This window comes from Neovison vison, chromosome 11, assembly GCF_020171115.1.
Source record: "Neovison vison isolate M4711 chromosome 11, ASM_NN_V1, whole genome shotgun sequence".
Lineage (NCBI taxonomy): Eukaryota > Metazoa > Chordata > Mammalia > Carnivora > Mustelidae > Neogale > Neogale vison.
Window position 1 is genome coordinate 93242354 of NC_058101.1, and position 288358 is coordinate 93530711.

At 33.7% G+C, this 288358-nt stretch overlaps 1 pseudogene; it reads right to left on the reverse strand.

Moving 5' to 3' along the window:
* Positions 1-61205: 61205 nt before the first annotated feature.
* On the reverse strand, positions 61206-61312 carry LOC122890595 (annotated as a pseudogene).
* Positions 61313-288358: the final 227046 nt, after the last annotated feature.

Consider the following 288358-nt stretch of genomic DNA (forward strand, 5'->3'; position numbering starts at 1 on the left):
TATCAAAAATATTTTCCCATTGCACCCTAAGGACCTCCCCCTTCAGCCCATGACAGCTTCAACTCCTGCCCCACGAGGGCATCGTCTGCAAGGAGCACCCCAGGACACCCCAGCTTGCACCCACTTCAGTTCAACTATCTCCCCAGGGTATCCTCAATACAAAGAGCCATGGGACACACCCCCCGGCTTGTACCCACTTCATCTTTATCTGTCCTACCAGGGCACCCTCCACACAGAGAGCCCTAGGATCACCCAGGCCTATACCCACTTCAGCTGTGCCTATCCTAACAGGGAGGTCCCAGCACATAGTGCCACAGGACCTGCAGTTCATACCAGCCACAATTTCAGCAAGGTCAGCCAAAGTCACCAGGCACACACAGTCTACATAGGGGACAACCACACACAAAACAATTGCTTCAAGTTTATAAGTAGCCATTCTGCCTAAAAAAACACAGAAAGTCAAGTAAAATGAAGAGACGGAGGAACATGATCTAAACAAAAGAACAAGATAAAATAACAGAAAAAGAACTCAATGAAAAGATAATCAATTTATCTGAAAAAGGGTTCAAAGTCATGGTCATAAAAATGCTCACCAGACTGGAGAGAAGAGTGAATAGACCCAGTGAGAACTTTAACAAAAAGAAAATATAAAAAAGAACTAATCAGAGTGGAAGCATATAGCAAAAGAAGTGACAAATACACAAGAAGGAATCAACAGCAGATTAGTGGATGCAGAAGAATGGATCAGTGATCTGGAAGATGGGGTAATGGAAAGCACCCAAGCTGAACAACAGAATGGAAAAAAAAAAAAAAAGAATAAAAGGGAATGAGGATAGGTTAAAGAATCTTTTGGTCAACATTAAGTGAACAAACATGTCCCTGAAGGAGAAGACAGAGAGAAAGTGGTAGAAAACATATTTGAAGAAATAATAGCTTAAAAAAAAAATAGTTCAGTATTTCCCTAAGCTAAGGAAAGACACACCCAGGCTTAGGAGGCCAATAGACAAGATGAATGCAAGGAGGTCCACACTTGGGCATGGAATAATTATAATGTCAAAGATTAAAAATAAAGATGCTGATTTCTCACCTAGAACTATGAAATTAATACCTCTGAGAGTAGGCATGAAAATTTGCACTAAATAACAAGCCCTCTGTGTGTGAGGGGGAAAAGAATACATTTTCCATTTATACTGATATGTAAGTATTTATAGACTCCCTGGCATTTAAAATTATTTTAGAGGACTTTGTACTTCTGGAAAACATTTTAAGGATCTTAAAGATACTGCATCTGGGAGTATTAATTGTTATCAATTAAATGGGTTTTTGTACTATTTATACCTATTTGAATGTCCCTTCACTTTTACTAACATGAGAAATTATAGTACAAAATGTTTTATAAAAGAGAATGTAAGGTGCCTGATTGGCTCAGTGGGCTAAGCTTCTGCCTTCGGCTCAGGTCATGGTCTTGGGGTCCTGGGTTCGAGCCCTGCATCGGGCTCCTTGCTCAGCGGGTACCCTGCTTTTCCCTCTCTTTCCATCTGCTTACTTGTAATCTCTCTCTGTCAAATAAATAAATAAAAATCTTTTAAAAAAAGAATGTAAAATCAATTTATGCAACATAAAATTCTTGTGTTTGAATAGTCTGGTGAGTGAAAGGAGTGGTGGTCAGAGAGACAAGGGCAGATTCTGAGAGCTTGAGGATGGTCAGAGCCACCTCATTATGATATCAGAGCCCTAGGAGATATTGCTCCATTTATAATCTAATTATATCAGCCACTCTGTGTTTTTCTATAGAACGGGTATGGATTGGGGAACAAACTTTCTGTAGTTTATTTTTGTTGTTGTTTTGTTGTTGTTGCTCTTGTTTCATTTTATTTTGTTTTTAACTATTAGGTCCTTTATGCCCCTTTAAGAAACTTACTATCATACTTTGGAATATGGAAAAAAAGTAACCAGGTCTCTAATCACACTTGAAATGTTCCCCAATGATCCTATTGGTAGTTCCCTTTACCGAATGTAAATCACAATCTGTAAAAATGCAGTTCTTGCTTAATACCTGTGTTTATTTGCGTTCAGTCATTCGATCTACATACTTGATTTTAATTAACTTCATTTAAAATTTTATTATTTTTTTACATACTTAAAAGCCTATATATTTTTCTTGACCTATTTTAGAAATTGGCTTAGATTGGAGTTGTTGAGGAGGCAGAATTTTATCTTTATATTATTATTACTTTTTTGGCTGGGACTGAGAATTAAATTGATTCAAGACAGATAAAAGGAGAAAAACATACACATATATTTGATAAAAAGCTTTATATGACACAGATGCCTTCATAATAAATGAAAACTCCCCCCAAATTGAAAAACCTACTTGCTTTTAAGTTGAACAAAGAGAGGCAATGGTGGAAAAGTAACTAAGCTTTGTGCGCAGGTAAAAGGAAGAAGAGATTTATTTTAAGAAAGTCTGTTTGTATGTAATTCTCTGGGTCTCACTCAATGTCTCGTCTTGATGACAGGAATGTTACTTTCCTTTTGGTATAGGGAGGACATTTTTCACATGAGCATGTCCTGATTTTAGGGAAAAAAGAAAGTCAGAAGAAAAGAAGGAAGGTTTTTCTTATATTTGCTGTTTTTAAGCAACCATTACTCAAAACAATAAATATGCCAGAGTGGCATATTTTCAGGTGGCATGTTCTGAACTCCCTCAGAGCTGAGAGTATTACCATTCCTGAATTAGCTATTACAAAACTAACTCCATTTTATGTCCCATCTTGTTTGTAGGGACTGTATATAAATTCAAATTTATTCCAGTTTCTCACTAAGAACCTCCATTCTTGACAACTTAGAACACTGATCATTTAAAAATAAAACATAAGTTAGTGTAGACATGTAAGGGAGGAATTCTGCAATTCAAAAAAAAAAAAGAAGAAGAAGAAGGACATCTTTAAAAAATAAAAATTATTTTATAATCAACAACTACTTTGTTTTTTTTCGAGTAATTTTTTTATGATGTTAGTCACCATACATCATTACTTTTTGATGTAGTGTTCCATGATTCATTGTTTGCATATAACACCCAGTGCTCCATGCAATCTGTGCCCTCCTTATTACCCATCACCAGGCTCAACTGTCTCCCTACTCTCCTTCCTTCTAAAACTCTTTGTTTCCCAGAGTCCATAGTCTCTCGTGTTTCATCTCCCACTCTGATTTCTTCCCCTTCATTTTTCCCTTCTCCTAATGTCCTCCTTGCTATTTCTTATGTTCCACAAATAAGTGAAACCATATGATAATTGACTTTCTCTGTTTGACTTATTTTGCTTAGCATAATCTCCTCCAGTCCCATCCAAATTGAGGCAAAAGTTGGGTATTGATCCTTTCTAATGGCTGAGTAATATTTCATTGTGTATATGTATCACGTCTTATTTATGCATTTGTTTGTTGAAGTGCATCTTGGTTCTTTCCACATTTTGGCTCTTGTGGACATTGCTGTTATGAACATTGGGGTGCATAAGGCCTTTCTTTTCACTATTTCTGAAAATAGAGCTGCCCTATGACCCAGGAATTACACTACTGGGTTTTTATCCCAAAGAATTAACAAATACTTTGAACACAACTTTTGAAGGCTTATCTCTGTAAAAATAATAATAATAATAATAACCCTTTATTGAGGTGTGATTGACATACAAAAATCTGTACATATTTGCTGTATACAAGTTGGTGAATTTGAAGATAAGCCATGGAAATATCACCACAATCTGTGCCATAAATATAGTCATCACTGTCAAAAGCTTCCTTCACCTACTTTATTGTTATCATTTTTGTGAAGGATACTTATAATCTACCTCTTAACACATTTTTAAGTGTCAATATAGTATTATTAACTTTAGGTACTATGCTGTGTAGCACATATCTAGGATCGATTTATCTTGAATAACTGAAATTTTGTATCCTTTAACACCTCACCCCTATATAAATCTTTGTACCTCATAATAAGAAAAGGAATTCCTCATTTAAGCCTAACTTTCTCTATAAAATCTGTTTAATAATTGACGCAATTGAATAACTGACATTGTTTTGATGATACGAATTGCAAAGTATTATAAAATTGCTATATTACTAAGTATTGAGGACCAACAATGTCCCCTAAGCTCACTCTGATGTCCTGAACCTGCACTTACTCCCTTCACCCTCATCTTTACTCTGAAATTATAATCACCTGTTCTTATTTCCCCGGAGCCACACTCATGCTTTTCAGAGCAGTGATTATCTAATCTAATAAATAATCTGTTTGGTCCACTAATGGATGAAGAATAGAGGAGACAGGGGTGCCTGGGTGGCTCAGTGGGTTGGGCCTCTGCCTTTGGCTCGGGTCATGATCTCAGGGTCCTGGGATCAGTCCCGCATTGGGCTCTCTGCTCGGCAGGGAGCCTGCTTCCCTCTCTCTCTCTCTGCCTGCCTCTCTGTCTGCTTGTGATCGCTGTCTGACAAATAAACAAATAAAATCTTTAAAAAAAAAAAAAAAAAAGAGGGGCACCTGGGTGGCTCAGTGGGTTAAAGCGTCTGCCTTCGGCTCAGGTCATGATCTCCGGGTCCTGGGATCGAGTCCCACATCGGGCTCTCAGCTCAGCAGGGAGCCTGCTTCCCCCTCTCTCTCTGCCTGCCTCTCTGCCTACTTGTGATCTCTGTCTGTCAAATAAATAAATAAATAAAATCTTTAAAAAAAAAAGAAAAAGAAAAGAATAGAGGAGACATACAGATTTTACAGATTTTCTCCTAGATAACATATAGATTTAATACTAGAGAAAGAGTCTTTCTTGTTATAGGAAAAATTTTGAAACCTCATTGCCTAGAAAATGCATTTTGAATTCTGTCCAAGTAGAACAGATCATGCATATTCTGCTCACTAGGGTAGTAACTGTAAATAAGGATAATGATTTCATTATGCTAGCAAGTGGTTAAATTAGACCAAGATAGTTTATGTGACTTTTTTGGTTTAGTTATGAGCATCTATTTTCTCATCAGCAAAGAAGCTATCAATTTTCTCTATAGGCTAACAGCCTTATTGTTGCACAAATTTCAAGAATAGATGATAGAAACTACGCTACTATCAACAGTTAATGCTTTGGGTTTACTAGTTGTGCTCACTAGACCATATTAAATTCTGTTAAGTCTCTAAAACATTTTTGGAAGAATCTTGTCAGGATTAATAGGATATTACTGAAAGGTTATTTTATCCTATGACATAGATGAATAGAACAACTTTAACTTCTTTCTCCCTACAATCAGTTCCCACAAAGAATGAAATGCTGACATCCAGCACACTGGGCTGTATTCACTACTCTGTCTGTCCTTGGACTCTTAGGATCATTTTACATCCAGAATCAATTTTAAATTGGAGTCACAAATGCCATACCTTTTCTTTGTTATTAGAAGACTAAAGTAGAATATCAGGTAATACAGATACCTCTGCTCTCCAAGGGATTATATTATCCTTCTTGGTTTGGTTTGCCTGAGGGGGTTTAATCTTCCAAGTGTTACAGCTGAGTATGTAGGTACCAAAGGAAAACCTGGAAAGAAATGCTTGAATTTCTACCTTTACATTCTTTTTGTGCCTATCAATTGTTCTTCCTTTGTAAAACATTAAGACATTGCTTTTTTGTGTCCTTAATAAGGCTTAATAGGTTTCCTTATAACCTCTCTACATTCTTATTTGGATTGGCAGTTATTATCTCTACTACAAATTCATCTTCATCCAAAAACACAAAGAGATAATATTTTCTGCCTCAGGCATATATTTTATTTCATTTTTTATATTCTCAATGAATTACTAAGAATCTTGATATAAAAAAAAGTTCTTAAAATCAGAAAAAAATTGACACTGAAAACTAGAACTAAAATCAAATCTTGCATTTAGATTTATCATATCAAACTATCAGAAATGGAAAAAAAAAAGTTCCAAATCATGACTGAAGAACTAGAGTTGTCTCTCCAGGTTTTCTGGATTTTTTTTTTTCCCCTGGAGGAAGGTGTATGAAGATGCAAGTATAAATTTCATGGGTATGGTATGTAGGAGAGTAGAATTTAGAAATGAGGGAAAACTTAATTAGGGATGATTGCATATATGTGAGCTGTTTTCATAGGCAGCCAATAATGAAACTCTTTGCCTTACACAAAGCATTAATCATGTTCCTTATGGAACTTGATAGTAATTTAAAAATCTGAATTAAACTAAAAGCATATTTCTTATAGTTGACTTACTTAAAAAATGAGAATAGTACTGTCTGTCTTGTTTCTTTGAAAAATTGGAATAATGACTCTTCTTGTGGAAGCTCCTGGTTACACAACTGTTAAGTGAAAGTTAGAATCAGTAGAAATGGCATATAGAATCAATGGAGTGGTAGGAATGAATCATGGTAGTGGTAACACTTATGCTGTTTGTAGTGGTTTTAGTATTGGGAAGGGCAAGGGGTTTAGATCAAATCTAAATTTCAAAAGCTGTAGTCATAGCAGAAAAAAAAAATCTGACAAAAGTCAAAATCTGTGCAGATTATAAAAAAGAGGGAAAATTTTAGGGAAACAATAGCACAGATACCAAAGGTATTGTAACTTTGCATGTAATGGCCAGATAGAGCCCTGTAGTCGGAGTGCCTGTGTTCAAATCCTGGCTGGACCATTTACAAGCTTTTTGATATCAGGCAAGTTAACCCTTATAAATCTATAATTTCTCATATGTAAAATGGGGGTCACAATATTTCCAATTTTATAAGGCTGTTATAAGGATTAACAATGTTATTAATGATAAATTTTAGAATCATGCATGGCACATTCACATAAGTTTCAATACTTTTTGACAAGATCTGATACATTTATCAGCTCTTTATTTTAGTTTCTATTATGATTATTTTTTTTATTAAATAAATGAAATGATACTTTAACAACTTATGGTTTATGCTGTATGCTAGATTTAATCTAACTACCCCTGAAAGATATAATTTTCTTGTAAATAGAGGAAGATACCAATCTCCCACAGAGATCAATGCCTTCACGAAGTCATATCATTATAAAGTGAAAGAGAGGAGTTGAAAGTAAGTTTTCTTGGGAAAAGCCCAATGTCTTGTCATTTTTCAGTATACTTTGCAGGTTTGGGAAATAAACCAATAAGATTTAAGATGAGAAGATTTAATAGAAATAGGAAATGGGCATCATTTAGGAAAAAATTTTTAGAAAAAAAAAGACAATTTTTTCCTGAGTGTTGGATAAAGAATGAATACAATTTCACAAGCAAAGCCTAATAAAGAGATACTATAAAGCAAACAAATTGTTTACCCTCAGGTGTGGGGATGGTAGCCACTTGGGATGTTTAAGAACTGTCATCTGGGGCGCCTGGGTGGTTCAGTTGGTTGAGCAGCTGCCTTTGGCTCAGGTCATAATCCTGGATTTCCAGGATTGAGTCCCGCATCGGGCTCCCAGCTCCTTGGGGAGTCTGCTTCTCCCTCTGACCTTCTCCTCTCTAGTGTTCTCTCTCACTCATTCTCTCTCAAATAAATAAATAAAATCGTTAAAAAAAAAAAGAAGAACTGTCATCTGACATGGCTAGAATATAGGATCAGTTAAGGACATGACTGCTAAGGAAGTTGGGGAAGCTTGGTGGTCTACACGGCAGTGGTCTTAATTCTAAAATTACATTATAATATGGGAGTTGGGAAAACTAAGCTTTAATTATAAAAGAGAAATAATCAGATCAGTGCTGGGAAAGTAATTGGCAGCAATGTGACTACTATCATTTCTAGGAAAGAAACCGGTCAAGGGGAGCAGCAGAGTATCAAAATTGCCATAGTGACAAATGATCATTATCCTGGGAGAGTAGAAATGGAGAGGATGAGATTGTTTCAAAAATAATTAGAAAGTAAAACCCACAAGTCTTATTTATTATAAGGGTTAGGAAGAATAAAAACGAAATCTGGAGGTGACTTTGTAAGTGATGCTGCCTTTAAGTTATATGGAGCCTTAGGTGAAGGAGAAGATTGCAGAGGAAAGATTATGAATCTAATTTTGGGCAGGATGACTCTGAACTGCCGGGATGTTCTGGTATAAAAAAATCATTGGCAGTTGGGAAAAGATCTCTGAATCTCAGGATAATTTCACTTAATATATGAAGTTATATAAACCGTAAGATCAAAGTTATGTAAACCATAGATTACTGTATATAAGAGGACAGGAGAAATAGTGAGTTGGGAGAGAAAGCAATGTATTTTTTTTTTTCTTTTCTACTCTTCATTTCCTCCTGCATTTCTCAGTTCTTGCACGATCTTTTTTTCTTGTATGAAAAAATTTTAGGGGCGCCTGGGTGGCTCAGTGGGTTAAGCCGCTGCCTTCGGCTCAGGTCATGATCTCAGGGTCCTGGGATCGAGTCCCACATCGGGCTCTCTGCTCAGCAGGGAGCCTGCTTCCTCTTCTCTCTCTGTCTGCCTGCCTCTCTGCCTACTTGTGATCTCTCTCTGTCAAATAAATAAATAAAATCTTTAAAAAAAAAAAAAAGAAAAAAGAAAAAATTTTAGTGTGAGTCTTGCCACATTTGCTTATTTCCTTGCTGTCTGTCTTCTAATCTAAGGGACGCTTAAGGGAAGGTCCTAGGAGGAAGTAGAGACTGATGATCACAAAGGCTACAGGGGAAGTCATAAAGAAACTCAGTTGCTTGTGATTCTGTAGACTGTTATCCTGCACATGTGCTTGTATGAGGGGTTGTAGCCAAACAAAATGCTTGCCAAGGCAGCCATGCATGGAGTAGTTTAGCTAAACTATACCCACACACACACACACACTTCCAGTTGTTTTAGAGGAAAGTTCTTCTGCTTCAAATTCTTTCATCTTAGAACACAGAAGTCTCAAGAGACAGTATTTTTTTTCCAAAAATTAGTAGTAGAGTTTTTCACAGGGGAAATGTAGTTGTGTATGGTTTAACTTAATCCAAATCTATTTTAGACAAAATTTTGAAAGTAGAGGTAAAACAAATGATTATGATGTAGATACTTTTAAAGTTACTGTATATAATGTGTACAAACGAAAATGAAAACACAATGGTCGAAAGTCTTTGGAATTCAGCAAAAGTGGTTCTAAGGAGGGAAGTTTATAGCATTATTGGCCTGCCTCAAGAAGCAAGAAAACTCTCCAACAACCTAAACTTACACATAAAGGAGCTAGAAAAAGAGCAAACAAAACCCCAAAACAGTAGAAGGAAGGACATAATAAAAATTAGAGCAGAAATAAATGAAATAGGAAAAATTTTTTAAAAAAAAGAACAGATCAATAAAACCAGAAATTGGCTCCTTGAAAAGATCTATAGAATTACAAACCTTTAGCCAGATTCATCAAAAAAAGTTCAAAAAAAAAAAAAAATGGAGAAGGGATTCAAACAAAATCAGAAATGAGAGAGGAGAAATGACAACCAACATCACAGAAATATAATTATAAGAAAATATGAAAAAATTATATGCCACAGATTAGACAACCTACAAAAAATGGTTAAATTCCTAGAAATATATCATTTCCCAAAACTGAAGCAAGAGGAAATAGAAAACATACACAGACTGAATACCAGCAATGAAAATGAAACAATAATAAAAAAAAACTCTCAACAAACAAAGTCCAGGACCAGACAGCTTCCTGGGTGAATTCTACAAAACATTTAAAGAAGAATTAATGCTTATCCCCATCAAAATATTCCAAAAAATAGAAAAGAAGGAAAACTTCCAAATTCATTCTTGAGACAAGTATAACCCCAATATCAAAACCAGTTAAAGACACTACAAAAAAAAACAAAAAAACAAAAAAACAAAACACAACAACTGGCCAATATCTATGATGGACATAGATGTAAAAATCCTCAACAAATTGTTGGTAGACTAAATCCAACTATACAATAAAAAATTATTCACAATGATAATAAGAATGTATTCTAATGATACAAGAGTAGTTCAATATTCACAAATCAATCAAGGTGATACATCATATCAATAAAAGAAAGGATGAAAGCCATATGATCATTTCAACAGATGTAGAAAAAGGTTTGACTAAGTACAACACCTGTTTGTGATTAAAAACCCTCAGCAAAGTAGGTTGAGAGGAAACATAACTCAACCTAATAAAGGTCAGATACGAAAAATCCCCATCCAACATCATAATCAATGGTGAAAAACTGAAAGCTTCCCTGCTAAGGTCAGGACAAGACAAAGATATCCATCTCACCACTTTTATTCATCATAACACTGGAAGTTCTATCCTCAGTAATCAAACAAGAAAGATGAATAAACAGTACCCAAATTGATAAGAAAGAAGCAAAACTTTACCTATTTGCAGATGACATGGTACTATATAAAGAAAACCCTAAATACTCCACCAAAAAACCACAAGGATTGATTCATTAATTCAAGAATGTTTCAAGATACACAATGTACAGAAATCCAATGCATTTTGCACAATAATAATGAACCAAGAGAAAGAGAAATTAAAAGAGCAAGTCCATTTACAATTACACCAATAATAATAAAATGCCTAGAAATAAAAACTTAACCAAGAAGATGAAAGAACTGTAATCTGAAAATTATAAAACATTAATGAAAGAAATTGAAGATGACATGAGCAAATGTCAAGATACTCCATGCTTATGAATTAGAAGAAAAAATATTGTTAAAATGTCCATACCACTCAAAGCAATCTACAGATGTAAAGCAACCCCTAATACCAATAACATTTTTCACAGAACTAGAATAAATAATCCTAAAATTGGTATGGAACTGCAAAAGACTCCAATTTTTTTAAGATTTTATTTATTTATTTATTTTATTTATTTGACAGAGAGTGAGAGAGAGCACAAGTGGGTATAGATTCATGTTTACATGGTTAATTAATCTTTGACAAAGCAGAAAAGAATATACAATAGGAAAATGTCTCTTCAGTAAATGGTTTGGGGAAACTGGACAGCTACACTGAAAAGAAAGAAACTGGACTACTTTCTTACTCCATTCACAAAAATAAACTCAATAGGGATTAAAGACCTAAATGTGAGACCTGAAAACATAAGAATCCTGGAAGAGAGTCACAGGCAGTAATTTCTCTTTCCACTGTAGCAACTTTTTTCTAGATATGTTTCCTGAGGCAAGGGAAATAAAAGCAAAAATAAACTATTGGGATTGTGTCAAAATAAAAAGCTTCTGCACAAAGAATGAAAAATTCAACAGAATTAAAAGTAATCATCCTGAATAGGAGAAGATATTTGCACATAATATATTCAATAAGTCTTAGTATGCAAAATATATAAAGAACTTATACAACTCAATGTCAGAAAAACAAATAATCCAATTAAAAATGGTCAGAAGACATGAACAGTCCTTTCTGCAAAGAAGACATGCAGATGGCCAATAGACACATGAAAAAATGCTCAACATCACTCATCATCAGGGAACTATGGATCAAAGCTACAAATGAGATATCACCTCACACTTGTCAATGTAGCTAAAATCAATATACAAGAAACAAGTGTTGGCAAGGACATGGGAAAAAGGAACCTTTTCCCCACTATTGGTGGGAATGCAAATTGGTGCAGCCACTGTGGAATGAAGATGGAGGTTCCTAAAAAAAAAAATGAAAAATAGAACTACACAAAGTTCCAGTAACCATACTACTGGGTATTTACCCAAAGTATATGAAAACAATTTTTGAAAGAATATATGATATATATGCATTATATGCATTTGAAAGGATATATGAATTTGAAAGGATATATGCATTACTATGTTTATTGCAGCATTATTTAAAATAGTCTAATTATGGAAGCAGCCCAAATGTCCATCAATAGATCAACGAACAAGGAAGATGCACACACACACACACACACACACACACAGGAACATTATTAGCCATAAAATAGAATGATGTCTTGCTAATTGCAATGAGATGATAGAGTTAGAAGTTATAATGCCAGCTGAAATAAATCAACCAGAGAAAGATAAGTATCAAATGATTTCTCTTATGTGTAGAATTTAAGATACAAAACAAAAGAACAAAGAAAGAAAAAAGAGAGAGAGAAAAACAGTGAGAGAGAGACAAACTGAGAAACAGACTCTCAACTATAGAGAATAAAATGATAATTACCAGAGGGGAGGTGGGCAGGGGAATGGGTGAAATAAGTTATCAGGATCAAAGAGTACACTTGTCATTGATGAGTACTCAGTAATGTACAGAATTGTTGAATCACTATATTGTACACCTGAAACTAATAAAATACTTCATGTTAACCCTACTGAAATTAAAATGAAAAGCCTAATAAAATTTTTTAAAAGTCCTCTATTATGAGCAAGTCTTAAGTCCCTACACCCCAAAATAGTAGTGATAACTCAATTTCTAATATTTTTTAAAATGTGAGCTAGTTCACTTCAAGAGGACACCCCTAGATTAATGATGGTTTGAAAATTACATGTCTACTTAAAATTTAAATCATATACATGAAGGAGATAATTTTGCTGTTCATATTGTCAAGTATGTTAATTTATGTCATAGATAAGTAGGACATGATTATAAAGGCTGGCATTTATAAAATCAATTAAATGAATTTATGTGATATATGTGTTATATACCTCTACTTAAACAATGAGATATATAAAGTGTTTTACAATTACACAATCTTTACTTAAGTTGTTTGTTGTTGTTGTTGTTGTTGTTTTATAGATTTTATTTATTCATTTGCCAGAAAAAGAGAGAGTACAGACAGGGGGAGTGGCAGGCAGAGGGAGAGGGAGAAGCAGGCTCCCTGCTGAGCTGAGGCCAATGCAGGGCTTACCCCAGGACAATGGGATCATGACCTAAGATGAAGGCAGCCCACTGAGCCTTCTTAACAACTGAGCCACCCAGGCACCCCCCAGGTATGTGTTTTTAATTTGAGACTCACATATACATTGATGTTATTTTGTACAAAACTAGGAAGCTATGTGTAGGTAGAATTTTAGCATCTTTCAGTCCATTTTTATCACAAATTAGATATACAAATTATATTCAAGTACAACTTATAAATATTTCCTTATCTTTTATAACTGCAGTGTACTTTTCAACTTACTTATGAATTGGATCTTTTTATACACTCCTGAAGTTTAGATTTTTTGGCTAGGAACCTGGGTTCTTATTGAGCACTCACCAAAGTAGTGTTATGATTCTATATTATTCTTGCTCACATAATCCAACAAATGAATATTTCTTAGAAAAAACTATGTAGAAATAAAATACATTATGTGTGCTTATTGTGAGAATGGAAAATAGATGTGAAGGACATTTCTGAGGAGTCTAATTGTTCTATAGGTGATACAATCATATTTAATCTAGCTGACAGATTCAAGTATCCATTTGTGCCAGAGTAAAATAGCCTCTAATTGTTTGAAGAACACTTAGTAATTTATGGTGTCATTGTCCTTGGGCAGTTCACTTTCAGATCGATATTTGTAGTAGAGTCAAAGATTGGGCAGACATAATGAGAATAACCACAGTGACTTATTAATAGATAAAGCCCACAAGCAGTAACTGTGAACAGAGAAACTCAAAAGATAGTGATTCTTCCACAAATAGGTATCAATTTTAGGAAACTGTCAAGGAAGCCTTAATTTAAATCAGCTCTAAAAAATAAATTTTGTTCTTCACTTATAACTATTAAATATTTTTGTCTTATTTTCTCTAATTTGACAATTATTAAGTATGTATTGAGAACATTTAAAAAATTCATCTCTTGCCTCACTCCATCAAAATGTTCAATAAAATTTCTCATTGTCAAAATATATTGTTATAAAATCTTTCACAGCCTTTTTAAAGCAACACTTTGAAAATCCAGTCAAAGTTATATAGCAGAAACATACAGAAAGGATTGCCTCTGCCCCTTCCAACATTTGTTCATATTAACTTTCAATGCTTCAGGCTAGATCTTGGTCTAAAATAATCGAGTCTTATTGGAAATTATGTATACAAATTTAATATCCTGAGCAATTACTAAATTTCATCATCTTAAAGTAATTTCTAAATAACAGTTTAAGATTGCAGACAGTTTAGATAGATTTGTTTCTAGGAAAACTTTCACAACTAATGGTGCTACTTAAAATAAGAAAATTCAGACTATTTGAAATATAACAAAATAAAATAAGTAATTTAAAGATTGTTTTATCACAGAGGCACCTGGGTGACTAAGTCAGTTAAGTGTTTGCCTTCAGCTCAGGTCATGATCTCAGGGTCCATGGATGGAGCCCTAAGTTGGGGCTTTCTGCTCAGTGGGGAGTCTTCTTTTCCCTCTCCCTCCCTCTGCTCATGTTCTCTCTCTCTCAAATAAATAATACATAAAATCTTAAAAAAAAAAAAGATTGTTTTGTCACAGAGTATTTAAGTATAGCAGTTGAGAAAGTGGTGGATTAAAATTCCTTCATTTGGAATATTAATCAAATTATTTAAATTTAAAAGAGAAAACTGCACATTTTCTGGGAAAAATAGTACTTTTCATTCTATTATCGGCATAGACAAATGTATGTTCTTTTATTTTTTTTTAAGATTTTATTTATTTGACAGAGATCAGAAGTAGGCAGAGGGATGCCTGTGTGGCTCAGTTGGTTAAGCGACTGCGGGATTCCCAGGATTGAGTCCCATATCAGGCTCCCTGCTGTCAGTTTCTCCCTCTGACCCTCCCACTTTTCATGCTCATTCTCTCTCTCACACTCTCTCTCTCAAATAAATAAATAAATAAATAAATAAATCTTAAAAAAAAAAAAAAAAAGGCAGAAACAGAGAGGGGGAAGCAGACTCGCCGCTGAGCAGAGAGCCCGATGCAGGGCTGTATCCCAGGAGCCTGGATCACGACCTGAGCTGAAGGCAGAGGCTTTAAACCACTCAGCCATCCAGGAGGCCCAAAATGTATGCTCTTCTGCATAACTGAATTGAAAATAGTTTCTGGTTATTGGTTAATTTTTAATTAAGGTGATATTTTGGCATTGTTATTTTATAGATAAACCTGCCTTCAGCTCAGGTCATCATCCCAGGATACTGGGATTGAGCCCCACATCAGGCTCTCTGCTCAGCAGGGAGCCTACTTCCTCCCCTCTCTCTCTCTGCCTGCCTCTCTGCCTACTTGTAATCTCTATCTCTCTGTCAAATTAATAAATAAATAAAATCTTTAAAAAAAAGGTCAAAGTTTTCATATCTATAATCAGATTCCATGTATTTATTTAAGAAAAAAAAAACAGTGTTTTTCTAAACAAACTAACAAAAAAAAAAAACCTCCAATTTCTTTACAAATTCGTATGAGTTAAATTTTTTAAAATTTAACTTAATTTATTTTTTTAAAAGATTCTATCTATTTGAGAGAGCGAGAATGAGATCACATAAGTGGGGAGACAGGGCAGAAGGAGAGGAAGAAGCAGACTCCCTGCCAAGCAGGGAGCCCTATGTCAGAGCGGATCCCAGAACACCCAGATCATGACCTGAGCCACAGGCAGATGTTTAACTGACTGAGCCATCCAGGCACCATTAGAATTTCTTTTTAAAAACATAGCTATGAAGCTTATAAACTTCAGTGAGAAGTTTCATTAGAATTAAAAGTGGCTTGAATAGGGGCACCTGGGAGGCTCAGAGGGCTAAGTGTCTGCTTTTAGCTCAGGTCAAGAACCTGGAGTCCTGGCAGCCCCTCGTCATGCTCCCTGCTCAGCAGGGACTCTGCTTTTCCCTCCCCAACCCATTCCTGCTCTCTCTTGCTACATCTCTCCTGCTCTCTCTCAAATAAATAAATAAAATCTTTAAAAAAAAGTGTTTGAATAAGTTATCAGTCACCATTTTAGAAGAACTCAAGTAAGAAATTAAAATGTGTATTATACAAGCATTGAAATAATAAAGAGAAATTAAATATTCTCAAAACATGTTTGAGAAAGGATACACAAATCAGTTTTCAAAGTTAAATTTTCACTTCTTACTTGTCATTGTACTTGCTGATTTTTCTCTTTTCTGTTGAAGCATGAAAATTCATGTAGGTAGACTATATAAGAATGATGGAAAGTTTTCATTTTCAACAGTTTTCTACTGAGTTGTTTTTTCATCCATAATGTGACTTTTTATGGGTCTCTGATCCAGCCCAGTAGCTGTCAAGAAGATTGATGAGGCTGATGTTTAGAAATGTTTAAAAGTTTGGGTATTTCAGTATTTGAACAAAAGAGCAATGATAAGTTTTGTGAAAGTTAATTGGTTAATACCCTGATGGGTGAAGAGGCATATATTAGAAAATTAGTCATTTTTAGCAGAAAACATTCACTTTTGAATTAGTGATATCTTGCTATTTCATGGTTTTATTTGACTCACTTTTTCACACTCAGTCTACAGTCATCTAAAGATCACACCAAGTGCTTACTCGTACTAATGCTTAACTCAACCACCTTTGTGTTCCATATCTGACTGTAAAGGCTGGTTTAAAATCGTATCAATTTCAGTTACTCTTAGAAATGGTATCACTTACTTGTGGTGCATAAGGAATAACATGGACGACATTGGAAGATGGAGAAGAGAAGTGAGTTGGGGGAAATTGGAGAGGGATACAAACCATGAGAGACTGTGAACTCAGAAACAAACAAGGTTTTGGAGGGGAAGGGGGTATGGGGCTGGGTGAGCATCCTGGTGGGTATTAAGGAGGGCGCGTATTGCATGGAGCACTGGGTGTGGTGCATAAACAATGAATTTTGGAACACACACACACAAAATAAAATTAAATTTAAAAAAAAAGAAATACATCAGTTATCTTTTTGCATCAACTTTCTTTTTTTGTTTGGCTTATGTATGCAAAAAAGGTGCTGCTTTTCTAATAACTTGTCCATATTCAACTTTGTGTAATAAAGTTTCTAAACTATGACAGCAGACCAGGGACCTATTGTTTACTGCCATTTACTAAATTTTTCTTTTTTTTTTTTTTTTAATAATGCTAATATGGGAACTGAGCTACAATGTTGTTATAGGCATTTCAAAGCATTATATCATGAGAAAAATAGAAGGAGTATAGAAATGTTTAATTTTCCCCCCCTCCTTTCCTTTCAGCTGTTGATAATGAAAAATACCAGTGGTTAGGAAAAAAGTAGTTGTCAGTCAATGTTTATTGCCAAAAAGCTAATCTTTAACCAATAGCTGTCCAATGAAATACTCAAATTATTGATCAAGTACACAGAGAGTTGTAAGGCTAAGAGTAAAAAAGAAGAAGAAGAAGAAGAAGGAAGGTGTAAGAAGTAATTCAGATTCATAATCTATATTAATAATTTAATTAAAATTTAAAAATTAAAATCTTGTAATGGAAAGTTTTTCATTTTAACTATTAAAAATAAACAATTACATTGAAACCTCACTACGTGAAAATCTACTATGTTGAATTCCCAATTTAATTATTAAAGAAATGTCATAATTCTGCACAGTCAAATAGAACACTTAAAGTCTATAAATGTGTGTTCTTTGTACTTTTTCTGAGTTTCTTAACATGTTTAGCTGCTTTTACAGTTTGTTCTGACAATCAATAGAATATAAACTTATAAGGGACAAAGATTTTTGTTCTTTCACTAATATTTTCAAACTGCATCAAATAGTTTTAATAGTAGTAAGGTTTCAGAAATACTTTTAAAATGAATGAATGCACACACAAATGAATGAGCAATTCAGAAAGAACCAACAATTTGTCCTTTGCTGGTCCTTTAAAACCCAAATAGGTGTTGGCCCTAAAAAGAGTTAGATATTATTAACCCTTTTTACATATAAGAGAATAGTGTCTCAAGAGTTAATTTAACTAACCAAAGTTATATAGCTAGTAAGTGGTGCAGACAAAATAAAAATCCACGCCATTTAACTTCAGCTCTTAATTTTGCCCTAGAAGTTTTCATCGATGCTTAAGATTTAAAATGAATATAATTTAACTTGGCCATACTGTAGACCCATTTTTAACATGGACACAAAATATCTTCAATGAAATTATCTTCAGAAGAAAGAAAAAATATGATGATATGTCTAGCAGGTGAAAAACAGTAGTTCATCCAAATATAATACATTATTATTCAGAAGATATCACAGTACAGAGATTGTTAAATGAAGATCAAAAATAATATTAGCAATTGTTAATACCAAAATTTGCTCGGAAGTGCTAATGCCAAAAATTTTTAATGATTGTCTTAAGTTTTCACTTTTTTGAAAAAAGCAATCTGCTACTTTAAAATATTTATTTTGAATATTTATTGAGAAATTTTGAAATTAATTTGCATATTTATTTCCAAATTCATTTTCATTTCCACATATGCTTTGGATTTAACCAAACTTGAAATATTTATTTTTTCCATAATAATAAGTATTTGTTTTACTTTACTTAGAGACCTGTAGGAAGAAAAAGAAAGTAAGAATTATGCTATGGGTTAAACTTTCTCCTCCCTATTTTTTTTTTTTTAAGATTTTTTATTTATTTATTTGACAGACAGAGATCACAGGTAGGCAGAGAGCCAGACAGAGAGAGAGGAAGGGAAGCAGGCTCCCCGCTGAGCAGAGAGCCCAATGCGGGGCTCGATCCCAGTATCCTGGGATCATGACCTGAGCCGAAGGCAGAGGTTTTAACCCACTGAGCCACCCAGGTGCCCCTCTCCTCTCTATTTTAATGATGGATTTTTCTTTTCCTACCATTCATGGTTGTATTACACATGATACACTTGTAAACAAATGTTAACAAAGCAGGGATTACGATAGTTTGGTCTATTTTAGATAATAATTTTGAATTTTCAAAGATCTGTCTTTTTTTTAACTTTAATTACTTATTTCTTCATTATATTTCTCTGTGGATCACTTTTTAGATGTTTTGAGATTAACATTCTGAGCGTCTATGAATAGTCCATGAATATTTGATATGACCATGTGTTCTGTTTTCCTTTTTAGGATACAAATCTCTGAATGTGCATATGTCTGTTGTGTGAGATTTTGTCATTTCAGCAGTCATATTAATCTTATGTCTATTATATAGTTTCATGGTTTCTATTTTTACTTGTAATTTTTTGGACACTTGCTATATACACATTTATATTTTATTCTTTTGGAATAAATTAATAATTAGTAACAAGTATAATAAATTAAAATATTTTGTATTGTCTGTAATGATTAATTGGAAGAAATAAATATAACATTGCACATCTTCATGTAAGGTGAGATGTTTGTTTCTTTTCTGCATTTACCTTTTTTTTGGACAGAGAGATCACAAGTAGACAGAGAGGCAGGCAGAGAGAGAGAGAGAGAAGAAGGCTCCCTGCTGAGCAGAGAGCCCGACGCGGGACTCGATCCTAGGACCCCCCAAGATCATGACCTGAGCTAAAGGCAGCGGCTTAACCCACTGAGCCACCCAGGCGCCCTGCATTTACCTTTAATTCTCTATCTGTTTAAGTACAGTATCAGGATGTAAATTCGTATAATGAAGTTTAATATATGTTTTCATATTATCTTTTATTTTGTTTTTTTTTGCCACATTTTGTTATCCCATAAAACACATTTATTTATAATTAACTTTGTTTTGTCTTTGTTTTTTATCTTTTGTTTTTACATTTCTAATTCTTTATATAGGTGACACTTGAACTACATGAGTGTGAACTGTATGGATCCACTTATACATGCATTTTTACAGCAACAGCACTGCAAATGTATTTTCTTTTCCTCGTAATTTTCTTAACATTTTCTTTCCTCCAGCTTAATTTATTGTAAGAATACAGTATATAAATACATATAACATACACAATATGTGTTATTGACTATGTTATCAGTAAGGCTTCTGGTCTATTAGTAGTTAGTGTTGGGGAAGTTAAAAATTATATGTAGATTTTCAACTATCTGGGGGGACAGGGGTTGGCACCCTTAGTCCCCACATTGTTCATGGGTCAACTGCATTTTTATTTCCCTTTTCATGGGTCTTCTTCTCAATTTTTCTCTTAATTTTCCAGAATAATTACATCCAAATAATTTTCACAACTAGAGTAGGTATCTTCATTTCTGTATATGTTCTTATTTCTTAAGCCCAACTTTCTGCAGAAGAGTACAATTGCATGCATCTAATAGATAATGTTTGTTTTGTCCTCTTGTTTTCAAAAATTTTGTTTACAGATTTTTGGTAGCAAAGGAAATAGGAAGTAATATTTTAGAATTTATCTTTAAAGCCTCAATAGTCTTTTTTTAAATAAAACAGAACCATTCTGTATTCAACTTGCTATTAAATAGATTTTGAAGTATTGCAATCAATGGAATAGTTTGTGGTATTAGTGAAGTAATAGTCCATCATTTTAAAGTTTTAAATATAGAATTGAAATCTGTTGCCTTTCTATATCTTCTCTTTTGCACAAGTTCTGTCCTCTGCTTAGTCGTTTATTTATTTATGTATTTATTTATTCTTTGGAATTCAGCAAGTACAGAAACTTCAAAATGTACTGATGATTTTTCAATTCACACTCATACTGAAATCTTTGCTTTAGCTATGTTCTCCCATCTCAACACTGATCAATATCTCATGGGTATTTTCATTTAAATGCATCTTGTAGTCAAGATTACCTTATAATCAAACTGACATTTTTTCTTCCTTTCCAAACTGATTTCATCTATTCCTTTTCATATATATCTCAATATACTGTTTAAACAACTTCCAGTATTTGGTAAATAAGCTTATTTTGATGATCTGTCTAAACTGTTCAGCATTTTCCTGATTATTAAAAATTGTGAGTTCTACCTGAGCTTACAAGTAAAAAAAAAAAAAAAAAGTTTGTGTCACCAATTTTATGAAATCAAAGCAATAATAAATTCATTAGCCCACTTTTTTTCTACTCCAATCACACTCAAGTCTTTTTCCTGCAAAAATTTTTAAGTGTCCATTTTTTTAAAGATTTATTTATTCATTTTAGAGAAAGGGGGTGAGTGGGAGGAGGGGTAGAAGGAAAGGAATCCTCAGTCTCCCCACAGAGCATGGAGCCTGACACAGGGCTCTGTCTCAGGACCCTGATATCATGACCTGAACTGAAACCAAGTCTCACTTGAGATGAACAAGGTTTACTTCTCCAGGTTCATGCTATCTCTTTTTTCTTGGATTTGTTCTTATGGTTCAGTTAATCCTCCTATAATCATTTTTCTCAAGCTAATCATAATCTTTATGTTATACCACCTTCAAAGTTTTCATTACTTTGTTTTACAGTAGTTGCTTTTTCTTTCCATTTTTAAAAATTAAGTCTTTCTGGTTTTAGAGTTGTTTTAGGTTCATAGCAAAATTAAGAAGGTACAGAGATTTTTCGTACACCATTTACCCCCACACATGTATAGCCTCCCCATTATCTACATCTCCAACCAGAGTGGTACATGTGTAATAATTGATTAATCAACATTGACACATCATAATCATCTGAAGTCTATAGTTTACATGAAGTTTCATTCTTGGTATTGTACATTTTATGGATTTGGACAAACCTATGGCATTTATTCACCATTATGACATTACACAGAGTATTTTCACTGCCTTAAAAATTTTCTTTGTTCCTCTGATTCATTTCCAAAACTGAGGATATTTATTAAATTGTTTCATTATATTAGGCATATTAAATATTATATTAAAATTAAAGACAATCAATTTTTCATGGAACCAAATCAGTTATCATTTATAAGAAGAAAATACACGTCCTATTGTAAAACCTAAATATTATTTTTCCCCAAGTGCACATTAACCAATATCATACTTAAACCAATCAGAATCCTGCAAGGAGACATCCTTGTGAAACGTTTGTATGTGTGTGTGTGTGTGTGTGTGCACATGCACATGTATACTCACAAAATTATTTGACTCTTCAAATAATTTTTCCAAAAAACCTTTATCCCCTTGTAAAATTACAGAAAACATAGAATAAATATTTCTAAGTTTCAGTTAATTAGCTTTTTTTTCCAGAAAGAGACATTAAAATTAAAATCAATAAATAATAAAATGGTGAGAAGGGGACAAGTACGAATACTAAAATAAAACTCCTATCTGTAAAAAAGCCATTTAGCTTTGTGAACAGCTGCACCTCAGAAAATCAGGCATATGAGCAATTAAAATGAAAGAAGATGATTTTATTATACCTTAGTAATCGTGATTGATCTTATAGAGCTTCTGTTTACTATACATCAAGAAACAATCTAGGATGCTGTTTAAAACAAAGTTCATAATCCTTGTTTAATAGATTTCAGTACCTCAGGCAATATAATAGTGTGAAAATGATTAAAACGTACCCTGTCTATGTGTAATCAATAAAACCTCTCTAAAATTGGTAAGTTCCGAAAGACTCCTCAGTGGGCTTGTCAGTGCTGTGACTATGGAATTCCAAGTAAACCATCTAATGCTATTTTCATACACAAAGTTTATTAAACATCTCATCCCTGTCTTAGCATTGAAGTCAGCTAAGTAGTCAAATGGAAAGCTCATTTTTTACAATATGTAGTTAGACCAAAAATGCATCTACCTTAACAGAAATATATCAGACTGAGGTATTAAGAAAGATTAGAAAACATACATATATGTAAATTTAAGATAACAACCACAATATTCTACAGTGGTAGATGTTAAAGAGGAAGTTGACTCAATTATAAAATTGAAAAAAATACAGCTAATAAGGATTATTATTCTTTTGTATTTCTTAAGACTTTAATCCTGCATTATGAAATATGAGTATCTAGACTTTTGAAATGAAAGGATGGACAAAATTCTGACTTTGGAAATAAATTTTAATTCCCATTAGAGTTTTGGGACTCTGTCATTACATATTAACAAATGATATCATGGAAATTTCTTATTAATTTAAGCTTTTAAAGAATTTAATCTTCTTCCACCAGTGTAAAAAAAAAAAAGATGGTGCCATTATTTGTTCTGCAGTGATACAAGGATATATATAACTTTTTCATTGCATGAAAACTTTCTCACTGTATTCTCACTATGATTTTCACAGCAAAAGAACATGGAGCTCAACTTTTGTCCACATATAACTTTCATGAAAAGACTACATTTTGGTAAATTTCCATTTTTAGTGAAACTAAAGAAAAAGGAAAATTTTTTAATTTAGAAATATGGTAATTTTAACACTCATCATATTTCATGTAAATAAATATTTAAATTAATTTATTATCTTTGTAAACATTTAGGACTCATCACTCATAACTATTTCTCTTGACTATAATTATAATTACTTAGATTAACTTAATATTTGTCTTAGTCATCCTGGTCTTATAATAAATTACCAGAACTGGGTAAGTTTGAATAGTAGAAATTTATTTCCAGAGTTCTGGAGTTTAGAAGTTCCCAGTTAGGGTGCCAGCATGGCCATATTCTGGTGATATGTCCTCTTCTTGGGCATGTCTTCACTTAGCCTCTCATAAAGAAGAGAGAGGAGAGAGTCAAGATGGAGGAGGAGTAGCAGGCTATGATGACATCAGGTAACAGGAGATCAGCTAGATTGTTTATCAAACCACAGGAGATCAAAGAGAAGAAGAGCAGCAATTCTAGACACAGAAAATCAACCACTTTCAGAAAGGTAGGATATGTGGAGAAGTGAATCCAATATGATGGGAAGATAGACTATGGGGGAGGGGCCTGCTCCTAGTAAGCGGCGGAGCAACAGAGCACAAAATCCGAACTTTTAAAAGTCTGCTCCCCTGGGGGACATCAATCCAGAGGCTAGCCAGGGTGAAGGCCCAGTGGGGACAGCGTGGTCTCAGGTCCCACGGGTCACAGAAAGATCAGGAGTATCTGAGTATTGCAGAGCTTGCAGGTATTAGAGCAGGGAAGCTGGCTATAGAGATGGAGCCAAAGAGTGAGCTCTCAACTCAGGGTTAGCTTAAATTGTGATCCGTGGCATAGCCAGACCACTGTTTTTTGAGCAGGGACCCCACAGGATCCAGGGAGACCCCCTCTGGAAGAGCATAGGTATCTGCTGGGTTTGGAGACTCCAGGCAGGGCTGTGTGCCAGAGACAGAGATGCTTGGTCACAGGCTGGGTGAGCTTGGAGAGCAGTTAGAGGCCAGGGAGATGGGAGTGAGTGAGCACTTTTCTCTGAGGGTGCACTGAAGAGTGGGGCCCCAAGCTCTCAGTTCCTCCAGGCCAGGGATTGGGAGGCCACCGTTTTCATTCCTGTCTTCCAGAACTCTACAGAAAGCATCCAGGGAACAAAGGCTCCCCAAAATCAAACCAAGCAGAGTATTTAGCCTGGTCCCTGGTAAGGTGATGCAATTCTGCCTCAGGCAAAGACACTTGAGAATCACTATAACAGGCTCTTCCCCCAGAAGATCAGTAAGAAATTAAGCCAATATGAAGTTCACTTATCAAGGAGAATAGTAGAATTGCAGAGGAGGAGAAGGCAAAGCACGGAATTCATGGCTTTCTCTCCATGATTCTTTAGTCTTGCAAAGTTAATTTTTTTAATTTTATTTTTTTCTTATGCCAAATTTTTTTAACTGTTACTCCTTCCTCCTTTAATGTTTTTAACTACTTTATCTTAACAATACCCTTCATTAAAAAATATTTTTGAAACTTTATTGTTATAGTCATATTTTATCCTTTATTATATCTAACTTTATTTTTTGTATACACATAGGGTGTTTTCTTCTAAAAAAAATTGGGATACAACTTCTTCTAATAGATCAAAATATACCCTAAATCTAGTACAGGGCCTGTTCTAGTCTCCAGCCTGAGCAAATTCTCTCCACTTTCTTTTTCTTTATTCTCCCAACCAACTTATCTTATCACCTCCTTTTTTAGAAATTTTTTAAACAATTTCCATTTTTATAGTCATATTCCATCCCTTCATTGTGTTTACTCTTATATATATATAAGTATGTATATATGTATGTATATATATAAGTTTTTCATTCTTTAAAATTTGGGGAGGTAGTATCTTCTGAGAGATTAAAATACTCCCCAAATTAAGTGGGTGACTCTGTTCTATTCACCAGCCTAATATATATATATTTTCTTTTATATATTTTTTCTTCATTTATTTTTTCTTTTTCTTAACTTCTTTTTACCCCCCCACAATTTGGGGTCTCTTCTGATTTAGTTAAAGCACATTTTCCTGGGAACTTTGCCACCCTTTTAGTATTTTATTCTCTCCTTCATATATTCTTATCTGGATAAAATGACAAGGCGGAAAAACTCACCACAAAAACAAAAACAAAAACAAAACAAAACAAACAAACAAAAAAACAAGAAACAGTACTGAAGACTAGGGACCTAATTAATACAGGCATTGATAATATGTCAGATCTAGAGTTCAGAATGACAATTCACAAGCTGTTAGCTGGGCTCGAAAAAGGCATTGAAGATATTAGAGAAACACTGTCTGGAGAGATAAAAGCCCTTTCTGGAGAAATAAAAGAACTAAAATCTAACAAAGTTGAAATAAAAAAAAAGCCATTAATGAGGTGCAATAAAAAAATGGAGGCTCCTACTGCTAGGATAAATGAGGCAGAAAGAGATAATTAGTGATATAGAAGACCAAATGACAGAGAATAAAGAAGCTGTGCAAAAGAGAGACAAACAACTACTGGACCATGAGGGGAGAATTCGAGAGATAAGTGAAATCATAAGATGAAACACATTAGAATAATTGGGATACCAGAAGTAGAAGAAGGAGAGAGGGGAGCAGAAGGTATATTGGCGAGAGTTATTGTAGAGAATTTCCCTAATATGGCAAAGGGAACAAGCATCAAAATCCAGGAGACACAGAGAACCCTCCTCAAAATCAATAAGAATAGGTCCATACCCTATCATCTAATAGTAAAATTTACAAGCCTTAATGACAAAGAGAAAATCCTAAAATCAGCCCAGGACAAGAAGTCTGTAACATACAGTGTTAAAAAATTAGATTGGCAGCACACTTATCTGCAGAGACCTGGCAGGCCAGAAAGAACTGGCAAGATATATTCAGGGCATAAACAAGAAAAACATGCAGTCAAGAATACTATTTCCAGCTAGGCTATCATTTAAAATAGAAGGAGAGATAAAAAGCTTCCAGGACAAACAAAAACTAAAAGAATTTGTAAACAACAAATGAGCTCTACAGGAAATATTGAAAAGTGTCCTCTAAGCAAAGAGAAAGCCTGAAAGTAGTAGACCAGAAAGGAACAGAGACACTATACAGTAATAATCACCTTATAAGCAATACAATGGCACTAAATTCATATCTCTCAATAGTTACCCTGAATGTAAATGGGCTAAATGCCCCAATCAAAACACAAAGGGTATCAGAATGGACAAAAAAAGAAAAAAAATTAATATAATGTCTACTGTCTACAAGAAACTCATTTTAGACCCAAAGACACCTCCAGATTTAAAGTGAGGGGGTGGAAAGCAATTTACCCTGTTAATGAACATCAAAAGAAAGCTGGGGTGGCAATCCTTATATCAGATCAAGTAGATTTTAAGCCAAAGACTATAATAAGAAATGCAGAAGGACACTATATCATACTCAAAGGGTCTGTCCAACAAGAAGATCTAACAATTTTAAGTATCTATGCCCCTAACATGGGAGCAGTCAACTATATAAACCAATTAATAACAAAATCAAAAAACACATCAACAATAATACAATAATAGTAGGGGATGTTAACTCTCCCCTGACTGAAATGGACAGATCATCCAAGCAAAAGATCAACAAGGAAATGAAGGCCTTAAATGACACACTGGACCAGATGGACATCATAGATATATTCAGATCATTCCATCCCAAAGCAACAGAATACACATTTTTCTCTAGTGCACATGAAACATTCTCCAGTATAGATCACATCTTGGGTCATAAATCAGGTCTCCTGGTGTCAAAAGATTGGGATCATTCCCTGCATATTTTCAGACTACAATTCTCTGAAGCTAGACCTCAATCAAAAGAGGAAATTTGGAAAGAACCCAAATACATGGAGACTAAAGAATATCCTTCTAAAGAATGAATGGGTAAAACAGGAAATTAAAGAAGAACTGAAAAAAAAAATCATGGAAACAAATGATAATGAAAACGCAACTGTCCAAAATCTGTGGCACAGCAAAGACAGTCCTAATAGGAAAATATATAGCGATATAAGCCTTTCTCAAGAAACAAGAAAGGTCTCAAATACACAACCTAACCCTACACCTAAAGGAGCTGGAGAAAGAACAACAAAGGAAACCTAAACCCAGCAGGAGAAGATAAATAATAAAGATCAGAGCAGAAATCAATTAAATAGAAACCAAATAAAAACAAACAAACAAACAAACAAAAACAAAACACAATGGAACAAATCAATGAAACTAGGAGCTGGCTCTTTGAAAGAATTAATAAGATTGATAAACCCCTGGCCAGACTTATCAAAAAGAAAAGAGAAAGGACCCAAATAAATAAAATCATGAATGGAAAAATGTTCCATGCTCATGGATTGGAAGAACAAATATTGTGAAAATGTCTATGCTACCTAAAGCAATCTACACATTTAATTCAATCCCTACCAAAATCCCATCCATTTTTTTTTCAAAAAAATGGAACAAATAATCCTAAAATTTATATGGAACCAGAAAAGACCTCGAATAGCCAAAGGTATACTGAAAAAGAAAGCCAAAGTTGGTGGCATCACAATTTCAGACTTCAAGCTCTATTACATCTGTCACCATCAAGACAGTATGGTACTGGCACAAAAACAGACACATAGATCAATGGAACAGAATAAAGAGCCCATAAATACACCCTCAACTCTATGGTCAACTAATCTTCAACAAAGCAGGAAAGAATGTCCAATGGAAAAAGGACAGCCTCTTCAACAAATGGTGTTGGGAAGCTTGGATAGCCACATGCAGAAAAATGAAACTGAACCATTTCCTTATACCACACACGAAAATAGACTCAAAATAGATGAAGGACCTCAATGTGAGAAAGGAATCCATCAAAATCCTTGAGGAGAACACAGGCATCAACCTCTTTGATCTCAGCTGCAGCAACTTCTTCCTGGGAACATCACCAAAGGCAAGGGAAGCAAGGACAAAAATGAAGTATTGAGAATTCATCAAGATCAAAAGCTTCTGCACAGCCAAGGAAACAGTCATCAAAACCAAAGACAACTGACTGAATGGAAGAAGATATTTGCAAATGACATATCAGATAAAGGGTTAGTACACAAAATCTATAAAGAACTTAGCAAACTCAACACCCAAAGAACAAATAATCCAATCAAGAAATGGGCAGGGGACATGAACAGACATTTTTGCAAAGAAGACATCCAGATGGCCAACAGACACATGAAAAAGTGCTCCATATCACTCTGCATCAGGGAAATACAAATCAAAACCACAATGAGATATCAACTCACACCAGTCAGAATGGCTAAAATTAACAAGTCTGTTTTTGGGGCACCCAGGTGGTTCAGTCATTAAGCATCTGTCTTCAGCTCAGGTCACAAGCCCAGGGTCCTTGGATAGAGTTCTACATCAGGCTCCCTGCTCTGCAAGAGTCCTGTTTTTCCTTCTCCCACTCCCCTTGCTTGTATTCCCTCTTTCACTGTCTCTCTCTCTGTTAAATAAAATCTTAACAAATAAAGGATTTTCTCTCTCCCTCTTCCTCTGTCCCCCTTCCTCATCCCTGTTCATGCACTCTCTCCCTCCTCTCTCTCTAAGGGGGAAGAAAAAGGGGGAGGGGGAGAAACATAAAGGTGTCCTTATCTTCAGGTGAATGCATGATCTCTAAATACTACAACTGACCCAAATCCTTTGTGGGTTATTTCCAATGTTTATATTAATTCTATCCTAACAAGACACCACTCTTCTAACCTCATTTACCCTTAACTCCTTCATCTAAAATACAGCCACAATGGCAATTAAGGTTTCTGATAAAAATGGGGAGACACAATTCAGTCAATAGCAATGTAATTTCATCTTATTCCATTATACAATTTTGCAATGGAAAGCTAAAAACCTACGTTAGACCAAATTCTGAGAAGGCATGAAATGATCTCCGATTACTTCATACTATTATTTGCTAAATTCCCTCTCTAATCTTGCTTCCTTGGTGATTTTTTTTTTTTTTTCTTGCAGATGACTGGACAAGTTCCCAAAGCCTCTAGGACTATTTTCCCTGTCTCAGGATGGAGATTTAATCTTCTTAGTCATTCTGGTAGATAGAATTTTAAACTTATTCACTAGATCTTCCTGGGTAGTTTTTTTTTTTTTTCTTTTTTTTTTTTTAATTACGTTATGTTAATCATCATAGAGTATGACATCAGTTTTTGATGTAGTGTTCCATGATTCATTGGTTGTGTATACCACCCAGAGCTCCATGCAATATGTGTCCTTAATACCCATCACCAGGCTCACCCATCCCCTCAGCCCCCCTCCCCTCTAAAATCCTCAGTTTGTTTCTGGAGTCCATAGTCTCTCTTGGTTCATTATCCACTGTGATTTCTCTCCCTTCATTTTCCCCTTCCTTCTCCTAATGTCTTTCATGCTATTCCTTATGTTCCACAAATAAGTGAAACAATATGATAATTGATTTTCTCTGATTTATTTAACTTAGCATAATCTCCTCCAGTCCTATTAATGCAAAAGTTGGGTATTCATCCTGATGGCTGAGTAATATTCCATTGTGTATATGGACCACATCTTCTTTTCCATCCATCTGTTGAAGGGCACCTTAGCTCTTTCCATAATTTGGCCATTGTGGCCATTGTTGCTATGAACATTGGGGTGCATATGGCCCTTCTTTTCACTACATCTGCATCTTTAGGGTAAATTCCCAGCAGTGCAATTGCTAGGTCATATGGTATCTCTATTTTTATTTTTTTGAGGAATTGCCACACTGTTTTCAAAAGTGGCTGCACCAACTTGCATTCCCACCAACAGTGTAAGAGGGTTCCCTTCTCTCCACAACTTCTCCAACAGTTGTTGTTTCTTGCTTTGTCAATTTTTGCCATCATAACTGGTGTAAAGTGATATCTCAATGTGGTTTTGATTTGAATTTCCCTGATGATGATAATGAACATTTTTGATGTGTCTGTTAGCCATTTGTATGTCTTCTTTGAAGAAGTGTCTGCTCATGTCTTTGGCCCATTTTTTTACTTTATTATTTGCTTTTTGGGTGAGTTTGAGAAGTTCTTTATAGATCTTAGATATCAGTTCTTTGTCTGTAGTATCATTTGCAAATATCTTCTCCAATTTTGTGGGTTGCCTCTTTGTTTTGTTGACTATTTCCTTTGCTGTGCAGAAGTTGGTGTGAGTCTTTTTTTTGTTTTGTTTTGTTTTTTTTAAATCTCATCTCAATGAAGTCCCAAAAGTTTATTTTTGCTTTTGTTTCCCTTGTTTTTGGAGACATGTCTTGAAAGAAGTTGCTGGCTGATGTTGAAAAGATCACTGTCTATGTTCTCTAGGATTTTGATGGATTCCTGTTTCACATTGAGGTCTTTCATCCATTTTGAGTTTCTCTTCATGTATGGTGTAAGATAATGGTCAGGTTTCATTCTGTATATAGATGTCCAGTTTTTCCAGCATCATTTATTGAAGGGACTGTCTTTTTTTCCATTGGATATTTTTTCCTGCTTTGTCAGAGATTAGTTGAGAGTCCATATCTGGGCTCTCTATTCTGTTCCATTGGTCTATGTTTTTGTGCCAGAACCATGTTTTTGTGCCAGTACCATGTAGTCATGTACTAAAACCACTGATTAATTTGTTCTATATCTTCACATAGTCTGAACCGAGCTTAAAGCCAGAAGAAAAGTGACTTTATTTAGTCTAGCACATTGGTTTTCAAAGTAAATAACCAGCTAAAATGAGATAGAGAATGACTCTGGGAAGGCAGACAAAAAATATCTGGCACACTATTATGTACTCATAACAGCAAATGATAAAGGGATTATAAGTTAGGATAGAATTTATGGAAGGTGAATCATTTGAATAATCAATCCTACTTCTAATTTCACTTTGCTTCTACCACTGCTACCATCACACAAAGATGTTAAGAAATATATTTCCATGAAATTTATTAATTGATTGAAGACTCGTCTCAAGTTGTAAAAGATCAGTATTTAACTCTAAAACAAATCATTTTAATCCAATTTGCCATGATCCACCATGAAGAAAAAAAGTGAAAAAAAATCCTTCTAACAACAAAAATGTATGATAATTAAGGAAAATAAAATCAATACAGATTAGGAAGGAAGAAATAAAAGAGCCTTTACCATCAGGTGGCATGAGTTTCTATGCACAATATTTCAAAGAACTGAAACAGCAACCTTTTCCTCCAGGAACTAATAAGTGATTTTAAAAAGATCACAGCATACGAGGTTATACAATGGTCAATTGCTTTCTTATATACTAGCAATGAACACTTGAAATTTAAAGTTGAAACTATAATACCATTTATAATAGAAACCCCCCAAATATGCATAAGGCCTACATGCAGAAAACTATAAAACTCATATGAAAGAAACCAAGTAAGATTGAAATAAATGAAAAAATACCATATTCTTGAAGCAGAAGATACAATATAGTAAACTTATTAATTATCCTCAAATTGAAGGAGCAATAATAGAACAACTTAAAAGGTAACTTGATAGAATATTTTTTTCCCTATTGGACAGAAACTTAGCAGTCTTAGACTTTTTCCATCAGAGTACCTCTCTTAGACACCTTTTTTTTTTTTGCATTATATTTAGAAATCTGGTCTATATTTTTTCTCTGTGACAAACAGTAATTTTTTGTGTGTGCGTGCACATACATGCACATGCATAACACTTTCAAATATAAAATCTTAGGTTGAAAAAATTTATTTCTTTAAACTATGGAGCATTTTATTGTGTAAGAAAAACTTTTTAACACTAATATAATTTTCTTCTGCTTTGCTTTTAAAACTGTCCATCAGCCCTTACAGGCAATCTTATATTTTGCCAAATTATTTATCTCTCCTCCAACTTTTCCCCTTAGGCAGATAAATGGCATATTATTCAGCCATTCTCTTGCCCTTGGGGCCCTCACATACAGTGTCAATGGAAGCTGTGACCCTTTAGTCAATTTAAGGAAGGAGGATAGTGCAGCAAGCCCACAGTGTGGCCTTAAGACAAGGAATATGACAGGCATAGTTTAGAGAGCATATTGAAATCCAGCTTTAGACTCAATCTCAGCATTGGGCATTTTTGAAAATGGAAAAGTATATTGATACTTTCTTCTTGGCTACATAAGTGTTGTCTCTCATAGGAATCCAGTGATTTCAAAAGTAGATACTGCAAAGCAGAGCTGAAATGCTGTCTCTGAAACAAATCTCAGTTGAAAGTTAAGATCAAGTAGTTTCAAGCTAAAATTGAATTTGCTTGTAAATGTTTAAGAAGATAAATGGAGATGTTGACTAGGTGTGTATGAAAAGGATTGTAGAAACAAATAGCATTATTGTGAACTATATGCTTTATAGAGCTTCTTTCAATCTAATAGTAATGATCTAATTTATAAATTCAAATAAATGTGGATAATTTTGAGATGGACATTTTTAAACCTAGAAGATGGCATTCCTGCCTATTTAATTCACTTGTCAGAAAGACTATGCATTGTATTGTATTCAAATTTCACTACCTATTATTTGGGTGAATTTGGATAGATCCTATAACTACTAAAGTTTGAATTTCATTATCTATAGTTTGGGTATAACAGTATTAGCCTCAAATTATTTGGACAGAATTGAATGAGATAATCCATTATAACTAAGAATTTAGAAAATACCTGTTATATAGGTGCTCAATAAATTGAGTTATTTTTATTATAAATCAAATTATGTTATCCATGGTAACTGTAGTGGAATAGTTTATACGAATTAACATATTTTTTTAAATTGCAGATTGGCAAAAAATCATATGATGCTACCCTTTGGGTTGATTTTGCACAGTTATTATCATATCAAATTTTAGTTCTAAGCTTCCAAAGTATATGAATTTTATATGATAACAAATATGTAAACTAAAATCTAGGAAATGTGATTTTTAGATTAAATATATGAATAGATCTAATATATATAATCATATAAGTCATATGAAGCTTTAATATATATATAATCATATAATCATATAAAGCTTCAGGACTTTAGGAGATGGGAACAATAAAAAATAACCCAGGATTCAAGCATCTTATTCATCCATTATTTTTCTCCCTAGTATGGTTACTACAAAGAAGTCTTATAAGATTCTCTGGAAATTGTGGCTAAAATTTAGCAGATTAACATGTAAGGTTATAGATTAAAATAATATAAATAGATATTTTAATAAAAGAAACAGAAGAAGAAAGGAATCCCATGCTTCTAGGGATCAAGCTGAATAAAAGCGCCCCTCCAGCAGGGCTGTGGTGATTGAGTTTGCAGATGACTAATTGAGTGCCCTGTAGAAGAGCACCAGGGCTGTATTCTGTCTTTTTTCCTGAAATTTTTCTCCCAGACAAATGCCATATGAACTGCCTGTTAGATAATGTCTTGTCTGGAACACATCCTGATGTCATTGCCCAGAGAATTTATAGTCTTTATTGCAATATTCTATGAATAGAACTCTTTGTGTAACTGAGAATGATTTTTAAACTTTTACATTTCTGAATAAACAAAAATGTAAGGGGAATACATTGGTGCTAGCAGATCAGTTTTTGTTATCGTTGTTTGGTTTGGTTTAGTGCATTCGATCATCTTATTGAGGTGTTATAGGATGAGTATTTAATAACCCTTGCATTCTATTTATAATTAAAAAACAATCTCAATTAGCATCATCAGTTGCAAAAGAAATATATGTTTATTTCCTGGAAAGTGACAGAACCAAATGGCATTGATTTGGCATATTATATGATAGCCCTCACCCATTTGTTTAGGACCTGATGGAGAAATCAATGTATTACTTGCCTGGGGAAATCCAAGGCTCCCTCTCAATTTAGATATAGGGATTCCAGATTGCAGAGGTTATTAAGAAACAATCAACACTTTTTTAGAAGCTTTATTTTGTAACCTAGTTTGCAATGAAAAATCAAAGTTTTTTTTATTGATCAAATTTTGTTTTTTAGTTTGTTGTTCCAACTCTTGAAATAGTATTATAAACAGTTCTAGGCTTGTATCCTTTGAGACTCCAGCTGAGTCCAATAATGGGCATGTGCTGACTGGTTTAAGATATATCACTAGTATAATGTGGCACTTCTTAAAATATCAATAAATATTTATGACATATTATTTCAATACAGTTAGAAAAGTGTGCTATGAACTTCCCTTTGAGGAGCAGTTTGTTGGTTGCCTTAAAAATCTTTTACAGATATTGAGACTGTTACAAATGTATGGTTGTTGATAGAAAAATTTCTTTCATAACTGAAAATAAAACTACTTAAATTCCAAAGTAAGTTTGTGAAGGTTAAAAAAATTTATCAGCAACACAATGTTATATTTACGATTGTTAATCTGAAACATAGTTGTTCATCAATTTAAAAAAAAAAAAGAACTTCACATTAAACAAGAAAATATTTTGTTCCAAGTTAAAAAATAAATAAATAAATAAAAGGCTAATGTATGTGGACAAAAGCAGTGCTCACTTCATGATATGATGTGAAAGCTTAATGGTTTTTGTTTTCCCCTCTGATGTGAGTGGATGTTAGTAACATGACTCTTAAGAATGCAGGAGACAATAGTCTTGAAATCTCTTCACTAATTATGTGTTCTTCAAGACACTTTATGTTTTGTTGCTACTTTCAGTGTTTAAATAATGAGATCTAGATTAATTCATCATGTAAAAATGAGCATTAGTGACAAAAGATAGCGTTGTGGTAAATAGGCCAAATCAACCACTAGAAGACACGTTGTTTAATTTTAATATGTAATATGAAAAAGTGAATTTGAAGCTTGTGTGACAATAAATGACTATCAAGAAAAATTAAAAACTTGCCCATTACATAGAAATTCATCACAAGTAAACCAGCTGTGTAAGTTCATATTTATTCTATCTTCACTGTCCATTAACAATACCACAGCCCTGGAATAAGAAATTTATAGCATAAATATCCAGAAAGATTTTCTTTTTGGTGGAAGGCAGGCCTAATTAAATAATACCTAACTAAATAGGTGACAAGCTAAGTTTTCTTTTCTTTTCTCCCCTCTTTTCCCTCTCTTTCCCACCCTCTCCATTTCCCTTTTCTCTCCCCCGCTCTCTTCCTTTATCTTTCACTATATATCAGTGTTGTCAGAAAGCTTATTTTTAATTATGTATCTGACCAAAAAGAAACAAACAAAAAATTCCAAATACAACAATTTGGAATGAAAATCAAAGCAGAGATAAAAAAAAAAAAAAAAAACAACCCTTTTTGTATTTTATTTATAATGATTCCAGGGGATTGAATTTGAGGCAAGTCACCTATAAAGTGGAATATATATTTTTAGTGTGTTTGCTCATTTCTGGATCTCTCTTCATGGGTTCTAATTTTTAGTATTGGGTAACCTACTGATCTCAGCAAAAAGTTACATAGGTCATGGGATCATTTTATAGAGTATTTTATTCAAAACATCAAAGACTATCAAGAATAAATCATGGAAATATGGATGGATGTCTCAACATTTAACTTGCCACTCCAAATATAGAAAGATTGAAAGGAATACAATTTGTTATCTTGGGGGAGTAAATAGTAAGAAATGTGTTGTGATCTGTACCCTGTTCATGGTGACTGGAAGGGCCTACTTCGCCAGAGCAGCTCCATTTCCTTTGAACAGCTATTTTGTTGTTTATGCAATAAAACTTAAACTGACCCTGTCCCCCAGCCCCACCAGGGGACTTACTTAAAAGCAAGTCCAGGAAACTAGTCCCAGGTAACAAAGCCCAGATACAAGGGTGGGTCAGACCAGGTGGAGACATCCAATCAGTGAAGCATGCATACTCTCTCCCTAGCTACCAAGGAGTGCGGGCCCTGACTTTTGGGCGCCAGTTCTGATGAAGGTGTTAGGCTAGTTCAAATATCTACTATAGGGGGAATTGTAATTCAATTGGCCATCTGTGTGTGACCTAGCATGACTGTGCAGCTTTTTCTGTGTGTTACAATCTCATTGGCCACCTGTGTGTGGCCAAGCTCAAACACATGGCCTTTGCCCTTTAAAAGTTAGTCTGTAAGGCAGGGAGGGGTCACCCTCTCTGTAAGAAGTGGTCCTGAACTTTCAGTTTGATTCTCCATGCTTGGTGTGAAGTAAAGCTTTACTTGACTTTGCTTTGTATCAGTCTCACTCCTTTGATCACATACCCTTTAGTGACAAGATGAAAGGAAATTAAAGGACATTTTATAAAGATCCCCCTAAAATATGAAGTAAGATGACTGACAAAAATGTTTCCTTTATATGAGCTAAGAATTAAATTGGAAGAGAAGCATGTTGACACTTATCATGGAATGATAAATTAATTTGCGGGCAGGATATATATATGTGTGTGTGTGTGTGTGTGTGTGTGTGTATATGAAATGAAAATACTTTCTTTTATATTTTTGCTTTCAAAAGATTATATCCACAAATTTAATATGCATTTATTTTGTTGTAACCTCCTTTATATTATAGTATCTTAAGCCTGAATTATCTCTTCTCAAAATTATAGCTTAGAAGCATGGATTATATTAGGTCTTATGATTGTAAGATATATATAGATAGATAGATAGATATATAAAATATCATAAGATATTATATAATTATAAGATATTATATAATTATAAGATATATATAATTATATATAATATATATATATATTATATATTATATATATATTATATATATATTATATATATAATTACAATTCAAATATCTACTCTAGGGTGAATTATAATCACAATATTATAAGACTTATAATTATAAGACTTATAAATAAGTCTTATAATAGACATAAATATAGACTTCTAATATATTTTATACATATATTATAAATATATATAATATATATTTGATATATAAATAGACTTATAAATATATTATATAAATAGACTTATATAATATAAATTATATAATAATAGTCTATTATTATAGTCTATAGTCTATTATATAGTCTATAGTCTATATATATACATATATAGTCTATAATAATAGTCTATTATATAATATAAGGCTATTATATAAATAGACTTATATAATATAAATATATTATATAAATAGACTTATAAATATATTATAAGACCTATATAAGGTCTTATAATATTGTGAATTACATTTCACCCTATAGTAGATATTTGAATATAGTAGATATTTGAATTAGCCTAACACCTTGGTCAGTGTGTATATATATATACACATATGTATATATACACACACACACACACACACACACATATATATATATCCATAATGGATTTGAAAATATATAGATTTGAATATGTGTACTCAAGGAAGTTAGTACCTGAAAAACAAAATGCTATAGATATTATAATATTACTGTTTATAAAAAAAAGATATAAAATGTTATCTGCTGGGTTGCTGGATTCAGAAACTGGATTTATGAACTTTCATAAGTCTGGGATTGCTTATATAGTAATTATTTATTTTGGAGTGTAAAAGCAAAGTTGCAATAGACAAAGTTAAACCAGCAAGAAAGACTTTTTTCAAAGCTATTGCTGTAAGGGAGAGATTTCAGAATTCAGTCTGAGCTCAATTTTACTGAAACAAAAGACATAGGTTTTAGAGTGCTGAGGTGAGGGGGAGATCTTCAGCCATTTGTGGTTGCTAATTGGCTTTATCCAAAAGGAGGAAACCTTTCTAGTACCTACCTGACAAGAGGTAGTTTCACAATTTGGAGTAAGGTGCCCCCTGAAGGTAGCTCCTACTCTCCCACAGAAACTGGGTTAGAGAGGGTTACTATTTTCTTTGATGATTATATTTCAATGGGGAGGCTTCCAGTTCTTTATATACAAAACTATTTGTAAAGCTGATGAAAGACCTACATCTCAAGGTATAAGGGAAGGAATTTATGATTATAAATTTTCTAAAGTAAATTCTCTTAGATAAGGAAGACTAGGGTCCTACAGTCAGGACGAAGTCTAACATTTAGGCTGAAGGGGCCACTAAGGCAGTTTTGGTCAGTAGTGTGTTTAGGGAGAAAAAATATCTATTTACCGTAAATACAATGATTGACTTAACATGTTGACTGTGTATAGACAACTCATTCTTAATGCAAATATTATGGACTGAAATTTATAATACGTATTTTAGTGCATGGAATAAAATAATACATGGGAAAATTCTTTGAAGTTTTCCCTGGCTTTGGAAATACAAAGTAATCCAAATAGCAAAAGTTACTAAATACTACATGATAGCTAATCTTAATAACACCAAATAGAATTTTTAGCTCTCCAGTGGAAGGAATTATTCGAATATAATTTGTTCAATATAATTAAATTTATTCAAATATAATTATATAGTATAAATGAGGAGAATCACAAATGATTATAAGACCTAATATAGTCCACGCTTCTAAGCTATAATTTTGAGAAGAAATAATTCAGGCTTAAGATACTATAATATAAAGGATGTTACAACAAAATAAATGCATATTAAATTTGTGGATATAATCTTTTGAAAGCAAAAGTATAAAAGAAAGTATTTTCATTTTAATCTTATAGAACTGGTAGTCGTCTTCAGTTTCTCTGAGCTAAAGTATTATTCTTTTCCTAAATATTTGAACTGAACATTCAGAAATAACTTCTCTTAGTTTGTCTTTGTTACCTAGTTTGGAAGGACAATCTCTTTAGAAATCTTCAGATTCTATACACAATAACTACTTTCAAATTCTTGATGATGTTAAGGGCTTCTGTAATAGAAATACTGGCAATTAAAATTTAAGATTATAGCTCTAAAATCCTATGTCATCCTCTCTTCAATTGCTGAAAATATAGGACTTAGTGAACAGGATAATTATGTAGAAAGCATTTCTGAATTAAGTGGAGGGTTGAAGATAACACTTTCTGGAACTTGTCAGCCCAAGTCCAGTTTTATCAAATTGAAAAGTACAAAATATTTTAGCAAGAATTCTGTTTCCTACTTAGAATGTAAAATTTGAAAAAAGCATTGTTCCCATTGTTATAACAATAGCAGTAGAAAACTCAGACCATCTCCAAACTTCAAATGAACTTTAAACCCATCGGAAAGCTAATGACACAGAGCAACCAACTAACCTGAAGCATCATTTTAAAAATAAATAAATAAATAATAAGTGCTTACAAATCAATACAGAATATGAATGCTTGCTTATCTGGGTCAGATGGCTCTGGAGACCAGTAGGAGTAATTGTGCATAAATTGTTAATAAATTGGTAAAAAGTGAATATGGGCTAGCAAGAAATTATAGAAATACTGGGGCACTAAATACAAGGGGAATGTTCATGTATTATGCAGGCATCTCTCCCTAGATTACACAAGGTCCTTAAAGAAAAATCACTGTGTGCACAGCAAAGAAAAGCATCATTAAAACAAAAAGGCAACCTACCAGTTAGGAGAAGATATTTGCAAATGATATATCTGTAAGGGGTTAAAATGTACAATGTATAAAGAAACATACAACTCGGCACCAAAAATTCCAATTAAAAATGGGTAGATGACATGAACAGATATTTTTCCAAAGACATCCAGATGGCCAACAGACATATATATGAAAAGATGCTCAGCATCACTCATCATCAAAGAAATACAAATCAAAATCAGGGTGTGATATCACCTCATACCTGTTGTAATGTCTAGTATCAAAAAGATAAGAAATAACAAGTTTTGGTGAGGATGTGGGGAAAAGGGAAGTCTACTTGTGCACTGTTGGTAGGGATATAAAATGGTACAATCAATTGTGGAAAAAAGAATGGAGTTTCTTCAAAAACTTAAAAATAGAAATAATATATATGATTCAATAATTTCACCAGGTTGTGTTTACCCACTCCAAAAAAAACTAAAAACCCTAAGTCAAAAAGATACACGCACCCCTAGATTTACTACAGTATTATTCACAATAACCAAAATATGAAAGTAGCCCAAGTTTGATTGATAAATGCATAAATTAAAAACATGTGGGGGCGCCTGGGTGGCTCAGTGGGTTAAGCCGCTGCCTTCAGCTCAGGTCACGATCTCAGGGTCGTGGGATCGAGTCCCGCATCGGGCTCTCTGCTCAGCGGGGAGCCTGCTTCCTCCTCTCTCTCTCTCTCTGCCTGCCTCTCTGCCTACTTGTGGTCTCTCTCTGTCAAATAAATAAATAAAATCTTTTAAAAAATGTGATATGTATAATATATATACTTATAAATACATAAAATGAAATATTACTCAGCCCTAAAAAGTATGAAAGCTTGTCATTTGTGACAACATGAATGCACCTAGAGTGCTAAGTAACATAAGACAGAAAGAAAAAAAACAAAAATCAAAAAAACCAAACTTTTGAATTCACATCAATTGTGGAATCTAAAAACAGAACAAATAAACAAACAAATGAAAACAGAAATAAACTCACAAATATGGAGAAGAAACTGGTGTTTACCAGAGGGGAGGGCTTCAATGGGTGAAATAGGCAAAGGGGATGAAGAAGTCCAAACTTACAGCTGTAAAATAAATAAGTCACAGAAATGAAAGTATAGCATAGGGAATGTAGTCAGTAACAGTAATGTTGTATGTTTACAGGTGGTACTACACTTGTGGTGAGCAGTGAGTAATGTATAGAATTGTTGAATCAGTATGCTGTACACCTGAAACTAATATGACATTGTATGTCAATTATACTTCAGTAATAATATTAAAAAACATCACTGTGAAACCTCAGAAAGATTACCTTGTGTTGAAGGCATGGAATGGAAGTAGCAGTGGCTTTAGTAAAGGCAGAGAATCTGCCCAGATCCATTTCCCCAATCTCTTACACTAAACAAGCAAACAAAACCCTTACATGTCTAGGAGAGGGCACCAAACATCGCTGCCTTTACACACTGATGAAAACCTACTGCAATGAGGAAAGGAAAGAGAAAAAAAAAAAAAAAAAGTCTCCACTAGGACAGAGCAAGTATATGTGCTTGGATCATAACTAGCATTGGAGAAAGAGCAAAATTTCTAGGAATTCCCTTTAAGAACACAGTTACTGCTTCAGATAGATGCTGAATCAGAATACCAGAGCACTTCCTACAGTCATCACAAAGCTCACAAAGCTCATAAAGTAAAAAGTAACTTGAAATAATGCCTAGAGGCATATAAGAGACCTTTTTTGAGGCACAACACAAAGGGTGTCATAAAAGTAGAGGGTAGAGCAAAGAGTGAGAAAACAGTGGTAAACCGGTTTCCACTTTTAACTCACTTCACCTTATAGGAATTTGAACCCTATGAAATGCTGTGAACAAAAACAAATCCAAACCACACTTACCTGTTCACAGGATCAACTCAACTCCCACTTTAAATGTCTAGCAGAAGGAAAGGTTTGCCTATTTCAGGACATAGAAACAACTTATATCAGGTTTTACTATATACTAAATGACATGTCTGATTTTCAACAAAAATAATTATAAAGCATAAAAAATATCAAGAAAAGTATCAAAACTATATCAAAAGACATAGAAGAACAGAACCAAACTCAGATAAAATATATATACTGAGGCTATCAGAAAGTGAATTTTAAAATAATGCAATTAACTTACTAAAAGCTCTAATCAGGTAGATAGAAATGCATCATCCTATCAGTAAATCTAGTAAAAGATGAAAACTATAAGAAAGAATAAAATGGAAATGAAAGAAATTAAAAATATAGTAACAGAAAAGAAAAATTATTTTTTAAGGGCTCATCAAAAGACTTGACATAACCAGGAAATAACCAGTGAACTTGAAGACAGGTCAATAAAATCGTAGAAAAGAAAGTCAGATGAGAAAAAAATGGCAAAAAAAGCAAAATCCATACAAATCATAGAATCTAAGAGCTAGGGGAAAATATCAAATTGTATTAAACGTATAATTGAAATCTCAAAAAGGTAGAAAAAAATAACTGGTGAGGAGAAAATTTTAATGAAAAATAACCAATAATTCTTGAAATTAGTAATAGACAACAAACCACAGACCCAAGAAGTTCACAGACTAGAGCACACACACACACATCTTATTCAAACTGCTATTGTTTATATGCTTATTAAAATCTACTTTAAAAAAACTGCTAAAAACAGTCACATGTAGTATGTTACAAAAAGGGCCATATATCCTGTATCCACAGCTCCCCTTTAAGTAATATACCTTTAAAGAAATATTTTATTCATCCCTTTACAGGTTCATCAAATTTCAGAGTTCAGAGACAGCAGAGGTAAATTTATCCATTTCAGAGGTAAGAAAATTGAAGTCCAAAGTAAGAACTGACTTGCTTAAATTGAAAATAGATTGATATTCTTTGACTAATCTGTAGTTAAACTACAGTTATTGTTCAAATTATTAGAAATAGACAAGGACAATGTGTGTGTGTGTGTGTGTGTGTGTGTGTGTGCGTAATGTATGTATATAGTTTGGTAGCACAGAAAACACAGTTTGAAATAGTTTAGACACAGAATGTAATGCAACATTGAATTTTACATTTTGGAAAAGTGAAAATTTAGAAGAGTAGAAAAATTGTGTGTGAAATACTAAAAAAAGAGAGTATAGATTATATACTGTAGAAGACAGTTGAGGAAAGAACCAGAATTCATCCCTTACTTAACTTTGGTCACTTCCTTTTATCTAGCTGTTACTTTTACTTTGCTCTATTTATATAATTTCAACATGATTCCATTTTAGAGCTGTTAGGAAGGTTTAAATATAAATTTGGGCCAATGTACTAGTCAGAACTCTCCAGAGAAACAGAACCAGTATGATATATTCAGTCCCTCAAGGTACTGTACAATGCCAACCCACACTGAAGAGGGCAATTCACATTACTTAATCTACTGAATCAAATGCTAACCTCATCCAGAAACATCTCCTCACAGACACACCTAGAAAAAATGTTTAAGAAAATATTTGGGCACCCAGTGTCCTGATCAAGTTGACACATAAAACTGCCAGTACAAGTCCACCCCCATGTCAATCTGGTACCCATACAAATGTCTTTAAGACATATGTAATCTCAAAAAAAAAAAAAAAAAGACATATGTAATCTCAAAAGACAATAATGCAGTCAAACTCTGTCTCATGTGATACAACTATCCTGTGTAAAATTGACAATGCACTGAAGTCTTCCTTGGGAGGTAAAATGTTTGAGTATATTATGAAGTAAAATTAACAATACTGAAATACTGTAATATAAACTCAATACATGTTATGTTGCATGATAAGAGAATAATAGAGGAAATTAAAAAAAATTTTTCCTCGAACATATATATCCATAGCAGAATAAGGAGGAAATATTCATGACAATTTTAGTCCTCATGTCACTGGTCACATAGTTGTGGTGGCTATTTATAACTACCTCATTGCACTACTCATTCTTTATTTCCTTTGCCTTCAGCAAGTACCTCAGCTGGTTATGGATCTTTACCTGACAGGGTAAACCAAACCTTTATTCTTGAAGGAGCTATATCATTAATAGTCTTTCCCAGATAGAATTATTGTAGTTCTACATTAGCTGTAATCACAAGGCTTGGTAATACTAAAAGGTATCCTAAGGAATCTCATATTCCAGATTATTATTCCTTCCTTCTATTGTGCATTGGTAGTCCAATTTCCCCTGGATAGACAGTATCAATCATCCCAACCAGCATAGTAATTCCTTTCTTTGCCTGTTCATTCAGAAGCATGAGGAGCCCAAAGTGAATGAGGGTCAGTTTTAACTACGGGTTCAAGGAGTACTTGTTGGTCTTCTGACAAAAGTATTCCTTTCTCTGGAAATAAGACCATTAGTCCAGCAGAGCATAAAGTCATGAGGACAAAAAGAAAAAAAAAAAAATCTTGCTAGTGGGAATTAGTAGTAATAGTGAATGGTCCCTCTCCAAATTCTACTCTTTGATTCCTGGACTCGTGAATCTTGGCTATGGAAGAAAGAGTTTGGTATGTTGGATACTAATTCAGAACACATATGACCTTCTCAAGAACTTTGCTCTAGCTCTGCAAGCTATTGGCACCAAGCTGAGGCTGTAATTGAGTCTTCAAAAGCCATTCCACTCTTCTATCTAACCAGCCATTTCAAGGAGTGGCTGAGTGGCTCAGATAGTTAAACATCATCTTTGGCTCAGGTCATGATCTGGGGCTCCTGGGATCGAGCCCCACACTGGGATTCTGACTCAGTGAAGAGGCTGCTTTTCCCTCTCCCGCTGCCTCTCCCCCTGCTCATTCTCTCTCTCTTTCTCTCTCTGTATCTCTCTCTCAAATGAATAAATAAAATGTTAAAAAACAAAAACAAAAGCAAAAAAACAAAACAGCAGTTTCAGAATGGTGGAGGACATGGTAAGCCAGTGAATTCCATGAGCATGGGTCCATTGTTGTAGTTCTTTTGGTGAAATAAATTCTTTGATCAAATTCAATGCTATGTGGAATACCATGATAATGGAAAAGGCATTCTGTTAAATCCACATGGCAGTTTTAGTGGAAGCAAGCCATGTAGGGAAGTCAAATCCACATCTAGACAAGTTCTATTCCAGGAAAAAAAAAAAAAAAAAATGCTACCCCTTCCATGCTAGGAGTGGTCTGATTTAATCAACCTGCCTCCAGGCTGTTTATCCTGGGCAATGGTGCCATATATGTGTTGGTGTCTGCTTCTGGCTGATTGAGCATTCAGCTTTGACTGTAGCCAGAACAGCCTTGGTGAGTGGAAGTCCATATTGTGGAACCTGTGTATAACCTTCATCCTTGCCACTATAGCTGCTTTGTTCATGAGCCCTTGAATGATATTGGGATAAAGAAGCTGACCAGTATCCATCCAACAGTTGGATCCATTTAATTTTTATCTGCTCCTCTGCTGAGGTGAATCTTTGATAAACATTCACCTCAGACCCAAATGTGTTCATTTTTGCCCATCCAGGGAGGAATATATACATATCTCTTCTCCAAATTTCCTTATCACCAATTGTCCAACCATGTTCCTTTCAAGTCACTGACCATTCAACCAAAGCATTAATCACAGTCCATGAGTCAAGCACTAAATTAGTCTGATCAGGTATCCACAAGTTTTAGTTCTCTTCATAATTTGTCTTGCTTTCTTTACTTAGAAGTATTGTTTCTGGGGCGCCTGGGTGACTCAGAGGGTTAAGCCTCTCCCTTCAGCTCAGGTCATGATCTCAGGGTCCTAGGATCAAGCCCCGCATCAGGCTCTCTGCTCAGTGGGGAGCCTGCTTCCCCCTCTCTCTCTGCCTGCCTGCTTGTGATCTCTCACTCTCTCTCTGTCAAATAAATAAATAAATAAATAAAATATTGTTTCTTCAAAGAGTTTTTAGTCTGTTCTAATTTTCGTTTCTTTTACTTTCTTTTCTAAAATGTTTTATTTATTTATTTATTTGAGATAAAGAGAAAGAACTTGAACAGGGGGAGGGGCAGAGGGACAGGGAGGAGCAGAACCCCCGATGACCAGGGAGCCTGATCCAGAGCTGGATCCCAGAATACTGAGTTCATGACCTGAGCCTAAAGCAGATGCTTAACCACTGAGCTACCCAAGTGCCCCTATTTCTTTAACTTTCTAAATATGGTTTCAAGAATTCATTTTAATAATTTTCATATTACCACTGAATGATAGCATTTATTACAACCTTTATTACCAAATGATGTTAATAGGATGATTATAAAGGAATTTCCTTTGAAGTTGATACTACTTAAACATTGAAAATGACAATGTAAGCTTAGAATTTGAAACGATTTATACTAAGATATTGCTTTGTTATGCAAGTGTGTTCTTAAGACAATGTATTTCTAAATGTGTTTTTATCATTGAAGTACTAAAACTCAGCTTATGGGGAATAGGAGGGAAAAAAGGGGGAAGAAGAAATGTGGAAGGAAGAGCAGAAAGAGAGTTTGCTGATGGGAAGAAAAATTGTCTTTATTCAGTATTATTTTATTGCAAAGCCCCCTTAACTTAAGGCTCTGCATATCCAAGTGGGATAAGTGAGCAAGAAAATTTATCAAACAGTTTCACTAGAAATACTGTCTTTTAAAAGTTACTACTTGGCATACTATTTTTGTAAATATTATAGTAAATTATGCTTTATATAATGAGGTGAACAAATAATTACCAGAAAGTTAATTCATACTTTGGGGGTATTTTTTAAAACTTCAGTATTAAAAAAGAAAGAAGTTTTAAGATAAATAAAAAATTCAGTAAACATGGATATAATTATTTCTTTTCCTAAAACAGGGAAATGAATATTAGTTTTTTCTATCTTTTCTGTTCATGGGATATTAAACTTTTTATTTTTTTTTAAAGATTTTTATTTATTCAACACACAGAGAGAGAAATCACAAGTAGGCAGAGAGGCAGGCAGAGAGAGAGGAGGAAACACACTCCCCGCTGAGCAGAGAGCCCGATACAGGACTCAATCCCAGAATCCTGGGATCATGACCTGAGCCGAAGGCAGAGGCTTAACCCACTGAGCCACCCAGGCGTCCCAAAATTAAACATTTGAATTGGATAAAAGTGTATATTGTATAAATTATACTGATATGTGTTCTGAGGTACTGCTGCACCACACACCTAATGGATAAGAAAAAAGTAATTTTATGAGTAATCACCATGCACAGCATTTTATTTCCTGGTGACTGTAATTCAGAACTGCCATTAGCAAATATAGAACTACTGTATTTAAATATAAGTAAAATAATTGTGAAAACACTAGTTGATTTGCTGTATTGATCATAAAGATTAATTGTTCAAAAATAGTAATTTGGTCAAAAGTGACACTTCAAAAACACAGGTTTCAAGTTTTTTATAATTTTTACCTTGAGAGATGATGTTGCAAATTTCATGCAACCTTAAGTATTTCTCATTTTTTTATAAGCTTTTTTTTTTGTAAACTCTGGGGATGGAGGTGCTTTCAAAGTTTATACATGTTCTTTCTTAGGAATAGGTTCAATTATCTGCAACTAAACATGTTGCTGAGATTACATATACTTCTCTCTATACCTTCAATTCTTAAAAGACAAAAATTGTTTTAAATTGTAGCACTAATGAAATGGGGTGCTAGAAATTATACTTAAAACAGTACTCAAAAAGCCCCATAATTATAGTATAAAAATGCATAGAAAATGTTAAAAACATGTTTAAATACATAATGTAAAAAAAATTAATGGAATATAAATTTTATCTTAAAATAAAAATACATAAGAAGATATAAATTGTTTCTTAAATAGTTCTAAAATATCTTAAATGACACTGGAAATATTAATATAAATATATTAATATAAATATAAATGTTAAGAACAACTTCTTAACATTTTTTGTCAATTAGTTTAGTTTTAGACAATTCTCTGAAACAAAAACAAAATATAAAAATATACTTGAAATAGTAGAGGAAATATAATTCACAAAAATTAAATAGAGTCATCCAGAAAGGAGATAAAATGCTTAACCATTGAAAAATCATCTCCAATGGGAGATGTGTGAAAAAATAATGTGTGAAAACTATTAGTAATTAAAAATACGTTTATAACTTAAATCAATTTTTTTATTTGTCAGAGAGAGAGGGAGAGCACACAAGCTGGGGGAACAGCAGGCAGAAGGAGAAGCAGGCTTCCTGCTGAGCAAGGAGCCTGATGCCCACTCAGTGCCAGGACCCGGGGACCGAGACTTGAGGCAAAGGCAGACGCTTAATGACTGAGCTACCAAGGCATCCCTAAATCAATATTTTCTGACCTTGTATCAACTAGACCCCAATGAGCATAATTATCTTTGCTACTTCTTTGGAAATATCTGGGAGATACACATACACACACACACACACACACACACACACAAATAAATGGGATACATTTAAATGTCTATAAGATAACTTGTCAACTTGTATTGTGAACATAAAACAAACAAACAAAAAAAAGCTCCCTTTTTTAGGAGTTATACATTTGAAGACATCTTGATCTGATAAAACTAATTAAATAAAATTAATTCCTTGAAAATACGTCATATCTTTTGATCTCAGTGATTGAGCCCCTTTCACATTGATTTTGCAATTGTTTTGTCTGATAGCTGGTATATTAGCAGATGTTCCCATTATATATCTGTGTATTTTATTCTTAGAGTTTTGAGTTGCTGACAGCACATAATAGAACCTGTTCAAAATAAACAAATGACACACTTTCAAAGTATCCTTATTTATAAAAAAAAGTTATAAATTAATCTATTTTATAGAAACTGACATAATTTGTTCATATTAGACAATTTTAGGGGGAAAATGGTTTCCTTTTAAATATTAAAATTATTTTGCAATATTGCTATTTAAATGAAACTCAAATAATAGCAGTTTATCAATAAGACATTCTCTTCAGAAAAAAAAATTTGAAATACAGATATGAACTTCCCATATTATGTAACAATAATCCAATTTTGTACCACTCCTCAAATTCATTCCAATATGTCCACTCAGGGTACATGACATACAGAAAGACTGAGTTCCTGTGTGTGTGTGTGTGTGTGTGTGTGTGTACATGTGTGTGTGTTTCTCCCTTTTTATTTACTCTGCTAAGCCAAAATAACAATAATAACTAGTATAAGAAAGCTTAAAGGATATAAGAATGTATTTAATCAGTGAGCCTTGGCATCATCTTCCCATTTGATAAATAGAGAATGTTTTTACTTCCTAGGAGTCCAGCTACCCTCCCCTTTCCCTTCAAATTTTCCTCATTATAACTCTGGAGATAAGAAAACTCTTTCCTGGGTGCCTGGGTGGCTCAGTGCGTTAAGCCGCTGCCTTCGGCTCAGGTCATGATCTCAGGGTCCTGGGATCGAGGCCCGCATCGGGCTCTCTGCTCAGCAGGGAGCCTGCTTCCTCCTCTCTCTCTCTGCCTGCCTCTCTGCCTACTTGTAATCTCTGTCTGTCAAATAAATAAATAAAATCTTAAAAAAAAAAAAAAAAAAGAAAACTCTTTCCTTTCTTCTGATATTGTATAGCAAGTTTGGATATTCTGATAAAGAATATTCATATACATACACAGTAATTACAACCTTGAGCTGATGGCTGCTATAAGTTTGTTTATATCAAAGTCAACATAGTGTGTATTTATGGTTGTGCTATATATATTCCATTTCATATATATATATAAAATGGAGTACTGCTTAGCCATAAATAAGAATGAAATCTTGCCATTTGCAACAACATAGATAGACATAGAGGGCACAACTCTAAGTGAAATAAGGTAGACAAAAAAGAAAATACCATATGACTTTATTCAAATTGAATCAAATTTCACCAAGATTTCATATGTGGAATTCAAAAAAAAATAAAACAAATGAATGAAGAAAAAAGAGACAAACTAAAAACAAACAAACAAACAAACAAAAACAGAATCTTAAATACAGAGAACAAATTAGTGGTTGCCAAAAGGGAGGTGGATGGTGGAATCGGTGAAGGAGATTAAGAGTATACTTATAATAGTGAGCACTGAGTTATATATAGATTATTAAATCACTGTATTGTACACCTGAAGTTAATACAATGTTGTAGATTAAGTATACTTGAATTTAAAAAATATTCAATCACTGTGGGAAATGTTCTTATAATTTTGAAGTTAAGCAAGTATTAGAAGCACAAGAAAGTTGCATGAGCAGATGTTGTAACCCCCCAGTTCATTCCTGCTACACAATTGATCACTTCTTAATCTGTACATATAGCCTCCAAGGCACTTCACTATGATACATTTATTCAAAATGCGCAAATGAAACTTAGGATAGTGAATGTTTAAAATCTATGAGCTTCTTTGTCAGTAACAAGAGTACTTCACCCTCCATCTAAACTGCTTGCTTTCATTTGCCTAAATGTCCTCCCATGCTATGCATGGGATTGCTCTTCAGAAGCTACTCCCACCACTTTTCATTGCTTCTAAAGTAGACAGAGTCCTGCATCCCCAAGGAGTAAAATGCAAAATATGGCCTGTAGAAAGTTGCATACACACTAAAAGAATTTCAAGATAGTGGTAATTTACATAGCAAAACCTAGAGAACTCTGCACTGAAGGCCTCTACCAGTTGGATCAGGGTGGAATAGAAATGTTGGATTGGGAAAAGCTTATTTGCTATGTGTCTATGGTACAGTAACAGAAATTCCATATTTAATGTATCAACTTAAGCAAGTTGATAGTGTCCCTTTCGGTTTCCTTGTTTGGTTGACTGAAAGTGGACACAAAGATAGATGTTACCAGATGAAAATTAAATACTAAATTTCAGAAATTTTTTTTTTTTTTTTTTTTTTATGTTATAAAGTTAGATAGCTACAGATATAGATAGAAGGATCAGCGTGAGGCAGGAATCTATCAAAATTCTAGAGGAGAACATAGGCAATGACCTCTTTGACATCTGCCACAGAAACTTCTTTCAAGACACATCTCCAGGGGCACCTGGGTGGCTCAGTGGGTTAAAGCCTCTGCCTTCGGCTCAGGTCATGATCCCAGGGTCCTGGGATCAAGCCCCGCATCAGGCTCTCTGCTCAGCAGGGAGCCTGCTTCCTCCTCTCTCTCTGTCTGCCTGCCTCTCTGTCTACTTGTGATCTCTGTCTGTCAAATAAATAAATAAATAAATAAAAATTAAAAAAAAAAAGACATGTCTCCAAAGGCAAAGGAAACAAAAGTGAAAATGAACTTTTGGGACTTTATCAAGATCAAAAGTTTCTGCACAGCAAAGGAAATGGTCAACAAAACAAAGAGGAAACCCACAGAATGGGAGAAGATAATTTGTGAATGACCCTACAAAGGGCTGATATCCAAGATCTATAAAGAACTCCTCAAACTCAACACACACAAAATAGATAATCACATCAAAAAGGAGGGGGGGGCAGAAGACATGAACAGACACCTCACCAAAGAAGACATACAAATGGTTAACAGACACATAAAAAAATGTTCATCATCATTAGCCATCAGGGATATTCAAATCAAAACCATATTGAGATACCACCTTACACCAATTATAATGGCCAACATTAAGACAGTAAACAACATGTGTTGCAGAGGATGTGGAGAAAGGGGAACCCTCTTCCATTGTTGGTGGGAATGCAAGTTGGTGCAGCCATTTTGGAAAACAGCATGGAGATTCCTTAAGATTTAAAAATAGAGCTTCCCTATGACCCTGCAATTTCCCTATTGGGTAGTTACCCTGAAGATACAGATGTAGTAAACAGTACTGTACCCCAATGTTCATTGACCACAATAGCCAAACTGTGGAAGGAACCAAGATGCCCTTCAACAGATGAATGGATAAAGAAGAAAGGGTCCAGGGACGCCTGGGTGGCGCAGTTGGTTGGACGACTGCCTCCGGCTCAGGGCGTGATCCTGGATTCCCGGGATCGAGTCCCACATCAGGCTCCCAGCTCCATGGGAAGTCTGCTTCGCTCTCTGACCTTCTCCTCGCTCATGCTCTCTCTCACTGTCTATCTCTCTCAAATAAATAAATAAAATCTTTAAAAAAAAAAAAAAAGAAGAAGAAGAAAGGGTCCATATATACAATGGAATATTATGCCTCCATCAGAAAGGATGAATATCCAACTTTTGTATCAACACAGAGGAGACTGGAGGAGATTATGCTGAGTGAAATAAGTCAAGCAGAGAGAATCAACTGTCATGTGGTTTCACCTACTTGTGGAGCATAAAGAATGACATAGAGGACATTGGGAGATGCAGTGGAGAAGTGAGTTGGGGAAAATTGGAAGGGGAGATGAACCATGACAGACTGTGGACTCTGAGAAACAAACTGAGAGTTTTGGAGGGGAGTGGTGGGCGAGGTTGGGAAGGCCTGGTGGTGAGTATTAAGGAGGGCATGTATTGCATGGAGCCCAGGGTGTGGTATATAAACAATGAATCTTGGAACACTGAAAAAAATTAAATTAAATAGAAAAAAAAGAAGGATCAGTGTGTATTTCTTATGTAAGAGCTGCTCGCATATACTTTTACTATGGGCACTCCCAAACCAGTAATGTGTGAAAAATACCTTAGTAAAGGAAGCTCTAACATCCTTGAGAGCGCTGTGAGATTGTCTTCATGACAAAATGATTGTGATAATTGTGTCATTAAACTAGGGTTCCTGAATTCAATGGAAGCAGGATCCTGGGATGTATGACAGTGACAAAGTGAGCCTAGTTACATAATTGACATATATTCAGTCATGATAAGAATGTTTTTACTGTCAGAGACCTTTGTCATTGACCTTTATATCATATTATCTATAGAAAAGAAATATATGGGCCTTTTACTAAAATCTTACTTGATTTTTGTAAGCAGAAAAGCTCTTTAATTTTTGAACAGAATTTTTAGTTTTTAACAATAATAGAGTTGCTCTTCAAAGTATTCCTAGATATGAGACAGTTCACAAATTCAGAGGCTTATGAATAAAATAGGAGTCCCCTTTTGCTTCTGAAAATATTCTGTTATTCAGCCAAAAATTTCTTTCTCTTAGTCTTTTCTAAAGGGACTTAGAGTCACTTACCGAGGTATATTAGAAATCAATAAGGCAAAATAACCCAAAAGGGCAGACATTGTAGATTGGCAGTAGCTCTGAAATGATACCAATTCTAGATAATCAAAATGCCATGATAGTTAACCAGTCATAATAAGAGCATATAGTGGCAAAGAGATTAAATGGATCTTTGTTTTGATTCTCTTAATCTATTAGAACAATATGTCATTCCTCAGGATATTGCAGAGATGAATGCCACCATTAATGATCTGAAAGATTTAAGGGGTGGGCATGACTATCATAATCCTATTTAACTTGTCTCTTTGGCTGATATAGAAAAAGGACTGATCTTGAAAAATGGCTATGAATTATTGTAATCTATTTATGTTGTGACTCTAGTTACAGCTACAGTTCCCGATATAAATATAGCATGGACCCTCACAGCTATATTATTCAACTATGGGACAGTAAGTGATTTCTCTCTATATGAATTGTACTGGAAGCCATTTCCTTTTACCTGGCAAATAGCAGTATGTCTTCCCAGTCAATTCTCCTGATCCCTCCCTTACAAAGATTTTCAGATTCCCATCATCTGAACATTTCACAGAACATCACACTGGCATTTCACGTAAAACTAGTCTTGTCTGTAATACTGATGACATTAAGCTAATTGGTCCTGATGAGTAAAACCTTGCAAGTAGATGCCTTGTCAAGATATATATGAACCAGAAAATAGAAGATAAATGCTGGAAAATTCAGAAGACAGTTACCTTAGTGAAACCTCTGGGAATCTAGTGGTCTAGAACATGATGAGACAAGACAAGCTACTGCATAAAGTTGGTAAAATTTTTTGGATACTGAAGGCAAAAATATGGCCCATTTGAATGTACTACTCTGACCCATTTACCAAATAGGCCACAATACTTCCATTTGTGAATGCAGTCTGCAACAAGATAAGGTCTGCAGGGATGTCTTAAGGAAATATTACACATAGACCTTATGTCCACATTCAACGAGATTTATTCAAATTGTCTGTGTGAAATAGGAATTTTTCTATGGAGCCTCTGGAAAATCTTAATACAAATATTATAGTGCCGACCTCTAAGTTTAGAAGAAAAAAATCATGCATTCTTCTTTAATTAATTGTTTGATTTTTAGCAACAACCTCTGACCTGCTCTTGGGCCATGGTAGAAACTGAATGCTTAACCATGAGTATCTTGGACTCATGGGGAATTCCTAATGATCTGTTGACTTAGAAGGTGGAAATAATAATTGTGTCTGGTATATACATATTAAAATAAAATCAGCAGGGCCAAAATTTCAAATGAATTTATTGTATTTAATGGGCTTAAATCATTGTTGATGATTAAAATAAGAATCTTTTGTTATTCATAACAAGTCCTTATTATGAGTTAATGTTAACAAGGTGACTCTTAGAAAGCCGCTAAGGGTGGGTGTTGGTTTTAAGGGCAACAAACAGAGATTAGAGAGGTGGAACTTTTAGTCCCACCTACTCCCCTCATCCCTGGGAAGAGAAAAGGGACTGGAGATTGACTTCTGTCACAAATGCCAGTGAGTGATATGAGGAATCTGAGAGGCCTGGCTGGGGAGGGGGGTTGTGAAGGGAGGGGAAAAATGAAACAAGATGGGACCTGGGAGGGAGAAAAACCATAAGAGACTCTTAATCTCAGGAAGCAAACTGAGGGTTGCTGGAGGGAGCGGGTGGGAGGGAGTGATGGGGTGGCGGGGTGATAGACATGGGGATGGTATGTGCTGTGGTGAGTACTGTGAATTGTGTTAAGACTGATGATTCACAGACCTGTACCCCAGAAGCAAATAATACAATATATGTTCATTTAAAAATTAAAAAAAAAAATGTCAGTGAGTTAATCAATCATGCCTACATGACGAAGTCTTCATAAAAACCCAGAAGGACAGCTCAGAGAGCTCTTGGGTTTGATGAACATGTGGAGGTGATCTGCGCTCCTCTCCACACACCTTACTCTATTGCATATTTTACATCAGTCTGTTCCTGAGTTTAATCCGTTTATAATGAACTAGTAATCTAGTAAGTAAATTATTTTCCTGAGCCCTCTGGGCTGCTCTAGCAAATTAATGGTACCTGGAGGGAGGGCTGTGGGAACCTTTGATTTATAGCCAGCAGTCAGAAGCACAGGGAACAACTTGGACTTGGGATTGGTGTGTGAACCTGGAAAAGAGAACAGTCTTGTGGGACTGAGCCCATAATTTATGGATTCTGAGGCTAACTCAAGGTGTCAGAACTGAAGCAGATTGTAGTAGAACTGTGACCTGGTGTCACAGATTTGCTTTGTGTGGGGTAAGCAGACACATTTGTGACCAGAAGTGAAGTATATAGTAAAGCAGACACACGAGAGTGTTTTTCTTAGAGGACATGACTATGTCATGTGTCCCAGCTGTTAGTTATGTGGACCAGCTGATTTCCAACTAGTGAAGTGAACAGATCAAAGGTAGCACTTCCATCTCACTGATCCTCTGCACTCTCTGTCTTCCCTTGCCTCCCATTAAAAGCAGCATATCCTGCCAATAACAAGGTCTGAAAAAATCCCAGGTATCTGTACTGCCCTGAAGGTAGCCCATGACATAAGCAATTATACCACACTGTAGTACATAAAAAAATTTACTGGTTTAAATGAAGGGGATTTTGGAATTGTTTTAGAATAGTCAGGAGTAGTTTCTCTTAGTCAATACCTCTTCCACATGCAGGTAGAACCTGGTGTTCTGAGGGCAAAATAACATTGGCACATTGTTTTATTCTATTTCCATTCTGTTTATCCTGAGTAACTTGAGTTTCCTCACTTAATCTTAATGTGTTCTGAGGCAGTAATTTTCATTGTATTTTTCTTCAGTAAACTGTGCCTCAGGCCACAGTCATGATTTATCTCCCGAGCTGAACTGCATTCTAAACTATTATTTAAAATTGCTCTATCCGATAACAAATATTTACCTCCACTAAATACTTTTTTTTTTCATTCACTTCAGTCTTTAAGTTCATCGAAATGTTTTTAGATTATCATTTGCTTCTTGACTTAATTTTTCTAGCTAAATTCATATCATGACTGGCCATTCGGGTCACATGTATCTTCAATTCTCTTTTTGTTCTGTTCTCTGCTGCTTTCATTTAAACATACTCCCAAACTGGATCTTTCTTATCAAAAGCTTTTTCCCCCTCCTAAGCTTTGCTGGAGAGAACTACATAACTCTGCCAGGTGGGGCAGATTTATGATTTCCAATTTCAGTTGGGTCTTCAAAATTGCCTGGCAATTCCATTACTTGTTCACTCAAATGACTGTTGGTTTGATGGCCCTGACCTGTGTAATGGTGTGAGCAAGCTCTCCCCTTTAGTGTCCTGTACTTATTTCTGGTGTCTCAGAAGAGCTCTTCACACACACACCTATTTGTGAATTTATGAACTGCAGTCCTCGAGCTGTGTTACTCTGGTATTGCTGTCTTACTTCAGCTTCTACTTTCCCTCACCTGCTTCCCTGGGTGCTTATAGACATTTTACTGCAGCTACTTGCCATCCTGAAATGTTATCAGGAAAGCCACTTCTCAAAGTTCTGGGGACTTTCCATCCTTGAAGGGTCAGAATGATCTGGAGTTGTCACTGGAGAAGGGCTTCTTGACCAGCTGTTGTCAGAGACAGTTAGCTAAACACCCTGCATTAAGGCTCATCTTGTCTTCCTTTTGAAGCTCAGAGAGTGTGAAGCCCTCATTCCTTATTCTAAGCTGCTCAAATGTTATTTATGGTGAGTCAAAGGAAACATACACATTACCACTTTTATCCCCTTTTTGGTCAAAGTCTGTCTTTAATCCAAATCTCTTCTCTATCACTAGGTCTAAAATAAAATTTCTTGTGTTTTACTGAAGGGAAACCATATATAGCCTATGTAAGGAAGTATTAATAGAGACATACTATCTAATCCACACTAGCAGAAATTGCACATGTTCTTTGTTATACTTGTCTCTTTTACTTTCCCTTAATTTATTTTTATAAATGTAGAGCATTCTATTTAAACCTTCCTATTTTTTTGGATGCCCATACCTATTCTGCTAACTATAAGCTGAAATTATTGCTTTAACTTCAGCGGAGAAAAAATAATTTCCCTCTTCATTCATTTTTTTAGCAAACATTACCTCATTTATTCAGCATAAAGTGAACCAGTCATGTTAAAAAATAGTTTAAGGCCGATCTTCTATATCCAAGAGACATACAGTGATAGAGCATGTAATAATAAACTAATTTAAATAAAATATTAAAATTACTGTAATAAAAATCTTTGTAGTATATTGCAAAGTTACACAAAGGGAGGGAAAAATCTTGTTTGTAAGGTAAAGCCAAAAAAAAAAGGATCCTTTGAAGAAATGATATTAACAGGATTTGTATATATAAGGAGTGGCTATCTGTCCTGCTACATAAGATTATTATAGTCATCAAAATTAGTAATACATGTAGAATTATTTTATCATATGTGAAATAATAAATACATAGTTTCAACATATGAATATGTGTATGTGAGTTTCTGTGATACCACAATAAGAAAACTTATTCTTGGTCTCCTTTCTACTGGGGGAAAAAATATGTGTCCATCTGTTCTTACTACAATGCCATGGACTCTCCTGTAATCTGTGACTATCTCTTCTTCAAATTTGCTATATACCCATTTTTACATTCTGCCCAAGGTCTCACATACTTACTCTTCTTTACATTTTAATAATTTACTTATAAATATTTACAGAACAATCAGTTATATGCAAAATGCTATGTTATAAATTATGGTTAGGAGGGCTGAAGGGGATTATATTAATGATTCAGGTTTGCTCTTGGCCCTTAGACTGTTTACTGAGTATGATAAGGATCAGCCTCCGTTTTCGGAAATGGAGCATGAGTGTTTATAGGTTCTTATATTTTTTTCTTTTAAACACCACTACAAAATTTTAAAGTCATATCTTGGTCAAAAAGTAATTTTTTTTATTCTACCTGGAATGCATATTTAAGTTCACGCAACATAAAAGCCTTAAAACCCATTACATTGTTATAATCTATTAACTATTTTATCGAGGTATAATTGATATGTGAAAAGCTATACAAATTTCATGTATAAAAATCAATGAGTTTGACAATGAGTAAGGAACAGTAAAATCATCACTACTCTAGAGGAGGAAAAATAATTCTCCCTCTACCTTTCTGAGTTTTTAGTGGAACCTTATGAAGTAAAAGATTAACAAGAGAAAAACAAACAGCAGTTTATTATCATGTATGACTCATGTATATTGGGAGATACTCAGAGAAAAATTAGTAACTTCCATGAAGGGGCATAAAAATCAGGATTCAATACCATTTTAATAGGGAAAGGAGGCTGGGTTGATGTCTTAGGGAAGAGTAAATGGTTTCTAGGGAAGATGAATGAACTCTGAGAAGGACAGATGGGAGGTACCATGACTTGTGGTAGTTTGAGCAGTGCTGTCAATGCCTAGTCTCCTCTCATGTGATAAGGGCTCATTTTCCCTGGTTGATGGAATTCCCAAGGAAGGAATTTATAAGAATTGGGTTTCTTTTGGAGAATCTGTCATTAGGCAGATAAGCAGGGTTCAGAGAACATGTTTTCCTGCCTTTGCTGTTTTTCAAGTGTCACAGCTCAAAAGAGTCAGTATACGAAAGTGTCGTGCTCTGGTGTGGCATGTTCTGAACTCATACAGTCGTCGTTCAGGGTGGCATATTCTGCTATCCTTTGTCACCATCAAGTCCGTAAACATTCATCACATCGAAACGTTTCCTCCTGCCCCCTTTTTATTATTATCATTATTTTTGTGTGTGTGGTAAGACATTTAAAACATCTTTTTCTAGAAAAAAGACATTTAAAACCTGCTTAGCCAATCTTAATTATACGACAAAGTATTGTTAGCTATAGGCACTATGTCCTATGGTAGATCGCAAGAACTTTGTTTTATGTAACTAAAACTTTGTAGTCTTTGACCATCATCTCCTGATTCCCCTTTGCTGGAGCCCCCTGGAAACCAACATTTTACTTTGCTTCTGTGAATCTGTGAGTTTTAGATTTCACATACAAGTAAGGTATTGCAGTACTTGTCTTTCATGTCTAGATATTTCACCTACTATAATGATGTTCCTTCTTTTTTTTTTCCTCTTTCTTTTTTTTTTTTCCAATTTATTTATTTTCAGAAAAACAGTATTCATTATTTTTTCACCACACCCAGTGCTCCATGCAAGCTGTGCCCTCTATAGTACCCACCACCTGGTACCCCAACCTCCCACCCACCCCACCCCCCGCCACTTCAAACCCTTCAGATTGTTTTTCAGAGTCCATAGTCTCTCATGGTTCACCTCACCTTCCAATTTACCCAAAAGGACATACCCCCGCAATGTCCATAACCCTACCCCTCTTCTCCTTCTTTTTTAAGGTTGAATACTATTCCACTGTACATATCTACCAAATATTTTTTATCTATTTATCTGTCAACAGATATTATTTATTTATTTATTTATTTATTTATTTATTTATTTTCTGTATCCTGGCTATTGTGAATCATGCTGCAGTGAGCATGAGAGTGTGCGTATCTTTTTGAAATCTGGTTACAATTCTTTTGAATAAATACTCAGAAGTGGGATTGCTGGAAAATATGATAGTTCTATTTTTTATTTTTTAAGGACCTTCTGTACTATTTTCCAAGATGGCTGCACCAATTTACATTTCCACCAATAATATACCCAAGTTGGTTTTTTTTTTTTTTTAAAGATTTTATTTATTTATTTGACAGAGAAATCACAAGTAGACGGAAAGGCAGGCAGAGAGAGAGAGAGGGAAGCAGGCTCCCTGCTGAGCAGAGAGCCCGATGCGGGACTCGATCCCAGGACCCTGAGATCATGACCTGAGCCGAAGGCAGCTGCTTAACCCACTGAGCCACCCAGGTGCCCCACCCAAGTTGTTTTTGCTCTACATCCTCACAACACTTCTTAACTTTTAGCTTTTTAGTAATAGCCTTCTAGCAAGTCTGAGGTGATATCTCATTGTGGTTTTGATTTGCATTGCTCTGGTTATTAGTAATGATGAGCATATTTTCATATAGCTATTGGTCATTTGTATGCCTTCTTCGAAGATATCCAAATGTCCATTTATTTTTATTTTTTTAATTATTGAATTGTAGGAATTCCTTATTTATTTTCAATATTGGCCCTTTATTAGATATATAATTTGTAAATATTTTCTCCTACTTTATAGGCTGTTTTCTCATTTTGTTGATTGTTTCTTTTGCTGTACAGTCTTTTTAGTTTGGAGCAGTCCCAGTTGTTTATTTTTGTGCTTTTAGTGTCATGAAGTTCATTGCCAAGACCAATGTCAAGAAGCTTTTCCTTATTTTTTCATCTAGAAGTTTTATGATTTAAAGTTTTACATTTAAATATTTAATCTATTTTAAGTTGATTTTTATATAAGGTATAAGATAAGGGCTCGATTTCAGTCTTTTGCAAGTGGTTTTCCAGTTTTCTTAATGTATTTATTGAAGAGTCTATCCTTTCCCCATTTTGTATTCTTGGCACTTTAGTCAAATATCATTTGACCACATATGTGTGGGTTTATGTTGGGGCTCATTATTTTGTCCCATTTGTTTATGTGTTCATTTCTTTCTTTTCTTTTCTTTTTTTTTTTAATGTGTTCTTTTCTATGTCAGTACTATACTTTTTTGATTACTATAGCTTTGTAAAACAGTTTGAAACCAGAAAACATGAAGCTCCAGATTTTTTTTATTCTTGCATAAGATTGTTTCAGCTGTTCAGAGCCTTTCATGGTTCCATATAAATTTTAGGATGGTTTGGCTACCTTTGTGAAAAATGCCATTGGAGTTTTGATAGGGATTGCACTGACTCTGTAGATTTCTATAGGTAGAATGGATATTTTGTTACTACTAATGTGTGTGTATATATTAATGAACACAAGATATTTTTCCTCTCATTTGTGCTTTGTTCAATTTTTTTTTTTTTAATAATGCTTTACACTTTCCAGTGTTGAGATATTTCACCTTCTTGGCTACACTTATTCTTAACTGTTATATCTTTTTGATGATATAAAAAATGATTTTTTCTTTCCTTTTCAGAATGTTCATTGTTAGTGTATATGAATTTAACTGATACTTGAATGTTGAGTGCATCATGGTTTACCGAAATTAAAAATATGGAAAGAAATATTTGAGTTGCATTTGGTAAGAAATTTTGATTTTTTCAAAATGATGAAAAATTTCCAGTGACTCTACTGAGGCTTTAGCTTTTATCTTTTTCTCCCTATCCTCTTGCTAAACCCAAATGGCTAACCAGTGGTTATTCATTCACTTTTTCAACAAATATTCATTACTCATTATAGGGTAAATTAACAGCCCCAGCCTTAATTATCTTGCATCCAATTTTGTGATTAACACAACCTCAGTTTTTCCATACCCTGCAAATTTCCAGTAGTGAACAATTTTCAAAATAGAACAAAGCCAAAATTTATTGACCTTCTTCAATCTATCCTATAAAATGTTTAGGTTCCTCCTTACACAGAGTCGTCTTTGTGAGATGTTCTCACATCGTAGAGGTGTAATAAAGGTTTCAGTTAATGACTCTAACTTTAGGATAGTTTCTCCTATTAATTAATTTGAATTTGAAGAGATAATTACACTTGATCTTAGCCAAAAGGCCGAGAAGCAATGGATTTGAAGAGATAATTAAAAAGCGTATTTTTCTTCTTAATTTCCTAAGAAGATATAATACTGAAAAACAATATATTAAAAATACACTGACAATTGCTATTTTAATCAAGTTGACACTATTAAATTGGGTCAGTATTTTAACTGATTAAAAACAGTGATGCTGTATCTGATTTTATTTGTCATTAAATATGTTTCTTTAAAAAAAAAAAGATTTTATTTATTTATTTGAGAGAAAGACTGAGAATGAGAGAGAGAGCATGAGAGGAGAAAAGTCAGAGGGAGAAGCAGACTCCCTGCCGAGCAGGTAGCCTGATGGGGGGCTTGATACCAGGACTCCAGGATCATGACCTGAGCCGAAGGCAGTCGCTTAACCAACTGACCCACCCAGGTGCTCGTCATTAAATATGTTTCATTAAGAATTTATGTATGTGTTTCTCATTCTGTAAAATCAAGCATAATGTTAATTCTATTTCTCCAAATAATGCTCATGAGCAAATCAACATCGTCCTTACTAAATAAATAATGTAATGCTTTTGTAATATACTTATGATTTTGCATAGAAGTGTGTGTTATTATACAGTCATGCACACATGCATACACTCATGCATCCTTTTTTTTAAGATTTTATTTATTTATTCAACACACAGAGAGAGAGAGGTCACAAGTAGGCAGAGAGGCAGGCAGAGAGAGAGGAGGAAACAGGCTCCTCGCTGTGCAGAAAGCCCGATAGGGGGCTCGATCCCAGGACCCTGAGATCATGACCTGAGGCAGAGGCTTTAACCCACTGAGCCACCCAGGCGCCCCAACTCATGCATACTTTTATCCAACTTGGCAAATAAATATAGCAGTAAGAATTCTGTATTTATAGCAATTTCCTCCTTTATTTTAATTGTCATAATTTTCTGTACCAATGAGACAAGCCAATACTAAATTAGTCTCAGTATGTTATTTCTAAGCCTGTTAGGATTCAAGGATGTAAAGCCATAATATGTTTCTTAAAAAAGTCTGCCTTCTGGACATCAGGAGTTTTGGGTTCAGGTAAAATAAAGCTGATTTTGTAACTATAGCCTATGTGTGTGTGTGTGTGTGTGTGTGTGTGTGTATATGAATCTATGTTAAAATATCTTTTAATTTAAAATCTCAAGTTCCACTTAGCACTGGAAACACAGTCTATGCTTGTTTGAGGAGTGGTTGTCAGCTTGTGTTGTGTCCTGTCAAATTGCCAGCTACCGTGTTATGATTACTTTAGGCCAAAGGATCACAGAACTCCGTATCAAATGTGGTTCAATAAAAGTGGGAGAAATACGAGTCAACCTATTAATTTTCGGGAATTAGATTTCAGCTTTTAATTATTTAAGGATATTTTAGTCACTTTCTCTGTGGATGAATCAATAAGTCAGAAATCCCTTCCAGAGTCAGGCATTAAAAGAGAAGCTGAAATCTATCAGAGAAGTAATTGCAATGAAAAATTGTATGTTTTAGCCTTATGATGTAGTTATACTGGAAGTTTTTGTTCTGTTACTTGCAAATGAAATTTTTTATTTTTTATTTATTTATTTATTTATTTATTTTTTGAAATTTTTTATTTTTATATTTCTTTTTGTTTGGAAAGGTTCTCATTGAATATCCATTGTGATTAAATTTTATCTATTGCCTATCATTTATCTATCTATTTATCTATTTGGCATCTATCTATGAACTTTTTCTAGCCAGAAAGGAATTGGTAACTAAGATTCATGGACTCCATTTTCAGATGACTGGGAGGGAGGATATATGATTCACTGACCAGAGCAGATCCTACAGGAAGGAATGTTGAGGGCCTCCAGTGGTGCCAGCAGTTGTATCCAGCAGCATTGTTGGTTCCAGCTGCTCCAGGTTTGTCCTCTGTGACACTGCAACCTAACTGTTCCTTGAATTATAATATTGATTATGGTATTTAGAGCTTAATTTCACTTTGTTTCTGTTTTCTTAATTTCCTAAACTCTGTCAGCTTTATGAGCTAATCAGTTATCCAACATTTTCCTGCTACTTGAGTAAGAGCTTATCTCTCTTGCTTGGAATAACAGAACCATACTTTTGAAGAAACTTTGCGGCTATGGTTTCAGGTGCAAGCTAACTTAAAATCATAAAATTTTTCTTCTAAAATAATTATGTCATTGAAAAATGGGTACAATTTTGGTATCACTTTTCCCCTAAAGTCTATTTTGTTAGATATTCACATAGCTCCAGTCACTTTTTTGTTGTGTTTGTTAAGAATTTTTATGGTATAACTTTTTCCATTCTTGACTTTTCTTCATGTCTGTGTCCTTCTGTTTTAGATGTGTCTCTTGTAAACCACATACAGTTGTCAGCAAATTTAGATGGCACCCTAACCATAGATCCAAAATCATTCCCAGTACAAGGGGCAGTGCTATACATCATGACCCTCTTTATATCTGAAATCCAGTAGCAAGCCCTGGAGAGAAAATCATGTCAGCTGCCACCATCACAAACTGCTTTTCATTCATAGCAATGCAAGTGATTCCTGCAGCAACCTTTCTTAGTTATTTCAGACAGGCATAATTGTCTGCATTTTATTGTTGAGTACAGGTTAATAAGTTTCTCAAGGGGACACAGGAAGGAAAACAGAGATTTGAAACCAATAGCTTCTGCTTTTACAATATATATATTTTTTTAAGCATTATACCATTTCCATATATACATTTAGATTAAATTGAATGTCCAGCATCATACAGTCTCTTTTGGATCCATCCACTTACTTTTTCACACTTCTATCTTCATATGTGGTTTGATACATGATTCAAATTAACACATTTGTCCTAGAAAGCAAATGTATAAATTTTGGAAGGAGGGAAGTTAGAGGGGACATTTAAAAAATATGCTTCAAAAAAAAAACCACAGTGTTGTTTACCCTAAAATGTGTGTGTGTGGTGTGTGTGTGCATGCACACATGTGTATGTATTTATAGACTAACTTCCAGGCTTTGTTCTATAGCTTTTACAGACATTGATTCATTAAAATCCCTTAGCAGTCATATGAACTAGTGATTTATATTATTCTTATTTTGCAGATGTGGGTACTGAGGTAGAGGGAGATAAAGCATATTTTCCAGGGCTTTATAGATAAGGTTTTAACCTGAAGCTTTCTATTTCAAAGTCTATATTCTTGATCACCACTCTAAATGATTTTTATTTCATAGGGGCTTTTGAATAGAAAGTATTTTGAGAAGATATTATTTATTTCAGAAAATCTATTAATGATTGCGAGGAACAATATTTGTTCTCAAAAAGTTCCTCATGAAACAAAGACTGACTTATTGGGATATAACTATGTTTAAAAGACTAAAGATAACACAATATATATGAAATATAAAAATGTTTACTAGCATTTCTCATCTCAATGCACCTTTTTTAAACTTATGGCTAACAGTAATTTAACTCTCTTTTGCAATTGGTAAACTTGAGTCCTAGAAATAAAAATAATATTTTTTTTCAACAAATATGCATGTACTGGTTATTTCCCACTCAACAGATCATTGTCTGAACTCTAAGGATTTAGCAGTGAGCAAACCAGTCAATAAAATCTGTAATCTAAGGGGATCACATACTAGAGTAGCTGGTAGATACTAGGATAGATAGTGAACAAATAAAGAAGAAAATATATATCATATATCAGATGGTTACTAGTATGTAGAAAAATAAGAAAAGTGAGCAGTGTAGACAGAACTAAGAGATGAAAGTGGAGCTGAAATTTTAAGTTGAGATGATCAGGGAAAGTTTCATAGAGAAGGCAATATTTGAAAATCAACAGGAAGAGGTAAGGGAGAAATGTCTGTTTATTTGGAGGGAGAAATCCAGGCAGAGGAACTCACGAGACAACAGTCCTGATATGATCTGGTATTTTAACAGAGATTAAGGTTGATTGGAGAAAGTCAATTATCACATGGTTTCACTTACTTGTGGAGCATAAGGAATAACATGGAGGATATTAGGAGAAGGAAAAGAAAAGTCATTTGAAGTAAATCGGAGGGGGAGACAAACCATGAGAGACTGAGGACTCTGAGAAACAAACTGAGGGGTTTGGAAGGAAGGAGAGTGGGTGGTGAATATTAAGGAGGGCACATATTGCATGGAGCACTGGGTGTGGTACATAAACAATGAACCTTGGAACACTGAAAAAAATTAAAATAAAATAAAATTAAGTAAAACCAAAAGAGGAAAAAAAAAAAAAAAAGGTTGATTGGTTGGGCCCATGCAGAACAAGTATATGCATCTCTTTTCTCAACCCAAGATTGGCAAATTGCAGCTCTACAGACTTAAAAGAAAACAATAAGTATTTTCATTTTCAATAAAGGTCTACTTAAGACAAAGTTTCTTAATGGTTGCTATATATTTTTTCTATGATACATGAATATATATATAATTATGTAAATTGAATTTGCTCACAAAAGCTAATTATTTTACTAAATACATATAAACACATTACTTTAAAATTTTCCAGCCATTTGTTCTACACTTATTTGCAATAGCTTTAAATATAGCTTTCTCATTCCATAAAATCTACTGCTTCTTACCATATGAAATATATTAAAAAACGTAGTTAACACAAGTAAATATAAATTTTGGAGCTTTATTTTTAAAATAAGTATTTTAAATTGGATAAACATTTAGAATATATTTTGAAATTATGTTTAATAAGGTAATTTCTGTATCCAATGTAATTCATATAGAAGCTGTATAGAATCAGCTCTGTTACCTTACAAGGCTATACATATAAACTTGATCATCTTCAATGGAATTGGTGCTAATCTCTTAAATTTCTTTTAAATTATTTGAATGCTTTAGAGGTCTAAATATTATAGACCACACAGTTTTGCTTTAGATATTTTGAACACATGATTCATAAAGTTTTATAGAGATGTTGGTGAAAGATATTTTTTTAGTGAATGGTACTTAATGTTTCTCATTCTTACCTTGGAATGATATTTCTTATACACAGGGAAAATAAATTTCTTTGGCAAGAACTGATTGGTTTTTCTGGGGTTTTTTAGGCCTTTACCTAGGTTGGTTTGGTAAGGGTCAGACAAAAATTGATCAAATTCAAGACTATTTCATAGAACTTTGCAAAATAATTATGGTTATTTGTAGTAAAGTAATATCACCATATCACCAAGAATGGAGATAACATGACAGTTTCAGGCAGTAGTGACAGGATAGTCTTATTTAATAAGCTTTGGTCCTTCTACATATGCATAGTTAGGGAAAAATATGTTACGGATCTATTATCATTCAGCTTTCTGTTTCAGCAACTTTGGAGATGGTGACATTTTCTGAGATTGAAAACAGGAGAAGAAATTCATGGGATAAATTTGTTTTGAGTTTTGGATATATTAAATTTGAGTTGTCCTTAAGTTAATTAAAGTGCAGTTAACTAGAAATATGTTAAAGCGGTGAAGAAAGGACGAAAAAAAAGAAAGGAAAATAAGTAAAATGCAGGTAACTCTTGATATATGTGTTTTGAGATGGGGAAGAAGATCTCAGATGCAGATTATACTTTTGGGGAAGTCATCACAATACAGACGCAGATGATAATTGAAGACACAATGGTAAGAAATCTCTAAGAATGTATATGTATATAATTTCTCTCTAACCATACATATATAGAAAGACCAAGTTCAGTTAAAACTTTCTTGTTAATAGTGGCTGAATCTGTCCTGTTTTCTCCATTCTTAGTGATACTACTTAAGTACCAACAACCATAATTCTTTTGTGAAGTTCTATGAAACCGCCTTATATTTGATTAAATTTTGTCTGATTCTCATGGAACCATTCTCTAAATACTGCCAATGATTTTCTACTTGATATAAATTTGATTATGTCATTCTTTTGCCAAAAAGTTTTCCATGCATTCCTTCATCTAGACAACTCTTATCAAATGTTTGAAGTATACAATTTAATATTATTCTTTAGTTCACACCATGGACACTAGTTTTTTGAAGACTTTATACCAGAGAATCCTGGTTTAATTTCCCCAGTCACATTGCTTATCACCATGTGATAACTATTTTCTTTCTCCAGCAGATTATAAGCAGTGAAGAAAGAAACTGACTTTTTAACCTTTATAGGCAAGGTTGAGCATAGTGTTGCCTTCAACAAATACTCAATATTTACTGAGTTGGGTTTACTCTCTTATAGCAGGCATAGTTAATAAGAATATATGATTTGAGTCCTATTTTTAATCAAGCAACACTACATGCTATAAAAATGTTGGATATTTAATGAAGTGTTAAATTGCTGCCCTCAGGCAGTTTATGGTCTAATATTGGCTCTGGAAGGTATAAAATCATGTAAAATAATGAACAATAAGCCATTTGCTTAATACCAAATACATAATACTGGGAATAATTTTTGTAAGAAGTCATTGGAGCACAGATTCTAATAATTCTATGTTTCTTTAAAAAAAAAATCTCCAATTAAGATCTTTTTCTTGGTTTGGACTTTGTTGGCCTTTTCACAATAAATGAGAATCAGATATCCAATTTGAAAAACAAACAGGCATTGTAAGAATAAAGATGTTCATTTACATTGGTTATTCAATGCATGCTGAATTTCCCTCATGTGTTCTGCACTCTTACTGAATGTTGGAAACATAATGCCTCTAGTGTTGAATAGTTTACAATGTTATGATGCAATGAGACAGATAAATGTATAGTTTAAAACAATATGGTGATTTTATTTTTTTTTTATTTTTTTTAAAGATTTTATTTATTTATTTGACAGAGACATCACAAGTAGGCAGAGAGGCAGGCAGGGAGGGAGAGAGGGAAGCAGGCTTTCCACGGGGCTCGATCCCAGGACCCTGGGATCATGACCTGAGCCAAAGGCAGAGGCTTTAACCCACTGAGCCACCCAGGCGCCCCCAATATGGTGATTTTAATGATAGCTATATGCAGAGGGTAAGAGTAGGGATCAAAAGTAGCTTGAATATGCATGAATCTCTGATATATTGGGGGAATGAGTGGTATTATGATGACTTAGATAAACTGAATAAAATGCCCACGTTTTACCATTATAATACCACTTAAATTTAATGGGTATTTTCTGTTATCCTCAAGCATAAAAAATTTCTAATCAAAACAATATAACTTTATTTATTTATTTATATTTTATTTTATTTATTTATTTTTTATTTGAGAGAGAGAGACATTGAAAGAGAGCATGAGAGGTGAGAAGGTCAGAGGGAGAAGCAGACTCCCTGTGGAGTAGGGAGCCCCATGCAGGACTCCATCCTGGGGCTCCAGGATCATTATCTGAGCTGAAGGCAGTTGCTTAGCCAACTGACCCACCCAGGCATCCTATAACTTTATTTTTGATAAAGCATAGTTACAATGAAAGTTGCTGTGAAAATAAAGGAATTGTTTTTTAATTATTTGTGCATAATTCCATTCATAAATATTTATGGTGTTGATTATTCATTCAGCAAAGCTTTGCATTGCATGTGAATATCTTTTTTCTTTCTTTCTTTCTTTTTTTTCCAATCATTTTAGGCTATGAAGTGAACATATATTGACTAGAAATTAATGATCAAATGGGAAAACTAATAATTTTAGTGATTTAAAACTCTCTTAATAACTATGCTGAGATGTGATATTTTCAGTTCATAAACACAGTGAAAGAAATGCTTTTAATAATGAAATTTATGTGATTATAGAGACACATCTTATGAATTTTCCAATACTGCAAAAACACTTTTAAAAGCACAAATACATAAAGCCAACTAAAGAGGCAACTTTTTTTTTTCTCTTTGCTGTTTTAGTGCTTTGAACTTAGAGCAATTAGTTTAACTTAGGTTTTAGTCAATATTGAAGTTGCCATTTTATGTAAAACAATTCCAGATTTGTGCCAATTATACCCCTTTGGGGCATAATTAAGAACAAAACCTTATTCAACTGTTAATGTCAATATTTAAAAACAAAACAAAACAAAACAAAGAAGTAATATCATCTGCTAAAGAAAGCCATATCTCACAGTGGCTCATGTAGGCATGGGGAAAGTGTTTTCTTTCTTAACAACCTTGAAAACAGATGTGAATAAGTAGTATTTCCCCAGGAAGCAAAGCCAATCTGTAGAAACTTCACAAGATCCACTTTGCTGGCCAGCAGCCCTGCACATTTGAAATGCTGCTGAATGAGCTGGAGGTCATCCTGATATCAGCACCCCAGTGGAGAAGGCTATGGCATACTGATATAGATTTTCCTGCCAAAACCAATTACTGCTTAACACCTCCCTTGACCCAGAGACAGTTTCTTCTCTCCAAAGATTAAAAACTGGGATCAACTACACTGCTTTCATAATATTAAATTCCAAAGAGTGACTCCAATGAGGGAACTATTGAAAGGTTTAGTTACTCCCGTAAGAATCATCTGGTAGCAAGTTAATAAAGTAATATAATAAAAAGATGTTCCCATCAAGGAACACCAGGATTAATTCAGACAGCTTTCTTGATATTTCATATAAAAAGTGTATGGATATCTGTAACTCCATTTGTATTTTGCAGTATTTTTGTGTTAACAATTATTTTAAAGCAACTATACATTGAATCACGTCTATTTACATTTTGGTTAATTATATGCCTTTTCTGTATTTTTCAAAATGGTTTCCATGTGACAAACCTGAGTGCATCTGTTGTCTTTTTTGTTCTCCTCAGGCCTCATCAACTTGAGGCTATATCGTTCCCACAGAAAGTTTATTAATGTTTTGACTCTCCACCGTGTGACTTTGAGAATTGTCAATTTTTGTTTGTTGTTTGTTTTCTTTCTCCCTCTAGTATCTTATATGTACTCCTGAAGAAATCTGAGAATTTCTTTCTTCTGTCATTTCCACTTGGCTATATAGGTCTGCACATAATGTTCCCCTGGAGCAAGGGTTTGTGCCATTTCTACCCCTACCCTTTCATTCAGTCTACTGATTGCTCTGCATGGCTGGGGAGCTCTGGCTATCCCACTGCCCCTCTCGGCCACACTGCAGCTGTGGACTCCCACGGCAGTATTGCCCAGCACATTAACTTCATTCTTTTGAACAACTAGCCAAGGCTCTGCCTAAATCAGGTTTTACGATATTTGTTACAGAACCACTCACCCCTGCATTCCCATTGGAGCACTTACAGAGGTAAATGCACACTCTGTATTAGGCTTTCTGACATCACTTGACTGGGCTTTTCTAGGTAGGTTCTGAATATTGCAATATGGCTGATTCTTAAGTGGAAGATATCACTTGATTACAAACTGCCACAAGGCATATTATTTATCACTGTATCTCCATGTCAGGAGTATACTAGTCTTCCCATAAATATTTCAGGAATTGAACTGAAATTCATCTGCAAAGACTAACTGTTCTTCTGAAAGTGGGGAAATAATTTTCTGATTTTTATTGGATACAGTTTCATAAAGACATTAGAGTCAAAGTATTAGGGCCCAAAGGGGTTAGAAGGACAGACCTCTCACTTTATACAGGGACAGTCTATCACCAGGTCATACAACTTCCATCAAGGTAAATGGGTTAGTTTTTGTATTGCAATATATATTTTAAGTTAGTTTTATGGAAGGGAATAAATTATTATGAAAGGATTAACATATACTGGTGCAGGAAATATACAAGATAAATCTGAAGCATCCTATAGCAACCAGAAAAGCAAGGAAGCCCTAAAAAATAAAAAGAATATCCCAATTCACAATGATGATTGTATGTCAAGGGGAGATGGGAACCAACTAAAAGATCCCCAAGTGGCCAATCCTGGAACAATTTGAGCAAGAAACAAAGTAGTATAGGATTATAACCCAAGGTTTAAAAAAAAAAAATAGTTATGAGTCCATACTTATCAGTCCATACTGATATAATTAAATGTTTGAATATATAAATAGGGGAAAAGGCCAAATCTCTCATGTGGAAGAATTCCAAACAGCTTAGTAGGTATGCTGTTCTCAGGGTAGTGGAAAGAGGCAGTGGTATTAATTTCCTACGCTTTGTAGTATGGGCTGTGCAGAATGCTTTCTTTCCTAAGAGTTAAAGGGATGTGGTGGGAGGGGGAAGAAATTTTACATTGGAGAAATGTATGCTTCTAGCATATTATGTGATGAAAATGGCAGTTTATTTCTGTGCTTTTCTCTAACCTCTGGGCTCTTGTTCATCAATTTGGGCAAGCCTTGGTAGTCTTCATGCATTCTTTGTAGTATACTAACATCCAATCTCTTTAGTTCTTGCACGTGTTTCCAAATATGGTTTATAACAGCTAGTTACTCAGATAATACCATTTTAAAACTGTTTAAATTATATAGATATTAATAAAATAAGATGTACTTAATATTTCATACTTAAACTAAGTGAACATGAATATTCAAATTGACAGGTATAAATAACTTTTGTCTATTTTAATTTCCTTATCCTCAAGCATCCTTATTTTATGTGACTTCCATTATGCACAGAAGAAATCATTAACATAATATGGTTCTAAGTCATGAGAGTATATTTAAAAAAAAAAATGTGTAGATTTCTTACCATAGTGTTTTAGTAGTAGTTTGCTGGTCTTAAAAATAATAGCTTAATGTAAGAATTATATGTTTAAAAATTATAAATATCCTTAATATCCTCCCAATGGCAATTTTTTCTTTGTTATGTATTGAATTAATAAGGATAAACTTGGCTTTCTAAAAGCATAGGAGAAGGCATGGTCCCTGAACACAGAAAATTGCTGAATGCAGGAGGAATTTGAAATTTATATTGAATGACTTGAAGTCTTTTTATTAATGATCTTTGATGTATCATAAATGCCCAGTGCTGATTGGATGCTTTCTAACCAGCCTCTTACTTAATTTTTCTGCTTCACTTTATGCAGATACATTTAATTTTTTCTCCTCTGAATGAAAATCTCTTCTTTAAATGAATCTTGGGAGCCTATACTTACTTTGTTTTTCATGTTCAATGGCCATTACTAGAGCCCAAAGTTCCCTCTGTTTTCAAAACTCAGTCTCTGTCTGGCTGCTCCACAGAATGCTGAATACACTAAAAACTGGCAAAGGCTAAAACACTAATACTTAGCTACGTGGTGTTTACATAAGAATCTTGTGTAATACTGGAAAGAAACCTTCCAAAATAAAACCCTCAGAGGAGGGGCTTTTTTATTCAGTATTCATATACATGATATCTGGGAACATACCATAGAGAATGCTAACATGGGAAACGCTATTCATTTTCTCCACTATAAACCCGAGTGATTTGTCATAAAAAGTCACCTTTAGTCCTTGTGTGACTTCTGTGAAATGTGGGGCCAAGTAATTGTTACTAAATAAGCAATGGCCATAACTGGTAACAATTTCAACTTCAACTAGGAGTTTTTCATGCAATCTTTTAACCTTTCCATAATCTAGGAAAAAAAAATTTTCTTTAATATATATGGCACTTTACAAGATAATTAAATCAAACTAAGACAGACACATTGGATTATATATTCCAGTTTTTAAATTACTAATTTTTCATTATTTTCTTTTTCATTACCTTTTCTATGGTAAAGAAAGACCAACCCAGTGTTTTCATCTGCTGAAGAGCAGGACCTCAGTGTAATCTAAAGATTTACTGTTCACTAACTGAAGACAATGGGGGGTTTGGAGTCATGATTCTATATGCTTTTAATCAGTTTACCTAATTTTATTAAACCCAAACTCCACACTTGAAAATTAAGAATATGTTACACACATCACAGGTTATTGGGAGAATTTAAGTAAGCAAAGTTTTCTAAGGTCTGTAAAATATTTAGTACAAATTTGTTTGTACCATTGTACTATTGTGACTATTTTAGAGGGAATCTGGAAAGTGTAAATAAAGTAACATCTGTGAAAATACTGTTCCTATTAATAATTTATAATCAATAAGTTAGTAATAGTAATAAAAGTTATGTAATTTTTTCCATTAATAATTCAGATAAAACAGAATCAAGCTCTGTTTACTCTCCACTGGAATGAGAACAACAATAACAAAAACAAAGGCATAGCTAATAACAACAATAATAATTACAGTGCACACTCAATGATGCTTACTCCTTCCCTTTTCTAAACATTTTATATATGTTAACTAACTTTTCCAGAAAACCCTATGCAAAGTACTATTATAATTCACATATTTTTCAGAACAGGAAACAGAAGCACATATGTAGGTAATTTCTTGAAGGTCAGCAAGTAAATGACAGAATAGGTGCTCTGAACTATTGTGTTACATTGTTGCTTCTGGAAGTCAACCATATGTAAGAATGTGTCATGAGAACAGCAACTAACATTTTAGGAAAAAATTTCTCCTATTAGAAAATAATTACCCAACAAAATACTATTGTGTAGTCAATATATTTTTTTGAAAATTTTATTTATTTATTTGAGAGAGAGAGACAGAGAGAGAGAGACCATGGACACCAGCATACAGGCATGAAGGAATGGGGAGAGAGGGGCAAAGAGAGAGAAAAGGAGACTCCAAGCTAAGCAGGGAGTTCCATGCCTGACAGGATCCCAAAATCCTTGGATCATGCCCTAAGCTGAAGGGAGACACGTAAGTGACTGAGTCACCCAGGTACCCCTCAGTATCTTTATTTTCTAGGATTAGTTGTTTGATAAACCATTTTGCTGTGGGGTGCAGAAGTGACTTTTTTGTTGCTGTTCTCGCAACTAAGAATCTCATACTTATGGTTAATTAATATAGCTTTACATATCATTTCCTGAGTCCAAATATTACAAAGATTTTTTTTGGAAAATGCTAATGGTCTTACTAATCAAAATTCAGTCCCTCCTTAAATTTGTCTTTGAACCTGAGGCAATTTTTTCATTCTTCTGTGCTTCATGAAACCATAATAATTAGTGACTAAGTTATGGTTTAAAGGTTGGGGTATTCTTTCAGGAAAAAAAAAATTGTACATGATTTAAAAGATGAAGCTTACATACAAATTGCCTTATTATCACCATGTGTCTGCATAATATGTGCTGAACCACAATGCTGTCCAACTTGCCTAATTATCTGTAAGGCACTGAACAACTTGCTGTGAACAGCAGACAGTGTGCCTGTATTTCCCAGAGCATCCAAACAATTACATGTGGAATTTGATCATGCAAAGTGCTTTTGAGTTAGGTAAAACACCAAACCATTGTTCTCTTACAATAAATCTCTATTCCTGGAGGTATTCCCCATTCATCATTCCACTCCTTTGAATGCTCTGCTGCACTGTCTGCTTTGCTTTGTTTTGTATTCCCAGCTGCTATTCAGTTCTTGGCTCTGACAGCTGGATTATGAGTGGTATTTGAGGTTAATTAAATCAGTGATGAATTTTAAATAGAGGTACAAAATTAGGGCAGCAAGACTTAGAAAAAAGTCAAATTTACTGAGAGTTGTCTAGGGGAACTCAAGTATGATGCTTCAGTTAGAGAAAAGAGCAGTGCCTTTTGAAACTGTCCAGTTTGTTGGAACTAGACAATGTTCTAGAACTAGATTGTCTACCTTAAATGGAGAATCTGTCACTCTGCTTACAATCACAGAAAACACAATACTGGGTTATTGTAACCATTTGGACCACACAAAGTATTATAAAATACTAATGTAATTTCTGAACTTTTGTTTGTATGTTTTTGGCATTATTTTTGACAAGATTGAGGATGTCACATGTGCAAGCATAATACAATTTTCTTTTCAAAATGAAAAGCACAAAGCTTTATTCATACAGTGCAGTGTTATTTTATTCATAACGGAAGACAAAATGTTTAGAAGTGCTTTAAAATTATCTAGACTTTTCAAAAAGCACCATGTACTCAATCTGGTTTTTCAAGTAGAAAATCTTTAACATATCGTCTTTTCCTTTTTGATCCTGCATAATCAATGCTGCTCTATAGCCTAAACTTTTTTATTTTTAAATTTAGATTTCCTTTTAAATGTATTCTCAAATTGAGATGCTAAATTTAGATTTTACATTAACTTCATCAGTCTCATAAAATAAATGAAAATGCCAAATCTCTGCAATTATTGACATCTGTTGGGTATTGTAATGTTCTCTAATACAAGGTTCACTCATTATCAATTTTATCTACCTTTATTTGACAAAGAATAACATGTATATGACAATATTTTTAAGGAAAATTATTATTTAGTTTAACCAATTTGTATTTAATAAATACAGTTTAACAGATTTATTTTATACATTCCTATTACACATCCAGTTCCATGTTTGTGAAATTGGTGATTATTGTAATTCAAGAGGGGAAATTGTTCTTTCAGTGGTGAGTGACTGACTAATACTATACTACACATTCCCACAGTAAACACACAGAAAGATGGATGAGATATATAAAAACCACAGTATTCAGGAAAAGGACAAAAGGCAGAGCTGGACTGTGATCCTAACATAAACAGTAAAAAAATAGAATCAGCCCTATGATTGTCCTTTCTGAATCATGGTGCACAAAGATGAAGCCAAGCAGAGCAGAATGATTTTGTAGATTGAAGGGATGAGTTAGGAGTTCAGGGATGCTGAATTAGGGGAAATCTGTGAAGGAGCACTGGAGTGGAGAAAGTTGGGCCAAGAAAGTCTCCAAGAAACCTATAGTGTCCTCTCGAATATGGTATGTCACACAAGCATGGGGTGAAATTGCAGAGGGCAAGCACAGAATGAAAGGTGATGAAGCAGCAAGTTTCCAAGGGCTCCTACATGGCTAGCAGACTCTCAAATTCTATCAAGCATAGAGAATTCTCACTGAAAGCTTGTGACATTTAAGAGAGACTCAAGCAGGGCCACCGCCTTAACAGTAGAGTTAATCTGGCTCTATGGTGCAAGTTCGATGAGATCTACATTAATAGTGCTTGCAAACCTCAAAAACCTGGCTAATTCATGAGGAACTTAAATGTATACCCAAAACAAGTCCAATACTCTTTAAAGGAAGACAACAAAACCTACCACTCAATCAGATGATATTCACACTGTCCAGCATCCAATCAAAAACTACAAGAAATGGAAAAAAGGGAAAAATATGAATGATAATTGGAGGAAAATTGGGCAATGGAAATGGATGCAGAAATTCCAAAAATTATAGAATTAGTAAACATGATTTCAAATTGAATTTGTAACACATTTTTTACATCACCATATTAAAAACAAACAAAAAACAAACCAAGGGAAGGAGAAGAGGAGATACAGGCTTCCAGTTAGGGAGTGAATCAATCAGAGGTGTAGAAGGCATATCATAAGAAATGCAGTCCATGATATTGTAATAGCTTTGTATGGTGACAGATAGTAGTTACATCCGTGGTGAACAGAACATAAGGTGTGGAGAAGTTGAATCATGATGTTGTACACCTGAAACTAATGTAACATTGTATGTCAACTATACTGCCCCCCAAATATAAATAAATAAATAAATAAATGGAAAGATACAGTTGCCCAATGAAGCGCTCCAAAAAATTGAATTGTAGTATGTCTGCAATGGCATTTAAATGGAAAAAGTTGTTGCTTGCTTCCATTCCTCCTTTAAATTTTAAAATATCTGACTTAATGTAAATCTTTATTAAGATTGGAATGCTGCCTTGTCTCAATGGATTGAGATGTGCTTGACTTTTTTTTTTTTTTTTAAGATTTTATTTATTTTATTTGACAGACAAAGATCACAAGTAGGCAGAGGCAGGCAGACAGAGAGAGAGGGGGAAGCAGGCTTCCTGCTGAGCAGAGAGTCTGTTGCAGGGCTTGATCCCTGGACCCTGATATCATGACCTGAGCCGATGGCAGAGGCTTTAACCCACTGAGCCACCCAGGCGCCCCTGTGCTTAACTTCTTATGCGTCTATCGTTCAAATAGCAATGATGCCATTTGGCTGACCACATAGTATAGATAATATTTTCCTAAATATTGTGGAGTTATATTTTTAAAGATGCTAGAGACAAATAAAGATGCAGAAATAAATACCTTCTTTTTCATATCACAAAGCGAAGTTTATATTTCTGAGTGTGGAAAAGATTTGTTTTTTTAAATCTAAAGTTATGTGGTTTTATTAAATCAAACACCAAAGTCATTGACATAGTTAATTTAAAATTCTTGTATTATAATAAGTCCTACTTTTAAAATTTCATACTACTTTCATGATAAGCATATCACAAGTGAATAGGAAAGAAACTGAAGTACAAAATGGCTTCTTTAGCTCTGTGACTATTGTGTCTGGATGTCTATCCTCCATCTTCTCTTCTCTATTCAAATAATTCAAAAATATATACCTCAGTTGCCATGTAATATTATTAAAATATTATTTGCTATGTTCTTTATGCTGTGCTATTCATCTCTTCAACTTATTTACTTTATAACTGGAAGTTTATACCTCTTAATCTCTTTCACCTATGTCACTTGTCCCCCCATTCATCTCCCCTCTGACAAGCATCAGTTTGTTCTGTTAGATAGTGACTACATTTGTGAGAACTGAGTAATGTATAGAAATTTTGAATCGACATGTTGTACACCTGAAACTAATATAACATTGTATATTGACTATATTTCAATGAAAGTGTTAAAAAAATGGTAAAGTAAACAAATACACCTCAAGAAATATGGCTGAGAACTATACTTTTCTCTGGGGAGAAAACAGGAAGTAAGACTAAAATCTTCTCCTAAAGAATATCATAATATAGTATTTTCATTTGTCTGTGAAATCCTTTGTATATGGAAACCTGCATCCCTACGAGTGAGGGGGATAATAAAAACAAAACAAAATGAGCAAAAATACAGAGGCTAAAAATGCATCATTTTACAGTGCAACGGAGGAAGAGTTTGATTCTAAATGCTAGGACTAGAGAAGTCTTCATATTGGGTGTAATGTTTGAATGGACACTTGATTCAGAAATAGAACATCTTCAGGTTGAGCTAGGTGAGAAAAGAAAAGAGAAAGGACCCAAATAAATAAAATCATGAATGAAAGAGGAGAGATCACAACTAACACCAAAGAAATACAAACTATTATAAGAACATACTATGAGCAACTCTACGCCAACAAATTTGACAATCTGGAAGAAATGGATGCATTCCTAGAAACATATAAACTACCAAAATTGAACCAGGAAGAAATAGAAAGCCTGAACAGACCCATAACCAGTAAGGAGATTGAAACAGTCATTAAAAATCTCCAAACAAACAAAAGCCCAGGGCCAGATGGCTTCCCGGGGGAATTCTACCAAACATTTAAAGAAGAACTAATTCCTATTCTCCTGAAACTGTTCCAAAAAATAGAAATGGAAGGAAAACTCCCAAACTCATTTTATGAGGCCAGCATCACCTTGATCCCAAAACCAGACAAGGATCCCATCCAAAAAGAGAGCTATAGACCAATATCCTTGATGAACACAGATGCAAAAATTCTCACCAAAATACTAGCCAATAGGATTCAACAGTACATTAAAAGGATTATTCACCACGACCAAGTGGGATTTATCCCAGGGCTGCAAGGTTGGTTCAACATCCGCAAATCAGTCAATGTGATACAACACATCAATAAAAGAAAGAACAAGAACCATATGATACTCTCAATAGATGCTGAAAAAGCATTTGACAAAGTACAGCATCCCTTCCTGATCAAAACCCTTCAAAGTGTAGGGATAGAGGGCACATACCTCAATATCATCAAAGCCATCTATGAAAAACCCACTGCAAATATCATTCTCAATGGAGAAAAAGTGAAAGCTTTTCCACTAAGGTCAGGAACATGGCAGGGATGTCCATTATCACCACTGCTATTCAACATAGTACTAGAAGTCCTAGCCTCAGCAATCAGACAACAATAGGTGAGAAGGATCAAGCAACAGCATGGGCAATAACCAGAGATGTGAAAACGTATAGTATTCTTGGGGGGTCTAGGAGCACTTTAAGTGTAATATTTGAGGTAAGGATTGACCATCCTATTAGAAACAAATTAATTAGAATCAAACTTTGGAGGGTCTTAAATTATTTGCTGAGGAATTTGATCTCTGTTTTCTAGGCAGTTGGGACCATGCAGTCATTTAAGAAGGTAACTGACAAAATCAGATCTATATTATGGAGGAAACATGAGGGAGACATAAAGGATGAATTGGAGAGAAAAGAATGAGGAACCTGGGAATATATTAAATTATTCTTGCTGTAATTCACATAGAACAAAATGATTGTTGAAGTAGTTGAAGTCAGAATGGAATATTAAACCAAAAAGAATTAATGCCATTTGTCTGAAAATTTAATTCAGGTTTGTGGCTGAAATAGCCACATCAATATGAAGACATATATTTGTTGCTTATAAATGTATCCTTTATTGTTAAATATTATTTTAGAGTCTAATTTCAATGTTTATAATTTATAACCACTTGACTGCATATTAACAATACATTGTTTTATTCAGTGTTGAATATGTGATAATGGATAATAATATCGGTGATATATACTTCAAAAAATATATGGACAGTAATAGGTTATTTTATAGACTAAAATAAGATCTTACGGTTTATTTGTAAGATCTTCCACATTAAAAATCGCATTTAGAATTAAGATTGTCTTTTTGAATTACACATGGGTCAGCCTGGCAGCTAAAATCAGCAATATACGTATTTAACCTTTCTTTTCATGCTTAGTCTTGAAAATCTGGCTTTCAGCTGAAAATGAATTCCTGTTTAAATCCAGGATTTAGCATTCTTATTGTCTGCAAATGGTCACTAGCCTCTTAATCCAGGTAACATTTCCTCTTCACTTTGGTCTTTAGTTTTGCGCCTGCTGAGGTTCCCTGCTGACAGCAAAGCCAAATACAAAACCATCTGTCAGACCCCAGGGGAGTTTGTTATTCACTGCATCTTCACAGTGTAAGGTCAATACAAGATATGATTGAGTAAAAAGGAAGAGAGATTGTCTCAAAGTTGAAACTGCCAAATGTCAATACAATTGATAACCAAAAGAGGGAAGCAGCCTCAAGAGGTAGTGTTGTCACTTGGGAATTGATTCCTTTGCATGCTGAGGAGGTGTTTTACCTGAAGAGTAGCTTTGTTAGAAGTGGCATCATTTCATAATATCTTTCCAGATATAGTCTATAGCATCTCAATCACCTATTTTGGCAGAGGTGACAATTTATAATCAAAAGGAAGGAAAAATAAAAAGATCTGCCTTCATATATGGAGCTTGTTTAGGTTTGGGGTATCATCAGTAGAATATTGGCTCATGAGATTGTTAATTTTAAATGGAACAAATTTAAGTGTTAAAGATTTCCAAGACTTAGAAAGGAGGGCAAATCATGACATAAATTATAATAAATGTTATTTTCCTTGTCCAGAAATACAATAACTTACTGCAGTATTTTAAGAGAATTTTCTAAGAGGAAATAATAAAATCCACCCAGTATTTTTTTAAAAAGATTTATTTATTTTAGGGAGGGAGGGCACATGCATAAAGGGATGGAGGTGCGGAGGGAGAGGGAGAAATAGATGCTGGCTGAGCCAGGAGCCTGCCATCGGGCTCCCTGTGGGGCTTGATCCCAAGACCCTGGAATTATGACCAAGGCAGATGCTGAACCAATTGAGTCACCCAGATGCCCCTAGACTAAAATTTTAAACTTCTTTTCCTTCTCCTTTCTCCTTTTTCTTGCCCATTTCTATACTACACAATGAAATAGGCATGATGGTAAGCATTTAAGTATTTTCTTCACTGCTATATTTTCCACTTTTATAGTATTACCTGACAGATAATATGCCCTTAATAATTATATGTTGATTGAATAAATAAGTGAAAGTTTAGAGCACCTAGAAATGAAATTTGATATATTAGATGAAGTTTAATAGCGCAGTTTACAGTCTGAAATAATAATATAATGAAGGTAGATGCAAGCAAGAAATTTTGGCCCTTATCTCAGGCCAAACATCAAATTTGACTCTAGGTGAACTACCCAGTTCATATAGAAAAAGAATAAAAAAAATAGAGAAATGTCATTAAAAGTCAGCTAAGGGTGATTATTTTTTTTAATTCAAGAAGGCAAATGTAGACACTTGAAATATAAATGTTATAAATAAATTTAAAAGAGTATGAAAGAAAATACTGATAGATTTGATTATAAGTAATATGTACCAAATATGTATGTATATGTGAGTATGTATAATATATACATATATATTTTAATTAAAATTAAACCTGGATAAAAGTTCAATAACTTAAGGAAGGCATTAAATGTCAAGAGATGGTTTGGTCATGGACATCAACAAATAAACAAGTTAGAAACATATTTATAAAACAATCCCAGCAAGGAGTTGGTCAGGATGCAAATTTTTGGAATGCCTTTTTGAAAAATAAATTATCCTTATTATAAGCCCCTTTCACACTATTCTTACTAGTACTAAATTCTTCCAGAAAAACAAAGCAGAATAACAAGTGCTCATAGAGGCACACACTCACACACACAGATTTTTTTCAGAAAGTAAAAATAAATTATCCAATTACCTTAATAACCATTTCAGTTATTACAGAAGCATATTATTTTCTATGTTTGTTATTCATTTCTGGGTTTTTTTTTTAAGATTTCATTTATTTATTTGACACAGAGAGAGAGCATGCACAAGCTTGGGGAGCAGCAGAGAGAGAGGGAGAAGCAGGTTCCCAGCTGAGGGGGAACCCAATGTGGGGCTTGATCCTAGGACCCTGGAATCCTGACCTTAACCAATTGAGCCACCCACGTGCCCCTCATTTCTGTTTTCTATTTTGGGTATAAATTATCTTCATACTCAGCATTGTTAAACTCTATCTTGAGTCTATCTTTCTTACCAGGTTAAGAGTTAACATTTGTAACAGTTAGCTTGGTGTCATTCCTCAACATGACATCTCAAACAAAATATGTTGGAAAAATAAAATCATTGTTTACTATCAATGTTGTTTGCACTATTTTTGACACTTGACTTAATCAGATCATCATTTTTAATTATTCTTGTTCACAACCTGGAGTGGTAATTCACCTTTTCACCCTCAGCTCCATAAATAACCTAGCATATCCTGTCCCTTCTGCTAAATGTGATCTCATCTGCCCACATCCTCGCCTCAATTCTTATGCAGCTTGTACTTACCTTGAGGACTCTCATAGTTACTTGAAAACTCTCCCTTATTCAGAACTTCTCTAGTTCTGATTTGTCTTACATACATTTGCCAAAATAATGCTCCTAAAGGACACATTTGATCATTTCCTTTTCTTGTTCATAAACCTTGAAAATTATTTTATTCTCTAACTCTAACCTTCATGTACCATGTTTATGACAGAAGTTGCCAACCTCAAACCTCAAGCACCTCCCATATTCTACTCTCAAATGCAATTAATTGGCTGTAGAGGAGCATCTGTGTGTGTGTGTGTGTGTGTGTGTGTGTGGTTTGTCTTTTTGATGTTTGGTGATCTCAACAAAAATCTTAAAATGTTAAGGTTGGTTTGGATTAGGGTTAAGATTAGAATTCTCGGATGCCTGGGTGGCTCAGTGGGTTAAGCCTCAGGATGTGATCTCAGGGTCCTGGGATAGAGTCCCGCATTGGACTCTCTGCTCGGCAGGGAGCCTGCTTCCTCCTCTTTCTCTCTCTGCTTGCCTCTCTGTTTGCTTGTGCTCTCTCTCTGTCAAAAAAAAAAAAAAAAAAAAAGATTAGGATTCTCCAAGTGCATTGCATCAGTTTATCATTTAGAGGTTTCCATGTTTGGAACCCAGTCTTCTCTGTTAGATTTATTTTCTGCTCTTTCTCTTCCCAAACCACAGTTTTCTCCATGAAATTTTAATATCTGTCGTTCAGCATATATAACAGTCACTGACTTTGGCAAAAATTAGAAATGATATTTTCTGGGTTTATATTTTTAATGTTAAAAACTCTTTGATTGTCTTATGCATTCAGCTATGGAATCCTAATTGGTTGTGCAGGCAGCTCTGGGGCTATAGGAAACAGGTGGTCTTCCTGTGGAGAACTGACCCCATCAATATTCTGAGGAAAATGGAACTCATTTTCCTCAGGCTGCCCCCTAACATTTTCAGGACCTAGAGCACAAGTCCATTTGGAAGCTCACATATATTCTTGTGCCCTTGCTTATTAATTTGGATCACAAATTTTATGTGGGTCTCTTGCTCTTTAAAGATTGTCTCATTTCTTCATCTAGGCTTTTTCCCCCCTTGAATTGCACTTTCATATTTTCTTACTATCAGAAGAATTATTCTTTCATGACTTAGTTATAATGACAGGTAGGTTTAAAAATAACATGTGTGGGGGCACTTGCATGGCTCAGTCTATTAAGCAACTGCCTTCTGCTCAGGTCATGATCCCAGGGTCCTAAGACACAGCCCTGCATGGGCTCCCTGCTCAGTGGGACCTGTTTCTCTCTCTCTCCCTCTGCCACTAGCCCTGCCTGTACTCTCCTGCCCTCTCTCTATCAGATAAATAAATAAAAATCTTTAAAAAAATAACATGTGTTCATTATTTCAACTTTCAATATGTATTTATAAAATGTAAATTAAAGTAAATAAATATATATAATGAAATATATTTTATTTGTACTTTTAGTTGTCATCTATCTGTTAAATTATTAAAATTATCAGTTAAAAATTAAAAAAACAGGATAACAAAACTAAAATGGAAAATTTTTTGCATAGAGCTATTTTATCTTATAAAATCAATTAAATATAATTAAAGATGTTAGAAAAGTAAAACTACTTCCAATTCGATGCCCTAAATTTATCTGGTTACATTATAAACAAAGGGGATACACTTCATGAATGTTATGTCTACAGCACATATACAATTTCAAGAGGAAGGTGAATTGTTTCATATTATAAATGTATATCAACTTCTATTTGCCACTGTTGTGAAAATCATTTCTAATTCATGAGTTTCTCTATCACAATTCACAAATGGGAACATCAAGATAAGCAAGAAAACAGATGTTTAGAACTACCGAGAATCAATACTTAATTATGAAAGAATCTATTGCATTTTTGCTGTCTGAGAAGAAGGATTTGACAGGTTAATTAATTTGTCTTTCCTCTTATCTAAGCACATCCATCATTCAAATCCAACATACATTCTGTATCAATATCTTTCTTGAACATTGGCAGGAATACAATATGCAAACTTCATGGCACCCCAATGGCAGTTGTATTTTATCTTAAGGTCATATGGCTCTTGTCCTATATGGAGGACTGTTTCCTTATGACCTGAAAGGTGTTATTACTAGAGTGGGTGTTTAGATTTTACAGATGGTACTCTGTGAAGTGCTGAATGCGAAACTCTGAATGCAGCTCCTGTGTATTCTTTCAAAAATATATCTTACTATTTATGCTTGTGAAAAGTGCCCTCCAAATGCTGGTCCTCTCATGCTGAGATGTGAAAGCAATATCAATCTAATCCATGGGTTTCACATAATCTTTGGATTAAATGCTAATTTTTCATTATAACTTCATGACTTTAATGAGTTCTAACTTATACAAGAAAAAATAAACACTTATTGTAAAATAAACCTTGGCAGAAATAGGTAAGAAGTAGCATTAGCTTTTCCTGGTAAAGAACCAGTGTTATTTATTATGGCCAGGCTGTCAAAAAATATGTATGTATGTATCAGTTACTTAAGTTTCCATTAATTTGAGCTTCTTTAATTCTTATCCTCAGTAAATCCAATTGCTCCAAATTCTAACTTCCATCTTTACCATTTTAGAATCCACAATCCATGGACCCATTTCCAAAAGTAAATCTTATGGGCATTTTAATTCCTTTGCTTTTTTCTCTATCAGTCTTATCCCTGGAGAAAACCCAGCTGACTTTCTCCTCCTGGTATGCTTATAAGTAGTAAACACCTAGGGAAACACAACAGTATGGAATGTTAACCAAGCTTATTTTGTTTATTTTTTTTTTTAATTTTTTGATAGAGAGAGAGAAAGAGAGAGAGAACAAATATAAGTGGGGGAGGGGCAGAAGGAGAAGGAGAGAGAATCTTAGGTAGGCTCCATGCCCAGCACATAGCCTGACATGGGCTCCATCTCTCAACATCAATCTCAACCCTGAGATTGTGACTTAAGCCAAAAATCAAGAATTGGAAACTTAACTAAGTCACCCAGGTGCCCCTAAGCTTACTTTAGCTTAATGACCAGAAATGTCAAATCAGCAAACAGCATTGTCCATTTATGCTCCCCATTTCCCTTACGTGTTTGTTTCCTCACTCTCCAAAGCTACTGGTTCACATTTCCTCTTTCCTCAACTATTCTACACACATCCCCTACTCTTCTCCTCAAACACTGGTATTATCTTATGCTTCAATAAGAGAAGAAAAATTATAAGAAGCCAATGTTTCATCTCACTGACAGCAAACAAGTTTTGTCCTCCCTCTTGTTACAATGGACAGTTTGCTTCTGCTTTCAAGTACTTGGGACCATTCCTTTCTGCTAATTCAGTGACTTTCTATCTTTACTTTCTTCTATAATAGCCTGTAGGGGGTATCGATTTCACTCATGCTACTTAATTCATCCCCTCATATGTCTACTTATTCTATGGTTTTCTATCATGCAACAAAGAAATTTTTCCTTTGCCCAATATCTTCTTTAAACTACCTCTTTCTAATAGGTATCTTTCTGAACAAAGGTTAAAGAAAAAACCCTCTCTACTGTTATCTACACTTCTGTCACTCCTAAATTTGATATTAGTCTCCCTTCATTCTTCAATCCCCTAGGTAATTTCACAAATGCTCTGTTTTATATAACAGCTTTATGTTAATAACCTCTCCCTATTACTTCAGAGTTCTATGCTGTCTTATTAATTACTTGAGATATGCACTTGCATATCTTATCAGTTCAAACTTATTCTTAAAATAGGGTATTTATTTTCCACCTCAATGTGCATATACAGAAGCTGTTTTTTACCCCCTATCTTTCCTGTTTCTGAAGAACTATGTTGTCATCTAGTTGGTGAACCAAAAAAAAAAAAAAAAAGGAATTTTTGTTATGTATTTTGTAATATTATAATTTATAATAAGAAATATATATTAGGCCTTTGTCTCCATCTCTGACACAGAGCTCCTAAAACCATTGAAATTTCCTAAATGATAAGAGCAATAAAATTGTCCTTTCTCTTACTGAGGCAACTTTTGGTTCACACTTAAGGATGGGGTCTGGTTGCCAGGGAAGCCAACCACATGCTCAGAGGTGGAACTTTGAGTCTTCCTCTCTCCCAACACATATCTCCAGGCAGAGAAAAGGGGCTAGAGATTGAGTTCATTGACAGCTAATAATTTATCAGTCTCACCTGGGTGATGAAGTCTCCTTACAAACTCAAAAAGTCCAGGTTCAGAGACCTTTCAGTTTGGTGTCATATGAAGATGTGGGGGAAATGATATACTGCAAGGGGCCAGGAAACTCCTTGCCCTTTCTCAAGGCCCTCCCCTATTCATTTCTTCAATTGTTTCTGGGTTATATCCTCTTATAATAAACCAATAGTCCAATAAATAAATATTTCTGTGAGTTCTGTGAGCCACTCTAGAAAATTAATCAAACCCAAGGAAAGGGTTTTCAGCAGTGCAGATGAAAACATGGCCTTGCAATTGGCATCCAAAAGTAGGAAGGAAGCCATGTAGTAGGACCAAGACCTTAACCTGTAAGATCTGGTGCCATCTCAGGGTGGAGATTATCAGAATTCAGTTAAATCCTATGACAACCAGCTGATGTCAAAGCATTCCTTTGGTGCTATGTCGTCCCTTGACACATACACCAGAATGGGGTGCTCAGAACCTTTTTTGTCTTTTGCTCTCTGTATCCATTCTATCAGCATCACTATTTTCTGATGCATGCTGATTCAGCCCAATTGTCGCTACCTCTGTTAATACCGTACAGTATTCAAACACCATTATTTTTCATCTGAATATTGCAAAATGTTCTACATTTTTGCTATTAAGATCTACAACGTTGGCAGGCATCTTCTGGGAGAATTTCAGAAAGGCAGAATTTCAGGGGTAACTGGATGGTGCAGTCGGTTAAGCATCTGACGCTTGGTTTCAGTCATTTCTCAGGGTCTTGAGATCTAGCCAGTCCAACGTTGTCAGACTCTGGGTTCAGCAGAGTCTTCTTGAGAGTCTTTCTCCCTCTCCCTCTGTCCCTTTTGGTTGTGCTTTCTCTCTCTCTCTCCAAACTAAATAAATAAATTAAAAGAGAGAGAGAGAGAGAAAGATAAAAATGCAGAATTTCAGACCCTATCTCAGATCTGCTTAAGTGGAATCTGATTTTTAACAGCATCCATCCTCCATGTAATTTTTGTGTACATTAAAGTCTGAGAACCCCTGATCTATGTAATCTAACTCCTGCCTTTCTCTGGACTCATTTATTAGATCTTACCCATGGCCTATGATGACCCTTCTTTCCCTTAAAACTCCACTTTTTTTTTTTTTCCTACTTTGAATCTTTGTAGTGGTTGCACTCATTGTCTCATGATGCTTTCCCCTAATTAATTAATCCAGTGGCTGGATCCTTCTTGCCATTCAGGAGTTTGGCTAAGTGCTACCTCCTGAGACTATTGGGATACAATTTTTAATGGGTTTCTTAGGGTTCTGCAAGTCTTGTCTTCAATTTTCTTCCCCTCCATACTCTCAAAGATGTTTCTGTAGCAGACAACATGAAATCACAGAGCGTGTGCTCCATTCTGGAGCAGAAGACAGGTTTGTTTGCTGTCGGGGTAATGTCTCCCTCTGAGCAGAAGTTGGAAAGATTCGCTAACAGCCCACTTTTAAAACTTGAAGTTTCCCAAGTTTGAATTTCCTTATCTGTGCCACAAAGCCACTGTTAGCATAGCATGCAATTGGGCATGGCTATGCATCACCCTTCTGGAACTTGGAGGCAAAGGGAACTGATTAAACATGAAGTTTCTGCTGTCTATGTGTGCTAAGTAATAAAACTCTTCGCCTTCTCCCATACCTACAACTGTAGGTTGAAAGAAATGAACTTTGGAAAGAAAGAGAAGACTAATAGGGGATACATGACTTCTGTTAAGCAACTGGAGCCCTAGAACTGTGGTGGCCAGTGAAATAGTGGAACATCATTTCAGCAGGGCAATACTAATGTAACTGCCAGAAAAAAGTTAATAGAGAGTACTTGGGAGTTATATTTTCCTCTTTTCCTTTAGAATATCTCAACTGGTTTTGAACAGTTAAACCACACTGTTTTGATTCTTCTTTTGTATTTTCTTTCTCCACTATTGAAACTAAACTAAAACCAGTTTTGATTATTCTTTTTTTCTCCACTATTGAAACTAAGCTAAAACACTTACCTAAACCACACCAGACTATGATAAACACCAATCAGTTTTTACTTCATTACTGCTGCCTGAACAACTTCATGGTTTTGAAAAAAACAAAACAAAGCAAAACAAAACAAACAAAACAACAACTGAAACTCTTTATTCTTTAATGGGTTCTATATTGTGTTCTCAGTTTTCTAGGTCTTAGGTATTCACCGGTCTTCTGATTCTTTTTTTTCCAGTTTCTCTGTTTTATATTTTTAGTCTTCCGTTGAAAGGTTCTAGATTTGCTTTTCAGAATGCATTCACTTCTTTAAAAATGCATTTTTCTCATGGACCAATTCTCCAATATTTATTTCCAAGACAGACTATTTCCTTATAATTCAGATTTTACTCTGATTAGAGATCTTTTGGAAAGGTATGTGTAGGTATGTGTGGAAGAAACAAGAGAAACCTGGAAACATTTGCAAAAACACTGTTGAAAATGTGATTAAATCAGAGTTGAATTAATAAAAAAGTTTATCAGAATTAAAGAACTGTCTTTGTTTAACTATTATGGCTATGGGATAAAACTAATTTCTATTTCAAGATTTCTTTTTTTATTTTAATTTAAAATGTTTTCAAGGCTCTTTATTTACATTTCCAAAATAATAAGGTAAGAGAATAGAGTAAGTAAGACATTAGCAGAAGATTACTATCACTTAGAGGGGGGACAAAAGAGCAACAATATAGATGACCCATAAAGACAACAAAGTGGTCTATTTGTTTTATTTCCATAACTCCAGCACCTACAAAAATGTCTTTTTTGTTGTTTAATAAATATTTGTTTTAGAAAATTAATGGATGATCCAATAAAAGCTTACTAACATAGAAAATGTATATATCATATATTTCTACTCTCTAGAACTGTGGTTTTCAAGCTTCAAAAGATTTTAAACTTAAAAGAAAAATGTTGAGAACAGGGATGCCTGGGCAGTGCAGTTGGTTAAGCACCCAACTCTTAATTTTCTGCTCAGGTCATGATCTCAGGGTTGTGAGATAGGGCTCTGAGCTATGCTCTGAGCTACTATGAAGTCTGTTTAATACTCTTTCTTCTTTTCCTTCTGCCCTTCTCCCTGCATGCTCTCTCTAAAATAAGTAAATAAATATTTAAAAAATGTTGAGAACCTAAAAGAGCTTCTATGTGTATGCAGTATGAGGTTATCTACTGTCTTACAAAGAATTATGTATAAATCAAAATTAAATATTCTAAAAATAATAATGAACCTGTTACTATTGACATATTTTTGTGAAAAAATATTTTTTTAAAGATTTCATTTATTTATTTGACAGAGAGATCACAAGTAGGCAGTGAGGCAGGCAGAGACAGAGAGGGGGAAGCAGGCTCCCCGCTGAACAGAGAGTCTGATATGGGGCTTGATCTCAGGACCCTGAGATCATGACCTGAGCCGCAGGCAGAGGCTTAACCCACTGATCCACCCAGGCGCCTGAAAAAGTATTTTTCAATGCAAGAATTTAGTGAGGAAATTGAATAAATATTTTTAATATATGTATTTTCCAGATAATTGTAAGAATTTTTCTTTGATGCTACACCAAAACATAGCATGTAGCTGGTTCTCAAAAGTCAGTTTCAGTGTAGACTCTGAAACATCAGGAGTTTTGCAGTTATCAGTGGATGTTAAAATCCACTGAACATAGATGCATTTTTGAGTGAACATTTTAACCATGCATGATTTGTTAAGGTAATATATTGATCATTTGAAAAGTATTGATTCTTTGGATTATGGAAAACATTTCTGAATGCTGACACATTTTATTAGAAAGCATAAACATAATTGTATTTACTAATATTCTTATGAGAAAGGTATTTAAGCACTAGAAATTGTCAAGCTCAGAGTGGTAGAAACAAGTTTTTACAAATTATTTGTTCTTAAGCACAAATTTCAAGTATCTTTCTTAAGTGTCAGGCTAAATTAGTTTGTTTTTGAGAAAACATCTGCTAGATACCTACAGCTGTATAGTCATAGTCTCTCTTGGTCACTCTTTCAAACATAATTGTGGTTTATTTGAAAAAATTGATTAGTTCAGTCAGTTCTTAAATCAACAATCACACAAATACTTTCACTGAAGGCAACAATTGTACTTAGATATATAACAGTTTTTACCCATTTTCACTGCAGGTTTTTCACTCATAGTATTAAAAATGCACACCTACTATTTCCAATATTTAATATTTTTATATCTTCATTGAACATGATAACTCTTTTTGTTTGTTTGTTTACAGTGAGCACTTGCTGATTAAAAACGCATTGATTACTAGAAGTGGTTGGTGCCACTGTCTTCATTCATGCTAAGGCACCACGAGTTCTACTCACCATTGAGTCTGCAACTTTAGTGTGCACATAAACACAGTGGGAAAAAAGCTAATCACATTCTAGTATTATTATGAAGTTAGTTTCAATGTCAGGGAACTCCTGAAAGCGTCCCCACAAGAGCGGGATCCCCACAAGAGTGTATGAATCGTACTTTGCAAACTGCTTTTCTACAAGGTCATTGCATTCAATTTCATTTTCTCTAAATATGGTCCAATAAAAAAAAAATAGTTTCTGGGTGTATTTTTTCTATATGCTATTGTTAATGTTTGTAACTATAAACGACTGTCAAATTCTATAACTACAAAAAAAATAGCATATGGCAAAAGCTTAAATTTGTGAAAGAACATGTGTTTTCATCTTCTTGACCAGATTGGACCGATATTGATTGTTTTCTGTTTATGTCAAAAGCAACATTTTGTGCTACTTTGGATTTATTCTTTCAGGCTCGTTTATTGTGCCATCTCTGATTTTGTTACAGCACTAGACCCCTCATTGTCAGATACAATTCTAATACTGATGGGCGAAAATAAACTATTTACAGAGCATTAGTTAATACATATGCCTGGGGAATATACAGACCTCATCTTTATGAAGCATTATGTACAGATTAAATAATATTATTGATCTCTTATTGAGTACTATTAATTAAAAATAATGCATTTGTTGTCTTCATCATTATTTTTTAGTTATTATATTACTAGGATTGGCCTAGTTTGAGCTACATGACTGTCTTGATAAATTTTATCCGAAGGAGAAAGCACAGATCTCTAAGAAATGGTGGCACTGTCAGAAAAAAAAAATATTTGGTTTTGGCCTGAGTTATTAAACAGGCAACTCAACTCTAATTTACAAGCATTGACTATCCAGTCCTTAATATCTTAGATATCAGGTCCAGTGAGCTAGGAAACAAGAATTCCAAGAAGGGTTCCTTAGGAGTCCCACTCTGTGGATTGTTACCCAAGCGAGACAGAAAATGGAAAAGCTGGAGTACATTTAGCACTGTGGATCTAGCATTAGGGCATATAAAAACACAAGCTTTATTTCAGAAAATTATAACTTTGTGTTTCTGTAATTATAATTAAAATTTTAGAATACGAGTTTTTGAGAAAATTGACACAATTCAAGAAATATTACATCTATAATATTTCAAACAATGCATATACAACTGAAGTAGTCATTGATGTATGTGAATTGTCTGTATGGCAAAAACAAATTTAAAAAACATTATTGTCTACTTTTTTAATATCAATTTATAGACATAGCCTGGGATATTGGTACAGAAACCAGTTTCTCTGTAAAAATAGAGAAAATCATCAATGGTATTTGTGATGGCTTTGCAATGTGTCAACTTGGAGAAGCCAAACTACATTTCCGAGGATGTTTAACAATTTACTTCCAGTTAGCCTTGGCCTTGAGAGATTCTGCTGGAAATTTAAAGAGCAAAAGTAAAAGAGCAGCCATTTTGTATACTTCCTAAAAATTGTTTTCTGAAATAGCACTTGAGCATACAACTGTCCCATATTCCCTTGCATCCTCCTTCAGCTTTTCTGAATCTGGTGTCATGTATGTGTATTGTCCTTCATAATGAAGGGCTCCTTGCCTTCTATCAAGGTCAGAAGCAATTAAAAGCTGACACAGATTTCTGTCTGTAGTCTTGGGCTCCAGCTCATGTTTGTGGGTGTCAGTTTATTTTTCCTCTTTTCACCTTCCATCCATTTTCCTTTCCTGACTGCCTTCTGTTCTTTGGCTTCAAGCTCCAACATCAGATATGCCAACAGGTTTATAGAAACTGCTTAACAAGCTCCCATACATGCCTAAGGTCAAATTTCTGTAAGGTACAACTGAGTTACTTTTATGTATAACCAAAATTTGGAGGAGGATAAAATAAAATCTAAATTTACTTTATTTCTAGAATATTAATAGAAACTTTTATAAAATATTTTCTCAAATTTTTCAGGTTTGTATATGTGGAAGCCAATAATGGAATTGAAGAATTAGCAGAGTTTGCATACTGTTTTAGAAAGTGTGTCAATCTGTGTTAAATATGCTTTGGAAATTTTAAAGAGAAGGACTTCACACTCAGGAGCAACCATCTGTTGAAGAGGGAAAGTGACAACATTGGGGAAAATTTCCTTTGAGATATAAGTTGATTTATTTTATCATCTTAGTCCAGAATAAGCACAGCAACAAAAATGGAGACATTTATCTATTGTTCTCACCAGCTTCTAACTTACTACATAACTGACATTTTCATCATGCTTTTCTATCTCCTGGTAGAATGTAAGTTTTTCGAGGATAGGCATCTTCTACTGTTTTGTTAATTAAACTCCCATGCACAAATTAAGTGCTCAGTAAGTATTGGAGTAATGAAGGAATAAATGAATAGGTAAATGTATGAGTGACTGGAGTTCCTTCTTTTTCTCAGATTGTGTGTGAACCCAAGGGAAAGAAACTCTATGTAAATAAAATCAGTCTTAGTGCTCTTAACTTCCTAGGAATTATCTTAGCATATGAATGCAACATAAATTCAAGGTGTTCAAGAAGAACATGACTGAGGGAAAAAAAAATTTAAAATGTCCCTTTCATTCCTGTTGTGGAATGAATTTTGATATTACTCAAAATTCATATCTTAAGCCTAATGTCCAATGTGAACTTAAGAGGTGAGCTTTCGGAGAGGTGGCTAGGTCATGAGAATGGAACTCTCTTGAGTGAAATTAGTGCTCTCATAAATGAGGATATAAAGAGCTCACTCAGCCCTTCTGCCATGCCAGGATACAGCTCAGCAGTCTAAAACAGAGAAGAGAGTTTTCATTAAAAACATCTGGTACCCTGACCTTGGACTTCCATTTCCCAGATCTGTAAGAAATAAATGTTTGTTGTTTGTGAGCCACCCAATCTGTGGGTATTTTGTTATAGCAGTGCAAACAAATTAGGAAATTTTTTTTTTCTCTAAAGTTTATGTACTCTAGGTAGATTCTCTTGATTTTTAAAATCTTTTTCCACTAGTAAGCACTTCCTTGCATACTTTCCTTCTCTTTACTTATTAACTAAACATCTCGGTTTTTAGTTTCTCATACAATTCTGGTTCCATTTAATCTAGCTCTTATTTTAGCTTTTATAGTTAAGAAGCTAAATACAGTTTAGTGGACAGTTTAGTGGACAATACTGTATATTGGAGTAATAAGAGTTTTTTATGAAAATTAAATTTAAAATGGTTAAAAAGACTTAAATGTAAACTCTGAAACTATAAAAGTCCTAGAAAGAAAATAACAACAACAACAACAAAACAAATATAGGGGAAAACTTCCTTGACATTGATTGAACAAAGACATTGTGGAAATGACACCAAAAGCACAAGCAAAAATATGTGAAACTACATCAAATCTTCTGTACAATAATGGAACAATTAACAAAATGAAAAGGCAACCTATGGAATGACAGAAAATATTTGAAAACCCTTTAAAAAGAAGTTAATATCTAAAATAGATCTGGAACTCATAAAAAATTAAAAAAATAAAGTAGATATGAACTCATAACTCACAATAGAAAAAACACAAAAATGATCCAATTTTAAAGATGAGCAAAGAGGTTGAATAGACATTTTTTCCAAAGAAGAGATACAAATAGCAAACAGCTATATGAAAGATGCTCCACATCACTATTCATTAGAGAAATGTAAGCCAAAACAGTGAGATATTGTCTCATACTTATTAAGATGACTAGTCTCAAAAAGACAAGAAACACGTGCTGGTAAGGATGTGAGAAAATTAGAATTAAAATAGAACTATCATATCATTCAGCAATCCCACTCATGGGTATTTAGCTGAAGAAATAAAAAGTAGTAACTTTGGAGAGATAGCTACAGTTCCATATTCTCTGAAGCATTATTCATGATAGCCAAGATACGGTCATGATACCAGGGGCCTTTGGACTGAATCCCCCGTTGGGCTCCCTGCTCAGTGGGGAATCTGCTTCTCCCCCTGCTTATACCTTCTCATCTTTCTCTCAGATAAATAAATAAAATCTTTTAAAAAATGGATGACAAAAATGTGACATATATGTACAGTGGAATATTATTTAGCTGTAAAAAGACAGAAAATTTACCATTTGTGAATACATGGGTGGACCTAAAGGGTATTATGCTGAAATGAAATAAGTCAGACTGAGAAAGAAATCCCATTTGATTCCACTCATATATACAACCTTAAAAGCCAAACGAATGAAGAGACAAACAAAACCCAGAATCAGGCCTATAAATATAGAGAACAAATTGGAAACATGGTTTCCAGAAAGAAGGTGACTGGTAGATGGAAAAAAAAAAATGGGTGGAGGGGAAAGAGAAATGCAGGCTTTCGGTGAATGAGTAAGCCATGAGAATAAAAAGCACAACACAGGGAATAGAATCGATGATACTGTAATAGTGGTGTTTGGTGACAGGTGGTAGCTGCATTGTGGTGTGCATACAGCATATCACATACAGAAGTTGAATCATCATGTTGTACACATAAAACTAATGTAACTTCATGTGTCAATTGTATTCAAATAAAAATGTTTAAATAATAAAATGAAATATTTCTAAAAAAAATTTCATTGTGAATACACACACACACACATTTTGTATACAACATATACATAGATATTACAACACAAAGGATACCATAAATTCTGGAAAAGAGAGACAGTAACTACCCACAATAGGGGCACATAGTCCTGACTGAACAATCTGAGAATATTCCTAAGAAGGAGATATCCTTTAAATTAGACCTGGTTACATAAGTATGAATTTAAAAAATAATATTTTGGTCAATGTCATTATGGCTGATACGATAGGCTGAATAAAAAATAATTTATCACAATATCAAAGTTACAAATGCTAACTAAGTTAACAAAAACACAAATTATCACATACAGCAGTTGCAGAAGGATACAAAGAAAATTATACAATAATTTTTGTAAATGTTTAAAAATACATATATATGTATATATATATATATATTTATATATTTATACACATACATGTTTATGCATGAATTTGTGTACTTAACATACAAAGATGTGCTCTGGAACCATAATCATCAAATTCAGGGCAAAGATCTCTGTGTGTGTGTGTGAATGTGTGTGTGAAATAGGGTCAAAAGAGTGACAGGTAAAACTTCAAAATATATGAAATATTTTATTTGTAAGGAAGCTGATTGTGAGTATTTTTAATTAATTCAATTTATAACTTTTTTCATTATTTTTTCTCTTATGTACCACTTTCCTCCACAACTAACTATTCAACTAACTATTCAAAACTAACCTCTAATTGCATACCTACCTATATCTTCTCCTTCTCCTACTATAATCTGTTTCTTTCAAAACTCCAGTCTATTTATATTTAGCTGTCTCTCCATATGTGGAACTGAGCCCCTGAATATGGGTATACCCAATCACAGAGTCACACTGTATTGTCTTTTTAAAAATACATTATTCTAACCTTAGTGGACACTATATCTTTCTTGTTATTTCCAATATATTTCATTTATCAATTCATTTTACTATTCTCAAAAATAATGATATATACCTCTTAAAGTGAAGTCCCACATTTATTGACCACAAAATTTACTTTTCATCTGCCTTTGCTAAAAAGGGTGAATATTTCCTGAGCTTTTGTAAAGTCTATCATTCTTTCTATGTACCAGAGTTGCAAACTCTGAACCAAATTAGACCATCTTTCTTGTAACCGTTTTTTCTATCTTCTACGTTGTCTGTTTTCTCCTGTTTCCCAGATCCACTTAATTAACATAAAAATACAAAAAAATACAACAAAATAAATACCATCTTAAATAAAACAAATAAATTTCAAAATTTCCCTTGATGGCACAAGAATCTTCAAGTTCTGACCTTTTTTTTTCCCCGTTATGGAAATCTCAGTATTTTTGTCTATAACTTCCACCTTCATTTTCTTTTCTCCAAGTGCTCTGTGGAACAACATTCCAAAAAAGTTCCTCTCTCTCCAAAGAGAATTCCTATTGTTAAGGTCAGTAATGAACTCTACATTACCAAATCCAAATATCAAGCCTTCTTCCTAATCTAACATGATTAAGGCAATGTTTGACTCAGCTGATTGCTCTCTCCTTTCTATATTTACTTTCTTGATTTTTGATGCATCACACCCTCCTTGATTTCCTCTCATTTCAAGGACCATTTCTCATAAGTCTTATATATTTCTAATTTTCCTACCAATAAATGATGAAGTGCTACAGGTTTTTCTTCTTTCTTTTCTTTTCTTTTTAAAATACTACTAAGGTTGTCTTCTTCAGTCACTTGGCTTAATAATCAATCTCCAATATAATGGTCCCTAAAATTTATATCACCATTCCTAAACTTTCCTCTGAATTTTAGATTCATATCATGGCTTAGATGTTAAGAGACATCAAAAATGACCTACATTTGTGAATAAAATAGTGATTTATCTCAATATCTATTTCTCTCCTGTGCTGCCTATTACAGTAAAAGGTACAACCATTTAATCAATAGCATTTAATTCCAAATTCTCGTTGTCTTCATGGCTTTTTTATTCTGATCCCAATCTAATACATGAGGCAATGCTGTTTCTATTTCCAGAAATTATGTCCTAACTAGAAATGTTATAATTGAGGGACTAGATTAATTAAATAAAAACTTTTTAATCAATCTAAACATCACATAAGGTGGAATAACCATATATTCATCATGTGCTTAAAGAGATGGTGTACTAAAAACTGCACAGCATGACTGAAATTGTCTTGTGACTCTTTCTCAAAAAATGGTGGTTAGAGAGAAATATATGAATGAAGCTAAGCAAAGTGTTGTTAATTTTTGAAAGGAAGTGCTGAGTACATGTGGATTCAATATACTATTCTTTCTAGTTATGTATACAAATTATACTTTCTATAATAAAATTATATCATATTATATTTATAATAAAATTATATTATGTATATATAATACATTTATTATATATACACAGAAATTCATAAAGCCATATATATGCCACCTGAGTGCTTTTTACACCTCCATTCCTACAATTCTGCTCCTTATTATTCTGTATCCATCATAGAACTATCTTTTTTGTAATTCCTCAAACTTACTAATTCCCTAACCATTTGAGGGTTTTATATTTACTATTCCCTTATCTGGAATACTTTTCCCCTGATAGCCACATGATTCACTCTCACATTTTATGTAGTGCTTAAAAATTTTCTTTCCAAAAAAGGCTTATGTTACCATCCTATCTAAAATATCACCCTCCTGAGTCAGTAAATTCTACCACCAAAACTAATGCTACACTATGTGTGAACCAACTTGAATTTAAATAAAATCTCAAAATAAAAAGAAAAAAATAAATAAAACACCACCCTCTGTTATTCCCTCTCCCCGTTGTGGATCTATTCCATGGAGTGCAGGTTTAATTGAGCAGCTGACAAACATCTGTGTGGTCATCATTGTATGCTCAGTGCCTTGCACATACAATATATGTGCCTTGAATATATTAACTAATACATAGTACATAGGAATGTTTGTAGATAGAATAAATTAATTTAGTTGTTGAACTTCATTTCTCTTTTGACCCAAGAGTTAAGAGTGTTTTTGAAATATTCCTAATACTGGCATTTTTCTATCTTTTTAATAGATATATAGTTTTATTACAGCCAGATCAGATAAACTTTTATCATTTCTACTTTTTGAATTTTTTTCTTATTTCCTAATGTAGGAACAATTTTTGTGGTTATTCCATAGACCCTTGATGGCAGGATCTCTGTAAAGAGATTATGGTAAAGAGTTGAAGTATATGTATAATTGAAATTAGTCCTAATTTATTTATTTATTTTTATTTTTTATAACCATATAATATATTTTTAATCCCCTGGGGCACAGGTATGTGAATCGCCAGGTTTACACACTTCACAGCACTCACCATAGCACATACCCTCCCCAATGTCCATAACCCCACCCCCCTTCCCCCAAACCCCCTCCCCCCAGCAACCCTCAGTTTGTTTTGTGAGATTAAGAGTCACTTATGGTTTTTCTCCCTCCCAATCCCATCTTGTTTCATTTATTCTTCTCCTACCCCCTTAATCCCCTATGTTGCATCTCCACTTCCTCCTATCAGGGAGATCATATGATAGTTGTCTTTCTCCAGGGAAGCAAGGGCAAAAATGAACTATTGGGATTTTATCAAGATCAAAAGCTTTTGCACAGCAAAGGAAACAGTTAACAAAACCAAAAGACAAACAAACAAACAAACAAAAAAAACAAAAGACAACTGATAGAATGGGAGAAGATATTTGTAAACGACATATCAGATAAAGGGCTAGTGTCCAAAATCTATAAAGAACTTAGCAAACTCAACACCCAAAGAACAAATAATCCAATCAAGAAATGGGCAGAAGACATGAACAGACATTTCTGCAAAGAAGACGTCAGGAAGACCAACAGACACATGAAAAAGTGCTCCATATCACTCGGCATCAGGGAAATACAAATTAAAACCACAATGAGATATCACCTCACACCAGTCAGAAGGCTAAAATCAACAAGCCAGGAAATGACAGATGCTGGCGAGGATGCAGAGAAAGGGGAACCTTCCTACACTGTTGGTGGGAATGCAAGCTGGTGCAACCACTCTGGAAAACAGCATGGAGGTTCCTCAAAATGTTGAAAATAGAACTACACTATGACCCAGAAATTGCACTACGGGGTATTTACCCTAAAGATAAAAACGTAGTGATCCGAATGGGCATGTGCACCCGAATGTTTATAGCAGCAATGTCCACAATAGCCAAACTATGGAAAGAACCTAGATGTCCATCCACAGATGAATGGATAAAGAAGATGTGGTAGATATACACAATGGAATACTATGCAGCCATCAAAAGAAATGAAATCTTGCCATTTGCGACAACATGGATGGAACTAGAGGGTATCATGCTTAGCGAAATAAGTCAAGCAGAGTCCTAATTTATTTTTAATTAGATTTATTTATTCATATTTTTTGGAGCTTCATGTGAGCATTTATGAATTAGGACTGGCATTTTTTTTTTTTTTTAGTATAGCTCTAGTGAAATATTTTTATTTTTTTGTCATTTATGTCTTTAATATTTTATATTTTTATTCTTTGTGTTATTTCATTGTTTGATACTAAGTTTTTAGCAACTGATATTTTACATGTGTGACTATCACCTAATTCTAGCCAAGGAGTAAGGAAAGATCTTGTGATGTGAGGCCACTAAGAAACTTTTCCATCTTAGTGAATAAAAAGAATGAGAGTGATCCTTTTCTAAGTCTCAGCATTGTCTTGTCTTGATGTAGTATCTGGAGATACTGGAGGTATTTATAAAAGGACGGAACTGACATTGAAAGGATGACAGAGTAGAAAACATTGTGAAATCTGACTTGAGATGATAAATATCCTTATTGTTCAAGAAAAATGACATAGAGTAGGCAGTATCTGAACTGATACAGTACTCTTAAATATTTTCCAAGAAAAAGCCTGGTAATTGTGTACCCCAAATTTTAAAAATATTTTGGGTATTTGACACTGTTTTGTTTACATTTCAAAAACAGCTTGCCTGTGAAAATTTTGGTTCATTCTTCTTTATTTGAATACTTCATAGGGTGTGCTTTCTTTAAGAAATTAAGATTGTAATTTGGAGAAGCCTCAGGAGAATTAATAATATTCTTTCATAATACTTTTGAGTTCATTAGGGTTTATGAATATTATTTCATTCTAATTTCCTTTTAAACCACTTGCTTTTTTTTCTTAACTACATTAGCTAAATGTTGATTTTTTTTTTTAAAGATTTTATTTACTTATTTGACATGGAGAGAGATATCACAAGTAGGCAGGGAGGCAGGCAGAGAGAGAGGAAGGGAAGCAAGCTCCCTGCGAAGCAGAGAGCCCGAAGCGGGGCTCGATCCCAGGACTCTGGGATCATGACCTGAGCCGAAGGCAAAGACCTTAACCCACTGAGCCACCCAGGCTCCCCAATTCTTTTCTATTTTATATGGAATGAAAATCAGCTCTTCCATTCATTCTGTAGTTTCATTTTCTGTTTTCTACCTCATTTTTGTAAATATATATATTATATAAAAATTATATATATGTATATATACAGATATATATATATATACATACACATTCTTCTGTTTCCTCCTAAATCAATTTTCTAATTCCTATCTAACTTTCTAACTTTCTGAACTGTGTAATTATTCAGTTTATTTTCACCATCTTTTTAATATACTTAGTTAAGTTTCTGAATATTTCTCTAAATGTTTAAATGTCTAAATGTTTCTCTAAACATACTTTAGCTGTACCCAATAGTTTGGGGTAGATCACAGCACTAGGATAAAGTCTGTTCTAAGACTGAAAGTTTGATGAGAATAATGATTTGTCCCTTTGTTTGATGTTGCTTTCCTTAGGCTCACTCTTCAAACAGTTGCAAAATATGCTAAGTTATAAACCAGATAAAGATAGAAGAATGTGAGAATATGGATATGGTGTCATGTTGGCCTTCAGATATCTCACAGGGATGCATGTGATATTTGAGGTTTTTTTGCAGCTTTCCCAGAATGAAAGATCTGCCCAATTAAAAGACTGGTAGGCCTGCCCCCCCTTTTTATCTGTAGATTTGTAGGAATGTCAAGCTTATATAAAATACAGAGAACATTGTTCCTACTGGGTGACCCAGCAGTAACACTATTATTGACACTATTTACTGACACTATTATTCTAATATTTTGAAGTAATTCTGGGACAATCCATTATCTTTTTATGAAGTATAAGACGTAGATATTTTTCACTTATTCTATTAGCGTTTTCTAAGCTCAAACCCGGCCATCACCAGCATCATAGTAAATATCTCACTTCAATGTATCATTTAGTAAAAATAGCTTAAGGAGTCTTATTTTAGACTTTATTTACTTGACATTAAACTTTGTCATTTAGTAAACTATTCTAGTTGAGAAGCAGAGGAAAGAATAGGAGATTTGAAGTAAAAAGATCAGAGTTTCAGCTTCATTAAGATAGAACATAAAAATTTTCTTAAAACTCCAATTTATAGATTTCTCATTTGTAAAGGGTATAAATAGTATATTTTGAGTATTAAATATGATAACATATGAAAATCAATTGCTTTCATTATAATAATATTATATCTTGCTAATTTTTTTAGTATTATATATAATCCTTATGGATATAATAAAGATAAGAAATAATTCTACCTATTTTTAATTTTGATAAAGAGATTTGATCTATTTGAGCTAATTTTGTTGCATATAAAGTGTGAGAAATTTTCAAATAGTAAGTGAGAAAATATAGATAATTAAATGACATATTTGAACATAGTAGTTCTCTAAACTTCTGGCCTTTTTTGTTTTGTTCTTAATTATTTAACCAGTTAACTCTTGATTACTTTTTCATTTTGGAATGATTGTTATTGAAGAAACTGAAGATTAAAATGTAACTATTTCTAGCAATTCCTCATTATTTATGTGTAATAGTTTTTGTATTTTTGGTGTTATTATTAATAAGGTTGACATGGTTAATGCCATCCACAGCTCATTTCTATTTGGAATTGACAAATTAGATTTCATTTCAAATGGTAAATGGTATGTTCACTTTTTATTATTTTGAAAAATATTTTGATTATTTGTATATGTGTTTGCAAGACCACTAATAATTTTTATTAGAATTACATTAGCTTGAAATGTGCAAAAATCTGTAATCAGTAGATTCAATTAACTCTTACTGAAAATATAACATTGTGCAAACACTTTATCATAAAAGATAAGCAAAGTAAGAAATACAGCCTTGAGTTAAACATGAGACTGACTTCACTCGGCAATTTTCACTCTATGTTTGTTTTACAACCAGCATTCAACTTCCCATATTGATGACATATCAAACTTAATGAGGTGGGTGGTTAGTGAACTCTACTTGTACTCTCAGATGAAGAACATGCTCAGTTTGCCTCATTAGGATTGCATTCTGAATATAACAAACCTGCTTACATTTTTTTAACTTGGTGATAAACCAGTCTAATTATTATTTTTTTAAAGTTCAAGCAATAAATTTTTAAATGAACATGAAAACAATCTGACAAAATTTTTCAGAGGCTCATAATTTTTATTCACATGATTAAGCTAACCTACAAACTAATTTAGAGTACTATCCAACTTTAGTGCAAATAAAATGCAGAAATTAAATCCAAAGTAAGGTTGTATTCCCAGAATAAGCCATAAATTTATGAAATTTGGTTATTATGACTATAATTAAGTTAAAAATGAGTGTTGCTTGCTTTGAAAAAAAAAAAAACAACTATTTTTTTGACAGAGAGACAGAGATCACAAGTAGGCAGAGAGGTAGGCAGAGAAAGGAGGAAGCAGGCTCCTTGCTGAACAGAAAGCCTGATGCAGGGCTTGATTCCAGGACCCTCAGACCATGACCTAAGCAGAAGGCAGAGGCTTAAATCATTGAGCCACCCAGGTGCTACAAGATTGCTTTTAGGACATTTAAAATACAGTAGGATACCAAAAAATTGAACTTTGCCTTCAGTAATTGACATCAGTAAGGGAGTGAAAAATGTTTCATGTAGTACAAGTGCAAGTAGTTATTGTAAAGTCTAATAAATATGTGAGTAATCTTCATTGATCTACATTAGTAAAAAAGAAATAGCTTAATAGAAATATATATCTAATATGTATTATATTTTTATTATGTATATATATTTATTAGTTAAAGTTGGTGATAAAAGCACTGTGTTTTGTTGAACTGTTAATAGATACATAAATGTAAATGTCTTAGGGTTCCTGAGTGGCTCCGTTGCTTAAGCTCTGCCTTCAGCTTGACTATGATCTCAGTGTCCTGGGATCGAACACTGCATGGGGTTCTCTGCTCAGTGATAAGTATGCTCTGCTCGCTCTCATAATCTCTCTATGCTCTCTCTCCATCTCTCTCAAATAAGTAAATAAAGTCTTTAAAAAAAGAAAAAAAAAGGATGTCTTATAGGAAGATTACAGTTTCTACTTTATACTATAATGAAACGAAGGAGAGATGGGCAGTGTTTGGAGGTAAATGTGGAGTTAAACAGGATTAATATTGAAATTTATTTATATGTTAGAAAGATTTTACATTGGCTAATTATAGATGGGCATAACAGGTGACAGAGTATAAAAATTACCCACCCATTAAGGCCAATACATCACAAAGTATGATAAAATATTTGAAAATTTTCCAATTAAATAAATTTTAAAACAATCTTCACAAGTGTGTAGCAGAAACTTCTACTTATCTGGCTCACTGCTTTAAAATTAAAACTGGTTTATATATAGGGGTAGTATTGAATAAGGAAAAAGGATTATCTTGAAGTGTTTACCTATATGTATAAAAAGAGAGAGAGAGACAGAGACATGTATATGTATGAAAAACTTTAAAGTTCAAAGGTTATTATTATTATTATAATTAAAAAAAAAAAAAAAAGGTGGCTCTCTTGGTTAGCAACTGCTTTCAGCTCAGGTCATGATCCTGGAGTTCTGGGATGGAGTCCCACATCAGGTTCCCAGCTTCATGGGGAATCTGCTTCTCCCTCTGAGCTTCTCCTGTCTCATGCTCTCTCTCAAATAAATAAATAAAAATCTTAAGAGAGGAAGGAAGGAAGGAAGGAAGGAAGGAAGGAAGGGGAAGAAAGAAAGAAAGAAAGAAAGAAAGTTAGTTAGTTGTAGCTGGGAGCTTAATATACTGTTCTCCCCTGATGGGGTTTTACAGGTTTATGGGGACTCTGTGGTGGTTGTCCTCTTGTTCTTTTGGCTTTTCATCTGGGGGAGGGGCCTAACGTGCTGTTTTTCAGTCAGTCTTGCTTAGGTTGAGTTGCTCTGCAGGTTATCAAGGGGCTGGGCTCTGTGGAAACCAGTTTTTCAGGCTTTTGCTCCCTGGATGTTTTTGTTCTTTGGTGGCTTTTTGTGGCTTTTTGGAGGTTTAGTGGAAAGTAAACTGTCAGCACCCAGACCTCTGCCTCAGAGAGAAGCCTCAGTCTGCTCCCCTCTGGGTGGTCCAGAACACACAGAATCCCCCTTTAAAACTCCGATGAACACTGCAAACTCCCATGGGCCATGAGCACCCCCAGCTACCATCCCAGTGGCCACCTGAGGCCCCTTGTTTGTCTCTGAACCCCCATGCCACTAAAACTGCAAGTTATATTAGTCTGGGGAGCCCAATTCCAGTGGCTGCTGTTGCTGGGATTGCCATCTGGAGTCCAGACGCACACCTGGTGCACTGACACCTGGAGGCTGGGCAGGTCACAAAAAGCTGCAGGGGGAAGGACTGTGACTGGGGCCCCAGCCAGGTTCTCTCAGGCATGGGCTGGGTGCACTCAGACCCCACGACTGCACAGGTCAGGGTCTGAGAGCAGGCTGAGTGCTCTGTCAGGTGCAGGCAGGAGTGCACACAGCCCGAACACTGGTGCAAGCAGCATAAAGTGGTAGGCTCAGGGACCACAGACTGGAGACCCCAGTGGACTCTCTCTGGCATGGGTGGTCGCCAATGGTGACCATCTTGCTACCATGGGCTTAGGCCCGTGCCCATGACCACCCAATCCACCAGTTGTCCCTTAAGATCTTTTGCTCTTTTTGAGTGCTTTTAACCATGCTCCAAGTTAATGGTAGTCCCCAATCACAGGGCATTTTCATATTGGGATATTACTTTCCAATCGGTTGCTTCTGGTGGCTCCCTCCCCCTTCTGTTTATCCTCTGATATCAGTCTGAGCATTCCCACTCCATTTTACCTCTTCAGTGATGTTCTTCTGTCCCCATAGAGATCTGCAAGTGTATAATCTTACACCTCAGACTGATTTCATGGGTGTTCAGAGTGTTCTGGTAGATATTTAGCTCACTTTAGGGGACCGGTTGAAACAGAGTCTCCTACTTCTCGCCATCTTGTCCCTCCCCATAACTGGATGAAATTAATTATTAGCATGTTTCCTTTTTGTTTGTTTGTATGTTTGTTTTGTTTTTGTAACCAACATGAGATACATAATACCCAAACATGAACACATAAACACACATCACAAATGAATGAAAAGAATATAGCATAAATTTGGGGAGGAAGAAAAATTTCCTATTCTGAATGGACATCTCATAAGGTTTATAAAACTCAGAAGAAGGTAGAAGGTGCAACTTAATATTATGTTTGATACCACTTACCAAAACTGAAATTAAAATTATGGTTTTGACATTTAATTTCAACATCTATAGTGCATGGCTCTTACATTATTTTCCACATTCATCTAATTAACTGTGTGTCCTTGCTCCTTGCCCATATCATCTGCTTAAATCAGAACTCAAGCAAAAAGATCATTCCAGAGTATGCACTTAATTTCATTGTTACTGAGCTTGTCTGTCTGCAAAACCTAGGTACTATACTTTCACCTCAAAATAATTCCAGATATCCAGTCATACACACAACTGAAGTTAGACTTTGGCAGCTTTATTTGGTGGTGGGTGTAAAATCCAATTTTCCATTTTTGAATGAAAAGTGAGTAGTGTTACAACTTTACCAAAAATAATAAGATACCTAGAATAAACCTAACCAAAGAAGTCCTCTGAAAACTATAAAACACTGATGAAAGAAATTGAAAATGACACAAAGAAATAGAAAGACATTCCATGCTCATAGATTTGAAGAACAAATCTTGTTAAAATGTGTACAATGCCCAAAGCAATCTACACATTTAGTGCAATCCCTTTCAAAGTACTAATAGCATTTTTCACAGAACTAGAACAAATAATTCTAAAATTTGGTATGGAAAATTTGGTATGGAACCACAAAAGACCTCAAATAGCTAATGCAATGTTGAAAAGGAAGAACCAAGCTGGAGACATCACAGAATTCTGGACTTCAAGTTATATTACAAAGTTGTAGTCATCAAAACAGCATGGTACTGGCACAGAAATTTACACATCCATCAATGAAACAAAATAGAAAATCCAGAAATAAACTCACAACTACATGGTCAATTAATCTTCTACAAAGTGGGAAAGAATATTTAAAGGGAAAAGACAGTCTCTTCAACAAATGGTATTGGGAAAACTGGACGGCAGCATGCAAAATAATGAAACTAGACCACTTTTTTACACCATACACAAACACAAATTTAAAAAGGAGTAAGGACCTAAATGAAAGATCTGAAGTTATAAAAATCCTAGAAAAGAACACAAGCTGTAACCCTTTTGATATCAAACATAGCAACTCCTTTCTAAGTGTTGTCTCCTGAGGAAAGGGAAATAAAATAAAAGCAGAAATAAACTACTGGGGCTATTTAAAAAAAAAAAAAAAGCTTCTACACAGTGAAGGAAACACAAAACTAAAAGGCTGCCTTTGGAATGGGAGAAGATACTTGTAAGTGACCTATCTGATAAAGGATTAGTACTGAAAATTTATAAAGAACTTAGCAGACTCAACACCCAAGAAATAAATGATCCAATTAAGAAATGTGCAAAAGACATGAACATAAATTTTTCCAAAGAAAACATACAGGCAGTTAACAGAGACATGAAAAGATGTCCAACATCACTCATCCTCAGGGAAATATAAATCAAAACCACAAGGAGATACCACGATACACCTTTCAGAAAGACTAAAATTAACAACACAGGAAACAACAGGTGTTGGTAAGGATGCAGAGAATGGGTAACCCACTTACACTGTTGGTGAGTATATAAACTGGTACAGTCACCCTGGAAAACAGTATAGAGACTCCTCAAAAGGTTAAAAATAGAACTACCCTATAACCTGGTAATAGCATTACTAAGTATTTACCCAAAAGAATAAAAAAATACTGACTTGAAGGTGCACATGAATCTCAATGTTTATAGCAACATTATTAACAACAGTCAAATTATAGAAGGAGCCCAAATGTCTATCAGTTGATGAATGGTTAAAGGATGATGGTGTGTGTGTGTGTGTGTGTGTGCGTGTGCGTGTGCGTGTGGGGGGGTGGAATATTACTTGGCCATTAAAAAGAGTGAAATCTTGTCATTTGCAACTGCATGGACAGAGGTAGAATGTATTATGCTAAGCAAAATAAATCAGTCAGAGAAAGATAAATACAATATAATTTCACTATATGTGGAATTTAAGAATGAAAACAAATGAGCAGAGGGGATAAAAGAGAGATAAATCAAGAAACACACTCTTAATTTGAGAGAACAAACCAGTGGTTACCAGAGGAATGTGGGTGGAGAGATGGGTTAAATATATGATGGGATTAAGGAGTTCACTTATGACAGAGCCTCAGGTGATGTGTGGAATTGTAGAATCTCTACATAGTACACCTGAACCTAATTTAACACTGTATGTTAACTGGAATTAAAATAAAAACTTAAGCAAAAAGAAAAGTGATTAATGCATTTGTAGAGTGGTCGGCAGCACCATAGAAAATATGCTATTTTCTAAAAAGAAATAGCATATACTAGCATACTGTTAGGGGAAACAGTCATAAATGCTCCATTTCTATTTACCTTTTATCATAAAAATTATGACTCTGTCTATAAAATCAATGTATTTGAAATCACCTTTAACATTGACCATGGGCAGCTCATTTGATTTCTCTATAATACTAAAATGGAAATAGAGATATGTTCTTATTTATTCATATACTGGATAACATTTGTTACTGTAATGTTAACATTCTGTTTGCAAATTATGCAAACCACTCTCTGATGTTCAAATTATTTTCATTTTATCAATGTCATTCTGAAAGTAAGTGATATGGAGCCAGCCCAGCTTTTGGTCAGATCTGAAGTGGAAAGCAGTTCCTATAGTGTGCATCTAAAAGTAGAGTTTAGAGCTTAATTGGGTGGAGTGGGTTATGTGGTTTCATGGAAAATCAATTACTAATCTCTATTTTACCCTGTGTAATGTATACATTGATTGAAATATTTTTCAAGATTTAAATTTTTTTTTGATGTATGACAATAAAAGATTTATGTCTTGAGAACTAAAGTGTACAAAATGTTGGCAAGGGCAGAGAAAACTGCTGCATTTATTTCTGACAAGAAAAATGGTTTAATATTCCTAACATACCTTTCTCACAAATCCCTTTATACAGAATGCATCAATCCATGAATGTCACTTTTGTCACAGGTATCATTGGCATTCCTTCTGGTAGCTCTATTATTCTATAGGCACTAAAGTAGTTTCTGTTATAGAGAAGTAAAATCTTTCCTCTTTTTTTTTTCTTAGTGAATAATAGTATTACTGTTTTTTGAGTATTAACCACCAAATAATTCTTGCCAATGTTATAAAATGGACCCATAGGAACTATACTCTTTTTCAAGGAAGAATTTAGGATTACACCTTTGAAAAAAATGCCAACAAAAAATTCGTTATACCATGGTATATTCTCCTCCAAAGGAGAGACATAATTCTTCAATTAGTGAAAATGAAAAAAAAAAAAGAAAGTTTAAGTTTCTGCTGTATAAGTTTATAGATTTTATCTTGAACCTAATTCATCATTTGTTAAATGAGTACAGATAAAATATTTTCTGGTTATACAACTGAAATTATTTTTAAAAGTCAGTTTGTCACTTTACCAAATAAATTCTTTCTCACAACTCACTATCTTATTGTATAATTTTATGGAATAATGAGTCTATTTAATATTTTCTCTTACAAAATAAGATACATGTAAGCATCACTTTTTTTTTCTTATTTTTTTTTCTTTTTACTTTTTGGCTCCTTTTATCCATTTTTCCCAACCTCCAATCTAGTCTCTGAGTCAGTTAGTTTGGGATTTTGCTTGTTTTCTTTGTTTTTAATTTAAATAAATTTTTTTTAAAGATTTTATTTATTTATTTGACACAGATCACAAGTAGGCAGAAAGGCAGGCAGAGAGAGAGAGAGGAGGAAGCAGGCTCCCTGCTGAGCAGAGAGCCCGATGTGGGACTCGATTTCAGGACCCTGAGATCATGACCTGAGCTGAAGGCAGCGGCTTAACCCACTGAGCCACCCAGGCACCCTTATTTTAAATAAATTTTAAGTAAATTTTAAAATTTCTATTTATTTTATTTTAACTTTTTTTTTTTTTTAGTTTCCACATTCATACAGTGTTTGTCTTTCCCTGACTTATTTCATGTAGCATAATAAGCCTTTGAGGTCCAGCCATTCATGTCACAAATGGCAAAATTTCATTATTTTTTAATGACTGAATAGTATTTGTGTGTGTGTGTGTACACGCCACATCTTCCTTATCCATTAATCCATTGATTGACACAGGTTGTTTCCATTTCTTGGCTATTATAAATAATGCTGCAGTGAAAATGGAGGTATGTATAAGTTTTTTAGTAATTTTTTTATTGTTGTTTTCTTTGGATAAATACTCATAAGTGAAATTGATTGATCATACTGCAATTCTATTTTTAATTTTTTGAGGCCATAATATTTTTCATAGTAGGTGCACAAATTTACATTCACACCAGCAGTGCGTAAGTATTCCCTTTCTTCCATATCCTCACCAACACTTAATTCTTGTCTTTTTTAATAATAACCATTCTAATGGGTGTGAGGTAGTATTTCCTTGTGATTTTGATTTGCACTTCCCTGCTGATTAATGATATTGAGCATTTTTTCATATACCTGTTGACCATCTATACATCTTCTTTTGAAAAAAAGAAGATGTATATTCAGATCCTTGCCCATTTTTAAATCAGATTGTTTGGATTTTCTTTTTTTTTTTTTTGATTTTTCTTTTTTTCTAAGTTTTTTTTTAAAAATTTACATATTTGGGTATTAACCCCTTATTAGATAAATAATTCGCAAATATGTTCTCCCATTAATAAGTTACCTTTTCATTTTGTTGAGGATTTCCTTTGGTATACAGAAGCTTTGTAGTTTGATGTGGTCTCATTTATTTGTTTTTCTTTTTGTTGCTTTTGCTTTTAATATCTGATTCAAAAATTTATCACCAAAACCTATGTCACGGAGCTTACCACTTATGTTTTCTCCATAGTTTCAGATCTTGCATTCAAATCTTTAATTCATTTAAAGTTAATTTTTGTATTTGTTACAGGTGTCTATACAGTTTCATTAATTTTATATAGTTGCTAAGTTTTCCCAACACCATTTATTGAAGAGAGTGTCTTTTCACTATTGTATATTGTTTTCTCCTTTGTCATAAATTATCCTTTAAATATGGATTTATTTCTAGACTGTCTCTTCTGTTCTATTAATCTGCTTGTCGGTTTCTTATTTTATATCATACTGCTTTAATTACTATAGCTTTGCAATATAGTTTGAAATTAGGGAGCATGAAACCTCCAGATTTGTTCTTCTTCCCCAGAAGAAGATTGTTTTGATTATTCAGAGCGTTTTGTGGTGTTCTATGTGTCTCTGTGTCTCAAATTCCTTTGTTTTATAAGGACACAAGTCACATTTGAGTTTCAAAACCTACCCTAATGACCTCATTTTCACATGATTTTATCTATAAAGGACCTTATTTCCAAACAAGTTCAAATTCACAGGTACTGGGGACTATGACCTCAAAATGTCTTTTTGGGGACACAAATCAACCCCAACAATAAATGTCATGATAGGCAGATGTTGTGTGATGATAGCCTTTCAGGTTACACAATATGTGGCAATCTGATCAGAACTGTCTGTTAGCAGGTAGAATTTTCTGCTAACTCAGCCTAGGGCCATAAATAATGATTTCCATCTCATGAAGGAGAAAGACAAGATAGTCCCAATCTTAAAGGGGCTCTTGAACATGGGCTCTTGTATATGAATTTAAAAAAAAAGGAATCTGCTTTCTAGTTAAGACCAAAAACTCCAGGATTAGACTGCTAGAAATAATTATGGAACTGGCTGGAGAATGTAAGTTAAGAATGGAATTTCTTCTGCATATTTGGGTAGACAAGACCCTAGAAGAAATGTGACTCTGAAGTTAGGGAATCAGGTGGAATTTCTGGAGGGGAGAAGAGAACTAAAAATTAGGCAACAGGTATTAAAAAACACACATCAGGGGCACCTGGGTGGCTCAGTGGGTTAAAGCCACTGCCTTCGGCTCAGGTCATGATCTCAGGCTTCTGGGATGGAGCCCCTCATTGGTCTCATTGCTCAGCAGGGACCCTGCTTCTCCCCTCTCTCTCTGCTTGCCTCTCTGCCTACTTCTGATCTCTATCTGTCAAATAAATAAAATCTTTAAAAAAATAAAAAAGCACACATCAGTATATTTTCTAGCATTATTACTTATTTATTATTATATCTGACTTGATCTGTAGGTCTTAAGTGCTGAAATTTCAATAGACTACCTTACTTTTATAATGTTTTTCTATTGAGATTCTTAAAATTCAATCATCAATAATTAGACATCAATAATTATACACAAACTAAATAATTAGTTTGTTTTTAAAAATAAGAATACTAATCATTTAAAATGACAGTGGTGTCTGACAAGTTCAGAAGAGCTGCATTTTTATGATCAAATAATATTTACTTCACTCTTCTCTCTTCTCTAACAGACAGTCTCTGGTATATTTTTAGGCATCTAACTACACAGTTAAATGAAAGGGTGAAATGAAGCTTCACCTATTTCTATAAATTCAGTTTTTTGGTTTTTTTTAAAGATTGTATTTATTTATTTGTCATAGAGAGAGAAGCGAGAGCGAGCACAGGCAGACAGAGTGGCAGGCAGAGGCAGAGGGAGAAGCAGGCTCCCGGCCAAGCAAGGAGCCTGATGTGGGACTCGATCCCAGGAGGCTGGGATCATGACCTGAGCCGAAGGCAGCCGCTTAACCAACTGAGCCACCCAGGCGTCCCAGATTCAGTTTTTTTTTTTTTTTTTCAATTTATTTATTTTCAGAAAAACAGTATTTATTATTTTTTCACCACACCCAGTGCTCCATGCAAGCCGTGCCCTCTATAATACCCACCACCTGGTACCCCAACCTCCCACTCCCCCCAACCCACCCCCCCCCCACTTCAAACCCCTCAGATTGTTTTTCAGAGTCCATAGTCTCTCATGGTTCACCTCCCCTTCCAATTTACCCAAATTCCCTACTCCTCTCTAACGCCCCTTGTCCTCCATGCTATTTGTTATGCTCCACAAATAAGTGAAACCAGATTCAGTTTTTAATAACATTAACTGCACTGATTGCATTTGCCCATTGATTGTATATTTTTATTTCAATTCATAATCTTTTGTATTATGCACTCATATAATGGACTTTTATAAGAATTTTTCCTCTAAAAAAATATTTTCTTTTTAGTTGTGAGAAGAAAATTATTTGAATTGTCATTAAAATTTATGAGTACCCATCTGATTACTAGTTAAGAATATTAAAATATTCAGCCAAAATTTTTTTAAAAATATTTTATCTATCTTAACTCTGTTAGTTTTCATACCAATCATATGTTAATATTAACCTCCTCATTTTTAAAATAAGAAAACTGAATGGGAGACTAATAATGTACTCACAGTTACTCAGTAGGTAAGAGTTGAAGTCAGAATATGAATTTACTCTATTAGCCCCCAATATCTAGACTTTTAACCCATTCACTATCTCTCTTAGTTTGTGAAATGTGTTTCTAGGACAATATATCAAGGCTGAACAGGAGCATATAAAGAATGAAATATTGCATTTTAAAAGTTTAAAAGTTATTTTAAATAGAAGGAGTAAAATTGATAACTGTGTAATGGAAAATGAGGAGATTCTCTTGCAGCATGAGAAACTATGTGTTGAGAGGTTGATAAAGTTATACTTTACTCATCATTTACCTGAGTGTAGTTATAAAGATCAATACTTTTTTTTTTTTTTTTTTTACATTTTGACTCTTTTTTGGGGTATTTTTTTTTAAATTTCAATTGAATTTAAATTTCAATTCAGTTGATCAACATACAGTACATTATTAGTCTCATATCTAGTGTTCAACAATTTGACAGTTGCATATAATACCCAGCACTTTTTAATTTTTATTTATTTATTGCTGGTTTTACTAGAATTTATAATTCCAGAAACTGATAGTTAGAAATAGAGATTTTTATTCATTCAGCAAATGTACATTGAATAAAAAATCCAGAACTTAGATTGTAAGAAATAAAAAATAAATAAAGAGTAAAAAATGTAAAAAAACCTCGTTATTAAATGAAATATACATTTTTGTTACAATATCATATTAAACAACAAAATATTAGAAATATAGAGAAGAGAGGAAAGACTGACTCTCTGGTGGCCCCAGGGAAGTCTCACAGACACAGTCACAACACACATGGAAAGAACATTCCAAGATGAAGACAGCAGCCTGTAAGAATACCCTGAAACCAGTAAGAGCCATGTCACAGTCACTTGTGTGATTTTTCTCTTACCCGTCTTTTGCCTTTCATTACTCTAGTTTGTATCACAGAAGGCTGACGTCTTCCATATTTCCAGGTGCACTTGCTCACTGGCTCTGGTTACATTCAGCCAGGGGAAAGCACTAGACCAAGATCAGCAGGGGGAGAAGCCAGAATATTTCTTCCATGTTATCCGTCTCAGATCATAGATTATTTTACTGCTGGTTCCAGCTTCTTATTGACATACTATCTCCACATACTTTTAGTTTGCATTAGAAAATAGTATCCTGGACTCTGGTAACATAACCATTTCCCTTTTGTTCCTTTGTTCTTTAGCATGATAGCTGTTTTGTAACTAGCCTGAAGTACACTTTATCCTTCTCTTTTTTACTTTTTAAGCACTTCCAACATTTTGCACTAGAAGTATTTAGAGTGAGGTTGTGAAGTAGTTCACTCAGACAAAGTATAAAAAGAAAAAATGGCAACAAAGAGGTTTGGCAAAGGAAATTGAAGAAAGAAAAAAAGGTGAAGAACTAAGAAACCCATGCCAAGAATAGTTCATAAATGAACAGTTATCAGTGCACAAAAACTAAGGAAGACAGTGTCTGAGAAATTTTAGAAATAAGGAAATTACCAGTGCTGGTAGAAAAGAGAGTTAAGTTTGGGAAAGAAGTTCAGGGAGAAATCTGAAGTTTGAATGTTCACCAGTGAGAAATGAGAGAAAAAGCTGGCCTCAAAATATCCAGTGATCAATGAAGTGTTAGTGGCTGAAAATCATCAACTTGTATGCTCTCTCTCTCTAATGCTTCTTAGGTGCCTGGGTACAGAAGAACAAAATTGCAATCGTAGAGGTGATCCAAATTGCAAATGTTACATAGAAACACAGAAAGGAGAAGTAAATGAGGTTTTCCAAAAAGTAGATTAAGCGATTAGCTACAGAGTTAAGATGGGAATGTGAGGGGATTAATAACATGTAATAAAATGACGATTACATGGCATTGAAATATCACACATGTATTTTGTATTACAGTGAAGATGTTAATGTCTCTGAACACCTCAGAGGAGGTGTTCTCAAACTTAGGAGAAAAATGCCAATATTGTTTGAGTGTGTTTTAAGGCACAGTGAAGGATAAGAAAGAAGCAGTCTTTGAAGGAAATTCAAGTTTTAGTGAAACCCAAGATGGTTAGAAGAAAATTTATGAAGAGACTATGAGTGCAGACACATTTATTTATGATTGGATGGTGCCCCATTTTCCATGTTGTGGGTTTTGGGAATGTTAGCAGTTGAATGATGCATTTAGGGTTCCGCATTATAGAGCAGTGTAAGAAGAACAAAACCAGAAAAAAATATAGCCCAAACAACGTGCTTTTGGAGATGGAAACAAAGATAATAGGTATGTAGGATTACATTTAACTGGTGGACCTATTTACCCCAAGTTTCCAAATATGCTGTGCTAAGTCTTAAATACCAGAGCATATTTTCTGCCTTTTAATTTTAAATATTCATATTGATTTCCATTATTCTACCCTAATTTCTGCATGCGTGTGTATGTATATCTGAGCCAGTCACTTTTAATCATTCTATAGAATTTTCATTCCTCCCTGTGTCAGAATTTAGAAGTGAGTAAGATATCTTTATAAATTTGGTGTTCAAAAAGAGAATTAAAAATTCCAGGAAAGAATTTTAAAAGGGAGCAATCAGCAAAAGCTTTTCTCTACTCAAATTTGAAGTGTTTTTAAGCCTGTTTCATTAAGGTCATCTCTTCCCTTACATACTGTAAGTAAGCTTACAGATAAATGCTTATGAAAGAAAAAAAATATTATTCCACCTTAATTATATACTTGTACATTCAGTTATGTTTTGATTCATAAAGATAGCAAGATGCTAATTATTACATTTATATTTCATTCTGGCTATATCTAATTTTTACAAAACTTGGTGAACCCTGCCATATGTTATTCCTAGATTAGGTCTCCTTTTGTCAGGTCTTGCTGTTTGCAGAGAAGCCTAATTTATTGAATACTAGCCGAACTGAAATATGCCACAAAGTATGCAGTGAAACAATTGCAGGTTATTTTTTTATTTTTTAATTTTACTTAATTATTTGTGGGAAAGAGAGAGAGAGAGAGTGATAGAGAGAGCACAAGCAGGAGGTGGGGGGTGGAGAGGCAGAGAGGGAGAGGAAGAAGCAGACTCCCCACTGAGCAAGGAACACAATCCCATAGCTAGATCCCAAGACCCTGAGATCATGACTTGAACTAAAGGCAGATGCTTAACTGACTGAGCCACCCAGATGCCCCCATTGCAGTTATTTAAAAATATACGTTGGCTAGGGGCACCTGGGTGACTCAGTTAAGTGTCTGCCTTCTGCTCAGGTCATGATCCCAGGGTCCTGAGATTGAGTCCCTGGTCAGCAGGAGCCTGCTTCTCCCTCTCCCTCATCTCCCCGCTTGTGCTCTCTCTCACTATCTCTGTCACTATCTGTCTCTCTCAAATAAATAAATAAAAATTAAATATATATATATATATAGATAAATAGATTGAATTTAAACAAAAATAAAAAATAAAATAAATCTTAAAAAAATATTTTTCTAAAAACACGTGGATGAAAAACCTTTTGATTATTCATAGCACCGATTATTTATTTCTCTAATTTGAAATAATTTTAGGTCAATAAAAGCTAAATATTTGGAGAACATTGTCCTTACCCAGTCTTGCACTTTGTCAATATTGCAATAAACTTAGAGCTGCCTTCAAAACATACCTCAAAGCAACATTTAGAGAAAGACATAATCCTGTAATATGATATGAGGGTAGAATACAGAAGTCATAAAATATAATCCTATAAATCAGTTGGTGTTCAGTCAAGAGAAGAGATGCCACTCTATACATTTTTTAAATATGTAAAGTTTTCATAGAACTAAGATCTTCTTGTGGGAGAAACTTAGATATTAAGGAAACCAAAAGGGAGGAATTAGAGAAAAGCCCACATCACACCTCCAGAATCAGTGATGCCTGCGGGTACATTGGAACATGGGAGTTCTGGAAGCCAGCCATGTCTCGATTTAGCAGTGGGCCTGAAAAACGGGCTATGTTAGTCTGTTGTCTGTTGTCACCAAATTTCTCTGAATTTGCCTCCAAGCATCTGAAGGTAGCCTGGGTTAGCTGTGACTGAGGTTGGAAACAAGAGCTCAATGCAGTGTGAAAGGTGACGGCAAAGGAACTTTGTTGGATGTCCTCTTTCAAGGACTCTAAGCACAGTGACCTCCAGAGAATAACATCCACAGCTCAACTTCCTCCACCAAATCTTGCTTAAGTATTTTTTCTTTGGAATCCTTCATGCAAAGGTGTTCTATAAAATGTAGTGCTATCATTTCAGATTCTTTTATTTTTTAAATTTTTTGATGTTGATGATGATGATGATAATGACTGCTTCTGCCATCATGTAACTCCACTGAAATAGAAAATAACATGAGTTACCATAAATACTGTGAAATGCCAATATGTATATTATTTTTACTAGCAATTGCCTGGTTCAATGTATTACTCTGTTTCAATATTTGAAGAGGCTCAAGTATCAAACTAGTGATTTTTTTGGATTTTGAACATATCAATTCTAGATGTTTTCAGTTTTACTTTTTAAGGTCTTGCTATTTCTTCCAGTTTCCATGAAATGCACTAGATAATATTCAGGCAATGTCATTCTTATTCTCTTCAGAATTGGGGAAATCAGAAACAACTATTCATTTTTCTATGGGTGAGAAAGGTCCACAAATCAATGTGAATGTTCCTTAGAGAAGTATTTGTCAAGCTGTATATAAATACATCTAGCTATGCTCCTTGGTTTTTTTTTTAAGATATTGCAGAGAAGAAAATACACGCAAGTACTTATACACACATTCCTAATAAAATGACAATAGACAAAACTGTTAAATGAATTGAAAGAGAAACAATTTAGAAAAATGACAAAAAAATAGTGAAAATATGCCATTATGTTATCATTAATTTTAGATTGCTGTTTTTTGTGCTTTCTTTTCTGTTTTTGTTTTTTTTTTTAACATTTGGCAGATATAAGTTGTAATTTTGCTATAAAACTGTATGTTTGGGAAAATAGCTCCTCCTTTAACTTATTTAAAACCATTTCTAGATTCAATTGGAATTTTCTAACAGCTTATTTATTAGCCTATTATAAAGACTATTTTCTCATTATTTTTGTATTTTTAGGTTAAGTATGTGCAAAAATGACTTCTCCTCTGTCTAACTGGTTCTTCATTTTAATTTGCATCAGCAAATTTCAACAGTGTAGCCACACTTAGCCATCAACATTTATTTGTGTGATCTATAATTATATATGTCAAAATAATGGCTTCATAATTATAATTAGATTTGGTCTAGTGTGATAGCCATGGTGATGCTTAATGTAACTTATAAATGGAAATCTATGCTTGTTCCAACTAAACAGAATGCTATAATTTTATTATTTTTTTGTAAACTCTAAAACAGTGTTTCTGATCAAAAGGCAGCATTCCTCTAATTACTAATTCATAAAGAATAATAAATTCATCAATTATGAATCATAATTCATGAAGTACTAGATCCTTCTAGTGTGTGGTTTTGTCAATTCAAGATAGCTTTTCTCATCTGCTCCTGGATGAAAATAAAAAAGAGAATAGAAATTTACATGTCGCATGTTTTAATAAGATTTATATCACATTGAACAGAAAACACAGTCACATGGCTATGTATATATTTCCATGGCTGGAAAATTCAGTTTAACTGGTTGGCTTATGATATTGGTGAAATATTCACCATCTAAACTTACTATCTGGGGCACCTGGGTGGCTCATTTGGTTCAATGTCCAACTCTTGGTTTTGGCTCAGGTCATGATCTCAGAGTCCTGGGATCGAGCCCTGCATCAGGCTTTGTGGTCCTGCTTGTCCCTCTCCCTCTGCTCCTCCCTGTGTGCTCTCTTTGTCTCTTTCTCTGTCTCAAGTAAATAAATAAATAATCTAAAAACAAAGATAACCTTACTGTTGAACTAACTAGAATTTAAATAAAATTTGTTAAACAACAACAACAAAAAGAAGTAAAACAAATTTACTATCACATGTTCCTTTGATCACCGGAACAAAAATATACATATGGTATATGATTATATATATATATAATTTATACATATATAATATATATATATTTATTTATATACAGCATTTTTCTCATGTGCAATATTCAGATAACTTGTCCTATATATATATATATACACACACACACACACCCCGTATATACCCTATATATATATATACCCTATATACTACATACACACACACACACCCTGTATACCCTATATATATACCATGTATATATACACACCCTATATATCACAAACACACACACACACACACACAATATAACATATATATATAAATATATATATAAAAAATATAGGGCAAGTTATCTGAATGTTGCATGTGAGAAAAATTATGAAAGACTGCTGGGTCTTAAGAAGCCATGACAAGTCTGAAGATTTGGTGTCATGTGTTTTGGGGGTGGAGGGTGATTTGTTCGTATAATATTCACAGTTTACCAACTGAAAATAATTTTATCTGATTTTCAGCTTAAGGAGACCATTGACATTTTATGAGATCTGGCCGAGTCTGTGTGGAAGAGTAAAACACACAGAGTAAATTTGGAGAAATGTTTGTTTGCAGTCTAAACAATTCTAAAAGCATCTTCTGAGAATAAATTATGCATGGACCTGACTGGGAGAACCAGCCTGTTCAATTTCTTCTTCATGATATCCAAAAGACTCAGAAAAACTAAATAGTCATACTTCTTATGTAAAATCCAGGAGTGACCCTAAAAAATGTGATAGGGAGAATTAGTCCATTTATCTTAATACCCCAACCGACAGTCTAGTATGGGGTCAAGTCTAGCATGAGGTGAATAAACATAAAATTTTCCTTCCCTATGTTAACAGGCACCCAAAAATGCAACAGTATGGGGTGCCTGGGTGGCTCAGTGGGTTAAAGCCTCTGTCTTTGGCTCAGGTCATGGTCCTAGGTTTGAGCCCTGCATCAGGCTCTCTGCTCAGCGGGGAGCCTGCTTCCCCCTCTCTCTCTGCCTGCCTCTCTGTCTGTCATATAAATAAATAAAATCTTTTAAAAAAAATGTAACAGTATATTTGAAAAGCATAACTACCTGAAGACTTCCATCAGTATTCCATTTATTTTTAATAACAAAAGTGCTTAAGCCTGTGAATTTATTTTTTGGGGGGGACTAAATTATCTTAGCTCTGATAAGTATTTTCATGTTGTAATTATTTCCATAGTACTGTTTATCACAAACTTGGCTTTTCTTTGAGCTTAAGGATTTCCAGTTACTGGCTATATCATGAACTTGCTTGTTTTTAAAACTTTGGGTTATTTAATAATAAAGTTTAATATTTCTGTTGTTTAATTATGCCTATTATGTTATGAGAAAACTTGGAAAGTTTTGTTTTGTTTTTGTTTTTAAGATTTTATTTATTTATTTGACAGGCAGAGATCACAAGTAGGCAAAGAGGCGGGCAGAGAGAAGGAAGCAGGCTCCCCGCTGAGCAGAGAGTCCGATGCAGGGCTTGATCTCAGGACCCTGAGATCACGACCTGAGCTGAAGGCAGAGGTTTTAACCCACGGAGCCAACCAGGCGCCCCAGCAAGTTTTATACTTAGGAACTGTTACTTTCAATATTACCTAATATGAAGCAATCCTTTCACAGGTTCCAAATTGATTCAAATGTATATTATTTAACTATGTGATTTATTATTTGAGATATTTCTTATAAATAATATACTCTTTTTTCTTATTTTTTGTATCCTTTTTTCTTTTATACCTAATTTATTTGACAAATACCAAATTTCTAACAACTTTTTTTTTCTGTTTTGAAGTTCATTACATACAAATTTTATTGATTAATGAAAATATATACAAAATTGTGTCCTATATAGAAATATCTTTACTATGTGATTATTCTCTAAAACAACTTTTTTTCTGTTATTTATAATTTAAAGCCTGATTATTTTGTGTTGTGTTCTTGAAGTTTTTTGTTCCCTACCCCACTTTTTTTTTTCCCTTACTGTTAGCCATGTTTAACTTCTATATGTGAATTCTGTTAGAATCCTACTCTTATATATTTTAATGCATGCTTGGATTTTACATACTGCTCTTATTACCTCCCAGTTAATTTTCATTCTAATTGAATTTTATTCAGCTGTCCTGTGGAGGAAGATTATGTCCTCAGTATCTCCCTTACATACCACTTTGAGTAGATGAGTATTATTTACTCCAACATAATAGGACAAAACTCTTCTCTTGCCAAAAACTAATAAAAGAAATGGGAAATTCTTCATAGACAACTGGCATGAAATCCAGCTTCTTCCCCTTTTTATTTTCCTTTCCCTTCTCTTCTTTTCTTTTTCTTTTCTTCCTTTCCTTCTTCCCCTCCTTCTTTTCCTTCTCCTCCCCATTCTCCTCCTCTTCCTGCTCCTCCCCTTCCCTTTCCTCCTCCTCTTCCTTCTTCTTTTTGTTGTTGTTGTTGTTCTTCCTCTTACTTTTCTTCTTTTCCTTTTATTAAGTTAAATAACACACACTAATGCATCTCTACCCTTCACTGGTGCCTTCGTGTTTAGGAGAGGATCTATGCAGAGTCCACATGATAATACATGGGTCTAGAATTCCTCTTCTCTATCTACTTCTCTGAAGTCTTCATTCACATTGGCTTCATTTTGAACAGTATCTGTTAAGAATACTCTGGGCCATATGCAAATCCTATAGGGATCATTGTGATCATTGGGTCTGCATATATATGGGTTCTGAATAGAGAACTATGTAACTATGTAAGGAGTTCTTTACTTACATATTATGCTTATATACTTGTAAAAACTGGTTAAGTTCAAAATAAATATTTTTTCATCAATATTGTTCAGTGGTTCATCAATTTATTATATGTCAGAATAATCTAGGGCTTTCTCTTTTTAATGAAATGATTGAACCTAGTCTGAGTATATTTTGGATTTTTAGTTCTGGCATGGACTCTTTCCTCTTTAAAAAAAAAAAAAAATATATATATATATATATATATATATATATATATATTTAAGATTTTACTTATTTGACAGAGACCACAAATTACAGAGCAGTAGACAGAGGAAAAGGGAGAAGGAGGCTCCTGGTTGAGCAGAGAGTCCAATGTGGGGGCAGATCCCAGGCCCTTAAGATCATGACCTGAATTGAAGGCAGAAGTTTAACCAACTGAACCACTGAGGTGCCCCTCCTCTAAATAATTTTAATTAATTTTGTTTATTTTTTACCTGAAATATTTATAAATCCACTTACAGTTGCAAAATGTGATATAGAGAGAGCTTATGTACTCTTTACCCTGTTTCCTGGAAAGATAGCATCTTGCAAATTGTAGTTCAATATCACAGCCAGGATATTGGCAATGACACTGTAAAGATAATAAACTAATGAGATATATTGGTGTTTGAATTATCAGAATGGCAGGAAATTGGGATAGGTGAGATGAATCCTGAAATCCCAGTATAAATTCTTAAAATGATAATTGACTCCAATACTTGCTTGTGAGTAAGCAGACAATCCAAGGAACGCAAAGAAGAGCAAGAAATGTGATATTCAAAAGCTGAGCAAAGATTCCAGGAGCTCCTTGGTGCTAGAGAGGTCAAGTTTATAGAATAAACGTGAATATCAAGATGTGCCAACTAAATGCAACATGTGTTCCTATTAAGAGACAGAGATGATAAAATGGCAACCTAGAATATTTTTTAAACATTTCAGAAAGAGATGAAGGAATGACTGCTGTAGAAAAATATTTGAGAATTTTCTGATGTTAATGATAAAGCTAAAAAGAGGAAGCCCACGAACCATGAGAATATAAATAAAATCGAGTGAGGAACATCATAGTAAAACTTTAGAAAATCAAAGTAAAGACTAAAATCTCCAGGCAGCCAAGGAAAAAAGGGAGGTTACCTTCAAAGAGACAAAAGATGAAAAAAATGTATCTAAAAAAATGCAGAACAAAAGGCAATAAGATATTATTTTTAAAGAACTGAAAGAGAGTTCATGCTGACTTAATAATTTTGTGTCCCTAGAGTGCATCTTCAAGAATGAAACAATACTGAAAGAATTTTACCAGAACAGAGTTAGAACTGCAAAATATCAAAGAATTCTTCAGAAAAATGGAAAATAAACTCAAAAATAAATTCATCTTAGATGAAAGAATTAAATAAATAGAAAGATAAAATATGAAGGTATGTCTATATTAATACTGATATGTAAAACAGTGATATCTTATGGGATTTAAAATATACAGATTTCAAATACTCAGCAATAATAGCATGCAAGTCAGATGAGCAGAAAATAGTTAAAATGTTAGAAAGTCCTTGTATTGTTACTGGTAAGTCAAGAATACAGATTTTCATTGCTAACATAAATTTAAAAGTAATAGAAAGTATATGACCAACCCACCAATAGAGAGAAAAATTTGAGCTATATAAAGCATTCGGGATAGATTAAATGGAAGAATGAAAGGGAGAAACTAGAACAACACATACATGGCCAGTGTATTTAAACAGAAATTCTAAGGCAAAATTATTGGGGAAAAGAAATTCATTTCAATAAATAGCACTAGAAATATTCTAAATGAATGCCTATAAGAAGAAAATACATTGATCAGTGTTAATTTATTCATTATATTAAATATGGCTTGGTTAACAAATTACTTTTTGTTCTCCATTTTCTAATATTCACTCTTGAAGCAAAAGAAGTATTTCCATTATAAATGAAGGGTAGGAAGAAAAAGTTACCTCCAAATTATGAATCATTGTTTTTTCCTTACTCATAGAATTTCATGTGGAAATTAAAGAACAACAAGGAGATATTATTAGTACTTCCAAAGAGACAACATCTTCGAAGCAGTTTTTTTCATGAAAATGATGCAGATATATTTATAATGCCTATATATTTGTTTACATTTCTGAATGCAATATATTTGTTGCTTAGGTTATTTCTATGTTATTTCTTAAGTATTGTATTAAATATGATAAATCTAAACTTACATACACATGTCTACATCTTGATTTATTTACCTTAATATTTACTATACATGACTATTTTCCAAAGGAACTTCTACCTCTAATATAGCTGCCTCACCCATCCTTCAAGATTAATCAGTTACCTAAAATGATAATTAACATTAACATCAGTATATCTCTTTGCAAATAATAACAAATATTATATTTTATCAACTTTAGTATATTCTGTCTATTGTTTACTAACTCCTTCAAAGAATTTATTTAAATGAAATTAAATCTAAAAAAACCAGATATGCATGTACATTTATACATTTACCATACAGATAAATGTAAATTCACAAGCATGTTGAATTTTAGTAAAATGATAATGAGGAAAACTGTTTCAGGAAAGTTGGCTTTGGCAAATTTAAAGAGATAAAGTTTGCTACTTCCAAATACTTAAAATAATTTGAACTACTTATGAATTATTTCTAAGAAGTAAGTTGACCATTTTAGGTGGATACATAATTTTTAAATTATATTATTTATTTGCTTATAAATTACTATTGTTAATAATAAAATGTGGCAATATTATTTATGGACTATTAATATATACGAGTCACTTTACTAAGCACTTTAAATAAATTATCCCTATTAATTTTCATAACACTATTTCATAGGAAGGCACAGTTAATGCATTTCTTTTTCAAATAACAAAGGACAGAAATAAAGTTACTGGCTCTTGTTATGCAGTTAATAATAGAAGTTTAAATTCAAAACTAATCTCTGCTATATTGAAATTTAACTTCTCCATATTCTCTATGATATATTTTGTTAAAGTTCTCCAAATATCTTGCTATTGTGGCTAGGTTAATATCCACCTATGCTATTTTACAATATTTGTTCACCTAGCAAACAATTCCTTTGAAAAATGAAATTGTGCAAATTTTCAAAAATTAAGTGTCAACCCAATCTTTTCAAATGATTAAATTTATGTATTAATGGAATCTGATTTAATGAGATGTTCTCTACTGAGTTTAGCAAATAGAGGAAAAAATTAATGAAAGTCTTCTACTTGGGTCATCAAAGATATGACTGTTACCTTAACTTACTCTCTTTTTAATAAAACAAAAAGAACAATAGTAATGCACTTGCAATAAATAGTTTGGTACTGTATTTGTTAAGTTAAATGAGACATTGAAAATTCCCAACTGTTTACAAATATCATATGATTTCACTCGTGGAATTTAATAAACAAATGATCACAGGGGAAAACACATAGAGGCAAACCAAGAAATAGACTTTGAAATATAGACAACAAACTGATTGTTACTAGAAAGGAGGTCGGTGGGAGGATGAGTTAAATCAGTCATGAGGACGAAGGAAGGCACTTGTGATGAACACCAGTTATTGTATATAAGTGTTGAATCAGGTGATTTTTACACCTGAAACTAATATCACACTGTATGCTAACTAAGTGTAATTTATATAAAAACCTAAAAAAAGTAAAAGAAAGTTTACACAGAATTAAGAAGAAAAATAAAGGAAAATCCCCAACTTTTTGTGTCTTAATATAGCAGAAATTTATTTCTCCTTTAACTAAAATTAAAAACAGTTTCTCTTTATTCGTAGCAGAAATGGGGAAGTCTTATGGACTGTATTTCACGATTATTTGAGCATGGACTTTTTCAGAATTTATAATATATTTAATCTGTTGCTTCCATATTTTTTACCAACAGTAGTGGGCACAAAGGAAATAATGTGAAGAAGATAAATGCACATCTTACCGTCTTAAGGTAGCAAATTGACATTTCTGACATTACTTTTTCAATTGCAAGGATATCCTACTTAGAAACAAGGAGTAAGACATACAGTACTTGATTGGTTCAACAGTTTGAGACAAAACTCTTTTCTAGGGAAGGAGGCACACATCTTTCCCCAACATCTAGTTGACTCTGCCATAAGGAGAACTCTGAGACTTAAGAATGTATGTGCTTTATTAACTAATCTATTTATTTACTTATTTACTTAAGAGGGAGAGAGAGAGGCAGAGGGAGAGAGATCTTAAGCAGATTCCCCTGACTGTGGAGCCCTACATGAGGCTTAATTTCAGGACCCTGAGATCATGACTTGAGCCACAATCAAGAGTCAGATGTTTAACCTACTGAGCCACACAGGCGCCCTACACCTGGACTTTCTTAAGTTAGTGAGTAATCAAAGAAAGTGAGATGAAAATGCTTATAATTAAAATGTAAAAATTTGTTTTGACATAGACTTTTGTTTAAATGACAAAGCTTTGGTAGGACATAGAATTTGGCCTTGTAAAAGTTGTGTAAACTGTTTAGCTCAAGACTTGAAGTATGGGATTTGCCTGACTTATCCAGTCACAGCCGGGGTAGTCATAATTTTCTTGTTACAGGAAAGAAATGTAGTAATGATCCTCAAGAGAATAGGTTTATAATCCTAAGAAGTCCTTGTTATTTCACTCATTGATCTCCAGTGGCTGCCTGACTGGAAATATACATTACAGGAAGCTGATGGAACTGCCAAAGTGATGGAGAAGCAAGGTGCTCAGTGTTTCCAATGACATAATGAAGATATACACAGCCAGAAGGGAATTAGGTAGCTCTCCATCAATAACATAAATCAAATAATTAAAAATATTTTCATTCCATAAAGCATGAAGCTATTTGATATCACAACTCCTTTGCAGGATTAAATTCTCTGAGTATTGTAAGGATTTCAAACTTCTTTAGGCTAATTTGGATGAAATTAAACACATACATCATTCTAACAAATATCTCCCAAATGATTGTGAACTTTGGAAATGAGAAAGAGATTAATGATAATATATTTCATATTTGTGTTCTCTCTGTAATGGTTCAATTATTTTCCCATGAAGAATTTATTATTTCTACCCAACAGACATTGGTCAAACTTTTAATAGACACTGCTGAAAGTAGTATAAAAAATGACTTCCAAGTACAATAAATTTAACAGCTATTATTTTTCTCATTGTCTAAGTGACAGACCTAATAACCCATGTCAAAATAACAGAGAAAAATAGAGAGGTAGTATACAGGTCTTGTTGTGGCTCAAAAGTTATGATTAACAGTTAGTGACAAATGAAAGCAGGAAAGAAATTGTAAGAAAAGAAAGTGTAAGATTACCAGAAGGAAGTTCATTAAACATGTGACAATAGTTTTCTTCAGAAAATCAGTGTGCATCAAAGACAGTCCACAATGGAATAGATAGTAACTTAGAAAATATGTTCTTACCGGTTTAATTTAATAATAATCAAAGATTTGAAAGATTTAAACTAAAGATACATTGCAGTCATTTAATTTCTGGTACTTGTGTATATTTAGGGGTGGGCAGAGAAGCAAATAACATGCATAACTATGTGAAGTCATCAGATTTTTTTTTAAATTTTTTTAAGTAAACATTTTGATTGAAAAATAGTTCACCATTATTGGGACAATTGCTCAGCAAATTATGAAATTTGAATATAAAATAATGTGATAAGTTACATTAATTGTAATTCTATAATCATACCTATGTTTATGTTTAGAGTTTATGTTTATATTTTTGTAGTGATAAAAATACTATTATTAGGTAAAATCTACATTCCAGAGCATATGTCTACAGTAATTTTCATGAAGGTGGCTTAATTACTGTAGCCATCAAATGACCTCAATTCAACAAAACATGTTTTTTTCCTTCTCTTTTTTCCAGCAATACTATTCATGTATAGATTTCAAGTTGGAGCCACAAACTTTAATCCAAAGATTTAGAAATTTATCTCTGTGAATTTATTACCTTAATTTCTCACGATTTTTTTTTCAATTTTAAGCATATACCTCAGACAAATAATCTCTCTTTCTTTTCCCTTTTTTTTTTCCAATTTATTTATTTTCAGAAAAACAGTATTCATTATTTTTTCACCACACCCAGTGCTCCATGCAAGCCGTGCCCTCTATAACACCCACCACCTGGAACCCCAACCTCCCACCCCCCCGCCACTTCAAACCCCTCAGATTGTTTTTCAGAGTCCATAGTCTCTCATGGTTCACCACCCCTTCCAATTTACCCAAAAGCACATACCCTCCCCAATGTCCATAACCCTACCCTCCTCCTCCCAACCCCCCTCCCCCCAGCAACCCACAGTTTGTTTCGTGAGATTAAGAGTTAAGTGTGTAGGAGAAGAATCCATTTCTTTTCCCTTTTTAAAGCACAGCTTTATTGAAGCATGATTGATTTACAAAAATCTGCACACATTTAATGTATACAGTTTGATGAGTTTGGTCATATACATACACCCATGAAACTATCACTGCAATCTAGGTAATAAATATATCTATCACCTCAAAGAGTTTCCTAGTGCCCCTTTGTGTTTGTGTGTTTTGTGTGTGAATCTGGTAAGAACACTTAACGTGAGATCCACACTCTTAACAAATGTTTTAAGTACTCAATGGAGTATTATTAACTATGGGTACTATATTATATGACAGACCTCTAGAATGTATTCATTCATTTACTACAACTTTATACCCATTGAACAATGTCTACTGATTTTCCTTTGTCCCCAGGTCTCAGTGATAACATTCTACTTTCTGCTTTTTAAATCATTTTTCTTCTGTTACTGTTTTTCTTTTCCAAAGAATAAGGTCTTTATTACTATCTACTTTGTCTAGTTTTATATATCTTACTTTGTCTGGTATTGTATTACATATAATACAATATAACAATTTTTAAATTGATGCTGGACCAGCCTTATCAATAATTAACCAAATCTCCTTTAATAGCTTATGATTAACTCAGAGAAATAAGGTAATTTATCCAAGGCCATTCAGTTAATTCCAGAATCATGATACCATCTTAGATTTTTCTTTTATTTCATATTTAAAATCAACTTTATTTAAATATGATTTACATCGAAATTGCAAAAAAAACAAGTCTACAGTGGAAAGCACTTTCAAAATATATACATTTAATAATCACCAATCCAATCAAGATACAAGACTTATCCATCAACAAAAAATGTTCCCTTCTACAATTTCCTGTCATGCTCCCCACCACAGAGAGCCACTGATTTGGTTCTTATCATTGTAGATCAGATTTATATTTTCTAGGACTACACATACAGGGAATCTTATAAATCATACAATGACAAATGAATGAAATTCATTATAGCTGGGTGTTTTCCTTTTAGTTGCTAAGTAGTGTTTGAGTGTTTGGATACACCACAATTTGTACCAGTTTAAGATTATTCTAAAAAATATACTATGAATATGTATTTGTGTAAAAGCTCTTTTGGGGTCATGTGCTTTTATTTTTATAAATTAAATGCTTCAAAGCAGGATTTCTCAAAATAATAAATGTATGTCTAATTTTATAAGAGAATGTCAAAGTTTTTCTAAACTTATTTAAATTCTCCTTAGTGTACCAAAAAATAAAAATTACTCTACTTGTTCATTAACATTGATATTTTCATTCTATCAGGAGTGTAGTGGTATCTCTGATTCTAACTTGCAATCTCAGATAATTAATGGTTCTGGTGACCTTTGCATGTCCATATCAACCATCTGAATATCTTTCTTAAACCATTTTTACTGGATCATTTTCTTATTTTTGGTTTGTAATAGTTTTTAAATATTCTTGATAAAAGTACTTTGTCAGATAACAGATTTGAGAATATTTGCCCTTAGTCTGGCTTGGCATTTATTTTTATATTAGTCTTTTAAAGAACAGAAGTTCTTATTTTTATAAGCTTCAAGTCATCAACTTTTTTCATGGTTCATGTAATTTTGTTGCATCTAAGAAATCTTTACATATCTAAAAAATCACAGGTAGTTTCTTATCTGTGCATTTTCTAGAACTTTTATAATTTTAGCCTTTACGTGTAGGTCAATAGTTTATTATTAATTTCGTGTGTTTGTGATGTAGATAATAGAAGAGGCTATTTTTCTTTCCTTCCTTCTTCTTTTGGAAAATAAAGTTATAAATTATTCCAGAATCCTTCAATCAAATCCATTGAATATTTTGTCATACTTAAAATTGATCATATATATGTGATCAGAAGTTCACAAAATACAGAAGTTCACAAAACTTCCTATAAAGGGCCAGATTGTATAAGTATATATATATATTTTAAATATTTTATTCATTTACTTGACAGAGAGAGACACAGCAAGAGAGGAAACACAAATAGGGTGCCTTATTATTTCTGGCAGTTTCTTTGATGAGTCCTTAGGATTTTCTACAAAAACAATCACATTATCAGAGAATAAAGCTTTATTTACTCTTTTTCACAACTATATGTTGAATAGAATGGGAAATATTTCATCCTTCATTGTTACATGTGATATCACAGACATATTTTTCACAAATTCCACTTATGTTGAGGTAGTTCTTTTCTATTTCTCATTTGCTGAGAGTTAAAATGCTTTCTCTATGCTGGCTGAGATTATCCTATTACTTTGCTTCTTCTGTATGATGGTTAATTACATTGATACAATTGGAATATTAAACTAATCTTGCAATCATCTGTTAAACCCTACTTGCTGTATTTTTATTTGTAATATTTCTGAATTTCATTAGCTACTATTATGCTCATAAGAAATATTCAAGGAGATTTCTTTCCTTGTGATATCTTTTTTTTTTTTCCTTCTGGTTTTGGTATCAGAGTAATCTCTGTCATAGAAAATATTGAGAAGATTTCCTTCCTCTTCTATTTTATGAAAAATGTGGGCAAGATTTGGACAATTTCTTTCTCAAATGTTTGATAAAACTTGATACTGAGGCCATCAAGAATTGGATTTTTCTTTGTGCCAAAATTTCGAGTTATGAATTGAATTTCTATATTAGATTTAAAACTATCCAGGATTTCTCTTTCTTTCTAAGTTAGTGATTGTAATTTGTGCCCTTTGAGAATTTACTATTTTCATCTAATTGCTGAATTTATTGGCATAAAGCTGTTTTTAATATTTCCCTCTTATCCTTATAATGTCCATAGTGATAGTGACGCAGAGATAAATTTTTTTCTTTCCTATATTTTATAAGCTAGCTTTTATTTCTCTGTATTTTAAGGTGTAAGCTTATGTAATTGCTCATTATGTTTCTTCTTTTCTAATGTAAGCATTTAATCTTATAAAATTTAATCTAAGCACTGCTTAGGTATAGCCCACAAATTTTCACAAATTTTATATTCATTTTCATTTATTTCAAATTATTTAATGATTTACCTGGTGATATATTTATCTACCCCAAGAGTTAGTCAAAATTTTAAACTTCTAAATATTTGATGATTTTCAAGTGTCTTTCTTTTTTTAATTTCAGCTTATTTTAATTTGTGGAATTTCAATCCATTTACATGGGTGAGACTTTTATCATGTCCTATCCCCCCACCCCCCCACTGCCTTGTGAATTCAGAAAGCATGTGCATGCTGCTATTGTGAGTTGGGCTATTTCATAAAAGTAAATTATATAAAGTTAATTGATGATGTATTTTAATTCTTCCATACCTTTATTGATTTTATGTCTATAAATTTATTAAGACTTGTATTAAATCCAATACCTGGTCAATTTTGTTGATTTTATGTTCATTTTAAGATACTTTCTGTACACTCAATACTATAACACATTGATGAAGGAAATTTTAAAAAGATACATGAATAGAAAGACATTCAGTGTTTATAGATTAGAAGAATTAATATTGTTAAAATGTTCATACTGCCCAAACTGATCTACAGATTCATGCATTCTTATCAATATCGAATGGCATTTTTTACAAAAATAGAGAAAACAATTCTAAAATTTATATGGAACCACAAAAATTCCTCTTTAGTCCAAGCAATCTTGAACAAGAAGAATGAATTGGAGGCATCACGTTCTTTTGAGTTCAAAATATATTGTAAATCTATAGTAATCAAAGCAGTGTGGTACTAGCATAAAAGCATCCTTATATATAGGTGGAAAAAAATACAGAGCCCAGATATAAATGCACACATTTATGGTCAAATCATCTTTGATAAGGTTGCCAAGAATACACAATAGAAAGTCAGTCTCTAATAAATGGTGTTTGGGAAACTGGGTATGCCCATACAAAAGGATAATGTAAGATTTTTATATTACACCTTATACATAAATCAACTCAAAATATACTACAGACTTAAACATAAGACTTGAAACTGTAAAACTACTAGAAGAAAACTAAGGGGGTAAGCTTATTGACGTTGGTCTTGTCAAAGAGTTTTTGAATACCACACTTAAATCACCAGGAGCAAGAAAAAAAAAAATAAACAAGTAATGTTACATCAAACTTTCCTTTGCTGTGCAAAGGAAACACTGAACCAAGTTAAAAAAAAAAAGGCAAATTACAAGATGAGAGAAAATATTTCCAACCCAGATATCTGATAAGAGCTTAATATCCAAAATATATAAGGATCTTCTACAATTCAATAGCAAAAAAAAACCTGAACAACCCAATTCAAAAATGGTTATTTGAAAAGACATTCCTTCAAATAAGTCATAAATGTCCAACAGATAAATGAAAAGGAGCTCAATATTACTAATCTTCAGGGAAATGCAAACCAAAACCGCCATGAGATATTACCTCATACTTGTTAGAATAACTACTATTATCAAAAAGATAAAAGGCAACAAGTGTTGGAAAAGATATGGGAGAAAAGATCCTTTTTACACTGTTGGTGGGAATATAAATTGGAATAATTGTTCTAGAAAAGAGGAGGGAGTTTCTTCAAGAAATTAAAAATTGGAACTATCGGGGTGCCCGGGTGGCTCAGTGGGTTAAGCCTCTGTCTTCGGCTCAGGTCATGATCTCAGGGTCCTGGGATCGAGCCCCACATTGGGCTCTCTGCTCAGCAGGGAGCCTGTCTCCCCCTCCCCCACCTGCCTTTCTGCCTACTTGTGATTTCTATCAAATGAATAAATAAAATCTTTAAAAAAAATTGGAACTACCATAATCCAGCAATCCCACATCTGGGTGTGATCCAAATGAAATTAAATCAGTACCTTAAAGAAGTATCTTCATTCCCATGTTCATTGCAGCACTGTTCACAAAAGCCAAAAATGGAAACAACTTAATGTTCATCAACAGATGAATGAAAAAATAAATTGTGACATATATATGCAATGGAATATTATTTAGACTTTAAAAAAAAGCATTTCTGATGAGATGAATGAAAGTGTAGAATATCATGCTAAGTGAAATAACCCAGACACAGAAAGATAAATGTTGTATGATCTCATTTATATGTAGAATCTAAAATAGTAAAACTCATAGAAGCAGAGAATTAGATGATGGTCAACAGAGGTGGAGTGTGAAAGGGAAGGTGGAAATGAGAACTGTTGTTCACAGGATACAAATGTTCAGTTATGCGAGATAAATAAATTCTGGAGATCTAATATACAGCATGATGCTGATAGCTAACAATATTGTATTGTATATTTAAAATTTGCTAAGAGGATAGATCTAATTAAATCTTCTCTGCACACACTATGAGAATTATGTAGAGGTGATGAATAAATTATCTAGCTTGATCGAGTTGATCTTTTCACAATGTATACATATATCAAAACATCAAGTTGTACAACTTAAATTTATACAATGTTTATATGTCAAAGATATTTCAAAGAAGTTTTTTATATAACTAAATAAAATAACTATTTATGAAAAAAACAAAAAAATAAAGTTTCTTCTACTATTATCTATTGGACTATTTAATAAATATCAATTAGGTCAAGTTTTTTGATAATGTGGTTCAAGCAAGTCTATAAAAGACCAAAATATAAAAATGTAAAATCAAAATGAAACCAGTTAAGAAAAATATGAAGTAACAAAAAATACAATATAGAGTATCTTAAAATCCTGAAAATAGAAACAAGAAACAATATGATGAGGGGTGCCTGGGTGGCCCAGTTATAAAGTGGCTGCTTTGACTCAGGTCATGAGACCAGAGTCCTGAGATCTAACCCTGCATCAGGCTCCCTGCTTAGTGGAGATCCTGCTTCTCCCTCTCCCACTCCTCCTGTTTGTGTTCCCTCTCTTGCTGTGTCTCTCTCTGTCAAATAAATAAGTAAAATCTAAAAAAAAAAAAGAATGAAAGAAAAGAAACAATATGATGAAATTAATTGAAAATGAATTGGCCACCAGAGGTAGCTGATCCACTCAAACATGAATTAAATCTCACTAATGCTAAGTGGAAGACAAAGTAAGGGAAGCAGCATTATGAAGAGAATCAAAAAGAATATTTGGGTGCATAAATTTTTAAAAAAGAAAAAATTGATATAAAAGGAAAAAACTAGATGAGAAGATCTCACAGACAAATCTGCTCAGAATAAATGGATGTAAAAAAAATCTGTGTCACTTGTAGATAAGGAAACTAATGGACAAAGACAAAAAGATGAGGCAGAACAAGATAGTCATGGAAATATTAAGGGAAAGATCAGGCAGTATCAAGAAAAAAAGAAATCTGTCTTAATCTGGATACTAAAGTAATTACTTGAAAAGGGCTTATTAAATTACCATAGATACAAAACACATCAGCATTTTAGACATTTGACTTTATGATGCAACTTTGACAACTTATTATCTTATCCAGAATATTGGAGAAAAATTAATTTTGATCATAAAAGTGAAACATTTACTATTTGAGATCATCCTGGAGAGGGAAAAACAAACAACAAACCAACAAACAAACAAACCTGCTTTCCGTGACATGACAGTCTTATGTAGAGGTGATGAGCTTTCCTTGTCCATGGTTTGCTTCATTCTTTCTCTGGGTCCATTGCTGAATATCCTTTCAGATGCCTATATTAGTTTGCTGTCTGCATATGATTATAAAATAAAAGAAACTCCTTCATGTATCTTCCCACGGTAAAGTATAAATAACCCTAGACAATCAACCATAGCCAGCAATCATAAATTTCATTACACTGAGAAATTAATTTCACAGTACTGATATTAGATTTTTAAACCATCTACTTTTATAAATCATTTTTCAAAAGTGAAATTTTTGTATATCTTTGTAGTTTGAATTCATTTCTACAGAATTTGTATTGAATTCATTTCAGTATTGAATTCATTTCTAAATAAAGTTTGAACATCTGAGAAAAATAGACTGGTTTCCACTAAGAAATGCTAAAAATCTCTGGCTATAATCATGCATTTTTCTACTTCAAGTTCTATCACTTTTTGACTTCAAAAACAAATTTTTGGGGGAAGATTTGTTGTTAGTACATGCTCATTTAAGATGACTTAGCTTGCTTATTTATTTATTATTTATTTATTTATTTATAAGTAGGCTTCACACCCAGTGTGGAGCCCAACCCAGAGCTTGAACTCATGACCCTGAGATCAAGACCTGATTTGAGGTCAAGAGTCAGATGCTTAACCAACTGAGCCACCAAGGCACCTGAATCTACTTAGACTTCGTAATGAATTCATCCCTTCATTGTGATCTAATATCTTGTTTTATTGTTTGTTTGTTTGGTATTGATACAGCTACTCCAGGTTTTTCCCTAGTGTTAACATGGTATAATTTTTCCCATTATTTTATTTTTACATTTGATTCTTTGATATTCAAAGTGGGCTTGGGGTCATGGTTGTTTATTTCAATGTACCTGATTAACTCTGACTTTTAATATAATTATTTACATGGTTTTGTTTAACAATACTATTTTAATATTTGTCTCTTGTGTTTTTTCACCCACAATTTATAGGCTAAGTATTCCATGCAAGAAATAAAATTGAATTTTAATAATTGCTCAGCCAATATATTGGAACATCATTATTTTTGCTTGTTTACTTCTTTTTATATATTTGAATATCTAGTCTTACACTCTTAGAAATCTCTGACACCAACCAAACTCCCAAATGAACTGATATTATGGGTATATAAAGGATTCCTGGAGTTATAGCCAATTGTAAATATGTAAAAAAAATATTTTTATAAAATAGGTAGGTCTGAAACTTTTCAAATATTTCTTGTAAGCTGCACATTAGTACTTGGTATTCTTGCTACACCAGCCAGCCTCTGCAGAGAACTGGAATAAATTGATTCATTATTTTTCAAGGCAGTGACTTAAATGGATTCTATGAAGTTGTTTCTATTTTCTTCCCTTCTTTATAAAAGACTTTTTTTTTTAAGTTAGGTAATATTGACATATTCCACAAGAGAGTCTTTAAGAAAGATGTTTAAAAGCTATTACTTTCTACTGGGTCATTCAATAAGTCACTCAGTATAAAGGTCTTTTTTGTACTCAAAGTTTTAAGAAGGCTGCCATCCCTAAAAGAGTTCATGAACTTTTACCTTTTCTCACTTGGCTGAACAGTATACAAAGAGTTTATTTTCCTCCTCTGTAATATTATTACAATAATTTCATCAAACACACTTTCTAAGAAATATTTGGCATCTAACTGATTTTTAATAAAATTTTAATTACAAAGTAAATAGATAGACTTTCAAAAGCCTTGGGAAAATAAATAAAAACTTGAAAGTTTTGTTTTTGTTTTTGTTTTAATGTTAAGCTAAATAAATTGATAGCTGAAATTTAACCCTTGTTAATTTTTGGTTATATCCTTTGGTCTCTCTGTCCATTTCTCTTTCAGATTACACAACCAATCCAACACATGTGCACACACACACAGAGACATACACACACACATCATTTTTTTTTAGCAGAACAGATAAACTGCATTAAATGTTTTATAAATTTAATCCATATGAAAGTTATTAATATAAAACCTATTATTATCCATCTTCCGGGGGGGGAATTGAAGCTTGAAGAAATTATGTGTCGGCCACATGTACATATTCATAAATGGTCAGGCATGATACAAAACCTGCTTCCTATGTCTCTTAATAACATTTTCTTGTGAGAGGGGTAAGATGGCAGAGAGGTAGGAGACTGTTTCAACTGGTCCCCTAAAATGAGCTAAATATCTACTAGAACATTCTGAACACCCATGAAATCAGCCTGAGAAGTGGGATTATACATATCTGATCTCTGTGGGGGCAGAAGACACCAGTGGAGAGGTAAAGCAGAGGGGGAACATGCAGACTGATATTGGAGGATAAACAGATCCCTTCCCTCCCTTCTGGAGGGAACCACCAGAAGTGACCCACTGGAAAGTAATACACCAATATTAAAATTCCCTATGATTGGGAACCAACATTAACTTGGAGTCTGATTAAAAGCACTCAAAAAGAACAAAAGATCTTAGGGGCCAACTGGTAGACCAATACTGTTTGCAGTTTTAGTGGCATGGGGGTGCAGAGACAAGCAGGTGCTTCAGGCAAGGGGACACCTGAGATGGTGACTGGGGACGTGCACTGACTGTGGGAGGTTGCATGATTCAACAGAATTTGCATAGGGGAAGTCTGTGTGTTCTGGATCACCCAAAGGGGAGCAGACAGGCTTCTCTCTGAGGCAGAGATCTGGGTGGAGTTTGCTTTCCACTAAACCTCCAAAAAGCCACCAAGCAACCTCCAGAGAACAAAAACCTGAAAAGCTGGTTTCCATAGAGCCCAGTGCCTGGATATGGAGCTGGGGCACTCAACCCAAACAAGACTGACTGAAAAAGAAAGCAGCAGGCCACTGCCCCAGAAAGCAAGCCAAAAGAATGAGAGGACAACCACCCCAGGATCCCCATAAAACTATAAAACCATAACATCAGGGGAAAACAATATCTTGAGCTCCTGGTATTGCCCGAAAACCTGCATATTTCACAGATACAACTTTTATTTTTAATTAGTTCTCACTATTCTTGTTCTTTTAAATTTTTTAACCTATTTACCATTACAACTAGAGGTTTAATACAACATATCCCATAATAACCTTTTAACTTGAACTTTTTTCATATACATACTTGCATTTTTCTTTTTCTTTTCTATTTTTTAAGTATACATATAAATATAAGCTTCAAGGTAATCCTCTTTCCCTAATCAACACTATGCCTATTTATAAACCAGTTTTAATCTCCTTTTATTTCTGGAAAGTTGAGTCCTTTAACAAAGATATCAAGAAACACCCAGGAAGAATCAAAATAACCTTCCTCTCCACATTGAGGATTTATAATCACCCTTCCATCTTTTTCTCCTGTCAGTGTTTCTATGTATTTGTTTTTGTTCTGGTATTATATAAATCTTATCCTTGGAGTTCATTTTGGCTAGGTTATTTACTTATTTTTTTCTTCTCATTTACTTTTGTTGTCTTTTTGTTTGTCTGTTTTTATTTGTATACATTATAAACCTTACTTTTGTGGCTCATTCTGGCTGGGTCTTCTCTTTTTCTTCTCTCTCTCTCCCTCTCTCTTTTTCTTTTTTTTTTTTTCCTTTTAGTGCTGATTTCCGGTTGTTCAGAAGTGTTCCAGAGTGCACCTTGCCCGGATCATGGTTGATATATTCAGCTACACATCCCTCAACCACCTCTCATCAAAATGACTAGGAGAGGAACACCCAACAGAGGAAAAATTCAGAGCCTTTGTCCTTCCATCAGAACTACTGGATATGGACATAAACAGTATGTCAGAAAGGGAATTCTGGGTAACAATTATCCAGGCAATGGTTAGGTTGGAGGAAACCATTAGTGAGAACATAGAATCTCTAAGGGCAGAAGTGAAGACCTCCTGGGAAGAAGTTAAAAATGCTATCAATGAGATCCAATCTAATCTAAATACTCTAACAGCTAGGGTAACTGAGGCAGAAGATAGAATTAGTGATCTAGAGGACAAAATGATATAGAAAAAGGATCAGGAGGAGGCCTGGAATACACAGCTTAGAAGCCATGAAAATAGAATTAGGGAAATAAATGATGCCATGAAACGTTCCAATGTCAGAATTACTAAGATCCCTGAGGGGGAGGAGAAAGAAAGAAGACTAGAAGATATAGTTGAACAAATTCTCCATGAAAATTTTCCCAATCTGGGGAATGAAACCAGTGTTTCTGTCCTAGAGGCAGAAAGATCACCTCCCAAGATCAAAGAATCTAGAAAGACCTCGATACACCTCATTGTAAAACTGATGAATCCTAATTTAAGACAGGAGTTCTTGAGAGCAGCTAGGGGGAAGAGATTCCTTACATACAGAAGAAAGTCCATCAGAATAATGTCAGACCTGTCTGCAGAAACCTGGCAAGCCAGAAAGGGCTGGCAAGACATATTCATTAGAATAACATGCAGCCAAGAATACTTTATCCATCAGGGCTGACATTCAAAATGGATGGAAAGATAAAGAGCTCCAAGACCAGCAAGGTGTAAGAGTATGTGACCACCAAGCTGGCACTACAAGAAATATTGGGGGGGATTCTATAAGAGAAGAATGAACCCAAGAGTGAAATAGAACAGAAATTTGCAGATCCAATCTATAGAAACAAGGATTTCACAGGCAAATGATGTCAATAAAAATGTATCTTTTTTAGGCCAACATGAATGGCCTAAATGCTCCCATAAAATGGCACAGTGTTGTAGATTGGATAAAACGATATGACCACTCCATATGCTGTCTACAAGAGACGCATTTGGAACCTAAAGATAATCCAGACTGAAAGTGAAGGGATGAAAAAGCATCTTTCATGCCAATGGGCCTCAAAAGAAAGCTGGGGTAGTGATTCTTATATCAGATACATTAGATTTTAAACTAAAGACTGTAATCAGAGATAAAGAAGGACACTACGTCATTCTTAAAGGGTTTATCCACCAAGAAGATCTAACAGTTGTAAATATCTATGCCCCAATATGAGAGCAGCCAACTACATAAGCCAACTGTTAATCAAAATAGAGTCATATTGATATGAATGCATTCATATTAGGAGATCTTAACACACCACTCTCAGTAATAGATAGATCATTGAGGCAGAAAATCAATAAAGAAACAGGAGAATTGAATGACACATTGGACCAGAAGGACCTCAAAACCATATACAGAACATTCCACCCTAAAACTACAGAATACTCATTCTTCTCAAGCATATATGGAACTTGCTCTAGAATATACCACATACTGGGTCATAAATTGGGGCTTAACTGATACCAAAAGACTGAAATTCTTCCCTGCATCTTCTGAGGCCACAATGTTTTTTTTTTTTTGTTTTTTTGTTGTTGTTTTTTTTTTAACTTAAGAAGGACTTTCCTTTTTTTATTCTGTATACCTTTGTAGTACTTTAGGTCTTTTACAATGAACACATGTATTCTTCTCTTACAGGTATAAGTTTAAAAATATAGAAAAGAAAATGAGGTCAGGGCAAAGTAGTCTGAAAGTCATGGAATATATAAATTTAATTTTTATTTATTTATTTATTTATTTATTGTCTTTGTAGGTGGAGCTTTGGGCTTTTTTTTTTTTTTTTGAAACTGGAACTCAACCACAAGAAAAATGTTGGGAAGGAATTTGAACTCCTGGAAGCTAAAGACAACCCTGCTTAAGAATGTTTGATTCAACCAGGAAATAGAAGAAGAACTTAAACAATTCATGGGGACCAATGAGAATGAAGACACTTTGTTCCAAAATATATGGCATACACCAAAGGTGGTCCTAAGAAGGAAATACATAGTCATCCAAGCCTAACACAAAAAGATGGAAAAATCCAGAATACACCAGCTCTCTTTACACCTTAAAGAACTGGAGAATCAACAACAAATTAAGCCAACCCCACATATAAGAAGGGGAATAATCAAGATTATAGCAGAAATCAATGAGATAGAAACTAGAGATACAGTAGAACACATCAATGAAACTAGAAGCTGGATTTCTGAAAGAATCAATAAGGTCGATAAGCAACTGGCCAAACTAATCTAAAGGAAATGAGAGAGGACCCAAATTTATAAAATAATGAATGAAAAGGGAGAGATCCTGAATAACACCAAGGAAATAGAAACAATCATCAGAAATATTATCAACAGTTATATGCCAATAGACGAAATGGATGCATTCCTGGAAACCTATAAACTTCCAAAACAGAATCAGGAAGAAATTGACAACCTGAATAGACTAATATCTAATAATGAGATTGAAGCAGTGATCAAAAATCTCCCAAAAAACAAGAGCACAGGACCGGATGGATTCCCTGGAGATTTCTACCAAACATTCAAAGAAGAAATGATAACTATTCTCTTGAAGCTGTTTCAAAAAATAGAAACAGGGGCGCCTGGGTGTGGCTCAGTGGGTTAAGCCACTGCCTTCAGCTCAGGTCATGATCTCCGGGTCCTGGGATCGAGTCCCACATCAGGCTCTCTGCTCAGCAGGGAGCCTGCTTCCTCCTCTCTCTCTCTCTGCCTGCCTCTCTGCCTACTTGTGATCTCTTTTTGTCAAATAAATAAATAAAATCTTTAAAAAAAAATAGAAACAGAAGGAAAACTTCCAGACTCTTTCTATGAAGCCAGCATCATCCTGATTCCCAAACCAGGCAAAGACCTCACCAAAAAGGAGAAACACAGACCAACATCCCTGATGAATATGGAATGCTAAGATTCTCAACAAGATCCTAGCAAACAGGATCCAACAACACATTAAATAGATTATCCACCATGACCAGGTGGCATTTATCCCTGGGAGGCAAGGATGGTTCAACACAAATCAGTCAATGTGACAGAACAAATCAGTAAGAGAAGAGAGAAGAACCACGTGGTCCTCTCAATTAATGCAGAAAAAGCATTTGACAAGATACATCATCCATTCCTGATTAAAATGATTCAAAGTATAGGGATAGAGGAAACATTCCTCAACTTCATAAACTCTATCTTCACAGAGTGAATATCATTCTCAATGGGGAAAAGCTGACAGCCTTCCCTTTGAGATCAGAAACATGACAACAATGTCCACTTTCACCACTGTTGTTCAACATAGTACTAGAAGTCCTAGCAACAGCAGTCAGACAATAAAAATAAATAAATAAAAGGTATTCAAACTGACAAAGAATAAGTCAAATTCTCTCTCTTCGCAGATGACATGATACCTTATATGGAAAACCCAAAAGACTCCACCTCCAAACTACTAGAACTCCTATAGCAATTCAGTAATGTGGCAGGATACAAAATCAATGTACAGAAATCAGTTGCTTTCCTACACACTAACAATGAAAATATAGAAAGGAAAATTAGAGAATGGATCCACAGAGACCAGTGGAACAGAGTAAAGAGTCCAGATATGGACCCTCTACTCTATGGTCAACTAATCTTCAACAAAGTAGGAAAAATACACTGTGAAAAAAAGACAGTCTCTTTAATAAATGGTGCTGGAAAAATTGGACAGCTATGTGTAGAAGAATGAAATTCCACCATTCTCTTACACCATACACATAGATAAAGTCAGTATGGATAAGAGACCTCAATGTGGGGCAGGAATCTATCAAAATCCTAGAGGAGATCATAGGCAGTAACCTCTTCCACACTGGCCATGGAAACTTCTTGCAAGACATGTCCCAAAAGGCAAAGGAAACAAAAGTAAAAATGAACCATTGGGACTTGATCAAGATAAAAATTTTCTGCAGAGCAAAGCAAATAGTCAACAAAACAAAGAGGAAACCCACCGAATGGGAGAAGATATTCACAAATGACACTACAGACAAGGGCTGATATTCAAGATTTATAAAGAACTCCACAAACTCAACACACACAAAACAGATAATCACATCAAAAAATGGGCAGAAGACATGAACAGACACTTCTTCAAAGAAGACATAAAAATGGCTAACAGACACATGAAAAAAATGTTCATCATCATTAGCCATCAGGGAGATTCAAATCAAAACCATATTGAGGGGTGCCTGGGTGGCTCAGTGGGTTAAAGCCTCTGCCTTCAGCTCAGGTCATGATCCCAGGGTTCTGGGATAGAGCCCCACATAGGGCTCTCTGCTCAGCGGGGAGCCTGCTTCTCTTCCTCTCTCTCTCTGCCTGCTTGTCTGCCTACTTGTGGTTTCTGTCTGTCAAATAAATAAAATACTAAAAAAAAAAAACCATATTGAGATACCACCTTACACCAGTTAGAATGGCCAAAATCAACAAGACAGTAAACAACAAGTGTTGGAGAGGATGTGGAGAAAGTGGAACCCCTTACACTGTTGGTGGGAATGCAAGTTGGTGCTACCACTTTGAAAAACAGTGTGGAGAGTCATCAAAAAAATTAAAAAAGAAAAAAAAAATAGAGCTTCCCTATAGCCCTGCAATTGCACTACTGGGTATTTACCCCAAAGATACAGATGTAGTGAACAGAAAGGCCATCTGTATCCCAATGTTCATAGCACTAGTGACCACAGTCACTAAACTGTGGAAAGAGCCAAGATGCCCTTCAACAGATGAATGGATAAAGAAGAAAGGGTCCATTTATACAATGGAGCATTATGCCTCCATCAGAAAGTATGAATACCCAACTTTTGTATCAACATGGATGGGACTGGAGGAGATTATGCTGAGTGAAATAAGTCAAGCAGAAAGTCAATTATCATATGGTTTCACTTACTTGTGGAGCATAAGGAATAACACGGAGGACATTGGAGAAGGAGAGAAGAATTGAGTTGGGGGAAATTATAGAGGAAGACAAACCAGGAAAGACTATGAACTCTGTGAAATTAACAGAGTTTTGGAGGGGAGGGGGGTGGTGGGTTGGGTGAGCCTGGTGGTAGATATTAAGGAGGGCATGTATTGTGTGGAGCACTAGGTGTGGTGCATAAACAATGAATCTTGGGACACTGAAAAAAAAATAAAATTAAAAAAATTAAAAAAAAATTTAAATTAAAAACAAAAACAAATTTAAAAATATATATTTGTTTGGGGTATTAGAAATCATCATTATCACACAAGTTAAGTAGCCAGGCTTCCAGAATAAAACTCAATGTATCTGTCCTTTTTATATGCACTTAGATTTTCTCTGTTTTATTATTATTATTATTATTATTATTATATTACTTTCCAATAAACTCAGGGCATTTCTGGATATATCATTTATGACTTTATAACAAATTAGAAAATTTTTAGTTAGCATGTAAATATACACAGTGTCATACTATCTAGTAGAAAATGTATACTATTTCCACTATTGTTAATACATACTGATTCCAGTTTTCAAATCTTACTTAATGACTCACCCAAATAAGAATAATATACCATATGTTTAAAATATAAGTCTTAAACATACACATAATATGACTAGTCTACCCCCTTGCATGTAAACTTTAATATCTTACAAATCTTCATGCCTTTAGATTTATTTAGATTACATTAAAGTATACACATAAAGATCACATTAATTTTGAGGTTATTAAAAATCTAGGGGTTACCAGGGGTTAATGAAAGGGCTGGTGTGAAAAGAATTATGTGTAACTATAAAAGAGCAACATGAAGATCCTTGTAGTGATCCATGTAGTGATAGAATACTTTCAAATAAGTTCATATTCTGAGGTTCTGGGTAGATGTGAATTTTGGGTGAGAGACATTATTGGAATTTTGGGGAAGAGACATTATTGGAACCTTTCCACATAGTCTGCCTCTCCCTTGCCAGGTTTCTATCCCTACTGGTTCTTCTACTTTGGTTGCTCTCCTATACCTTCAAAGAATTATTTTTGTATTATACAATTATTATTGAAACGTAAGTCTAATAATACAAGCTACCTTACTATGAACAGAACCAGACCTACCACCCAATTTTCCTTTACTCAAAAGCTCTTGAGAGCTACCTGGTGGTTGCTGCCATCTATTAGCTACATTTCCCAGAGTATGTGCAATGTAATGCATGTGACCAATGCCCAAACAGTGTTAGATCAGGTGCATCCATACATGTATCCATCACTGAATTAAAATATTACATTGTAGTGATGTGCTTGTGTTTGTCTACCACAAAACTGAGTGTATTTTTGTATGCACCATGCTTTATTGAACATCTGGTTTACAACAAGAGTTCAAAACAATAAATGAGTTTGCAGTTAGATGAATGAATACAGAGAAAAGTAAAAAATTATAATGAATTCTATATTATTGAGACATAAAGAACCTACTCAGATTTATAAAAGCAAGAATAAAGCAAAGGATGAGATTTGAATCTGATTCCAAGATAACTGATTATTTTAATGAAAATAGCTAAATTTAATAAGCAGCAACCACATACCAGACAATGTGATAATTAAATAATCACATTGCACATACTGTACACTTTAAATTTCAAACAGTTTTGCGCAGTATTACTTCCAGATCTTTGTTCTGCTGATTAACTGACTCATAGAGAGACCATCCTGGTTGATGGCATGCAGCTATCTGCTACTTGGAACTCTTACTGTAGAAAGTATATTCTGTTTTCTCCAGGGTGTTGTGATTAATTCTTGAAATCAGTTTAATTTTCACAATCATTTTAATATACACAACCTAAGCCTGGAACAATTGATTGAGTGAATTGATAAATCTGACCTAATTTACATGTGGAAAATTGGGCTTGTAGAGGACACTAGTTTGGGCTGTATGAAAAAGCCTGAGAGATTTTGCATTCCAGATATATCAAATTAGCTGTTCTTTTCAATGTAAAATAGAGAGAGAATAAACATCTAAACTGGAGAGAGCTGATCTGACAGGTGGCAGAGTGGAGATTAAGACAATAAACCAAAATAAAAAATAAGAGTCAAGGCTGAAATCACTTATAGCAAGAGAACTTTCCCTATATTCCATTTTTCCCAATAAAACGGTGACAAGTGAGGGCCAAATATAGCAGAACAGTTGGGGTGGGAGGCATGGTCTCAAGGCTGAAGGAATCCTGATCAAAAGACTCCTGCCACTTTATGGACTGAGAGGCTCAGGGGAGAGTGAAGGGAATGAATCATGAGTGGAGAAGTGATGAGTACAGAGTTAGAATGAAGAAAAGCATCTTCTAGTTTCTTCCTCCTTTAATAATATCTATTATAATGGGTATGAAGTGAATCTCATTTATCTCTTTTTTTTGGCATTTCCTTAATCATTAGTGATGTTCAGCATCTTTTCATATACCTATTAGCAATCCAGCTATAGTTAATAATATATAGTTAATAATAATATTTGGAATCTACTAAGAGATCAGAGTTCAAAGTTCTTGACACAAGTTAAAAAATATTTGTGAGTATGTAAGGTAATGGATGCTAGCTAGACTTATTGTGATGATCATTTTGCAATGTGTACAAATATCAAACCATTATTTTGTACACCTGACACTAATATAATGTTATGTGTCCATTATAGTACAATTATACCATAATATTAAAAGCTTCTAAGGAGATTCAGCTTAGGCCCTCAGGAGAAGGTCCCTGAGAGAGGCCTCTAAGTAGAGGCACATATGCTATGAATGCAGCAATGCACGAGAGTATGGCCAGAAAGGGGACCTGAGGCCTTGACTGCAACTCCTTTCGGAGACTGCAATGCATTGCCTGTGCACCATGTTTGGTGTGTGATGAGTACAGCTTTCTTTTCTGAGGCCTGTCAGGCAAACCCTTTGTGATTGCCTAAGGTCAGTCCCGAGAGATCACACATAGGACTTATAAATTCAATTATTATCTAATAATACAGCAGAGACAAATAATCTACAACTATGCTTATTTTTCTTTATGTTATAAAGAAGGTATTATTTAGTCAAAACTATGTGTTGTACATTCATAATGCCAGCTAAAACAGTTCAGCATTTATTTGCATATTCAGGGTTGAAAGACAAGTAATTCACAGGCAATTTAACTGAAACAAAGGAATACCTGCATGATCTTGCAATGAAAAGTGATTTCAAATTTCAGATACAGCCATAATCATGATGCACAACTCTGCAAACTTTGGGATTATACAATGATGTATGCATTTTAGATAAGATCTCAATAAACCTTCCATTTTCTTTTCTATCAATCTATTGGTGATAATGTCTTCTCAGTTTTACTTAAGACAATAAAAGTAGCTCCCAATGAATACTTATGTGATTAAGGAGTCTGTTAAATTGTCCACTAGTCATCCTCTGACCATTAATTATATAAATATGGAACAAAATATTTAACATTAATGTTTTTAAATTTAACAAATACTAACCTACCAAAATGACATTATGTATTTAGGAATACACACAAATGTAAACAAATAATTAGTTTGACTCCAAGGAAGGGCTCACATTGTTCACTAGAAAATCCAATTATGGATCACTTTCCCAGACAATATCTTTCATTTTTAGTTTCTTTCTCTCCCTACCTTGTTTATGGAAAGGTCTGCTGATAGTTACCATTGGATCTTCCATGGATCAAAGCCTCACCCATCAGTCATAACTTCTAGTCTACTTTTAGAATGTAGCTCTTTTTCTTGATTGAAACCATAGATTTTCTATTTATAAAGCAAAGAGAAAGAATTTTTCAAGTTAACTCTAATAAAACGTGGTATATGATTTAGAAGACTTTAAGAATGCTGTATCTGGAAGCTAAATACGTAGAAGAAATGTTCATTAAATGATTCTCCCACACATCCTAATACTTCTGACTATGCAGGTTATTAAGTTCATTTGTTAATACCTAATTCTGTTGAAGATACCAGGGGCAAAAGAGTTTATATTTGCTTGGCCTATTTTCAAGTTCTTGCAAAATCTCTGGGTGTGTGTGTGTGTGTGTGTGTGTGTGTATGTGGGTTTAACTTTATCAGACTATGAAAATAACTCAAAGGAACAAGAACAGTAACATCTATATAGGAGAAAATTAAAATATTTTAGGTGGAATATTTTTCAGACTATTCAGTTTTATTTTCTTTATTCTAATCACTCTCAGACTGTGAATTAATATTGTGAAAAAGAATCTATGTAATCATTCAGAAAACTGAATCACACCTCCCTCTTCATTATCTTCACGACTCAATGCTTCTATTTCATTTATTTCCTCAAATTAATCTTAAATATCTGGGTATTTTCTAAAGTATTAAACTACTTTTTGTCCTTTACTAAATCTAATATGACCCTACCAACATATATCTTTTACCTATATTTTAATTGTCTGCATGGTCCAACATGAAACAACAGAAGAACTGATACATGTTTCTACTGGTACTTTGTTTAAAATTTTGTTGTACTTATCCTCTTATATAATGCACTGGAAGATTAAGCTTTACCATATTAAAAATAATAAAACTTTTGCTGATTCTACTAATAAAATAAATAAAATTATTAACGCAGAGGGAAAAAATCAAGATGTTATAGGTAAATGCAGAAACTATTTTCCAAAGTGTTTCCTAAATCTATTTTTCAAACACTCAGACATGATTCCTTTTAGCATAATGGCTAAATTAAAACTTCCTTTAGTTCATTCTTTTTCCTTTGGATAAAATATATAATTATTTACATATATATTTTATATATGCATATTATATTTATGTATACATGTATGTATATGTATGTATGTGTGTGCTGATACTGATATCTCAACAAAGTCAGACATTTTGACTTCAGAACAATGTAGAACAGACAAAAATCTGATTTCTGGTCCAATTTTAATGAATAGATTCTAGACAGTTTGTTGATAATGATTTTTTTTTTTCTTTTAAAGCACTGTTATATGGGAATTTCTTATTCAACCCAAGATCTATTCATTTGAAGAAATGCATTACTGGAATATTGAATAGGAATAATTTACTTTAAAGATCTTACAAAATTTCTGAAACACTTCTATGAAAGTGTTTATCTGTACCTATACATTTTCTAGACCAATTAAGCATGACAATATATCCCCATGAATATAATATGATGTGATATTTCTTTATTCAAAGACATAACTGATAAAAAGATGTTATAGAAAAACAAAATTAACTTTTTAGTATTATATAAAATTTTGGGGGCGCCTGGGTGGCTCAGTGGATTGAGCCGCTGCCTTTGGCTAGGGTCATGGTCTAGGGGCCCTGGGATTGAGCCCCGCATCTGCCTCAGCATCCCTGCTAGGCAGAGAGCCTGCTTCCCCCTCTCTCTCTGCCTGACTCTCTGCCTACTTGTGATCTCGCTGTCAGATGAATAAATAAAATCTTAAAAAAAAAAAAATTTGTACGGGGCACCTGGGTGGCTCAGTGGGTTAAACCACTGCCTTCGGCTTGGGTCATGATCTCAGAGTCCTGGGATCAAGCCCCGCATCGGACTCTCTGCTCAGCAAGGAGACTGCTTCCTCCTCTCTCTCTGCCTGCTTGTGATCTCTTTCTGCCAGATAAATAAATAAAATCTTTGAAAAAGAAAAAAAAATCCTTTGTTCTTTTAATCAAGAAAAACATATTATTTTGTTCTTTTTAGTGCATCTCTGTCAGAATCATGGATTTTGTTTATTCTATCAGTGGAAGAATGAAAAGGTATTTTAACTTATTTCAGCCTTTAATTTTCAACTTTCTCCAGGGGAGTAGGGAGGAGTCTGATTAAATGAAAAACTGTTGTAATCAAATATTTTTTTATTGACTAAGTTAGAAAACTATAAAATAAATCACTTATATTATCTTACTCACTTTTTAAAACATTCAATAAATAATGTAGTATTCTAAATTTAAATGTAAAGTGGAAAAATATCTGAAATGCATCTCAACAGGAAATGTTGAGAGTTAGTAGTTTCAGAGTTAGTAGTTTGTGTATTAAATGAGCTTTCTTGCTCTTAATTCACACATCCCACTCCACAGATATAAATATATGGATATTTATACATACATGTAAATGTATAATGCAATGCACATATGTATGTTTATGTACATGTGGTAACTTAAAATTATTTGAGTGACAGTTAAGAAGCAGAGGAAGTAAAAAGGGAGCCTGTATATTTATGGGATTTTGTGTTTGTACTCCTAAATCCAAAATGAAATATAAATTGACAGAGATAGTTCCATTATAAATTTAGATTCTTATTTATTGAAGTAATTAAATATATGTAAGCCTTTAATGGTATAACCATTATAAGAATTCTTAAATATTTTAATATATGCTAATAATAGGTCTTTATTACATTTAACTATAAAATGGAAGACTGATTTCCAGTATCCACAGAAGACATCAAGTTCATATCACTTAATGTTACCATTGTTCTTTTATGATTTTGTCAAATGGTAAAGAACAAATAATCTGCTTTATTTACTCTTAAGAAATTGAAAGACCTACACTACAAGGTAACTTTCTAGGGAATAAATTAAAATTTTGATGAACACAGCAAATCCCTGTAGAAAGAAAATTGTTTTGCCTAGAATATTTCATAAAAGAGTCAGGAAAATAATTGCCATCAGGGTAGTCCAATGAAATAACTGAAATTTCATCTCTCCTAACAAGTATCAGCCTCTCTAATGTGATAAGGAGGAGCAAAATACATAAAAATAATATGTGATGATATCTGGTGTGTGTGTGTGTGTGTGTGTGTGTGTGTGTGTGTCTATTTGCAAACAAATGTGTGATAGAAAAAATAGACAAAAAATTTTGTAAAAGAAAATGCTTATAACATACTCTATTGTGACCATTTCTGATTCATTTTAGCATTTGTTATTAAAATCGCAGAAGATAGGAAATAATTTAATAGAGTCATTTTCTTTTGCCAAGAAAATATTTGATTCACATACCTGAAGACATAAAGTGTTAAGCTGTCAAATCATATTCACATGAATGTCACACACTATCATTTGAACTAATGATTGAAGAAATATAGGCTTACAATGCAGAAGTGAACCATTCTTTGAATGGGGAAATTTAATCTTGGGTAGACATGACTCTCTATAAAAGTCCCTTCCTTTCTTGCACTAGGCCAATGTCTCATTTCAGATTTAATGCAATTGCCTGTTGGTTGTGGGATGACTCTTTCATTTTCCCATCAATTACACAGTTTTAAAAATTTATTCCAGTAAATGTTGAAGATGTATTTGACAAAATCCAATACTCTTTTATGATAAAAACAAACTAAGATTTGAAGGGAGCTTTTTCAATCTGATAAAGAATAGGTATGAAAACCCCACAATTACTATCATACTTAATGGTGGAAGACTCCATGTTTTTCCCTTCAGTTAGAAACAGATCAATGATATATTCTCTCATCACTTCTAATCAACAATGTCCTGGAGGTTTTAGATAGGACTACTAGGCAAGAATAAGAAATAAAAGGGAAAAAGAAAGAAAGAAGAAAGAAGAAAAAAAGAAAGAAAGAAAGAGAGAGAGAAAGAAAGAGCGGGCATCAAATTAGAAAAGAAGTAAAACTATCTCTATTTCTAGATTATATGATCTTGAATGTAGAAAGTCCTATGGAATCCACATAGAAAACTAGTCAAATGAGTAAACAAACTCAACAAAGTTTCCGAATACAAGATCGAAATACAAATTCAGATGTTTTCTCTGTACTAGCAATATATAATCCAAAAATAAAATTTTAAAAATTATTTACAATAGCATTAAGAATAAAATACTTTTAAACTTACAAAGTGATACAAATTAACAAAATATGTTCAAAGATTGGACTCTGACAACTAGAAAATATTGTTTAAAGAATATTAAAGAGAGCTTACATAAATGTAAAGATATCCCATGTTCATAGATTGTAAAATTTATTGTGATTAAGATAGAATTAATCTCAAATTAATCTATGGATTTATGTAATTACAATGAAAATACCAGTTGGCTATTTATTTTTTGCAGATATTAAAGAGTGGATGCTAATATTTATGTGAGATTTTAAGAGAACCAAGATAAGCAAAGCAATCTTGGAAAAGACCAAATTGAAAAGATTAACACTTCAAATTCCAAAACTTACAACATTACAGTAACCAAAACAATATAAGCTTGTTATAATGGGAGGAATATCAATCAATGTAATACATTAATATTATAATTATATTCCAATTAATAGCCCAGAAATAAACAATCACATTTATGATTAATTGATTTTTTGTAAGAGTGCCAAAACAATTCAAAGGGGGAAAGAATAGTCTCTTCAATAAATGGCACTGGAATAACTGAACAACAAAAAATTAGCTAAAAATGGATTATAGATCTAAATGTAAGAGTTAAAACTACAAAACTCTTAGATAAAAATGTATGAGTGTACCTTTGTAACCAGAGGTTCAGGAAAGTCTTCTTAGAGATGACACCAAAGACACAAGTGACAAAAGGAACACAAGCACATACATACAGGGAAATTCATCAAAATTAAAAATTCTGTGCTTTAGAAGATACCAACAAGAATGTGAGAGGACAGTCGATAGAAGGGGAAGACATATTTGCAAATTATATATGTGATAAGGAACTCGAGTCTATAACAAAGGACTTGAGTTCCTTAGAAATACATATATGTAGGGGTGGCTGGGTGGCTCACATGGTTGAGCATCTGCCTTTGGCTCAGATCATGATCCCAGGAGCTGCAATGGACCTCCTTGAAGTGGGGAGCCTGCTGCTCCCTGTGCCTCTGCCACTCCCTCTGCTTGTGCTCTCTGGCTCTATCATTCTGTCAAATAAACAAATAAAAACTTAAAAAACAAAAGAAATATATGTATGTAAAGACCTATGACAATAAAGCCATAATAGGACAAATTATACAATTTTTTAAAAAAATGGGCATATGGTCTTTTTGGACATTTCTGCATTGCAGCAATAAGTACATGAAAAGATAGTCAACATTACCAGTAATCAGGGGGATGCAAATCAAAAGCATAGTGATTACTACAGAATGTCTTATACTGGGAGGCTGATTATAGGAAAAGGACTGTGAAAAAAGAAAAAACAAAAGCATAATCAGACACCATTTCTTTCCACTAGGAAGAAAGATAGTAACAAGTGTTGCCAAGGTTGTGGAAAATTTTGAAGTCACATATACAGTGGAAGTGCTGCTTTTGACAACAGTCTCTAGCTCCTAAAATGGTTAAAGTTAGTTTTCCTTTGGGGAGATGAGTATGTTCTAAAATTAATTGGAATATGGTTATATACATCTGTAAATACACTAGAACTCACTGAATTGGGCAACTTAAATGAGTGATTTCTAGGTCAAACATATTCTATATCAAAGCTATCATTTAAAAAATATAATATAGACAATGCTCAAAAAACTAAGAAAAAATAGGAATCCAGTTCAGTTTCAGTGAAGGAAAAGCTTCTTTCAAGCTTATAAATGTAATGACTTGCTTTTTTTGTTTGTTTTTTTGTTTTTTTACAACTCTGACCAGCATTAAGGAGAAAATCAAAGATGTATAAAGCACTATTTATTTCTAAAGAGAACTGAAGACTTTTAAAAATAGACAAATCATCAGAATTTATTCAGAAGGCACCCAAGCTACAACTATTATCATCGGTGTACTCCCTCCTCCAAGACACACTCAGAGGGATTATTGAAATCATTATTTTTCTGCCTACTTGGAAGTTGTTGTTGTTGTTGTTTTGTTGTTTTTCACTTTTGTTATAGAAGGCCAAGACATTTCTTTATTTACCATGTTATGTGGGAAGACTCTAAAAGTCTCAATTATAGCTGTCAGAAGCCACTGCAAGAAGGTGAATTGGGCATGTCTTTTCTCCAGGTGGCATCTGCTTCTGTGTGAAATTTTCTCTTCCCTCATTCTCTTTAAAGAAAACAAGAATTGGAAAAATAAAAGCCCTTGGTTTTCCTATATGTCAAATATACTACATGGAGGGTGGATGGACAAGAGACTTCTTCCACTTAGAGAAGTTGCCCTCAAGAAAAGCCATGTGGGATATACTACTGCAGCGAAGAATAAACCAGGGAGTGTTGACAGACTTCCAACTGAGATGATTTCAATTTTCAGTCTTCTTTAAAATCTCCCTTTTGTTCCACACCATTGTAATATGTCAATACTTTGAAACCGGACTTTACAAATGACAATGACAATTCATCTTACCCAGGAAACCAATAGAGGACCCAGGAAATAAATATTAATTTCTTCTTTTTCTGCAGCCTCCCTAATGCGTTCCCTGAAAGAAAGTCACACTGTAAAGAAAATGTAGGGATAGATTTGGTCACTTTCCTGTTAAAGTTGTGCTTAATGTTTGAGAAAGGATGAATGTTAAGTTACAAATACGAGTGAAGGTGTAACTATACTGAATTTATTATATTTAGGGTTTGGGAGTCTGCCTAAGATAGGTTTAAGGAAATAAAAAGTTCAGAGGGAATGACAAGATAGTGAAAGGAGAAAAAGTGTTCATTCTGAAATAATATTTATAAAAATAAATAAAATACAAGACAAAGGAAATATATTAAGATTCAGAAAACATAGGTTAAGTAAATATATCAGATTATTTTAGATTACATTGTCACTTCAGCATCTTAATTTGTTTAGAGATATTGGAGGGTAGAGGTGAAGTTGGTTAGTTAGAGGGATACAAATGTTTATAATGCTTAAATGGGAATTCCAGAATGATTAATAAAACAATTTGTGAAGGCTAATTAAATTCATAATGCAAACATTTTTTTTTAAAGATTTTATTTATTTATTTGACAGAGAGAAATCACAAGTAGATGGAGAGGCAGGCAGAGAGAGAGATCACAGTAGGCAGAGAGGCAGGCAGAGAGAGAGAGATGGAAGCAGGCTCCCTGCTGAGCAGAGAGCCCGATGCGGGACTCAATCCCAGGACCCTGAGATCATGACCTGAGCTGAAGGCAGCGGCTTAACCCACTGAGCCACCCAGGCGCCCCACATAATGCAAACATTTTAAAAGTCTTTATATTCAGATGACTCTCTCCATTGGTTTATATGGAAGTAAAGAGAGGTGCTTGTCAGTTTATTCATCTTTCCATTGCCAACATTTTTTAGAAGTAAATAATATTTCAAAGGCTGTCCCAGGATTTAGGTGTGAAATGGAAAATACTTCAGATGTTATTCCTTCAGGAACCTGTGATACAGTAAAGTCATGTAAGCAAATAAACACATTAAATATTAATAAATTTTGAAGAATATGATAAAGAGAGAAAATAATACTGAATATAAAAATCAAAACAAAACAAGTAGATTTTGGATTGATTTTTTTGGGGGGTTGTCAAAAATTTGTTATTGCAAGGTATGATTTAAACTGTGATTTGAGGAATAGTGGTGAATTATTATTTACAAAGATGAAATCAGGGCTAACAACCTTTGCTAAGTATTTAAGTAAATACTTAAATAAAAATAAAAGCTCAATATATGCTACAAATGAACTTAAGTGAGTAGAAGAGTATGTAGTGTGAAATGAATGTGTGCAAGACATCATTTGGGATACATATTGATGATGCAAGATTAGGGACAAGGCCACTTGAAGTCTTTGAAAGGTTTTAGGCAGTTATATGATTGCCTTTCATTTTCATAATGGCTGGTTATGGCATATAGTGTTCAAAATTCAGTGAGAAAAGAAGAAATGACAGCCAGACAACTATTTCAAAAAAAGAAGGTAGGTAAAAAGTTGGTGCCAGTACTGTGTGGGCACAATGGAAATGGACCAAAAAAGGACTGGATCTGAAATATATTTTGAAAATAAATCTATATGGAGTAAGATAACAATGATTAAGATAACAACTCCTAGATTCTGACTTGTTCACTGCAGGCTTGGTGGGTACATTTTTCATGGTAAAGAAGAAAGGAGGATGGGGATACAGCAGGTTTAAGTGTGCAATAAAACTTTTAATTTTGGATATATTAATTTAAATATACCTTTTGTGTGGCCCACACTGAAATATAAAGTATGTGATTGGATGGAGGAAACCGATGATTGTGGTTCTAAGTGGAAAAGCATCACCTTGGTCTTAACAAAAAGACAGAAATATAAGAGATTCTACAAGATAAGTGAATAGATTGCTCAACTTTCTTATCTTGGCATTGGATGATTATAGGGAAAGAAATGAAGCCAGAAGAGGATCGAACATTAACATAAAATCTAGGATAAAAGAATTGTCATTAAAGGCAATGCACATTTAAAACTGAAATGTGAGCATGACAGAAGAATAACTGAGAAAAAAGATTTTAGTCAGATATTTGAGTTTTGGATTCTTCAAGAGAAACAAAATATAAAGTAGAGGTAAGACCTGACATATAAAATCCAGTTGGGGACTGGGGTAAAACAAGCAAACAAACCAAAATAATAAAAATAAGGAAGACCAGTGGAGTCAATTAAGTGTGAAAATCTGCTTTTTTTTTTTTTAATAACTTTGTTCACTTCACACAGCATTTTCCTTCACCTATTATAAAGTAAAATAAAAGAAATAATAAAATACATAAGAATAAATTTAACCAAGGAGGAGAAAGACCTGCACCCTGAAAAGTATAAAACAGGTGATGAAAGAAATTGAAGATGACACAAACAATGGAAAGATATCTCATGCTCATAGACTGGAAGAACAACTATTGTTAAAATGTCCATACTGCCCAAAATAGTCTACACTTTTACAGTCCCCATGAAAATTCCAGCAGCATTTTTCACAGAACTGGAACAATCCTAAAATTTGTATGGAATGACAAAAGACCCTGAATAGACAAAGCAATCTTGAAAAGGAAAAGCAAAGATGTAGGCATCACAGTTCTGGACTTCAAGTTGTATTACAGAGTTGCAGTAATCAAAATGGTCTCAAAATACAAACAAGCACACAGTATCACCTCTCATCAGTTGGAATAGCTAAAATTGACAACACAGGAAAAAACAGGTATTGGAGGATGCAGAGAAAGGGGAACCATCTTACACTATTGGTGGGAATGCAAACTGGTGCAGCTACTTCGGAAAATAGTATGAAGTTTCCTCAAAAAGTTAAAAATAGAACTACCCAAAAAAATGAGAAAAAAAAATAGAACTACCCTATGAACCAGTAATTATACTACTAGGCATTTATCCAAAGGGTACAAAAATACTGATTTGAAGGGATACATGTACCCTTATATTTATAACAACATTATATGATAAACAAATTATGGAAAGAGCCCAAATGTCCTATTGACTGATGAACAAAGTGTCTATAGAATTAAAATCTTGCCACCTGCCATGAAAAAGAATTAAATCTTGCCATCTGCAACGATGTGGATGGAGCTAAAGAGTATTACACTAACTAAGTCAGAGAAAAATAAATACTATTTGATTTCACTTGTGTATGGAATTTAAGAAACAAACCAAATGAACATAGTGGGGAAAAAGGAGAGGCAAACCAAACCAAGAAATAGACTCTTAACTAAAGCGAACATACTGGTGGTTACCGGACGGGAGGTGGGTGGGAAGATGGGTTAAATAGGTAATGGGGATTAAGGAGGGCATTTGTGATGAGCACAGGGTGTTGTATGTAAGTGATGAATAATTAAATTTACACCTGAAACTGATATTACACTGTATGTTAGCTAGCTGGAATTTAACCAAAACCTTAGGGGAAAAAAAAAAAAAAGGAAGTATGGTACTAGTACAAAATAGACACATAGATCAATAGAACAAAATAGAAATTTTAGAAATAAACCCACAGCTCTATTGTCAATTAATTTTCAACAAATGGTATTCAGGAGGGAAAATGGTCATCTCTTCAATAAATGATGTTGGGTAAACTGGACAGTTACATGCAAAAGAATGGAACTGGACCACTTTATTTCACCATACATAAGAAATAAATTTAAAATAAACATAAAATAAATATGAGACCTGAAACTACAAAAATCTTAGAACACAAGCAGTAACCACTTTGACATCAAATGCAGCAAATTTCTTCTAAGTATGTCTCCTGAGGCCAGGGAAAGAAAAGCAAAAATAAATTATTATGATGATACCAATATGCAAAGCTTCTGTACTGTGAGGGAAACAATCAACAAAACTAAAAGGCAATCTACATAATGGTAGAAGATACTTGAAAATGACATATCTGATAAAAGGTTAACATCCAAAATACATAAAGAACTTATACAACTCAACACCAAAAGAGCAAATAATCCAATTGAGCATGGGCAGAAGACATGAAAAGACATTTCTCCAAAGAAGACAACCAGATGGCCAACAGACACATGAAAACATGTTCATCATCACTTGCCATTAGGGAAATGCAAATCAAAACCACAATGAGATATTACCTCACACCAGTCAGAATAATAATACAAGAAATAATCGCTGTTGGGGAGGATGTGTAGAAAAAGGAACACTCATGCACTGTTGGTGGAAATGCAAACTGGTGCAGCCACTGTGGAAAAGAGTATGAAAGATCTTCAAATATTTAAAAATAGAACTACCCTATGATCCAGCAATCTCACTACTGGGTATTTACCCAAAGAATGCAAAAACACTAATTCAAAAGGATACATGCACCCCTGTGTTTATAACAGTATTATTTATAATAGCTGGATTATGGAAGTAGTGCCTTACATAGTCCATGGATAGGTGAATGGTTACAGAAGATTTGAGCTATATATCTTCCAAAGAAAGAATGAAATCTTGCCATTTACAACAACATGGATGGAACTAGAGTATAACGCTAAGTGAAATAAATCAGTCAAAGACAAAGACAATATGATTTCACTCATATGTGGAATTTAAGATACAAAACAAAAAAGCAAAGGGAAAAAAGAGAAAGAAAGGCAAACCAAGAAAAAGTTTCCTGAGAACAAACTGATGGTTACCAGAGGAGGTGGGTGGAGACATGGGTAAAATAGGCAATGGGGATTAAGGAGTGAATTTGTCATAACAAGCACCAGGCATTGTATAGGATCATTGAATCCGTGTACCATACGCCTGAAACTAATATAACACTGTGTACTAACTAACTGAAACTAAAACAGGAACTTAAAAAAAATAGTTACTGGCAATAGGAAAATTCCTCAGATCAAGCCATGTTCCTGATCCAATGAAGAAGCCTTTATTGCTTTAGCCAAGAAAGAGAAACTGAGCTGTCATTGCTGCCTTTGCTTCACAAGGGATCTGATCTTGCTGTAACAATTTCTGCTCCAGAGAGATTACCCTATGGTCTCTGCTTATTTTTAACAAAATCAAATTAGTGGAGTCTGAGTTGCACATTGTTGCCCTCTTGCAGGAGAAGCTTGGAGAATGAATAGCTAGTAGTTTCAGCTTCATTAGTGGGAAGCTAGACATCCTTTCGTCTGAGAGAGCAGAATCAATTCTGTAAACAAAAAGGGGGTCCAGATGCTGAGCACACACACACACACACACACATCATAAATATTCAGGACAAGCCATCCCAATCGCTGTCAAAACAATATTGGTCTTAGAATTAAGAATTTACCCTAATCCCTAAAAATACTATGCTTTATGAATTTATCCACTATACAGTCAATAATGAACCCAACTCATTCTCACAAGAGAGCAAATAAAAAATCACCAGATCCTGCATCAGCTGGATTAAAATCTTTGATTATAACCTTTCCTTCTTTTATTTTTTAAATTCTTTTTAAAACTTATTATCTATGGATTAAATTGTAAGGTGATCAACTATTAACATATCACGTGATAATATCAGGGAAAAGAAAGGGACTCACTAACGTTAAATAAAAAAGCAAGTAAGAAACTACAGAAAGAAATTTTACAGCAAGTCTGTATTTGGTGAATGTGGCTTTCCTCATTCAAAACCAATTTGTGTTTCATTTTACATTCTGCTGACACTTAACTGGTTACAGTTCTTTACTTGATAACATGATTCAGTCATTCCTGAAGGTTCTGATTACTTGAAACTCCTTCCTGTATAAGATTTCATTAGCTTTCATTACCTTTTAATGGTGGACAATGGCAGTACCGGGGGTACTCCAGAGAACCACTTTTATTCAACCCATGCTTCTCCCATCTCCTTCTATGGGTTAAGGTGAATACCCCAGTCAATGCAAAGCACACTTTTGGTCACTCTGAATACCTCAAATGTTCAGAGGGCACTGTTAGTCTCTAATGTAATACAAACTTTGCTTTGTTCTTGAATGGAGGCAGTCGTAATTAGACATAAAGATCTTGAAGTCAGGAATTCAGAGTCAATAAGATTGTAAAGAATAATTTCTTCATGGGTAATTAAGCACAGTATTGGGAAATACCAATTGTTTCAAGGCCTTTGAATCCAAAATACAAACATTTGAATATTGGGAAAAGTACCATAGATTTGCTTGCTTGTTCAGAGCATAAACAAGAATTTGTGATTTTAGGGATATTTTTTCAAGTTAGGATATGACAAATTTTTGAACATTAAACACAATATTATAGCCAAAACTATTTACAGATTGTTAAAAAGATCAACTTCAAGAACATTTCTCTATGGGAAAATTGGTATCAAAGCACACTTATTATTTTATTTCTGTGTATATTTGTGTATGTGTGTGCAAAACCCATAGAATGTCTTAAAACTTTTGATTCTAGCATAAGTTTTTATATCCAAATAAACATAATTGATGGTATTAGAGAAGCTGCAATATTTGTAACATAACAACTTAATCTTCTTTCTTGTCCTTGAAGAACCTCATTGTTAAAAATTATTTTCTACTTTAGTAACAACCATCTGCCATGTTGCCATTACTCAATTTCCTCTTTCCCCAGTTGCTTCTACAATGCCCATTTATCATATACTTTCTCCAAGCTGCTTAGTACTACCAAGACTTCCACTATATATCTCACAGCCTCAAGACTGGTTGTGCTATAAGTGTTAATTTCCACTGTCACCGACCTTCAAGTATGCTTTGAGATCTTTCTAACCAATACTCTATCCATTCTTAATATTATTTATTTCACTTTTATATTTCATGAATCTCTTTAGTACTTAGAAAACAAACTCAAACCCTACTTCTGGGACAAGTTCATCATACATGAATAACTTTTCTTCTGTCTTGCTAATGAATACATGCAAAACATAAATGTTTCTTAAAACCCACTCTATCCCCAGCTCTAACTGGCTAGATCTAACTTACTGACACATGGACCTTGGAATAAGGAGTAAGTAAGAAATAAAATAAATTTTCTGATCTTGGCACAAGATCAAAAGAGAGAAAAAAAGAAGAGAAAAATCTTATTTGTAAATAAAAAATGGCAAATACAACCATTAATGACATAGGCCCATGGGGCTCTGAGACACCATCAAATTAAAGTAGTTGGATGAGGGGAGAGGCTTGAGGATGAAGACTAATGGAGAGAGACTGGACACAGGAAAAGTAAAAAGAAAGGAGTATAAGCATTACCCTTCTAATCAACATCCATTAAATTATAGGAAAGGAGATTTGAATATTAACAGATGATTTTTATGCATGCCAACACTTGAGAACTAGTGATCTGAAAGAATATATAATTAGCAAGCCCTTTAGACTGTCTCCTTCAAATAGTAATTATCTCAGTCATGCCTTTGTCATATATTGGAAAGCAACCAATTTATTGTCAAATTATGAGATGAGTGCCTTATGTGCATATTTCATGTAAATGATTTAAGATAAATTTTAATGATTTAGAACCTGGATGCTAATATTAACATTCTGTTGTTGAAAAGTTTGAGATCTTGAATAATTTTTTTTCTAGCATAGATGAACAGTATTTCCATATTATGTTAAATTTATGAACAATATATTTTGACAGTCATGCTAAAGGTGCCGCATGATAATAGGTGTCTTATTAGACATAAAAAAATATCTGATTTAATTGACTTGTAAAACAATCATGGGTAGAAACAAGAAACAGGCAATAGCATAAATAATTTTATGTTTTCATTATTCAAAAGATGACATATTGTTTTTAATGATAAAGTATCCCTCAGATGCAAAACATTAAATTGTTTCTATTTTCTTTGTGAACTATTATTTAACTTCAAGAAAAAGAAAGATTTTTGTTTTTTTTTTTCTTTTATATTTTTTGAGCTTCTCTTGAGAGGATAAGACTTGCATTTTCTTTCAATAAAGTGTTTATATGAATATTTGCTTTGGTTAATGATTTATGTAAAATTTTTGACTTGTAGGATTTGTGCCTCCTATAACTTTTTAGAGGAACACATTCTAGATTTTTTTTTAATCAATCCCAATGTGACTTTCCAAAGTGACTAAATTAGAACTTGAATAAAATAAACTCATAATCTAGGTAAAAGCAAAACATATCAGTGCCCTGATAATTAAGAATAATAGCTTTAGGAGTTCATCTTCAATTATGAAATATTAACAAGAGATATTTCCACTTCTTGCTGAGGAGCTAAATACAGGGCACCTGGGTGACACACTTGGTTAAGTGTCTGCCTCTTGATTTCAAGTCAGGTGTTGATCTCAGGGTCATGAGCTCCAAGGTGTGGGGGAGGGCTAAACACATCCTAGTTATTTTAGGACTATAGGTAATTCTTCTACATTTGAGAGGAAATGCAATTTAAACTATACACCCACTAAAGGCATATTTCACAGATAAGTAACTGTGCTGGACAATTAAGTACCTACAAGGCAGAGTCTGGAGAGAGCACCTTTACTGCTGAATAGTTGCTTCCAAGAGCAAACACTATGGCGAAAATGAAAAAGCAAAAGAGCTTCTGTGGAGGAAAGTGATTTGATTTCAAAACAGGTTTTCACTTTTTAAATGGGATAAAGAACAGTTAAATCTTTCCATTAATGCTTAGTGTTGAGAGAGAGAGATTGTAAAATAAAATTTAATTGATATGCTAGCTGAGAAGTGTCTAAATTGATCCCAACATGTTCTAAAATGTTTGTATATTGCAGATCCTGGCCATAAGACTTGAATTAAATAAGCATGTCTTTAATGCAGGGAAGAAACAATCAATATGCAACATTTTATTTCTTGTCATAGCATCTTGAGGTATAATGACTAAAGCCTCATCAAACAGAAATTTAACAGAATAGAATTTGAAATTTTACAGCCTGTGGGAAAAAATAATATGGTAAGTTCTTTGAATAAATCAGAGATCACACAAAGCTTGCAAAAAAAAAAAAAAAAGAAAAAAAATAAGGAGACACACCAGCAGTCAACTGATTTTATTTGTCCATATAATGCTAATATTCATTTCTAAATTTTTATTAAACAACTAAACTAATCCTGTTTTGATAATTGGCCATATAATTAATTTGCATTTATGCAAATTTCATCATACGATTTTCCTCTCTAGGTTGTTGGTATAGATGGGATGCCTGGGTGGCTCTGTCTGTTAAGCATTTGCCTTCAGCTCAGGTCATGATCCCGTGGTCCTAGATCAAGTCCCACATGGGGCTCCTTGTTCAGCGGAGAGACTGCTTCTCCCTCTCCTGCCTTCCACTCTCCCTGCTTGTGTTCTCTCTCTTTCTCTGACAAACAAATAAAATCTTACCAAAAAATAGATTGTCGGTATGGCTATCCAGTAATAAAGGCTGCATATTCAAAATATTGTTCTAATGCCTTGATTTCCCAAATTTTTATTCTTTTGTGTGTTTTGTCTATTTACCTTTTCTCGTGACTTCTGAAAAGCAGAATAGTGTATGAGCTGTAGTATAGAACAATAAAAAATGTAATGTTTTGTTACATTCTCAAAAGAAACATCTACACTGGCATACAAATAAAACTGAGACACAAGAAGTTAAAGTAACTACTAAGAGGGGGCAGATGTTAGATCTTTTGCTGTTTCACCTCACTATATGCAAAATTTAGTTATATGACTTTATCTTTAGGGTATAATCATTGTGTCTCAATGTTTTCATACTCTAGATTATCATTATTACAACAAATTATAATTCTTGCTATAAAATTGTAGCACCATTTAATTCAGGAATAGTTCTATTATTCTATTCATTTACCGAAGACATTAAGAGAAAAGTTTATACGTTATCTTCTAACAGGAAAAGAAAAATAATAGGTTTTGCTACTTATTGTTTGAAGGCATTAGAATACAGTGTTCTAAAAAAAAAAAGAATACAGTGTTCTAAGTTGTATAACTTAAAATATGTTTATTAAAATAGAAAAGAATTTTCTTAACATTAATGAACTCCCAAGTCTTCAGGACTAATTCTGCTAGACACATTCCAAGAGATTTGTTTCTCATTTAAATCATCTGCAGTGATATACCATTTAATAAGGCTAGTTATGCAGGTACTGACAGTTAAAATTCCATATTCATCACTGACATTTTTAATTCAACTAACATAATAAATCTTAATCATATCAATGTCACCATTTATTAGATAAATTAATAAGCCACCAACCCTTCAAACATGACATTGGTGTTATTATTCATCAACTGTGGAAACTTTTCATTTGCTTATTGAGTATCTAGGTTGCCAAACCAACTTTTACTTACAGAATCAGTATTTGCTTCCTGGAATGTATTTTATTTTATTTTTTTTAAGATTTTATTTATTTATTTGACAGAGAGAGAGATCACAAGTAGGCAGAGAGGCAGGCAGAGAGAGAGAGGGGGAAGCAGGCTCCCTGCTGAGCAGAGAGCCCAAAGCAGGGCTTGATTCCAGGACCCTGAGATCCTGACCTGAGCTGAAGGCAGTGGCTTAACCCACTGAGTCACCCAGGCGGCCCCTGGAATGTATTTTAAGTGATTCTTATTTTGTGTTTTGGTTCTACGTTAGGTTATGTTTCCAGACAAAAATGATTTTAACAAAATGATCTTTTGACATCGTTTTACTTGTTATTTTTTTAGAAAAAGTTATTAAATTTAAACAACTATAGAAAAGAGTACTCAAATCACAGATTATGCACAGTTTACCTTTAGACAATGTGTGTTCCCAAATATATATAAAAATATCTAAGCCTATGAGTGGCTACACATCATTGTAATGTTCACATATGTCTATCTATTTTAGACATTTTGGTGCTTGTGCAGTGTTATTTTGCAAACATTTTAATTTTAATACAATATTGTGTGACAGCATTATTTCTTATATTTGTAAATTAGAATTCTAATATTTTTCTTCATTACAGTTCTAGGGGATTACAAATTTCACTAATATTTTCAACGAACCACACTGTAGATTTACAGATTTTCTCAACTATATATTCAATTTCTATTTCATTTTATCCTGTTCTTACCTATATTATTTATATTATTTCCATTTCCTACTGACATTGAATAGATTGCTATAGATTGATAATTAATATTTAATTGGTATTAAATATCAGTATTTAATGATAAATTATTCAATTAATAGATTGAAATAGGTTTCAAGCTTCATGACATAATATCTTATGACTGTTTTTTCAGTCTTTCTCCTTTCAAATCTAACTATATAAATACAAATAAAGATATAAATAATATTATTTATATATAATTTTTATCTTGAGATGCCTATAAGGCTTCTTACTATTATATAGGTATAGATATATATTTTTTTAAACACTTAAATCCAAAAATGAACCCCAAAACAAAATGTTTATTAACATTTATCTTGATCTTACCATTAAGAAACCACGTTCTGGCAGAACTTTTTGTTAATCTTGTCACAGGTATATAATAGCTCAATGTTTAATTTAGAGTGAGATATGGGATACAATTTGCTACATGCTAAGACAGTATTTAGTGTATAATTATTTGGTTGAAAAATTAAATACTTTTGTGTATGCTTAATCCAGATTAAATCAGTTGCAACATGCTGTGAATTTTTAATCTAATGTAGATGACTTTATCTAGTGAATGATATGCTAGACCATATTATAACATTTGCTTTGCCTTTTTCCTTCCAGAAACCCTGCTATGTATATTCTGAAATAAATATAAATATAAATACATATATATACACATATGTATATACATCTACATATATACATATATATAAACTCTAATTCCAAGATATTAATGTTTCATAACACAGATATATGCAGACAGTAATAAAACAAAACAGACCAATCATAACCACAGTAAAAATAATTTCCTGAAGAGGTTGAAATGAAACAACATATGATTAAATAAGAAAATAACCCACTGTATCATTAATATTGACATACTGAAATGAATAATTTCAGTTTACTAAAGTATGCCCACTGCACTAATTTAGAGTATATTTGTTATTGTTTAGCCTATTGCATTGAATTTTTATTTCATATTGTAGTAAGTAAAATCTCAAAATAATATTAGCTTGATAAAATGACAGCAAATTACACTGAATATGTTTAACTATCACCTATTAAGTGAATCATATTGTTAATTGATTATACTGCCTTGGGTTGTATTGAACTAAAATTCAGGTAAAAGTGTATACCTCTAACATTGCTGTTTAACAATATGATTTCAATTATAGTCAATTTTTGATACTCAGAAATATTGAAAACACAGTTTTCCTACATTATATAGAGCTGGGAACTATGTATTTAGCTTAGCTCTTCATATGGAAGCTCCTTTGAAACAAAATAAAAATGAAATGATGCATCTAAAAATGGAATTCTGCGGTTACACTGACAACTCATTAAAAATAAAAATTATGTATTAAGATGGGTATAATTTTAAAAAATGTATGAAACATTGAAACTTTACCTTTGGGGTAATATCCAGTAGTGCAATTGCAGGGTCATAGGGAAGATCTATTTTTAATTTCTTAAGGAATCTCCACACAGTTTTCCAAAGTGGCTGCACCAACTTGCATTCCCACCAGCAGTGTAAGAGGGTTCCCCTTTCTTCACATCCTTTCTTTCAGTAAACACATGTTGTTTACTGTCTTATTAATTTGGGACATTCTAACTGGTGTAAGGTAGTATCTCAAAATGAGCAATTTGAAGTTCTGGGTTGCCTGAGATTAAAAAAATAGGTACTTTAAAAAACTGACCTTTGGTAGCAATTCTTTCCAAAATATTATAATCAATTATATGAATCAGTCATTCATGAGATGTTTTAATTTTGCTTTGTTTTGTTTCTTGGTGATAGTTGAAATTCAGCTCGTAGATTTTCATCTTTCTGGATTTCAGACTAATCTACAAAACTAATTATAATTGGTTTCATTGTTTTCCCAAGAAATTAATTCAAAACTTCTGATCTCTTTTGTAAATTTTTAAAAAGTTAGAGAATGTATTTCAAATTTTAATAGATACTCATATTTTCAATGAATATAACTAGGAAAGTGTTTCTGTAATATCATTACGAAGATATCTATAACGTAATCTGTATAGATAAAGAGTGACTTTCACGTGTTGTATTACAACACAGAGCAATTAAGGTCACACTAAATTGTTGATGTATTTTTTTGCTTCTAACTTCCGGCAAAGTAGAAGGCATCTACTGACAGTGATTTAATAATATAGCAAATGTCAACAAATCATAAATATTTATCTTTGCAAAATAACAATTCATAAACTTATTGGTGAATATTTTTAGACTGTTTTCAAATAAGTTAAACTATGATTGGTTTTATAAAATATTCCCTTAAAAAATAAAAAATAATAAAATATCCCCTTGCTTACTTTCTAAGACTTTTAGACGCTTGTTTTCCAGAAAATTTGCCTATTGTGTCATGCTTTGTGCATTTGGCTCAAAATTTCCATGCTATATTAGCTTGCTTATAAATAAGGCAGGGAAGATATTTTACATGGTTGGCATGTTGTACCCATTTCAAAGATTCCTGTTTTGTCCATTTGTTTCTTTGTTTCCCAAATCAAAACTGCATTACGGTAGGCAGTTTTTTTCACTCATAAAATATTTATACCAATAAATAATACAAAAGTGAAATTACATGTTCTTCAGGGTAATTTTCCTTTACTACTTAGAAAAATGTAAATATTCTTGTTGACCAATAATTATGTAAAAAGTAGAAACTATCATAAAGTGAGCCTTAATAAGAAATCTCCATTTTCATCTAACTAGAGAGGAATTCACCACTTGTATAATATGTTTAACAACATAATTTAACAACACTTGAACAATATGTTTTGAGTTCTCTAATATTATATTATGAGACCACAATATATTTATGTTAAAATGGTATTTAATAATATGTATCATTAACACAAAAGGCCAGGATGTGTTTTCTCAGTATTATGGAAATTTCTGAATTGTGTTATTCAGTACAAAATATTAAAGATATTTCTAAACACTCAGCAATTAGTTTAGTCATGTTTATAAAACATAAATTAAATACTATTAATGCCATACATACCTGAAAAATTTTGCAGTTTGTTTCATATTCAGAAGTTTTATAAAAATAAATAAAGTTATAGCTTTACATTTGATGCTTTTTGTATAAGTTTTATGGGAATGGTTTCACTTAATAATAATAATGACTATTATTATTATTATTTTAAGATTTTATTTATTTATTTGACAGAGAGAGAGACAGTAAGAGAGGAAATACAAGTAGGGGGATGTGGGAGAGAGAAAAGTAGGCTTTCCACCTATCAGGGAGCTCAACATGGTCCTGGATCCCAGGACCCTGAGATCATGACCTGAGCTGAAGGCAGACACTTAACAACTGAGCAACCCAGACGCCCTTCACATAATTATTATTTAAAATCTCATGACATTGTGCAAACTTGATCCATGTTTCATTATTAAGAGAATGGTTCAAATTCTGTTTCTAATACTCTTCCTGATAATGTTGAATGTTTTAGGCCCAAGTCCAGAAACATGTAGTTAGAAAATAATTTACTTTAACCTCTTTTTGAAAAGTTTTCATACTGTAATAAAAATATCACGATGACCATTTTCTTGCTATTTGCATGTGCTGTTAATATTATCTTGGATCTCTGTGTTACTTTATTCAAGGGTTTTCAAGTGATAGACCATATAGTGAAAATGGTTTTGTTAAAACTATGTTTCATTTCTTAATGCAACCTGCAAAATTATAATTATAAATTAATTATGTCGCACTATATTGTAATTAGTAAAAATGTGAAATCTTTATTCTCAAGAATCCCACATGCAGTTATGCAGGCTGAAACTGTGCCACATCCAAGGAACCACCATTCATACCATAGGCAGCTTTACCATATTAAAGATCATACTATTATTTTAGCTTTTCCCTCATTCAAGATAAGAATATTTGCATATGAATAAAACAGCCTATGTAATAGGGTCACATATACTGTGTGCATTATTTTCATTTAGAAAAGTAAAAACACTAAAGCTTTGTTCACTGAGAATTATGTAACTTAGGTAAGATTTCTTTCTTTCTTTCTTTCTTCTTCTTCTTCTTTTATTTTTTTTAGATTTATTTATTTACTTAGAGAAAGAGAGAGAGAACACTTGTGTGCTCCAGGCAATGGGAGTGGAGGAGGGGGAGAGGGAGAAGGTAAAGCAGAGAAGCAGACTTCCTTGAGCACAGAGCCTGATGATGTGATGATGCAGGGCTTGGTGCTCTGTCCCAGGACCCTGAGATCATGTTCTGAGCCAAAAACTAAAGTTGGATGCTCAACCAACTGAGTCACCCAAGCCCCCATAACTTAGCCTAGATTCCTAAACAAGACATTGCCTTTGCAATGTAATTTGAATGGATAAAATAGCCATAATTTTGTTTATATCCCTGCAATGGTTAACTTTATCATTTTATATTGTGTTTCATGTTATCCAGCATTTTTATGGTATCAGAGGTCATAGCTGTTTCAAATTTACAACTAAAGTATTTTAATATGGAAAAATGTTCTATGTAATAATGACTCTTCAGCTATAAATAACATAACCCCCAAAAGAATACATAAACCTAAATGGTTATATAATATTGTCTAGTGTGTGTGTGTGTGTGTATGTGTGTGTGTGTGTATATATATATATATATATATATATATATCTTCCTAGTTATATTTTAGCAATCATTTCTCTCTTGTATGTATAGGTAATTTAGTCATCACAAAAAAGAACTTTAGAAAAGCTAAATAGACATCTTTTTTTCCAAGACATACATATGCCCAGTAAGTACATGAAAGGGTACACAACATCATTAGTCATTAGGGAAATGCAAACAGAACCACACTGAGATATTACTCCATACCTATAAAAATGGTCATCTTCAAGAAGACAAGAGATAGCAACTGTTGATAAAGATATGGAGAAAAGGGAAGGAGCCCTTCTGCGCTGTTGGTAGGATTGCAAATTTGTTCAACCACTATAGGAAGCAGTATGGAGGTTCCTCAAAAAAAATTAAAAAAATAATACCAGATGATCCAGCAATTCTACTTCTGAGTATGTATCTGAAGTAAACAAATACCCTAATTCATAAAGATATCTACACCCGCATGTTTATTTCAGCATTATTCACTCACAGCATAGCATTTGTTTCAATATGAAAATCGATAAAAGATACTGGAACAACCTAACTTTTCAACAATGAATAAATGGATAAGAAGATGTGAAATATATACATGAATACTATGTAGCCATGGAAGGAAAGGAAATCCTGATATTTATTTGGATGGACCTTGAGGACATTGCACCATGTGAGATAAATCAAACAAAGACAGACAAATACTATATGATATTTCTTACATGTGAAATTAAAAAAAAAAAAAACACCTCAAGAAAAACACCACAAAAAACCAAAATGGGATCATAGTTACCTGAGCCTGTATAGTGTGAGAATGGGAGAAATGTTGTTTAAGGGTACATATTTGTAACAAGTATATAAATAAGTCATGGGGATCTAATAAATAATACAGTGATTATAGACAACAAAACTGTATGATAAGTATTAAACTTAATGAGACACTAGATTATAATTGTTCCCACCATTATAAGAAATAATAATTATGTGACAGGATTACATTGGTAATCAAATTAGAATATAAATATATCAAATCAATGTGTTGTATTCTTTAAACTTATACAATGTAATATGTCAATTATAACTCAATAAAAAAGGAACTACTAATGATTATCTTACACTTATAATGTAAAAACATATTAAGTCATATTAAATATTAGCTATTATGTTTTCTATCCAGATATGAAAAAAAACTGTCAAATAAAATACAAAGTTGTTGGAAAAGTAAATAATATTTACCAAATAATAATGTAATATTTCTAGTAATGGCATCCATCTATTCACCTTTCTGAACAATATATAGTTCAGAGTTATCTTTAATCTTTTTTCTATATCAATTGTCAGTGGACCAAATTTCTTAAAAAAATCATATTTTTAATATCAAATGTCATAGAATAAATAAAATTTGTAAACATTTTAATCAAAACTATATTAGAGCAAGTAAGCATTCAAAATGCCATGTGATTTCAATGAGGCATATTTGCCTATTTTGTTATTACATATCAACTGCTTTAAATTCCAAATTATCTTAGTTAAAATTTAAATTATAAAATTTAAAATCCCATTAGTTTTTATAATTTATATGATTAGCATAATGGATACATCATATTATTTATTCATCAAAAGAAAATAATATTCTAATACTAACACTTCATTTGGAAAAATGCTACCCCCTTTTTTTCAATATTCTCAATATCACCTTGTGGCCAACATTGCATATTTTTTCCGAAGATATATTGCACAATGTTTGTCTATGATCTAGTGGAAGAGCCAGTATGATTCCTTATAACAAAATTGATAAAGCTAATTTCTTCTCATTTTTAGATGTTAATGTAAATATAAATTTAATTTCTAAAAGGAAGGAGTAGCTGGCAGAAGAGCAGGGGTCATTTAAATACAAGAACCACCTGTCCAAAGAGAGTTGAACATTAATAAGACAATGAAATTTATAGTGTCAAGATTACAAAGACAAAAGATTTCTGCTATTGATTTTTCCCTGGAGTTTTTGACCATTCTGGACAAATAGGGACCAAAGATTTTATGCTAAACTTAGTGTAAAGTCCAGCAGATGGTACCATGTGGAAAACTATGAGAGCTAATGGCGGAGACTGGGGGATTTCAAGAACAGCATTTCCCCTCAGGACATTTGTTGAGTAATAGGACTCTGTGTGGTGGAAAACTAAAAGCCTAGATGTGAAACTGCTGAAAAGCTGAGCGAAGAGTTCTTCAGTCTCCTTCAGGACACAGTTAACAGCCTTCTGGTGAGCAGTTTTCTCCAAAAGAAATTTCACTTTTAGTTAGAAATCTAGAAATCAGGGGCCAAGTATTAGGTGACTGAGTTCTGCTAGAGCTCTGCATGAGTCTCAAATTACCACAAACTCTAGCTGGATTAAAGTGATGAGCCATACTCTATCTTACCATGGAAAAGAAGAACAAACCCTGGTTGGGAAGACTTTGTCCTAAAATTGTGCAATTTTTGTTCACATATAATGTTTAGCATTAAAAAACAATGTACTATGTATGTTAAGATATGAGCAAAACAAAACAACAAAAAAAAGCACAGAAAATGAAAACCGTTCCATATGTGACTCAGATAAGAAATTACTATGAGGGATAGCAAAAGATTTTCATTATATTGTTCAAATGAATATAGAAAAAATATAGAGAAAATATATTAAAATATGAGTATTTTGACTAGAAATACAATCACCAAGTATGAAGCAATGCTCCTTCTAGAACTCTAAAAACTCATATCTAAATTTAAGGACTTTTTTGATGATTTTTTTAAAGAACAAATTGCATGCTGAAAAATATAGGATTAGTGAACAGGAATACAGGTAAATAAAAATATATAACTGAAGAACAAAAATGATAATAATGATGGAAATACCCCAAAGGTCAAAAGAAATGTGGAAGATTCAGCAACAATGATGAATAAATATGCAATTGTTTACCCAGAAAAAGAAGGTAAGAATACTCAAACAGAATAAGACAGATTCATAAAAACTGAATAAAAATATCAATTTGAAGATACAAAATTTCTGAAATTCCTAAACAAAATGTGTACAAGGAAAATTACACCAAAGCATATTAAAATGTGTCAGGTATAAGCCAACACGAAGAGGAAAATTATAAGACTGCCATGAAAAACAAAACAAAACAAAACAAAAACCTTACTTTCAAAAAGGCACTAGTTGAAACTTCAACATTAATATCTGCTTAGGCATATGAAGAAGTATACCTTATAAGAAGAAAAACAAATTACTAACAGACACATGGAAACAATTATCCCTGATCATAATGGAAGAGATAAAAATTGGAATTAGTTTCTAAGCATTTTGTTTAAAACTATAACATTGAAAATAAAATAAAATAAAATTATAACTTTGAAATTTAAGGTTTTTTTTTTGTTTTTGTTTTTGTTTTTTAATTTAACAGACAGAGATCACAAGTAGGCAGAGAGGTAGGCAAAGAGAGAGAGGAGGAATCAGGCTCCCTACTGAGAGAGAGCCTGATGCAGGGCTTGATCCCAGGACCCTGGGATCATGACCTGAGCCAAATGCAGAGTCTTTAGCCCACCCCTTAAGTTTGTATTAAATATAGACCCTCCCACCTACCATTAATGACTTTATCATTTACTTATTAATGCAACCAATCAGTGTTCATTCAGCATTAGCAATATGAAAGACACTCTTCCTTGAATCTGAGAATACAATTAGATTAAGAAGAAAGTAGAAGATAAGTCAAGCGGAGAAAGACAACTATCATATGATCTCCCTGATATGAGGAAGTAGTGATGCAACATGGGGGCTTAAGTGGGTAGGAGAAGAATCCATGAAACAAGATGGGATAGGGAGAGAGACAAACCATAAGTGACTCTTAATCTCACGAAACAAACTGTGGGTTGTTGGGGGGAGGGGGGTTGGGAGAAGAGGGGTAGGGTTATGGACATTGGGGAGAGTATGTGCTTTTGGGTAAATTGGAAGTGGAGGTGAACCACGAGAGACTATGGACTCTGAAAAACAATCTGAGGGGTTTGAAGTGGCGGGGGGGTGGTGGGAGGTTGGGGTACCAGGTGGTGGGTATTATAGAGGGCACGGCTTGCATGGAGCACTGGATGTGGTGAAAAAATAATGAATACTGTTTTTCTAAAAATAAATAAATTGGAAAAAAAAAGAAAAAGAAAAAAAAAGAAGAAAGTAGAAGAAAAGGAAAGAAAAAAAACAAGACGAGAAAACAAGGAAAAACATGAGAAGGGAGGAGAAAAAGGAGAGGAAGAAATGGTCAATGTCCTCATTGTGACTTCTGATTTAGTACAGGAAAAATGCAGCAAATGCATTTAATTAAAAAATTATATATTGTGATAAATGCTATAAAAGAAAAACAGTTTCCTCAAGGAAGAATATCTGTGTATTGCACACATGTGTGTATGAATATGTGTTTGGTATTTATGTTCATGAGGCCAGAGAAGACTTTTATGTGAATAAAATAATTAAGATGTATCCTAGAGCAAATGTATTTCTAGTCATGTGAAACAAAGAAAAAGCACTCCAAGAGAAGGCATGATACAATAGAATTACTGAGTTGGGAAGATGTTGATTATTTGAGAAAATGAAAGACTAGATTGGAAGGATCATAATGTTTGTTATGGGAGTTAGATAAGATAAAGCTGAAGAGCTAGAAACCAGAAAACAGAGGGTCTGGTGGGCCATATAAGATGTTTGGATTTGATCTTGAGTGATCTGGGAAGGTGTACTTAGCAAATTGGAAAAAAAAAAAAAGGCCTCAATTATTTACTCTTCCTATATCTGTACACTTTTTTTTTTTTTTAAGATTTTTATTTATTTATTTATTTGACAGAAAGAAATCACAAGTAGATGGAGAGGCAGGCAGAGAGAGAGAGGGAAGCAGGCTCCCTGCTGAGCAGAGAGCCCAATGCGGGACTCAATCCCAGGATCCTGAGATCATGACCTGAGCCGAAGGCAGCGGTTTAACCCACTGAGCTACCCAGGCGCCCATCTGTACACTTTTTGATATGATTTCACCACTCTGACTATCAAAGAGTCATTTCAGTAAGCTATAGCTGTGTAACAAACCAGCACATAATATACCAGCTTAAGAGAATAAGAATTCATTATTTCTTATGTTTGCTAACCCATGCTCAATGCAGAAGTCTCACTTACACACCTGTGATCAGCATTGGTCTGGCTAATGGCTTTGTCAGTCTTGACTAAACACTATCAGATAAGATGCTCAGAGCCTCATGTGAAACTATTGCTTGTTATTGGCTATAATCCATGTCTTATTATCCAGACAACTAACTCAGACACGCTGCCATGAAAAAAGCAGAGGAGCGAGAGAGTATTAAAGTATACAAGGTTCTTGAGGCCCATTTCTTGTTCTTTTAAGATGCTAATTTATGTGCCACTTTGTAACACAGCTATAGCTTACTGATAACAATAAAATGATTTTATGGAGACAATACTATATTTAATGTTTCTGAAGTAATGTATATGAGGGGCACCTAGATGGCTCAGTTGGTTAAGGGTCCAACAGATAGTTTAGCTACAGTCACGATCTCAGGATCCTGGGATTAAACCCTGTGTCAGGTTCTGCACTCAGCACAGAGTCAGTTTGTCCCTCTCCCTCCCTCTCTGCTCTTCCCGTTTCTTGCATGCATGCTTTCTCCCTCTCTCTCTCTCTCATAAATAAATAAGTAAATAAATAAATTTAAAAAAAATATTGATTGGGGCACCTGGGTGTCTCAGTGGGTTAAGCTGCTGCCTTCGGCTCAGGTCATGATCCCAGGGTCCTGAGATCAAGCCCCGCATCGGGCTCTCTGCTCAGCCAGGAGCCTGCTTCCTTCTCTCTCTCTCTCTCTCTGCCTGCCTCTCTGCCTGCTTGTGATCTCTCTCTGCCAAATAAATAAATAAAATCTTTAAAAAAAAAATTGAGAAGAATGGATAAAGATAGCAATTAAGTTATTTGAAACAGTTTTTTCCCACATAATCTGTTTGAGAAATTATGGGGTTTTACTGGATCAGTGGCCATAGATATAAAGAGAAAAAAAGGATTAATATATAGTCTGCTGTTCTAATCAGCAAAAGTTGTCAATGGAATGGATACAGGTGTATGGGATAGAAAATAGAAATTTTTAACTTCTAGAGTCCCCTTATGAGAAACTGAATATGTTATGGTGTTAATTTTTAGGTTATAAAATACAAAAACAAGACTAGCAAGTTTTGGGACATGGGTAGAGAAATTTCTTTGAATATTATATATTTGTTTATGTAACACTGAAGGAACATGCTGCAGTAGGATTAACTTTGGTTTACTAAAGACAGGACTGTAAGAATATTCACCATGGTTGGAGAGAGAATCCATGAGTCTTGAGAATATTTGATAGTGTGTGATGTCTTTGAAATCATAGGACTCAAATGCCAATGGAAGTATTATTTCTAGGTTAAGATCTATTATCATATCCTGATTACACACTTCTAGTAATAAAGAACATTTTATCACATAGAATTTTGTTTTCTCAGACAACTGAAATTATTGAATCTTTTAAAAATGTTTTATTCATTTTTTATGATAGCTTGCATATTTTTTATCACATAATAAAATCGACATTTTTGGTTTTGTTAATAAATGATATGACATAAAAATGAGAAGGTCTCATGTCATTACTTACATTTGCCAGGGATTCTGCTCCTTCCTCTCCCATCAAACATATTTGCCAGACTTCCTTGCCACTGTGTGTTCCCTTGAGGTCTGAAGCAAGGAGACATTCACATGAGATTAGGGAAAATGAGATTGGGTAGGAGCCATGTGTTTGTGGCAGGGACTCTGCAGGGCTAGCCCACGGGCTCCTTCAACATGGTATCTGCAATCTGAGCTCTGGACACATTCTCCACTCTTGTTCTCCCAGTCCTTTGACTTCTTTTAATACCAATTCCCTGGATTAAATACCTTTCTATTTAGAAGATTTCAAGTAATATCAGATCTCTTGAGTTGATTTTCAAAGTGTTTGGATGGAGGGTGAAATAAAGATCTTTCCTCATCATATTAGAAGTGGCACATGAATGTTGGGTATAAACACAAAGGATTGCTCGTGCGGTAAGTCTCAAGAATGAGTTTATATTTCTCAGAAGTACACTTTGTATGTATAATAGCTAAAAATATGCCTATAGAAGTTGAGGGTATCAGTATTACTTGAGTGAAAATTGTGAAGCCAAGTTTATAATGAAATTTTTGGCTTTCTCAAACTTTTTTTTCATTCTCTAATGAGATAAAATAATAGCAAATACATTGGGCATATTTAAAAATCACATCCATAATGAAGAGTATTTTCTAGAACTAAATACAATCTAAGATTGACTCAGGAGTGCATTTGTTACTGTGGAAATATTCAACCTATCTGCATATGTAAAATAATTAAAACTTTAGGAAAGCATTTTATTTCATGGAGTATGTTTGTCTGATAAGATTCTAAGCATCTAACATAGAGTGGAATTCAGTTAGACATTTGGGCTGAATTTCTAGGATTGCGTTTGAAGCATGTATCCTGAAGAGGCAATGGTAACTCCTAGTCCACTTCTTTTTCCCATCTAGTTTTTCCCTTCATGATCTCATGGTGTAACATATTATCTCTAAGCTGATTCCTAAAATTATAGTTCCAGGCAAGACACTCCCTTGAATTTGAGATTCAATTTTCCTCTTCTTTAGTTTTCATATGGGTGCAGTGGAACAATTCTAATTTAAAAGTCTGAAATAGTGGCAAGATTTCTGGAATTGCAGAGTGAGTACCTCCATATGCATCCTTCCATAGAAAGGGAGAAGGAGGCAGAGTTCATTAAAATCAGCTTATTCAGAAATCTGGAAATCTGTCAAATACTTGCAAAAATAGGACAAGTGTTTACTCGGGAAAAGCTGCTGAAATTTGGAAAGCTTCCTTGGTTTGTGGTACACTTTCATTCTCCTCTATTCAGATCTGCCACAGATGTGAAAGCCAGAAGCCTCACAAATTGTGGTAGCTATGAAAAACCAAAGCCTTGCTGGGAGTGGAAGAGGAAGACTGGAGGTGGAAAAAAGTCCCAATTTTGTAGAATTGTCACTGACTTATCTGTCTCCCAATAGACTGGAAAAGTCCTATTCACAGAAACACTCTGTAGTGACAAATGTACAAGTATTTACTGTTGAAAACAATGTGTCCTGCATATTTAGAACTGCTTGTGTCCAACAGCAAAACAGGAACTGTGGTACTTTTGTAAAATGTAAAAGGGAAAATGGCTTTTAAAATGTGATTGATAGCCAAGGCTGCAAAGAAAAAATTAATGACTAGAATTAGAAAATAAAATATCTGATTGAATTATAAAAGACATTGCTAAAAAGAAAAAAAAGTCACTGAGAATTTCATATTTAGAAAAACTTTAGAAAGGCATTTTATTTCATAAGGAGATTAAAATTAAATAGAAAAAATATCAAATGAATACTTTCTTAAGGAAATAAAAATAACACAAATGAAAAATTGTGTTAGAGGGTAAAGTCACAGAAACTCTCTGATTAAAATTTAATAATCAACCCAACACAAAACCACTAATTATGCACAAATAAAATGTTGTTATAATGCTAATTATGTGCAGGTATAAATTTCATTGTTCTAATTCAATTTGCTCTCATTATACTTCACGGAGTTCTACCCAGTCTTTGTCTAGCTAGGTGTGAAGAATTTTTTACCCACATAAAGGCATTTTATTTTAGAATGAATGTAATTATCACCTAGCTAGAAGCTAAAGGGCCTTTTTTAACCTAGCTGGAGCAAAGTGACCCAATTAATACCTTGCAAGAATACCCTGAATATTATATATTTTACAAGGTCTTTTAAGTTTAGAGTAGTTGTGATTGATGGCTTTCTCAAGAAGTTTTTAATCTCTTTCTCACTGTCTGAAATTTGATTTTAGAATCTCAACTCAAAAACTACAATCTTTTTAAAATTTACGATCATCTCAGGTGCTGCTTTACCAACTTGTAGCAATTTGGCTTTCTTAAATATTTCTGTTATAGAAATATATCTAGAAGATGTAAGGTAGATTAGAACTATCCTTTTAATGTTTATCTGTTATAGGAATAAAAGACTGACATAGTTATCCATCCTAGGATACGTGGCTGTATTTGGTCACTCTTTCTAAAGGTGTCTCTCCATTCTGTTTAAGTATCTTTAAGATCCATTCTATAAATGGCTATGAAGGAAGCTGCTTAGTTCTTGCAATATAATCTGAGAAATAAATGCGTAAGAAATTCTAATAGAATACTAATGCCATCATATTCTTGAAATTAAATTAGTTTTGTCTTTAAAATCCATACATATTATAGCTATAAATAACTATAAATCTATTTTAAAAGATTTATTTATTTATATTACAGAGAGAGAAAGTGTGAGTGAGAGTGGGGGCAGAGCAGAGGGAAAGGGAGAGAGAATCCTCAAGCAAATTCCTCATTGAGTGCAGAGCCTAACTTGGGCCTCCATCCCAGGAATCTGAGATCACGATCATAGCTGAAAACAAGAGCCAGGCCCTGAATTGACTGAACCACCTAGGCACCCCTATAATTGATTTTCTATTACTGGAAATTATGTAATTATATAGACAAAAATTATATAGAAATAATATAGAATAATATATAAGACTATGGAATAATACATATTATATATAAATAAGTAATATTTATGTATAATATGGAATAAAGTTTATATAGAAATGATAGAGATTTAAAAATTAGAAGATTTCTGTTGAATATGTATCAGTTCATACTCCGTTTCAATCTCACATTTCATGGAGACTCTTGACTGAAACACATTGCTTTCCTCAGCCTGGGATTTCATCATCTAGATATCTGTACATTCTTTCCCTCATTTCTTTAAGCTCTTTACTCAAATATCACACTTTCTAGTAGGCTTTTTAGTAGGTGTAAAGAGAAATAGACTTTTATATAAAAATTTCAAGATGAGATTCTGTTCTCTTTGGTGTTTGTTATATAGACACAAGGAAATTGAAATATATATCAATGTAGGTCTAAGTAATATCTGGATAATGAACTCATAAAAAACTTACAAGGAGTCAACCAGAGCTACACAATAACCATAAATTGAAAGATTTTGTTCCAAATATTTTCTAACTTTTATCACTCCATAAATATTTTTAGAACACCAATACATGCAAGAAAGTAAACTACTAATGTGAAGAAGAAAGCATGCAAACAAGTTTTGGCACATTTAAAGAATTCATTGTATAATAGAACACACATACATATGCACAAATAGCTACGAAAACTGATAAATATAAGGGGTATTATAATAGATATTTGAAATAATGTTTTATGAAATTGGAATGGAGAGAGAGTCCTAATTTTAAGATAACGATCTGCAGAATTTTTTCTATAAAGGAATAGAAAGTATATATTTTATACTTCTCAGGATTTATGGTTTCTGGAACAATGACTCAACTCTGCCTCTGTAATGCACAAGCAGCCATAGAAATATATAAATAAGTGGGTGTATTAGTTTCCTATTGCTGCTATAATAAATTAACACTAACTTAGTAGCTGAAAGTAACACAACTTTATGTGTTTATATTTGTGGATATCTGAAATTAAGACTCAAAGTGTCAGCAGAGTTGCATTCCTACTCTTGTCTTCAAGGGAGAATATGTTCCCTTACATTTTCAGCTTCTAGAGTCTTCCCGCATTCCTGAGTTCAGGTTCTCTTCCTCACGTCACTCTGCCCTTTTGGCTTCATGGAAACATTTCCAGGTATGTAATCTAATTCTCCTGCCTCACTCATACTCTCGTGTTTCACAGGGTTTGGGATCATCTCCCAATCTTAAAAGCCTTAATCTCATCAGCAAATTCCCTTTGCAAGGAAAATTTTCATAGGCTCTAGAGAGTGAGATGTGGACATTTTGGCAGGGGAGGCTAGAAGGTGGGAGTGATTATTCACTTACAAAAATTAGCAGTAGGATAGATCTGGTGCATGGGCAAAAGTCTCTTAATAACGGTTCCTTTGGGGGACGCCTGGGTGACTGAGTCAGTTGAGCATCCAACTCTTGATTTCAGCTTTGGTAATGATCTCAGGGTCCAGGGATTCAGCCCCACCTTAGGCTCTGAGCTCAGCAGGGGGTCTGCTTAAGAACTCTTGTCTTCCTCTCCTTCTGCCCCTCCCCTGTTTATTTTTTCTCTCTCTCTCTTTCAAATAAATAAATAAATATATTTTTTAAAAGGGCCCCTTTGGTCCCTTGAAAGTGGTATTAGCAAACTTATTTTTTCCTGTTTTACGTACTTCTAGTATTTGCTCAAGAGGAATAAACTCTTTAAATCCATCTAAGGACTTATACAAGAATACATACATAGGCTTTGTTCCTAATAATCCCAAACTAGAAATTATCCAAATATTCATCAATTGCGAATGCAGAAACATTGCAGGGCACCCATAGTACTGACTACTACTCAGTAATGAGGAGTAGAACTACTACTACATTAAAAACATGGACATAGCTCTAAGCATTCTATTAAGTGAAGACAACTATACATGTGAACTGTATTGTGCATGATTTTATTTTTATTTATTCGCTCTGGAAAAGGCACATATATGAGGAGCAGAAATCAGATCAGTGGTTGCCAAAGACCTCTGATGGGCGAGGAAATGGAATCAATGGGGTTTGTGAGAACTTTGTATAGGACTTGCATACTGAAAGTAACATAGTGGCATACATGGCCATAAATGTAAGGGGCATATCTCACTATCTGTAAGATATGCATCAATAAACCTGACTTAAAAAAAAAAACACACAGAACTTTAAGTAGACAAAGAGTAAATGTAGGACTCTATACTCTATTATTTGGATTAGCTCTATAAATTGTAGGCAGCTTAATTTGAAAGATCAAGGGTTAACCAAAGAAGCAGATACATGAGGTATGGATTATGAAGGGTGTTTTAATTCAAGTTCTACAACCTAGTTATACAGCTAATAAGAGCCTGGTTAATACCAGAAATATACATTAAAGAATGCAATATGAGATGGCTTCTGGAGGTTACTGAAAAAGTAGGATTTTTTTTAATATTCTAAAAAAATAATAAGTTGGAATGAGATCTATTGGGCAGAAGGAGTTGGGAATACAAAGTGGCAGCACTGTATTTTTGTTTACCAAGGTTTAGTAACAACTAAAGTGTGATCTCTCAGCAAGGCTTTAATCAGGAAAGAACACCCAGAACTAGGTTTATTGCTTTGTCTCTTGGAATTAGATCACATTAATTAGGGTCCTGGCTCTGGCTCTTATTAGCTGTATAAGTAGGTTGTAGAACTTGAATTTTTCCTAACATTTAAAAAAAAATCAGTTGTGATTAGTGCCTACTGTATAGAATTGATCTGATGCTCACTGTAGATTCTAATCCCCCCTTTTTCTATTTTAAAAGATTCCTAATTCTGTTGTGGACAGATTAAAACTCCATCTTCCAACCTCCTTCACAGACATGGGTGGTCAAGTGTCCCAGTTCTTTTTAACAAGTGATTGTGTGAGAAAACTCCTACAATTCTATAAAAAAAAGGACAGAATCGTCTGACATCACCTGTCACTGGTTTCCTATTCTCATTTTCAAATTCAGCATACTTTTGTGATATATGGGGGACTGAGCATCTTTGGACAACAAAATCAAAGTTTTAAGAATGATGGATCAAAAAAATGGAAATTATCTAGAACATTAATGACAGCATGGAACCCTATGCACTAGTTGGCATGCCTACCTCTGGACTAATTTGTTTTATTTTATTGAGGAAAACATACCTCTCTTTGCCCAAGTTACTCTACTTGGATTACTTCTTGTGTGCGACCAAACCAATTCTTTGCTACCACAATATACAAAATACTTGGAAGATTCTCAGCATTTATAAATACTTTATAAATAATAACTATTGATAAATTTCAGAAAAGTCCAAGAGATGAACAGAGAGCAATCCATGAATGATTTTCTTTATTCACCAGACTGGATAAAATGATATAAATTATGTGCATGATATTGTAAACAATTAAATGTTTAATCCTGAAAGAGAGAAATACAAGTACATGAGGAAATAATTTCAAGTGGAATCCATATTTCTCAATGATTAAAAATACTGCTGAATGATAGCAACATCTAACTGCAAGCAAATGAAATTCCAATGATTTATATTAGTTTCATTTATTTGCACAGGCAGATGCTGTATCAAATTGTGTCATATATAAATAACCAACCAGTTCATACATGTATTAAAGTTTTATTATATATATGATATGTATATCTATATACATACATGCATATATACACATATCATATGTATGATATGTATATATATACACATATATACCATATATGTAGTTTTATATACATATACACACATATATACAATATACACATATGAACACAGTGGGTTCATTTCAATTCCTCTAACTCAAAATACTTGTGATAAATTTCTTGATACAACTTCCCTGCGAGGCCTTCTTGGTATGGAGCATCTGTGCTTCTGGCAAAATTGACTTATGCATTTCAACCTTCTTCATGATTGATAGAAATTATCCTAGCTAAAATAAGTTTGAGGTTATCTGAATTTATCATCAAGACAGCAGGATACTTATGTTCTGCCCATATTTCATATATCCTGTAACACTGTTTCACCCTTTTTACTTGGTTTCGTATGATCTAACTAATTTATAAAAGGAAAAGCTTTGCTTTTGGTAGCAGTTATTTAGAAATTATTGACAAATATATCAAATGGCATTGATATTTTATTTCAGAAATAAGTGTAGCAATAAGATAATTGTACAAACAATACTGAGGAAGCTAAAGCAGTGTGACATATAATGAATTCTTTTGAAGCTGATTTTATTGTGCTGGTGAGGAAAAACCATAAAGCCACCATACACTTATTTACTTCATTAATCATTAAAATAAGAAAAGACTGAATTTTTTTAATGGCTTCATGAAACACAATGCAGAGATGGGGTTATCTTCATAATGCAGGCAGTCAGAAGTGCAGACTAATCAAGCAGGTACAGAAACACACACTTTTGCCTAATTTTACTGCTAATCCTTTTCCAATAATCTGAATAATCTCCTTTATTTCTCTGCTTTGAGTATTCAGGGCCCAAATGCTTCCTATAGCATATAACTTATAAACAGCCACATATGCCACATGTTAGAAAGTGGAGTTTCAGATTAGCTTTCATGTTTCCTAAAACTCATTTTCTTTATAATAGTTGTAAAAAGTAATGCAGGTGAAAAATAGGCAAAGTGTTTGCATAACAAATTGCAAGAGATCTAAGAGTGCAATGTTATTAGAAAGACTCAGAAAACAGGGATGAAAAGAATTCACTTTTGTTGCTGAGGTAAAGTGATCTTGCATATACATTTATACAGACAAGTCCAGGATTTCAGATTAAAAAAATGGAATTTATGCAGATCATTTTATGTGTTATATAACATTTATTTAGAAAAAAACAAATTAAAGTATCAGGGTTCAAAAACTACAAGTTTAGAGGCTTTCTGTATGCATAAAATGCACAGTACAGCTATAGAATAATTTTGTTTTATAGAGACTTCAGAGTTGAATCTCAGAAGCTAAATTGAACAGCAAAACAGATGTTACTTTGCTGACTAGTGATAATGAGATGAAATTGCTTTATTCTGCTTTAAAGTTCTGTAACAAAGCATTTGACTTAAAAACTTGGCTTAATACAGTAATTTTAGATGTACAGAAATGAATTCTTATGCAGAAAAAATGTCTTTAAAAACATCTTTTTTTCCTGAACAATTTCATTATACTTGATTCTGCCATTTTCTTTTCATTTCTTGGTACTTTAATTGCCCTTGTTTTCCACATAATAATGCAAATTTTATTCCTAATTGCATAAAAATTGGATAAAATAATGAGAAAGATTTGTATCTAATTACAAGTGATCGTGATTCTCTATTTCACAAACGACAGGATTGTTTTATCATGATCCATGCATTGACCATTCATACATTTGGGTAAATTTGACTACTCTCCAGAAGCATGGACATTTTATTTTTCTGTTCTACTTCCATCAATTTATAGGCTGTCTTGTCTTCAGGGGACTAAGAGGTAGAATCATGATGTTGGCAGTGTACTGGTAAAGTTCCCATGATAAAAGTGATGAGCCTAGTCATGACAGCCACCACACCTGCTTCTGAAAATATCCTTCCTATCTAGTAGTATGTGTCTGCTCCAAAGAGGGGGGAAAAAAAGTACATAATCATGAGAAAAGTTTTGCAGTGATTTATCTTCCTCCAAAAAGGTCTTAGTTGCATGCAGATTGTCTAGGAGAACAGGCAAAATAGCAATGATGTAAATGTTTAAAATAAATGAGGGTTTTTATTGTCTCAAAATTTTAGCAATTCTTAGTACCTATTATATATTCTATTAATACTTTAAATACTGTAAGTATTCAGTGGATAAGTCAGGTTTTGTATATTATCCTATGCATTTTATTGTAACTCAAATATAGATGATAATATGGAAAAACAAAGTTTCTGAAGAACAATTTTAATAATGGTCTGCATGACAATACAGTAGGATGGCTTTTTTTTTTTTTAGAAATGGATTCTCTTTTAGAAAGAATTATAGTTATTAAAAGTATGAGAAATACATTGGAAATGAGATTTTTTAGAAGATTTTATTTATTTATTTGACAGAGAGAGATTACAAGTAGGCAGAGAGACAGGCAGAGGCCAGGGGGGTGGGGGAAGTAGGCTCCCTGCCGAGCAGAGAGCCCAATGTGGGACTCAATCCCAGGATCACCACCTGAGCCGAAGGCAGAGGGGCAAACCACTGAGCCACCCAGGCGCCCGGAAATGTAATTTTTTATCTTGTTAGAAAAGTTTATTCTGTCAATAGGACTACCTATGAATAATAAAGAGATATATTCTATAGAGAAATGAATATATGCTTAATTTATATGCAGAATATGTATTATATAAAATTTTCAAACTAAATAAACTGATGTGAAATGAATACTGTATAAAATTTTATAAAGTAAAATATTTTATTATATAATTACTTCTTGCTAAGTAGACTGAAAGTTCACATTTTAATGACAGTACTTTATAAAATCTCAGAAATCATATTATCCTCAAAGTAAACATTCATAATCATCTACACATTTAAAAAAATAAAATATTGAAGTCAAATTACACATAGAAAAATCTAACATGAACTTTTATGCATTGCATTTCAAAAAATTTATCTTTAGAGTCAGAATTATTGTTTCATATATTAATATGTAGTCATTTGCAAAAAATGATCTTTTATATTTTCTAATATAATTTCACACATCTTCAGGTCAGGAGTAATTTTACACATTTATAAATATGTAAGAATATACATTTACTAATTTTTTCATATGTTGCTTCTTTTTCACATGAGTATGAGAGAAGAGTATAAAAAATATATTTATTTTCAAAAATAAAATTCAGCCTAACATAATAATGCTTATGGATCATTATTCCTTCTAAAAACTAAGCCCTGCTTTCTTATCTAAAATATGCATAATGAGTAGTTATTCTCAACCACGAGCTGATGATTTGTGATAACATGAGCACTCTTTGAGTTTTTGTATACAAATGGTTATTTTTTATTTAGGTAACTGAAATATTTTTCCTATAACCTAGATTAAGAGTAATTAATATAATTTGGAATAATTTGGCAATGCATCTCTAACAATGTCTCAAGTATATTATTCTTCCTCAGGTTTTAATACATTATAACTAGGTTTAAAATATGGAAAAAATGCAAATAAACAAAACTTGAGAGGCCAGTAAAATAAAAATATATTTTTATCCTGAAATTTTAAATTGTAAATGTTTTTGGATCTTAGCCCATATTTTCAGTTCATATCCCCTACACACTGTCTTTTGACCCCTACTGAATTCATTTAATATAACGCTAAATATTCTATTATTTCATCTGTAAATGTTTTAGTAGTTATGTCTAGAATATAGATATATTTAGCAACTACAAAATCATTATCACATCAAAAATTAAAAATAATTTCTAGTGTTTAAATTTTCCCAATTGACATTGTTTACTCAATCAGAGTCTAACACAAACATCACTGTAATTGCCTTTAGGTCTTTCACATTTCTTTTATCTATAAATTACCTAATCCTGATTTTTTTGAAGATTTTATTTATTTATTTGAGAGAGAGAGAGAGAGAGAAAGAGAGATCACAAGAAGTGGGGAGGAGTACAGGGAGAAGCAGATTCCCAGCTGAGCAGGAAGCCCGCTGTGGACTTGATCCCAGTATTCTCGGATCATGACGTGAGCTGAAGGCAGAGACTCAGCGGACTGAGCCACCCAGCCACCCCCTAATTCTGATGTTTTTTCTTGAATTTCTTTTTTCTTTTCTTTTCTTTCTTTTTTTTTTTTTTTTTTTTTTAGTGGAATTTGATTGCACTGAGGAATTTCTCAAATTGCCACATCCATGACTAATGAAAACTCTTTAAGTTGACTTCTCCATCCTTTTGAAGAGTTCTGAATAGGCTTTGGTGATTTTGTTTTCTAGTAAAACATGAGATCTCAGATTTTATACTTTGTTATTTTAACAGAAATTGTATACAGAAATTTAATACTTTGTTATTTTAACAGAAATTGTATACAGGTAGACTATTTTTGTGATTCTCCCTCTTAGATTTAGAAATTTTTAAAATTTAATTTTATATTTATGTAAAACATTACTGTGTTTAGTCTGTAACACAAGTTATATTCATTGAACCTAGCATTTATCCCTGTCTCCTCCATTCAGTTCCTTTAGCGATCTTTGTACATTTCTTGCCATAGACTTGGAATCAGCCATTCCAGTAATAACTTACAGAACAAATTACCTAGAAATTAATCACCTACTGATGTGCGTTAAAACTATGTTGGTCTTTTTTTTTTTAAGAACTTTTAAGTTGATAGGAATACTGACTTTTTTTTTCCAATTTATTTATTTTCAGAAAAACAGTATTCATTATTTTTTCACCACACCCAGTGCTCCATGCAATCCGTGCCCTCTATAATACCCACCACCTGGTACCCCAACCTCCCACCCCCCCGCCACTTCAAACCCCTCAGATTGTTTTTCAGAGTCCATAGTCTCTCGTGGTTCACCTCCCTATCCAATTTACCCCAACTCCCTTCTCCTCTCTAACACCCCTTGTCCTCCATGCTATTTGTTATGCTCCACAAATAAGTGAAACCATATGATAATTGGCTCTCTCTGCTTGACTTATTTCACTCAGCATGACTTTTTATTAAATTATAAGATCAAATATTTAATCCACCATAATGTTTAACTAAGATTTCTATATAACCCCTAAATTATAATCACATTTTTTCTCTAACATTAAAAATATTGGTTCCTAATAACATTAACATAACATCATTTAAATCTAATTTTTCATAATAGCAATACCAATATGATCACTAAAAACATTATTTTACTTCTTAAAAAATTCTTTCTCATTTCACAAGGCAGCAAATCAAAATTACTTTGTTTAAATGTCATTTTTAGGGGCGCCTAGGTGGCTCAGTGGGGTAAGCCGCTGCCTTCGTCTCAGGTCATGATCCCAGGGTCCTGGGATTGAGCCCCGCATTGGGCTCTCTGCTCAGCCGGGAGCCTGCTTCCTTCTCTCTCTCTCTGCCTGCTTGTGATCTCTCTCTGTCAAATAAATAAATAAAATCTTTAATAAATAAATAAATAAATAAATGTCATTTTTAGTCATCCCTTTGTGATTTTAACAGAAATTATATACAGGTAGACTGATTTATGTCACTCTGCTTTTTAGAAGTTATTAAAATTTAATTTTTGGTTAACGTAAAATACTACTGTTGTTTAGCTTATAACCCAAATAGTATTTACAGAACCTAACTTTTATCTGTGTCTCTTCCATTCAGTTCCTTCCCTACATCTATAAGCAAACTTATCATATTGATTTCGGGATTTTCCATCTGTATTTTTCTGTATCGGTGTATATTACCACATGGTTTTTCTTATTTACATAGCCTGTCAACGTTGTGCATTACACTGACTGACTTTTCAAATGTTGAAACACTTTATTCAGCTTCCTGTAATAAATTCCATCTGGTCCTGGTGTATATTACTGAATTCTATTTGTCAATATTTTGGTTAAAGATTTTTGAGTTGAGGGTCATAAGAGATATTCATGTTTAATTTTTCTTTCCTTCTTTTTTTTTTCTAGCTGATTTTTTTTCATCATAGCAGTAAGATAACAAGTTTTGACCTCAATTCTTTCCATCTGGTCCTGGTGTATATTACTGAATTCTATTTGTCAATATTTTGGTTAAAGATTTTTGAGTTGAGGGTCATAAGAGATATTCATGTTTAATTTTTCTTTCCTTCTTTTTTTTTTCTAGCTGATTTTTTTTCATCATAGCAGTAAGATAACAAGTTTTGACCTCAATTCTTTCACATTAGAGGTTTGTTCACCTTAGTATATGTTCTGCAGTTGATTGAAAATAATGAATATCCTGTTGTTGTTAGGTGGACTGGTCTATAAATGTCAATTGGATCATGTTGGTTAACGGTATTATTCAGTTCTTTATATCCACACTGATCTTCTGTGTAGTTGTTCTACCAATTTTTGAAAGAGGAAGGTTGAAGTCTCTAGTTATAATTATGGATTTATTTCCACTCATAGTTCTAGCAATTTTAATTTCAAATATTTTATAGCTCGGTTATGTACCACATTCCCATTTAGAATTTGTTTCCTTGGTTAGTTAGATTGACTCTTTTAGCATTATTTACTCTCTCTCTCTCATAGTGTTCTTTCCTTGAAGCCTAATTTATCTCACATTACTATAGCTTTTTTCTACTTTCTTTTGATTAATATTTGTATGATTTATCTTTTTCCATCCAACTTGCTATATGAATATATTTAAAATGAGTTTTCTATAGATAGAAAATAGCTGGGTCATGTTTTGTTGTTGTTGTTGTTATTGTCATTGTTGCTGTTATTTTATTTAACTGCCCTCCTTTTTCAATTGATATATTTAGACCATTTACTTTTAAGTAATTATTGTTAGGGTAAATCTTCTGCCTATTTTTTCCCATTTATTCTCACTGATTTTCTGTCTCCTTTTCCTACTACCCTATGGTTACTTTTCCTACTACCCTATGGTTATTTTATAATTCCATTTTGATTTATCTATAATGGTTTGGAGTATATTACTTTCTACACTTCTTTAATGTCTTATATATACATAACTTATCACACCTTCATTGTTTAGTCATTCCATCACTTTAAAGTATAGAACATTACTTCTTTTAAATAATTCCTTTAATGCCTCGATTTTATTATGTGTCTTAAATATTTGCATTATGTACATTAAAAACATATCACCTAGTGTTATCATTTTTGCTTCACCAGCCAAATATAATTTAGAAAATTCAAAAGAAGAATGAAAGTGTGTTGTATTTACCTATATATTTGCTCACTATGATTTTTCTTCCTTTCTGATATTCTAAATTTCCTTTTATAAAAAAAATTTACCTTTCTATTTAGAGAACTTCCTTTAACCATTATTCTAATATAGATCTGCTGGTGACAAATTTTCTAAGTTGTCCCTTATCTGAGAATGTCTTTCTTCACCTTCATTCCTCAAAAATAACTTCACTTAAAATAGGATTCTAGGTTGAGAGTTCATCTTCAACATTTGTATAATGTTCTCTCATTTCTTTATGGTCTCTATGGTTTTTGATGAAAACTAGCCTTTCAGTCAAATCGTTTTTCCCTTATGCATAAGGTGTCATTACTTTCACAGAGCTTTAAAGAGTTTTTCTTTGCTTTTAGTTTCAGAAGTTTGACTTATGATGTGTTTTTGTGCAGATTCTCTTTCTTTCTTTTTCTTTCTTTCTTTCTTTTTTTTTTCTTTCATTCTTTCTATTTATCTTGCACCAAGTTAGTTCAACTTCTTGAGTATACAAATTTATATCTTTAGCTAAATTTGATTCGGCATTTCTGTATCTCGGGTGCTAGAGACTCTACGAAGGCAATATGTTAGGATAATCACCAATTGTTTGTTGTTTGATTTTTCCTTTTATTTCCTTTTATACAGTAATCATCCCCACCATTGTTTCATGCAGAGAGTCAGGAAAACCATCATTTTATATATTTTTCACTTTTATTGTTATGAGGAATGTAAATTTAATCCCTGATAGACCATCCTAGTTAAAGTATTTGTCTCACATAATTGTATTAATTACAGTGGCTCCACTAAGTCATTTTTGTATCAGATATAAAGGTTTGGTATTTCTTATATTAATTTTATGTATATATAAAATGCTTAAAGTTGAGTTAAAGTTGAATCTCTTAAACTCCTAAACACATGGGTTGATGTTGCTTTTGATTAATAATGTTGCATCACATTTCTAATGCTCATATCACAAACTACTTTAAATTTTATTTTCAGTTATAAATATTCATTAGATCATGTTCCATGTGTTTATGTTGAACATGTATAGTAATTGACAGATTTTTCTTTCTTTTTTTTTTACCACAGTAGAGAAGTTGAAACTGTTTCTCAAAACTATTCCACTTTTCCATGTGACAGAATATATGTATTATAATAAACACATATATAATACATATATGTATTTGCCTTAGTGTGCTTTAGCATGATACAGAGATAGTGTGTGTGTATATATATATAAATATTATATATAATATATATTATATTATATGTGATACATATACATATATACATTATATATATATTATATAATACATATAGAGAAAAAATATATATGTGAAACCAGGAGCCAAAGAACACTGCAATCCTTCCCTCAGAATCATATCCCTAAAAGGACAAAAATAAATATGGAGAATAGACAGGAACATCAAGAGGAGAATATGATAAACTTATTCTGATTATAGCAAAATAAAATTCTTATCTTATAAAATAAGAATGTAGCTTGAAAACTAGAAAAACATAAGGGATCAAAAACATATTTTTAAAAATCTACATTTGTGGTAAAATTTACCAACTTTATTTTGTTAATTATATTTAAATACAAAATGTCTAATTGTTAAGGAATGACACCTTTAATTAATTCTTAACTTTTTAGGGGAGCCTGGGTTCCTGGGATCCACCCCTGTATTGGCTTCCTGCTCAGCAGGAAGCCTGCTTCTCCTTCCCCCACTCACCCTGCTTGTGTTCCTTCTCTCACTGTGTCTCTCTCTGTCAAATAAGTAAAGTCTTTAAAAAACAACAAAAAAGTCAATCTTAACTTTTTAACTTTGTTTTTCTATACAACATAACATTTAGTCTATTTATGAAAGTTGATTATCCAACAGTTAATATATAGTTCATTCCATTAAGAAATTTTCTTTAAAAATAATGCTACAAATACCTGTTAGAACATTGGGAAGATGTACTGAGTCTTTCAGTTATCTCACAGTCTGTTACTGAGTAACAGTATTAAATTATGCTTTCACGTTATGGCAATGAAATCTAACTTCAAAATTTTAACTTATTCTGACTGGTCAACTTGAGTTTGTTAAGTGGTTACAAAATGTTGGACAGTTTACCAAATTGGATAAGACAAGGTACTTAATGCTGAGGAGAAATATAACTTGTCCTGGCAAATCACTTATTAAGTACATGTTATCTAAAGCAGTAGCCAATTATATTATATACAAGTTTATATACTATTGAGCTAAGTACCTCTCATTTGAAAATAGCCTTAATATGTCTTATGTCCAGAATCATATGGGAAACCACCATAGATTTATTCCTAAGATAAGAAAAAAACAAACAAACAAAAAAAGTAACTTTAACAGAAAATACTCAGGCATGATATAAAAAAAATACAACTACACAAATATATATTTTTGTTCCTACTATCGTGACAAATATTTGTGTTTCCTTATGAAAATTGCAATTAGAGAGAACATGTATGTAGTATTGAGTATAGTAATGGTACTATAAGCATAGGTCTTTTACTGTGTATTTTTTTAAGATTTTCTTTATTTATTTGACAGAGAAAGAGAGATCACAAGTAGGCAAAAAGGCAGGCAGAGGGAGAAGCGGGGTCCCTGCTGAGCAGAGAGTTTGATGTGGGGCTCGATTCCAGGACCCTGAGACCATGACCTGAGCCAAAGACAGAGGCTTACCCCACTGAGCCACCCAGGTGCCCCTATAGTGTACATTCTATATAAATATATCTTATATCCTCCCACATAAATATATTTTATAGCAAAGATGCTATAAAACATGCTATTATTTCTAATAAATATATTTGTATGATACATCTTTTAATGTGTATTTTACATAAATAGACTTGTATATTTAATTTTTTAAAAGATTTTCTTTATTTATTTGACAGAGAGAGATCACAAGTAGGCAGAGAAGCAGGCAGGGAGGCGGGGGGAAGCAGGCTCCCTGCTGAGCAGAAAACCCTATGTGGGACTCAATCCTAGGACCCTGAGATCATAACCTGAGCAGAAGGCAGAGGCTTAACCCACTGAACCACCCAGGTGCCCTAGACTTGTATATTTAACAAAAAGTTAATTTGAGTTATTTTATTGTTTTTCAAAAATAGAATTCAGTTCTCAAAAATCCAGTGCCTTCAATAGAAGATAATAAAGTTTAAGAAATAAACTATTTTTATTTTTAAGTTTTCTGGATCCTATTTCCAAGGTTATTAAAACTCATAAGGTTTTAAATTTTTCTTTCAATTATGCCTATCTCTATTAAAAAATGGTCAAAATTGTTGATAGGCTTCTAAAACAGGGCACCGTGTGTTTGTGTATGTATATGTGTGTGTGTGTGTGTGTGTGTGTGTGTGTGTAGTTATAGTAGTATTCCTAGGCTTAAATATAAGGTGAGAAAAAAATTTCGAATTCTACACATAAAAATATATATATATATATATATATATATATATATATATATCTCCACAGTGAGAAGAAATAACTTTATTGGGACATAGAAGAAAAATGTTTTCATAAAAGAAGCAATCTAAAGGAAACAGCAATCTCTAAGAATCCTGTGACATAGTCTATAAATCTTTACAGTTCATTTCTTCTATCTTAAAAAAGGAAAACTTCACTAAGAATAAAAAAGCCAATGTGATGTGAAAAACTCAAAAGAAGGGCCAGTATTTTAAAGAGTTCAGATCTTGTAAGTTGTTTTCAGAATTTATAATCTATAAATTCATTTCAAAAAGCATGTATAACTTATAGAAAAAATGTGGAAAATTATATTTACTTGCTGCCTGCTTGTTTTAAGACATTATATATTAAATATATTACCCTCGGACTCCTGACTCATTTTCTGGTATCACAAATAGTAATGCATAATTGCATTTTATTAGATAGTTTTCTGAATTTCACATTTTCAATAACTAGATTCCCATAGAACAATGTGAGTGTGTGATTCCAGATTTACAGGAGATTCTGGGGAATGGAAAGGGAGCATGGCACTGGCAAAGGGGACACGGACATTTCTTTTTATACTGTAATAGTTTGCATATTATTGTTATTAGTTGATTTTGTATTTATAATGGTTATACACAATGGGCCTTTTATTTATTTATTTTTTTAAAGATTTTATTTATTTATTTGACAGACAGAAATCACAAGTAGGCAGAGAGGCAGGCAGAGAGAGAGAGGAGGAAGCAGGCTCCCTGTTGAGCAGAGAGCCCAATGTGGGGCTCAATCCCAGAACCCTGGGATCATGACCTGAGCCGAAGGCAGAGGCTTTAACCCACTGAGCCACCCAGGTGCCCCCAAAATGGGCCTTTTAAAATCAACTAAATATTTTAAAATATAGGATTGGTATTTAGAAATTATTTAAGAAAATAATTGAGCCTCTGTTTTCTATTTTTTTAATAGTTTACATATTACTCTAGTTTTAGTATTTCATTTGATTTGCACACCCAACATGAGAATGAGAAATGGTATGCTCTATTAAAGAAACTGTTCCTGGTTGCTATACACAACTAATGAATCATTGAACACTACAGCAAAAACTAATGATGTACTATACAGTGACTAACTGAACATAAATAAAATAATAAAATAAAACAAAATAAATAAAATAAAATAAAAACACTATGTCATGGGATGCCTAGGTGGTTCAGTTGGTTAAATGTTATACTCTTGGCCTTGGCTCAGGTCATGATCTAGGGGTCATGAGCTAGCCCCTACTTTAGGCTCTGGCTAGGCATGGAGCCTGCTTGGGATTCTCTCTCTCTCCCTTTCCTTCTTTCCCTTTCTGAACCCCCAGCTCATTCTCTCTCTCTAAAAACAACAACAAAACAAAACACTATGTCTGACTCCAAAATTCTGAAATTATTTCTGGGTTTACCTTTCCTCACACATGAGATCTTGGTAAAAGTATTTAAGTTCTCTAAGCTTAGGTTTTAAACCTGATACAGAAAAAAAAATAAAAAATAAAAAAAATAAACCTGATACAGATAATCTACAGATAATAATGATATCTAATTCATGGTGTGGGGATCAAATAAGTTAATATATGTTAAAGCAATCTATAAGTTGTTAACAAACAATAATCAATATGTGCCTTATTTTCCACCTACATTCACAAAGCTAAAAAGTAATGCAACTAGGGGCAGGATTCAAGTGACCTGACCATTCGTCTAGTATCCACTTCATTAAGAAACTCTGTCTTTCCCACCTACCTGTAGTTAGGGAAAAAAGTACACCTTTCTTCAAAATGTGATGCCAAATAGAAATCAATTTAACCTTGAGATAAAGCATATATCATTCCCATAAAAATAATACTAATATTAATGGTGATAGTGTTGATAAACCCATCTATAGATTTTGAAAAGTATAATCTTCTATTTTAACAGTTGCTAATGGATTGACACCAAAATTTATTCAGCAAACTTTTTTTTTTTTTTAAACATTCCTATTCTACAATACATTTGATACTATCATTTTGGGGCATAACTTCAAGGGTTTGGGTGTGTATTCAGGAATATTTATTAAGGGTGAATAAGATTTGAGAAATGTTGTTTAAAAGATGTAAGGCAAGTATCTTGAATATTTAGAAAGATTAGTATCTTGCAGAACTAATTATCTATGGACTAGTTTCTATTTTTCATACTGATTTGTAGAAAATAATACATTCTGAGTATAACATTTTGATAAATGATATAAACATTTTCTCTCTGCTTCTTGTCTGAAAATATGGCATTCTTTACCAATAACAGATTTTTTAAAGACTTAATAGCATGTGGCTATTTTTATCTATTACTGAAGATCACATGCCTGGTTTCAAATAGCATCCCCAATTCTTGTTACCTCTTGATGGTAGATAATGTGGTTAATTGACCTAATTGTTTCCCTTCCCTTGTAGTCAAACCATCTGTAATTAATATACATATAATCAAGGATAATTACTTAACTATCTACATCTTATTTTCTCACAGCCAACATTTCGAAAAAAAAAATAGTACTTACCTCCTATGGTAGTTAGGAGCATTAAAAATATTAATAGCAAATCAAGCATTTAAGCCTGGGATAAGTGTTCAGTCAATAGTAGTAGTTGCAGATAACCATATTATTATTTTCACTATTATTGTTATATTGTTTTGCCACTTTTAAGCTTATTGTTATTTCTACTATCTAATGGATCATATTTCCTTTTTTTTTTTATTCCTCAGGGCTTCAGCCTTGGGGCCATTGCTTCGGTAATGAAGGGCATTTGTCTATTTCCCTGTTTGAATGGTTTCTTTCTGCCATTCTGTAGGTGTTGATGTTCTCAAACACTTTCCTATTTCACTTAGGGGCCCACATCCACACTGCAAAGGGTCCCACTTTCCTAAGAGTGTGAGCCTTAGGGGGTCTCTTTTCTCACTGAAGTTGTTTAGTTTGTAACCATCTTGATTATAACCACTTTTTTACTTGTATGTTTCTTTGTTTTTATACATGTTAACTTGGGGGAGTCATTTCTCTGAATCTACCATTATCTTCACTCTGGCCTTTTCCTACAGTGTGCCACCGATTGCCCTGTGGTGGCTTCTACTTTGTCTTTATGGATAAAATGACGAGGTGGAATAACTCACCATAAAAAAAAAAAGGAAAAGAAAAAAAAGAACAAGAGGCAGTACAGATGGCTAGGGACCTAATCAATACAGACATTGGTAACATGTCAGATCAAGAGCTAAGAATGATGATTCTCAACGTGCTAGCTGGGCTTGAAAAAGGCATGGAAGATAGAAAAACTCTGTCTGGAGAAATAAAAGCCCTTTCTTGAGAAATAAAAGAACTAAAATATAACCAAGCTAAAATCAAAAAAAGCTATTATTGAGGTTCAATTTTAAAAAAAAGGAGGCTCTTACTGCTAGGATAAATGAGGCAGAAGAGAGAATTAGTGATATAGAAGACCAAATGACAAAAAATAAAGAAGCTGAGCAAAATGAGAGACAAACAACTACCGGACCACAAGAGGATAATTTGAGAGGTAAGATGAAACAACCATAAGGTGAAACCATAAGATGAAACAACGTTAGAATAATTGGGATTCCAGAAGAAAGAGGAAGAGAGAAAAGGGCAGAAGGTATATTGAAGCAGATTATTGTAAAGGATTTCCCTAATATGGCAAAAGGAACAAGTATCAAAATCCAGGAGGCACAGAGAACCCCCTCAATCAATAAAAATAGGTTCACACCCCATCATCTAATAGTTAAGCATACAAGCCTTAATGACAAAGAGAAAATCCTGAAAGCAACACTGGGACAAGAAGTCTGTAACATACAATGGTAAAAATATTAGCTTGGCAGAAGACTTACCCACAGATACCTGGCAGGCCAGAAAGAACTGACATGATATATACAGAGCACTAATGAGAAAAAAAAAATGCAGTCAAGAATACTATATCCAGCTAGGCTATCATTGAAAATAGAAGGAGAGATAACAAGCTTCCAGGATAAACAAAAACTAAAAGAATTTGTAAACAACAAACCAGCCCTATGGAAAATATTGAAAGGAGTCTTCTAAGCAAAGAGAGAGCCTTAAAGTAGTAGACCAGAAAGGAACAGAGACAATATAGTGTAATAGTCACCTTACAGGCAATACAATGGCACTAAATTTATATCTCTCAATAGGTAACCTGAATGTAAATGGGCTAAATGCCCCAATCAAAAGACAAAGGGTATCAGAATGGATAAAACAACAACAACAAAACAACAACAACAAAAAAAACACATCAATATGCTGTCTACAAGAAACTCATTTCAGACCCAAAGACACCTCCAGATTTAAAGTGAGGGGGTAGAAAACAATTTACCATGATAATGAACATAAAAAGAAAGCTGGGGTGGCAATCCTTATATCAGATCAATTAGATTTTAAGCCAAAGACTGTAATAAGAAATGCAGAAGGACACTATATCATATTCAAAGGGTCTGTCCAAGAAGATCTAACAATTTTAAATACCTATGCCCCTAACATGGGAGCAGGCAACTATATAAACCAATTAAGAACAAAATCAAAGAAACACATTGACAATAATACAATAATATTAGGAGACTTTAACACTACCTTCACTGAAATGGACAGATCATCCAAGCAAAAGATCAACAAGGAAATAAAAGACACACTGGACCAGATGGACATCACAGATATATTCAGAACATTCCATCCCAAAGCAACAGAATACACATTCATCTCTAGTGCACAGGGAACATTCTCCAGAATAGCTCACATCCTGGATCACAAATCAGGTCTGAACTAGTACCAAAAGATTGGGTACATTTCCTGCATATTTTCAGACCACAATGCTCTGAAGCTAGAACTCAATCACAAGAGGAAATCTGGAAAGAACCCAAATACATGGAGGCTAAAGAAAGTCCTACTAAAGAATGAATGGGTCAACCAAGAAATTAAAGAAGTATTGAAAAAAAAATCATGGAAACAAATGACAATGAAAACACAATGATTCAAAATTTATGGGACACATCAAAGGCAGTCATGAGAGGAAAATATATATGGATGCAAGCCTTTCTCAAGAAACAAGAAAGGTCTCAAATAAACAATCTAACACTACACCTAAGGAGCTGGAGAAAGAACAGAAAAGTTACAACCTAAACACAGTAGGACAAGAGAAATCATAAAGATCAGAGCAGAAATCAATAAAATAGAAACCAAAAACAAAAACAACAACAACAACAACAAAATAATAGGAGCTGGTTCTTTGAAAGAATTAGTAACATTGATAAATTCTCAAGTTTATCAGACTTCTCAAAAAGAAAAAAGAGAAGACCCAAATGAATAAAATCTTGAATGAAAGAGGAGAGATCACAACCAACACCAAAGAAATAAATACAAATGATTATAAGAACGTATTATGAGCAGCTATACACCATCAAATTTGACAATCTGGAAGGAATGGATACATTCCTGGAGATATATAAACTACCAAAACTGAACCAGGAAGAAATAGAAAACCTGAACAGACACATTACCAGTAAGGAGATTGGGAGAGTCATCAAAAATCACCCAAAAAACGGGAACCCAGGGCCAGAGAGCTTCCCAGGGGAATTCTACCAAACATTTAAAGAAGAATTAATACCTATTCACCTGAAACTGTCCCAAAAAAGAGAAATGGAAGGAAAGCTTCCAAATTCATTTTATGAGGTCAGCTTTACCATTATCCCAAAAACAGACAAAGATCCCATCAAAAAAAGAGAATTACAGACCAATATCCTTGATGAACACAGATGCAGAAATTCTCACCAAAATACTAGCCAATAGGGTCCATCAGTACATTGAAAGGATTATTCACCACAGCCAAGTGGAATTCATTCCAGGGCTTCAAGTTCGGTTCAACATCCACAAACCAAACAATGTGATATAATACATTAATAAAAGAAAGAACAAGAACCAAATGATCATCTCAATAGATACTAAAAAAGCATTTGACAAAGTACAGCATCCTTTCTTGATCAAAACTCTTCAAAGTGTAGTACAAAGTGAGGGTACAAACCTCAATATCATCAAAGCCATCTATGAAAAAAACACAGTGAGTATCATTCTCAATGGAGAAAAAATGAGAGCTTTTCCACTAAGGTCAGGAACACAGAAGGGATGTCCATTATCACCACTGCTATTCAACATGGTTCTAGAAGTCCTAGCCTCAGCAATCAAGCAACAAAAAGAAATTAAAGGCATCCAAATTGACAAAGAAGAAGAAAAACTATCGCTCTGCAGATGTATGATACTTTATGTTGAATACCCAAATATTGTGAAAATGTCTTAAAGCAATCTACACATTGCACAGAAGTCAGTTGCATTTCTATACACCAACAACAAGATAGAAGAAAGAGAAATTAAGGAGTCAATACCATTTACAATTGCACCCAAAACCATAAGATACCTAGGAATAAACCTAACCAAAGAAACAAATAATCTATACTCAGAAAACTATGAAGTACTCATGAAAGAATTTGAGGTAGACACAAATAAATGGAAAAATATTCCATGCTTATGGATTGGAAGAACAAATTCTGTGAAAATGTCTATGTTACTTAAAGCAATCTACACATTTAATGCAATCCCTATCAAAATCCCATCATTTTTTCCCAAAGCAATGGAACAAATAATCCTAAAACTTACATATAACCAGATAAGACCTTGAATAGCCAGAGGAATGTTGAAAAAGAAAGCTAAAGTCGGTGGCGTCATAATCCCAGACTCCAAGCTCTATTACAAAGCTGTCATCATCAAGACAATATGGTATATTCTATCTGTTATCTTATTATGTCCACTTGGAGCAAGACTGCTAATGATTTAATAACCTTTCAACTCCTAGGCATATAGCAGAAGGCAGGTCATTCATTCATTCAGTAAATATTTATTGGGCATCCAAACTGTATTACATACCTACTATGTTTTAGGTTTAGTAATATCAGGGCAAGAATAATTACCAAATCCTTTTCTTCAAGTAGCTTCAAATTTATCAGTGAGATAAAACAATCATAAAGAAGTAAAATAACAATTATCATAGTAAGTCCTAAGGAAAAAAGATAAAATGTTGAAGAGATATATGTACATGGGATATGTCTCTAATTTGGAAGGTTAATTCTAATTGAATTATTTTTTAAGATTCATCTGGAACAAGTGTGTAATTATCATCATCTTGATTTAACAACTTGAGAGAGACAGAAATAAGGATATTTCAATATCCAAATCATGCTGATTAACAAAATGTTATCTCTGAATCATGGTATATTATAAAAGTGAAACACTAATATTGAACCACAAACAAGGTTATGTATTATTCTCCAAAAGAAAGAAATTAGAACTACACTCTAAAGGATATTCCCCAATAGATATGCTTACATACGCATTATCTTTGTGCAAATTTCTTATGGATATACTCCATAAAAAATAAACTTATTATAACAGTATTTTTTTAAGATTTTATTTATTTATTTAATAGAGAGAGAGAGAGAGAGAGAGATCACAAGTAGGCAGAGAGGCAGGCAGAAAGAGAGGGGGAAGCAGACTCCCTGCTGAGCAGAAAGCTCGATGTGGGGCTCGATCCTAGGACCCTGAGATCATGAACTCAGCCGAAGACAGAGGCTTGACCCACTAAGCCACCCAGGCACCCCACTATAACAGTATTTCTAACTCCTTTATCTAAGTTAAAATAATTGAAAATGCCATAAAATGTGGTACAGTCTTTCTACTAACTGACTTACATTAAAATAGAGAAAGATTCATAATAATATATATACTATAATATTACATATGTAAATATATGTGTAACATTTCTTGTGCTTCAGAGGATATTTTTGACAAAAATAATAGGGGAACTTGTAATTGTACAACTTGAGATCCCTAAATTCACATCAAATCATCTATTTTCAAAGTAAAGATATAGAAAATATTTCTCATAGTTAATATTTTAAACAAGGGTATTGATAACACATTAAAAAAAGATGATAGTCAAAACTGGCAAGAAATGTAGTGAAAAAAAATGAGGATGAGGAAAGAGAAAAGGTCAAATATGTTGAATTTTTAACAGTGATATGATATTAAGTTTCAGTTTTTTTGAAAAATTTTATTCTGTACTATTTATAGAGTGGATTTTTGCCTCAATATTAAAGTCATTCCAAATCATAGGTACTTACTTTGGATGTTATTTTGGACCAATTTTGTTCCAAGATACTAAATAAACCCTCTCTTTCCCTCCTTCTCTTTATCTCTTTCTCTGGATTTATTATATATATATATATATATATATAATATTACATCAATTATTGTTTTAGTAAAGGAGTTATTTAGTGAATTCAACATTTAAGAGACTAGAACAGGTAAAAATATTTCAAAAAGTATGCTGAATTTCTCCTGCTAATCAATATTAGCAATCAATAATTGCTAATCAATTATTAGTTTACAGAAATGGAAAGGTAAAGGGGAAGGGTGGTAGAAGAATCAATACATCAAATATACCATTTTTTTTTTGCCAGGAACTGCATATACAATGGCAAATAATGCATATAATTCTTCCACAGCCTTACATTCTCAAAAAGACTTAAACATATCTATTAAGATTTCAAAGATACAAAAATGTCCCAACATGAATTGTAAAATACTCTTACTGCATATTGTTTAATTTTCAACCTAAGTCATTACTGAGTGATAATGGAAAGTCAAACAAGTCTGGGCACTATATACTCTATTACAAGATTGTATTTAACATTTTTCTCCCTGTGTAGGCCTGTTTGGCATTTTAAGTCTATTAAGTTCAGAGAATCAGCCTTCTACCTGTCCAATGAGTTTGCATCTGTTTAATGTAAACATAAATACCATTTTAAACAGTAAATGTTAAAGCGTTATAAGAATCAGTGAACAAAATCCTTTGTATTTTTCAAGAGAAGCATGTAATGTATATGAGAACCAATACTAGGTCATTTAGTAAGACTGGGAAGGGTGCACACAATCACACTGGCTGAGGAGGCTGATTTCCCTGCTGTCTTCCTAACAGCCATGCTGGAAGTCTTGTGAGCATTTGTATTTGCATAAGAGAATTTCCCTGAGTTGATCAATGCAGTGGAAAATCCATACTGAATTTAGTTACCGTATGTTATTATAAGTTCATTTTCTCAAATGATTCTCTTTAAAACAGATTTAAACAGATGGACAGAATTCCTCCGGACAGATGTCAGCTGAGGAATTAAACCATGGCAGTTGCTTAACAAAGGAACAGAAAAATACTAATTAACACAAATATCATAAATATCATTTTGTATTTTCTTTAATAGTTTCTTACTGTTGAAAATTAGAAAATGAATATTTCAATGACTACCAAGAAAGTTGTGGCTGTTTTTTATAATTAGCGGTTTGAGAATTCAGTCATCTCAAACCATCTGTTTTTTTGTTGTTGTTTAGAATAGATTGTGCAAATTAGGTTTCTCTCTGTTCAAGGATAGTGGTAAAGAGAAAAGAAAAATGTTAAGAATAAGAGTTGATTTCTATAGTGGAGAAACTCAAAATTGAGGAATTGTAAAAATACACAAATTCAGAATACAGTTTTGCTATTTTGTTTTAGGTAAAATACAGGTTCCCAGAACTAGAAAAATATCAAAATACACATTTCAAGACATATATTAATCCTGTGTATTGGCTTTGTCCAAATGGCATTAAGCTGCATATATGCTTCCTAAGACATTACAGTATAATTTTTATTTATTTTTGAATTACCAGACCAAACTGTAATCAAAGTTATATTCATGAATTTCACATAGTTAGAAGACCACAATGCAGGGTTTAGAACTAGAAGTATGACTACATTAATTCTCTCATGTAGTAATTTTGGAAGATAGAAAATTATCCCTCCAAACACTAGATGGCTTCCCTGCATTTCAGATAAGGGGGAAAAAAAAGTATCATTCAGTGTTTTCTCAGTGTTATATGAAGTTGAAAAATGAGGAATTGATTAAATTTAATTTCATGTATTTTAAAAGCATTATAAAGTAAATCAGATTACAAAACACAACAATATAAAAGAGAGGATAGTATATATTACTTCTGAAAAAAGGAAACAACACATATTTACAAAGAGAAAATTCTTTCAACAGTCCATACTTAGGATATAGTAAATGCTAATAATTATTAGTTATTATTATTTATTAATAATACTACTGAGAGCTACCTTTAAGTAAATATGTATTTAGGTATATAATGTTTCATCTTACAAAGTCTTACTCTTTATTAGGTATAGCTTAGTCTTATTTACATAATCATATTTTTTATTATTTTAAAAGACTATTAAAATCACATATCCTTTTATATATATAAAAAGTATATATATATTATATATATATAGTATATATATATATATATACCCCCCCACACACACAGAGACTTCTGGAGTTTTTTAAATCAGCAGAGCCCCATTCAAAAGCTAAATTTGTTAAAAGTGAACTTAAGTTGATATTATTGTATTGTATTATTGTATTCATATAGAGGTGCCTGGGTGGCTCAGTTGGTTAAGCATCAGACTCTTGATTTTGGCTCAGGTCATGATCTCAGGATTCTAAGATCAAACCCCAGGTTGAGCTCTGCATGGGGTGTGGAGCCAACTTAAGATTCTCCCTCTCTCTCTTTCCCTCTCTCTCTAAAAATAAAAAATAGTAATTTTTATTCATTTAAAAAATATTATATTTTATTCCCAATATTAATTTGGTGATCATAGTAAATTGCTTTCTTATAAATACTGAATGCAGATCTCTATCTAGATTTATAACTAAAATTTATAACACAGTACCATATGTGCTCAAAAAGAATTTTACTTGCCTTTCAGAAATAATAGAAAATTTGAATATTTTCTACTCTAAATAATATATATTAGTCAAAAAATTAATTGGTACTATTGGCAAAAAAATTATGATTTATAAATACTTTTTAAATTTTAGTTGTTATAATCATTTAAGGGTAAGACAAAAATCATTTTTTTCTCCCTGCTATTTTTCAAAATACTGTTTTTAACAAATTAGATGATGTCTACTATAACTGAGTGACTTTCTAGTACATAATCCATTCCCTCACTTTACCAATAATATTATACTCATTTATTATGTGGTAATAATTTATGTATACAATGTCTGAAAATTACTATAAATATGCTTCTTAAAATTTCACAATATAATCAACAGAATCTAAAAGCTTTTTGGTATAGTTTTTTCTCATTTACTTTTGTTTTGATCAATCTTTTCATTTTATCTCTAGTAAAGAAATGATAAATTTTCTCATATGCCATTACACATTGGATTCTACAGTGTTGAATAGTTTTAAGATTTATTTCTTTATTTTATTTTAAATAAGATTTTATTTATTTATTTGTCAGAGAGAGAAAGATTACAAGCAGGGGAGCAGTAGGCAGAGGGAGAAGCAGGCTCCTCACTGAGCAAGGAGCCTGATGCAGAACTAGATCCCAGGACCCTGGGATCATTACTTGAACTGAAGGCAGGTGCTTAACTGACAGCCGCCCAGGCATCCCAAGATTTCTTTCTTTATTTGCAAGAGAAATACACAGGGCTCTATCTTACAACCCATGAGATCATGACCTGCGCCAAAACCAAGAGTCGAATGCTTAACTGACTGAGCCACACAGACACCCCTACAGTGTTGAATAATTTAAAATACCCATGATTTTCAAAAGATTTTATTTATTTGTTTGACAAAGAGAGAGAGAGAGAGATCACAAGTAGGCAGAGAGGCAGGCAGAGAGAGAGGGGGAAGCAGGATCCCCACTAAGTAGAGAGCCTGAAGTGGGCCTCAATCCCAGGACCCTGAGATCATGACCTGAGCTGAAGGCAGAGACTTAACCCACTGAGCCACCCAGGTGCCCCAAAATATTCATGATTTTATGCCTAGAATGAATTTGAAATTTTGCAAACTACTATGTAAATGAATTTGGCATACTTAAAAGGTAATATCAGTAGGAAGGATAATTCTGGACTAATGCAGAAAGTTTTGTGAGTAGGAATTGATAATCCTGGTTCTATGATCCTTTTCACATGTATAAAGATTATTTCCTTTTTGGGTGTCCCTTCCTATCCCCTAAAGATTATTTTCAAAAAATCATAACCACTTATTTGACACTCCATTTGATTCCCAGTATCTTTGTTTTCCTGACTTTCTAGTATAGAATAATAACATCATATAATACAGAATCATATAATACACATTGTATAATCATAAATCCTGCAGAAGCATGATTATAGATAGATGACAGACATAATATAGATAGATAATAGATATAATATAGTAATATATGTTATATATACTGTAATATGTAGTAATATAGATTGAATATAATAGAATATAGATTGCAGAATCACACAGAATCAATAGAATCATAAAGCATCATGAAATAGAAATATCTAGAATTAATGATAAACTATAAGTTGTACCACAAAATAGGGTAACCAAAGCACTCTCATTGCTCAGAAGCTATCACCTGCTAGACTCCCTTTACTGCCACCTGCTTGTACCCACCAACATTTGTCTCACAATTTTCCTTAAGCTCTTCTTTCTAGCTTATTTCTTAACTCCAACAAATGGAAAGCAAAACTACCCCTTGAGTAAAACAATTGTCTTGATAAGACCTCCAGTTGGCCCAGACCACCCAGACAAGTTTGAGCTTAACCCCTGAATTTCTCCTGCACAGATGGACCATGGAGTGACCTCTGGAATGACCAACAAGGACCTTTACCTCATTATAATACTAACGTCTCCACCCAAGGAGAAGCACAAGACTTACCTAATACAATATGTATATAGGCATGTTTCCTTAAGGTGTATTGTGGCCTTATGTCCTCGATACACAAGGACAAGGCTTCCCTATCTAAATATTCCTCCTAACCCTAAATAAAAGGAATCCATTCCCCCTTGGTAGGGGAGTCACAGCTTTGGAAGCCATTCTCAGTGATTTTCTTATTTGCTACAAATAAAGTTTTCTTTGTGCCATGACTATCATTTGCAAGTTCTGACTCACCAAGGAGCAAACTCATGTTGGCTTGGTCACAATGTTACTTTGAAAGATTACCCACAGTAGAGTTCCTGTAGGGAAACGAATTGTCCAGGATCCAAAGAGGCAAACATTTTTAAAATGAAAAACTTTATCTGCTACTCTATGTCTATAAGTACAGACTACATAAACCAATCTAATTATTTTTAGATTTTTCAATTCTATGAAAGTCATTTTCTCCAACATTTGGAAGTTGATTATCTCTTGTCTCATTCATTATGTTTATTTCAGCATTTAAGTCTAGCTTGAGATTCTTTTTCATTATGTTTGAATACTGAACACATAAGAACTTTTTAATTGACTCACATGTATGAATCGACTTCAATATTTATTTAGAAACTTCTTCTATCTTTTCCTTGCAGCATGAATGTTGTTGAGCTTTCTTTAACATTTATATACAGAAATAATATTGTTTGGATTACTAAACACTTAATCTAATAAATTTAACTCAATTTTTTTTATGTTCTCTGATCTGTCTCCACTTATATTTACATCTAATTATTCACTTCATCACATATAGCTTAAAACTTCTCTCACACACTATTAGCTCTTCTGACTTTTTGCCTAAAATGCAATATAATTTAACAAGCTAATTTACAAGGAAAAAAAAAAAAAGCCTTGGCTTATTTAAGATGCTTAAGTTTCAGGCCATGTTTGGCTATTCAAATTTTGCCATTTGTTTACCTAGAGTTATAAGATCTCTACAAATTTTTAAAAGTAAGTAGGCCTGGAGTGCCTGGGTGACTCAGTAGGTTAAGTGCTTGCTTCAGCTTAGGTCATGCTCTCAGGGTCCTGGAATCTAGCCCTGTATAGGACTCCTGCTCAGTAAGGAGTATGCTTCTCTCTCTCCTACTACTCCCCCTGCTTGTGCTCTTTCTCTCTGTCAAATAAATAAAATCTCTGAAAAAAAAAGTAAGTCTGTCTTCAAACCATTTGAATATCAGAATATTTACATAAGATTTATAAATTATGGTAAAATGAAATAAACTATAATGATTTATGTACATGAAGTACATTGTAATGTCTTATGAAACCCATTAGGATACTAAAAATGAATTTGTTTTTTGAGTGTATGACTTTGATGGTTTTTTTTTATAAGAGGTGAAAGTTGAGTATGTAGATTTTTGTTCCTATTGATAACCAAAAGCTAGGTGTTTATTATTAGCCTTAATGTGAATTGTCACTTACTTTGCTGGTGAATTTGCAAATCAATAAGAACACTTGTAAATTCATTACTTTCTATGGTTGTGGCAAAATACCTTATAAAGTATAAATTGGCTAGTGTCACTTTTGGCAAGATAATCTTTGGATATATTGTTTTTAGTCTTGTACTAAATTAAGAGCAGTCTAACCACACAGGGAGAATTTACTTTCCAGAACAAAAATTCATTCATCTATTCAATCTGATTATGCTTCATATCATTTGGCTATATTATTTTTAGTCTTGTAATAACATTAAGAGCAGTCTAACCACACAGGGAGAATTTACTTTCCAGAGCGAAAGTTCGTTCATCTATTCAATCTGTTTATATTTAATATGTAATAACAGTGGATTCTCTTTGTTTAAATTAGCTTTAGTGCTGATTTTATTATTATTGCATTATATCTTAATATATTTATTGATATTTATTAATATTTTATTATTATTATTTTGTTATACTATTATTTATTATTACATCTATGTATCTATCACATCAAACACAGTAGACAAAAAGAAAAATGTAAGAACTGAATTTTTGATAATGTGCTTTCCATTCCTACATCATCCTTATCCTGGCTGCTGAATTTAATATAAGCAAAGGCAACTACAAGCAAAGGCAAAAGAATGTAATAAAGAGAAAATGCAAAAATGCTAAGTTAATGAAAAATACATTCTCTATTAAATTTATTTGTAATCTAACAGTGCATTTTCTTGTGGCCCTTGAAAAAAATTTAGACATTATTTATATTGAGTATATATGAATAAACATTCAGAAAATATAATACCCTTAATCTAGTTAGAATTGATGAAAGCTATTGTCATTTAAAGATTGTAGATTATTTTTATACCTTTATTTGGTGTACTCTATTAATAAATCTGGCATGCTTCCTGATGTGGTTATATTTAGCACACTGACATTTGAAAACTCCATTGTGAGCATACTAAAATTTCAGAGATTGGTACTGGGTTTTGTTTGAAATATATGTGTCAATTTTTTGAAAGCTATGAATAGTAATATGAAAACTATTCACTATTCTATAATCGTAAAGGTAAGTATTTGCTTTTCTGCTGCATAAGTGTATACCATTTAAGGAAATACTTTTACCTAAAATGCATTCCTTGTCTCCACAAAAGGCTTTTGTAAGCATCACTTTGGAATGACAGCCAGGAACTGAGAAAATTAAAAATGAAAAAGAAATTTAAAAAAAAGAAAGAAAGAAACAAAGAAACAAAGAAATTGAAAGCATAACTTTTGAAAAATAATAGATGACTATACCAAAGTTACCAAAAATTTTTGTTCTACTAAGATTTCAAGACATAGCAAGACTTTCCTAAGGTAATAACCAATAACTTTTAAAAAGAGAGATGTAAATAAGGTAGGATAATATAGTGATTAAAAAAAGAAAAACAATGAAAGGAGGGCTTGAGTAGGGCATTATCCAACAAATGTAAATAACAGGAAAGCAGGGACTGGGTTTCCACCAACCAAAGACACTGTATGTTAAAGTCCACAATATATAACAAAAATATAATCATTTTGACTATCTATGTACTAAATAAGTAATTATCTACATAAAGCAGACAATTAAGGAGATAAAGGAGTCCTATAATATACATCGATGAGGGGCACCTGGGTGGCTTAGTCATGTCTAAGTGTCTGTCTTTGGCTCTGGTCATGGTCCCAGGGTCCTGGAATCGAGCCCCACATTGGGCTCCCTTGGGAGGCCTGCTTCTCCCTCTCCTGCTCTCCCTGCTTGTGTTTCCTCTCTCGCTGTATCTCTCTCTGTCAAATAAATAAATAAAATCTTTAAAAAAAATACATTGATGATTAGAGAATGTAACACACTACCCTCAGTCCAAGAGAGGTCAAGTGGATAAACAGGCATCGGGAGCTAAAAGTGCTATTTTCAAGTACAATGGGGCAGCAGAGTGTGGTTATGCATGTGAGCTGTGGAAATAGACATGAGGTTCTAAATTCTAATTCTGCCGCTTCTTAGCAAGATAGTTTTGGGGGTAACTTAAATCTTTGACCCTTTCTTTCTTCTTACATAAAAGGGAACAGTAAAATAATCCATTTTATGACTGTACTGTAAAGAATATATGTGATAATCCAAGTGAAGTACTTAGTGTTGAAGCGGGCACATAGGAATTTTTCAGATATATTAGCTGTTATTTTTCAAATAGGAACAGTCTTTTTAAAGTTTTCATTACAGAAATTTTAAAAAATATTCAAAAGGAGAAAAAACTTCCTATGCCTCAAAATTCCAGAGGAAATTCAGAGTTTTAAAATTAATTTTTAAAAAATGGGTAAAAAAAAAACAAAGAGCAAAACTACAGGTTAACATATAAAGACAAATGCCAAACTTTGAGAAATATTTGCAATACATATAATTTATGCACTTAAAATTTATTTAAGACAAATATCCCTTTAGGTGGCTAATTTTAATTAGTTTTTCTAATAAAGCTTACTTAAGCCTACTCTTTTCAAAATCTTGTCCTCTAGCTCTTAGTACTTACCATGTCCCTCAAAATGTCAGTTCTCATTCTTATCTTTTTTAACAAATGGAAACTAATTATGAGGTTTAACTAGTAATAAGATTTCTCTTATGTTCTCAAATATCCTGCTAAATTGGAATTTATTCCCATCAGGGAAAAATAATCAGTAAGTCAAGTTTTGCTGAGAAATAGACTTAAAATACAAGGTTAAAAGAGGGACAGATAGTGTACAGATACTGGAGAAATGTGTGTAATAATCAGACAATCTAGTACCAGTGCAGTTGTGTGTTTTTACCAGCTCCACTTGGACAAGATTTAGAGCTGCCTAATTTCCTCATCTTTACTATTAATTCATACTAACTCAACAATTTCAAGAAACATTGATGCCATTACCGGATTTCTATAATTCATTTGGGAATTTCCCAGCCAGCCTGCCACTGCTGTCTAGTTGACTGTCATCAATTATTACATTTTTATATCATCTATTTATTAGAGTTAATGTAAACAATTTTGTTTTGGCTTAACAAAATGGCAATTAAAATTCTGAAAATACACTGACTAAATATTAAAATCAAAATAAGACTAATTTATGTTGTGCTTTTCCTTCTGATAAGAGTTAATAAAATCTATTTATTCTTAGTACATACAATTGCAAACTAGATGTATTGATATGAAGCTCTAGATTTTTAAAACATCAAACCCTACAAGGTGGAAACTAAAAACAGTGTTTACTAATAAAACTATTAAAAAATGGACTTTAAATATGATGACAGAGTTTAGACAAAATTAACGTATTGCTATAATAGATATTTATCAGTAGAAAAATAGTTAGAAGAAAAATGTCCTGCTTTCTCATAGATGAAAAGTTTATATTTCTTATTATCTTTCCACATATCTAAATGGAAAAAAGGAATCTGTTTTTCTTTTCAATTAAACTTACATTTAAGAACAAGAGTATTGAAATGAATATACTGACATCAATCAAGAGACAACCTTGCAAAGAAAATTCTTTATACTCAAGATTCTCTAAAGCTACAATGAAATCATTACATGAATTAATTACTATAAAGTTTTGTTTTCTTTATTTTGTAGTCTTAATTTCATTTGTATATCTCATTTGAATATTTGTGCACATTTGTGTATGTTTTCCAAAGTCAAGTTTTTTTTCACTGTAGAATTCATACCTTTTTTTTGACATTTTATTTATTTATTTGACAGAGAGAGAGAGAACAAGCACAACCAGGGGAAGCAGACAGAGGGAGAGGGAGAAGCAGGCTCCCCACTGAGCAGAGAGCCCCATGCTGGGCTGGATCCCATGATCCCAGAATCATGACCTGAGCTGAAGGCAGGTGCTGAGTGACACCCCAAGTTCAAGTCTTTTTAAATGTGATAAATCTATGATTGTAACAGGAGATCAATAAATATTTGGTGGTTTAAATATAGCTTTGTCTTGGTACAATGTAAGGAAACAGGAATAATTAGGGTGTCTTTTGTTACCTATCTTACAATTGCAAAACTTTATATTTATTAGCCCTTGCGATATTCTCACCACAAGTCTCCTATGATCTTCAACAAAATAAGAACACACTGGAGAAAGTGTGAAGACTCACTTAGATCTTGAACTCCTGTTCAGAAACCACTAAAGATACTGTCCTTTGTGCCAAAAGTGTCTACTTAGCTAAATGCTCATACCACTGGGAAGAATGTGAGAATTTTACATCACAAATGTTCACATGCTCAACAGTTATGAGTATCAGATGCAGGAATTCCTTAGATGGGATTTGAGACATAGAAGACAAAGGGAGCAACATCAAAAAGTGATGGGGATACCATTAAACCAGTAAAAGGCATCATCAGCTACAATCAATTGTGGATTTTAGGTGTCCTATTAATTAAGATTACTTTCAATGAGAAGAACAAATTTTCAAGATGGTCCTGTTTGTTCTCACCTCTTATTCAATTACAATACTGCAAATCTACACATTTAAAGCAGACTTCTAAAAAATGTCCATATGTGTCCACAAGTTCTTTATATATTTATGTTATATTAACAAAAAAAAAATGAGGTAAGACAGTGTATTCTTGAAACTATTTCATTGAGATGAAACTATCAATACATATTACTTATATTTAACTACATATTCATATGAAGAATAATAGCAAATAACATAAACATCCATAGAATATTACCTACATACATAAAACTTATTATTCATATTACTTAGTAATTGAATCCATAAAATAAGCAATATTGGTTAACATTTATGATACTATTAAGTTATTTCATTTCATAAATCTATGTTATGTTCTAAGGGTATGGAGAGTTGAATAAAAATTATAATGGTCAAATTGTACTAATAAAACAATTATTTATGAGTAACTTATTTTCAACCATATTAAGCACCTTAAAAATCAATATAATAAATCCACAATAAAGGCAAGAATGTACCATGGCTTAAAATAGCTCACAGTTCAAGGGATTCTGTGTACTTTAACAAATTGCTAAATTAGTCACATACTAATTAGCACTTTCCTTAGTATTGAATTATCTAGATTAATTTGTCTCTGTGGTTTTCTCAATATGTCTTCAGAAGCAATAATTAAGTCTGGTCATTATCCATAATGATATAATAGTTTTCCTTTAGACTAAGGTAAATAAATCTGTTTAATATAATAATAACAATAACAATCATAGAACTAGTTACGATAATAATGACAGGAATGGTATATGAAGTATTACCATAGATAGTTGATTAAGCTACCAAGTTGATAGAATTCTGGAATGTCTCACAAATTCCTTAGACTTCTTTTTATTCAGAGAAACATCTTTATTTCTGGAAATAACATCCTACAGGATATATCCTGTTAAGAAAAATTGCTTTGATTTATATTGCCCCTAAATTCAACACACCAAATAAGGAGTTAAGTGGAATTGTCAATGAACATTAACATTAATCACCTAATTGAACCCATTTAATTTTATTTATTCGACATACACAAAAATGTATCAAGATAAAATATGTTGACTTCAATTTCAGTGCCATTCCTATACTGACAATTGTGTAAATTGTATAATGTTTCTAATAGACGTACTGTTGCAGAGTAGCTTATATAGGGATGATTAATACTTGCGTTACATATGGAAATGTAAAGGATAGCAATTGGGCTTCCAAGTGTTCTATTAGTCCCTTTTCTTATTTGTTCACCCCTATTCAGCCAAATGATCACATGAGTCTTTTTCAGAATCACATTAATTAAAACAAATGCCCATATATTTATCTCTGGACATTTACAGATTTTATTTAGTGTGTCCTTGTCAGAGCCAGTAAGAGAGACAATAATCTATAGTAACCCAAAAGTTGTCAAACACAAATATAAGTGTCGGACAAATGTTCATTTTTTAACCAGTTCCAATTAGCATGTAATTTCAATGTAGAGAATAATATGATAATTTAGGATGCATATGTGTCTGCAGGGGTATTTTTTGGTCAGAATCCCAAAGACAGATTTTTTCATGAAAAGCAGATGTACTTTTTAAAGCCAGCTTTCTGATGTTTGAAAAAGGAGAATTGTATCCAACCTGGGTACTCACCTCAAAAATAAACAAATTTTGTATGTGTAGGAAAATTAAAAAAGAGAAGGACTGTTTTGCCTCTCCCACAAGAAATTGACCACCCTTCCAACATAGCCAATGATTAAGCATCAACACCATGGACTCGTGCTCTTTCCCAATGAATTTTTGTTCAAAACAACCCCTCCCGAATGTCTTGTGATTGAGAATCCCTCTTAGGCATATGCAACACAAATTGTTCATTATATTCTTAATTTAGTCCATGTCAAAAATCATGATTACTTTTGAAGACTGAATTATGATCTAGTGAAAACAAATGAAAATTTGGAGCAAAAATTTTTTGAGACTGTTTTAATGTAAAGAAAATACATGCAAAATTGAATATGTATGTGTTTAACTTCAGCAGTCACCCAAAGATGTCATAAACAATGAAATAAGTTTGCTAGTGATAATAATAAAGTGTACTCTCTTTTAATCTATATCTATGCATATTTGACCTTAGGTTTCTTTTCGTAAGTAGAGTAGCCCTAAATACATTGAAAAATTGCCTGCCAATAATTTTGTCTTGTTGGAAGTGTTTAAAAGTGATTTGGGACACCTGGATAGCGCAGTTGGTTAAGCCTCTGACTTCTGACTTCTGGTCCGGTCCTGATCTCAGGGTCCTGGAGCCATGCTCACAATGGAGCCTGTTTGTGATTCTTTGCTCCTCCCTCCATCTCTCCCCATGCATGCTCACTATCTAAAACAAATAAACAAACAAACACAATCTTTATAAACAAAAACAAACAGGCAAACAAATAAATAAATGTGATTTGAAGGTCTAACCTGTGTTTGCATGTTTCTGGAGAATATTTTTAGTATTTTGAGGTAAAGTCCTGTCCTAACATAGCATCAGTAAAATTAGAACATAGTCAATTATTTATGATAATAATAAAGATGAGGCATACAGTTTAAAAAAATTTATTCACATATTTACCATTTTTTGATCCCTTCATTTATGCATATATGAGTGGATAAACAGTATTATTTTACTTCAGTATTAGAAAGTATAATTCCATCCTTGTCTGGATTACACACTTTCTGATGAGAAATATAATATATAAATATGTCTGTTTTTCTATATATAATGGTTTTTTTAATTTGTGTTTTAAGATTTCCTTTCATCATAAGTTTCTCTAAATTGAGTATTATGTGGCTTAAAGTTGTTTTCCATGTTCTTATCTTAATGGGATTTTCTTGAATTCTCTAGATTTATTAATTTATGATTTCATCAAATTTAGAAAAATTCACCAATAAATTCCTCAAATATTTATGCACACTTACTTCTCTCTTTCTGTACCCTTAAACTAATTTTTGTTAGAATATTTGTAATCATTTTACAGATCACCGGAAATATTAGTTTATATACATATATATATTTTTTCTCAATATGCTCCATTTTATCTAGTAAATGTTGTGTCTTCAAATTCGTTAAGATTTTCTTCAGCAATAGTTAATCCCAATTTTTAAATTTGAAAATTTTTAATTCCAGATGTCATAGTTTTCATCTTTAGAAGTTCTACTTTTCAGGGCGCCTGGATGGCTTGGTGGGTTAAAACATTTTCCTTCGGCTTGGGTCATGATCTCAGGGTCTTGGGATCGAGCCCTGCATCCAGCTCTCTGCTTGACAGGGAGCCTGTTTCTCCCTCTCTCTCTGCCTGCCTCTCTGCCTACTTGTGATCTCTGTCTGTCAAATAAATAAATAAAATTTAAAAAAAAAAAAGTTCTACTTTTCATATATTCCAGGCATCTTCTCATTATGTTTACATTTTACTTATTTGAATGTAACTAATACTTTTTTAAAATATCTTTTTCTAATTATGTCCTCATCTCATTTCTGGATCTGTTTCTATGGACTGATATATTTTGTCCTTTATGGACTACATTTTATTGTTTTTGAAATGTCAAATAATATTTAGGTGCTACACATATTTAATTTGAGTATCTCAATTTTTTATCTTCTTCTGAAGAATATTCATATTTTTTTCTGATGGGCAACTCATTAAGTGTTAGCTTAAATTTCAATTATTGTATTAATGATTTGCTAGAAAATTTCTGGTATACCCTAGACATTAATGAGCATTTAGCCATGATATCAAGGAATCTCTCTCATGGAGGATTGCTAAATTCTCCTCCAGCTTGTTGAAACTCAAGTTCATCATAGCTATGTTGAACTCTGGAAACCATTCAGTTAATGTTCCAGGTCATTCTTCACTCAAAGTTGTGGTATTTTGCCCATTCTTCTTGTCTTAGTATTTCAAGAAGGATTCAACAGATTCCTGTGTCCATTTATGGAGGTGTTTTTTGTTGTTGTTGTTGTTTGTTTGTTTGTTTGTTTTTCCCTCTAAAGCCCCCTAATTCTCTGAAACTTTGTCCTGAAATTTTCAGACATGCCATGCTCTCTCCTAAAATCTGATCACTATTCTGAAAACTCAGTAAGACTACTACTTGGTAGTCTCCTCTTGCTCTGTACTCTAAATGTTTCCCCAATCAGAAAGCCTGAAAATCAAAGGGCTCCTCTTTTTGGTTAGTTCTCTATGACCACAGTCCATATTTGCTTCCCAATGCCTAAAAAGAGTTTTGTCTTTCTGTTTTTTTGTCCAGTTTTAGTATGAATCTGGTTTTTCTTACACTATCATAGTCAGATATATTTTTGATCATACATATACACATGATATACACATGATATAAACACACACTTTCACTGAGGTTTCCATAAAAAGAACTCATGGCCTATCATTATCACAAGCAAAATCTGTTTTCATTTTGTACCTGGCAAATTAGCTTCTCAGATGTACACTTGTTAAAGTTAGTAGATTTTTAATTTTTGCTCAGTTACTACTGGATACAATTTTGCAAGATACACATGGCATTTTCTAGATTTACATGGGAACTCTAGGGTTCTTAACCTGTCTTATGTAAGCAGAATATAGATTTTCAATAAAGTTTCAGATTTTCTTTCATGCTGGGGTAGTACTTGCTACGTCTCAGCCTCCTGCTAATTCATTGCTTGTAATAAACTCCTTAAGGCTTGCTTCCAAGAAAGCAATTTTGCTCAAAGAAACAGATCCTAAGATGTGTTGTTTTTCTTCCTAAACTCCTAAGCAATTTTAATTTATATACAACGGGTTGTAGTCTATGAATAGAGGTAAATAGAGAGATACTTATGAAGATGAAGTAGAATAAATTTGGCTGCCTCTGAAAATAAGCCTCATGCAGGGAGGTGAAGTGAAAGTGGGGAAAGTATCTGATATTTTTACCACTAGTAATTAAAATTAATGTTTATAATGAAAAAATTTGCACCAGAGTTTTTCCAATTGATTTGATAACTCCTCTCCTTAAGTAATAATACCTTGGATATTGTTGGTTTATCTAAGGATTATGAACATAAATTAACTTATCAATGTTACAGTTAGTGAAAATCTTTCTCGGATATAACTCCTGTTCATCTCATTCCCGGATTGTTTTTTACTATTATCTTTTGTGGTATCTTGACAGGTATTTTTAAAAAGATGTTGAATTAATGTATAATTTTACAAACACAAACCATATATCTGCTGTGGTAAAATATGAAAGCTTGTTCTTTAGACATTGTGGGAAGCATAAATAAAATAAATTTATTAATTTAGAAATGTTATTCCAAAAAGGAATGAAAAATTATTAATGTTGATATTTTATATATGAAATAATGCAACACTTACACCAATATTTGCTGATAATAAAAAATAGCTTTTTATTAGTACAGTTAAGTAGATCTAGTAATTATGAAATAATCAAGTAACTTTTGTTACTGAATACATTTATGTAAATGTCTGAATGAAATAATGTGTTTTCTGCTTGTGAAAGATTTAGTATTTTATCAAATATTTTCCCAAATATTCCTGATACATATTGAAGGAAATATACTTAAGGTGAAAATTAATTTTGTTGTATTGCCTTGTCATTAAGTGATATTTCTAAAACTCATAATTCAAAAGTAACATTTTTCATGATTTTAAAAAATATTTTGTTTTAGTAATTTTTATAGAATAATTCTATAAATCTAAATGGGAAAAATCATCTCAACTTTGTGTTCAAAGAAGTAGGAAAGAAAACAGATCAAAATAAATGTTTAGATATAAGTAAAACTGAACAAAGAGAATGTGGTGATTTGATTTATTTTTGTCTTAAATATGCTGGCACTATATTTCCCACATTTCTTTTCTCCAACGTTTGTATGTTAAAATTAGCCACAAGATAATTTTGCATGCTACTTGGAAGGTAACATTAAAGCATTTTATGTTCTGTAGGTCAATTATAGCATCAAGCACCGCTCTAATTCATGTTCATTGTTACTATCGGGTGACTCGCTTTATTAGTGAGGGCATCAATCAGGGCTTCACTTATCCCGTCCTCCTCCCTGTACAAAACGTACAGACTCTGCAAGATGCTCTAGTTTGTCTTAATGAGCACCAATTTTCTCTCATGCTCCTGGTTTGTAGTCCCTGCTATTTTTTTTTTTCCTGACGACCACCTAACTTTCAGAGATCCAGGCCTGTCACCAGATTCAGAGGCAGCAGCCTTTTATATTTATTTTAACCAGTTCCTTGGATTATTTTTAAAGTCCAACCCCAATAATGTAACCTTATTCCATAACACTCTTAGTAGTTCTGCTTCCCAGTTAACTGAACCTTAACTGTGGGTATTGCTGTCTTTTCAAACCTCAGTTTTCTCATCTGTTTTAAGTAAGAGTTAGTTATTGTGGTCCAAATAAACTATCTAACCTTACACCTGAGGAAGCTAGGAAAAGAATAAACAAAACCCAAACACAGCAGGAGGAAGGAAATAATGGAGATTAGAGATGAAATAGAAACAAAACAGAACAAAAATAATAGAACAGATCAATGAAACCAGGACTGTTTTTTTGAAAAGATCAACAAAATTGATAAACCTCTAGCAAGACTCAAAAAAAAAAAAAAAAAAAAAGGAGGGGTTCTCAAATAAACAAAATTACATATGAGACAGGATAAATAACAACCAACATCACAGAAATGCAAATGTAAATAAGTAATAGAATGTTATGAAAAAGTAAATGTCAACAAATTGGATAACCTAGAAGAAATGGGTAAATTTCTAGAAACATATAACCTACCAAAACAGAAGCAGGAAGAAATGGAAAATTTGAAAGGATCAATTATCAGCAAAGATATTAAAAACTCCCAGCACACAAAAATTCAGGACCAGATGGATTCACAGGCAAATTCTAACATTTAAAGAAAACTTAATACCTATTTGTCTCAAACTATTCCAAAAAATAGAAGAGGATGGAAAACTTCCAAATTAATTCTATGATACCAGCCAGTATTAACCCGACTTCAAAACCAGATAAAGACACCACAAAAAGAGAACTGCAGAGTAATATCTCTGATGAATATAGATGCCAAAATCCTCAGTGAAATACTAACAACAGAATCCAGTAATACATTTAAAAAAATCATACACCATGATCAAATGGGATTTATTGCTGGGATGCAAAGGTCGTTCAATATTTGCAAAACAATCAACCTGATGCATCACATCAATAAGAGAAAGAATAAAAACATAATCATTTCAATAGATGCAGAGAAAACCTTTGACAAAGTACATCAATTATTTGTGATAAATACTCTCAACAAAGTAGGTCTAGAGGGATCAAAGCTCAACATAAAAAAGTTCATATATGACAACCCGCAGTGAACATCATACTCAAGCAGAAAAAATGAGATCTTTTAAAAAATTTTTCTCCATCAAAATAAAATGCCTCTACAAATTGAAGGAAATAATCAACAAAACTAAAAAACAACCTGCTGAATGGGAGAATATGTTTGCAAATGACATATCTGATAAAAGATTAGTATTCAAACCAAAATATATAAAGAACTGATACAACTCAACACCCACAAAATAAACAATCCAATTAAAAAAGGGACAGAAGACATGAACAGACATTTCTCCAAAGAGGACATCAAGACGGCTAACAGACACGTGAAAAGATACAGAACATCACTCACTATCAGGGAAATGCATATCAATACTACAATGAATGTTACTTCACACCTGTCAGAATGGCTAGAATCCGAACAGAAAACAAGTGTTAACAAGAATGTGGAGAAAAAGGAAGCCTCTTGCACTATTGGTAGAAATGAAAACTTGTGCAGTCACTGGGAAAAACAGTGTGAAAGCTCCTTCAAAAATTAAAAGTAGAACTTCCTTTCCATCCAGTAATCACACTATTGAGTATTTACCCAAAGAATACAGAAACACTAATTTGAAAGGATATATGCACCACTATGTTTATCACAGCATTATTTACAATAGCTAAGATATGGAAGCAGCCCAAGTGTTCATCAATAAATGAACAGTTATAGAAGAAATGGTATATACATTTGATGAAATATTATTTGGCCATAAAAAAGAATGAAATCTTACCATTTACCACAACATGGATGGAGCAAGAAGTATAATGATAAGTGAAATAAGTTAGTCAGAGAAAGATAAATAGAATATGATTTCACTCAGAGGGGATGTGGGGGTAAGGATGAGTGAAATAGATGATGGGAATTAGAGAACACACTTATCCTGATGAGCTTTGAGTAATATACAGAATTACTGAATCACTATATTGTATACCTGAAACTAATATAACACTGCATGTTAACTATAATGGAATTAAAATTATAAACATAATAAAATAATTCTCATGTTCTCATAGACTTATTATGCTAAATGTAATAAAAATATGTATAACACTGAAGACTATATGTCTGAAAAAGTGCTATTTTATATATATATATATATACTTTAAATGAATAGAAAACAGTACTTACACATTTAAGACAAAATGACTCAGCTGTGTTTTTCAAGTATTTATGAATACTTAGAACAGAATTCTTTATGTGAACAAATAATATTTGATCTTATGTGTTTGTAGAGTTGAAAATATTTTTTTCTGTTTTCCTACCATAAAAATAAACAAAAATATTCATGTAAAATTATAATCTCTACTTACTGAAATAAAAAGAAGAATTTTTTTAATTTAAATTGCATATCTGAAAATATATTACTTGTTCTGACTTCCATTGTTATATTTAATCAGTAAAACAATCATGGTCACAAATATCTTTTTCATAGAAAATTTTCTCTTTGTAAAGTTTTCATAATCTAAGTACTTTTATAGATGTAGTTTCTCAGGGTGCCTGGGTGGCTCAGGGGGTTAAGCCTCTGCCTTTGGCTCTGGTCATGATCTCAGGGTCCTGGGATTGAGCCCCACATCAGGTTCTCTGCTCAGTGGGGAGCCTGCTTCCCCCCTCCCCCCACCTTCCTTGTTGCCTACTTGGAATCTCTGTCTGTCAAATAAACAAATAAAATCTTAAAAAAAAAATAGATGTAGTTTCTCTTTTTGTTTGTTGAAAAAAAATCTTTCAAGAAAAACTTCAGGTTCAGTACCCCACAAAGAACTGGCAAAATTCTGAGATTCCTAGAGAGAACATTTTTATTTGCTCTTTCAAGTTTACATGTTGTGTATTATATTAAAATCTCATTAGTTTCAGATTCATTAAATCTTGCTTTAAAGAAATAAATCCCAATTTACGTACTAAATGCAAAAAATATAATAAAATAAGACAGAACTCTTGATGGAGAAGATGACTGCCCAACAAGAGACCATTAGCAATCCCCTCTTTATGTTCTACAATAAAACATGCTGTGTAGAAGTGATTGCATTTAAAGTTATTGGTACATTTGAATGCAAACTACCCAACCATGAAAAACAAGGTTTCCATTTGCTATAAAAATAAATTAGGAGGCAATGCTTTACTGGGAAAGCCATTTGAACACCTCAGTTCATAACTATTCATAGTAATATAAACACATGACTTTGCTCATACTATGAGCTGCTGTATGATATTGTTTTATTCAACACTACTTTACATCTAACGTGAATGCAGGTGACTTATTTTAGGATTTAATAAAACAATCCTGTTGTAGAAATCCTGTGGGAAATTATACAATAATGTTACCTGCGTAACTAATTTTCTTTTTATGAAATCATGACCCTACTACAATTTTAGAGCTATAGAATGTATTGCTTAACATCACCATTTCTGTGTTAATATCTCAGTATATCAAAAATTATTTTTTTTTATAAAACGATACTTTGTTTAAAGGCAGTCCTTCGGGAAAATAGGTTTTCATTTCTAAATTAAAAGTAGCATGAAGTCAATACTGAACATGTCAACTACTGCTTATTGACACTAAAATTACTTTTTTATTTAGAAAGCTATTTACATCTGAAAAAATATCATGATGTTAGTGCCCACTACATTTTAAGTAACAGAACTTATTCAAGAAAAAAGTCAAAGATGAATTCTGCTAATTTTACCCTTGTTTGAAATTCCTAGGAAACATTTAAGAATACAAAGATATCTAAAATGTAATAACCTTGTTGGACTAAATACATACTCCCACATTTATATATTAATTTTTCCATTGGAAACAGTATTATATAATGATTAAATTAAAAATTTGGAGTTAAAAATAAACTCAAGATCCTATATGAGCTCAAGTGGCTATATGAGCTTTCCATTTAGCTCTCAATGAGGAAATATCTGTTTCCTCATCTCTAAAATGAGAGTGATAATAACCATCCCCTACTTTGGCAAGGAATGTATTTAAAAAAAAAAAAAGATGATTTAGAGAAGGATTATGAAAATTTTAATTCAGTGCTATACACATTGCACTATTAAATTTACACTTTAAAATGTTTCTTGGTATTTAGTAGCACTTGAATCACTCCTGTGTCTTTATTTTGGGCCCCAAGAAAATAAGACCCTCAGTGAAATAATCACATTACCCAAAATTCAGACTAATAAAAATAAAATTTAAAAATGGTGCTATGAATGTCTCATCTTCCTTACTTTTATCTCAATGATATATTAACAGCAGAAGTAAGGGACAATTGTTTGGACAATTGTTTGGTGGTAAGTACTTCTAAGAATTTTTTTTTTTTCCAGAAGAAAATATAATTTGAGAGAAAAATATTAAATTAATTTTGGGTAGGGGGAATAAACTGCCCTCTTTTCATTATATTGTAAAATATTAAAGCCCTTTGTGTGAATTTAGTTCACTTATACTAAATACTATCAATAATCTATGGCTATTTATTTGACAAATAATTTTATACAGCTTAAATTTTTATCTCTTTTAAGGAAACCACTTAATATTGTTGCTTAGGTTAACTTCCTTTGGGATTACATGTTAATGCTGTAAGTGGTACATCCATGTACATTTATTTTCTGTATCTATTAAGTTTCTCTCTATCTACCTACATAGAGACATTAAAATTGCTCAGTGTAATTGTGTATCATATAGTCTAGCTACTAAAATAAGAAGGATTCACGGAGGGACCTCTGGGTGGCTCAGTCATTAAGTGTGGGCCTTAGGCTCAGGTCCTGGGTCCTGGGATCTATACCCTCAACAGTCTTCCTCTCCACAAAAGGGCCTGCCTCTCCTTCTCCCTCTACTATCCCCCTCTTACCCACTCAGGCTCCTGCTGGTGCTTGCATTCTCTCATATACACTCTCTGTCTTTCTCTCAAATAAATAAATAGAATCTTAAGAAAAAAAAAAAAAAGACTCACATAAAGTGATTTTATAGTGTGAGTATATACTACTTCCATGATGGGAATCATGAGTGGTAAAATGTGTAAATTTACATTGTATCCCATAAAAGATAAAGTTAATTCCAAAAATATATAAATAATATCAAACAACCTTCCTGAAACACTGAAGAAATTAAAGGCCATAGATAGTTTCCTATTATGAAAATTAAAATATGAGACTATTTATGTCTATTTTATTTTTATTATATTTTCTTAAATCTATATTGTATATTTCATAATATACTTGAGGAGTGACCCTGTATTATTTCTAAATAGAATGTATTTATTCATTAAAAATATTGATTGATATGTTAACTCTTTTCTTGGCTTCCAGCATACATCCAAATTAATAAAGATCCTTGCCATTTACATTCTGATAGAACAAATATAATAAATAACAAATCACGTAATATATTAGAAGATAACAAATATATAGAAGAAATACTCAGAAATATATGAATAATGCGTTCCTATTAGATTAAAGGCAGGGAGGCCAGATGTTGTTTTTTATTGTTGCTATTTTTAATTACTTCATTGAGGCAAATTTTATACTAAAATTCATTCATTTCTAAAAGTTCAATCTAATAACTTTTAGTAAATTTATAGTTTTACCCAAACATCATAACAATCCAATTTTAGAACATGGTGTGACTTTAAAAAATATTGTTTGGTCCTATAGGCAACTATTTATTTTTCCTATCACCCTGCCCAGGGCAACCACAGATTTCCTTTTTGTCTCTATAGGATTTCTTCTTCTAGAAATTTCATATAAAGGAATCACACAAACTGTAGTCTGTTTTTTTATGAAGTCTTTTAGGAGAAATTCTTAGAGGATTCATTAATGTTATTGCATGTATTATTATATAATTATTTTTTCATTCAAAATAATATTTTATAGTATGAGTATACCACATTTGGTTTATTCATTCACCATTTGATAAATGTTTTCTTTTTTTAATTTCTTTTACTATATAAATAATGCTGCTATAAATTTTCATGTGTGAGTCTTTGTATGGACTTTTTAATTTCCCTTGAGTAGGTAACTAGGAGTGAAGTTGCTTAGTCATGGGACAAATTTGTGTTTTACTTTTTAAGAAACTACCCAATTTTTTTCCAAAGGGACAGTTCTATTTTAAATTCCCACCACTAAGGTGAAAAGCATTGGGAAACTCCTTCCCTAGAGGCTTCAGCAGCATCATAGCCCTATCCACATCAGGAATTTGGACTTCTGATCTCCAATACTGTGAGAAATAAATTTCTATTGTTTTAAGCCACTCAGTCTTGTAAGTTATTTAGTACGCTCTAGGAAACTAACACAAAAAAGGAGAAAAAAAATGAGTCAGGAGAAAGTTTATTAAATGGCAGAATCAAGAGTGTATTTGTGTGCTAATAGAAATGATTCAGGAGGAAGGGAAAAATGATGATATATAAAAAAGATACTTCAGGCTTAGCTCTGACACATAGAGAGCCTGGAAGTCTTCACCCTTGTTCTTACACAAAAAAAGGCTGAAGAAACTTAAAATCAACAACTTTTCTTGGAATTAGCAGAGAATTGAGGTCACAGGGCAAAGGATGAAGCTGATATCTGGAAAGATAGGCAAGTCAATTCCTGACAAGACCAGCTTACTGGAGCAGAAACCACTGGAATCATAAGCTGGTGGGAGTTCCTATATTTTATGAATCATGGAAGGCTAAATGTGAACTAACATGTAAGTCAGAAACTCATGGGTGACATAATCCTGGGGGGATGACCCTGTAATTTCATGAGTTTGGACTCCAGGATCCCCAACTGTGTTCCCACAGGGAAGAGCCAAAAAAGATTTCCTGTCTCTGGCAGAGGAGAGAAAAGAGGTCATGATTTTGAAATGCACCCACTACTTTTTCTTTTTTTTTTTTTTTAATAAGAAAATCCCACTTTTTGGGAGAAAAGTCTTTATCATAGCAGTATGCTGGCATTACCTGTACTTCATTTCCCCCTAGGCTTCTAGTCTTACCTAAGGGGAAGACTGTGGGGAGAGTTACAAACAATTTGGAATGTCACAACTGAGAGACACAGCCCACTGAAAGACTGAAATGTAATCACAAATTAGAGACCTCTTTCCTCCCTCATACCTTATCAAAATGTCAACAGGGCTCTAGTAAAAATGATCACAGCTGAAAGAGCTATAAGCCACAAACTATTTAAGGAGTTGTCCTTAGGGAAACCCCAAGACAATAGGAGAGACAAGGATACTCAAGGAAACTGCAGTCTTTGGCATCTACAACTACAACAAACATTAAATATAGCCTAACTTTATCAACATCAAACCTTAAACAAAAGGCCTATTTATCTCAATTCCAATTAGCTAATATGTCATAAACAGCTTTCAACAAAAAATTATGAATGAATGGAAAGCATTTATTTGTATAGTAATTGCCTTAAGTAGAAGAGAAGGGATAGGTTTTAGTGCATAAGTGGAAGAATTTGTTCATCGTAGGAACATAGAAAGTTGACATAAGGCAAGAGGTGGCAGGAAGAGAACAAAGGTGTGTATGCAGGCAGTGAGTAAAAGACAGGAGGGAATTCATGCAAGTTTTTCTAATTGCCTGAATTTCCTCAAGTAGGGAGCAAGATCGTTCACTTTTAGTGTGGACAGGAAATTGGAGTTACAAGGTCTTAAAATTCTGAAGACATGAAATATTATTAAGAAGAGTGAAAAGCATAAGCATATGTAGTAAAATTTTCTTTAATACTAAAGGATCACAGAAAGTTTATGGTCATCAATTTAAAATAAGACTTTTCTGGGATGCCTGGGTGGCTCAGTTGGTTAAGCAGTTGCCTTCGGCTCAGGTCATGATCCCAGCATCCTGGGATCGAGTCCCACATTGGGCTCCTTGCCCCGCAGGGAGCCTGCCTCTCCCTCTGACTCTGCCTGCCACTCTGCCTGTGCTTTCTCTCTCTCTGACAAATAAATAAATAAAATCTTTTAAAAAAAAAATAAGACTTTTCTGCATAATGGTTTGTCACAGTGTGGTACATGCAAAGTAAGCACTAAGGGCATACCACAAAACAACTAGTAAATCCCTGCTTTTTCCTTTGAATTCTTTTTTTTTTTTTATTTTAAAGATTTTTATTTATTTATTTGACAGACAGAGATCACAAGTAGGCAGAGAGGCAGGCAGAGAGAGAGAGAGGAGGAAGCAGGCTCCCTGCTGAGCAGAGAGCCGATGCGGGCCTTGATCCCAGGACCCTGAGATCATGACCTGAGCTGAAGGCAGAGGCTTTAACCCACTGAGCCACCCAAGCGCCCATTTCCTTTGAATTCTTTAGTCAACGTTCTATTTTTACCAAGCATTCTATAAGTGCACACTTATAGAATGCTTGGTATCCACACACACACACACACACAGATACATATATGTGTTTATTTTTATGCACCTATACATACTCAAATACAATAGTTTGCTTATTAATTTCATCTTGAATACATATAGCAAGCTTTACTCAGAACTGTAAATGAAGTAGCATAAAGCTTAATAAAATTCAGATCTTTATAATTTTAGAAATATATATTATATATAGAAATATAGAAATATATATGTATGTACATACACATATATATGATCATTACAACTCAGTAGCTGGAAGACTAACTACCAAAAACAACAAAAACACAAAGCCTAGAAGATCTGAACTGAAATTTTACCAAAGAAGATACAGGAGTGGAAAATAAGCACATTAAGAAAATGTTCAATATTATTCATAATTAGGAAATTACAAATTAAAAACAGAATATAAAGACACTAGAATGGCAAAAATAAAAAAAAGAAATACTGAAGGTACCAAGTGTTGTCAAGGATTTGAACAAACTGGAACCCTCATCCACTGCTATAAAATGGTACAATCACTCTGGAAAATAATTTTGTGATCTCTGATAAAGTTTAACCTTCACTTATATACCACCAAGTAATTCTTAGATACTTACCTTCAGAAAGAAAAATGAAACCATATGTCCATAATAAAACTAGTGCACATAATTTCATATAAGCTTTTTCTGTAAAAGCCAAAATCTGAAATAACCCAAGTGTCCGTTAACAAGTAAATAAAAAACATAGGGTTTATCTGTAAAATTAAATATTATTCAGAAATAAAAAGAATGGATATTGTTACACTCAAGAACATGGATGACTCAGGGAGAGGGAGTGAGAAAGAAAAAGGGAGAGAGAAAATTCTGACTGAAAAAAAGTCAGACAGAAAAGAGTATATAGATTCTATGACTCCATATAAAAAAAAGCAAATGGAAATTAATCTTTGTGAGGAAAAAAAGCAAATACATCACTGCCTGGGGATGAAGGTAGATGAATGACTGGATCACAAAGGAGCACAAGAAGACTATTGTGGGTGATGGAAAATTTTGTTATCTGAGTTGGTAACATGAGTTATTATACTCATATATTCATATACTCATGAGACTCATGAGTATATACATATATCAAGATTTACCAAATTATAAATTTTAAACACTACTATTTTATTGTGTCGAAGAGATTTTTCTATTTCAACCATTTTTTCCAGTTTCAACCTCTTTTTATAGCAAAATAAACACTGTCATATGAGTTTATATTGCATGGAAAAATATAATGTATACAGAATAAGATGTAGGACAAGAACAAAAGGACACATCACGCTATTGACTTAACCAGAATTTACAGCCATCAAACCTCCCTAATACAAAATGTTATGGAGTTGATATTTATAAATATGTATAATTATAATTATTCTTCATATTGTTTCCTTAACAAGAAAAATTACATGAACCTATAGAGAGATTGTATGTAGAGTAAGACAAACAGTCGTGCCATATGATATTTAAATAGGTGTCCATAAAACTGTCTGAGGAAAGTAGGATGGGAGAAAGAAAGAGGTCAACAATAATTAAAATGTGTAATGTGTGTATGTGGTGAGTGTGTATGTAATCATAATTTGATATGTTAAGTATTCATTCCCAGTCTTGAAACTCTTGGGGAATATAGCTAATTTTGACTATAATAATAATTACCTTTGAGTTAATACTAATTCCCAGGAAGTGTTTTTATTTGCATTTCCAGGACTCAAAGCAAACAATCTATTTAAAACTCAATTTTATTTTTATTTAATTCTCACTAAAAATATAACTACACATTGTAGAGATTTCCACTTTGACATAATTATTGTCAACATAATTAAAATATTTGACTGATAGCATCTATATCAGTTGCATAAAATGAAATATTGTAGAATTATTTGTGATTCTTCAGAGATTGTGATCATTCCCACTTCGTAGAATGTCCCACGACTATGTACACTTACAGAAAAGTTACCTTTTAGTATGTTAAGAAGAGCACCTCTATCCCTACTGTTTCATATCTTCTGAGCATTTGTGATTGACTTGTAATCCATAGATTTTTATAAAATATGTAAAGTAGCCAGATTTAACATTACTAAGCACTAAGAATGCTGCATTCGTTATTATTTCATTAGTCATTAAAATAACTTACTGAGGAAGATAGCAGGCTCATTTTGCCAAGGGTGAATGCAGATGCAGTGGATAAGTTATTTTAGCTAAGTTCCTTCTCTAGCAATTATCTGGATGACTTAGATGTTTGTGTTTTTACTCATTTCAGTGGACTACTACCCTACATAACTACATTCTTTTATTTTTCTAGTATTTAGTTTTGTTACTCCTAGAACTTAGTAAATATCTCATTTCTCTCTTTTTTTTAAATTTGGAACTACAGTTGAGAAAAGCAATTTATTAAATACTATTGTTAGAATAGTTAATTTTTAAAAAAAGAGAAAAGAACATACAACTTCTGTTTTGATACTAATCATAACTTACTCCAGGTTGAAACAATCTGGTTTACATGAAATCTACTGTAAATTATATATTTTATTTCATTTTCACCAGAATAGTCTGTTGCTTTGAAGACTGAATTCAATTATGGATCTTCTTGGAAAATTACAAGATATATGTACCAGAGTTATATAGATTGTACTTTCAAGAGACAATTTTTCTTTGTAGCATAATTAATGCTATATCAATAAGCAGCAGAGTGATGAAGACCCTAGTTGATTGATAATTGAAACATTTGCACCAAATAGTCATAGGTTGATTTTCATTCCCTATCTTTTAAAAACTTAATGTCCTCATCAACTTACTTCTGGGTTTCCTAAAATTCCATAACCATCTGAAACACAATTTCTTTCTTCTTCAGGAATCCTTTGCATTCCATGTTATATTTTCAGCAGCTCATTTATATCAAGACTTTGCCTTTAAGTTCAATAAATAGAACTGAAAAGAAAAGAAGAGGGTACTTAAATAGAGCTATTACAGATTTGTATAGTGTCTTAATAACTGATAGTGTTAATTAAATTGATATTGTTTTATTCTTAGAAAACATAAGAGTGCTCAGACACTCTGTAACATGACATCATCGGGTGTAGTTTTTAATCATTTCTTTGATTTAAGACCTAGATCTTGCTTATTTTTGGAAATCTTGATTAAGATGTTTAGTATGAATACAGCACATAATGCAGATGTGACCATCTTGACATTCATTAGTCAATATTTCAGGGGGTTACAGAGCTGGGAGGAGCCAAGAAATACAAAGTTTTAGTTGAAAAAACTATTAACCTAAATGTAGATTTTAGAGTTTTGCCTTGTAAGGATTTTTCCCAACTGACAATGTACTTATACCCCGGAGGCTTGATTAGATCTTTAATTAACTCAATCTGGAAGTGCAATGACCTCTAATTAAATTAAATTTTGTATCTTCTGGCAGCAAAATAATGAGCTTATTCAAATGAGTTTCACAGCTATGCAAAATCAAAACCAATTAGAAGCTAATAATGAAGTATGTCAATAGCTATACAACAAACTTGAAAAAAGGGAAGTTCTGTTTATTTATTAAAATTGTAAGGGTTAAACGTTTGAGTATTACAAATGATACAAACTATAAGCACGCTATATAAAATGAATAAGTGAAATATATCTTTTCAGAAGTAAATCAGGAAATCATAAAAAATCCTAGTCATTTTTCTGAGTGGTTTCCTCAATCTTAATTTAGTTTGCTATTGCATAATACCCTTTTATAAGTGCTATTATTGAATTGCCTATAAAATCAGTATGAGTCACATTTGAAACTCAACTATGTATAACCATGCTATGTCCCGTGTTAATACAGAATTTAAAAACAACTGTAAAGTTATGAATGAAATGCTATGTTCTCTGATAGATCTATTACTCAAAATTGTTAGTTATGTAAGGTCCACTAATAAACCTGTATGTAAAATAGTATCAGTGGAAATATGAAGATCTGCCAGCTTCCAGTTATTAAATAAAATGATTTATCATATGGTTTATGAACTTAAAAATATTAATTAGTACTTAATTATAAATAAGTTTTATTTATACCAGTATATTAAATAAGAACTTACTGAAGTAGCTTATTACATCTTCAATATTTTTAATATTTTAATCTGTTTTGCTTGGTCTTTTGATTTTAAAAATTGCATGTGAACATTTAAGGGAAATAAAAAAATAAAGAAATATTTAAAAGGAGTCTCAATGCCACAATCAGATACACTCTGCCTTTTTATTTAATACTTTTCTATGCTTAGTTTTATTTACAGAACTTTTTGTTTTGGTAAAATTCATGAGGGGAAATGCACATATTCTATATGTACAATTTAGTGAATTTTAGAAAAGCATACATCTGTACTTCTCCTATCAAGTGAGGTTATTTCCATCATCCAGAAATTTCTCTTGCTCTTTTTTTCCATCCAGTTCCACAATGTCATATACTGACAACCAGTTTATATATATATATTTTTTAAACCACAGATTGTTTTGCTAACTTTAGATCTTTTGATCTAATTGGAAACATACTATTCTGTGTGGGCAATTCATCCATGTTAGTGTGTGTATGAGTGTCTTTTGAGTAATATCTTATTCTATATATACAGCAAACTTTGTATATTGTCAAGTTGATAAACATTTTAATATTTTCCTGTCTTTAGTTATGTTAAATAAAGCTGCAATAGACTTTTTCTTGTGCAAGACTGCTAGTGAATACATATTTTATACCTCTTAAATATCTAGGCACATAATATCTGAATTATTGTGTAGGTAAAAATATTTTTCTAAAGTGGTTGCACCATTTTACACTCTCACCAACAATTTCACTATCCCCATTTCTTCTAATTCTCATCAATATTCACAGCTGATGGTCTTTAAATTTTAGCCTTTCTCAATCACTAGTCATTTTTTATCTAACGTACATTTCTCTGATAAATAAACTTCATTTTTCATGAGCTTATTTCCCATATATATAAATATATATTAAAGACATATGTCATAAATATTTATATATGAAAGTTTAACTTTTCGAGATAATACTGAATTCCCCACTTCCCTTAACATAGGTGTAGTTTACCTTGATATATCTTTACATTTTATGTGATTATTGGTCAGGCATTGGTATATTAAATAATAAGTTACTATCTTTAGATGTTTGGATATTAATAAATATACTACTTATCCTTAGAAAAAAAGATAAAAATAAATATGACAAATAAATTGTGGTATATGAATCCTGTATAAGCACAAAAGCTATATTTATTATTAAGTATCAGATTTTTAAAAGGAAGAAGATAAACTTCACTTTTTTATTTTAAAGGTTTTATTTATTAATATAAGAGAGAGAGCATGAGTATGGGGAGGGAGAGAGTGGAAAGGGAGGGACAGAGAAAAGTGGGGAGGGGCAGGAGAGAGGGAAAGAAGGAGCAGACTCCCCATTGAGCAGGGAGCCCAATGTGGGGTTTGATCTAAGGACCCTGAGATCATGACCTGAGCCAAAGGGAGGCGTTTAAACCACTGAGCTACCCAGGCACCCCTCATTTTGATTCTTAGTAACAGTTTTGCTATAGCTGTATCAAAATCCCTGCAAAATGGACTGAGAAAGTTTTACCTCCCTTCTTAGACATAATATTTAGTACATTCTGAGCTGTAAAGATTTTTTCTAAAATGTATTTTTTTGAATGTTAACTATCCATCATGCTAAATACTGACCAACAGCCTTATACTTGTGTGAAATGATATCTGTCTTAAATAGAAGTAAGCTTAAATAAAAAACATTCTATTTTTTACCTGAATTTCAAAGCAAAATATGTGCCTAATATGAAAACCTTACACAATCTAAAAGGTATTAAAAATCCATTTATTTAAAACCTCTCCCTTGCAAGAATGGGCATGGTGTTTGAACACACCATCACTAGCAACTCCCCTACACAGTGCTCTGAACATATTTCCTATTTTAACGGAGTTCAAATTTCCTTATCTAAGAAGATTTGCACTGTTTAACAGCATTTCCCTAGTAAATATCGCATATATCTAATTCTTATGTAACTCAGACTAAATCTAAAGACATGATCAGTATTTGAGAAAACAAAGACAAAAACCAAAGCTTCAGAAATAAAAAATATTCTGGAGAAGTTAAATTAGGTGAAAAATATAATGTGGCCCCAAAAGTAATAGTACTGAATGTTAATGCTAAACCATTAGGCAGGCTTGAAGGATCTTTGCCAGAAACATTTTTGAGTATGTTTCTGTATGTAATTATGTAATTGAGTGAAAGTAATTGATCTGGACACCCCACAGAGACATAATAATACCTACTGAGATAAAACTTCACAAGTAATTTCTCAAAAGTTATGATTAAAAACTAGATAAATATTTTAAAATATTGTTATTTTTTCAGTTTTTCTGTATTGAGCAAACTGACAAAACCAGTTTTAAACTTAAAATAAAAATAAGTATGTAAAAAAAAGAAAGGAAATAATTCTGATACTTGCTTCATCATGTGCACTTAAAGCATTAAGCTATTTCAAAAACAATCAGAAGACGACCTTAACATTTTCTACATTCGTTTTCTCTCTTGAATATAGGGTGTCTAACTGAAGTCAGAGGAAGGATTTGCTGATATGTCATGGAAATCTCTTTTTCTATTTTTCTTTAGAACTCTGACTTCCTGGTACCAATGGCTGATCTTGAATATGGCTGGAGATAGAGGTCTGAACCAGAAGAAAATCCTAAAGATCACAAAGAATTTGAATTTTATTGGGAAGGATAAATCCAGGAATGCTCTTAATTTTTCTGATTCCTTCATTACTCAAATTTTCAATCAAGAACTGTCAAGTCTAATTTCAAATATATCCCTTATCTTTTCACTTCTCCCCAGCTCATTATTCTAAGCCAGTATTCTAGACACACTAAGACGTGGAAAATCAGCAATTAGCAAAGTCACTATGTTTTAGTTTTTAAAAAAACTATTGCATCACATTTATTATTTTTTCAACAAATATTTACCAAATACGTAAAATTTAACAGCACTCTAGCTGGTCTTAAAGGTTAACCTGCTTCAAATTAACATAATTCTTGCTTGATGACTTAAGGTTCTTGATCTGCAACAGAACTGATTTGCTTCTTTGAGATTTGCAGAACAAAGGCTTTGGGGAATAAGGGACCAGAATTTTCCCAGGCCACAGAGGCCAACCAGTCTACTCAATGCCACCTCAGCTTTCTGATTATCTCAGCAAACTTCGCAAAGTGGTTTTTTTTTTTTTTTTCCTTCTTATGATCACACAAATGACTTTACTTACCTCCCTCTGTGGACCTGTAGACTTTGCTCTCCTTTGCAGAAAGAACAGAGTACTGGGCGCCTGGGTGGCTCAGTGGGTTAAGCCGCTGCCTTCGGCTCAGGTCATGATCTCAGGGTCCTGGGATCGAGTCCCGCATCGGGCTCTCTGCTCTGCAGGGAGCCTGCTTCCTCCTCTCTCTCTCTCTGCCTGCCTCTCTGCCTACTTGTAATCTCTCTCTGTCAAATAAATAAATAAAATCTTTTAAAAAAAAAAAAAAAAAAAAAAGAACAGAGTACTTATGCACAACCCTTGGGTACCAGACCTTCTTGCAGAACCACCGGGTTCCAAGGAACTAAAACTTCTTCCACAACTCTGAGCACCATTGTAACTGCAGCTGACACCCTTGAGTCGGCACATAATCAAGAATTGACACAGGCCACTGCACTTCTTTAACTGATCAAACTCCTTTAAAAATCTCTGGGCCAAGCAAAAACCTGGGAGTTGACCTTTGGACAAAAGTCTGCCTTCTTCCCAGGTGGCTGACCTCCTGAATAAAGCTCGTATTTCTTTCTTTCCAGTCAGAACTCATTTCTCAAGTATTGGTCTTCAAGAGATGGGCAGCTGAACCTGGGTTTTAGTAACAAGATATGCCAATTATCGACTAGTTCCTGATAATAGGATATTAAAAGTTAAAGAGCCAACATTCATGAAGCTCATAGATGGGAATTAGATGAACAACTCAGACAATTATAAACACTTTAGTAAAATATCAATAGATTGTTTCCCAAACTTCCAGGGGACAAAGGGAGATGGAAAAAAAGACAACTTTGGCTTATCTGCAGAATGGTGAATTTGCATTTAATCCTGAAAGCTGTATGGCCCAAGGAAAAACAGGTAATTTTTCTACATGCCTATTACGTGTCAAACACTGTGCTGTGATCAGGAAACTCAAGTAGAAAAATATGATGGACATGACCAGAATTGAATCTTGTGAGTGAATCAACATTATAAATTAGTATACAGAAAGGAAAATATATTTAACAATAAAAAAAATCACAAAAACATTGCTTAAACAAGGTAATTTCCAAAAAAAAATCTTAAAAGCAGTTTCTAAGAATATGTAAGTTGGTATCTAAATGATGTGAAAGAGATATGAATAGCAGTCAGGAAAGAGAAATTCTGGCTGAGGGAAGACCTTGATGGAAGGAGTCTGGTGCTTTCATTTAAAACAAAACAAAACAAAACAACCAGACAAAAAGAGAATGCCTAGAAGAATAGCACAGTTAAACTGTATAAAATAGGTTCCCAAAAAAGAGGAAAAGCCGAAGGATGAAGCACCTTAGAAAGCGAAGCATGCTTTTGGAATGACTGGAAGGTAAGACGTGAGATGATCTCAATTTGTCATTCTAAAAATTGGTATATAATTGTTCTGTAAATGATAAACTAGAAGTGGACTACGAATTGAGTGAGAGATTATTTTTAAAGCAGAAATAAAAGTAGTTTCTTTGGTATTAAACATAGGCAGTAAGTGTAAATTAGGAAACAAAGATAATTATAGCATAGGCTTGAGAAACTGTATGATTAAGTAGTGCCATTTACTGGTTTTTGGGTAAACAATAATTGAACATGCTGAATGTGATAGCTATTAGCCATCTGAGTGGTGAAGTAAATTAGCTTGTTAGGTTAGAGTTGTGGATGAATACTTGAATATTGTCAAAACATAAAATTCTATGACATTATGGCACTTCTCGACCTTGTTTCCATTTTACCTTCAGAATAATTTCTTGAGGGACATATAATATATAAATTTACTTATGTAGATTTATGTATATAGATAGATACAGATACATGATGTAAGAACTTGAAATTAAGTCTCTCTGTCCATAAAGAATATATTATTTTTACTATCCTACAAGGAGTGGGACTAGAGATGATTCTCTTAGTATTAATTTTTTAAATATATGAATTAAGTTAATTTTACTTTATCAGTAATTCTGGGCTTTTATATCTAGTTAATTAAAAATATGTGATGAGTCTAAAAAGTCCTCTTTTGAAATTTTGAGAATACACAAACTTCTACCCTAACAATTTTCATAAGTTGATATGGATTTAATAGCTTATTAAAAATCATTTTTCTATAATTCGGTCCAGAAAATTGTACTAATATATCTTTTTAAAAATATAATGTTCCAGGGGCGCCAGGGTGGCTCAGTGGGTTAAACCCTCTGCCTTCAGCTCAGGTCATGATCTCAGGGTCCTGGGATCAAGCCCCACATCGGGCTCTCGGCTCAGCAGGGAGCCTCCTTCCCTTCCTCTCTCTCACTGCCTGCCTCTCTGCCTACTTATGATCTCTGTCTGTCAAATGAATAAATAAAATCTTTTAAAAAAATATATAATGTTCCAGAAAAAAATTAATAATTTCATAATAGACTAATATCCATAATAGATAGAAAGTAGGAATATTTTAAGATTAAGAGAACATACAACATTCTATATTACAATTAGTAGAACAAATGAGAGAAATTTGGATTTCTATCTTATGTACACTGTATAATTTTTTATTACAGAGAAAGAGTCAAGATTATAAGAGATATGATATAAAATTTAAACCCTATTTTCAGTGTTGTCATTTAAAAAAACTCAAGATGTTCAAACAGGGGAAAGAGTCTTCTGTTACAATATATTTTTTTTTTAAGATTTTATTTATTTATTTAACAGGCAGTGATCACAAATAGGCAGAGAGGCAGGCAGAAAGAGGGGGGAAGCAGTCTCCCTGCTGAGCATAGAGCCCAGTGCAGGGATCGATCCCAGGACTCTGGGATCATGACCCAAACTGAAGGCAGAGGCTCTAACCCACTGAGCCACGCAGACGCCCCTTAAATGGCTTTTTAAAGAACTAATCTAGGATAAAAAGTTGAATAGTAAATGACAGAGTTTACTGAACTGTTCTCAAAACAATCTTTTCAAATCTTTATACTTGATGATTTTTTTAGTGGAGTAACCTTGGTTAGAGGTTCTCTGAAACCTAGAACTTTTTTTTTTTAAATCTAGAAAATGTGGGCAATTGTTTTCTTACCTATCTCCCACATTTATAAAGATCCAACATGATGAAAACGGAGTCACAAAAATTGTAAGATGATACATAATTTTAAATGTTAAAAATGTAAGTAGTTAGAGATTGTGAGATAAAGATATCCAAATGTTATAAGGAGAAAAGAAAAAGGTCATATAATTTATAGAATTGATCTGTCAAAAAATTTCAAAAATTTTTGAAAATTTCAAATTTCTAGTGCTGTCTTCCACCATGCCATTTATAAGACAGGCACAAACATTTCTCATGGGTAGATTCCTAGGAGTGAAATAGCTCAATGTTATGGTAAGTTTATGTTTAACATTTTTTTTATGTTTAACATTTTAAGAAGCTACCAAAATATTTTCCAAAGAGACTTACCATTTTATATTTCTTCCAGCATTGTATTATGTTTCCATTTTTCCACACACTGGCCAATACTGGTTATTTCTTTCCTTCTTTTCTCCATTCCTTCCTTCCTTCCTTCCTTCCTTCCTTCCTTCCTTCCTCTTCTTCTCTCTCTTTTCTCTCTCCCTTCCCTTCCCTACCCTCCCTCCTTTTCTTTCTTCCTACCTTCCTTCCTTCTTTCCTTCCTTCCTTTCTTCCTTTGTTCCTTCCCTCCCTCCTTCTTTTCTTTTTCTAAAAATTTATTTGAGAGATAAAGAGAGAGAGAGAGAGAGGGAGGGAGCACAACCTGGGTAAGGGACAGAGGTAGAGGGAGATAATCTCCAGCAGACTCCTTGCTGAGGGCAGAGCTCCACATAATCTCATGCCCCTGAGATCATGACTTGCATCAAACTTAACTGACTGAGCCACACAGGTATCCCATTATCTTTCTTTTTAAGATGGCCATTCTAGTTATTTTAATCTGTGTTTATTTAATTACTAAGAACAGTGAGTATCTTTTTATACACTTATTAGCCATTCAACTTTCTTTGGTGAAATGTCAATTCAAGTATCTTGCCAGTTTTTATTTGGTCTATTCTTTTCAGATTTCCATTGGATATCTTCTTTATATTCCTTAAATGCAGTCTTTTTGCAGATATATGACTTTGAGGTCTGTGACCTGTCTTCTTGTTTTCCTAATTATGTCTGTTGAGATACATTTTTTAAAATTTCAATAAATAGTAACTGATCAAAATTTCTTTTATGGGTTAAGAACTATTTGTTTAACTCACATTATAAAGATTTCTTTCTATTATATATTTTGATTTTCTAAAGTTATTCCTTTTACATTTAGCTGTATGATCCATTTTTTAGATAATATTTGTGTTTGGTGTCAGGTAACTATATATTTTTTTTAATTTTTGTGTTTGATATATGGATGTTCAGTTGTTACACAAACCTTTATCATTTGCAAAATAACTACACTTTCCCACACTAAATCGTCCCAACAACGTCATTGAAAACCCACTGATTATTATTATTATTTTTTAAGATTTTATTTATTTGTTTGACAGAGATCACAAGTAGGCAGAGAGGCAGGCAGAGATGGGGTGGGGAAGCAGGCTCCCTGGTGAGCAGAGAGCCCATTGCAGGGCTCCATCCCAGGATTCTGGGATCATGACCTGAGCTGAAGGCAGAGGCTTTAACCCACTGAGCCACCCAGGCACCTGAAAATCAACTGATTATTAATACAATATAAGGGTTTGCTTGTGGGCTTGTGTTCCAGTTACCTGTATATCTATCCTTATATCACACCATACTTTCTTGATAATAATAGATTTATAGTAACTTCTGAAGTCAAGAAGTATGAATTCTTTGTTTTATTTCTAAAATTTTCAGGCTGTTTGGAGTTCTTTGCATTTTTATTTCAATTTCAACATCAGATTGTAGATTTCTAGAAAATGATAATTCTGCTGGGATTTTGTAGAGATATGTAGATTATGCCAGTCAATTTGGGGAAAAGTTTTATCTTCACAATATTAAGTATCTCAATAGTAGGCTATAAGTAGTTAAGTTTTTGGGGAATGAAAAGTTATATGTGGACTTTTTTACTGTGCAGGGTGGGGGCTGGGGCCCCTAACTCCAGTATTGACCAAGGGCCAACTGTATATGATAATGCATTTGGTCCTGTACATGGGTATTGTATCTTACAACTTTGGTGAAGTTGTTATTTATTTTAGTAAGCTTATTTTTTTTTTGGTGTGGGGGAGTTGTTTACTTACTATATTCTGCATACAGAATGAAGTTGTTTGCAAATAAGAAGTTTCTTTCTTTCTAACATGCAAGTCTTTCTTTTCGTTTTTGTTTGTTGTTGTTGTTGCTTTATTGAACTGAATAGAATTTTAAGTACAATGTTGAACTGAAGTGGAGAGAGAAAATATTTTTCCTTGTTCCCTATTATAAGAGAAAGCATTTAATCTTTCACTAATTAGTATGTGTTTATCTACTGACTTTTTGTAGGTGCCCATTATCATGTATCTTGAACATGTTTATGCTTACTTCTTAGAAGTCTTTGCTTATTCTAATATCTAGGCTTCTTTGAAACAGTTTGTATTGACTGCTTCTTTGCTGCATATAGATCACATTTTATTTTTTCCTGCATTTTCATATTTTGTTTAAAATCAAACATTTTAGATGATATGGCAATTATGGATTTGCATATCCCCTAAGGTTATTGCTTTTTGTATGTTTGTTTTTTGTATGTTGGTGTCTTTTTGTATGTCTGTATATTTTAGAGACTTTCCTTGGTTAATTCTCTAATATCTATCTATCTCCACCACAGGGTGCTCTGTTGATTTCTCTGCTTAGTTGTCTGTCTTCCTTCTTTCCTCCTCCCTCCCTCTGTGCTCATCTCATCATCTCTCCCTCTCTCTCTTCCTCCTTCCCTCCCTTCCTCCTTCCTTTGCTCCTTCCTTTTCTACCTTCTTTTCTTTCATCTTTATTTTTATGCCAGTTGTACTATGCCTAGGGAAGCACAGCTTGTAGTTGGCCAATGACTGATCAGACATTGTGTTTAAATACTGTGAACCAGTAGGGTTTTCACCCATTTCTGATAGATCTTTGCAAGATTAGGGAATGCATTCAACTTTCAGGCCTTTTGCAAATCTGCACAATCCTTAACCCTCTGCCAAGATCCTTCTTGTGTTAAAACTCTGCCTGTGCAGGCTTCACATTCATTCGGGAATATTTAGATACTAGGACCCTGTGCTAGATCAAATAATCCACCCAAAGATGCCCATGACCTAATCCCTCAGAACCTGTGAATATGTTCTTACATGGTACAAAAAACTTTGCAGATGTGGTCGAGTTAAACATATTGAGATGGAGAGATTAGGGTGGGTTGTATCGGTGGGTCTAATGTCCTCACATAGGTCCTTATAAGAGGGAAGCAGGAGGATCAGAGTAGAATGGAAAAAGTCAATGTGATTAAAGGAACAGAGATTAGAACGATACCACCACAAGCCAGGGAATGCCAAGGTCCTTTGAAAGATAGAAAACCCAAAACATAGATTTTTTCCCTGGAACTTCCAGAAGGACCCAACCTGCCAACACCCTGACTTTAGCCTTGTGAGGCAGATTTTAGACGTCAGACCTCTAGAACTATAAATTAAAATTTTGTATTGTTTTAAGACCTATATTTGTGGTAATTCATTATAGCAGAAACAGAATATAATAAAAGTTCTTATTATATTATTATATATATAATACAAGTTCTTAGTCTTCTGTCCTCATGAGAGATTAATTTTGGTACCTTCAGATCATTAGACCAGTATTGCTATTTCATTCCCTGGATATCCCAGTATGTTTCAGTCTAACTGGTCAATCTTTGCTTGCATCAACCAGATAATAACCTCAAGATAGCTGTCTCTTTAGCCTTTCCTGTTTGTTTGTCACCAAGGTCTAATCTTTCTGATAATTCCTGAAACATGGAGATTTTCTAAACTTCACTCCAAATCAAGTGAGCCCCTTATGGTAGGCCTTAGGATTTCTTCCTCCCCATAAATAAATCTCCTAGTATCACTGAGGAGAATTAGGAACAACTACAAACTGACATGTCATAAACCCTCATTCTTCTAAATTGTGGTTCAATTTTTTTCTTAAGTCGATGTTTCTCAACTTGTTATATGACTTTGGATGATTTCTAGTCTAAAAATTATTGATTTTGAAAAAATATATCTACTTTTATCCTTACCTGGAGAAAGACTTGCCCAATTCCTCACTCCTTTAACCCAGAGAGCTTTGTTCCAATACCATTTTAGAGATTTGACACCATGTTTTTTTTTGTTTTTTGGGTTTTTTTTGTTTTTTTTTTTTTAAAGATTTTCACTTATTTATTTGACAGACAGAGATCACAAGACAGAGAGGCAGGCAGAGAGAGAGGAAGGGAAGCAAGCTTCCCGCTGAGCAGAGAGCCCGATGTGGGGCTCGATCCCAGAACTCTGGGATCATGACCTGAGCCAAAGGCAGAGGCCTTAACCCACTGAGCCACCCAGGTGCCCCTTGACACCATGTTTTAACTCTTAATAATGCAAGTTCAATATATTTTTCATATTTCTCATTATGTATTGACTTGGGCAGATACATATTTATCTACACGATCTTAAGATAATTAAATTCTATGACTATTTTGATGTAGATATGGGCATATTTTGATTGCAGTGATAGGGGCAAGGATTATTCTGGAGCCTCTTTAAAAGGCACTAATCCCATTTATGAGATCTACACTCTCACAACTTAATCGCCTCTCCAAACTCACTTTTAGATCTTTTCACATTGGGGAGTATGTTTCAACATATGAATTTTAGGGAAACACAAATTTTTAGTCTATAGCAATAACATATCAAATTGTCTTATATGCCCATTAGCTAAAACCTAATGCAGTTCCAATATAATAAAATAAAATCGTCTCTCTTTCAAGATACTAAATAGTTAAGCAAAGTTTTTTGCTGATTTTTTTGATCAATATAATCCAACTGCTTTTTCTGCATATTGATTTATTAAGATATGGTCCATAGGTATACCATGTAGAGAATTAAAAATTACAAAGACTGATATTTTTCTAAAAACTATGGGAATGCAAATATGTATTGTTTATTGTAGGAGAAATTGTACTTTTGACTCTTCAAATGTGTTACATTTGTTAAAGAACATAGTTGGATAAAGCTCTATCTTAGTAGAGACAAATTAGATTTCTTAAAGATTTTATTTATTTATTTGTCAGAGAGAGAGAAAGCATAATCAGGAGGAGCTGCAGGCAGAGGGAGAAGCAAGCTTGAGCCTGATGCAGGACTCAATCCCAGGATCCTAGGATTGTGACCCAAGCTGAAGGCAGACCCTTAACTGCCTGAGCCACTCGGGCATTCTTGGATTTTTGTAATTAAGACAGTGAGAGCTTTAGAAAAAAGACAGTGATACTAGCTTTAGATACTTATATTTTAGAAAAAAGTAAGCTTTTAAGGCTACTTGACATATAAAAAGAGAAACTATCTAATGGTCAAAATGTGAGATTAAGGAAGAGAGAGTAGAGTGAAAAATATTTAACATCAAGAAGCTTATATATATATATTTTAAAGATTTTATTTATTTATTTGACAGAGATCACAAGTAGGCAGAGAGACAGGCAGAGAGAGAGGGGAAGCAGGCTACCTGCTGAGCAGAGAGCCGGATGCAGGACTCGATCCCAGGACCCTGAGATCATGACCTGAGCTGAAGGCAGAGACTTAACCCACTGAGCCACCCAGGTGCCCCAATAAATAAATAATTTTTTTAAAAATGGTAAGGAAATAATTCTTCCTGTTGAAAATAAGACATCCCCTCCCTTTTCTTAGAGCATCTACTTACAAACTTGTAATTGCAATTTCTTTATCTCTTTGAAATATTCATAAATCTTTTCAAAAGCTAAATAGGACTCTTGCCTACTTTAAGACTCCAGTATGTCTTTAGGGTCTAGATTCCATCTCTTTGAAATGCAATCAGCAAAGAAGATAGAGTCCCTATTTCCCAGTTTCTGTGGGAGGGTAGGACCTTGATCCAAGTTTCAGAACCACTTCCTGCCATCAAGATAGAAGGAGTTCATTTTTTCCTTTGGATAAAGTCAGCTAGCTAATACAAATGGTCATCCTACTTACCAAATACTGGATTTAGAATAAGGAACGTGTGATAAATGGTATTGTCAATTCCACTTATGTATCCATTCTCAAGATCAACAACTGGGGGGCACCTGGGTGGCTCAAAGCCTCTACCTTCAGCTCAGGTCATGATCCCCGGGTACTGGGATCGAGCCCCAAGTGGGGCTCTCTACTTAGCAGGGAGCCTGCTTCCTCCTCTCTCTCTCTCTGCCTGCCTCTCTGCTTACTTGTGGTCTCTGCCTTTCAAATAAATAAATAAAATCTTAAAAAAAAAAAGTTTAAAAAAAATCAACAATTGGCCATCAACTAAGTGGACTTGTATCCTCTATAAAAGGGTGAGACTTATTTGTCTTTGCAATTTCTTTGTGGATTGCCTGTGATATACATCCCACTCTGGCTTAATAATTATTCAACAATAAAACTATTTTCTTTCTCTTCTACTTTTGAGAAGAAATTTTCTAGTTTGTAAGGACATTATAATTTTTATTACATTTACCCAATGGTGGGGATTGAAATCCTGGCACCCAGGGAGGAGGGAAAATATTATGTATGTCCTAGGTGTTAAGGGGAAGGAGTGGCATTAATTATCTCTTTATTTCAGAACAGCTCCTGGAACCTTCCTCACAAAGGAAAACACTTAGGTGTGGGGCTCTTGAACCATTACAAGCACCATAAATTTAATGGAATGCTGGCCTATTGTTCTTTCCATTTGGCTTTGACATTGATTTGCTCACTATTCCTCTGAACTTTATCAAGAATTCTGTTGGAAACAGCAGCAAACTCTTCACTTCACAACCAAAGCACTTGTCAACACCACCAGATGTCTTCCTTTCCCCTGTTTCTCTGTCAGTCTGTTTCTCAGTCACTTTGTGGGATAAGTGAATGCCCTTTAACTGGTGGCATGGACAAACAGAACAAATTCAACTGACTGAAATTAGGCAGTTCTAAATATAAGAAATAGACTCAATAGTTTAAATTGTGACTTCTAAGACTCACCAGCAGCTAGGAAGTATACATTGGTATACTACGCTCCCCAACAGATAGAAATCTCATTGTGGGCTCCCTTAAGTTATAATTAACTACATGTTTCCAGTGGCACAATAAATGTACTTGGAACTCTAACCTGTGCTGAAGCCAGGAACTAACTTGCCTCATCCTAAAAGCACTGGGAATCACATTTTAAAAATAGCCATAAGAAAACATTAAGTGTTCAAGAAAACCAGTAGATCATGTAACCCTGAGATGATATAATCATTGTGCTATATGTCTACTCTGACAGCAGTTTTACCTAAAATGAGACTCACCCAATTTAGAAAAGAGAGTTAAAATTCAATCTCTGAATTTAGTTAAAGTCACTGACAACAACAGTTCAACACCAGGTGGCATTCAGGTCAACCTGAACTCACTGGTTAGGATTGTTATGAATGAAATAATTGATCTAGATTTTTTTCACTGGGCCAAAGTTATATCTGTTCTATTGTCAATACATCCTTCTGTACCTGAATTAACATCTAAAGCCTGGGAGAAGAGTCAATCAAGAAACTTAAGAATAAAGCCATGTGCTTTATTAGGTAACTCCATGTGGTTTATGGGATATGCTCTGTGATACCAGGATGCACTGTTGTGGTCAAAACTCTAAGTTGGCTTCATCCTTAGCCCTTTGGAGTACGACTTACTCCAAAGAGAGAAGCCTTAATTAAATTTTGTGGGTCAGAATAATCAAAGTGGCCAAAACAGGCACATACTTATGGGAACAATTATGAGAACAAATTTTGTTTGTGTGTAAATGAAAGTAAATATTCTTGGAAGAAAATCCCATGGATCTCCTGCATATCTATATATCTTGCAAATGAGGCACTCCTCTCCTTTTCTTCTGGATTCTTTTTAAAATATAGCTATAGGGGTGCCTGGGTGGCTCAGTGGGTTAAAGCCTCTGCCTTCAGATCAGGTCATGATCTTAGGGTCTTGGGATCAAGCCCCACATTGAACTCTCTGCTCAGCAAGGAGTATGCTTCCTCCTCTCTCTGCCTGCTTTTCTGCCCACTTGTGATCTCTGTCTGTCAAATAAATAAATAAAATTTTTTAAAAAATAAATAAAATAAAATAAGATAAAATATAGCTATAGAAGGATAGTTTGTTTACTCTCTAGTGTAATAAAGATAATGTCTTTATTGGGTCCGTTATCAAAGGAACAAGACTGAGACAAAGTGAAAGTTATGCAAAGCCTTATTCTATGCCAAGCATTAGAAGTTAGACTGACTGGCCAGGGGAATGAGACTGAGACAAAGTGAAAGTTATGTAAAGCTTTATTCTATGCCAAGCATTAGAAGTCAGACTGACCATCCAGGGCCACCTCCAAAGAGAGCAAAGACCCCTTGGTCTTACAGGCTAGTTTTATAGGTCACAACCGCAGACCTCTACATATGTGGCTTTGGCTGATTGGATGTTTCCACCTGTCTGGCCTTGTTTTAGGTGCATGTTTTAGTAGCACCTAAAACACCTGGAACTGATATCAATAACTGTTGAGGCATTTATTAAACAAAATGACCTTGTTTTAGGTGTGCGTTTTAGCAACAGTTACCTGGAACTGATATCAGTAACTGCTGAGGCATTTATTAAACAACAAAATGTCTATTTAGGCAACATGGAGTCACTATGGTTAAGTAGGCCCAGGCAGGCCCTAGGGGTTTAGCAGGTTTTAACGTGGAATTGGCCCCAACAGTCCTTATCTAGGAAAATGGTTAAATTTGCTTGCGGCACATTATAAAATATTTGCATTTATTAAGCTCAGGTTTCCTCAACTGTGATTCAAGCTCATTGTATGTGTAGTATCTGCCTGGGCTCCTCCACATCACCATCTGTAGAACTTTGGGGCAAAGGGACCCTGACTAAACAGGATGTTCATACTTCTTGCTATGCCATAAGTGATCAAGTTCTTGGTCTACAACCAAATAGTCTTCTGTATTCTTCCAGCATTCACCTAATAGTTGCAAGTTTACTTTTTAGTTTGAAGTAGGGCGAAAGCTCAGATGCTTTACAAGTTCCACCAACTATTTGATAGTAAGCTTGGAAATAAGTATTTTATTGAGGAAATTTTTAAATTCATATAGAAATGTTATACTCAATTACTTAGGCAGTAAAACATCACAGCCTGTTTCTGAATGGGAGCCAATCAACCTGGAGTTCTGCCTTCAGACCATTAAGGTAGTAATGGTAACTAGTAGGATGTGGAAGTAAATGAGTCTTGAGTCATGGATAACTCCTAGAAGATAATTGCTAGAATCCAAAGTAGAGTGAAAAGTGGTCAGTATAAACCTTTGTCTTAGAATAGGCTCCTCCTGCTTTTATGTTTTTTTATATTACATACAACATAATTTAATAAGCTGATAATTGATATTTAAGTGATGTCTTAGTTGGCTTGTTCATACAAGTTCAAATTCCTAATAAAAGAGGATGGCTCTTTATATACATTAGAATAATTGATATAGTTTATTTAATTAAATTAAAACATTATATCACAAAATAAGAATATATCACTTGGTGGAATGAGAGTTATATCTGTTGCTTTGAATATTTTATATCCCTTGGGATAAATTTATACTATCAGATAAACAAACAGTGATTTTTTTGTTTGTTTATTTCAGTAGACCATTAATTTTATTAAGTCCAGACTATGTCTAAGTATTCAAAGATATGACAACTATGTCCAAACTAACAAATCATTGCAATTAGTCATAGAAAAACAAAAACATATATTTTAATGTCTGTGAGTAGTGACCTAGTTTCAGCTCATTGGTAAGAGGAATAAAATAAAATGTTTTGTGTAACAAAAACTGAGCACATCAAAAATAGATAAAATACAGCTTTGATTAAGGAATAATAAACTTTAATAGCAATAATAGCATCTATGGAATGAGTAATTTAATTATTTCTCATGTACTTGCAGTACATGAAAAACATTATACATCAGTAAAAACATACCAAAATTTCTAATGTGTTTATATTACTTTTTAAAATTATTTTACGAGGCTTTTGGAAAAGTAGTTGAGTCCTGGTATTATATTTTTGATTCTTAAGTTTTCTGTATTTTTTATTTATTAAAAAAAATAATGTTCCTTTACTTCCTAACATATAGTGTTGAATGGCATGCTTCATATTTGTAAAAACAAAATAAGTAAACTAGGAAGATAGGGATATTTCTCAACTTGATAAAGACAATCTACATAAATAAAACCTCCATTTAACACCTTAGTTAATGTGAAAAACTAAAAAATTTCTCACTAAGATCAAGTATAAGACAAGGATTCCACTCTTACCTACTCCTTTTCAAAACAAACTGAAAGTCCTTCCAAATGCAGTAAGGTAACAAAAGGAAATAAAAGTTATACAGATCGGGGGTGCCTGGGTGGCTCAGTTGTTGGGCCTCTGCCTTGGGCTCAGGTCATGATCCCAGTGTCCATTGTCTTCTTGCTTGACAGGAGGCCCTCTTCCCCGTCTCCTACTCCCCCTGCTTGTGTTCCCTCTCTCATTGTGTTTTTCTCTATCAAATAAATAAAATCTTTAAAAGAAAAAGTTATACAGTTTGGGAATAAAGAACTAAAACTCTTTGTTCACAGATGATACAATGTCTATGCAGAAAATCAGAAAGAAAAAAAAACCAAAAAACAAAAAACTAAAACCTCTGGGAACAAATAGGTGATCATACTAAGTTTGCAGGATATAAGGTTAATAAATAAAATTCAATAATTAATTAATTAATTAAAATTCAATCTTCCCATATCAGCAAAGAACACATGGAATTTGAAATTAAAACACAATACTATTTTAAAGCAATAAATAAAATATTATTTATATTAACATATCCAAAAATGAAATTGGTATAAATCTAACAAAACATGTACAAAATCTACATAAAGAAAACTACAAAACTCTGATGAACAAACTCAATGAAGAACTAAATGAAGGTAAGATATCCCAGTTCAAGAATAGTAAAACTCAATATTATCAAGTTGTAAGTTCTTTCCAACTTTATCTATAGATCAATGCAATCCAAATCAAAATCCCTGCATGGCATTTTATGAATATCAGCAAACCAATTCTAAACATTATATGGAAAAACACATGACCCTGAATAGCCAAGACAACATTGAAGGGAAAGAATAAAGAGGACTCTTTTAACTTAGACTCAGGAGTTACTATAAAATTACAATAATCAAGACATTATGGTATTGGTGAAAGAGTAAGCAAAGAGATCAATGTAACAGAATAGAGGACCCAAAAATAAACTCCCATAAATATAATCAACTGATCTCTGACAAAGAACGGAAGTCAATAGAACGGATCAAAGATATTGTCTTGAACAAATAATTCTACAACAACTATAGGAGAAAACCTAGGTGCCCTTGAGTATAACAATGACTTTTTAGGTAGAACACCAAAGACATGACCCATAAAAGTAATAATTAATAAACTGAATTCCATTAAGATTAAAAACTTCTCTGCAAAAAATAATAATAATAATAAAGTTAAGAAAATAAGACAAGCCACAGACTGGGAGAAAATATTTGCAAAAGATGCATTTAATAAAGGACTGTTATCAAACATAATTAAATAAAAAAAAACTTTTAGACCTCAACAATAAAGCAAATAACCCAAGTAAAAAATGGGAGAAAGACCTTAGTGATAAACACCTCTTCAAAGAAGATATACAAATGACAAATAACCATATGAAAAGATGTCCAACATCATATGTTCACCCAGGAAATGCAAATTAAAACCACAATAAGGTATACCCCTATGTGTCTATTAGAATGGCCAAAATTTGAAAAATCTACAAATACTGGTAAGGATGCAGAGCAATGGGAGTCTTGCTGGTGGGAATGAAAAGTAGTAAGCTACCTTGGAAGACAGTTTGGCAGCTTCTTACAAAACTAAACATACCCCTCATCCTGTAATCCAGTAATTGTGCTCCTTGATATTTACCTAAAGCAGTAGAAAACAAGTTTATATAAAAAATTGCACACCAATATTGATAGCATATTTAACAATAACTGCTAAAACTTGAGAGCAACCAAAGCTGTCCTTCCATAGTTGAATGGGTTAAGTTGAGTCCATCTGGACAAAATAACATTTTTCAGTGCTAAGAAGAAATGAACAATCAAGCCATAAAAGACATGAAGCAACCTTAGATGCATATGATGAATTGAAAGGAGCTAATCTGAAAAGGTTCCATACCATATGATTCCAAGTATATGACATTTCAAAAAGGCAATGCTATGGAGAAAACTAAAAAAAAAAAAAAAAAAAAAAAAAAAATCAGTGATTGCCCCCCTACTGTATACTACAGACTTTGGGAGATTATGATGTGCTAGCATAGCTTCATCAATTACAGCAAATGCAGCACTCCAGTATGAAATGTTAATAATGGGGAAGATTCTACTAAAGACTAGGAAGTATATGGGAAATCTCCATGTACCTTCATCTCAGATTTGTTGTAAACCTAAGAGTGCTCTAAAAAATGAAGCCTTGGAGTGCCTGGGTGGCTCAGTTCGTTAAGCAGCTAACTTCGGCGCAGGTCATGATCTGATCAGGGTCCTGGAATCTAGCACCACATTGAGCTCCCTGCTTGTCTTCCTCCCTCTGCCCCTCCCCCCTTTGCTCATGCATGTGCATGCACATCCACTCTTGCTCTCTCCCTCTCTCAAATAAATAAAATGTTAAAAAAAAAATAGGATATATTGAGGGATATGGTCCAGAAGCTTAGCTATTTCTAAAATCCTAAATAAAACATGAGATTCCCTTTGATAGGTTCTTTAATATTAATATGCATTTAAATACATAAATAATAAATAAATAAACAAAGTCTTAGGGGAAAAATCATTTATCACTAAAAGAAGTTCAAAAATAACTACTTAATTATAAAATGACTAAGGTCCTGGGATTTAGCTCTCCGCTCAGCAGAAAATCTGCTTCGCCCTCTTCCAATGCCTTGCTGTCTGCCCCTCTCCCTTCTTGTGCATGAATGCGTGGTTGCTCACTATCTCTCTCTGTCAAATAAAATCTTTTTTTTTTTTTTTTAAATATTTTATTTTTTTATTTGACAGAGATCACAAGTAGGCAGAGAGGCAGGCAGAGAGAGAGAGGAGGAAGCAGGCTCCCCGCTGAGCAGAGAGCCCGACTCGGGACTCGATCCCAGGACCCTGAGATCATGACCTGAGCCGAAGGCAGAGGCTTAACCCACTGAGCCACCCAGGCGCCCCATGTCAAATAAAATCTTAAAAAATAAAGTCTACAATATAAATGTGGAAAAATATGAAATATTCAAAGAAGTTAAAAATAAGAACAATTTCTTATTCATTAATAGGAAACTCTATATTTTAAAAATACAAATTGAGGGCACCTGGGTGGCTTCCTTTAGCTGCTTCAGCTCACCTCATGATCCTAGGGTCCTGGATCAAACCCCACACTGGGCTCCCTCATCAGCGGGAGGCCTACTTCTCCCTTTCCCACTCCCCCTGCTTATGTTCCTTCTCACTGTGTCTCTGTCAAATAAATAAATAATCTTAAAAATAAACAAACAAACAAATAAATGTCCAAGTTATTTCCAAATTAAATAGTGAATTCAACTCAACTTCAACTGTACTTCTGATATTTTTTGTAGAATTCAGCAATATTTTAAAATTTAAATAAAAGTGATGGTACAACATATATCAAGTCTATAGAATTAAAGTTGGTTTCGCGTTTGCTTCAAAAAGACAAGTCTAAAATATGGCTTTTGTCCAGAGTCTAGGAAAGTAACCTCTAAACCCTTGAAATATTCCTAGTGATATGTGTCTTTGTTATTCATGATGAACCCTTCAGGCTACATCTGATAATTGATGCTAGTGAGATGACTCTTACTGTTAATGAAGGCAGGTTTTATCATTTAAGAAGTTGGCACGAATTAAATAATATTACACTATCCGCTCAAACTTTTAGACATGAGGAATGCTGCTGTACAATATGCACCCACGCTCTAAGATCCATTAAATAGGTGGTTATGATGATAATTAAATATTTATTGTTGATTAAAATATCTTTTTGAAAGGCTATAGTTAAGAACTTCTGTGATGAGAGATGTAAGATTGTGAGTGGCCTACAAGAGTTAAAGATACATTAACTCTTATCAGGAGGCACTGAAGAAGGTGACTTTAAAGTAAAACCTGTGCTTATCTTTCAGTCTTTCTGAGAATTCCAGAGCACTAACAAGTAACGACAAAGCATCCCTACCTGTCATTCGGCTTGTCATAAACTAAATAACATAGTTTCAACACTGGGTTTCAATTGTATTTTTTTGTCCAGAGGTAGAGAGATACAGAGATAAATATTCAAAATTTTAGATAAACATAAAATAATTACTTTATTGTATTTATTCATAGCTTTTAAATATGTACTTTTTCTAGAGATTCTTCTTAGAACATCAAAGAATTTTGCTCATCTTGAACTTTCTCTGATTTCAGAGGCAATGCTGGAAAGTGTTTATATGAAAGAGCTAATTTTTCACTAATCGTTATTGATCTTTATTGATTTCTTCCTTCAAGTCTCCTTTTGTTAACTTTTATCTGAACCATAAAATTAGCAACTGATTACACATTTTTTGTTAGAAGAAAGCTCAAAACAAAATTGTGGGTTTAAAAAGATTGAGATTTTCCTCGCCTCTTTTCTATATTTTTTTCCTCATTTGTAGGAAATGTCCGATTCAGAAATACTAAAATCCCCCTTTAAGAAAATGGTTCATCATGAGTGGGAATACAAAGTAATGGTCTTCTTCTTCCATATTTACAGTTTTAACTTTTCTCTGCTTATTTGGATACAGTCTTATTATGCATTACTCCTTTTCCATAAACCTAAACATGTGGGTAAGCTTATTCATATCAAAGCTTAGGTCTTGATTGTACAAAACATCTCCATAAATTTACTTATGAATATGTTTTGGTAGTGTGTTCTGAGGATCAACATGGATCTAAATATTATGATGAGTCTTGCAATAGACTGAGCTGACATGACTGAAATTTTGGGCTGATGGTGGTATAATAATCCAAAATGGGATCTGTTAAAACTGGTAAAACTACAAATGAAGACTTATTTCTCTATGATCTCTGTGGCCTTTGAAGGCAAGCAGAGATCTACTGAAAGATTCCTGAAAAGATTCCACATATTATTATTGAGCCCATGCCTCTGTCTGACCTTATGGCACTGGAGTATAATCTGAATGAGAAAGTAACTGAGAGGCATTTACTCTACTGACTGTGATTCAAGTCTCTCTTCTAGCATCTTATATCCTGATACATAAGGGCTATGTTTGTGTTGTAAGTTCTAAAGGTCAGAAGTGCAGGTAAGTGTGAGTACACTAGGTATCTTCTCCAGATCTCAAACATTAAAATCAAGATGTCAGCACGACTGTGATCCTTCCTACTGTTTAGGAAAGAATCTCCTTCCAAGATTCTAGTTTGTGGTTGAATTCAGTTCTTTCAGACTGTAAAAATGATATTCCTGTTCCCTCGTGGATGGATAGCCTAGAATCATGGTCAGCTTCTAGAGGCAGACCTCATTTTCCAGGCTGGGACTCCTGCCATATTCAGACCCAGCAGGAAAGGACTGAGTTCTCAAATTTCTTCCTTCACACATCTTTATCATTCCAACCATTTACATTTTAAAGCAGTACTACTGTGAGGTAATGTTTCAGGTCACCATCATTCCCTCAGGGCCTTGAATGAAAATATGAAAATGTATTTTTTTTTCACCAACTACAACTTCATTAACCCTGCCCATGGATCAAAAAATTATTTCAACTTTTGAAAACTTTTACATAGGGTATTGATATTATAACTGAAGATCATGCAATTTCTTTACCTGAATTTTTGAAAACATATGATATAAAGCATGTGGCTGAAAACATGTAAGCATCATGGAATAAGTAGAAGAGAATTTAAACATGAAGCATGACAGAAACTTTTACTACACCTGTTTGAACAATTTTACAGGATTCATACTGAATGCAAATGAAGTTATAAGAAGCAATAAATGGCTGTGAGAATGTTGATACTATCCTCATTTAAGAGACTCCAGATGTGCAGCTAGAGAATTTAGCAAATATAAACTTACAGAAATAAATGAAGGCTATTGTGGAAAAAAATAATGCTTCTCTCTCCTGCTCCCTTTGCTTGTGCTTTCTCTCTGTCAAATAACTAAATAAAATCTTTTTTTTTTTTTAAAGATTATGACATTTCATTAAGTCTCACTATCATAAATTATGTGTCAAGAAAATGAAGGTGTTGTGGAACCTAGACTGAATCCTGTCAGAACAATCAAGCAGTACTAGGAGACTTTGGAGGATCAGAGGTTTATTTAACACGGGTGAGGTCAGACGATGTTGTTCTCCAAAGGTCTGAGCCTCTAGCACATGCAGGGAGGGGGATTTTACCCTTCTACTGAAAGACCCTAGGAGACCCGCACCCAAGAACGCAACCACGGACCACTGGATGCAATAAGCAAGAGGGTTTATTTTTCACAGACGCGCCTGCAGGCGGTCAGCAGCACCAGCTCGCTGAGCGCGTGGGCTTCAGGCTTACAAGCTTTTTTATAGGGCAAGAAGGGGTACAGGAGCAACGGCTAAGCAACAGGTTTTCTATTGGATGTTTTAAAACATAATGTGGGTTATCTGAGGCCACAGCTGTTAGTTCCTTCGGAATTCCTCGAGAGGACCAGGCGGGACTCTAGAGACTTTCCGTCCTTGTTCTCTCCCGGTTTTTGCGATAAGGTGGCAGGTGGTGGGAGGATGTTTTTCAGCCAAGCAGTTACAGAAAAGCAAAAGAGCGTTAGTTAATCTATGGCTGGGGGAAGGGTGTCTATATGCGGGGTCTTTCACTACTTCCACACACTTGGTATTTTGGGCGCATGCAGGAAATGGGGCAGGAAAAGAACCGGGAAGGGCTTTGAGACAGGGACTGGAATTCCCTTGCTGGTCTGGTCAGCTATCTTAGAGTACAGTTTTTCCTTATGAAAGGTAAGAACAGTTAGAGTAATATCAAATTTACAAAGTTTATTGTTGTTTGTTTTTTACTAAGAGGTAAAGCACGAATTTCTCAAGCTTTGTAATGTTTAAAGTATAGTGAATATCTTTCTTCATTTCCCCAACATGTGAAATAAACAGTAAGAGTTTTTAATGTTCTAATAGAAATTTGTCGAGGTGATGGAACAATCATAATATTTCAGTTGATGATTAAATCGTTCGCATGGTGGCAGCTAGAGTGGTCGTCTTTATGCATCCACGTTTGGACCAAGTGCTGCCTACCTGTGCATCACTGATTCCTTTATCTCATTACTTCTGCCATGATGGGCATAATTTGCAGTTTTGTAAATGCTATATACACACAATACATTTTTGTTTGTTTGTTTTATTTTAAACTAAAGTTGTGTTTTGGAGCAACTAGAAATAAGAAGACATGATTTTACTTTCCTATTCTACTTTAGACACTTCATTTATTTGTGTGGATCCAAGTTTCTAATCTATATTATAGTTCTTCTTTATGAAAAACTTCCTTTACTATTTCTTGTAAAATCAGCCTACTGATAATGAATTTTCTTAGTTTTTGTTTTTCTGAGAAAATCAATTTTCACCTTCATTTTAAAAAATATCATTATATGGATTACATTTCTGGCTTGATACTTTTTTTCTTCTTACAATGATGCAAAATATCATCTTTCTTGTATGGTTTCTGATGAGAGTCTGCTATAATTTTTATCCTTTTTACTTTTATAGAAAACTTGTCTCTCTCTTTTTTTTTTTTCTTTTTCCCTCGAGCAGGGTTTTATTTATGTTTTCAAGAGTTTGTGTATGATGTGCCTAGGTTTTACATTTTGGTGTTTTTGGTGTTTAGTTTGTTTGGGGGCTTTTCCTGCTTGCTGTTCTCTGAACTACTTGGTGTCTGTCATTAGCTTGAAATGCTCAGTCATTATTTCTATAAATAATTATTTTGCCCTGTTCTGTCCTTTTTTATCCTATGATCCCAATTTTGCATATTTTAGGTTATTTGATTTTATCTCACAACTCTTAGATCTATTGTTTGATTTTTTTTTTTTTTACACTTTTTTCTCTTTGCATTTTTTAAGTAAGTATTTATTTATTACCTGTTGGGTCGGCAGCTTCAGGAATGCAGGAGGAACAATAGAAATGACCGCCAGGGTCACCATCTTCCAACCCTCTCCCCCCATTTTTTAACCCTTGATCTCTCCTCAAAAGATGTATGCCCACGCCCCATCTCCATAGGTAACCTGATACCTATGCAGGAAACAGGAGTATCAGGAGCCCCCACCCCATACCTTCGGGTCACCAAATACCTTGCCATATATGGATGTGAGCCCATGCCCTGCCTTGGCTCCATAAAAGACCCCCACGGACTCCCTACCAGTGCGACTTCCCCGACTCCCCTCTCTGGAGTCATAGAACCTAGCCAGAGGGTGCCTATCTCCTCCCGGTGTGACTTTCCTGGCTCCCCTCTTCTTGAGCCCTAAAACTTCACCGGCGAGTGCCTTTAATAAATCTCGCCCTGCACCTACCTCGCCTGGTGTTGTGTTTACCTCACCTGCAAAACTTTATATTACCCTCCCACAAATTGACTGATTCTTTTTTGGAATCATTGCATAAATTGATCAGCATATTGATGACATTCTTCATCTGCTTTGTTTTTAATTGTTACCAATTCTACTTCATTTATTGATTTCATCTATCTGCTTGAATTACCTATATGATCTTGCATGTCACCTATATTTTCAATTAAAGAATTTTACATATTATACGTTATTATAATATCATATTAACAATTATGGTCATACTTGTATTAAATTCCTTATATAATAATTACAACGTATTTATCATATATTACCTTTTGGTGACAGCTTGGTCTTGTCAGACTGTACTTTTTCCTTGCTTTTTTGTATCATTTAAGTTTTTGTGAAAATGCCCTTGCCTTTCTGTAATATCTTTAAGTTTTTTTTGTGAAAATGAGACATTTAATGTAGGATGGTAGATAATAAGTCGTTTTGTTTTTTGTTTCTTTGTTTTTTGGTAATGATTAGAGATGAGCATGTCTGTTCTTCTCCCAGGCTTTTGGTGTTAAATCAGAATTTGAGTTTGGTTAAATTCTGTTGTATTTGCTCCCTGTAGTGCACCACAGTCTTCTGAAAATAACTTGTGCTGGAGAGTGAGATACTTTGCAGAAGTGTTTCTTAGTGTCTGCTTTTTTCTGGGCTTTAGATCCTACCATTTTGTAGCTCTCAAGGGGACTCCTTCTCTTGTGGTTCTCCTTGGCACTTGCAGCATGGGGGTGCTGGTGGTATGAATTGGCATTAATTAAGTCACAGTCTTAGGCAAGCCCAGTAATACTGGGTTTGGGGAATGTGAACTTCAAAAACTTTCTGTCCTTCCTTGAGTCATAAAAGGAGCCTATCATTTTCCCCAGGAGTAGAGTGTTGTTGTTTTGTTTTGTTTTTTCCTCTGTTCTCCTCCCCTAACTGTGGACCCCCCACAACACCAGGAAACTCAGACTACTCTTTCTGTTGCTCTTCCTCTGCAGGTTTAGGCTCTTAATTCTTATAGAGATCGGAAAAATCAGTAAGAGTGGAGTCCTACAATGACTGGTGTTTCCTTCAACCACAAGTACTGGGTGGGCAAGTTGCATTCTCAGGGTGCTATCTACCCTTCCAGGGAGAACTTGGTCAGGATCCTGGAGGAAAACCCTGCAAATAAGTGGGACAGCCTGTCCCTGTGATCATCAGGAGCTTTAGACTATCATTCCCGCTCATTGCTGGCATTTAGCAATTTATTAAAATTTTCAGGTTGAATCTTCTTTTTAAGATTATATGGCATCCTTTGAATCTTCCCCAGATAATCAAATCCATAGATTCTGTTTCTCCCAGTTCAGGGAGAAATGATTTTATGATTTCAGTTAGTCATTTATTTCATGCCCCTAAGGGCAAAGAGGAGTCATTAATTGGCAGTTTCTCCATGTTGTCCTCTTGTAAAAATGATAGGATGGTCTCTTTGCTTTTGACATTGATAATCTTGTATAACTTTTTAAATGAAAACTAATATTCTTTTCAGTTACAAAACTGATGATTTTTTCCTGTTTCTCAATCTAGGTTTGAACCATCAAAAAGTAAAAATAGAAAAATAATTTAAACTTATTATATTACCATGTAAAAATGTGAAAAATTAACAGTCATCCAGTGTTAAAGTTTTTACAGTTTGAATCCAGTGTAATCCAGTAGGAAGAATCATGTATTTTTTTTTTAAATTTAGTTTATTAAAATTTTTAGGGGGGTGGAGGTAATGAAGTCTTAGAATATAAGTGAGGTTCAGTGGGGTAGAGTCCAGAGCCAATAACCAAGAAAGAATTCTTGATACATCTTTGGTGCAAAATGGTGATTTATTGAAGCAAGGGGACAGAACCCATGGGCAGAAAAGAGCTGCTGCTGGGGTTGTGAGGAGGGGTCCATTATACACTTGCAAGTTGGGAGAGGGTCAGGGATGGCATAAGTCTTTAAAGAATTTTAGAAGCAAGATTTCTAAGACTGTGAAGGGCTAGCTATTTTTGGGAAAAAGGTTATTCATTAACAGTAATAAAACCTTTGTTGTGAGACCCTTTAGATGTATATCAGTGGGCCATATGCTTGGGAATGATTGGAGGTTTAGAGATAAAGGAATTTCCAAAGGAATTGTTAAACTAAACTTAACAGGATCCTGGCTGAGAATAGGGGTTGGTCAGGCTAAAATTGCCCTTTGTCTTTAGCAAAGCCTTAAGGTGGAGATAGTTGAGTCGCTAGGGGAATGTCACTCTGCCTGTTTCAAGAGCTTGTCAGTGGATAAGGAAATTTAATAATTTTCTCTTCTGCCTCTGTTTCCCACATCAGAGGGAGAGAGTAGCTGAATAGATTAAAAAACAAACACACAAAAACTATGACAAAAACAAGACCCATCCATACACAACCTACAACGGACTTACTTTACATATAAGCACACACACAAACTGAAGGTAAATATATGGAAAAAGATGTTCCATGCAAACGGAAACCAAAAGTAAGCAGGGATAATGATCAGACATAATATACTAATAAATAAATAAATAAATAAATAAAATAAAAAGGCTGTGGGGGAAGACTGTGCTAAGAGATAAAGAAAGGAATTACATAAGGATACAGTATGGAGGTTTCTCAAAAGATTAAAAGTAACATATAATCTGGCAATACCACTTCTGTGTATTTATCTGAAGAAAACAAAACACTAATTTGAAAATATATCTGCATCCCCACATTCATTGGAGCAGTATTTATAATATCCGAGCTTGGAAACAACCTAAATGCCTATCAGTGAGTGAATGGAAAAAGAAATCCTGGTTTACACACACACACACACACACACACACACACACACACAATTCAGCCATATAAAAAAAGGATAAAATCTTGCCATTTGTAACAGCATGTATGGACCTTGAGGTCATTATGCTAAGGGAAACAAGTGAGCCAGAGGAAGACAAATATTAACAAAGCAAACAATTGGAATTTCACAGATACAGAGAACAATAGCTTGGTAGTCGCCAGAGGCAAAAGGTGGAAGGTGAGTGAAATGAAGAAGGGGGTCAAAGAGTATAAGCTGCCAGTTGTAAAATAAATAAGTTATGGGGATAAAATGTAAAGCATAGTAAGTATAGTTAATATTATATCAAAAAAAAAAAAAGAAAATGTACACTGTTATTAAGAACTATACATAAAATTTCCCACAATTTAGTTCCACAAAATAAAACATTTTGAAATAATATACATTTTTTTGTTGTTTTAGCAATGCTAATAACATGACTCCTGTGTTCCTTTTAATTCATAATAGTGATGAATGACTCTTATTCATCTTTTCTCACCTAAACTAACATCACAGAATCCTGAAAATGTCTTATTAGAGTTCAAGGAACTTCGATGTAAATACAGATGAGTTTAAAAGAACATCAAGGAACAGCCATTGCAAAAGATAGAGAACACTTTGTGATTAATTTGCATCTCTGAAATTGAAATTATTCTAACTTGTCAAAGTATTCTTCATTTAGTGTGAAATGCCAATGCAAGCATTAAATAATGTGAAAGAAATAATAAATACTTTTCAATCCCTTTTATTTTCATCATGGTGTGCATTATTTTTTTCCCAAATTTCCATTCTGCATACTTAAAATATATTAAACTATAAATCTGCTTGTCGTTCTTAAGGATATGATTCACTGTGCATACATATAGCCTCAGAAAAACAAAACAAAACTTTTCTTTCAGGGCTCCTCAGTGGCTCAGTCAGTTAAGAATCAGACTCTGGTTTGAAACTCTTGTTTCCACTCCGCTCATTAACTCAGGGTCATGCAATCAAGCCATGGATGAGGCTCAGTGCTCAGCATTGAGTCTGCTTGCGATTCTCTTTCCCTCTCCCTTTCCTTTGCCCCTCCCACCCAATCACTTGCATTTTCTCTCTATATACATACATACATACATACTTAATAAAATCTTAAACACATCATTTCTTCTGCTAGAGTTACAAATTTTAATTGGCAGAAACTAGAGAATATAACTATTTTGCCTACTATGAAGATCATCTATAATCCTACTCTTTTGGTCCCCTATGACTTCCTTTTTTTTGTTTGTTTGTTTTACAGATTGCAAGAGTTATACCTAGAAGAAATCCTAAAGTCTCTTATCACTCTTCTTATCTGACAAGTGAGAAGACTTTAGAGACTTTTAGGGATATTCTTCTGGAATTATGTAGCTAATGGAAGTCTCATGGATGCCAAAATTATATTATGTTCTCTCCTTCTTAACACCAAAAGTGTAATAACAGCAACATTAGTGATCTCAGAAACTGAAGCTGTGTGCATATTTTACTTACAGCTTTATACTGATAGTATTACACTGTGATATGTATCTTTTAATACACAATAAAGATTCCTACATATGTTGTAAATGATGGGTATAAGCAGATATTTTAAAGGATGCTGCCTTTTTAAATAGATCTAAAAGAGCACTTTGATAACATGAGAAAAAGTTAATTGTAGTGGTTCCCATCACTCTATTAGTCCATAATATTACAAAACAAAGTGTTATTAGAGTACAGATTAAAGACAGTAGATTGAAGATGTAAAGAGATACAGTCAATTTTTAAAAGCCAAGCTTTTTAATGTATAAAAATTCTTATTTTCCAAGTTTATTCATCAAATAAAACAACATTCATTCTATATTTTATTCTCAAATATGCAACATATACTTTGAAAAGGAAATAACCCCTTAGGGTAAGTGATAATGAACTCCTTTCAATTATATTTTATGGTTATGACATTTGTTTCAATAATAATTTAACATTTTAATTAAATCTGCAATCATTCTCTTTTCTAAAAATTTGTCCTTCATCCCCTTTGTTATAGTTTAATGAAGTAATTTTCCATCCCAACCTGTAATATCTGGTTATGAATTTAATAGCATTTTTCAGTGAAATATTTATTTGCTATTTTAAAGATTTTATTTATTTGTTTCTTTTAAAGATTTTATTTATTTGTTTGACAGAGAGAGAGAGAGAGAACACAAGCGAGGTGAGTGGCAGAGGGAAAGTGAGAAGCCGGCTCCCCACTGAACAAGGAGCCTGAGGCAGGACTTGATCCCAGAACTCCAAGATCATGAGCTAAGCCAAAGGCAGACATTTAACTGACTGAACCACCCAAGCACCCCGCTCTATGTTACTTATCTTAAGACAATCTTTGGATGACTGAAAAATTAAGAAATATTTTGACTTATTGTCAAATAATTAAAGAATATAAAGTTGAGGTAAATATATATAATTAGCCATGAGAGACTATGGACTCTGAAAAACAATCTGAGGGGTTTGAAGTGGTGGGGGGGGGGGTGGGAGGTTGGGGTACCAGGTGGTGGGTATTATAGAGGGCACAGCTTGCATGGAGCACTGGGTGTGGTGAAAAAATAATGAATACTGTTTTTCTGAAAATAAATAAATTGAAAAATATATATATATATATAATTAGCACTTAAGTGTTGATGTGTTTTATTTTTTAAGTGTAAATGTGTTTCAAACTCTCCTGACATGCAAATAAATATATATAAGTAAAATGTTTCTTGAAACTTTTATGGCTCCAGAACTTCACATGATCTTATTTTTTTAATTTCATTTTTTAAGGTTTTATGTACTTATTTGAGAGAGCAAGAGTGAGAGAAAGAGAGAATGAGCATAGGATGAGGGAGGGTCAGAGGGAGAAGCAGTGTCCCCATTGAGCAGGTACCCCGATGAGAAGTTAGAACTTCACATCATCTTAGAGAAAAGAAAATGGTGAGAGAGAGAGGAAACTAAGAATTAGTCTCTGTAGAGAAAAAACAGGGTTACTGGAGGGGTGGCCTGTGGGGGATGGGTGAAACAAATGGTGGGGATTAAAGAGTTTATTTATCTTTTTTTTGGGGGGAGGGGGGTTTCTATCTTTTATTGACAGTTGCTAAGTAGGCAGCAGAATATTCATTGCCTGGGGTGGGACGCTGCTTTTTCTTCTCAGTTTATTGGGAGGGGGGTAGTTTCCCCACATGGCATCCGCCATCTAGATCCTGCCTTTTTTTTTTTTTTTTAAAGATCTTTATTTATTTGTTAGAGAGAGAGAGAGATACAGAGTGCAAACACAGGCAGACAGAGTGGCAGGCTAGAGGCAGAGGGAGAAGCAGGCTCACTGCTGAGCAAGGAGCCTGATGTGGGACTCGATCCCACGACGCTGGGATCATGACCTGAGCGGAAGGCAGCCGCTTAACCAACTGAGCCACCCAGGCCTCCCAAAGAGTTTATTTATCTTGATGAGCACTAAGTAATATATAGAATTGCTGAATCATTATATTTACACCTGAAACTAACACAACACTGCATGCTAACTATACAGAAATTTAAAATGAAAAACTTAATGGAAAAAAAATGAGGTGAAAAGTCGATTATCTGAAGTCAGTAGCCTAAAAATGGAAATGTATTTATAAAAGTATTTACTTGAATTATTTACCTACTAGATACAAAATACTCTGCGAGTACATTTTGTATATGTGCTGCCGAAGCGAGCACTCTGTGAGTACATTTTGACATAAAGCACTAATTGAGGGCACCTGGGTGGCTCAGTAAGTTAAGAGTCTGGCTCTGATCAGATCATAATCCTGGAGCCCAGGGACACAGCCCTGCACTGGGCTCACTGCTCAGGGGGGAGTCTGCTTCTCCCTCTCCCTTTGCCCCTTCCCCTCTCATGGTGTTCTCTTGCTTGCTCGCTCACTCTCTCTCTCAAATACGAAAATAAATAAAATCTTTTAAAAAACACTAATTGAAAAAACTGGGGACTCTATGTATGAGTACCATAGTGATAACCTGAACTATAGTTTTCATCTTGTGATACAAAGATGCATTTGAAAATATAACACTGAATAGAGACAGTAAAAAAGAAAAAAAAAATGTTTCTACCTTGTCAAATAATAGGGAAACCACAGGAAAACTCATGTCTTGTTTCCCATTCTTTTATTTACTACTTTATGTCCTATATCCTCTGAAAATAGCAAAAGATTATTGATAATATATAGTGGATAACTTCATAGACTTTGAAGCTAAATGCTAGAGCCCAAATTTACTTTTGCTGTCTTACAGAATTTAACTTTTCCTACTAATTTTCTCTAACTTTAGACATACATTAATATTACTTACCACATAAAATATTAAGTGTAGATTGTCACAATAAATGTAAATTAATCATAATTCAAAATCTAGCCAAGGTTAAAATAAAAAATTATGACACTATCTTATTGTTAAAAAACTCTAAAGCTAATGTCATATATTATGGTGAAATATAAGAATCACACCATTTAAAATCAAGAATGAGATCAAAATGCTTGCAGCCCCCAGTTTTGTTAAATGATATACTGGAAGAACTTGTCAAAGAGATAGGACAGAAACAGAATTTGAATTTTAGTTAAGGATACAGGGTACATATTCCAAATAATTCTTATCTGTAAGACAATGATCATTTAAAGATATTATTCAAATATTAGATTTCAGCCCATTTTCTCTATCTATAAGTAATATTTTAAAAAGTAGAATCTTTTTCCAATTTCCCTCAATTTAAATTGGAAGGGGAGGTGAACTATGAGAGACTATGGACTCAGAAACAATCTGAGGGTTTTTAAGGGGCGGGGGTGGGAGGTTGGGGGAGCCAGGTGGAGGGTATTAAGGAGGGCATGTATTGCATGGAGCACTAGGTGTGGTGCAAAAACAATGAATTCTGTTATGCTGAAAAGAAATTAAAAAAAAAAAAATCCCACTTATAAACTCCAAATGGAACTTTGAAAAAAACTGCAGATTATTTTAACCATTTAAAAAAATAACTGTATTGAAAATAAATTTTTCAGAAAAATACCAGCACTATTGTGTTTAAAAAAGAGATATATCTTAAAAGTTGATTAAAGTATTTTAATTAAAAAAAAAACCCTGTAGAATCTTTTGTAATAGAAATAGCTTAATTATATAAATTATTTTACAATATCAGTAGTGTTTTTTATGTAGTGGTCTCAGTGAAGCCTTTGGAGTAGATTTAACAGATCATGGAGGCTATAGGACAGATTTGATGAAGAAGACCACTGGCCTTGTAAGATTCGCTGTATATGGGAGTCTACAGGAGAGGCAAAGAATATTGTACAGAAAGATTCTTGGTGCTCTTGAGCAAATACCTAACAATTCAACATATAGGAAGTGTACAGAACAGATTACAAATGAGAAACTGAGTATGACTAAGAGAGAGAAAAAGATAAATACTCTATGATTTCACTTATATGTGGAATCTAAAAAACAAAACAAGTGAACAAACATAATAAAACAGAAACAGTCTCGTACATACAGGAATAAAACTGGTGGTTAAGAGAGTGGGGAGGGGTTGGTAGGCAAAATAGGTGAAGGGGATTAATAGGCCTTCTAGTTATGAAATAAGTAAGTCAGGAGGAGGTAATGTACAACATAAGGAATATAGTCAATAATATTATAATAATTTTAGTTCCGTTTAGTTTAGTTAATGATAATTAGACTTATGGCAGTCATTTCATAATACATAAAATAGTAAATCACTATGATGTACATCTGAAACTAATAGGATATTGTGTGTAAACTATATTTCAGGAAAAATAAAAACAAAACTGATTCAGTATCTCTCAGTTAGGTCATTATGTTTCTGTCCACTGCATTTAAATTAATCAACATCTGTCCTAAAATGGTAGGAAGAAAAGCAGGAAAGACTAATAGAAGAAGGAGGAGGACAATTTCTTAAACTCTCTCTAAAGTCTTCCACTCCAACTTCAATATAGCATGCAACCTTACCTAGGGCTAACCTCCAAGTAACTAAAAAAAAAAAACAAAAAACAAAAACAGAAAATCTCATATTGCTTGTTCCAAATCAAACTGCAACCATAAAGTTTTAATTTGAGCAGCATATTTATTAAGTAAACATTAGAATTTTATGATAAATGAAAATATATATAGGAAAAAGTGTTATCACATAATATTTGGGGTCTATCTTCAAAATGCAACTAATTAATGTTGAAGCTTTATAGTTATTTTAGATTTGACTTTATACTAACTCTAATAAGTTCACTAAAATTATAATATTTCTATAAATATAAAAGCAATTAAATATACACAAGCCATCATTTCAGAATATTTTTCTGAAAGGTTTTGGGTTTTAAATAAGTTCTATAACAAGTAGTAGTTATGAAGAATCCGTAACAAATCTTAATTCAGAATAGTAATACCAGAGGAACAAGACTTTTGTTCACATTCTTGCTCTGATTCCAATCCAGCTTGATTTTTGTTCCCATTTTCTATTTTAGCTCTAGAATTTCAACATGGAACCTTTAAGTAGGTTGAGAATGCCAGAGAAAATCTAAGGATGAGAAATCAATTGACAGAACATAGATGGAATATTAAAAATAGACACCTTTGGAACTCCCAGTTAAGAGTTTAGAATTTAGAGATAAAGCCAATATATTAATTATGGGATTATACCACTGCCTGATTCAGGTGGATTCAGAAAGAAGCTTAATACATATTTTATGTATGTGCTGTTACAGTTTTTTAAAAATTATTATGTTAAAAAGGCACTTTAACTTCCAAAAGTCGTGTCATTAATCAAGTTGAAGAGAAGAGTTTAGAAACATTAGAATCATGGCTCTTACAAAAGACATAGAGTCTTTTGTAATGACTTTTGATATTTAAAATGGCCAAGTATCGTTCTCGACCCGCAAGAACGACACGTAGCCTGGTATCTTGTTAATGTTGCTTCTCTTTATTATCATACCACACTTGCTTATATGCAGTAGGGCACCCTATCAGAAGACAGAAATTCTCAAGACATCCAATCACAGACCTGCTGCTAAGCTTCCCCTAATTAGTCTATCCAATGTCTGCTTTTCCTCCCCCACATGGGCCGTCGCCTATATCAACTTGTTTACGTGGAGGTTTGTTTTGGAACCTGGCCAGGCGCCATCTTGTAATGGCGGGGACCTCCTTGGCCACAGGTGGTCCCTGACATCTCCCCCTTTTCTGTTTTATGGCAGGGATCGTGCCTGTCTTAGGTTGTCAACAGTAGAAGACATCCTTACCCGTCATTAGACATGAGATAGCAAAGATCTCTGTCCTGTCTTAGGTTGGTATGTCTCTCTGCTGATATTACCCATCCTTGACTACTGATCCAGCATACTTAACCATATTTGGGGGGATGTCCCAGCTTCAATCGCCAGCAGAGCTTGTACTAGGGCTCACTTTTGCTCCCGATGTTGTCGTCTCCACTGACATATTTTCTTAGGAAGAAGTAGCATGCCAATGAGGAGAAGGACAAGCAGACCAATCGGTCCAGCCCATTGTTTAGTAAAGTTAAAAACATTGCCCAGTGCATTTAGTATGTCTGGAAATGATGCAGGCCATACACGAGTACTATTAACCTTAGTGATCTCAGCAAGAAGGCTCCGTGTAAAATTTTGAAAGTCTTCAGACCAGGTGCCTTGTAAATATCGGGAGAGCAGTCAGGAGGAATTGCTAATCTGACTAAGGTTAGAGAATTTTACAGGGGTAACACAGAGCGCAGAAAAAGGAACAATGCAACAACATTCAGTATTTAAGCTAGAATCATCAGATTTATGCACTGTGGGTAAGCCTAGGGTTTGATTGGTAGTGAAGAACGGGGGGAAGATAAAGGAAGAATTAGTTAAAGGTAAAGGATAGGGCCAAGCTTTCAGAATAGCCCATAATTCACGCGTCACCATCGGGGGAATTAGGAATATCAGAGTCCCCCACAACAGTAGGAGGATCACGGCTTCCTCTGTCCTCGTCTTCGTTCTCAGGGGCCTTCCGGACCAATCTCTCTGGAATCCAAATCGGCACTTCTTTGTCCTGTGGGAAAACACAAACAGAACCTCTGCTCCAGATTAATACAGGATCCGGGCCTTTTCATTGTCCCATAAGGATATCCTTCCAAAGAACTAAGGGCTTGGGGGAAGAATCCATACGGGCTAAATGTCTTTCAGCTGCTGCTTGACAGTTTTTATCAAGCGCCAAAAATTTTAAAATAAATAGAATTGTATTTAGTTTGTCTTTAGGGGACCGGAACGTGTCCCCTATTCCCCCTTTTTGTTTTAAAAGAGTTTGTTTGATGGTTAAGTGGGCACGTTCCACAATGGCTTGTTCTTGAGGATTGTAGGGAATACCATGATTTAGGGTAATGTTTAGTTGAGTAAGGAAACCGTGGCATACTTGTGAGGTGTATGCAGGTCCATTGACTGTTTTTATTTGTCGAGGTTTACCCCAAGCGGTGAAGGCTTGAAGGCAGTGGGAAATAACATCTTTGGATTTTCCCCCCATGGATAGAGGCGAATATGACACCAGAACATGTGTCCACGGAAACATGCACATATTTTAGTTTGCCAAATTCAGGGATGTGAGTAACATTCATTTGCCATATGTGGTTGGGTAACAGGCCTCGTGGGTTGACTCCTAAGGAGGGGGGTGGCAAGAGGGTAACACAGTTTTTGCAAGAGACTACAATGTCCCTAGCTTGAGCTTTAGTTATGTTGAATTTAAGTCTGAGAGTAAGAGCATTAACATGAAATAGCTTGTGAAATTGTTTTGCTTGTTGAATATTTTCCATTAAAGTGAAGATAAATTGCTCTTTGGTTAACATGTCTGCAGTGCGATTGCCTTCTGTCAAGGGGCCGGGGAGAGCCGTATGTGCCCTGATATGCCCTATATAAAAGGGTACCTTTCTGTCCCATATAATGTGTTGGAGATTCTTTAAAGTTTCTGTAATGGTGGATTTGGTGCTGATGTGACCTACGTTTTCCAGGATGGAGACAGCTTGGACAACATATTTGCTGTCTGATAACAAGTTAGAGGGTGTATCATGAAACAACTGAAAGGCTTTAATGACTGCAAATAGCTCTGTAATTTGAGGGGAGGAGCTTTAAAATAAAAAGGTCCAAGTGTTATCTTCGGTAACCACAGCGCCCACCCCATTTTTATAACCATCAGTAAAAACGAGTTTTGCATTATCCAAAGGTGATTGATGTGTAACCCTTGGATAAATTAATGGGTGAGTAAGATTAAATTGAAGCCATGGGTTTACTGGATAATGATTGTCAAATTTTGCAGTTGAGATAGTCATAGTAATGGCCCAATCATCGTCACATGCTGCTAAGCAAGTTAACTGCTCTTGTGTATAGGGAGTTAGGATGACGTCAGGTTGTTTGCCGAATGCAGTGATGCTAAGCTTTAGTCCTTTCAATATGATTTTAGCTATGGCATTGGGAATACCATGGCAGAACTTTTCCTGGAGAGTAAGCTAAATTGACCCAGGAGATGGGACCTTCCTGCCAAAAAACAGCAGTGGGTGTGTGCTCTACTGCAAGAACACAATAATATAGGGTTTCAGAGTAACTAATTCTATCAACTTGGGCAGTCTCAAGTCTATTTTGAATCAATTTAACAGCTCCTCGAGCTTGTTCAGATAAAATACAGGGGGAGTTCAAGTCAGAGTCTCCTTTCAATGTCTCGAACAGGGGCTGTAGTTCCTGATTAGTGAGTTTTAGGTATGGCCTGATCCAGTTAATATCTCCCAGGAGTTTTTGAAAATCATTTAATGTCTTTAATGAATCAGTTTACAAAGTGATTTTCAAGGGCTTGACATTTGTGCTGTCAAGCTTGGTGCCCAAGTATTCCTTGATAACTGTTTTTTGAATTTTTTCTGGGGCTATATTCAAGTCAAACTGTTTGAAACATTCGAAAAGGGAAACAAGGGCCTTTTCAAGCTGTTCTTCCTGTTTATGGCAAAGTAGTATATCATCCATATAGTGGTATACCAAAACGGAAGGATAGAGTTCCTTGACCTTTTGCAAGGCCTGATCAACATAAAGTTGACATATTGTGGGTCTGTTAGCCATACCCTGAGGAAGAACTGTCCATTCAAATCGCTGATCGGGACCAGAATGATTAATAGTGGGTATGGTAAATGCAAATCGGGGAGTATCATTGGGGTGTAATGGTATAGAAAAAAAGCAATCTTTGATATCTATAACAACTGAAGGCCATCTCGAGGGGAGGGCAGATACCAAGGATAACCCTAATTGGACTGGTCCCATGATAACCATTTGGGCATTGATTGCTCTCAAATCATGCAATAACCGCCATTTACCTGATTTTTTCTTAATGACAAAGATAGGAGTATTCCATGGTGAAGTGGAAGGCTTTATATGTCCTGCGACAAGTTGTTCATACACTAATGTGTGGGCTGCTTCATATTTTTCTTTGGGCAGGGGCCACTGAGAAACCCACACAGGCTTGTCATTGTGCCATTGAATTTTCAAAGGCTCAGTGGCCCCTATGAAAAACCCAACCCTGGTCCACCAATCCCAGAGGTATAATTACTTAGGAGTACTGAATTTGTAATACCCTGATTTTTCCTCCCTAATCCTCCAACACCTGAATATCCAGCTTTAGTCATGAGGTTTCAAGCTTTCTCACTGTAAAAGGCTTCAGTAGTCAATTTTAGGTCCATTAGAGTAAGAATGTCTCTTCCCCAGAGAGATATAGGGATCTTAAGTACATATGGCTGAGCCAGGCCGCTATGACCTTCATCATCCTTCCATGGTAATGTAGCAGCACTACACATAGGACTTTGGGCAACCCCTAGGCCTCTAAGGGTCTGATCAGCCCTTTGTAGGGGCCAATCTTTTGGCCAATGAACTTCATTAATGATACTACGATCAGCCCCGGTATCCAGAAGGCCCATAAATTTTTTATTTCTGATCCACAGAGAATAAAGAGGTCTATCCTCCATTCCAAGTGTTAGACATGCAAGGGGCGGGCCAGTGGAGCCAAAACCCCTCTGTCCACGGGATTTTTCTGTGTTGGGGAATAGTTTATGACAGCTTGATAACACTATAATTTGTGCTATTTTATCACCTGGACTGATAACTGTAATGCCACGAGGGGAAGACACTAATATTTTGACTATTCCTGTATAATCAGCATCAATTACTCCGTGGTGTACTATTAATCTGGCAAGGGCTGTGGAGCTATGCCCTAATAATAGGCCTACAGTGTTCACAGGCAGTGGGCCCTTAAAATCCGATTCCACCACCTGGGTTCCCATCTCGGGGGTTAGTACGAGTCTGGTGGTGGCGCCAATGTCCAATCCGGCGCTTCCTTTTGTAGCCCGTCTTGGTTCGTTGGCAGGTAATGCGTGGGGGCTACCTGTTGAAGCATCCCATACATTTGAGGTCCCTGGGGTGATGGGCCCCATTTCCCGTTTTTTGAACTCCTTGGGGGTAGTGGATTACCTTGAATATCTTTTACTGAGCGACATTCATTCGCCCAGTGTGTACCCTTGCTACACCTAGGATATATGCCAGGTTGCTTTCCTGTTGGGGGACCCTTGCTGTCAGGACATTCTCGCTTAAAGTGCCCCTGAGCTCCACATTTGTAGCATCCCCCAGAATTTCCTTTAGCGCCCTTATGTTGGGGTAGCTGAATGCCCTGAAGGCCTTGAGTAATGGCTGAAGCAAGTACTTGTCCTTGAATAATGCTGTTAATAATATCCCTGCATACCTTGATGTATGTGCTTAAATCTTTAGCTTTCCATGGCCTAATGGCCTCTTTACACCATTTATTGGCTTGCTCATAGGCCAGTTGTTTAATTAGAGGCATGGCTGTGTCAACATCCCTAAATATTCTCCCAACTGTTTGCATCAATCTTGCAACAAAATCAGTATATGCTTCATTTGGTCCTTGTATCACCTTAGATAGTTGACCCTGCAAGTCCCCACTGCCCTGGAGGGTCTTCCATGCTTTAGTAGCATCAGCCACAATCTGCATGTATACGGCAGGGTTGTATTGCAGTTGGTCATGTTTACCAGTGTATGGCCCCATGCCCATAAACATATCCAGATTCCATTGTGGATTTCCTGCCGTGGCATTATGCCATGCAACATCCTGGGAATACTCTTGCCATGCTGTCTTCTAGACCAAATATTGCCCTCCAGAGAGGGCTGCCCTTGCTAAATTCCCCCAATCTTCGGGGATTAAATTCATGCCTGCTATGGACTCCACTAGAGAAATAGTAAATGCTGCCTGAGGGCCATACTGCATGACTGCTTCCTTTAATTGTTTAACTAATTTAAAGTCCAAGGGCTGGTGATATCGTTGATGATTTTGGTCCTCTAGAACTGGGAACATCGAGCTGCTGTTGGCCCCCCTCCATGAGGTCTTCCAATCCTCATTGGCAGAGGGATGACATTTACATGTTATCTCCTCCGCCAGGGGATTGTAGGGAGGCGGAGCATTAGGGGTCACTGCTGAACAGGGAGGGCCTAGTTTTAATTTGAACTTCCGCCCTAGCTCCTCCCCCGACATTTCTTCTTCCCCTTCACTAGAACTACTCCTTTCCAAAGCACGAAATGAGCGTTCTTCTTTCACTTCCTCGAGTGCCTCAGTGCCCTCCTGAATAGCTGAGTCACATCTCGGCTTACGTCCTCCCAGGCACCCTCTGACTAGAGTCCATATAACTAACGTTCCCGGTGGCAATGGTTTGTTCTTATCCCTCTTCTTAAAATCCTCACCTAAATGGTCCCATTGGGGGATATTTAGCAAGCCCTCGTCCAAAAACCAAGGCGCCACGGTCTCAACTGTATTCAAGAATATCCTAGCAGTTTTCATTTTTAACAGCGTGCCATTGGCCTTTAGAAGGTCCTTTAGGGAACCCTCTAACCTCGACTTTGACAGTTCAGATCCCATAATTATAATCCCAATCTAATGGTTGTTGAGCATATACTCGCCACTAAATCCCGGCTCTAAGGCCGCCCTGCTTCTTATTGCGGACTTGTACAAGTTTCCCACCACCTTTGTCGTGGTTTTACCCCGCTTACCTGCCGACTTCTCCCCTGCAAGGTTTTTCTGTTTTTCTTAATATATCCCGGGTACCGGCACCAATTGTCGTTCTCGACCCGCAAGAATGACATGTTGCCTGGTATCTTGTTAATGTTGCTTCTCTTTATTATCATACCACACTTGCTTATATGCAGTAGGGCACCCTATCAAAAGACAGAAATTCTCAAGACATCCAATCACAGACCTGCTGCTAAGCTTCCCCTAATTAGTCTATCCAATGTCTGCTTTTCCTCCCCCCACATGGGCTGTCGCCTATATCAACTTGTTTACGTGGAGGTTTGTTTTGGCACCTGGCCAGGTGTCATCTTGTAATGGCGGGGACTTCCTTGGCCACAGGCGGTCCCTAACAGCCAAGTATTTGTTTCTTTGTTTCTTAACAAAATTAATAATTTAATTTAATATTTCTCAAGAATTATTACTACCTAATAAGTTATATGCTAATTAAAACTTGGTAGAAATAATTGCTAAATCTTTTTCTAACAGTAAAATGTTAGCATATTAAAAACACCACCACAATATCTACAAACTATATTTGGTATATATTTTTGAAGGCATGGAAACTAACTCTTTTTAGGAATGAAGAAAGAATTTCAAGAAAGTCTTAGCAATTTTTTTCTCCAATTTATATTTATTGTACACAAGATTAATCTATTGCTTAGACTACTGTTAATACTAAATATTTGATAAATTACACTAAGGTAACCCTTTCTGAATTTAATCCTTCTTCCTTTAAGTAGTATAGAAATGACTTGTCAGAGTATTCTATTTTTTTTAAAGGTTTTATTTATTCATTTGACCTAGAGAGACATAGTGAGAGAGGGAATACAAGCAGGGGAGTGGAAGAGGGAGAAGGCCTCCCACTGAGCTGGGAGCCGGATGTGGGGCTTGATCTCAGCACCCTAGGATCACAAGCCCATAACAACCAGAGCCAAAGGCAGATGCTTAACCAACTGAGCCACCCAGGCACCCCTTGTCCGAGTAGTCTTAGAAAATGAACTAAAACCAACACACAATCTGAGCTCATTTTTAAGGAAAAAAGTTCATTTTTAGGTGAATACATGTAACTGTAATTTTCCCTCAATTTTATTGGCTATTGCTTTGCTTGAATTTAAGAATATAAATAGACACAAATGTTAAAAGGGCATAATAAATGGATATGCTTCTGAGAAGCTCTGCTTAATTAGCTGTATTGAATGTCTCTTTGTATATATTTTATCAAAAGTGTTTTATTCTCTAAATACATATCCTTTTTCTTCTGATTTCTGAATTATGCACATTATATGTAATTTCGAAAGAAAAAAAATCCAAAGAACTATGTTTCTGAATGATGCAAATTTAGAAGAGAATCAAACTGTCTTCTTAATCTTTTTGATGCTTACACAAACAATTATATTGCATATAGATTATATATTTGATTTTTACATACAGCTATATATAAATATATATTTTTGACATTCATCTACGATCATCTAGTTCATACTCTTTATAATCTTTTCTTCTTAAAAAAGGTGTAATGGACCATGTCAGAAAGAAATATAATGTAAGGATGAACTCATTAGGGACAATATTTAAACATATATTGGAAAAGAGCATGTATTAGAAACATATATTTTTGAAAATAGAAGCGTCATAAAGATTATTACCAGGAAAGAAAGAAAGAAAAAGGAAGAAAGAGAGAAACCAAATTGCTAGTATTCTCCGTATTAATAAATGTTCATCTAATTAGGTAGAATTGTATCTAAAAATTGGCCCCAAGACTTTATAACACCATGATTCTACTAAATTGTATAAAATTTTAAGCTTTAGATTTCATATGTAAATGTGGTGATAATGATACTGTCACTAATGACTGTTGTAAAGATTATATAAGAAAATCGTAAGAGCAATGCATACTAGCTGTTTTTAATCTTTAAAATGAGCTTAAGTGCTGGATTGGAGCTCTATCTGTAGGCTAAATAATTTCTATATCAAAATTCCAAAAAAATCTGCATAGAGAATTGAAATTGTTCATCTAATTGTATGAGTAACTGAAAGCATTTTTTAATTGAAAGCATTTTAATATATATTGCTAATTGATTTTTAAAACCATTCTATTAGGGGCACCTGGGTGGCTCAATGAATTAAGCCTCTGCCTTAGGCTAAGGTCATGGTCTCAGGGTCCTGGGATCGAGCCCTGCACGGGCTCTCTGCTTAGCATGGAGCCTGCTTCCCCTTCTCCCTCTGCCTGCCTCTCTGCCTACTTGTGACCTCTCACTTTCTGTCAAATAAATAAATAAAATCTTAAAAAAAATAACATTCTATTAAAAATAAAAATTAAAAATAAAAACAATTCTATTCATGTGCTCTCTCTTTCTGAAATAAATGAATAAAATCTTTAAAAAAATGGTTGGGGGGGGTCTGGGTGGCTCAGTTGGTTAAGCGACAGACACCTGATTTTGGCTCAGGTCATGATCTCAGGGTTGTGGCACTGAATGCCCTGTTGGGCTCCATGCTGAGTGTAAAGTCTGCCTGTCCCTCTCCCTCCCTGCACTTGTGCATTCTCTCTTTCTAAAATAAATGCATAAAATCTTTTAAAAAAATAAAAATAATAAATCATTGTAGCCATTATATTGCCATGATGTTGATAATCTTTCAATGTTTTGAAATCTATGCATAAATATTGAAATAATTATTGTTATTTTGGCATCTGAAGTTTTTTAGATTTGTTGGTGTTTGATATCTTTTCTATTTTTTTAAAATTTAAATTCAATTAATTAACATATAGTGTATACTAGAGTTAAGTGTTCAGTGATTCATCAGTCTCATATTATACCTAGTGCTATCTTTTTTAAATGTTTATCTGCCATTTGTATATTTCCTTTGATGACTTTCCTTCAAATTTTGATCTATTCCTCTACTGTGGTGATTTCTACTGATTTATTAAGTGCATGTTACTTTGTATTTTAGTATTATATAATTCTTGTATTTGAGTATATTTTCCCATTGCTACTTACAGAGCAGCTATTTGAGGACTCGGAAAATAAACAGCAGCCAGAATATCAAAACTGCAATGACTCCAAACACGAAGAATTTGAAGTATCATAGATACATCAATGGATTTACCATTTCCCCAACTCCTGTATTCTTCAGCCTGAACTTTATGTACCCAGAAACTTGGGAGTGAATGTTGAGACACAGAAACTAGGAAATCTCCTTAATCTTTCTCCTTTTCTTCTCTTTCTTTCTCTCTATGCTTTATTTATAATCATGCAATAAGCACTTTGTAATGGGAATGAGGAGATAACTTATTTAAAACAGTACAAAATATATACAATAAGAATATAAGGGTTTTATTCATTTATTTTTATTATGTTCAGTTAGCCAACAAACAGTGCATCATTAGTTTTTAATGTAATGTTCAATGACTCATTAGTTGCATATAATACCCAGGGCTCCTCAGCACATCCACATGTGTCCTCCTTAATACCCATCACCTGGTTACTTCATCCCCCCAACTTCCCCCTCCCTTCTGTAACTCTCAGTTTATTTCCCAGAGTCCAGAGTCTCTCATGGTTTGCCTCCATGATTTCTCCCCATTCAGTTTTCCTTCCCTTCCCCTGTGGTCCTCCATGCTATTCCTTATGTTCCACGCATGAGCGAAACCAAATGATAATTGTCTTTCTCTGCTTGACTTATTTCCTTTAGCATAATACCCTCCAGTTTCATCCATGTCAATGCAAATGGTGGGTATTCATCCTTTCTGATGGTTGAGTAATATTTCATTGTATATATGTACTGTATCTTCCTTATCCATTCATCTTTCGAAGGACATCTCAATTCCTTCCACAGTTTGGCTACTGTGAACGTTGCTGCTATGAGCATTGGGGTGCATGTGCCCTTTCTTTTCACTACATCTGTATATTTGGAATAAATACCTAGTGTATCAATTGCTGGGTTGTAGGGTAACTCTATTTTTTTTAAATTTATTTTTTATTTTCAGCATAACAGTATTCATTATTTTTTGCACCACACCCAGTGCTCCATGCAATCTGTGCCCTAATGTCTTGAGGAAACTCCATAAAGTTTTCCAGAGTAGCTGTACTAGCTTGCATTCCCACCAAGAGTGTAAGAGCATTCTCCTTTCTCCACATCCTCACCAACATTTGTTCTTTCCTGCCTTGTTTTTGTTTGTTTTTGTTGTTGTTGCTGTTGCTGTTTGGTTTGTTTGTTCGTTTGTTTGTTTTGGGTTTTTTTTTTTTAAAGGAAGGGTATGCATTTTATTATTTTTTAAATATTTTATTTATTTTTTGACAGAGATCACAAGTAGGCATAGAGGCAGGCAGAGAGAGGGGGTGGGGGAAGCAGGCCCCCTGCTGAGCAGAGAGCCCAATGCAGGGCTCAATCCCATGACCCCGAGATCATGACCTGAGCTGAAGGCAGGGGTTTTAACCTACTGAGCCACCCAGACACCCCTGATTCCTGCCTTGTTAATTTTTGCCATTCTAACTGGGTAAGGTGGTATTTCATTGTTGTTTTAATTTGCATTTCCCTGGTTGTTAGTAATCCATGGAATGGGAGAAGATATTTGCAAATGATATTATAGATAAAAGGCTGGTATCCAAGATCTATAAAGAACTTCTCAAACTCAACAACCAAAAAGCAAATAATCCAGTAAAGAAATGGGCAGAAGACATGAAGAGACACTTCTTCAAAGAGCACACACAAATGGATAATAGATGTATGAAAGAATATAAGGCTATTTAATAAGAATGGAAAATGGCACTAAAAATCCATAAAATGATATTGAAGATTGTAAAGTCTTTTTTGAACAAGAAGGAAGAATGTCATGCTCTTAAGTGGAATATTTATCATAATTAAAAATTTCAAAAATTATTTCCATAGATTTATTTTTAATTTGGTAAAATAATTTTAAAGTTTCTATGGAACAGTAAACAAAACAAAACAACCATGAAAAAACTATTACGAGAAAGGAAAATTTGCTCAGAAAAATACTATGCTACTGTAATCAATTTAATATCATAGTAGGGTGAAAGTAGTAACTAGATACATGCAATAGAATCAAGACTCCAGAAATAGTTACACAGTGTATTATTTTGAATTTCACTTTTTCCAATATTACATCAAGGGATCACCTCAGGCTTGGTGTATATAGACCTAACCCTTTTAAATAACACAAAATGCCAGAATGTGGATGTATTGTTATAAATATTTCCAGATTATTTTCAAGAATTTTTTTAGTTATTTACAGTTATGCCAATAGTGATTTTTTTTTTTTTTTTTTTTTAAGAAATTAGACTCTGGAACCAGAGTACGTGAGTTCAATTTCTTACTCTGCCCTACAATTGCTATCTTAATTTGTACAGATTAGTTTACTTAATTGTGCTTAAATTTTATCATCTATAAAGTTAGTAGTAACTAACCTGTGGGGATATTTTGAGGGTTAAATGTCTCAAAATTTATAAATACATTTATGGAAGTGCCTGACATATAAATACACAATATAAAGGAATATTAAATTAAGAAATAGTGATGTGATGAGATGCACATGATTTAAGGCTATATGAATTAAACAAAATATGAAATAATTTGCATATTAAAATTACACATTTTCAAATCGGTATGTTGTACACATTATACCTACATATATTATATGTCAATTGCATTTTGATAAAGTTGTAGAAATTTAAATTACACTTTTGGTAATAAAGAACAAACACAATGGTAATAACTCCATAATTTGTATATTTTACTCAGTGATGTGGAAGAATACACCTTGACCTTATAAAATTTCTTTTTTGTTGTTATTTTTTTGCCATTTTGTTTTTTGTTTTATCATTTATTTATTTTTTTTCATAGTAGGTAGAATGACATTAAAATGAAATGAAAATATTAAAATATTTCTTTGACAACCTGGGGTATGTTTTTGTAGTATGCATTAGTTGAACAATAGGTGAAGTGTTTTCATGCTGCAATTTAGATTATTTATATTGCTGTTTTGTGCTCCATGCTTTTATTTTAATGAATATTTACTATTTACACATTAAGATATATGATATTTTTATTTATTTTTAAAAAGATTTTATTTATTTGACAGAGAGAGAGAGAGCTCAAGTAGGCAGAGCGGCAGGCAGAGAGATAGGGGTAAGTGGGCTCCCCACTGAGCAGAGAGCCCAATGTGGAGTTCAATCCCAGGGCACTGAGATCATGACCCAAGCTGAAGCCAGACAGTTAACCCACTAAGCCACCCAGGTGCCACAATGTGATATTTAAAAAAAAAAAAAAATCATTTATTTATTTTTGAGAGAGAGAGAGAGAGAGAGTGCACAAGTCGGGGGGGGGGCATGTGGAAAAGGACAGAGGGAGAGGCAGACTCCTCACTGAGCAAGGAGCCTGGTGTGGGACTCCATTCCAGGACCCAAAGGTCTTGACCTATGCCAAAAACAGTTGGTTAACCAACTGAGCCACCCAGGCACCCAAAATGGTACAATATTTTTAAGTCACCTATATTTATTATAGAATTCTAGGTATATACTAGGCTATTTCCTTGTTTTATTGAAGCTTTGGAAACATTTTTCTGTATCCACTACTAAAACCTTATTATCCATTCACCTCAAAATGCCTTCTGGTAATTAGGAGAACATTCAGGGACTTTAGCAGTGCAACTTGATAATCCCAAACTCTAATTTCACTGGTGCATGAGATATAATGCCTTGGTCCCAACTTGGGTGTGAGATGGTCAAATTTCTTTCATTGTTTGCAGTCCAATTTTATTTATTTGATATAAATTATTTTAAAGTATAGCAGAGTTTTCATTACTGGACTTTAATGTTTGCTTAACACAAAAAGAAAGCCTTACTTTTAAACTCTGTTAATTTCTTTTTAGGGAAATAACACATTGGGGAATAGCTTATAGCCTAGCTTATATGAGCTTATGTACTTTCAGCAAATAATTCCCTGGCTTGTCTTTCTAGTTAAACTTGGTGGTAATTTATAAATTTAACAACTTTGTCAAAGCTAATAGAACATTAATATCCTTCAGCATAATACAACATTGGCTATACCACCACATTTTTTTTCATTTTGTTCTATTCTAATATTCTGCATGAACTGTTAAGCAGATATTTCTTAACAATCCCTCCTTTCATTGCCTATTTGATTTATATTTAATTCAACTAGATTTGTTTAAAACAATATATGCCATAAAAGTATTATGTGGCAAAATTTTAATTGTAATGAGGGATGCATAAATGAGAAAAATATAAAAGCCTGTCTATAATACTGTGAATATGAAATAATGAAATAATTCTGCAGTATTTGGTACCCACTGATTTCGTAATGTGTATTTATGTAATATGGATATATGTGGCTTCATATAAGCCACACGTTTTATAACACTTTAAATAAGTTGAAGATTAAACTTATTTGCAATTAATAACAGGTTTCAGGGACGCCTGGCTGGCGCAGTTGGTTAAACGACTGCCTCCGGCTCAGGGCGTGATCCTGGAGTCCCGGGATCGAGTCCCACATCAGGCTCCCAGCTCCATGGGGAGTCTGCTTCGCTCTCTGACCTTCTCCTCGCTCATTCTCTCTCTCACTGTCTCTCTCTCTCAAATAAATAAAATAAAAAAAAAATTAATAACAGGTTTCAGTCAGAGAGAAATCATGTTTGTAATCCCTTAGTAGAGCTTAGTAGTAGACTGAATCAAGGAGAGAGGCAAGAGTTACCAGTAGGACTTCACAATTGCTGCCTTTAATTTTTTATCATTTTTCTCTTAAGTTAGAATACAATTATAATTCATTGAAAATGGCAGCAAGTGTTTGAAGACCATCATTATTTTGCATAGTTGTTTAAATACTATGAAATTATAAATAGATTTCTAACTGCAGAGTACTTACAGCATTATTTTTAGAAGCTCAATCAATAAATATATGTTGGGGTGCACCTGGGTAGCTCCGTTGGTTAAGTGACTCGTTCTTGATTTCTTCTGAGGGTCATGAGATCTAGCTCTGCATCAGGCTCCATGCTTAAAATTCACCCTCTCCCTCTGCCCCTCCCCGCTTTCTCTCTCTAAAACCAAACCAAAACAAAAACAGAACAAGAAACCCAAATCTCTCTCTGTATATATGTAGATATAGATATATATGGATATAGATATAAATAAATTGTTATTTTATTTATTTATTTAGTAAACTCTGTATCCAACATGGGACTTAAACTTAAGACCCCAAGGTCAAGAGTCACTTGCTCTACCAACTGAGCTAACCAGGCACCCTAAAGAGAAGCAGTGACAAACAGCTTTCTACTTTAGGCTTGTCTTTTTATTGTTACTTCATTAATAAGCTGTGGCATTATTTAGATATATTTGTTCCAATAATCCCCCAAACCATTAAGTTATCTTTCTTAAGATAAAAATAAAATGATTTAGTATTGAGAACAAGTTGAATTTCAGTACTTGAACCAATTACACATAATTATGTCTTAAGAAATTATATTTTATTCTCAACCACAACAATACATTTGACATGAAGTGATCCATTTCTTTCACAGAGTAATCATTTCTTGATTATATACCCATATATACCATTTCAATAAATGAAAGGATAGGCCTTCATTTGCAATATCCTTGGCATAAAGAAATCCTTGTCTTAGTTAATGAGGGTATTCTCTGTCACTTTAGTCTCTGTATATAAATTTTCCAATACACAATTAATACATACGGAATCCCAAAAATCATGAAAATATCTTATCATGCCAAATCAAGTAATTATTAGCAAATGCAGTAACTCTTCATAGAATTTCAGGTATAATTAGAATTATCATCTAGCATATTTCTTTCACCTATGTCGAAATCTAATTCTTACAATGCAGGTCATTTGTTTAATTTGTTATAAAACTGTGCATCTTTCATGCCTATTAACAGTGTATATTCTTGACTTTATGTGATATCCAAAAAAAGTCAGTGAATAAGAAAACTTTGCTAATAAATCAATTTGCCTAGCTATCATATTGATAATTTATTTTATAGTTTAATTTTTATGTCAAATAACAGAACACCAAAATATAAGAAGCAAAAACTATTACAAGAAATACCTGAAAGAAACTATTGAAATTTATTTTATAGTTTAATTTTTATGTCAAATAACAGAACACCAAAATATAAGAAGCAAAAACTAGTACAAGAAATACCTGAAAGAAACTATTGAAATTAGAAATTTTACACATCCCTATCACTTTAGAAAAAAAATCAATTATACCTTATACTGTTTCCTCTTTTACTTAAGATATCTCATTCACCTGCATCTGACTTTCCATTTAGTTCAAACAATTTTATACAATTGAAGGAATTGAATTCTCTTATGCTTAAAATTTCATGATCTAAAGTTTAGTGTCACTTGAATTTAAATAGAGTCATTGAATTCCTGTTTGCTAGGAAACCATGAAGACACCCCCCATTTTCCAAACCCTGGATACTACTCTATATTTTTGCTACTTATGTATTTTTCTTGCTTAAACAAGAATATTTCTAATTTTGGTTTTAAGGCATTTAGACTATCCTGCATTATTTCTAATAGATGTCTACTGTCACCAAGAAAGACTGAGATATTCAGTAAAATAGAGGTTTCTTTTAAAATCAGATTCCGTAGTATTAATAAAAATTACTAACTTTGGGGCGCCTGGGTGGCTCAGTGGGTTAAAGCCTCTGCCTTGACTCAGATCATGATCCCAGAATCCTGAGATTGAGCCCCGCATTGGGCTCTCTGCTGGGTGGGAAGCCTGCTTCTCTTCCTCTCTTGCTCTGCCTGCCTCTCTGTCTACTTGCGATCTCTGTCTGTCAAATAAATAAATAAAATAAAATAAATTATTAACTTCAATAAGGTAATCACTTCATATAGTTTTAGTAGAAAACTGAAAACTAAACATTTTAAATTTAAGCATTTTCTACTTGTTCAACTACTTCAAAAGGCACATGAAAAATAAAGGTCAGGATTTTCACCAATTAACAGCTTTCATAGTCAGAGAATAAATTTCTTTTTAAAAGTGTATTCTTGGGATGTTCTGTTCTGCAAGCAAATTTGTGGTTAAATAAAAATAAAGTGAAATACTCAAAAATATACTTTGTTTAATATTTTTCTTGGTTTGGTGAAAATCACACTGTGTTGTTTGAAGAAATCACAGGGCAGAAAATACCCTTTTTTTGAAATGTCGTCCAGAATAATCATTCGTAATATTCTTTTACAATGGTATCTTTTCTTTAAATTCAGTTTAATATATCTTTTTAATTGAAACAGTCCAACACATATTGTTATTTGGGGATTTTCTTCCCTCATGGAATAAGAAATGTTATATTAAAAAATAATTAGTACAGAGAACAGCTTTCTGTTACCAGAGGGGAAGGAGGCTGGAGTAGGGCAAAATGAGTAAAGGGAATTAAAAACTGTAAACTTATAATTATAAAATAAATAAATAATAGGGATGCAATGTATAACATGGGGAATATAGTCAATAATATTATTTTAACTTTGTAAGGGACAGATGGTAAATAGACTTACTGTGGTTACTATTTTACAATGTATACAAATGTGAATAACTATGATGGGCACCTGAAAACTAATTTAATATTAAATGTCAATTACACTTCAAAAAATAAAGAAAAAAATATTTAAAAGCTAACAAATCTTAATGATTTAACTTTAGAATTCTCTATATTTTCATTTTGAACCCAAGAACATATCTATAGTTTTCATAGTTTTTGAGTCTTAAAGAAATATTACATATCAATAAGTTTAAAAAAAATCTTAAGAAAATTACAATTCCATTATCTTACTTGATAGAATAATACCAGCATCATGATTAACCAGTTAAAAAATAGTACATTTTCCATTCATCTTAATGTCTGAGTCAGGACATACATTTAATAGTGTTTGTTGATATAAAAATATAAACAATTAACTTTTAGGGAAAAGGAAACCTAGGGCTGCCACTTCCAGTCGGTGATGAGAGAAGAATTAGGCACAAACAAGTCAGCTGCAAGAGACTGGGAGCAGGGGACAACAGCCGAAAAGGACTGCTGCCTCGAGCAACTCCACAGTCTCACTTTTATTGGATAGAAAACAATAGCCAACAGAAGGATTGATGAAGGTCAAACGTTAATCCCGTCTTGCAGACAAGCAAGAATGAGGATAAAGTTTATAGTTAAACAAGCACATTCAAAGGACTCATCTAACTAACAACAGGCGCTTCTGGGAAGAGGAAGGAGAATAACAGAAAAGGGAAGCAGGCGGTTTTTGTTCCACCCTGAGCTGACCGCGCCTTCCGGCTGCCCAGCTTCTGTGAAGGGTCGGCATTCCGCCCTGAGTGAGCAAGACATCCCCAGCTACCCAACTTCACAGTGGTACATCGTCCTTCTCCCCAAAGACCTGTTGCCAGTATATGTATTTCTTAAGGCCATATCTAAATGTGCTTGGTAACTAGTAAAATCCTCCAGGGGTTACAGTTTAAGTAACAAATTGTTCAGAGGGGCAGCAGCATTGGGCCTAGAATTTAAAATGTTTATCAACATTCTCTAACAAATGATAGAACTGAAATTAGAATGTAAGCAATTGGCTAGCAAGTCTGCTGTCATTTTTTTTTTTTCGAGATTATATTTATTTGACAGAGAGAGAGAACACAAGCAGAGAGAGTGGCTGGGTGAGGGAGGGAAGTAGTCTCCCCACTGAGCAGAGAACCCGATGTGGGGCTTGATTCTGGGACCCTAGGATCAGGATGCGAGCCAAAGGCAGACACTTAACTGACTGAGCTACCCAGGTGCTTCTGGGTCTGCTGTCTTAACTACTATAATACATGCAGTCTCTATTTTAAGTCTCTGTTTCTTTATCTATAAGATGGGGAATAATAGTGCCCATATGAGAGTTTTGGGAAGATTAGATTTTGAAACAGTGTTCCATAAATGTCAACTTCTATGAATGTTGTTTGTTGTAATATGCTACATTCTCACTGATAATGAAGATATTAGCATTAAGACAAACATAAAATGGTCAGCAAAACACATTAGGTAAGGTTGGCTTATTTCTATGAAAATCTGTTTTATCAAACATGTCAGAGAATTTCTTATGAATAAGCATAAAAATTTTGTTTTCTTACACATATGATTTAATTGAAGAGTTACTGCTCACAGGTTAAAGAACAACAAATTTCCAACACATTGCTTATTATCATCTAAGGGTTTTTAGAAATGCCTCCATGATATTTAGAAAATAATTAAGACTGGGAGAAAAGATTTTATGTTTTTAGTTAAATTAAAGTAAGAACTCTTATTTATTTTGATATTTGATTTTCATGACAATATTATGTAATAGTCCATATAATATGTAATAAATTGGAAAGTTAGTTTTGAGGTGACCAATTTTGAATAAACTACAATGACTTTGTAAGAAAGAAAATTAAAAGTCTACCTTGTAACACATTTTTAGTTATGCTGCCAAAAAAAAACCCCAAAATAAATGAAATGATTATCATGTGCATATATATAGATAGGAAATGATAGACTTAGAGATAGACATGCTATATAAATAGCGTATTCTTTTATTAAAAAGGATTCCCTTATAATTAACATTCATGCAATTTTAACCCACTTTTGTAAAAAAAATTGATATATTGTCTTCCTTCTCTTCAACAAGTTTTTGGAAAAATACAAATTTTATTCAGCAAAATGTAATCATTCTTCAGTTTGTAAAACAGTAAAATTATCACCACCCTTACTTATAGATATGATAAAACTGGGCAATTTGCAACTATATACGCATATATAAAAGTTTATTACATATGATATTATATATCACATATAAAGCATAAATAAATATGTATTTATAACATAGAGTCCCCAAATTTGAAAAGATTCAGATTCAAAAATTTATGTTTAATAGAAAGATGAAAGCCAGTTTTTTAAAATTCTTAGTGCTTTATATTTGCCCAACTGTTTTATGCCATTTTAGGTAGTTGCAAGTTGCTAATGCCAATCACATGTGTATTTAGACTCACGAGGAACATTTTCTCCACAGTAACATTAAGAAATACGTATTTTCTTATCATAGTCTAAGAGTTTTGCAGAAAATGACTATACCGCAATTAATACTGATGAATTGCTAATTTCTTCATCATATCATGATCATTAATTTGTTTTATTTACCCTGCACTCTAAGATCTGCATTCCAAATGCTAACAATTACAATTGTGTATTACAAATTAATGCTACAGTTGAATATACACACAGTTGTAAAAGATGGTATTTCACAACTGGTTTACTCCTCAAATGTCTTAAAAATTTAGATACCCATATCAGCAGGTTTTTCGCTAGACTCACACTCACACTAGATAAAAATATATAGAAATAATATATATACACAAACACACACACATATATACAAATACATATATATTTTATTTATATACATATATATATAAAGATTTATTTATTTGTTTTAGAGACAGAGACATGTGTATATGCGATCCTATGAGTGAGGGGAGAGGCCAAGGGAGAGAATCTTCAGGTAGACTCCCTGCTAAGCATGAAGCCTGAGGTTCAACCTCACTGATCCATGAGATCATGACTTGAGCTGAAAATAAGAGTCGGGAGCTCAAATGACTGAGCCACACAGGTGTCCCAATCAATATATTTTTATAAAATATGTTCTCATGAGGAAGCTATTTAATAACAAAAGAAAATTCATATTTTTGAATGCATATGACTATTACAGAACCTATCAAAAGGAATGTCATGTTTTATTGAGATGCTTAGAGACCACTCAGTTTCTGGACCATATCCCTCAGTGTATACTTATCTCATGCTTCACTTAAGTAAGACAGAAGGAAGGATTCAAGATGGCTTTTGGTAAGATATCACTGTACAATTATGAAGGCTGAAGTTTTATAGTTTAGGGTTTCATGAAGAGAAAAAGAAAAATTAATAGACTTTCGAGTGTGAATTACAGTTGCTCAGAGTGATGAAGCAAGTTAGTCATCTCTGTATTTTCTAATAATTGTGAGTTATTCAAACTAAATTTGATTTTTTTTCATTGAGATATGAAGACATAAACTAGGGGAATATATGTGCTGACATCACATTTGTATTGGACACTATTACACAATTATTTTTAAAATATAAAGCTAAATGGAAATTCAGGAATATGCATGCAGTTCATTCTCCCATCTTATAGAAACACTTGATCTCTATCCCTAAGGCATACAGTTAAAGCACATTTTTAAAGATTTTATTTATTTATTTGACAGACAGAGGTCACAAGTAGGCAGAGAGTGTGGGGGGGGCGGGGATCAGACTCCCTGCTGAGCAGAGAGCCCAATGCAGGGGCTCCATTCCAGGAACCTGAGATCATGACGTGAGCCGAAGGCAGAGACTTTAACCCACTGAGCCACCCAGGTGTCCCAGTTAAAGTGTATTATACAAAAGTTTAATAGGTTTAAATTATCATTTCTAAAGTAAAAATTATAAAAATAATACATAATTAAATTATTATATTATATATAATAATATTATATATAATAATATTATATAATTAAATTATTACTAGATTATTTCCCAATAAAATTGATTCATACAAATAATAATCATTATCTTCATATGCATTATTTTACAAAATTAATCAGTTTCTATAGCTTGTTAATTGTTAGCCTTGATTGTGTACCTGGAAGAATTGCTTATATTCTAATGTAAGACTTCTAGTGATACTAAGAATCAATCTGGGTACTATCAGGTTAAGAAAAAAAAAATCAGATTAACAGACTGTAATAATTATGATGAAATAGGGAACTAATTAGACTAGATTGTCCCCAGGGCACATAGATCTTCCTTAACTTAGGATGGCATTCTACCCTGATAAACCCATCATAACATGAAAATATAGTAAGCCAAAAATGGATTTAATACAGGCATACCTCAGAGATACTGTGTCTTTGGTTCTATACCACTGCAACAAAGTGAATGCTGACAAGGCAGGTCCCATGATATTTTTTGACTTCCAGTACATACAAAGTTATTTTTATATTACATTGTACTCTATTAAGTACAATTTAATAGTAGGTATAAAAATATGCATACTTTAAAAATATTTTATTGCTAAAAAGTCCTAACCACCATCTGAGCTTTCAATAAGTTATTATCTTTTTGCTGATAGAAGTTCTTGGCATGACTGATCAGGGTGGTATTTGCTGAAGGTTGGGGTACCTGTGGCAATTTCTTATAATAAGACAATGAAGTTCATCACGTTGATTGGCTCTTTCTTTCTTGAATGATTTTTCTGTAGCATGTGATGCTATTTGATAGCATTTAACCACTGTAGAAATTCTTTCAAAATCAATCAATCTTTTAAATCTTGCTTCTGCTTTCTCAACTAACTTAATGTAATATTCTAAATCCTTTGTCCTTATTGCAATAATTTTCACAGTATCTTCACCAGGAATAGATTCCATCTCAGGAAGCCATTTTCATTGCTTATTCTTATGCATCTCCTTATCCATTGAACTTTTACTAGATATTGCAGAAATTCAGTCACATCATCAGGCCCCACTTCTAATTCTAGTTCTTCTGCTATTCCTAGCACAACTGCTTTTACTTCCTCCACTCAAAGTCATCCATGAAAGGACCTCCTGGGTGTCTCAGTGGGTTAAGCATCCAACACTTAATTTTGGTTCAGGTCATGATCATGGGGATGGAGCCCCATGTCTGGCTCTGTGCTCAGTAGGGAGTCTACTTAAGGATTCTCTTCCTCTCCCTGTGCCCCTCCCCCTACTCTCTCTCTTTCTATAAAAAAAGGGAAAAAAATAAAAATAAAAAGTCACCCATGAGAGTTGGAATCAACTTCTACTCCCTGTTACTGTTGCTATTTTGACATTTTCACACAAATCATGACTGTTAATACCATCTAGAATGGTGAATCTTTTCCAGAAAATTTCTAATTTCCTTTGCCCACATCCAC